Genomic DNA, 288,358 nt, shown 5'->3' on the forward strand with positions numbered 1-288,358 from the left:
CTTCTCTGAATTTGAATACAGTGTGAGGAGGCCCTCCTTGTCCCTAACCTCCATGACATATTCATAATGTAATTAACTGCACAGCAGGCTCGCTGATATGATCTCATGTGGGTCCTTGTGGCTGCATTTGGCTGTCGCTGGCCTATGGTTTGCTTTTAGGATTGTAACAATGAAAGCTAGAGACTTTAGCAAGAAGAAATATAAAAAAACAAAATATTGTGTGTGCAAATCTGTGTGTGGCAGCCTTTAATAATCATTAAACATTGTCATTACACCATCTTCAACTGATACACTTTTTCTCACTGAGAAAAATACTCCTCTGGAGCAGGATGGTTTTAATTTAAATAAGGAAGCCTCCAGAATATGAATTTGGGAGATGAGGTTAATATAAGGATAGGCAATTTTGTACTTCTTGGGGTTACGCCAGTTCTCGGGATGGTTGCATGAGTACCCTGGACTGCTGTACTGTAACTGTGAAGAGGAAGGCTGAGGCTGGTCATGCAAGAGTCAAGCAGGTGAGTGCTGAGTGCCTAGCCGTGGTCACTGAATTCAGCAGAAGGAAGATGGCACCTTTTCTTCTCTAATGGCAAACTCTCATTGAGGCTTATTGGTAATAGTTTACTCTGAGTTTCACAGCCTAAATAAACAATTAAATTGTGGACACGCCCCATGTCGTCTATCCACGTATCCCTTTGTTCCTTGCCTTTTCCTTCTTTACTACCTTTTCCTTATCAAGCCCTTCTTTTCTCCCTTTAAAACAATGTTTATAAATCCATTCTTCTTATGGATCATGATTGGAGAACTGCAGTAATTACCTGTTTCTTAGAAATTATTATATGCATTGGATAGATGATCATTTTCAGCTTGTGAGCAGACAAACAATAATCGCTGGTACTTTCCTATTTTGTTGTGTTCAGTGTCTTTTCATTTTTAAGAATGCCATCCTTTGTAGATTTTGCAGACAAGCCTGAATAGTTCACCCACCAGGCCAGCTGTGGTTACCACCACACAGCTTTTCAAGTTCTTTAACAGCCACACACACCTGTTGGCGTGAAGATTTACTGCATAGCAGCCGCCGAGACAGACGCTGCTGATTAGAGAAGACAGGGATCCCTCCCTCAAGGAACACGTTGTGTATCTGAAGGGGCAGCTTATAAAATTCCCAAGATACAATTGAACCTATGGTTCAAAATGTACATAAATTCCCCATGGCCTGTTCTCTTCTAGGGTTTGAGAGGTAAATGCTCAGGCACAGGTAAGTGGCAGAAGTAGAGTGCCCCTGGTTTCTGAGTAGCTGTCTGAATTCTAGGGAAAGACATTTCATAATGCTTTTCAGAAGAAAAGCCACAGTAAAAGCATGGGTGATACTTCTGTGACTCCCATTAAAAAGCAATATTTTCTACATTTTGAAGATTATAATAATGCATTTATGTTCCACACTCTAGGTTCACTGTACGGCACTCATTCAAAATAGAGTATCACTTTGAAGCAAGGCACTGCTTCCCTGATAATGATGACTAATGCATCATTTAAAATGTCATTTTAGGTGTAAGAGGCAAAGCCCTGGACTCAAAGAGGCAAAGGTAGTAGGATTTTTCACAAAACACATGAATGCAGAACAAAGAGAACACGCTTGCCTTTTTTTTGTTTGTTTGTTTAAATGAGGGAGGAGACAATTTCTCGGGTTTCTCACTGGTTGCCTGGTACAAGGAATAGATTATATGGCTTTGAGAGTCCTTAGTTCTTCCCCAGAAGAATAAAGCACCGTTTGTTATTGTAACCTTGGGGATATGTGATATCCTTTACCCTCAAAATAAGCCAGGCGGTGGTGGCACACGCCTTTAATCCCAGCACTTGGGAGGCAGAGGCAGGCGGATCTCTGTGAGTTCGAGACCAGCCTGGTCTACAAGAGCTAGTTCCAGGACAGGCTCCAAAACTACAGAGAAACCCCTGTCTCAAAAAACCAAAAAAAAAAAAAAAAAAAAAAAAAAAAAAAACCCCAAAAAAAGATTATCCATGCTTGTACTTAGATTTTCACGTACCCTGGGACTCACAGATCACGGGTTAATGTGGAGAAAGCATGTAAGGATTGAAAAAATTATATTAGTTTTGTATCTGCTGACTGAGGTTTCTGTCCTACCCGGTCCCGCAGCCATTCAATCCCAAAGAAACACTCAGAGGTCTACATTAATTTGTTGACACAGGTTACTGTCCTGCTAAGTCCCATAGCCGTACAGTCCCAAAGACTATCTGGCCAGGTCCTGCAGCCGTAAAGTCCCTGGGGTGTTGAGCTTTGGGTCCTTAGCACACCCCAGACTTGGAGTGTGGGTCCGGGTATAAAGTTGGTGGCATTCTAGCTCTCCCTTCTCCGGAAGCAGGTGGTCACCATGGCAATGTGGGAGCTGGTGGGGGGCTAATGTGGGGGTACCAACCTGTTCATAAAGCTGGCCACCCACTTCATCCAGGACAAGTCCCTTAGGAAGGAGGGACTGAGACCTGGACCCTGGCGCTCAAAAGCCTCAGGGGTGGAGATGGTTTCCAAGCCTTTGGGATTAGGTTCTGAAGATGAGTTGGTGGCAGAATTCCTGCAGGACCAGAATGCGCGCCTTGAATCCCCTTGTATCCCCTCATACCTTCAAGATGGATGACCCCCTGGTGGAGATGCAGGAAACTGAACAGTCAAGCTTTGCCAGGCTCCTCAGACAGCTCCTGGTGTAGGAGACTTAGCCTTGTCTGAGAACTGGGCCCAGAGCTTCTTGCAGTTCGAGATGCTGTGGATGTAGCTCAGGATTATCATGAGACTGACAGGTCCCAGGAATTCACTGCTGAAGTTACAGCCTGTGTCCCTTGCCCAATAGGCTGAGGAGTATCTGGGGCGGTCTGAGGAGAAGCTGTGGTTGGGAGAGCCAGTGCCTAATGCATGGCGCTGCTGGTGAACCACTCCCTGAAAAAGGTGGACTGGGCCCACATTGGGTGCCAGAGGATGATGAAAGTTGCAAAATAACCCCACGCCTAGTTCAGAACAATGTATAATAAAGGGTTACATATTTAGGGGTACACTCACAGATCACATTCCTAGATCACAGCCCACTGTACTAATGGGGAACAGGAACTAAATCAGGCAGCCAAAAGCAAGAGCTGAAAGCAAGAAAACCAGTGCATGCTTTACAACCGCGTTTACAGTATAAGAGACTGTGCCCAAGTGGGCTGGTCTTAAAGACTATTGATTGAAGGAGCTCCAACAGCATGTATCTGATTGAATTTTAACTTACTCAGAAGTATCAATTCATTTCTATGTAAAAAAAAGTAGATATAAGTGTAGAATGCAGGGGGGAAAGTCGTTGTTGCTATATGACCTGCAGGTTCCCGAAACTGTGCTTCTCTGCCTTGTGGACAAAAGCAGCTTCCCAGAGCCTTTGAAGTCCCTTGAGCATAAGAAAAGAGAGGTAAAGTGGGATTGTGATGTGTAGCATTCAGAGAGCTATGAGCATTTGGCGTGTTGGCAATAATGGGGGTGGTGAAGTGAAATGGCATGCAGAAGAGAATACTGATTGACAGGATGGGAAATGACTAGATCCATCAATAAACAGAAATAGACCACCTAGGAGATTTGTTTTTTTTTTTAAAATTCAAGTCTTTAATGTATATGTTTAAGTCAATAATATCATTGTGTTTCAAATGTTTAAAAGGTTCATAAGGGCGGAACATGACAATGTTCCTTCAACCACTGTTCTCAGCCACTTAACCACAATCCCAGAAGCAGCTGACATCACAAGTTTCTGGTGTATTCTTCCAAACATATTTTAAGATATAATATGACTTTGTCTGTTTGCTTTCTTTATCCATATGGAGGAGTTTTTGAGCCTGTGTTAACATGTTTACCATTATGCCAACTGAAAGTGTCATGCTTCCTCTTTATAGGCAGCTCAGACCATCAGAGTTGGTCAAAATGCCAATGTTCTTTTTTGAGAGATGGAAAGGAAAATAGATCAATACATACAGTTGCTCAGATAAAGGTCATTACTAGTATTTGTATTATATAAAGGTACCACAATTGCCCCTATCTCATATTACTGGTCATACATTAAAATAACAGAGGCATACTGAATATGAGGGCAAAAACTCAGTAGTCACATGATATCAGTAAAGGATAACGATCCCCTTGAGATATGTTAGTTTTATAGTTTATTACATAGAGTAATTGTGTTATTGAATGATATTGTTTTGAACTTTCAGGAAATTATTTTTGAAGCTGAGTTGAAAAGAAAACAAGTAGCCTTTAACTATTGAGTTCTTATTAATAGGACTATGGAATATCCTGTCCCTCATTTACATTATAACTTGTCAGGGTGAAAAGCTGCTTATTTATCTGTTTAATGCTTAGAATATAGTAATCTATAGATATAGGCTGAAGAAATGACCAAATGAATTTACTTATAAATAAATCATCTGGTTCATCAATAATTGGTTTAATTCCCATATCTTACCAGGAACTACTTCCATTTGAGCTATGATTAAAATAAAGCTGGTACAATAATTCTGGCCTCAGACTGTTCTCTCAACAGTCCATGGCTCTCAGGTGACAGTCTGCGAGCTGACACAATAACTCAGGTCTCACAACTCTTCTCTCAATAGTTCACGGCTCTCAGGTGACAGTCTGAGGTGGGTTTTGGTAGGCTAAAATGTAATGCAAACAAGTAACGAACTTGAAGTTCTTTTTCCTGCTTTTAATCACCCTTCATTTTTATAAAATGAACATCTATCTATCTAGAAAAGAAAAGTAAGCTGGGCAGTGGTGGCACACATCTTTAATTCCAGCTCTTGGGAGGCAGAGGCAGGCGGATCTCTGTGAGTTCAAGGCCAGCCTGGTCTACAAGAGCTTTGGACAGGCTCCAAAGCTACAGAGAAACCCTGTCTTGAAAAACAACAAAAAAGAAAAGTAAATGAAATAAGAGATTCACCAATTTAAGCCAATTAAGACCCAATGCTTTAACTCCATAGAGGTGGCAAAATAAATCATCTCCAATGTGCCTGTACTACAGGGTTTGAAATGTACTAATTAATTGAACTTAATAGATGAGCCAATAGACACAGCTAACATACTGAGCAAACAATATGAGCATTAACAAATTAAAACAAGCTTCTGAAGAATTGCTCCTCAAGTGTTATGGTTTCTGGATTAGAAAAAAAAGAACAATGTGTGTTGCTTTGTTATCAGGAGACTTTTATATTTGACATTTTGGAAGCAAGAGAAGCAAATGGCTTAAAAGGGTGAAAAGCCAATTCACCATGATGGATGACATTTGAAAGCTGATGTTATCATTTGCAATTTAAAATTCAGAAATGATAAAGCATTATCATAAGGCCTTACTGAAATGTATGCATTTATCTGGGAAAACTAGACAGAGGGCTTTGAATTTAAAAGTTTGTTTCCACTCACATTTTAAAAAATGTTTCTAAATTCTGCACACCCAAAATGTAGGTCCACTTTAAGAATATAGTCAAGATTGCAGACTCCTTGTCCATCCAAACAAAAGAGAAAGGAGACCCAAATTGACGGAATTAGATGCAATCAGGAAACAATATAAAATATGCCCCAAATCAGAATATTGTAAAGAATTCTTTTAAAACATATATAAAACATATATTCCATTAAGGTAGAAATCTGAAAGAAATGGGTGACTTTCTAGATTCAACCAAGTCACCAAAATTAAACCAAGAATAAACCAACAACCTAAACAGATCCATAATAAATGACTAAATTGAAATAATAACATGAAACCTTCTAGGTTTAAAAAAAGTTCAGGACCAAATGGATTGACAGTAGAATTCTACCACTTTCAAAGAGGGTCTATGTCTAGTCCTTCTTAAATTATTCAAAAGAAAGAGGAGATAAAGGAATAAAGAAAGAGAAGGGGAGAGAGGGAGAAAGGAGAGAAGCACTCCAAAATTTGTTCTATGAAGTTAATGCCGTTGTAAAATCAAAATAAGGTAAAAATATGCAAAAAGAAATCTGAAGATCAACATCTTTGATGAATATAGATTTTAAAATGCTCAAGAAAATTCTTGCAAACAGAATACAGACATACATGAAAAAGATTTACACCATGGCCAAGTTGGCTTTATCTTTGAAATGCAGCAATGGTTCAACATATACCAGTCAATAAATTCAATGAACCACAAAATGGGCTTAAAGACAAAAGCCACGTGATCATCCCAAGATATATCAAAAAACCCTTTGAAAAAAATCCAACGTCTTTATGGTAACAGTCTTAGAAAAAGTGGGGCTAGAGGAAATATCTTCAGCATAATCAAAGGATAAATAAGAAACCACTGCCAGCATCTTCCTATAGAACAATTTGAAGCAATTCCACCGAAGTCAGGAATGAAACAGGAGTATCTATTATCCTCATTTCTTTTCAATACTGCACTCAAAGCACTAGTTAGAGCAATAATGCAAGAGAAGCAAATTAAATGGCTGCAAAGAGGGGAGGAAGAAGTCAAACTACCCTTCTTTTCAGATAACATAATACTGTATATTAGAGATCACCAAAATTCTACCAAAAATATCTAGAAAGCATAAGACAATTTCAGCAATGTCAAAGGATAAAATATTAATATCAAAAATCAACAGGTTTTCTACATACCTATTATTCAACAAAGTGAGTAAAATAGCAAGGATATCTGAAAAAATTCTAAGGAATCACACTATTGACTATCTACCTAATGATAGATACCACCTATAATATATGTACATGTATTAATATATATTTTATATGTATGCATACTATAATATACATATATTAAATGAAACTATGTATACTAATATGTTAATATGCATATATTAAATGATAAGCTCCCAACTGTGTGACAGTATTCTCACCAAGAGTTAAAGACCATCTAACAAAAACCCAAACAGCAGGCATGAGAATTCTTTTTTCGAGTCTTTGGTCAAGGTGGTCCAAGAATCTGTCAAAGCCATTTTCTGACTTTTTTTTTTCCCATGGCTGAAATTTCTTGAGCATGCATAATGTGATGCTCTCTGTTGATCATTTGTTTGCTTTATTTTTACTTAAAATTTGAGAAAAGGAAAAGAGGGAAGAAGATGATCAGTGGGCACTAAGTTACAGGAAGATGTGCTATTGCATAGCGAAATAACTTTTAAGAAGTACTCTATGACTGAAAAAAAGCTAGACAAAACTATATTTGATATTGTTACCATGAAATAGTGAGAGATAGGTAAATTTACTCTGATGTGAACATTACACAACATGTACACTTATTTAAATATAAGATGCTACCCGTTAATATGCATAATTGCTAAAAATCAAAAATATAGTAAAAAGTAGACCAGCAGAGGACCCTGCTCTCCTGCTGTCCTCCATCCCTTCTGGATCTTATGCTCATTCTTCTCCCTCTCCTGTGGGCTCCCTGAGCTCTGAGGGGATGGATTTTATGATGACAGCTGACGTGGGAGTCCCCTCTGTGTGCCGTGATTACCATTAATGAGAAAAAAAAAACTGCTTTGGACCTATAGCAAGGCAGAACTTAGGTAGACAGGGAAAACTAGGCTGAATGCTGGGAGAAAGAAGGGCGGAGTCGAAAGACACCATGGAGGAGATAGTTCTGGGTGGCCAGGATGAACAAGTGACCCCCTGCAACAAGCTCTTTCATCTTAAATTAACCCATGTCTATTAATCTGTGTATCGGGACGAGACTCTGACTTACAGGTAAGGATCTGGCATCTGTATTATTCGGCAGTTACATGGTATCTCTGACTCTGCCTACTCTCTCTATATCTCTTCTAGCCTGGCTATATTCTGCCCTGCTACAGGCCAAAGCAGCTTCTTTTTGAATCAATGGTAATAAAACATTCATAGCATACAGAGGGGACTCCCACATCAACATGTAAGTGAATGCATATGATATTTATCTTTATGGGTTTGGATTACCTCATTCAGGATGATTTTTTTTTTTAGTTTCATCCATTTATCTGCAAATTTCATGATGTTATTTGATGAGTAATACTCCTGTGTGTAAATATACCATACTTTCTTTATTCATTCTTTTTTTAAAATTTATTTATTTATTTATTAAAGATTTCTGCCTTCTCCCCGCCACTGCCTCCCATTTCCCTCCCCCTCCCCCAACAAGTCCCCCTCCCTCATCATCCTTAAGAGTAATCCGGGTTCCCTGCCCTGTGGGAAGTCCAGAAAACAGCTTGGTATTGGCATAGAAACAGAGAAGTCGACTAATGGAATCGAATAGAAGACCCTAGCTTTAACCCACAAACCTATGAACACCTGATTTTTGATGAAGGAGCTAAAAGTATACAATGGAAAAAAGAGAGCATCTTCAACAAATGGTGCTGGTAAAACTGGATGTTAATCTGTAGAAGAATGAAAATAGATCCATATCTTTATTCATTCTTTTGTTGAGGGACATCAATCTTGTTCCAATTTCTGGCTCTTGTAAATAGAGTAGCATGAACTCACAGAGACTGAAGCAGGAACGCCAGGGCCTGTGCCCTGCACCAGGTCTTCTGTGTTTAGATTATGACTTTCAGATGAGGGCTTTAGTGGGGCTCCTGAGTGTGTAAACAAGTTGATCTCTGATTCATTTTCCTTCTCTTGGGATCTTTTCCTTCTGTTGGTTTGCCTTGTCTTACTTTAATATGATGGTTTTTATTTTATATTATCATACTTCATTTTGTTATGTTTTGTTGTTATCTATTAGAAACCCGTTCTTTTCTAATGATATATATATATATATATATATATATATATATATATATAGAGAGAGAGAGAGAGAGAGAGAGAGAAGATCTAGATGGGAGGCAAGATGGCGAGGAACTCGAAGGAGAAGAAGTTAAAACTATAATCAGGATATATTGTGAGACTTTAAGATACCATCTTACACCTGTCAGAATAGCTAAAATAAAAAACACCAATGATAGCCTTTGCTGGAGAGGTTGTGGAGAAAGGGGTACACTCATCCATTGCTGGCGGGAATGCAAACTTGTGCAGTCACTTTGGAAAACAGTGTGGCGGTTTATCAGGAATTTCGGGATCCACCTACCCCTGGACCCAGCAATACCACTCTTGGGAATATACCCAAGAAATGCCCTATCATACAACAAAAGTATATGCTCAACTATGTTCATAGCAGCATTGTTTGTAATAGCCAGAACCTGGAAACAACCTAGATGCCCTTCAATGGAAGAATGGATGAAGAAAGTATGGAATATATACATTTTAGAGTACTACTCAGCAGTAAAAAACAATGACTTCCTGAATTTTGCAGGCAAATGGACGGAAATAGAAAACACTATCCTGAGTGAGGTGAGCCAGACCCAAAAAGAGGAACATGGGATGTACTCACTCATATTTGGTTTCTAGCCATGAATAGGGGACGTTGAGCCTATTATGCGTGATCCTAGAGAAGCTAATTAAGAAGGTGAACCCAAAGAAAAACATTTAGGCGATGGAAGGAGATAGAGACAAAGACCCACATTGGAGCACCGGACTGAAATCTCAAGGTCCAAATCAAGAGCAGGAGACAGAGAAAGAGCAAGGAACTCAGGACCGTGAGGGGTGCACCAACACACTGAAACAATAGGGATGTTCTGTCTGAAACTCACCAATGCCAGCTGGCCTGGGTCTGAAAAAGAATGGGATAAAACCGGACTTGCTGAACATAACGGACAATGAGGTCTACTGAGAACTCAAGAACAATGGCAATGGATTTTTGATCCTACTGCACGTACTGGCTTTGTGGGAGCCTAGGCAGTTTGGATGCTCACCTTACTAGACCTGGATGGAGGTGGGTGGTCCTTGGACTTCCCACAGGGCAGGGAACCCGGATTACTCTTAGGGATGATGAGGGAGGGGAACTTGATGGGGGAGGGGGAGGGAAATGGGAGGTGGTGGCAGGGAGAAGGCAGAAATCTTTAATAAATAGAATCAATTTTCAATAAAAGGGGAAAACAAATTTTTAAAAGTATAGCATTAACCACATGAAAGCAAGTGAATATATGATTAATGTATACTGGGAATTCTGCTGGGGGTCAGTAAGCATCTCCTGCTGTGTGGTTGTAATTAAGTCTTCTGGCAAGGGACCCTATCTGGTGACGCCAAGAGATATTTTCAGCGAAATCTTGATCAGAATATATCCAGTTTTATTTCTTCATAAGTTGTGGCCACAGAACTCACAGATGCTTCCCCTCAGAGTCTGAGGGTCCAGATAAACTCTTTGTCTACTTCTCTTCATTCTCTTATTTTTCATGAAGGACTCCAGGACTGTGCAGGGAAACAGAGCAGGCATCAGCAATGCTGGACTTTTGTGGCTTGGAGGCGACAATTCAACAATTCTTGTCTCTTGTGAAAGATTGGCTTGCCCTGTGTTTTATGTTCAGCCTTCTTGTAGTTACTCTCAGATGAACAAAGCAAAATATTATCTTTCTTCCTTCATTACAAATGCTGCAAGAAAAAGCACCAAGTGATTTGTATAATTGGCAACTTCAGACTGAGAATAAACAAGAAGAAAGAAAAAAAAGTCACATTTTCCTTAACATAATCCAGAAGCGCTTCTTCATCTGCCTTACGGTCAGGGCATGGATTTCCCTGCTACTCCCTGATCTAATTCAGAGCAGAAACAGCTGCTGCATTTCAACTGATTTATAAAAATAGCTGGTTGCAATAGACACCAGCTGACGTCAGTGGAATCATCAACAGGCATTGACGAGTCTACTCGAAGTCATATCAGCTCAATACACAGGTACATAAATCCTTAATTCCTTCCTTCTTTCCTTTTTTCTTTTCAGAAACTGTCATCATTCCTTATTGGATGATAATTGTTATCAGTCATTTTAGCAAACACGTAGATGTGGCCAGTGTTTAAGTTCTTCTGACTAATTCCTGATACATAATCCTATACAACAGACCAGCTGTGTTTAAAAAAAGTTCCTCTTCTGTGGCTATGGTAGATATGGATTTTAGAAGACCCCGTTAATGTTCTCGGTAGAATCTTGTAGAATTTCCCAACCTACAGACTGGCTCTTACTCTATTAATTTCCAAAGACAGACTTTTGTCTTGGAACTTCTGGAAATGATGGATGCAGGAACTGACAAGGCTGAATAGCAAACAACATGATGCTGAATATTATTTATAATTCATTTCAGAAATTGGAGCTCATCTTTAGAGGCAAATACAAACATTAAAATATCAGATGGGGAACTTGAGGGCATAGTTCAGTTGGCAAAGTATTAGCCTACTGTTCTAATTAGGGTTTTTATTGCTGTGAGGAGAAACCATGACAATGGTAGCTCTTATAGAGGAAAACATTTAATTGTGGTGGCTTGTTTATGGTTCAGAGGTTTAGTCCATTATTGTCATCATGGGAATTAAGGCAGCATGCAGGCAGACATGATGCTAGAAATGAGAGTCCTTACATCTCGATCCTAAGGCAACAGGAACTGAACTGTCTCATTGGGCATGGCTTGAGCACATATAAAATATCAAAACCCACCTCCACAGTGATACACTTCTTCTAACAAGACCACACCTACTCCGACAAGGCCATACCTTCTAATAGTGCTACTCCTTTGGGGGCCCTTTTCTTTCAAACCATCCTACCTAGCATATACAAAGTACTGGGTTCAGTCCCTAGGATCACATAAAACATAATATCGTGGCTAATATCAGTAATTCTAGCATTGGTGAGGTAGAGACAGAATAATCAGGAAACTCAAGGTTATTCTTGACACATGACAAGTTACAGCTCAGATTGGACTACATGAAAAACTGTCATCTATCATCTGTATATCTATCTGTCTATCGGTCTCAATCAATCAATCAATCAATCAGTCTTCATCATCATCATCATCATCACCACCACTATCATCTGTCTTCTATCTCTCTATAATCTACCAATCATCTATCTATCTATCTATCTATCTATCATCTATCTATCTATCTATCTATCTATCTATCTATCTATCTATCATCTATCTATCATCTATTTATATTTCAAAAGTCATTCAAAGACTGAATTGCAAGTCTTCATTCCATTAAAATATTCCTGGCCCTTTCCTCCAGACAGAGTCCCATTTCCACTCCTTGGGATTATAATGAGCTTTTGCATTCTGCCCATGACTTGAAGGAATATTAATTCATCACTGTGGTATCAGGTTCCTTTCCTTTTCACTCACAATATGCTTTTTCACCTAACAAAAAATGCCTTCTTGACTGTTGCAAGCATCCACTCCATGTTTCACTCTACCAGGTTTCAACCCTAAAAATCCGATGGTGTGAGCCTCTTGCTTGACAATCACCAATGTCTTGCTATGCAAGAACTCCCCCATCCCATGTTCACTCACCAGGTAGTTCATTAATATCCTAGCAAGAGGACAATTGATAAATGATAGTCTAGTTATTAATTGAGATTGAATTTTTTATGTAGGCAGGAGGGAGCAATGAATATCTTTATGCTTAATGTTGACAGTAAGTGAAGGGGCATTGGTCTGCACATCAGTCTTTCTAGTAAAAGTTCTTCTCTTTAAAAACCAGCCTGGTCTACAAGAGCTAGTTCCAGGACAGGCTCCAAAACCACAGAGAAACCTTGTCTCGAGAAACCAAAAAAAAAAAAAACCTCTTTTCACAATGGGAAGCCATGTGTGTACAGCAAGGAAGGCTCTGCTGCTGGTCACTTAAGATAAGAGAAGGTCTCGTGATTTTGAATTTGTGCTAGTTAATTGCTCAGGAGAAGTCGGACCTTTCCCCTTTGTTTAAGTGAGTCAATAGTTGTGGTTATATTGTGGTGTAGACACACATTGTAGTTAATCACTGAAGGCAATTGACAGGGGAAAACAGTGCAATCCAATCAAATCAATAAGGATGACTAAGAGCAATAGCAGAAAGAGGTGACACTGACTTCATGTTATGTGACCTGTCTCAGGCCACTATATCTTTGGTTTAAATATATTTTCTGTGACCATGTTGTGATTGGTACCTTAGGACTCCTTAGAATAAAATAGACTTCCATGCTTTATCTATCCTCTCCTCCTTTCTTCCTTTCCTTTCGTATTTTGTTCTCCTCTTTAACTTTTTTATTTTAATGCAAAGAACATGAGCTTTGAAGTCATATGATTGGTCCTGGGTCTTAGTCTTACTTACATACCTTGTATTGGTAAGATCACTAGGCTTTTATCATGTCTTGGCAGGGCTTGCTCAGTCTCCTGAGCAAGTTGGGTGAGTATTAGTATCTTTCTTTTTTTTTTTTTTTTTTTTTTTTGGTTTTTCGAGACAGGGTTTCTCTGTGGTTTTGGAGTCTGTCCTGGAACTAGCTCTTGTAGACCAGGCTGGTCTCGAACTCACAGAGATCCGCCTGTCTCTGCCTCCCGAGTGCTGGGATTAAAGGCGTGCGCCACCACCGCCCGGCTAGTATCTTTCTTGTGTGTCATACCATCATGACCTTTTATCTACCTCCTGGACTCATGCCCTAGTTTTCTGATCTATGAGACCTGTAGAGACTTACTTTGATTTCTAGTTTATTGGGTAGATAGAATACTAAATTGCAGATTTTTCCAGAATTATATTATTCAGGTAAATGTAAATATTTCTTAAATATCTCAGCTGCTTAGCTAGTTGCCGAAGCCCGGTAAGACAATGTACAGTTGCTGAACCACATCTAGGAATCCCATGATTAATACAACACAAATCACACCTATGTTCATTAGCTACCATTACATCTTACATTTTTTAGGGTTAGCTTATAAACTCATTTTTGGATGCTACAATTTCACTTGGAAGAGCCTTTCTTCATTATCTCATAAACTGCACTTGTTGAAGTGGGAGCCAAAGTGAAGATGTGGCTAGGGATGGACCTTTTACATTGATACCATCTAAATTATGTTTTAAAAGTATTTTAAAGAAGATACCTTACAGAAAATTCTAGAACACCCCTGAACATTGATACTCATGGCTCACTTTGTTCCCCTTGTAATTTAGATACACGATACACCTCATATCAGGGTGCAACTGTATTTGGCTCAGTTAATGATTTCAGCAGTGACTCAGGAAGCTGTCCAATGACTGTGGGGTATTTCACTGTTAGAGCTGATGAAGGAGATATGATTTGCTGCTATCACCACTCTATTTCCCTCCTGTCAAACCATTAATTTGGCAATATTAGATTCTTCTGGGAATAGTTTTTCTGAATTGTCTGTCCCTTCCCTCATAGAAAAGCTCTAGCCCTCATTCATACTACAGAGTGAATCTAATTCTCTCCCACATCCCATATATAGTAGACATTTTCTTTTTAATATGAACCTTTGACTTTATTTTATATTTTCTGTGGTACTTCCATGTGATGTGAATTTTGGATAAAAACATATTCTTACAGTTTTTTATTTTAACACTTCAATAAGAAAATTTACTACTGGAATATGAATGGTAATCTAGAAACAATATTCCCAAGGTTATAAGAACTTAATATTTAAAAATTAAATTAAAAATTACTCTAAGAAAAAATTGTGTATATTTTTGCTAATATTTTGCTCTTAGAAGTTTAAAATAATTTGAAATGAAAAGCACAAAAACTTTAAAAATAGAGTTTAGAAGTTCATTAATGTTCATTTTTAGCTTTTCATCTTTTTTAGGATTCAGAATAGTTATGAATGAACTTGAGGTAAACCTACTGAGTTCATGAAATAGACACACACATTTATTGACTTGGCTTGAGACGTCTGTGGGGTTTTTGCAGACTACAGATCTTCTCTTTGGGCCAGACTAGAACACTTTCATTTTTCTCTTTCATTTGTTTGTTTGGTTTCTTGTAGCAGAGCTTCAGTTTTCCTTTGCAACCATAATAGTGACTTGAAAAGATTGCGGACAGAATAGGAGTGACCCGTGCGCACTTGTCCTGCCTGTTTGTGAGCAATGTCTCCTAGGACTTCCGTGTATACTAAAAATCTCCAGAGATCACATCTACTACACAAACAACCCCAAACAAGCACATTCTCCCATATACTGTAAAGTCCATCTGTAGGGTTCCTCAACGGGCCTGAGCATGAGCACGGCAAACATGGTACTCACAGGTTTTGCCCTTTTATCCCCTTCTCTCTCCCTTGCTAAAGACTGTTAGATTACATTCCTAAAGCTATCCCACAAGGTCTATTCCCTCATTTGGCCACTGACTCATTCCTGAGACAAACACCAATGTCCAACAATCAAAATTCGTTATTTGGCTAACAAGTCCAACCAGGATTTACCAATCTACTGTAGCACAGACGCCCCCTTTTTCTTCTTAAAAACTCACTCCTGAAAAAAAAAACCCCAAAACCAAAATCAAAACAAAAAACCCACCTGCTTGCTTGCTTGCTGCTGCTTGTTGTTAGGCTTTTAAGTCCCCCAACCCGGTCCCCTGCTTACTCTCTGGGGTAACAAATGTTCTTTGTTCTGAGAATTTGGTGTCTGAATATATACCATGCCTACTCCCTGGGTTGGGGGGGGGGCTACTCCTTTCTACCGTCTCTGCTCTATCTGTAATATAATGTAAAATCTACACCAATAAGGCTTGCGTTATACTTATTAGGGAACGACTACAAGGGAAAAAAGTTTGCTTAGATGTATCTTTCTTTTTTCAAATATTTTTATTCTGTGGGTGTTTTAACCCAAGAATGCCTGAGTATATTGGTGAGAGAACTACAAATATTGGAACAGGCAGCTATGCCAGGCTGGCTGTTCTTAGACACTGCACACATTTGCGCCGCCCCCCCCCCCAGACCAACGACACTCCATTCTATTTTTGAGATGAAACTATAAGAGAGAAATTTCATTATCCATAATGATTCAGTATGAAAGGATTTTGTATTGATACAGCCAGGGTAGAGGGGAAGCTGACAGGAAAAATCAAGCCTCCATAATACTACTTGAGCCTTCAGCTGCAGGTGCGGCCAGAACGACCTCTCCTTTAGTTCTAATTAGTTTGAAAAGGCAACCCCTCCCTCTCTCTAGTTTAAATTAATTCGAGTTGACTTGTCTCACTTGGAAACAGAACAGGTTGAAATCAGCTTAGACTGAGAAAGTAAAATCGGAATGGCCTGGAATAGCAGGCAGATGCATATAAAGCCAGCTCTGGGAAGTCAGGAGAAAGTCATCCCAGGGCACATTGCCACACCAGTGTGTCATAGTAACCTCTTCTTGAGTGAGAGCAGCTGTCTGAAATGCTGTCAGCATGAATAAACAACTTCTCTTCTTATGGAGGACTTAAGTCGCTTTGACCTAGCAAAGCTGCTCAGTTCTCAATTCACAACCCAGGAGCCAAACTTCCAGTGTAGAGATTATGCATGGAACATCCCACAGCTGCCCTCTTTGTGATGTGGCCAGAAGCAGGTATCTATCCCCTTTACCTGTCCCTTCTTTGCTTTGAGTCAATTTGTTCAAATTTCATGTATAATCCCCTCTCATAAGGGCTTCTCTTTTCACTTGATGAGATGAATTAGGCTTTACTTTCTGTGTGATCTCTCTTCAAAATAGGTGCATTTGATTTCACTCAACTTCAAGTTGATACTAGCTGTTGTTGGTTAACTAGCCATGGGAAACCAATGGGATATAATGATTATATCCCTCTTCCCCATTATAATGTCTTCAATTAAATTCATTTAAAAATCAGTGATCTGACCATTTATTCATCCCAGTGTTTACTTGATGGGGAATTTGAACTTTAAAGCAAGTGTTGTAAAGCTAGCTCCAAGGCATAGCTCTCGAGAGGTGGATGTGGTATAGGAGGTTCTTCTGTTCATGTGTTGCTTTCATTAGTTAATGCATTAAAAAAAACTGCCTTGGCTTTTTGATAGGGCAGAACTTAGGTAGGTGGGAAAAACAGAACTGGATTCTGGGAGGAAGAAGCAGAGTGAGAGATGCCATGGATCTTCTGCCTGAGATGGATGCCAGTTAGAATCTTGCTGGTAAGTCACAGTCATGTGGTGATACACAGGACAAGGGGTAGAGGATGAACAAGGGGTAAAGGGAGGACAGCAGGTAGAGGAAGGACAAGAGAAAGCAATAGGACTAGAGGAAGAAGAAGGGATAGGGGAATACAGTGATTATAGGACAGGGTAGGGGAAGACAAAAGGTAAAGGAGGGCAAGGAGTGGGGACAAAAGGTACTTGAGGGTAAGGGGTGGAGAATATTATGCTTCTTTTTCAGAGTTCTCAGCCTCTGGCTGTCACAGTGGTTGAGACTGTACCATTGTGATCAGGAACTGATCTTAATTTACTGTTGGTATAACTAACTTATTTCTATCATATTTATATTTTATATTATATTTATCATATTTGGGAACGAATAGTAAGAATTAAGAAAGATAGCTTCTTTCTTAGTTCTCAGGAATATAAACCTATGTTTGAACATTTGACTCCTTAGAAATAACACATAGAAAAGGTCATTGAGCATGTTTATTTGATTCTTTAGGAGCAAAATCATGTCACTTGTTAGATCTTGTCAGAATCTATCAAATATGCATTTTATCAGGTCCTCTAAGTAACATTTTAGAAATGTCTTGCTTTGCTTAATGGGAGTCTGTCATGTAGCAGGATAAATATTTGCTGAACAAGGCTAATGAAATGTCTGCCATGAAAGCATAGCTGTGATCTTGTCAAAGAGTGCTTGTAGAACAATGATACTTCCTTCCTAAATTTGGAAATCATTACAGCTTTATATGTAGAGATCTTCTGATGTCATAAACCTACAACACATAGAACAAACAGTCTTGGGTGGGTTTTGTTACCTTGACACAAACTGGAGTTATCTGAGAAGAGGAACATTAATTAAGAACCTGTCTCAAGGGCTAGGTAGTAGTAAGTAGTAGGCCTTTAAACCCAGCCCTCTGGGAGGCAGAGACTGGCTGATCTCTATGAGTTTGAGGCTGACGTGGTCTTCATAGTGAGTTCCAGGGCGGTCAAGCCTACATAGTGAGACCTTGTTTCAAAGATAACAACAACAGGAAGACAAACTAACACAAAAAATACCTCCATCCAATTGATTGGTAGCCATATCTGTGGGGCATTTCCTTGATTAATGTTGACATAGGAAAGCCCATCTCACTATATGAGGTGATCTTTGGTCAGATTTCTAGGTGGTAGAAAAAAAGGAAGCTGAGCAAGCCCTGGAGGGAAAGATGGTAAGTATCCTTTCTCCATGGTTTCAGCCTTGACTTCAATTTCTGCCTCCAGGTTCCTATCCTGAGTTCCTGCCCTGACTCTATTCAGTGATGGATTGTGACCTGGGAGTTATAAGTTGAGGTACATGTTTTCTTCCCCAAGTTGCTTTTGGTCATGGTGCTTTTCACAGCAATAGAAATCAAACTAAAACTAGTGGATTTATAAAGTAAATTTTAAACTATATTTCTTTGCCAGATGCCTTTATAGTACTATTATAGCACTTAGATTTTTTTTTTTTTAGTAAAACACGATTTGCATCTCCCAATAATTAGGACTATTTGGTGCAACACAAAGGCAACTCTATTTCTGAAACAAATGTTTCTGTGTTATTCAGAGTGGGAGCTTCATCACTGTATTTCCCTCATCTTAAACTTTTAGTTGGAGAGGATCTGTCATAGCAAAAAGTTATATTAATGTATTATTATGTGTTGATATTTACCATCCAAGGGATGGCATCAAAAGATGATTACATTCAACATCAAGACTTTAACTTAACCAAAGCATGCAATGTTTTCTTCTATTGTCACAGAAACATTTTTTGTGTAAAGAAAATCCTGATGTGATGATGCTTGGGCTTTGTTTTTTGTTTTTGAACATGTTCTTAATCATATTCAACTCGAGAGATCCATTTTGTTATAATGAAGCATGACTGAATATAAATTGGGAAAAATAAGCAAAACTGGTACCAGGACTTTATTAAGCAATTTCACTAGCTACAAATAAACTCTTTTAACATTAAGAACACAATTTCATATATATATAAAAAAATCACATCTTCTATATAGACTATAGGCATGGATTTTCATAACAGCACATGTACTGAAGTATCAATGAACAGATCCTAAAAAGAAAAGGCACAAGAATGACTTGCTCTGGTGACTTTCTGGGGTTCATGAAGGAAACATCAGTAGCTCTACACAGCCTTGTTCTCCAGCAATGAAGCAAATCAACACAAATATGTATTGGCAGCAGTCACGAGATGGAAACATATGATGGGATTTAGTTTTCCTATGTTTATCATAGGAATTTTAAGAGAGGAGGTAGCTATCAGGAAGTTTCCAGAACTCCATTCGTCTTCAGATCATGAAGGACTCTGTGTTGGAAACACTGGGCATTTATTTAGGAATTCGGGCATGGTCCCAGTGTTCGAAAGCTGATATCGGAACCAGACTTAGATCTCATAGCTCATATTCAGGGTATTTTGGTTTAGTTCCTGAAAACCAACTGCACATACAATCTGTTTCAGCAACTCTCTGTGGCGTGGGCTTTACCCCACGGATCACTTTCTGTCCTCATTGACTGCCTAGAATCATCCTCCAACGTGGGAACAAACCCTCAGGCCTAGACTGTATTTCTCTTGGATTCTTTTCTCACTCACGAAAGAGTTCCTTTCATCAAATATTCTACAGTCATATTGATGACTACTTGTAATTCACAAAATAATTGTAAGGTGTTAATGAGATGGTGTGGGATGATGGATTCATTTGATTCCTCTCTCAAAGGAAAACACACTGAATTTTAGAAACAAGCTTTGGTCTTGAGTTAGATGGCACTCCCACTTTCCAAGAGAAGTTTTTAATGTGTGCCATGTGTTTGGTTGTCTCAATAACTGGGGGATTCTATTTTCAGAAATATTAGGTAGAGTCTAGTCCTCCAGCAAGCCATTATAGGGAAAAATTGAATTTGGTAGCATTCATCTAATGGAGACACTTGTTTGATTTTTCAAATGACTTTTGGGAAGATTCTTGAAAAGCATTCATAGGCTTCGTGTAAAACAGTATTTTCTTCACGAAGGAACCAAAACAACAGATTTTATGAGTTGTGTTAATCTAGGAGAGTGATCTCAGAGCTCACAGCCACCCAGCTGAAAAAGACTGGGAGGAATTATGCATAGTGTTACCAGATTAAAGGAAGCAATGAAGAACTCATCCATTTAAAATTGAACCTTATGTAAATAAGAATTTTAGTGTAAGCATTTCTGACGAACTATATAGGAAACTCAAGAATATATTATTTATCTGAGATCTTAATTTCACTGCTGTTCTTTATTTCACGTGGCAACTGTAACTATTAAAAATAAATAACCAAGAATGGAAGAAATTAGGAAGCAATGTTCATAAATCTAAGCTTAAAATAGATTAGAGTTTTGCTTCCAATATGACCCCCTTTGTCGACTGGTTGGGAGTCTCCTGTTGTACACAGAAAGAGAGAAAGATGAGTGTTGTTACTGGTTTTGTTGAGAAGCAAATCAGATTGGAATCATCTCATGTCAATAAAACTGTGATTCTCATAGATCCAAGGCAGTCCATCTGATTTCATATGATCCAAACTTCAAAAGCAGTGGGTTAGAGAAATGACTTTCTATGAAAACCTTACCATTAAAGTAGAAATGATCTACCATTACAAAATACTGTGTTGGAATTTTGGTGCTGATTCTGAAGCTGATGGAAATAAAGTTAATTTAGTCTTCTGGTATATAATGAAGTTGGTGGACTAAGTGATATTTGGAACTTTCAAAAAACATAATTGATGAGCAACCTGGGCAGTGGAGTTGTGAGAACTCAGCTTCTTTCTAAAGCATATGCTATGTAAGATTGTTTAAGTGACATCTTTAGAAGAAATATGATTTTTGCAAAAAAAAAAAAATAAATTCATATGCAACAATTCTACCAAGCCCAAAGAAAACAAAGCAAAAAAGACAATGAGTTAAGGCTAGTCATGATGTGCCCTTTTTCTTTAGGATAAGTTTGATTTTTAAGAAGATACAATATAATTGCACTAACTACTCACAGTTTTGACTCATACAAATGTATGCTCAGAACTAAGAACTACAAAATTGTATCACAAGTAAAATGAAAATTACACAATTTTCTATTAACACCGTTTACAAATTCTATAGAATATTTTATTATCATCATTGGGAAAACAAACAATTAGAACATTATTTTAAACTGGACATTTCACAGGGTCACCAATAAGTTATAGCAAATAGAGCATTCACACCATGTTGTCACTGAAAAACTAGTGAAAAAGACTAAAATATAGCAAAATAAAATTCTTTAGACATCTTATTAGCATCTCCTGAGGGACAGACACTGTGTGTTATTTTCTCTTAGCGGTTCAGGATGCAAGCACTTGACCTATTCATCTCCTCTTTGGTTGACTAACCAAAGAAAAGTTGGAAAATTGTGTGATTAAATATTTGTAAAACGGTAGGACTAAAAACTAACAGATACATGCATTTCCTGAGACTTCCAACTCTCCAGTCAGTGATTCTAACAGATAGGAACCTGGACAGGTGGCACTGCCAAAAACACCTCAGAACATTAGAGGACTCAACACCTTTGGGTGAAGATGTGTGCACCTTCAAACATTTATATTCAAGTTCGCATTAGATCTTGTATCTTGGGGTTAATTGACAGTATAGAGTGCTACTGCCAGATGCTTCTATTTTCTGATGGTCTTGCTTTTTATTGGTTTTATACTGATTTTCCCCATAAGCCTTGAAAAACTGGATCTATATTCAAACCTGATAACACAGAATATATTGATTTCAAGAGTTAAAACTTCAATAAAACCAATTTGACTGAGTGCAACTTCAACAATGTCTCTGTGTGTGTGTGTGTGTGTGTGTGTGTCTTGCCAAATATTTTATTCTCTGATACATTCTCTGTTTGAGTTTCCCCAATATGGCTGAAAGTGAACACTGAGGTTACCATATAGAATTCCCTAAGGCTTTTAAAGGATAACTCCTCGTTCTCCATGTTCTCTGTATAGTAAGAAGGAGACATAAATGGTAATGGCAGAAATATTTACTATATTGGTCCTTCAGAGCAATCGACAGGAAAGCAAATGTAAAAAATGTTTTTATTGAGTATTTTCCCTTATTCCAGTCACTCCTTGGCTTCATTGCCATAGGTTGAGTAAAACTTGGATTTTAGCTATTTATTTTATTTTTTGCTTTATAGGACTTGTAACACAAAGTGTTTTAAAGTTTCAGCAAAACAAAAAGTACATCAAGACATAGCTACACTTGAAGCCTATGTGTAGCCGTCATGCTCCCTGGTCTCTGGAAAGAGAAAGCATAGTTAAGGGTCTGATTGGATTGCATATCATCATTTCTCTATGAAATGAGTCTGCTCTATGAATGTGCTCCACAGCAGGGCCAATGACCAGAAGATACCCAAAGGCACCTTATCTCCATTCTCTTTCCCAGAAATCTCATTTAGTGAACTCTCTCAGGGTTTATTTCTATCTTAGTCCTTATTTAGAAGTTAAGGCAAGTCCATTTATCTCAGTGCCTATTATCTAGAAGCTAACTGGAAATCATAAGTTCAGACTGAAAGTAATTTCTTGCTAACAAACTTCTGTGTAGACATCTTTAATGGTAAAATCCACAATACAAACAAACAAACAAACAAATAAACAAATCCTCTTTCCTAGTTAAGTAATTTTAGTCTAATGCTTCATTATGTTTATTCTTTCCAATACACATAACAATATCACAAAGTTGACTCTGTGCTAACACTGTAGGAAAACATCCAAATTCAAGAAAATACAATAAAATTACTTTTTCATTGTATTCATTTTGGCTAACAGATTAAGAATCTCTTTTTGTCATATTGTAAAGTTAAATAATTGTGTCATTGCAACTGTGCTTGGCTATAGATGCTCATGAGGCATCAAAATTGAGTAATCACAGAGCAGATTGATTCCAAAAGCAAATTTATAGAGAAAAATGTCAACAATTGGTTAAACAGAGTTCCTATTCATCTGCACAAAAGCTCAAGTGAAACGGACAGATAATAGACTTGCAAAGGATAGATAAACAAAGAGAGAAAAATATGCTTTGTGAATATTAAGTCCCAAGCTGTGATGGTTTTATAAAAAGTATTTTAAATGATAAACTACTGCATTTTCAAATGTTTTGTAACATTTTCCATACATTGCTAAAGGAGGATATTTTTATTTTATTGTTTAGATTTTTGAGATTGAATCTCACTATGTAGCTCAGGATAACCTTGAGCTCAAAGCATAAACCAGGCTACTCTTGAAGAAATACTAATTCTCCTGCCTCTCATATTCTGGGATTATAGGCATGTACTAACATTCCTGGCTCTGGGATTCATCTTTAAAGTTATACTACTTATTAATAACCAGTGTTTTTATTTAAAGACAATTATTCTATGTTTTCATATAATCTGTGTGTATTTGTGTATCTCAGTATCAGCTTGCCTGCACCAGAGTATGTGTGACAAATTACACACACACAACTGGAATTATAAACTTATCTGCTACATGCACAGTCACGTTACTTATTCTAAAAAGAAACCACATTTTCCACAAACATTCTATTTGGTATATCAATTTTTCTTCACTTTCTGTAGTTGCTAGAAAGTGCAGTTCTCTAATGAAGAGTATCTATAATCTAATTCAACTCTTGGCTATTTATAATATTGAGATGTAAACTTTAAATCAATTCCTTATCTAGGTCAAAGGGATTAACTCATATGTCCTCCATTCAAATTAATTAAAAGCCAAGGGCATGCTTTGATTTCTCCAGGAGTACGATATGCATGGAAGTCCATTATCCCAGGAAACTACTGAAGGTTGATTATTTCTATGTGCAAAGATAAAATAATCCATAATTTTAGGAACTTTAGCAATTGTATAGTTTTTAATAAATCCCTCATGATCTTCATGTGAAACATATAGAGGGGGATTGTGCCCTTTGAAGGTTGTTTTTGGAGTTGCCAAATACTACAAAGATACAAGTGGAATACAGCACTCAAGAGTGTGTTAACATTGTTTTTCTTGTATTACCAAAAGGGATGCCACTGAAACTTTGTATGAGACCTTATCTCCTTGGCCTTTTTCTCACCGCAAGCAGCATGGAACCCAGACTGCTTACTGAAGGTCAGTCTGGAGAGATCATACATACTGAAAGAATTTGTAAAGGAACTTTAGAGACTATGGATTGAGTCTCAAAAACATTATTGGAATTCCCTCTGCATTCCTTCACCTTCTTCTTTCTAAGTTATAAACATAAATGAAGCGTCTTTAAAACTGTTTTTCATAATCTGGGTTTTAGAATTACGTATTTGGAATCCCAAATATATAGGAGAGTCTTATGGTGGTCTTTCTTTTTGATTTTTGAGAAAAATTAAAATTATTAAGAGAAGTTTTTATTGATTTAATTTTTTTCTGATTGCTACACAATTGTAGCTTGACATTTGCAAGGCATTATTATTTAAGACTGCTGAATTAAAATTATAGCTATCTCTGATTACAGTCTTCTTTTATTCTTTTTAAAATATAAAGTTGATGCTCACAGTCTTTCCAAACAATCTTTTTGCACAGTAGTCATAGCTGCCTCACATGGAAATACTCTGCAACACCATTGTTTTCATAGAACACAAAAATCACTAATGACTGCCAATATTACCGATGCAGGGAAACAGATTTGATGCATATTTTCTATGATCAAGAATTAGCTACAATTGCCCAATTGCAGATGACTATGGAATATTTTATCAAATCTCACAAAACAAACACATTTCAGTACAACAATGTAATACACATTACGTTGGGCATTCAATTGTTTTGAGACCCATATAGCATCTAATAGAAAGAGCGAGCAAGAGAGAGGGAGTGGAAAGGGTAAAGGTATGAATAGCATAGGAGCCCGAGGTTGAAATTAGAAAATGCAGTCAAGTAAACACTCATGAGTTACATATCACAAACATTAATTCTCAAAAACAAAATTCACTGTTCTTTTCTATTCCTAACACTAGTAGTAGATTTTGCTCACCAAATGGGAAATGACATATTTATAGTAATGCAGAATATGGTTACAATCACTGAAGACACAGTATACCCTCTTTTCCCATTCACTACCATCCCTAATTCCTTCAGAGACTTGGTGGAATAGGAAATTCAGAGGGTGTATTGATAATATGTCTAATACAATGAGGCTTCTCTATCTTACTCATGGACACTCCAAAGAGTAGTATCAAGTGTTGGCTTCTCCTTCATCAAAGACATAGTTGAGTTTTATGACAGTGCTGATAAAATCACCAAGTTCTACAAAATCAGCAGTGACAATATTGATGCCACTCTCTCCTGGCTTCTGGGTGCGGACCCACTGCATCATGGCAGGAAGAGCTCTGAGAAAGGAAACAAAAAGAGAAGTTAAATAAGGCATGGTGCATCATGGCTATCTCAGATACAAGCACAGGTAAAAATGTGTGAAATTGCAAAAATAAACTACAGTGAATTCTTGAGTCTTTTAAAATTTATTCATGTGTATATGCATATGCATAAATCACAGTGTGTACATGTGGAGGTCAGAGGAGAGCTTGTAGGGATTGGTTCCCTCCTTCCACAGTGCGTGTTTCAAGTTTTAGACTCAGGCTGTCGTGCTTGATAGCAAACGCCTTTACAAATGCTGTTGTGACATTTTCCTGACCCTGAATTCTTATAAATAAAACCTGATAAGAGATCTTACCATACTGCTCTACATTGGACTCTTCAAGTTTGGAAGAGTTATACTTTATACTTTATATATGTTATAAAGTATATACTGTTATACTTTACACTGAATCTTGAATTTTTCTTCTGGTTTTCCACACTATAATTTCATATCCTGTGGGATGACGAGGTGAGAAATGAATCCTTGTACTTAGTAAATATTTATCACATAGCCATTGTTTTGGGGAAATGTATTAAGGTGTAAATAGCCACAAAGCAAAATGTTTCTGCCTTTAAAAATTTTATGATTTGGTGATAAGCAGGTGAGCAAAGAAGAAAGTCCCAATAAAGTACAATTATTGCTCTTTTCTTTCAGCCTGTTAACTGAGTTCCTAGTACTTAGGAGTTCCTATTATAAGCACTTGAAACATTCAAGAGAATGAAAAAGAAAAATATTAGCATATAGGGTCAACTAGTTGACTCAGTAGTTAAGAGTGCTTGTAGCCATTTCTTTTGAGCTAAGTTTGAGCCTTTGGGAAGGCAAAAACTGACACCTGAATATTGTTCTCTGTCATGTGCACTGTGGTGTAATACACATATATCATTAGTAAACAAATTAATGTAGAAAATGTAAGTTTATATTTTAATAAATAAAGACATACAATAAATGATAAAATTAAGTAAATTATCGCAGTTTGGCAAGAGAAAACAGATGCTATAAAATAAAATAAAGACAGCAATATAAAGCTGAGAAAGAGCAGTGTATATTACATTACAACTTTGAACTCTCAGTTTATTAGACCTCACTGATAAGGGGATATTTGTACAAAGTTTTTTTTTTTCTTTTTAAACAAGGAGTTAGTCACATGGCTGTTTAGAAAAGGCATCCTAACTACTGACATGGCCCAAAAATGTAAGATAACTAAACTTAGGAAAAGGAATAGAGAATAGTGAAAGATAGTGAGGATTATAAGAGAATAGTGATGCTTCCTGTCAGGAATGTGTATTAGATACTTTGACTAATGCTGTGACAAAATAATGGCAAAAGCAATTTGAGGTTTTATTTCATAGTGGAAGAGTAGAAGACTGGTCACGTGGGGTCTGCAGTCAGAGCAGAGACAGAGAAATGCTGGTGCTCGTCAAGACCTCCCGCTTCTTCCCCTTTTTATTCCTGCTAGATACCAGGAACATATTCAGAGTGAATCTTTCTTCCTAAGTTAAACTTCTCCAGAAAAAGTCACACAGACATACACAAAGGCTTGACTCCTAGGTTATCCTAAAAACCAGTCAAGTTGACAATGAGGAAAAACTATCAACAACCCACCCTTTGTCAACATGAATACAACAGTTTTTTAAAATTTATTATTTTTGAGATTATAATATAATTGCAACACCTACAACATATCAAAATATGAAGCTATGGATCCCAATCCTAATTGCTATATTCATAAAATCACTCTGGTACCTAAGGCTCAGGGATCTTGGTGTAAGTGGAGACAGAAAGATTGTAAAAGCCTGAAGATCAGGGAGTTGGCTGTAAGATTGCTCATCCTTGTAGACGTAAGTCATAAACAATCCCACACCAGTTTGGAATTATGATTAATAGGGTGGTATTTATTTAAAGGGGAAAAAACTTACAGATCACCGTCCCAGATAACAGCTCTCTGCGCAATTAGGAAGAAGTCTAGTTGCCGAAACTGGAGCAGGAAATACAAAGAGCAAGGAGGGAAGTAGCCGCTTTTTTAAAGGGAAAGAGACCACGCCCCAATGGGCTGGTATCTCAGCGGCTATTGACTGGAGGAGCGGAAGGACCTCCCGCAACACATTCTAGAAACGTCAGAAGCTACACCCATAAAATCTCATCAACAAGGCTGATTAGACATGAGCTGAACAAGGACAGCAACAATAGGCATGATAAAATAGATGGGAGAAAGCCCACAAGGCCACAAATCTACACTAAGTACTACATCATTTTAAAATCACTACGATCCACCCCTTGTCTCTATTGGCTCATGGACATTTCATAATTTTAAACATTTTCAATCTAACTTCAAAATTCCCATAGTCTTAACAGGCAGGATCAATACCACTCAGAGCCAAAAGTCTCTTCTGGGATTCAAAACCATTTCATAATTGAGCACTCTGGAAAAAAATGTAAACAAGTCAGTTATATTCTTCCAATAGTCAACGTCACGAAGTAAGCATTCCTATTAAAAATGGATAGATAGGAGAATAACAAAGAAGTACCTGACCAAACCAAACCCAAAACCCAACATGGAAAACACCAAGCCTAGCTACTCTGTCAAATACCCGAAGTGTGTGGTGTCACCAAGGTTCTTGCAGAACAACCCCCCATGGTACCTGAAATACACTTAGCCTTTCCTGGACCCTGTTCCATTCCATGATTTTCTTTGCAAATATCCAACAGTCATGGCACCTCCAAGATCCTGAGTTATCCATTGTGACTTAAACTTCAATACAGCTTCCTCCAATACCCTCTCAAGACATCCTTGTAGAGAATCAAAATTTGTCACAGATTTTTGGAACCTTCACAGCTTTTTGAGCCTCATTTCCAGCTTCCATCACCCATTCATTTTACATTATGAATCTTTATAAAATCAGAACTCTGTGAATGATGTTGCAAACTCTACTGCTAGGTTAAGATGTAGTCTGGTCCTTTGACCATAGTTGTAATGGCTCTGTACACTTTAGTGACTGAACTTTGGGGAAAAATTCCCAAATGGTTGTTTTGGAGCTGAGAGCCCCTTAGGTGGTATAAATAAAGCAGTCTCTCTCCTTTCAAATGAAATTTCTTTTGTTTTGTTTGTTTGATGTTTGTTTGAAGTCTGGATTCTTTGTTGGTATCTTGTCTTCAAGGCAACTTTCTATTTCCCTATTTGAAATGCAAGTTTTCTCTTTAATTGCCTCCCTTCTTACTGTAAAACTAGGTAAACCCAGGGAGCAGTAGGCACACCACAGCCTGAAAAGCTATGTTGTTTGGAAACATCTCCCACGGTGTTAGCAACATGAACAGCACATAGTTGGTGGAGCAGAATGAGAATATCAGAAGCCAATGTGTGCATCTGCAGCAACTGACCTTCAAAAATGGTGAGAGGAACATGAGTAGGATAAAAGATGGACTTTTCAATAAGTGGTTCTAGAAATTGGGTCTTTGTAAGCAGAAGAATGAAGTCGGATCTCTATTTCTCCACAGTTACATAAAAATTAGGATGAGCTGCATTGAAAATGCAAATACAACATGTAACTAAGACACTATTAGAATAAAACATAGTTGGAACACTTCAAGACAGTAGAACACAGGGCTTGCAGAAACGAGATCATCTCTTTCCTTTCCACAAGTGAAAATAGAAAAAATAGGACTAAATAAAACTTACAGTTCTTCACAGCTAAGAAAACAATCAACAGAGCAGAGTCAACCCACAGAATAGGAGAATAAACTTGTGCTGTATATAATTAAGTTAATATCCAAATTACAAAGATAACCGAGAGTACTCAGTAGAAAAAGCAAGTCAAATATCATCCAACGAACAATCTGTTCTAAATCTGCACAGTAAACTTAATATACATTTCTCAAAAGAAAATGTAAATAACTAGCTTATATATGAAGTTTTGAGTATCATCTGCTGCTAAGAAGATACAGATCATAGCAAAATTAAATCATTTCAGTTAGATAACTGTTATCAAAAAAGAGATGAGTTTAGGCATGATCTCTGGGGTAGCATGTTTATACTATGTGAAACCCTGGGATCAGCACACACACACACACAAAGATAACAAATGACTGTGAGGATACAGTACAAGGAAACCCTTGCACACTTTAGAGCATATATTAAAAGAGCCATTATAGAAAACAATAGAGATTTTCCTCAAATATTTAGAAACAGAGTATCATTATATTGGATGTTAGCCAAAGCAATAGAATAAGTGTGTCAAAATAATGTCTGTACTTACATATTAATACTCTACTATTAAGAAAAGTCAACAAATGGTAACAACCTAAATGGCCATCCACAGATGAATAGATGAACTTAAAGGAATACTATTCAGCTGTATAAAGAATAAAGTGCTGCTATTTTCAACAACATTGATGGAACCGGAGGTCACTACATTAAGCATCTAGAAGCAAAAGAAGACACATATCATGTGAACTCACTTACACGTGGGATGTAAAAAAGTTTGCCTTGTAGATATTGGGAGTAGACTGGTAAATACAATGCCTACAAAAAATTCAAAGCTAGACTTATGAAAAATTCAAAACTAGACTTATGAAGAAGGGATAGTAAACAGGTTGGTATTGAGATTGAAGTCATTTGTTCCTACACACAGAGAAAAGTAAGACAAAAACTCGTCTTCAAGCAAATGATAATGATAACATACTATCTATTTGTAGAATAATCTGGAATAAATGATGTTGAATGTTTTTCCTACAAGGAAAAGATAAATGTTTGTGGAGATCAATGTATTTACCTTGGTTTGAACACTGCACACCATGCCTTTAATGAAGTATCAGCTGATGGTCCATAATTGTGTATATCCAGTTAAGTAAAAGATGGTGGATTCTGAGGCTAATCAAGACCGAAACAATGTATCCTGCTTTGGAATAGCAGCAACGTGTCTTTGAAATAGTGACAAATGACAATATGTGTGGGATTGGATGCAGACAGAAGAAAAAGGTCATGGATTATACTAGATTTCTAATAAAATTCAGGCATTTACTATCTTGGAAAGATCAGGATGATATCTTTCTGTCACAAGAGATAAGTTTAGAGTCAGACACCAAGATGACTGCAGAATGCATGCATTGAGACCTTAAGTGGCCATTAACAAAAGCATAGACACCAGCTAAAGCATCATTTGGTGAGGATGCTATATGTGGATGTTTCTCCAGATACTGGAAAACGTATCTGTACAACTGAATCCATTGGGGCAAAGTTGGATGAACAGCCTTTGACTGCACTAAAGCTTTCAATCATACCTTTAAGATTCTGATCCATGGGGCTGGAGAGATGGCTCAGAGGTTAAGAGCACTGACTGCTCTTCCAAAGGTCCTGAGTTCAATTCCCAGCAACCACATGGGGACCCCCAACCATTTGTAGTGAGATCTGGGGCCCTCTTCTGGTGCTGCAAGCAGAATACTGTACACATAATAAATAAATATTTTTTTTTAAAAAAGAAGATTCTGATCCATATTCCTAAATCTCTGCATTATCACATTCAAGACACACTGAGATGGATACCGCTGCTTCTCAAACGTTCTCAGAGTTTTACTGCCTCCAAAAACAGACCAGTAGGTGGGGAAATTTGGTTCTCACAGCCACAGTTACAGAAGATTCTCATCTTAACCACTCTGGATCTCTGGATCAAAGGTACTCATTAGAAAGGCACTGTGCTAACGTGTGTGCAGCCCCTCAGGTTTGGACCTCATCAGTCTCTTTTGGATTTACTGAAGAGGAAGAGGCATCCCTGCTATGAATACAGCATCACCCTTGCATTTTACAAAAGCATATATATATATATATATACATATATATATATGTGTATGTATGTATCTGTGGAAGAATGTCATGAACAGAGTCTATTTTTCAAAAAGAATGCTCTTTCAGCAGCTAACTCACCCACAGAGGTAAGAGGAAGAGTAACAGATGCCAAGGCCAGTGTTGACTGTATTTACCTTGACTGAAGAGACTGTTTCCCAGAGCTCTTGGGTACCAGGTTAGTCAGCACCCAAATCTCCATCTTGGATCCATGACCATTGCAGACAGCCTCAGATGCCTTCACTACACTGAGATTAAATTCCTGGTCCTTGAATTTAGACCTATTTGTGATCTCTATTGAGAGAAGTCAGGAGAACATAAGACAGCATTTTCCCTTTCTCTCTCTCTCTCTCTCTCTCTCTCTCTCTCTCTCTCTCTCTCTCTGCTATAAAATAGATTGCTTTGAGGACGGGTGATATATTCTTGGAATAGCTTGCTGTCCTCCAACAAAGCACAAGTATTACATTGAAAATATTATTTCACTGAGTTAGGAGCATATTTCTATTTTCTATGCATGCATGCATACTTTCTAATAGTCGCTATGGTACTAAAGCCAAAACAAGCAATTATGCCAAGTTGACTCTCAAATACTTAGACAGTTGTAAGTGGAGTTATGTTAAACAAGAAGAATCACTACACATGATTAAACTTGCAAACACCACTGCACATTTATATGTGTAGTGCACCACGCCTGTCTGTGCTCTCTGCAGTTTTTGAGCCGGGCAAGGGACTGGAGATTGAAACACACAAAAACTCACAGAGAGACAAAGACACAGGTAATCCTTGAAACAAGGATGCCCCCTTTGTGTCCAGAGGCAGCTTATGTAGGGATCCTTAACTAATAGCCATGCCCCAGCCAAACCCACCAGAAACCACTCTCCTGCCATCAGGAACTCCTGAGGGTCTCAGGTGCAAGCATTACAAGTTGTTTACCAGAAATTCAGGACCTTGGGGATTCACAGCTCCCAACAATATGGAGTAGTGTTTCTTTTATGATTGCTCTTTTATTTATTTTTTTTAAATTTTTTTTATTAAAGATTTCTGCCTTCTCCCCGCCACCACCTCCCATTTCCCTCCCCCTCCCCCATCAAGTCCCCCTCCCTCATCAGCCCTAAGAGCAATCAGGGTTCCCTGCCCTGTGGGAAGTCCAAAGACCATCCACCTCCATCCAGGTCTAGTAAGGTGAGCATCCAAACTGCCTAGGCTCCCACAAAGCCAGTACGTGCAGTAGGATCAAAAACCCATTGCCATTGTTCTTGAGTTCTCAGTAGTCCTCATTGTCCATTATGTTCAGCAAGTCCGGTTTTATCCCATTCTTTTTCAGACCCAGGCCAGCTGGCCTTGGTGAGTTCCTGATAGAACATCCCCATTGTCTCAGTGTGTGGGTGCACCCCTCGCGGTCCTGAGTTCCTTGCTCGTGCTCTGTCTCCTGCTCTTTTAGATCCTTTGATTCGCTCATCCTGTTTTCCTTTCTCCTTGGTGACATTTTAATACCACAGAAAAAATGCCTATTTATTTATACATCTGTGATCATACCATTTATATATTTATGTTTTATAAAAAGTTTTAATTTGCTTTATCAGGAATCAATTTTTGCCCCTTGGAGGCAATATTGCCATAGAGAATGTGCAATGTACAGGGAAATGATAAGTACTCAATTTTACTTAGCATCAAGCAGATAATTAGAAAGAACTGACAAAGTCTCTTCTGGCAGAAATAAATACCAATGGTTGAATAGTCTTGGGTTTGTCTGTTAAGGGCCAGGCTCATAAACAATTGAAATTTGTTTCTCATAGTCTGGGGTCCGGAAGGATTAAAATCAAGGCTGACGCTTTTTCATGGAAGCACACAGTGGTTCACAGAGAGACTTTATGTCTTCAGGTTAAACAATGGTGGGAAAATAACCTCAGGTAAACAGATGTATCTCATAAATCATAAAACCCACAAACTGATACATACACACACGTACACACACATGTATACACACACACACACACACACAGAGAGAGAGAGAGAGAGAGAGAGACATGCACACCCATGACTAGAAGCAGCATATCTGTTTAAAGCTAGCAAAAAAAAAAAAAAACAAAAACTGATTTAAATTATTTCCCTAAAGTTGCACTCTGAGAAAAAAATGCGTAATATAAGCACAGCTCTTTCCTTCCAACCCATTCACTGAGCACCTAGTACTTACAAGTTCCCATTGTAAATGCATGAACCATTCACGAGAACAAAAGAGAAAATATGTTAGTTTACAGTGTCAGCTAGTTGGCTCAACACTTATGAGAGCTTGTTGTCAAGTCTGATGACCTAAGTTTGATGTTTGACCTGTTAAAGACTATCACATCAACTGGAAAGAAAAGTAGAGGAGAGAGGAGTAATGTTACATTTGTATTTCTGGTCCCTGTTAACCTCAGTTGTAAAATAGAAGTGATAGTATCCTGAGTTGTGTACACACTCATACCCGCAGGGGATAAGGTCATTGACAGTGCATCTTAGAGGTCAGGGTTGTTAACACTGCTTAGCCACAACAGATGTGTTCTGAGCACTGTAAGATACAGGCACAAAAGCCGCAGCCACACTAGAGAGATGGGGACACAAGAATTGACAAGTGTCACCCTTCTCCAAAAGGTACTAATAGTTTAAGATTTTCAAGGGAAGTTTCCAAGGCATAAGAAGCTTGTGAGCTATTTCTAAACTCATTCCCATGCTCGGAAAGTAGCTATCTTAGTTTTGTTTTTGTGGTGTTTGTTTAACAGAAAGCAATGAAATCAAAGCAAAGCAAGATAAGCCATCCATTTCCCTTGATGATGGCAACAGCATCCCATTTTGTTATAGCTAGAAAGACTGTTAAAAATCCATTTTCAATTAAAATAAGATCATATGAAGTACAAGAAAAATGAGAGTTCGGAAAATGTGTTGCGTCCTCGGGCTCATCCACTTGCTCCCAGGCAGTGTTTCGGAATGAGTCACAGCCCAGCTAAGGAGACAGAATGTGAGCACAGCCAGCCCTCTGATGGGGCCTCCTGGTGTGCAAGAACTATTCTCTCTGGTAATTTTTTCAAGGGAATGAAGCATAAGGAAAGCTTTACCAATTCTAAACAAAGAGCCTGTTCAATATATTAATAAGATTAGGTTGCAAGAAGACACAATAATCTTTCTTTCACTTGAAGAACCTCAAGTTCTGTATGGGATCAAGGGTTCTCACTTTGCACACTCTTCTTCTTCAATATCAACAGCCCCCAACTGCAATGCCACTGCACTGCACTGCACTGGGAATTTGAGTTTCCAAAGCACAGGAGAGATTCACCTTTGTGCACAGGACCACATCTATCTGTTGGCAGCTCTCCTCCTCTTTGGAAAGATTCCCGTTTTCTAAGAGCTGCTGCTGACCTTGTGATGAAGAGTCTTAAGTGTTTCTGATTTTGCTAGGGAAAAAGAACTCTCTAAGTCTCTCCAGGTTTGTTCCTTAGGGCTCAGTGTTTTTCCTAGGCATAACAGAGGTAGCAATGTTAAAGGGCATTACTGCCTACCATCTGCAGCTTGTGACTCCACCAAACTGCTACAAATATTTACTGTTAGCCAGATTTTTAAAAAATAAATTCAGTGTTTAGTTTTTCTCTTGAATTAGGATGCAATAATCACACACATTTATGGAATCCAGAATTATATTTAATACATAAATTCAGTGTTTAATTTTTCTTTTGAATTAATATGTAATAATCACACATATTTGTGGAATACAGAATTGTATTTAAAACATGTATCACCACCATGCCCTTTATCATTTCTTATTTTTGGAGTTTTTCAGCTCTTTTTTTTCTTTAAAAAATTGTATTTATTTATTTATCAGGGGAGAAGGAAGAGGGAGCTTGTGGATGCATGTCATGGCACATATGTGGATGCCAGAACACAATTTGAATGAGTTAGTTCTCTGATTATACGATATGGCTCCTAGGGATAGACAGGTCAACAGAAAGAAGGCAAGCACATTTAACTGCTGAGCTGTCTCACTATCCCTAGACTCTCTTTTCTAGTTTTTAAATAGAGAATAGAAAGTTATGCACTATAGATGATAAACATTATCTAACCTCATTCTGTTTCCTTCGCCTTTGCAGCCATGTCTTTGTTTTGAGATTAACTTTTTTGTTTCAAATATGGAAAGTCTGCAGTATTACCTTTCTGTGCGTGAGTTATTTTTCACTCAGCACAATGTCCTATGTTTCTCTCTATTTTGTCAAAAACGACAGGGTATGTTCTTTTTATAGCCAAATAACATTCTGTGTTATACACATAAGCCTCTTCTCTATCTAGCTACATTTCAACAGACAACTCACTTTTTTTCTGCAACTTTGCTGTAGTGAGTAGTGCTACAATGAACACAAGTGTGCTACCATCTCAAGTGAAGAAAGACATGTGAAGATTAAATGCAATAACATGCAAACGGAACCAGAAGGCAATGGTGTTCCATCATCAGTGCCAGTGCCTACATGATGTGTATATGTAGTCAGCTCTATTTTTCTAGTGAGGTGATTTTGAAGCAGGTGACTGAGGACAGTTGCTCTGTCAAGTGGATAGTGTGTTGGGTCATTTGGGTCAGCAGCTCAGATTCTACCTGCTAGATGGTGGGCGGTTTTGTCCCCACTTCTAGGAGGATTGCTGGCTATCAGCTCTAAGCTGGATTTCCATGTAAGAACTGCCAGCAGCTAAAAAGCCACTTTACTCAAGCTCATGCATCATTCCTGAAGAAAACATGCACCTAATATGGGTGAACAGATGCACTGGGTTCAAGGCATGTCAACTGAGATATAGGCTTTAAGCAATAGGGTTGCTCCACATGATTGGTTTCGATTAGTTTCAGCAGTGCTAACCGCAGTTACAGTGGAAGCGCTATTGGAGGAGGCTAAATCCCTAGAACAGCAAAATAGAGTCAAAGGATTTGAAGCTTCCCAAGACTGAATTCTTGGTGAGGGCCATTATGCTGACTCACAGAATCAAGCTATTTACAATGAACATATCTTGCCCCCATGCCATACAGCAACTTCTGTTTACAAAATGGTGCCCACTGTGTGGAGCATGGATCCACATAAGATCTAAGAAACCTTAAGATAAATGCTCTTGTTTATGGTATTGTGTTTGTAAAGCTTATTTAAAAATGTAATGCATAATTAAAAATTACAGATTAATAGATAGTCATTTATAATAGTCAAACTTGTAGTCATGTTAGTTAGATTTTCTAAATGTACAGAGATCTATTTCAAATGGATAGATATTTTTCAACTCTTCCAAAGACCTACTAAATATGGCTTTTAAAATTTTTTTAAGAACTTAGACTTTTCTTGACATGAGATATGTCTGCTTCTTGAAACCAATTACTTCAGAGAGGGTGATGGTCATTGAAGAAACTCATTATGGAACTTGTCTTCAATGTGACAACTCTAGCCATTTGGGCAAGAAACTGCTCTTGCCTGGACTGCTTTATGGGATGCTGTATGAACTGGACATGCAGGACCCACAGAAAAATGACTGGTGAACTTGCCAAAAGAAGGTGAGATGATCCTTCAGAGTTCCTGTTCATGAAAGAACTGACAGACATTTTGCAGGACACAGAAGAAAGCAACTGATGACCTTTGTCAGTACAAGACAGAAGAGATCTTTAAATTTCCTGCTTCAGTTAAAAGCCTGCCAGATATTATGGGCCTGTAGGCTGAAGATGGATGCCCCAACATTACAGAAGAACTTTGGGTGACTGTCCAGGCAGCAAGATGTCTCTGTCAATTCTAGAACTTTGGAAGTTGTTCACAATGCACTTCCTGTTTACTTAGATAATATTATATCCTTCTGGGGACTTTGATTGAGTTGAAGACAGATAGTTATAATTTTCCTTAGTTATAATAAAAGATAAATTAGATACGAAAATTTAGACTTACAAAGAAATATTGTAACTGTAATTCTGGTTTAATACTTGTTTTGTTATATGTAATTTTATTATGTTAAAGTAAAAATCTTCCTTTTTATTTAGACAGAAAATGTGAGATGATATGGGATGTCCTTCTGTATGTGTGTTGCCTTTATTGGTTGATGAATAATGTTCTTTGGGCCAATGGCTTAGCAGAGTAAAGCCAGGTAGGAAATCAGAACACACACACACAGAGAAAGAGAGAAAGAGAGAGAGGAGGCAGACTCAAAGAGATGCCATGTAGCTAGTGAAGGAGAAAGATGCCAGACACTTATCAGTAGACCACAACTTTGTGGTGATACATAGATTAATAGAAATGTGTTAATTTAAGATTAAGTTAATAAAAAGCCTGAGCTAATAGACCAAATAGTGTTGTAGTTAATATATTTTTTTGTGTGTGATTAGTTGCATCTGAGTGGCCGGGAAACAAACAAGCAGTCTGCCTACAGAGAATATCTATCCCAGCACCAGCAAGCTTGCCTGAGGACTTTATTCTAATGGCATCACAGTTTAGATTCTTCCTCAAAATTCTATTTTGATCAATCTCCCTTAAAACTTGATCTCAGCTGACTTTGGAATAAATCTTTAGTTCTGAAGCTCAAGAATCTTAGATTCTGTTATAAAAATCAACCTACAAGTTTATTCTTTGAATGCTGCAGGGTTCGGGGAGGGATTGCTCTATGATCATGAAAAGTCTTCTACAGAGTGACCACTAAGATAGACTGATAAAAGGAGTGAGCTTCGGAAGCAAAGGCTATGTTTCCATTCTCCAAATGTAAACAGGAAAGGTCTTCAGTAAACTGAAGGATTTGGGGGAATTGTTGCCTGAAACCGCATTTACGCCCAGTGCCATGGACTGCCGGGACTCATGTGGGCCTCACTATTTCTTCTGACAAAGCAGCAAAGCTTGCAAAAGCAAGGTGTTCTTGTCAGTGACCAGGGTGTCTTCCCTCAGTCTTCTTGAGATTTCCCTCTGCATAGCAGTAAGTGAAGAATAATGTATGCAAGACTCGGGAGCTCCAAGTCTGCTTCTGATCACTCCATTCCAGACTCCCAGAAGTAATGAGTTGATTTGATCACATAATCAGTGTTTTGTATGTCATACTTGGTGCATCTCAGTGTTCCCAACATACCCTTTTAAAGATGAGCATGATTACTGAATCCATATCAGGTGTTCAAATTATAAAAAGCCATATGTATCCCTTAGTTGTGCCTATTACCAAAAATCTAGCCAACTACCAAGGGCTATTGAAGTTATGGATCTTGGAGGAGAATCTATAACTGTCTCTTTGCTAAGTCAGCATAATCCATAAATGCACTATTTATCCTTTTTGTCCTTATAGCCACAGGTAAGTGTAGTCTCACCCACTCATCAAGGAAACTTCTTTGCACCAGATGGAGACCATTACAGAAATTGACAAATGAGAATGAGCTGTTGTAGAGCCCAGTCTCAGTGGATACATCTACAACACAACTCCTTGTACCTAGGGCTCAGGGATCATTGAGGAAGAAAACACAGGAAGAAAATGTAGATCCAGAGGATCAGAGGAGTTTGCTGTGAGATTCTGTGTTCTAGTAATCTACATATAAGCTACACTAATAAAGTCTCATCAACTTGATTGCTTAAGCAGGAACTGAACAAGTACAACTACAGTAGACATGCTAATGTAGGAAAGCCCAGCATGCCTCAAACCCAGACAAAGAGCTACAGGTAACAAAGGAATGCTGAGAGTGGGAGAAAAGAAGAAAAAAATATTCCCCAGGGAAGAGTGTGCCAATTGGTTATTCAATACCAAATGAACAGCCCTGAATACACACTTACGTGACATTCTATAAACTGAGCACGTAATATATAAAAATTTACATGTATATACATACATTCATGCAAAAACAAAAACTAAAAATGAAATCATGAATTTGAAAGGAACAAGGAGGGGTTTGTGGGAGGGTAGAGAAGGCGGAAAAGGAAGGGGAAAATGATGTAATTATAATATTATCTCCAAAACAGAAAATCAAAACTATCAAATTTCTAAAATGTCACATTCCTTAGAGAAAATGCTAGCATGCAGAAATGAACACAAACCAAATTTAATTTGATCACAATAACCCAGGTGCTAATAAGCTAGCGTATCTGTGGGCCAATGAAGTCATGGAAGATTCTCAAGGGTGATTTCTTTAGCCTTTTCTCTCCTAATAAGTGACACCTGCAGGTGCAAAGAATAGAAGATGCCATCGTTTCTGCAAGAAAATAATATCCCTAGGTGTTTATTTATAATTTCCTCTTGGCAGCATTCTTAGAAAATTCCCCATAGAATGTAGTCATGGAGAAAAAATTTTAACCCAGTCTAAGTTAGAAGACTACATTCTATCATGTTATTTATTGTTTTTATCATAAAAAAGTATGCTACCAGACACTGCTTAAATTCACCTATTTTTCTGCCAATCAAAACAACCCTGAGATTCCATCTTACACCTGTAAGAATGGCCAAGATCTAAAACACTTTGGATCACTCCTACTCTTGGAAGGTTCTTTTTGACAATTAAATAATTCAACTTGGGTTTCCAAAGAAAAAGTCTATTCTTTCTCAACAGAGTATCCTTTTAAATGTTGAAAGTGATGAATATTCTCCCTTCCTTACCAAATATAGCTTCCCTGTTCTGTCCTAAAACACCATATTTCCTTTCCATAAGTAAATCTGAGAACGTACTCTGTCCATCCTTCTGATTGTTCGACTTTATCTATAGTTCCTTAAAATGGTATTTAAGTTGATGCAGTGGTCTCTCAGGAATGGAGAAAATAGAACGGTGTCTCCGTCATCATTCTCGTCCTCTTATTATTCACAGTGGAAAATTTAACTTCTATTATATATCTGAGGCAGAAAGTCAGTTCAGTATAAATTAGTCTTACTGTTTGTCTACTCAGAACTTGTTTGACACATGGCTTGTGGCACTTTTTCTTTTAACATTAAAGTTACACTTGAACAGTTTCCTATTGTACAACTTGTATGAAGATTATCGGAGTTTCTTACTTTTCAATAGTATTTCATGGCTCAATGTCCTATAAATAAAGATTAAAACTCACGATTTCCTTCATTTAACTCTTAACATTTTGCTTTCATACCATTGCTATTTGTCTCCTGACAGTCTAATTTCTCCTGAGTGCCTAAGGCTGTTCTTGGCTGTAAGAGAGGGAAGAGCTCCATTCTTAGGAAACTCAACGCAAGCCTTCTACCTTATGGCTTCTCTCTTCTTCTAGCTCATCCAAGTAGAGCTGCAAGAAAAGCCATCAGTGGAAGGCTAAGGCTATTGGCGGTTTAAAACGAGAGGGCACTAAGCGATAAGGAATGCAGAGTTTTGTAACCCATGGCCTGGCAGCTGCTCCAGCCATAAGTAGTGATGGTTTGTCAGAGGTTGACAGCTGCACAGGTAAGCATACCCTGGCTGCTTTGGAAGGATGATGCCAGGGAATAAAGAGAAATTGGGCAATTATCATTTTTCTTCAAAAATGGAATCACATTTATTTGAATATTTGGTTATAGAACTATCCAGTTGCTTGGTTGGGTCTATACTTATCAAATACAGAAAGAGGGTTTACAAGATGGTTTAAAGACCATAATGCTGTCTTCCCTTGTGTTGCTCCTCACTTAAGTCTTAATAATGTCATTAATTAAGAAGTTATTGATTCCAATTATTTGAGCATAGATTATCCTATAAAATGGAAGCACCAGAGCAATGTCTAGTGTGTCTTTCATTGTATTTGACATTGTGGTCCTAAAAGAACTTTTGATTAATTAATTCAACTTAATTCTACTTTCTAAATTAGATCTTTTCCCCAAACTGATGCATAATGCTATAAATGACCCTACAGGACAAAATAAATCACCTTGCAAAACAAACCCTATTCAATCCTTGGTAATTTCAGAGATTTTCATGGAAAAGCCTTTAGGAATTGTTGAACTGATTGTGAACAGAAGAGAAATGACACTGGTTACAATTGAACCAGAGGACTGTCATGAGGAGTCCATAGAAATGCCAGGCTCCAGTGGGGCACACATTCCTAACAAGACGAACAACACAATTTTTAGATATTTTTCTGCTCGTTTTCAACTTTTAGTTTAAAGATGCAGAAAAGTATTTCTGGTTGTTTGTTTGTATATTGGGTGTATACATTATGGATATACTGTATAAGTTTGGGAACCTTAACTTCCAAAGTTCTGAAAATCACAACTTGAGTTGCATCAACTGCATTCATTTTTTTTTTTTTAATCTTTGGTTCTCTTCTCACGGTCCTGCTTTCAGCAATATCATTCTGAGATAACCAGGAGCTTTCTCACTGAAGGAATAAGGAGAATGGCATTCAGTATTATTCATCTTCGAGCACCTAAATTTTAAACATGAGTTTACTTAGCATTCTAAGATCAGGTAACACAGTATCATAAAATGATATAGTTAAATAACTTATGATGAAATAACAAAACTACCTTAGGAACAATCAACATATACTGGTTTTATCAATTAAAATAAATTATAAAAATAACTTTATTTCCCCTGTTTTGTTTTAGACTAGAAGAACAATGTTTAAAACTCCAGCTAAGACTAAAAACATTTTTCTTTCAAGGGCCAGTGTGCAGATTTGAAAAGCACTCAACAGTGGAGGTGGGTTAGACAGCAGTACTGGTGACATCCACGGCCTTTGTTGGCTTCTCAGGATCAGCTGCTCATCACTTGGTTAACCCTGCCCTTGGGAAAGGTCAGACCATGGGGGCTCTTCTTCCAAGGCATTAGATTTCTTTGACAGGAAACTGCCTTAGAGAGATTCCACTGTTTTCAACTAAAAGTTGAAACCTGCATGATGGAAACCTAAATAACAGTGTTGCTAATTTTATTAGGCATCCCTATCCCACTGGACACCATTAAGGAGAAATTACTTGAAAATATCATCAAGCATGTGACTTTCTTAGCTACTAATTTTAGAATGTATTTTATAACTGGTCTTATTCCTGGCATTCCTTCCCATTTTAGGTGATAAAAGGTTTTGAAATAATAATGAAAGAAGAAAAGAAGTCTTTATTAATTCTATGCAAAAATAAAGTGCTCTAAATAAATATAAAATACATTGCTGACAAAATCTCCAGCTGGTTCTTACTGTTGCAGATGATAAATGATGTTTCATAATGCTGATTTACTTTTCTTAGTCACATTAATGCCTTTGGATCTGGTTAAATTAGGTAAAAACCAAAATCACAATCACTAGGATATACAAAATTGATTTAAGAATTCTGAATACTTGACTTCAAACCAGGCTGTTCACGCCAGGCTACTCAAGTAATACAGAACCATCAATATCTGGAACGGCACGTGGTTGTTCTTGACTAGGCAAAGACAGATGTGAAATCAAGACTGAGTCTACCAAACTGGGACTGCAGTTCATGTGCAACATGCAGAGTGGAAATTCTTCACTCTAGCCTAGTGTTAGGAGAAAGCAAAGACTTCATTGTGTTGGTTTGCTCTCTTGAAAATCGTAAAGCGTCTACAAATTTGATACAACTAATTCCATGACTTGAGACTCAGCAAACTGGAAATACTACTGCCTGGAAACTGTCTCTTTCACTTATCAATACGTTGGATTGCAATAGGGCTTGGATTGTAGTTAAATTTTGTTATTGATCTCAATCGTCTGACTATGCATTAAGAGGCCATGGAAGATGGTGGAGGAAATAGTCAAGGTCGTATTTGGAATCTTCTCATTATTCTTTTTATATTTGGGAGATTCTCCCTCATGTTAGAAATCTAAATGAAGATAGGGACATCTAGTTCATATTTCACCTTTAGGCTGTAAACTAGTTCAGTATGTGCTAAGATGCCAAATAAATATTGAGTAACAAAGCTATTGTTACACACAGTCCTCTCTCTCTCTCTCTCTCTCTCTCGCTCGCTCGCTCGCTCGCTCGCTGTTGCTGTTATGTTTGTGGATACAGCATCTCACTATGTAGCCCTTGATGGCCTAGAACATGACATTGTAGGTAGACCAGGCAAACAGTGTTTTAGAATTCCTCCTATGCTTTTGCCCAGGTACCCAGTGCTTAGATTATAGGTAAGGGCTTTAGCACTAAATCTGGCTCCACCATCCACTTTTATTCAAGATACAGGTTCACAAATGCTCCTCAACATGGAGTTTCTACCATCCACAACAGTTACTGAAATAAGTTACTGAAATAAGTCTAGTGAGCACTTGTCTTTTTATCTGTCTCTTCAAGCACAAATCTGAAGGAGCTAGATAAGGATTTTCTTCCAAAATGAGTACATTGACAGCATGCATTATTCCACATATCCTTTCACCATCTGAGCTACAGTCATAAGAGCTCAGGCAGATTAGCATAATAGAGAATTCTTTTAGCCACCAATGCCACAGTTTCTGTTCAATCCACATGGGAGAAATGGGCTATGCTAGTTAGTAGAGACTCTGCTCTAGGTGCTGAAGTTTGAGCCTAGAAGATATAATAGAATAAAATACCAACATTTCTAGTTTAAATTCAAAAGACTGGATGCTTCTCAAGAAAACAGTGTTGGTTACAGTATCCGAAAAGAAACTACTTTTTTTATTAACTCTATTCACTAAACTTATTAAAAATAGTACAGAAAATTTGGGCCCCAAAGCTGTTGGAGCTAAAACGTGGGTGGATCAGAAAGATGAATGTTTCTAACTATGTCTTCCTTAGTATAGAATTTGCATCACCAAATATCTCTCAAACTAAAATGAGACGTCTAGAATGCTTTGCAAATTTAATATGGATACTCTATTGCGAGCTTCAAGATTTCATTATTGATCTTGGTTTATTATTTCACTAGTTCAATCAATAAAGCTATTAGAGAAAGAAAACTCCAAATAGAAACAAAACCTCCAAATGTAGCATAAATATAAATGCAAGTCAATAAGATGATTCATTCCAAACCCCAAACATGTACGAATTTTTAATGTACTTATTTGTTTTTACTTATAGAAGTAAAAACTGAAAATTTTTACTTATATAAGAACATTAACCAATAGTATTTCCTTTATTTTAAGTTTTAAAAGAATTTATGAAGGGTAATGTTTAGACAATAGTAAAGGTGATAAATGAGTGTTCTGGAAATGTGTATGTTCTCAAAACTGGAAACCCAGCAACTTCAAATTTCAGTACTTACCTGAATATAAGCATGGAGTGACTACATTTTCTGTTTATTCGAAGAACATGGTAGTGATAACTACCTCATCATGCCTATACTGCCACATAAACTACCAAATTCTCAAAACTTACTCCAGCTACTTTCATTCTTGCTCCTTTTGGGATCTTGCTCATTTTCTAGGCTGCTAAACATACACTGACGTGAAGAACATTCTGTATATCGCAATGATAACCAAAAGTTGGATTAGAAATATTAAAATCATGACTCTTCCTTTTAATGAATCCACTGTCCTTTTTTCAGACAGCTTGAAGATTTTATGATTATTTGAAATCTAGTTGTTTTGCTTCAAAAAATGCCTGTTACATAAGCAGGAAAAAAAATCAATCCAAGCACAAACCAAATAGCTCCATGTACCCGACAAATATTTTGAAAATGATGGCCCAAGGAAAATCAGTTGTTTATATACAAAGTAAGTGTCTCTCTTTGGGGGTAAAATAAATGGCCAACTCAATTCTAAACCTAAATGAATGTTTATAGTCCCAACAGGAGGTTTCATGATGTACCACCACAAAAATTACTAAACTCAGTTTGAATCCACATCCCAAGCTTTGGATTGAAATAATTTAAAACTGTCGCATAGTGTCTAGACTAAGAACATTTTTAGTAGCAATGAAAATTCAATATGCTTTAACCTGCAGAAAATAAAACACGGTGTCAGCTGACAGCGAATGCTGACATTTTTCTGATCCTAATGAAAATGTTGTTCTGTTTTGATGTCAAGACACAGCCATATTAAAACATTTCTCCCAAAAGCTCAACCACTATATTTGCTATACACAGGGCAAATGTTTTTATGAATTGTGTGATTTACTTAAGCTGAAATCAACAATCCGTTTGTCTGAAAAGATTTTTTTTCTATCTCAGGCATCTACTTCACTTTTAGATAAGCAGGAAAAGCTATATTGCCATGGTAGTAATAAGTAATATAGTTTGCCTTCTTGTATTTGCTCTAGGATTTAAATGCAGTCAATGATTCTCCATTTGGCACAATCATTATCTTAAACTTAAGAAATAATCTCCCTAAATGATCTTCAGAATTAATGGACATGTTTTAAAGGAATGATTTCAGATGGACTTCTAAGATGGATGATAAATCATCTATAAAGAGTAAGCCTTAAGCATTCCCAATTGTCTCCATAGACAGACACAAAAGGGAAAAAGATAGCCTGCCCACTATTATACTGGCATAGTTGATTAAAATACTAAGTGCCAAGTCAACCAGAAGAAATAAAATGTATTCCTAGAAAAAAAACATGCTCAATAATTAAAGCTCCTGATTTTGTCAACTCTTATTCAAATAAAAGAAAGACATGCATAGATTTCTGTCACTTTTTCTATAGCAAAATGGAAATTTAAACTCCAAATGACGAAGTCATCAATTAAAAAAATATTAGATTGCAGAGTAAAAATTCATTTCCATCTGTCACTTAAGGAAACAGATTTTTATATGTAGAATAATTTTTATATGTAGAATTGTTAACTTATATTTAGAATTTTAATGCACTGCTGTGCCTAGAAATTATTTTAGATATGAAACAAGAAAAAGCAACTGATGCCCATGACTCTCATCCACTGACAACAAGTATTTCATTTCTGTACAAGAAATTTAACAATGATGGCTAAAAAGATAAAATTTATAAATTCCTTCTGGAAATTTCTCTATTTAAATATTCAAATTTTTAGGAAAAGTCTCCTAAGATATACAGAGTAAGTCAGGCTTTTAAAAAAATCTTAATTTTCTTTTATTTCAGATAATTTCAGTACCATATCTGTACTAGGGCACAATGCCCACCTGCTCTGGGTGCTCACTCTAGGTAGTTAAGGGTGCATCAAAATAGACTGTGCTGTGCTCTTGCATTGCTCACAATTTGGTGCCTCTATCTGTGTGCAGTGCTCACACAATATTCAATCATTACAAACCACAGTGGTCGGTACAGAAGTGGGCTAACTAGCTTGGTGAGCTCTTGTATCAGGGTGATTGTTAACACGGTGAGTTGGAGCAGGCTACTGATTCGGGCTATTTCCTTTCTCCATCTGAAGTGCAGAGGCAAGTCAACATTAGGCTTTTCTCAAAACGAGATGATTTATGCACCTGGATGCTGTTTTTGAGAATCTCTAATTGGTATTGTTGACTAGATCTGTTTATTGATATGACAGTGGAACTTGACGGTGAAGCTGTTTAGAGAGCGTCTCGCCAGACTTTTACATGTGGAAACAGATCATGGGGTTGGATTGGAAACTTCCCCCTGAGTGGTTTTCAACCAGCAGTAGAGTTACAATCCTGCCAAGAGGCTTTCTTGACTGCACCACACGGGGGCCACTTTGCCTACTGTTAGCTACTCCAACGCAATAATGAAATAACTGATAGGGCCACGTGATAGGTAGTCCTGCAGAATGTTGGAGAGATAGAACAACAACAACAACAAAAAAATGGCTTAGAAAAACATACCTTTTTATTTAGTAAGGTAATCTCTAGGTTATCACTGAAAATGCTTGCAGTTTGCTGGATTCGTTCTGCTCTGGGCATAGGCTAAATCGGTTCATAGTTAGGCAGAAACTTCTGACTTCAAGACAGAGGCTGGCTTTCCCAACACCTAAAGTCTGATATCCTCCCATCTCCTTGTGTTTTCTTCTCTTACTTGCCTTTCACACAACATCACAATACTTCTTGTCAGTGCCGGCTCATCCTCATAGGAGTGTGAGCTTCTAAAGACAGAAAGCTGGGGAAACTGCCCTTGCATCCCTGGGCTGTCTGTCTATGTGAATATACCTTGGCTATCAGACTAGAGTAATTCCTGGCGATGGGACAAATTAGTTGAGGTCATGAAAGAACACTACAAACTCATCCTGGCTTTCAGCTGTAGTCATTTTTTTTTTTTTTTTTTTTTTTTGCTTTTGTAGTCTCAAATATTTTTGCTTTGAGTTACAAGTGGTCCAGTCTTCCCCTGCAATGATTCTAGGGCCATGTGACGCTCAATAGCTCCAACCATCGGCACACAGGATCAAGAGAGAAAAGACTTAACAATATAGGTATAAGTCAGGAAACTAAACCATTAAGAGAGAAAGACTGACTAGCAATTTTTTTTATCTTTCTCCTCACGTTGTCTGTCTTGAAATCACCAAATCAGTGTTGTAGATACTAGTATTTAAGGCCTGGCAAACAATCTTGCCAATATTTGTCTAATCAAGGTTTCAAATGGACCCTACTGTGCCATCCTATAATTTTAAAATATTGGTGACTTAGGAAACATAGAAAAGTTGGGAAACAAAAGTTAAGTACCTAAAACTGGGTGGTGGTGATGCACGCCTTTAATCCCAGAATTCGGGAAGCAGAGGCAGGCAGATCTCTGAGTCTGAGGACAACTTGGACTACAGAGCAAGTTTCTGGATAGCCAGGGTCACACAGAGAAACCCTATCTCAAAAATAATAGACAAATAAGCAAATAAATAGAAGAAATTATTATATAAAAGATAATTCCTATTACTAAGGCCTCTCCCTCCCTCATTTTCTTCCTTAATTCCTTCTTTCCTTTCTCTCTCCCTTCTTCTCTCTCTTCTTCCCTCCATCCTCCCTCCCTCCCTTTCTTTCTTCTTTCCCCTTCTTTGTTTCATTTTTCTTCCCTAGTGTCTTCACATTTAATATTCAGGAATGAGAAAAATGTGTTTAAGAAGGAAACCATAAAATAAATCCTTGCAGCTTTTTTTCAGTGTCGGTGTGTGGTCCTCTAATTAATTTGTAAGATAGCATGCTTTCTGCAACTATGATGGCAAAAGAGTTTTCCGCCATAACAACATGTATTTTCCAAAAATTGTATCACCATTTCAAATGGATACAATGTTGTGCAGAGCAGATGATTGACAGTCTGAAATGCATAAGTAAAAAAAGGCACAGAGACATCTGTAATTGACCCGTGAATGACAAGTAAGGGAGCTTCCCTTGAAAGCGATGAGAAGAAGTCATGCCTTTCAGAGAAAATATGGAAATACCAAGCTACAGGAAAACCTGCCAAGGTACAGAGGAATTAGGCAATTCAAAAAATATTGTAAGACCTCATTTCAGAGAATAAAATGGAGTGGCATATAGTCATATAACATGAATTAGAAAACTCAGACTATTTATATTCATAAATAGGGTTAAGAACCTTTTCCTGGAGGTATTACCCATCCTGGAACAGGTGGTCTGAACAAAGACCCAAAGAACTCCATAAAGCCGAATATTTTCCTTCCTAGAAAACCGTTCTGCATATCTTGTACTATTATAAACATGTTACCAAATCTTTCACTTTGTGAATTCCTTTCTAGAGCTTTGTTGCCATTTGTCTGGATTATTGTAATTTGGGACTGATAATATAGTATGTTTTCTTGTCTAGTTTTGACAACTCAATGTCTTTATCACCAGTGAAAAGCTCTGTTAAAAAGAAAATTTCTTTTTACAGTGGACAAAATTCAGTAAACTATATTTTAAAATATTTTTTTACATCAAGGATTTGGAAAAACATTAAATGGGCTTTTGGTATGATTCAAAGTTAAAATTTAAAATCCTTAGAACAAATTTTTTTGGAATAAGCATTTTTCTAACCAGTATATTTATTTAATTTTTTTCCTAAGAAAAAATTAGTGGAAGATACTCAAGTATGAGCAATCACATGATGTGTGATGGAAGCTGCAGACACAGGCAAGGGTCTGGGGATGGCTTGGGGGTAAGGTGGAACAGCACAGATTTCACAAGACAGGGCAGAAGCTATAGACCAAGTAGATGTTGCAGAACCAGCCAGAACTGATATAGGTTAATGCATCTAGAAGCCAGGAGTTCTATAGCACTGAGATGAAGCTGTGAACTCAAGGAAGATATCCGTGCTAGTTCAGGGTAAGGTGCCCGGGCATACGGTTTCCACGACACGTGGCAGAAGCAGAAAACCCCCAGGGTTGGGGATGCTGGAGCTGACTCAGGGTGTGCAGACATAGGAAGGCTGTGAAAGCAAGTACTGGATTACAGCTAAATAGTAGGGGTTTTGGACATGGAAAGCCACACCAACTGTAATAGAGGTAGGGAAAGCCAGGGGTGTGCTGAGCCTTGGATGTTGCATGTTACTGCTGCTGATGGTGGTTCATCAGGGATGATGATAAAACCTGCAGCCTTGAATACATGTCCCACAGAAAAAAAGACAATTCAGCCCTACAACAACTTAATCCTCTCCTGAACATTGGAAACACCTTCACCAAAAGAAGAAAGGTGACTTAATTTAGAAAAGAAAAAAGAAAGAAAATCTCAGCCAAGAAACAACATATGCACAAATCCCAGCAAAGAAACAGAACATCATAGAAAACCAGGACAACATGCCTAATCCAAAAATTATTAATCTCATAGTAATGGATGTCAATGAGAACAACTAGGAAAAGCTCCCAAAGAGAGTTCAGGATAACAGTTATAGTTGTGTTCAAACAAATCAGAGAAGACATGTTGTACTTCAAGAGTACTAAAGAACAGAGTCTAATAGAATTCAAGAGAGGAAAAGAGAATTCAATAAAGACATTGAGTTGAAAAAGAAAGTCCAAACTCAAAGACTGCTGGAAGTGAAAGACTCAATAAGCTAAATACAAATCTCAATAGAAGTTCTCACCAATGGAACGGAGCATGTGGGAAGCAGGTCTCAGGCCTCTAAGAAATTTGAAAAATTTGATCATTCAGTGAAGGTCATTGAAAAAAAGGAAAGAGCAGAATACAGGCCAATCTTGGAACACCATGAAAAGAAGAAGCTTGTGTGGGTTTGTACCCTTAGTTGTGTTTTTTAAATTTTAATTATGTGTGTGTGTGTGTATTTATACATTTGGTTTTATTTTAATTATGTGTATGGTTATGTGTATCTGAAGACAGGTGACCGCTGAGTTCAGAGGTGTCAAACACCCCTCCCTGGAACTGCAGTTTCAGGCAGCTCTGAGCCTCTTGACATGGGTGCTGGGGATCAAAGTTGAGTCCTCAAGAAGACTGTGTGTGGTGTACAAATATATGCATATAGAATTTCAACATATACATACACACATATTTAAGGCCAGGCTAAAAAATAACAGGTGCTCTAGGATGCTGTAACACATTTTTTCACGGGTGCAGCTTTCCTGATTTCTGCTCCCCACACGCTGGCATCCTGCAGCAATGTGATTTGATTAGCATCACACTGTCTAGTCCATTGCAGTGTTTATTTTCTCATTCCAGGAACAAAATACTTGGCGAAACCTGCTTAAGGGAAGAAGGTTCAGCTTCGGCTTACAGTTCAAGGTGAGGGTACAGTCCATCCTGGCAAGGAAGGTGTGGAGAGGGGAATAGAAAGCTGCTTGTCACATTTTGTCCAGTCAAGAGTGTGATAGACTCAGTACTTGGCTGATTCTTCCTTTTGGTTCAGTCTAGGATTCTAGCCCAGGATTGGTACCGCCCGTACGTAGGATGGCTTTCCCACCATAAGTAAGTAAGTAAAGAGATCCCTCTCAGGCATACCTAGAGGTATGTGCTTCTAGATCCTTTGCAGCTGATAATCGTTACTCACTACCACGACTGTGAAAGTCAAGCTTTAGGCTCCTGATTCCTTTTATAAAAGATTCTTTTCCCAGAGTTTGAAGACCCCAAGCACATGAGCAGTTTCAATGGATTTAGAAGGCTCAGCTATGCCCTATTGCAGACTCTAGCCAGAAGAAAGGGAGTTCAGAATCAGGTGTGAGAAGAGTCACACAGTGAAAGGAACCATGGGTCTGAGAAGTCAAGGGCCTTAATTTTAGTCCAGTTCTATAGAACTACTTTTTGATTTGCGATCCTTGACTTTTATATTGCACAATAAAATTATTTTAAGGAGCATGACTTTGTTTCTTTGCAGCTCACAAGACCCATGGTTCTCCTTGTCTCAGGCTTTTAGATTGCTTCTTTGTTCACCTAGTACGTGGCATTTCTAATATATTCTGATGAGCAAGGGATATTAAATGATAGTAACAGTATCCACTGTACTTCAATGACAAATGAGTTTAAGATGCTAAGTAGTAGCTTGTATTATTTGTCAATTAATTAATGTCATTTAACTTCTATCCCTCATTTTTTTCTTCTTTGAAATACGTAAGATAGATGATATATATTCTTTCTTGAGGAAATGTTTGAAGAAAGTTACAAAATCAATTACACTCTTCATGGCGATCATTTCATTTAAGATCTAGATCATCAGAGCTTTCTCATGTCCTGTAGCTTTAACGCAGGAGGCAACATGGCCTGTTGTTCCCTGTTGGTTTTCATGGATCTGAATTATCCCCCAAGGTCCATGTTTTAAAGACTCAATTCTTCAGCTTGGCAGCATTAGGAGGGGTTGGACATGATATAACAATTAAAAATAAGGTTTGTGAAAGGAAGCTAAGCAGTTGGGTGCATATTGGCACCCCCTCACCACCTGTGTGTGTGTGTTTATGTATAAGCATGTGTGTTAGAATGTGTGTGAGGTTGTGTATGTATATAGTGTGGCTGTGTGTGCATGTGCCTGTACGTGTGTGAGTATATGTGCACGTAAGTGTGCTACCTGTCATTAAGGGAGCAGCTTTGCCCTACCATGTGCCTATGCTGTGATGTTCTGTTTCAACATTGACCCCAAATCAATTGGACCCACCTGTCCAGGTACTCATGGTTCTAGTGGTGTGAGACATAATAATTTTGCTTTTCTTATAAATTGACTCTCTCAGGTATATTATCACAGTTCACAGAGAACTGACACATTAACAAGGGCTAGATCCAAGAATTTTTTTTTAGAACCAAGAATTCAATGAGTTTTGTTTATAATAAAACAACTCATAATATGGGTAATCGCTACAGGCACTCTTTCCCTATGGCCTTACGTTACTGAAATTATGAAATAAAGGTTTGTGTCCTTTTTCAGTGGGTTCAGCATGCCAGGGATTATATTATCTGATTTTTATTAAAGCCCTCTATTTTATTTATAAATTACCTGCATAAATCTGAGTTTAAGATCCATTAAACACTTTGGACCTGGGTACATACCCTTTTCTATTTAACACATTATATAAATTGCAGATAACATTTCTTCTACCTCGAAGCTTCTTTTTGTTCAACTAGAAATTTCCTACTCACTTTAATTCTCAATTTAAGAACTGCTTCTCTGTGAGATGTTCCCGAAAGTCCTAATTCACGGGAACAGGAACAGTTTCTTACTTAACCTTAATTCACTCAGCAACATGTGGCCGTCTCTGACAGGGCAGATGCTCTCGTTGAGAAATGAGGGAGAGAGAATCAGCCCTGGCTTACATCTTGGCCATTTTTCTTTATGTATTTGAAATAAAGATAGCAACGTCTTACGCAAACAACTCTTCCCCATCCGCAATTCTTCATAGTAAAGTCTGAATATTTTAAGACCCAGTTGCCCCTGGGATATCAAAGTCAAAAGCAAACATGCATGTGAACTATTCTTGACAGCTGAAAATGCCTGTTTAGAGAAATTCAAATGAGAAAAATATTGAACAAATCATTCTCTCTGAAGTAAAGAATTTCTTTCTTACATTTCAGGCAATTATTTAGAAGAGTTCTAAACAGGTGGAGTTAATTTGAAGAAAGTCCTCCATCTCATCACAAGCCATAGACTTTCCCCAAATTGGATTTATTTATCTCCAGGTAAAAAACTTTCGAGTGCAAGAATGCATGATTCAAGGACAATGCACATTATAGCTGAAGAGATTTAAGAGAAGTTTGGAATAATCCACACAACACAGTGAACTTTCAGTTAATAAAACTTTTGTATAATAAAACTCTCAGACAGTCGGGCAGTAGTGGCGCACACCTTTAATACCAGCAATCAGGAGGCAGAGGGTGGCGGATCTTTGTGAGTTTGAGGGCAGCCTGGTCTACAAGAAATAGTTTCAGGACAGAATCCAAAGCAACATAGAAACCCTGCCTTGTAAAACCAATAAATAAACAAATGAATAAATAAAATAAAACTCTCAGACGAAATCCAGCATTTTAGGACAAACACAAGAAAATAAGAAATTAAATTCCTATCCGGTTTTCCAAATAAGCTTTCCTGAGACTGGCGTAAGGACAATAGTTTTATTATTAGTATTTTTATTCATGCAACAAATAGTTAATGAATACTGATTCCATGACAGAAATTGTGTTAGGCATTGGGAATACACGAGACAGCAAACGGGATTCACTGACTTCGGTGGTTTTTTGGTAGAGCTTGAGTTTTATTTAAGGAAAACAAATAATAATAAACAAAATGCCAGGAGATAATAATACAAAGTTGTGTTATAAAAAACACTCTGGGTCAGCAGTTGCTGCATATACGTCTACTTCTAACTTTGTTCTAGCTTTAGACTTATGAGTAAAAGGATTGATAGAGAAATCTTTCCGCTGGTCCAAAGCACTATTTCATGTCTCTCTACATCCGAATTATTACTGAATTGTCTTCCCTTTGCCTAGAACGTGAGTTTCTCTAGAGACAGACTGCATTTCTTTTGTTTATATCTTCAATGCCAGTGATGTATGTTTCTTCTTTAAATAAACTATGTTGGCTTATGAAAAATCACCCTCCTTCCAACTTTTCTATTTTCTTTCAAAATCTGGCACCTTCTGTTTTGTTTTGTTTTTTTCTACCACTTTTCTTCTGCCCAGACTTAAAACGACTGTTGCTACAGTCCCATCCACTTCTTTTACAATTCTAAATTCTTCCCTTGGATTTTTGGTGTCTCAAGTTCTCTTCACAGTTTATTCCATTGTGCACTGTAGGGAACAGGATCTGCAGACAGAAGAGGTTTTCGGATCACTACGGCCTGAATGTCCTACTAACTTCTCAACATCTCTATGCTTTTATTAATGTATTATTCTCTCCTTCACCAAATATTTATGATCTCAGTGAAGAGTACCATTGTAACTGAGGTAGGAATTTATATTTACTTTTTCTTCTTTTAACTTTTCTCCCTCATCTCTGTAAAAACACGAATTAAACTTTTGTAGGTTCTACATCACTGATATATTTATAGTTTCTAGTTACCTCTCCAAATTCTTATGATAGCCACGCAGTTTCATTCATCATCACATGATTTCTCAGGTGGCACCACAGTCTCTCATGGGCAAACATGCATGAACCACCTGCTAACTATCTAGGGAAAAAGATATAGGAAGCTTTTGTCTCACTGGAGATCTGGGTCTGGAATATCTTCTCTTGTTTCTTTGCATGTGGTATAATCTCATTTGAAATTATTCATCCTTTTGTGAAGGGATGTGTCTAAATCCAAATCTGATTTATTGTATCCTTAAATTTAAGCTTCCATCATTTCCCACTTTTCTCAAAAAAGGTCTTGCTTTTTAATGAGAAATAAAAAAAAGAGTTATTATGTTATGCTCCTGCTTTCTGTTTCTAGAATGAATTCTTGCTCTAATCTCAAAGGCTGTATTTCAGTAGCAGAAAGACAAAAGTTTCTGAATTAAAATGTGTAACTTCTTACCTCCAGGCACTTGAATTTCTCTGGATATTAAGAAGTATCATCAAAATACATATACACATATATCATACTTCTGATAGCCCAAATATGTCCGCGATTATTCCTATACAAAATTCACCATATCATAATTTCTTGCCTCTTGTAACACTGAACTGCCACCAGACCCCAGTGTACTAAGAGTACAACATCAAGAGTCTCTCAGATCCATGGCAGGGAAAAAAATACACATGGAGTCTTATGTATTACTTTTCCTAACCTAAGACCAGACTATGTAATGTAAATAATTCTCATGTCATAGATGTTGGATTTTAAAATAAACAGAGTCACAAGGAATTACATACCACCCGGAATGATGCCTTTTCATCAGAAAGAGGATAACACATTCTAGAACACGTCTCCTTTGCTTAGTTACCTTTGCAAGTTTAGACTTTTTTGAAATGGTGACATTATACAGTACATATCTACTCCAAGCTTTCTGTTTTAAACCAACACTGCAACCTTTACTTGAATCTTATCTGTCTGGAGTTGCCAATGGCCACTCATATTCTACCCAAATCCCTTTCAGAAAGAGAATCTCAGTACCAGTTGTGGGAACTAAAAGTCTATTCTAGGATTTTTTTTTTTCTCTAGCGCACTGAACTATAGAAAGTTCGCTGAACTACATTTAAAGGAAAGAAGCATTGCTTAGTTCACCTAATCATGTTTTGTTTTCTATCCTGTTCAAGAGGTCTGGTTACAACAGTGGCTTCCACATAAGACAGGACTCTGGTTCCACATATGTGAGCACTGGAGAATGCTGCCTGTGTTGAAATTCAGTACATGTGACATCATAAGAAGAAGAAAACATTTCCCCACCAAATATCAGAGACTGCTTATTTCCATTTCATATGCCTTCTCTGGCTGCACTCTTAATTTACATGAAATTACTATACAACCAGACCATTTATCTTTGCTATTCAATCACTTCTCCAGAAGAATATTGGTTTCTTAGCAGGCAGACACACTTAATATATTGAGTCTGAATCCTAGAACCCTTGTTCAAAAGAAAGCAGCAACACACAAATGCTGTGCTCTCACCCCACAAGCTTGCTGTGGCATGTAAGCACTCTAGTACACATGTGCCCACCTTTAGACGCATATCACAAATGCACACACAGCATGTATACACAATAATGATGATGATAAATGATTAAAAACCCTGAGACACTTGATGTCCCTCACTAATTTACATCAATCATGGATGTTGCTGCTAAGAGGTGATGGCTTTACGTCACTGGGGGAATAAATGGTTGTGAGTATAGGACACTTTAGTTCTAGGGGAAAATTTACAGTGTGATTTTGGAATAATATTTTGCATGTGTAGAGATGTAAGAGCATAGATACTGCTGGTATCCGGGTGCAGTATATTTCTTTGGGGCATTTCTTTTGCTTGCTATTTAATTAATACAAATGCTAAGATTCTTCTCATCAAAAGTAACATTCTCAAATTCTGTGTGCATCTATTTTATAAAAATTGGACTAGATGGCCCTAAAGAGCACCATGTTTCACATCAAAGCCTTCTTAGCAGTGATGCTCACAGATAGGAGACAGATCTGTCTCTGTCCCTGCTGATGTGCTGAAGTGGTAAGAGCTCACTCAACCATGATCCCAGAGGGCCCACAGATGGATGGGGAGAAGGCACACATGCCAAAGCCCTCCATTAGCTGCTTCAATTAGCCCCACGATTACAGCAGTCACACCAAATTGTTGCCCATGATGACAGGGAACTTACTTGTGACTAAATGACATGTTTTCCATTTTGCTATGACAACCATGCTTATTCAGACAAGCTTGACCAAACCCTGAGATTCTGTGACGGTTGATGCAGTTAGACACTGGAAAGATGACTAATGAAGAGACCATATTTCTCACAAAAATTATTTGTCAACATTATACAGTTAACCCAAGTTATCAACAGTTTCTTTAAGGATAAGTATCTAAATCATTTTTTAAATTATGGAAGTCTTTTTGCCTTAAAATATTGTAATACAGTTAACAGGAAAACACCAGGGATTGAATTTTAGGAAAATTTTTCCATTGAAATTATTATGATTATTTAGGGAATTACTAGCCAAATATGAATTTGCCAGATACTAATTTTAATTCTCACTTCTTAAGACTTTCAAGTCCTTGGGTCTGTAACTCTATTTCTTTTATTAGTGTCTGTAATACATGGTCTGCACACTAGAAAATAAAAACCTTAATAACCGTTAGAGCCATTATAGAGGATAATAATTGATGTGCTACGATTGTTGTCCCGTGTCAGGCTATAATCCATCCACAGTTCTCAGATCTGACTTGCCATCAAACTCATATTGGGCCCCAGATCAACTATAGAGGCCCCACAGAGGAAGCTTGAATGTGTGTAGGTTGTCAAGACTCCTTGGCAATTCAAAGACACAGAATCGCTGTGATAGACTTACTTATATCTCTAAGAATAATCATAATCAAATAAAAATAACAAATAAAATTAATATCTGCAATAATAGTGTTACAGAGAAACAAAAGCCTAAGACACCTGTTACTATGGCTATATAATATCTGACAGTGTAATTGTTCTGTATGCGCACATCTGTTGAAAATGTCAAATATGCTAAATTAAAATAGGGTTCTTTTCTATGTAAACTTCATTAAGTCCAATAATAAAATCATTCTCTAGGAAAGTACGTTTTCAAAAGCAATTATTTTCTCCTTTAATTGGCAAAGCACCATGGAGTGTTCCACCAGAAATCGACTGTTATTGGTGATAATAGTCAATATTTACTAAGTCTTGACTCTGTGAGGTTATAGAATGAAGCACCTGTGTGTGCATTTCTTCAGGCCTCACAACAGTCATGAGATTGGGTGCATTTTATCTCCATGTCAGAGGGGAAGAGTTGAGGAACTGGGAGATTAAGAGATTTTCCTAAGGTCACACAAAAGCAAGAGGAAGAGTCAGGCTAAGCCCCTCTCTATGATAGTGGAATGTTCTGGGTTAGTTTATATTGTACTGGAACATGAACTCATGACAGGACGAATACAAGACAAACAGCCTCGTTCACTTCCAGAACGAGGGTAAACAAAGGGATGATTATCCCTCTCTTCCAGAAGCTACCTTTCAGGGCTGTCAGTTCATAACTATGTCTGTAGTTCACTGAAAGTTTAAAATTCTGTGTTATCAAAGTAATACCGTCAAAATGGGCATTATAGTTGTTGTATAGTGTTGGTATCGAAATAACTGTCATAAATTTAATAAGCTACTCTTAAATCACCAGAATTTTCACAGTTGAAAGCTGAAATCTAGAAATCAAGATGGCTGCTCTTTGGGCAAGCCACCCAAATCACACGTGTTTTTATGCCACGACAGTAAAGATGACTGAGGAAGAGAACCTGAAAATTGAATGGTCTTTTCCTTTATCCTTGAAACAGTAAAAATTTTGGATAAAAACCAATGAATAGACTCAGAGTTGTTTCACCTACTGTGGAATACTACTCATCTGCCAGGACTTTTGTTTGATTGTTTTACATTTAAAACCCTCGAATTTGGAAGTAAATGCAAACGTGGTCCTCTCTTTAATTTTACATTTGTTAGTAAATATGTGAGACTTTAATATTCCTGATTTGGTTTCCTTTAGGAAAGAATTTTGTAATTTTACAAGTTTGTCATAAGCAAGGCAAAGCAAAAACAAAACAAACAAAAAACAAACAGAGTATTCTCGAAAGTCAGATGAGTGTATGTTTGAATCCTGTTTCTGCTGTCTGAGATGCCCTGTGAGATTGGGTGACTTGGGTTAATTTTTTTCCACATGTAAAGCAAAACTGAGAGTATTTGAATCATTAGTTGTTTGGTAGAATACGATGGGGGCAAAAATAAAGTATCATTTGTATTAATCCAAAATGTGCTATTTTCAATCTCAATTTTTCATTGTATATTTAAGTAAATTTTCTAAAAGTTGTGTTAATTTTATTTTGTGAATATGAATGTTATTCTTATTTTTACAGCAATGTAGTAATTTAAATTAAGAAATATTTTTAAGTTAGGTTGTAAATGGAGATATTTCATTTCACTTTCTGCCTCTATTTTTCTAGATACTGAAGTTTCTAGCCAACCAAGGTTACAGGTAAATCATTAAAACCCTTATATTTCAAGGAGAGAAAGAAGGAAAACTTATTTTTGTTTATTATTATTAACTAGTAATAAAATGTCAATAACATACCATGTCTACTGAAACATTGGTGTCCATAAATGTTTAATTGAGTATATCTTCTTGTTTTGGTAAAGAATCAAATGAAAGTAATGATTTGTGTTTAGAAACATGATTAGAATTCTGATCTAAAAAAATCTTTCATTCATATGTTCAAATAAACTACTATTGTCTGTTCAAGGATAGAATCAGTCTAGGGTCTGCCAGTGGAGGAATGGATGGAGAAAATTCTCTGAATACATGCAATTATGTATTATTCTGCCACAAAGACGAGTGAAATTATGTCATTTGCAGGAAAATGAATAGGACTAGAAATCATTGAGTTGATGAAATAAGACAGTCTTCATAAAGAAAGATACTGTTTGTTTTCTTCTCAGATATGGAATCTAGATTTAAAGGAAAATGACCAGAAAGAGCCATACCAACCAACAGCGAGTTGAGACCAGGTACAGTTGGGTTGGTAGCGAGTATGTTCAAAGTACTTTATGTGCATGAGAAAGGTAATGTTATAGAGACGCATATTCCAACAGTAACACGTGGGATCTTTATGAAGAGTAAAATTGAAAACAAAAATATCATTGTTACCGCAGACTTGGAGTATTTATAGAAGAGAGGGCAAATCTTTGCCGGTGCCTTTAAGTGAATGAATTAAGAAAACGAGAGCATACGCGGAATGAGGTGCTTCTTCCTGCCTGCATAGTTAGCTGGTATATGACAAAACTGCATTGAAAAACCCAGTAAATGCCTGGTTGTGGCTTACTATAGTACACTGCTCTAGGTTGGATGAAACTGGCCAGAGTCTGCACTCTAACTAAAGGGAAGGCTCTCAGAGGACCAGCTGCTATGGCTAGTCCTTTGGAAGCAAGGAAAATTGCATTGTATAGTAGAACTCTGTGTCTAGAAATTGATTCAAGTTATACAAATAATCCTTAGCATAAACAAAAGGAGACATTTTTAAGAATCTAGATTTTTTTTCTTGTTTTCCTATTCTGTGATATACTGCTCTAAAGTAGGTTTTTTTTTTTTTTAAATAGAATAGTTTATACCGCAGCTTACAAGCTGAAAGTGAGCTGTCATTCAGACTGTTGCTCATGAAGATGGCTGCTCATTTATCCTTTCCATGAAGGATGACTCAAAACCTTTCCATGACTCCTCTACTGAAATCCGCCTCCAGGTCTGTCCATGGGTCTCACCAGAGGAAAAAAAAAATGATATCATTATTGTTTCCCTTGGATTTTTCTCTCCCTCAATCACTTTGCTCTCTCACCTTGTTTACTGAACTTGACTCTGAATGAGTTTAGGTTGTTCCAAAAACCAATTCACTTTGAAAAGATGGAGAAGTCCTCCACCCCCACTAAAATTCTTCCAAAATTGCTGCAGCACCACTTAGATGAGTAAATTCCAACGATGACTAACGGGAAGGTGTCAGTAGACCAAAAGAGTGTGAGTTCTGTCTTGCTTGTTTAAGCAGAAAACAAGCCATACAGATAATTCTGTCATTTCCCTACCTCTTGAGCTGCTGGTTCCATCTACACTTGCAAAGAAGGTAGACTCCTGGACCACACTGACTGATCTTTAGCTCAGAGGCAACTCTCAGTCAGTGTGCTTTCCTCTGGGCAGGAGGCATTTTGAACATAAGAAGATGTTTTCCACCGTCATGATTTGGGGAAAGGGTCTTCTAGAATCTGGTGCCTTGAAGCCGCAGATGTTTTAGAAGTTCCTTTCATCCACAAGACACTTCCCACAAGAAATGATGTTGTCCAAAATAATTTTGCAGAGGCTCAGAGACCCTGATCTAAGCTGAGAATTCTGCTGCCCAATCTTATAATATCATTAACTAGGTCGATGCTAATGTTAGCATGCCCTTGTGTTTCCATAAGCATAAATGTGTACAAAGATTTTTCTCTGATATTGAAGGAGCAGCCTTTTTTCCTCCCACTGTATTCTTTGGCCACTTAGAATGTCTCCTTGCCTGAGGCTCCTTTACCAAAGAATACTAAATCATCAAAGAGGTTGCCTGGAGATGTACTTGACATCGTAAATGTCTAATTGGCAGGAAAACCAAAGCAGCTAAATATATGTGTGCTTCTGAGGGAGAGGTGCTGTGCCCATCCCATGTTATTAGATCCCACGGAACTGTGGCCGGAACAGCAGCGATTGCCGCAAGTCTTCGCTTTTTGCCAAGTATTTGTAAAATTGTCCCTTCTCACAGCAAAACTGGAGATGGGGGAGAAACTGGTACAGAGATCAACCACACTTGTCAAAAGTTGCTTCTCAGCTGTCTTTCAGAGGTCCCAACAGTGACTTCCTGGCTGTCAAGTGAATTCAATAGGAGCATTTATTCCACTTGCTGTGAGTTGTTACCAACCAAGAATACATTTTAGCAGAAACTATGAAAAAAAATGGCCAGTCTAAAAGCATATTTTTTCCCATTTCAGATTACTACAACATAATGTTATCAAATTTTCAAGGAATTTATTGAACTTTGTGGGTGAGAACCTTCTTACACAATGACTTTGCTTTTGCCTCCCTTCTGTCGACTGTCACCAATAAGCACGAGAAGCATTGCGTGTCGGAATGGAGCTCTCCGATCTTCATGGACATCCTGCTTGTTGGCATAGTTTGCAACGTTTTAGCTGGAAATGTTTTCAAAACAAGATTCAAATATTTGTTGTTTTTCCTTGGAGCACAGGGGGAAAAGTGTGTGTGTGTGTTATGCATGTGCATGTTTGTGTATCTGTGGAAACGTGTATACACATGAGTACACACATGAATCTAAATGTGGATGGCCAGAGGATCACATTTAGTGTCTTTATCACCTCCCAACTTACATTTTAGATGTCTTTCTTGGAGCTTAGTCCTGTGTTGGGATTAATGAGTCCTGGCCTTCAGCTGCTCTTCCCTCCTAGAACCTTCTAATTGAAGTTACTAGAAGCTGTACCTAGCTTAGACGATCAGAGGATGGGATATTCACCTGTTGGCCATTGACTGCAGTGTATTTAAGCATACATGATGCTAATAAAGAGGGGCTTTTGTGCCAGTGTTTAAAGGTCTGTGTGTCGGTCTGTCTCTGCGTGTGTTTTCTCAACCTCCAGCCCCTTTCCTGAAGATTGTGAACTGGGGTCTAGCACATAGAGCGCAGACCGGGGCCATGGTGTGCAGCAGTCCTGCAGCCTGACTGGTCAGCAAACGTTCCAGGATCCTCCTACGTCCGCCTCCACAACACTGAGGCTATAGCTGTGCCACCACATCACACCAGGGTTTTTATGACGGCTCCAGGGACTTGAATTCAACAACTCTGTCCTATGAACCATCTCTCCAGCCCTTAAAAGGATATTTTAAAGCACCATTTCTGGTGGTCAATGATTGGATAACAACATTTAAGAAGAGAAATACTTAACATTAAATATTGAAATATTTAAAAGCAAAAAATCAGGATGCTTTAAAGAAAGAAAAATGACCCAAAATGTCAGCATATAATTGTTCTGCCATGTGGAGAACTCACTTTTGTCATCTGTCCTTTCGGTCCCTCCAGAATTGTTATGTACAGGTTACAATTTTAGTATTTATCTGCAAACTATGTCTTGTTCAGTTCTATAATTGTGTCTTTTATATAAACTCACATATCAAAGACATTGTGCTATAAAACAAGGACAAAGCTTCTGAGGCAAAACTGTATAAGAATAATGTATCATGCCCCTCTCCTCTCTTCTACAAGTGCAGAGTACATCCTTAACAATGTCCTGTTTGCTGGGTACTCAGCTTCATACATGTGTAGATGTGTCTCTCTGTCCTTAGACATCCTGAAGCATCCAGGGGAGCCACTCTGGGCTACTCTGAAAATGAGAAATCATAATTCTCAAAGTAATAGCATGAATACCACCTTAGTCACCAAGTGACGGTATCACTTTCTCCACCCCCTTGTCCCCCATAGATGAGTTCTGTCTAGATTTTTAAAGAGGATTCATAGGCAGAGAAGATGCTGAAAATAACAGAGAGATGAACTACACAGTGTTGAGAGCAAAATATAACTTTCATAATTACTTCCTTCTACTCCCAACGAAATACCTCTGGGAAACTTACTAAATGAAAAGCTAATATCCAGAGCAAGATCGAAGATGAGTGCATCTTCTAGGGCATGGTTACAGTAGGAGAGAAGGTGCAGGCACACTTTTAGGAGCTGGATGTCTCTGTCTTCAACTGGGAGACAGAGCCACAGTGCCTGAGAAATTTGTCTTCTCTTCGTGAGCAGCAGAAGAAAAAAACACAATTGTATATGTATTGAAAAAAAGGAGCCAGGCGATGGTGGCGCATGCCTTTAATCCCAGCACTCAGGAGGCAGAGGCAGGTGGATCTTTGTGAGTTCGAGGCCAGCCTGGTCTACAAGAGGTAGTTCCAGGACAGGCTCCAAAACTACAGAGAAACCCTGTCTTGAAAAACTGGAAAAAAAAAAAAGGAGATTGAATGCTTATTTTTATTACTTCTTTCACCCCTCCTAATATGCTTCACACACACAGACACGCACATGCACACACATATTTAGACTACCCTGTGTGAGTAGGAGTAGAGAATAGCATACCATTAAGAGAAAATTATTTTTTTCCACACACTTTGTGCAATGGAAATATCAAAATGTTACTGCTCATACTCCAAAGATTTAAAGAGTTTCTTCAGCCTGAAGAAATGGTAGTTCTCAGTTCTATCTTATTTGGGGGCCACTTGCCTATGGTGAAGTGTTGAAGAGTAAGTATACAACTATAGTCAATTGTGTGTGTGCCGGCATGCAAAAGCCTCCTGTCAAATAAAGCCAGACCGAAACGCCTGTGGCAGTCTACTGTTCCCGAATGGTAACAGACTCAAATTCCTTATACAACCCTTTTACCAACTATAACATGATTAATAAATAACCCTAGAGGAAGAAATTGGGTTTAACCTGAAGCAAAGAAGCCAGCCACTGGCTCTTATCTCTACCTCAGTCCGAAATGACGATCTTACTTTCAGAAATCTCAGAAGGAGACTGTGTGTGAGAGCTGTCTCCTCCTGTCTTATATTCCTCTCTAGGGCTGGGATTAAAGGTGTGCACCACTACTGCCCAGTTGTGGTAAACTAGTGTGGCTACTGGGATTAAAAGTGTGTGTCACCACTGTCTCATATGTAAGACTGACTGTTTTACTCTCTAAACTTCAGACAAGCTTTATTTATTAAAATAGAAATGATATGTTATTACAATGGCCAACCAGTAAGCGTGGGACAGGAATAAAATGAACTTATCAGGCCACTGAGAAAGAGTGCCTTCATATCTCATAAATTTCCATATTTTTTTGCAGACAATGAATTTATATTCAACTCTGAAATCCCACCAGGTTGCTATGATTCTGTTCATTATAAACTACATATTATAAGTGTCTTATTTGAATTAAAAAAACAACCTGAAGAAAATTCTGCAAAAACAAACCACAAAATGGAAAGAGCTGTGTTCCTAAATGACTCTTGATAGTATTATTTGCAATTTATTTTCTTGCCTGCAATATTTTCAAGTCTCAGCTAAATAATATAGGCAACGTCTTTCCAGTTTGGCATTCAGAAAAGTGGCCACACAGTGGACCCAGTAGCATCCTGTCTGGATCTCACACTCATTTCCAAAGGGCAACGTGTGCTTTTAGCATTTGCTAATGAAATCACACATTACGGTCTTGCCGCCACCCACTGCTCTTCTCAGACAGGATGTCACAGCCTCTGTAACAACCTGTAAGCTGTTCTGCTTTTAACAGCCGAGACCACAGGGAAGTGAGTGGTGAGGAGGTAGGAGGGAAAATATCTTAAAGCAAAAATTCAAACTCTGCTTCTGATTTTTTTTTTAAATCAATTGCTGCAAGCAACTCCCCAGCTATTCTTGTCTCATTATTTTTTGTACTTTAAAATAAGTTCCTCAAGAATAGGTGCAACCGAGGCAAGTCCGGGCGGCAGAGGCACCGGCGTGCAGGCGGGCCCCGGTGGCGGAGGCACCGACAGTCAGGCCCGGCAGGCAGGCCTAGGCGGCGGAAGCACCTGCGTGCAGGCAGGCCCAGGTGGCGGAGGCACCGGCGCACAGACAGTTCCGGGTGGCGGAGGCACTGGCAGGCAGGCCTAGGCGGCGGAAGCACCGGCGCGCAGGCAGGCCCGGGCGGTGGAGGCACCAGCACGCAGGCAAGTCTGGGCGGCAGAGGCACCGGCGTGCAGGCAGGCCCGGGTGGCGGAGGCACCGACAGTCAGGCCCGGCAGGCAGGCCGGGCGGCGGAGGCACTGGATGCAGGATAGTGCGGGCAAGAAACAGTGAAGCCTGCACTGAGAGCAGATTGCCCCGCTACAATTAAATCAAACCCAATAGATAGCATCGGTAAGAGGAGATGGGCAGACGCCAAGGCAAGAATTCACCCAACAATCTGAAAAACAACATGAAAACACCAGAACCCAATAATCTTACAACACAAGGACTTGAACACCCTATCACAGGAGAAGAGGAAAAAACTGACTTTTTGAAAGCAATAGAGTCCCTTAAACAACATGTAAAAAACGCCCTCATAGAAATGGATGAGAAGTATAACAAAAAGTTTGAAGAAATGAGTAAATACGTAAATGATACCCTGGGAAGCCAAGAAAAAACGATCAAACAGGTAATGGAAACAGTCCAAGAATTGAAAACTGAAATGGAAGCAAGGAAGAAAACACAAACTGAGGACCAGCTGGATATGGCAAATATAGGTCAACGAGCAGAGACTACAGAAACAAGCATAATCAATAGAATACAAGAGATAGAAGAAAGAATCTCAGATTCTGAAGACAACATAGAGAAAATAAACGGACTGATCAAAGAAAACACCAAAACCAACAAATTCTCATCACAAAACATTCAGGAAATATGGGACACAATAAAAAGACCAAACCTAAGAATAATAGGGATAGAAGAAGGAGAAGAGGCACAGCTCAAAGGTCCAGAAAACATTTTTAACAAAATTATGGAAGAAAACTTCCCCAACATAAAGAAAGATATTCCTTTGAATATTCAAGAAGCATACAGAACACCAAACAGACTGGATCAAAAAAAAACGTCCCCTCACCATATAATAATCAAAACACAAAATATACAGATTAAAGAAAGAATATTAAGAGCTGCAAAGGAAAAAGGCCAAGTAACTTATAAAGGTAAACCAATCAGACTTACACCTGACTTCTCTATGGAAACCATGAAAGCCAGAAGGTCCTGGATAGAGGTACTACAGAAACTAAGAGACCATGGATGCAAACCCAAACTACTATACCCAGCCAAGCTATCGTTCACTATCAATGGAGAAAACAAGACATTCCAGGATAAGAACAAATTTAAACAATACGTTGCCACAAATCCAGCCCTACAAAAAGTAATAGAAGGAAAATCACAACCCAAGGAATCCAACATTGCCAACACTGCCTACAATAACCCAGGCATCTAGCGACCTTTCAACAGCACAACTCAAAGAAGGGAGACACACAAACTCTTCTACCAAAAGCAGTAAGAATAACCGGAGTTAACAACCACTGGTCATTAATATCACTTAATATTAATGGTCTCAATTCACCAATAAAAAGGCACAGGCTAAGAGATTGGATACGAAAACAGGATCCAACAGTCTGCTGTTTGCAAGAAACTCATCTCAACCACAAAGACAGGCATCTACTCAGAGTAAAGGGTTGGGAAAAGGTTTTTCAAGCAAATGGTCCTAAGAAAAAAGCAGGTGTGGCCATACTAATTTCTAACAAAACTGACTTCAAACTAAAATCAATCAGAAGAGATCAACAGGGACACTTTATACTCATAACAGGAACGATTCAGCAGGATGAAGTCTCAATCCTGAATATCTATGCCCCTAATATAAAAGCACCCACTTATGTAAAAGAAATATTGCTAAAACTCAAGGCAGACATCAAATCACACACACTAGTAGTAGGAGACTTCAACACACCTCTCTCACCAATGGACAGGTCAATCAGACAGAAAACTAATAGAGAATTAAGAGAATTGTTGGAGGTAATGAATCAAATGGACTTAACAGACATCTATAGAACACTCCACCCAAATAGGAAAGAATACACCTTCTTCTCTGCAGCTCATGGAACCTTCTCGAAAATTGACCACATACTTGGAAACAAAGGAAACCTCCACAGATACAAAAAAATATCAGTGTCCACCTGTGTCTTATCAGATCACCACGGATTAAAGTTAGAAGCCACCAACAAAGCTACCCCCAGAAAGCTGACAAACTCATGGAAACTGAACAGTCAACTACTGAACCACACCTGGGTCAAGGAAGAAATTAAGAAAGAAATTAAAGTCTTCCTTGAATTTAATGAAAACAAAGAGACAACATACTCAAACCTATGGGACACGATGAAAGCAGTGCTAAGAGGAAAGTTCATAGCACTAAGTGCCCACTTAAAGAAAACGGAGAAAGCATACATTGGGGACTTAACAGCACACCTGAAAGCTCTAGAAAAAAAAGAAGCAGACGCGCCCAGGAGGAGTAGAAGACTGGAAATAATCAAACTGAGGGCAGAAATCAACAAAATAGAAACACAGAAAACAGTCCAAAGAATCAATGAAACAAAAAGTTGGTTCTTGGAGAAAATCAACAAGATTGACAAACCCCTATCCAAACTAATTAAACGACAGAGAGAGAACACGCAAATAAATAAGATCAGAAATGAAAAGGGGGACATAACCACAGACACAGAGGAAATTCAGAGAATCATTAGATCTTACTACAAAAGCCTGTATGCCACAAAACTGGAAAATGCAAAAGAAATGGACACTTTTTTAGATAAGTACCATATACCAAACCTAAACCAAGACCAGGTGAACGATCTAAATAGACCTGTTAGTCGCGAAGAATTAGAAACAGTTATCAAAAATCTCCCTTCCAAAAAAAGCCCAGGGCCAGATGGTTTCAATGCAGAATTCTACCAGAACTTCCAAGAAGAGCTAATACCTATACTTCTTAATGTATTTCACAATATAGAAACAGAAGAGTCATTGCCAAATTCCTTTTATGAAGCTACAGTTACCCTGATACCAAAACCACACAAAGACCCAACCAAGAAAGAGAATTACAGGCCTATCTCACTCATGAACATCGACGCAAAAATTCTCAATAAAATACTGGCAAACCGAATCCAAGAACACATTAGAAAAGTTATCCATTATGATCAAGTAGGCTTCATTCCAGAGATGCAGGGCTGATTCAACATACGCAAATCTATCAATGTAATCAACCATATAAATAAACTGAAAGAAAAAAACCGTATGATCATTTCATTAGATGCTGAAAAAGCATTCGACAAAATTCAACACTCCTTTATGATAAAGGTCTTGGAGAGATTAGGGATACAAGGGGCATACCTAAATATAATAAAAGCTATTTACAGCAAGCCGACAGCTAACATTAAATTAAATGGAGAAAAACTCAAAGCCATCCCACTAAAATCAGGAACACGACAAGGATGTCCACTCTCTCCATACCTCTTCAATATAGTGCTTGAAGTTCTAGCAATAGCAATAAGACAACATAAGGGGATCAAGGGGATCCATATTGGAAAGGAAGAAGTTAAGCTTTCATTATTTGCAGATGATATGATAGTATACATAAGCGACCCCAAAAACTCTACCAAAGAACTCCTACAGCTGATAAACACCTTTGGTAATGTGGCAGGATACAAAATCAACTCCAAAAAATCAGTTGCCTTCCTATACACTAAGGATAAGGAAGCAGAGAGGGAAATCAGAGAAGCATCACCTTTCACGATAGCCACAAATAGCATAAAATACCTTGGGGTAACTCTGACCAAGGAAGTGAAAGATCTATTTGGCAAGAACTTTAAGTCTTTGAAGAAAGAAATTGAAGAGGACACCAGAAAATGGAAGGACCTCCCTTGCTCTTGGATTGGGAGGATCAACATAGTAAAAATGGCAATTCTACCAAAAGCAATCTATAGATTCAACGCAATCCCCATCAAAATCCCATCAAAATTCTTTACAGATCTGGAGAAGACAATAATCAACTTTATATGGAAAAACAAAAAACCCAGGATAGCCAAAACAATCTTATACAATAAAGGATCGTCTGGAGGCATTACCATCCCTGACTTCAAACTCTATTACAGAGCTACAGTACTGAAAACGGCTTGGTACTGGCATAAAAACAGAGAAGTCGACCAATGGAATAGAATAGAAGACCCTGACTTTAGCCCACAAACCTATGAACACCTGATTTTCGATAAAGGAGCTAAAAGTATACAATGGAAAAAAGAGAGCATCTTCAACAAATTGTGCTGGCAAAACTGGAAGTCTATCTGTAGAAGAATGAAAATAGATCCATATCTATCACCATGCACAAAACTCAAGTCCAAATGGATTAAAGACCTCAATATCAGTCCAAACACACTGAACCTGATAGAAGAGAAAGTGGGAAGTACTCTACAACACATGGGCACAGGAGAACACTTCCTACGTATAACCCCAGCAGCACAAACACTAAGGACATCATTGAATAAATGGGACCTCCTGAGACTGAGAAGCTTCTGTAAAGCAAAGGACACTGTCACTAAGACAGAAAGGCAACCCACTGACTGGGAGAAGATCTTCACCAACCCCGCAACTGACAAAGGTCTGATATCCAAAATATACAAAGAACTCAAGAAATTAGACCGTAAAAGGTTAATCAATCCAATTATAAAATGGGGCACTGAGCTGAACAGAGACTTTTCAACAGAAGAAGTTCAAATGGCCAAAAGACACTTAAGATCATGCTCAACTTCCTTAGCAATCAGGGAAATGCAAATCAAGACAACATTAAGATACCATCTTACACCGGTCAGAATGGCTAAAATCAAAAACACCAATGATAGCCTCTGCTGGAGAGGTTGTGGAGAAAGGGGCACTCTCATCCATTGCTGGTGGGAATGCAAACTTGTGCAACCACTTTGGAAAGCAGTGTGGCGGTTTCTCAGGAAAGTCGGGTTCAACCTACCTCTCGACCCAGCAATACCACTATTGGGAATATACCCAAGAGATGCCCAAACATACAACAAAAGTATATGCTCAACTATGTTCATAGCAGCATTGTTTGTAATAGCCAGAACCTGGAAACAACCTAGATGTCCTTCAATGGAAGAATGGATGAAGAAAGTATGGAATATATACATATTAGAGTACTACTCAGCAGTAAAAAACAATGACTTCTTGAATTTTGCATACAAATGGACGGAAATTGAAAACACTATCCTGAGTGAGCTAAGCCAGACCCAAAAAGAGGAACATGGGATGTACTCACTCATATTTGGTTTCTAGCCATAAATAAAGGACATTGAGACTATAATTCGTGACTCTAGAGAAGCTAAATAAGAAGGTGAACCCAAAGAAAAACATATAAGCATCCCCCTGAATATTAACCTTCATCAGGCGATGAAAGAAGACAGAGACAGAGACCAACATTGGAGCACTGGACTGAAGTCTCACGATCCAAAGGAGGAGCAGAAGGAGAGTGAGCACGAGCAAGGAACTCAGGACTGCGAGGGGTGCACCCACACACTGAGGCAATGGGGATGTTCTATCGGGAACTCACCAAGGCCAGCTGGCCGGGGACTGAAAAAGCATGGGACAAAACCGGTCTCGCTGAACATAATGGACAATGAGGACTACTGAGAACTGAAGAACAATGGCAATGGGTTCTTGATCCTATTGCACGTAATGGCTTTGTGGGAGCCCAGGTAGTTTGGATGCTCACCTTAATAGACCTGGATGGAGGTGGGTGGTCCTTGGACCTCCCACAGGGCAGAGAAACCTGCTTGCTCTTTGGGCTGAGGAGGAAGGAAGACTTGATTGGGGGAGGGGGAGGGAATTGGAGGTGGTGGCGGGGAAGAGGCAGAAATCTTTAATAATTAAATTAATTAATTAATAAAAAAAATCAGCAAGAAAAAAAAAGAATAGGTGCAACCACAGAGAGAACAAATGCAGAAAATCTGTGCTTTGATCAATAAAGCTGAATATTAAAGCCTGTAGACAACTTGTGCGGAATTTTCTTCTAAAAATCCCCCCAGCTTTGAAACTTTGTGAAATTGCTCATATTCCCAGCTTTTGATTACTGTTGCTATATTGACGTTATTGTAGAAGATGGTATGTTCTCAGCTGAACTGGTGATCTAAGAGCTGAGCTGTCCTTGCCTGGAGTGCTATTAGCAAGTTGCAAGCTTCTGTGATACTTTGCCATGTGGGGATGCTGAGAGCAGCTCCTAATTGTCTCAGCTTTTGGCAACAAGATTTGGCTCATTTCGCCTCAAGCAACTAAACACTTAGACTTTCAAAAGTAGATCAGCCTCTCAGAGTTGTGTACACGAAGAACACACAATGCGTCTGCATATGGCAAGGCATCCATTCACCTCCTAACATTTCCTCGTATCTGGCATAAAGATTGGTAAAAAACTGGGGTTCACTTATGACAGCGTGTAGGTGCCTCATCAGCATGAATCACCCCAGTCTCATAAACACATGATGCGGTTCCTTTCCATTTTCTGCCTCTTTGTGGCCTGCAAGAGCTGAAAGACCATGAAGTTGGAATACTGAGTTCCATAGGTCAGAAAGGTCTCTAGCTTTGACAGTTCCCCCCAAATTCAGCTTCCAATCTCCACCGGTCGAGGACCCTTACACTTCCTCAAAACCAATCCCCACAGTTGTCTGATGAGTAGCAATAGACTTTAGATCACAGAGGGAGTGAAATTGAATCTCAGTGTGGCTCAAGTTGAAGAGTGTGTGTTTTTAGTAGTCTGGGGTATAATTAACTCCGAGTTTCATTATCACGGTGGGAATAGATATGGCCCCAGTTGTTTCAAGGGAAAAAAAAAGTGCAGCAAAGACAAAGTCCACAGGAAACCTCTCTCGCCGTAAAGCTTCCAGGCTGAATGAAAATGGCAGAAGCAGCAAAACAGTAGCCACTAGCAGCAGGGCAATGGCTCACATAGGTCATATTACCCTCTTTTTGTACACAAACAGTCTCTTGGAATACTCTGGGATCATGAAAAAGGAAGACTTTTCTACTCTATTTAAGAACAAAACCAAGGTCTGCGTGCTATAAACAAATAACTAAATAGCTAGCTCTTTTGACCAAAATAAGTGTCTATGATTTTATTACCAGTAAGCTTCATTTTATTCTGCTTAACAGATCAAGCTTATTGACATGACCAGTTATGGAACTGTCCTTGCTTTCTAGCAGCAGCGATCTAAAGAGAGCCTGTATTTTCTTAAACCTTGCCCAGCATTGCCCACCGTAAGCCCCCATCCTGTAAGTCCTTTGTAGCATCCCCTTCGTGGATGCCTCAAGGTCCCTCTTCTGGCATGTTCCTGCTCACTGTAACAAGCAGACAAACCCAGCACGCCCAGCGCTGCGTTGAAACTGAGAAATCTTCTCCAAAGGGAAAATTACAGAACTCTCTGCCCTTTCACACTACAGCTTACATTTTAGTTCTTGCTAGAATGTGCTTGCCACACCTTGACTGAATTTTCAATTGAATGGGCCTGTGACCCACTTTAGGAGTACTGGCTACATAAAATAGAAAGAAAGAGCTGTCCTAAAAACCTGAAGGCCTCGTCTTCATGGCTCAGAATGTGACCTGTGAGGGCCAGAGATCTCATTCTCTTGAATCAGATATACCTTGCTTTCTACCAGTAATAGGTCCAAAATAAATAAAATAAAAGCCCAAATAAATCCCCCTAACACCTTACTCTCAGAGTGAAGGACCCAACAGATGTATTGCAATCTACTTGGTGAAATATCTGTGCTCCCTGGACACTTTTCTTTATTCTCTCTGTACTCCTATCTACTTACTTCCTCTCAGTGTTTTGTGATATCTATGTATCTCTATAGCTAAGCTATCTATATCTATTTATAAAAAGACTTATGATTATATACTAGGATAGTTTCTTTTCCATGTTAAGTTCACTTGCCCCAGAAATTCCACATATGAAAAATTGGAATCTGGCAAGAATACTAAAGCACACAACTATCTATCACATAACATACCCTCTCTTTCCATCTCTGTAACCCTCTTTCATATCCACAAACACACCCTTAATATAAATGGATAGGATCTGACTTCCCAACGGCTTGGAATTCCTTCCAGGCTTTGACACTGCTGACGCGGACAATGAAAAGTGTCTATGTTTGCTTGCATGTTATCAGCTGAATGGAAGAGAGAGATGTTTAATGCATGCTCTGATTTCAAAATGTCTTAGGTTAAAGTTGTTAAATCAAAGAGATTTGCAGAGAACAGGTCTTCCATATTACAGCAAAATCCATGCTGAAGTTACTGTATGTCACAGAGTCTTACGGTAAAGACGCTTATTAACAACAAGAGCAAATTTCTTTCCCCCATTTCCTCCTCCTCATCCCACTTCCTTCTCAGCAGATTGGTTGAAATGGTCCTAGGGGACAAGTGGGATGCAAGAGAGATAATACTAATTGATGTAGTGGAAATACTGAACTTGAAAATTATTAAACTCCTGGAATGAGAGGAAATGTGATTTCTAGCAGAGGGGAACAAAGATTCCCTGGAGGAATCATTGTTTTAGGCTCTATCTTCATAATAACCTTGGGATCAAGCATAAGGTCCCACTTTTGAGTGGCATAGGAGAGATAGTGCCAACGGGAATGAAATCACTTGTAGGCATCTGAGTGAAAGACTCAACAACCAGGAACTTATATTTGGATCTTTTGAATAAAGGGACTATGACCAGCTTATGAGCACTACCTGAGTCTACAGAGGAGGATCATCGTGGATGTAGACACTGGCTCTTCCCAGACTTGGTATGCTAAAGTACACCCATGAGCAACACTACTCAAAGTGAATATGTTATGCAGGCTCACTGGAGTCTTAAAAGTGACAAACTTTGAGTCACAGACTGTTGAATCAGTCTCTGAGGGAGGCATTCAGAAATTTGCATTTTAACAATGTCACTATAAACATGTTCCATATTGCCAAGCTCTGAGCTGGGGATGGATTGCTTTCTGGAACTTCCTTTTGATTTCTCCACTAGAATCCTTTCACACTGGTTCAGAAAAGCTAGCATCTGAATTGAATACAACTCGGCCTTCAGTGCCAAAGTAAATTATCTCGTTTTTCTGACCTTCAATTTCTTAAGCTATATTTGGTACTAATAATGTGATACTAACAATATTTCATATAGGAAACCAATCATCAACGCCTTTCCACGATTCCACTAATGTTCTTGTTCCACAGACATACGTAACCAAGGAGACACCATTGTCCTTCTGGTGAATAGAAAATCTATTACTAGTTGCCCTACTAATCTGCTGATCTATCCGATGGCAAGTCCTGGATGGGGGTAGTGACAGCAGATGGCTCTTCACGTAGTTAGCACTGCCTCATGCCACTTTGTGGCTAACTTGGAAACATTCTCATACTCAGCCTCTTGGTGAAGCTTTTCTTGGCTCCCGAATGCTGCTACGATGTCTGCTATTGGAGCTGAATAGCTTCCAGACAATAAACTCTAAATAGAACAGCAGGAGGCTCACAAGCTTGACTGGATTCCCACTGGACAAGAAAGACGAGTTGACTAGCTTCCTAACACAGACCCAGAGAGCTCAGAGAGGATAGGCTCAGCAAACATTGATACTCCAGCCCTCAGGCTCCATGATGAGTCTGATACCACTGGCATCAGTGATCCAGGGAACAATATTAATTGCCGACTGACCAGCTTATGCATTCCTGGTGCTTTCTGTGCCATGATGCCCTCTGGCTTACCTTGGACTTTATATTCCTCCTCTGACCATCATACTTCCACTACTGCCTATTGCTTCTACGACCTTGCACTTTAGTATCCATGTGGGTCTCAACTTTCTTACTAAATCAGGAGGGGCCAAATGGTAAATGGATACAAGGCAGGAAGGACTGAACTTAGTCATTTCTGAGTTTCCTTCCCCTTTGGTTGTTCTTTTTCAGTGATCTCCAGTAGTACCATGCGGGAATCCTGTTTCACTCACTTCAGACCTCCTTTCCTCATGACTTTGCCCACTCCGTCTTTTGAATGCTCTACCTTCTCCTGCATTTGTTTCCTTGTATAAACACACAACGTGTTAACAGACACCAAGTTATGTCCTTTCAAACGGCCAAGGTAGTTTCTTTATTAACCAATGAAAGTAACACATAGACAGATGACCCTCCTCCATCAGTGGGGATTTGCAAGAATAAGGATGGAGATGAAGGTGAAATAGACCCATATAATAGCCCTAATTTATTAATTATAGCATTTTTCAGAACTTGATTATTTTTGTTTTCTATTTATGGGGTTGCCCTTCCTTTATGGTTTATATTTATAAGCTTGGCCAGCCTGCCTGTGTGTGTATATATGTACCATGTGCATGCAGTGCCCACAGAGATCAGAGAAGGATACCAGGATCCCTGGGAAATGGAGTTCGAGAGAGTTGTCACTTACTGTGAATGCTAAGAATCAAACTCAAGTTCTCTGAAAAAGCAGCCAGTTTTTAAAACAGCTAAGTCATCTCTCATGCCATAATTTTGGGGAATTATGAAAAATTTTGAGTTACATACTAAAGACGTAGTCTCAAATTTTTATCCCTAATGAATTCACTACTACCTACTTCCTATTTCCTATATTTCCCTTCTTCTTTCTTTTGCCTTTAACTTTTGTTTTCTTTGTGTTCTTTTTTTGTTGTTGTTTTTTAGATTGAGTTTTTAATATTCAGCCCAGTCTGGCCACAGATTAATGATATTCTTCCTCTGCCTCTTAAATGCTGTGATTATAACTAAGTATTACAGTATCCATCTTCTAATACCTGGGTTGGGAGACATAAGGAGCGAATGGACTTGATTCATGCAGAGCATACAGCACAGTCCCTGGCACATTACAGCAGCTGGGTAGCTGCAATTACCTTCCCCATGTTTGTCCAGCTGGCTAATAGGGTATATACAACAGCAACATGGATTTTCTACAACACAGGGAGGGAGATGACTGTCGACTGGGATTTAGTAGTCAGAGCTGGCCCATTGTATATCTCTATGGGATGCTTGTTCACCTAGAATGATGCTATGAGGGTTTCCCAGGATTCCAAGGGGCAGCACTGCCTGTAGAACTGAAGTCACTGTGTTAACATGTCTTAGATTTCTCTTTCCAGCAGTTAGTGTTTCGACCTTGGAACTGCTGCGGGTGAGTGTAGCTTCAGTTTTCCCCTTCCTCAGCCAACCTACATATTGGAGTTATTTTTATCCCCAAGGTTCAGTTCTGATCTGACCATTCAGTTTCCTTTTAATACAGCACTGATTAAACTTAGTCATAAAATCTTCTCTTCAGTTTCCCGATAACTCTCTTTCGTGTTCTTTGTTTTCCACCTTATTGTCAGTTTAATTTTCCCATAAATTTTATCGATGTGTGAAGGTTAATTAACACATTCATTTTATCTGCAAACTTTTCCCAAGATGACCTTAGTGCTCCTCTCAGTGACTAAATTTTAGAGAGATTTTATTTGGACAGTTGATCTTTGACATCCTAATTCTTAGAGCATTAGAAAATTTGCAATTGTAAACTATTTCTCTCCCTTCTTCTTCTTCTTTTTTTTTTTTTTTTTGGTTTTTCGAGACAGGGTTTCTCTGTGGCTTTGGAGCCTGTCCTGGAACTAGCTCTGTAGACCAGGCTGGTCTCGAACTCCCAGAGATCCGCCTGCCTCTGCCTCCTGAATGCTGGGATTAAAAGCGTGCACCACCATCGCCCGGCTTTTCTCTCTCCCTTCTTAAGATGTAATTTTCTCTTTGTCTTTTACCAGTTCATTCCCAAACTCAGTTCATTCCTGAGCCATTTTCTTGACTACAATACTCAAGCGCTCCTACCTCCTCCATTTCCCTAAGTCTAAGAATCTAACTCCCCTGAGCACCTATTAGCAAATTTAGACGATCCAATAATAGGAAGTAACCTATTCCCTTATGATTCATGAAATCACTCTTTGGTGATCAACTCTATCGTTGATGCCAAGATGTTCTGTGCCTGTACCTAGTGCTTTCTATTTCTGTAGCCTGGGTACCCACCCCCTAAATTTGTCTTTGCTTGTCACAATAGCATGCTGTCTTTAAAACCAATCAAAACATTTCCAGGCACTAGGCATCATTCCTGTATGTCTATACATTTTTGATCTTTAATTCTCTTACCACTATTATGCAATTTGTACTTAAGTTATACATATTCGATTTCAAACTTACTTGATATATGATGTAACAATGGTATCTCACTGATTTTAACAGACCTCACATCACTTAATATACTTCATTCTTCAGAACCCTCAATAGATAAATACTGAATTGGATCTAGTCCACTTGAATATATTGCCAAGTTTGGCTTGGATACTACCATTCAATGAAATCTAAACAAAATTGCAGTCAAATTTTAGAGCTTTACAATAGCAGGGAGATGACACAGTGTGGTGGCTTTAAGACTCTCTACTGCCACACGCTTGAAATACAGTGTTCAGAGCAGAACAGGAATGCAAACAGGAATTAATAAACACAGCAACTTGGGCTTAAGTTTTGGGTCTACACTTCTTGGCTATCCTATGAGGTGAAGTCGGCTAAGGCTTCTAATACTTAGTTCTTGCATTTTTTAAAAATGGGATAGCAATATGCAAGCATCTGAAAGATTTTATGAATGTCAAATCAACTAATACAGGTAAAACAGTTTACTATAACACCCAACAGAGGTCATCTTAAGACAACCGACAATAGCAGGGCATGATTATTATGATCATACAGTGTACTGGACAATATTAATTTACTTACAGAGAGATACATTGTCTCCTAAAATCTGACAAGTGATACTTGCTTTTAAAAAAAGAAAAAAAAAAAACAACAAAAAGCAGTAGTTTAATAAACTTCCACATATCAGGAAAGGAATCAACTCAAGATGTACACCTTCTTTTAAAGAATGTGTGAATTTTGTGGGGGTGAGGTGTAAAAGCTGATGTTTGGAAAATACATTAAAAATAGGTCTTTAAGAAATCAAAATCTGTGTCTTTCGGCATTGCTGAAGTGCAGAAAACACATGTGTAGTTTTTAGGACTGGTGGTCAGATTGAAAGCTGAGGTCCTCGGGTCCTGGCTGGGTTTAATTTCCCTGAAAGTCACCCAGAGTTTCAGCCACCAGCTTCTCTGCGCACATGCTTGAGATTTTATTAACCAAACTATTAGAAAAGATTGCTGTAGAGGAAAAAGAAAGCTCGCGTAAGTCAGGATTCAGTTCAAACTTCAAAGTTCTGGGTGTGTGTTGGGAGCAGTGAGACCTCAGATCCTGAATTTCTTGTAATCCCCTGATCTGAGTGCCTACAGCTGCTCTGAGCACGAGACTTTCAGGAGTTCCTGCTGGCAGGAGAGTGGTTTCTTGTGGGTTTGGCTGGGACGTGGTTATCTCTATATAATCTGCCCCTGAACACAATAAAGGGGGCATTCTTGGGGAATTTAAGGATGACCCGTGTCGCTGTCTCTCTGTCTGTGTGTGTCTGTGTATTTTAAGCTCCAGCCCTCTTGCCCGAAGCTCGCAAACTGGGTGCCAGCGCACAGAGCGCAGACATGGGGGCGCGGTGCGCAGCAGGTGTGGATTCTTCAGTCCCATGACTGATGATGGCATGGTGATTTTGTTCTGGATCTTAGAAAAGTTCATCGTATCTTTTGGTTCTAACATGGAACTTCTAGGGTGAACAGCCATGGCACAATGGAGTAGCTGAAAAGCATCAGTCTATTTTTATGCTTCTTCACTTGATCTGAAGAAATGGCAACAAAAATGACCCTTCGCTCCCTCTGCTGGCCACGAATCAAGGCCAAAAAGGGGCATTTCCCAGAAAGCTAGAAGGTCCCTCTCCTGCCCCAAAGGTAACAAAGCAAAAACTCAGGTTTCACATTAACACCGCATTCAATCCAGAAACACAAAGGTAAAATGCAGGTGACTCTAGTATGTCAAGATGAAGCTCAGCTGGAGAATGCTCGTACCACTAGTATGGTGGCCAGGTTACAAGGCCTACGGATCTGTAAACCAGTGGTAAGTCACTTGTATGATCTTAGAGGGCAAAATTTCATTCTACCTAGAGGATCCTTTTTTTAAAATTAAATACCCTTTTTTTTTCTTTTCTTTATTCTTTTGAAGCAAAGTTAGAATTCACTAAAGTTTTAATTTTGATTTAATTAAGGTGAGGAAGGCTTGAACAAATGACACTCAAGGCTGGGTGAAGACCTCAGAAAGAACCAATCACACCTCTAGGGGCTTCCTATCTCCCTTTCTGCCTTTTCCCATGCTTAGCTTTCTCTTTTTGGTCCCATTGTTCTACTATTCCAAATATGTAAGCCTCAAGCAAGTGAGAGATACTGAGTTAGAACAGATGGTTGAAGACAGTTCTTCACAATTAATTTCATGGGCTCTTAGTAAATACTATCTCAAAAAAGTGTGTGGAAAACACTATGAGTTAAATCAGAACAGGATTCTTCAATAAAATATTTGTAAGTGTCTTTTATATGGTAATGTGCACTGTGACTCTTGGGAGAACTGTGAAAAATACAGTTTTCAGTACTTTTCTAACATTTGATATTTTTATCTCTACAAGTCCTCCTTTATAGTAGCATACCAGAGCATAAATAGCCAGAAAGCAGTTTAAGTATGACTTAGAAGCATCCAAAGTACATCAAATGTTATAGAAAGGTAAATGAAAGCCATTCCCTCTGAGTATGCCCTTTGTGGGTTTTTCAAAGACTGTTTTTCTACCTGGGAAACCATGGAATGGCTCTTGGTCAAATGGCAAAACGGTTTTGTAGTATAGGTAAATGTTTTCCTAAATAGAAAATTGAATATTAAAATGGGTGTGCTCTTGTAAACTTAAAGAGATCATAGGGAGACTTATGCCATTCTAAAATATAAAAGTTAAAGATACAGTTTCTTTCTGCTAAGATGGAGGCAGAATGACAAAAAAAATGTTATCAGTTTAACCTGAGGATTTCTCTGTTTATTCACTATTTCCAGTGGGATCCCAGGGTTTCATCAAAACATAGAGACCTTATGGGATACAATTACTAAAATAGCACGTTTTTATATGTACATTAATTCCTTGCTTGCTAATTTGGTGAGAGGTCAAGTAGTCATTTGTCAGATCAGCTAGTCTTTGTGGAAAGTACTGCTATTAGATGAGAATCTAATAGTACTTTCTTGCTTTGGGATATTTTGATGGAACTAAGTGAGTTTAGCCTTAATCATCTGGGAGAAGGATGTGGGCTCTCAAAGGCAGTTAGATTGTAAGCAAAGGAAAGTCGTGAGAAGAGGATGGATGGGTGGAAGAGCGGATTCCACCAGAGGGTGTTTGGCTAAGATACCAAGTCATATACAAGTTGTCAGAGGAGATAATCTCAGGGGGAGTCTTAAAATTACAGACAAAATGCTGAAATTTCTTTTTCAATTATGTGCATTACAGTGATTATGCAATTTCTTTTAGATCCATAGATCTTCAGTAATATCTAAAAATCATGGAAGACACTGAGCCTAGAGCAATGGAATGCATGGACAGATCATGTGGGATCACTGATGTCTCAAACACTGAAGCAGTAGTTAGGGCTCAAGTTTTAAGAGAAGAAAGGTAGACATTATAGGAAACGACATGGAAGGGATTTCAGTGCTGTAGGTATAAAATTGATGCCTTGCAATTACATTTAAATCTCAAAGCATGTACGAGAACAACAGAAGAAAGTTATGATTCTGTAAGGAAGACTATTCCATTCAGATGCTCTGTGCCTCTCCCTATCCATAGGTAACAATAGCTCCAAATGATTTGGCTTTTAATTTTAATGCTCAATTGGCTACATCTATTTGCATACTTTAAATGACTTAAACTTAGCATGACTCACCGGGTGGTGGTGGCAGATGCCTTTAATCCCAGCACTCGGGAGGCAGAGGCAGGTGGATCTCTGTGAGTTCGAAGCCAGCCTGGTCTACAAGAGCTAGTTCCAGGACAGGCTCCAAAGCTACAGAGAAACCCTGTCTTGAAAAACTGAAAACAAAACAAACTTAGCATGACTCCAACTATATAGTCTCCTTTTACTACCCTCGACTGCTTTTAGTTTCTGCTTTGGTAGATGGTCCTCCATTTTGTTTGTCAAACAAAACCCTCATCCTTTTTCTTCTCTCAATCTTAGCACAGAGCTAACCAGTCACTCTATGATCTTATCCTTTATTACACATCATCCTCTTTCAAGTTCTCCTTACTTTCTCTCTTAATGTGGACTACTAAGCTGCTTACCCACTTACCCTCATTCTGTCTTGCAGTCTACATCAATTATTATCTAAAAGGCACTTAAACTGCCAGACATCAACATCTAGATCTCTACCACTTGCTCGATAGAGTTCTCTGAAGCTTAGCTACAATATTGGTTTCAACTATATTCTTATCTTCTAAAGATTCTCCTGCTGTCACTGTCCACACATCATGATATTTCACAGAATCACCCACACTATTTTTACTTCAAAGTTCTTTTCCTCATTTTCGTATCTTTCCATATGATACCAACCAAATCATCCATTCCGTCCCATTAGCACAATTCAAAGTATCAATTAAAAGACTAAAATACATTCTATGAAAAGAATGTGGGTACTCTCTTCTTATGTTAATATTAATTAATATTTTAGCTGAAATAAATAATATGCATGTTTCTGAATGCTGTTACTCTCTTTGGTGGAAGTTATAGAGATCTTTGTTGATGTTTCTAATAATATCTTACAGGTGATCATGGCTCTACCAAGTTAGCCAGTCTTGACCAATGGCATGCCGTCTTATTGGAGAACAAACTTTCCTAAAAAGGCAGAATATGTAACTTACAAGGCACAAGATGTGGCTTGAGAACGGGTCAAAATCAAATATTTGTTTTATCATTCACTGTTGAAGAAGCCTAGGAGAAAGTGTCATATTTTCCTAGACCTGTATTCTCTGTATGATAATTTCTACTTCTCATGGTTGTTAAATATTGATATTCAGTATATAAAAATACTACAAATAGCAAAGCGAGAGCCTTCTAACGTGTGGAGTGCTACACAGATACATAAAGCAGTATCACAATCAGGGGACAAGACTTGCCACGGGATGCAGGATATATATTATTACACACAGATATGTATTACAGAAGATATGTTAAAGTTCAATGGATATGAAGTTATCTGGACAAAAAGATACTTATAGAACTAATCAAATTAAAATCAATTAAGCAAGGCAGGCTCCTTTCAGTATCGTTTTATCCATATAAAAAAAGAGGCACATGGAAAAGAGATCACATAAGGAAGGTACAGTTGGTGATGTATCTATAAACCCAGGAACAAGAACTGTCAGCTCTCACCAGAACCTAGGGGAGCTTATTAGCTTAAGTCACCCAGTTGCGCTACTGTGTAACCCTAGCGAACTAATGCACCTTGGTAAGATATTTTGCTCTCTCCCCTTTGTGCTCTGTAAGTTGAGTTTAGACTACTAGACAATTCTCCTGGCTTTCCGAAGGGCACTTACCTTTCTGTGATTGTTTCTCTGAGGCCGCTTGCCACACCCTTGACCACAGTGCTTGCTTTGGGTGTCAGCACCACCTGAGATATAAAAAACGAGCCCTTCTTTCTTCTCTCAGTGATGGAAGCCTGAAGAAACTGGATCAACTTCTCAGGGTCTGTCGTGTTTGCCCAGGGTGCTGGCATCATCTGCCCAGGCCAGAGAAAGGGCACCTCCAATGCCACTGGACTGTGGTAGAAGACCAATACTTGGTAGTCCTTCTCCCATAGGTACTTTAGACTCACTTCCTGGGCAAAAATAGCTGGGCACATTTTGTTTCCATAGATGTCTTTCAGCATTTGGACCAGTTTTTCATGGTGATATTTCTGCATCCCATAAAAATGGTTGAAGTCCAAGAATACGACCTCTTTGGGGTGCTCTGTGAGAAATGCATTGATCTCTTCAAGACCCTCATTGACTTTGGCACTGAATAAGCCATGAGCAAAGTACAGTTCATTGTCCGGGTCTCTAGGCTTGGTGGAAATTCGAAGGTCAAAGTAGCGAATCCCAGCTCCTAGCTGGCCAGTGAAGCTCATCGTTTGAGTGGCTAGCCATTTCCTCATCAGCTTCTTGGCTACAGTTCCAAACACAGAGACAAAGTTTTGGACAGTTTCTGGCTGCTCAGGCCCTACAGGAGATGCTTCATCAATGTAGAAGCTGAAGGAATCATGGGACCCTGGGAGAGGAACAAGGCACAATAAGGTTAATTTCTGGTCTTTCCTACAACTCACTTGTTTCCCTCCTGAAAAGCATTCACTCTCCCCTCAAATGAATCAGAAAACAACTATGGTGAAATATTTATTTAGTGTTCATATGTTGTGGGGATCCTTTGAATGGCCTAGTATAGGAAAGGAAACATTTCAGTTAATCAATCTGATGGCAAAAGAGTAAATGATTTCCTTCAGATAATTACTTCAAAGGTCACGTAATCATTTGCTATGAATTAAACAACACTAACACACCACCACACTAACAAGGATGGGCTTTCTACACCAGCAGTGTAATGATTCTTGAAGTGTGATATATGGCAACTCATAAGGACTAAATACTTTGTCCTCAACTTTCCCATTTGCGATGGTTAATCTTGTCAATATGACAAGATTTGAAAATCATCAGGAGGACATTGGTGGAGACAGTTGACTAATATGGGAGGATCTACCCAGAATGGCGGCAGTAGCACAGTAGAATGTCATAGTCTGGGGGCTTTAGATGAGAGAGATAGAGACAGAGAATGGAGTATCAGAAGCCATCTTTTTGCTTCCTGACTACGTGTGCCTTGTGACCAGCTGCTCTGTGCTCCCACTGCCACTGTTGGGGCAGAGCTCACTGCTGTTCCTCCTTCACTTTCCCTCACCCTCAAACTGGAATCAAAATAAGCTCTCTATTCTTTAAGGTGTTTTTTATACGATATTTTGTCATAGCAACAAGAAAAGCAATACACCAGTTCCTTTTGTTCTAACTCTATAGGGTTTGTCTCAATGAACAAAAAAGTCCTGTGTATGGGTGGATAATTAGAGTGTGAATTCTCACCCGACACATTTGGGAAGCAAAAGAGGGATGGTGAGATGGAGGAAGGAGAAATAAGAGGATAGTACAACTACATCCCTGACCTTGTACTTGGCTAGTTGTGGACTAAGATGAGATCAGATGCTTTTTACATATAAACAAGGGAATTTCTTGTAAATTAACACAACTGACTGTGCTTAAAAATTAACCAATATTTTCTCTCAAAAGAAAAGCCTCTCAATGGAATTGATTTTCAAATTTATAAGAATCCCTTCCATCATAAAATAAGAGGTATTTATTTAGTTATTTATTGGGGGAAGTTATAAGTGTCAAGTAACCATAAATACAGTGACATGTTTATCGCTTCTTGTAAGTATGAAGTGTCATTGACATATGATTAGGATCTGTAAAAAAATTATCTCAAGGTTGAGTTTTATCTTTCCAGTCTTTCTTGAGTTCTGAGTCATGATTACTGAGTCATTGAAATGGAACTCATGCATCTTGGATGCTTCACACAGCAGAAAAGGCAGATGGGCTTCCAATTGTGACACGCTTTCTTTCATTTTCATGACCTTGTCCCTGAGTCATTGTTGCCCATCTGTCACTTAGCTTTGTCTTGTGTTCCCTCTGTTACCTTGATTCTGACTAGAACCCACAAAGAACTCATTATTTTTATAGATCTTTGAATTCTCCAATATCTTATACACACACACACACTCCTCTAAATTTATGGAGGCAACATGTCAGGGCATTTGTCAAATACTCTGCTTGTCAGATTTTTCCAGGGATGCAGTATTAATCTTGCTTGCATTCTATAACTATACCTGTATGTGCTACATCTCTGTGCACGTGTATAAGTTTCATCGCAGAGATGAAACTGCCCATAGACAGAAGTAAGAGAGCATCAACTTTGGATATTATAGGATGTGCTGTGATAAAATAACTTGCAAATGTACTTTAATATTCAGAAAATTGTGAACCTTAATGTTTAGAACAGAGAACATCTCAGAGTTTTTAGACTTTTTAAACAACAAAAGGTAATCCAAACAAATTGAAATGCCATGCTGAATTTAACCTTAAGCTATATGATCTATTTATCTTTAGTTGATGGTATAGAAAGAAAATGTCAGCCATTTCTGAGTAATGCTGGAAGTTTTTTGTATCTGTCACTGCCATATTTTAATAGGTATTTAAATTTCTGAATATTGATTCATTAGTACCTGTTTATCTGATTTCTAATCTAAATGAAGAAGCTGAACAAACTGTATTGTAGATTCATATACACAGAGTAATGTATGAGCTTAAGAAGCATTATAATTGGATTATATAATATCAAAATAGTTAAATAATCATGCGCACCCTACACAAGGAAGGAAAGGTTCCTCATGCAGAAAACAGGGTAGAAATATTGGATATGTCTCCAAACTTATAGAAGACATTAATTAGAATCAGGCAGAATGAAAAGCAAATATAGCTAAATTTCTTATTCTATAAATGAGATTTGGGGTGTTTTTTTCTATTTTTTAAATTTTCATTAGTGTCTATTAGCAATGGGTTTCATTTTATTTTGACAACTTCATACATGAATATAGTATATTTTGATCATATCCACTTTCCCTTCTGTTCCCTACACTTGAACGTACTTCCTTCTTCCCTACTTGTCTTCCGATGTCTTGACCTTCTTTCCTTCCTTCTTTCCTTCTTTCCTTCTTTCCTTCCTTCTTTCCTTCCTTCCTTCCTTCCTTCCTTCCTTCCTTCCTTCCTTTCTTCCTTCCTTCCTTCCTTCTTTCCTTTCTTCCTTCCTTCCTTCCTTTTATATATTTTTAATATGTGTGTCCCACTGAATTTAATTACAGCTCCTATAGCCTCATACATGAAGATTATTCACAGAGCATGCACACCTTCCTAGAGGCTGGCTATTGGATGGAAAAACTGCCTCTACTTCCCCCAACCACTCCTAACTGCATTTCTGTTCTCAGGGAAAGGTAGGCCATTATCTCATTCTTCTTCGTGACTCTCCATTATGGCTTTACTTTTATGTTTCTACCATGTTCTACATAGTAAACATTTTAATGTGAAAATAAGCTTTGAAAATCATGTGAAAATTTAAAAAAAAGTTTTCAAGATTATGTTATTTGTTGGCCTTCAAGGAAAATATGTCCTTGAGCTCAAAAGAAGTTAAAAATAACAAAAATTAACAAAAAAGTTAAAATTACACATAAAGAAACAATTGATGCCTCTGTTAACATTGTTTTTAAACTAGGTGCCTCCATGGCATATAAGAAGCAGCTGTTGGGGGTAGTGTGCTGGAACTATTTAATTCTGCAGGCACTGTCTGGGAAAAGAGTTAAATTCGTTCATACTAAGAATAGTCCATGCATTAGTGTGGGGGTAAGTAGCCTAACATGGGTTTTCTCCAAAGAAAGTAGATTAATGACTTTAAATTCTATTTGGAATGATTTTTCCTAATGCCAACTTTTTCCACTGAGCTCTTTTCTATTGGGTTGACCTTAAAAATAGAAGCCACACTTCATGGCCACTTAGAACGAGACAGAAAATGTTCTCCTACCCTCGTCTCTTAAAGGCTGGAAAGCTCTCCTCTTTTGTAAGTCTTCTGTAGTCTGTGATCTAATCTATTGTTCTGTGCTGACTTTATGTTCCTGGACTCTTGACAGCTTTCATGCTCGGCCTCCAGCTAACAACCTGAACCTAAATGAACCCTTGTTGTTTTGGGTTAACTTTGTATTGTCTTCTCAGCAAAGGCCTGCTCCGCCTCTACAAATGCAGGCGTATCCACGTACCTGTGTTTGCTCTGGCTCTTAATAATTTAACTCTAAGAGGTTATTCTGATACATCTTTCAAAATTGACACTTTGATTTTTCCTTCACTTGACTATACTTTTCTCACTCAAATAGCGTGATTGTAACACTTCTTCGGTTTTTAAAGCTTTTGTGCTAAATTTTAGGCTTTGTTACCTTTGAATATAGCCATTTAATATTCTATATTTTTCTTGAAGCATTGCCTTAGCTATACTATCCAAATTTTGCTTTGTGGTATATCCTATGTAATTTATATGTTTTATTTTCTGAATACTTAATATTTATATATTATCAAATAGATGTTCACTATTTTTATTTTATCTTAATTTAAATCAGAGAACATCCATGCCATGTATAATTATTTTATTAGAGACAGGATATTTTAATGTAACCAAGGATAGCCTGGAGCTATGTATGTCTCTCCTGCTGACACTGAACTCAGTTTACTGAGTTCTGGGATTACAGGAGTTCACCATCATGTCATCATACACAGATTATAATTTTTATCTTTTAATATGTAGTCAGCTTTATTTTATTTGGTGACTTTATTTGTGCAGTTGGGAAGAATGTTTATTCTTTTGCTACTGAGTATGCTCTAAATATTTATTAGGTTCATTTGGTGGGCGATTTTGTTGAAATCTTTCATATTCCTATTATTTGTTATTTTGTTAATTACTTAGAAAGAAGTTTCAAAATTAATCATAATGTTTTATTATTATTACTATCATCATCATCATTATCATCATTATCAATAATGGTCCCCATGGGCTCATATATTTGAATACTTAGTCAACAGGGAGTGGCAATACTTGAGAAGGATTAGGAGATATGGTTTGTTGAAGTAGTTGAGTCTCTGTTGGAGGTAGTATGTCACTGGGCATAGATTCTGCAGCTTCAGAAGCCAAAATCAGTCCTAGTGGCTCACTCTTTTCCCTGTTGCCTTTGGCTGCTGATATATAACTCCCAGCTCTTCCAGCACCATGTCTGCCTGCATGTCTCCATGCTTCCCACCATGATCATAATGGACTAAACCTCTGAAACTGTAAGCCATCCCCAATTAAATGGTTTTCTTCCTAAAAATTGCTGTGTCTCTTCACATCAATAGAACACTGACTAAGATAGACAATTTTTTTTGCTTTCTAAGTTCTGAAGCTTTGTTAATAGCTTCATAAGCATTTATAAATGTGACTATATCTTCTGAATGAATTAATCTTTCCTATATGTCTTCTCCTCTCTCCCTCTTCCCTCCTCTCCCTGGTACTAGATGTTAAGTCAGCATAGCATTATTGTTGTTCCCTTTTAGCATCCTTGTGTCTTTATTGTAAGAGAGTTTCTTACATACAACACATTCCTGAGAGTTGGTTCTATACCTACTCAATGCCTGTTCTTGAATTACTGGGATTGGCTTGTGAGACAAGCAAGCTATTCTGCTACATTTTTACTACTGACCCTTCTGTTCCTCATTGCTGTTTTTAATCTGATCCTTTCTTCCTTTGGATTAATTAAGTTTCCTAATATTCCATCTACTGGACTTTACTATTATTATCTTATTAAAGTTTTTAATTTCTGGGTATGAAAAACAAAATATTCATATGATAATTAAAATATCACATAAGAGGTTTTTTTGACATCTAAAACAAAGCTTATAAGAAAAAATTAAGTAACTATTCTATAAGCCTGATTAAAATAACTTCCTATAGCCTAACTACCTGAAGATTATCAAAGTTCATATGTGGTTGTTTGACAAATAACAGTGATGTGTAAAATATGACATCAAAATATACTGGTTTCTAAGCTGGATACTCTAAGGAATTCATTCATTTAAATAAGTCTTTGATTAAAATACATTAGACAATGTAAAACACTATAGGCAACATTAAAGGAAGTGTTGGAAGAATAAGGCCAAGACTCAAGGCTTAACACTGGAGGATTATCAGATCATTTGCTATTGATATGGCTTTTTTTATATTATTAAATTAAAATACTTTAGTCATGGGATTATTATAAAGAATGGATGACTACCATAATAAGACTATAAATAAATACTATATAGAACCATAAAGATAACAATAATTGAGGTTTAAATTGCTGTCTATTTTTATATTGTTATAACTAGTGGAACATCCATTCACTTAAGACTAAGCAAATATCATCTGCACAAGTGAACATTGGGTGGCTGTACCAGCTCATGTTGGGGATGATGGAGACAGTAAAATACTAAAGTTGCAGAATTCATGTTTGGAAATGTTTACTGGAAATTAAAGTCCTCGACAACATGTGTCCAAGATTCACAAGTGTAAAACAAAAGAATAATTACTCCACTTACTGTTGTTTTGAACAACATTTAAAGACTCACATTCATTGTATAAATAAAGTTGGTATATGATTGAGACTAATTTCTAGTGCTCCTTTTTCAAAATCCATACAGTATTACTTATTAAAAATCTTCCAGATAAACTTTTGGTTGCTGTCTGTGTTTGATCATAGCCTCATTTCAAATAAAACTACTGGTTTAATATGCACTGAAGAAGAGGTATCAAGTCAACTTCAGACTAAATGACTCAGCAAGTTAAAGTCAGAAAGGTATGCAAGCATTCAGTTCCAATAGCCACAATTTCACCAGTGAATCCAGGCTCTGACTATGTCACAGAAAGAATCTCATCCATCGTTACCCCAGCAGAGCACTGAGCTTGCTTGTGTCTGTCCAGGACATAAGACTCCATCATCACCCCTATTCTTCTAGGAATTTTGTTTCTGGCAGCATATTTCTTGGTTACTTGATAACCTGATTGTCATATAATCACAGAAGTAGCACTACAGAGGCAGGAAAGCATGGGTGTTATCTTACACTATGAACCAAAAGGACTCCTGGGTGAAGAAACAAGAAGGTGGGCTTATTTTTGTGACCATTTTCTGGGACAGAACAAAAATGGTTAGGATTGCTTCTATGCCTCATGAGAAAAGGAAACTGGACTGAAGTTTTTCTTTTTGTCTTTCCAATATGTAAACACAAATCCTAACTTCATTTCTTCCGGTGTGGTGAAGTCCTTTTATCAATAATGATGGACTTTCCTTCCCCGACTTCACAGTTCATCTGTCTATGATGATATCTAATTGTCACTAGGTCTTGGATGTCATTACTGGTACTTGATTATGTTTATCAACTTCTTTCTCTATCATTGTGTCTTCCTCTCCATCTAAAACCTTCCACATACACACACTTGATTACAAACCAGACTGAAAGCTTTTTTTTTTTAAAAAAAAGAATAAAACAAAACATATTCAAAAGGAACCTTTTAAATCTCTGAGCTCATTCCAGCATCCATCTTGCATAAATACAAAAATATTTTATCTGTATCAATCGGTTGAAATGGTTTGCAGAGGAAACACTACAGAATGAAGTAACTACTTCTGGTTTGCACAAGAAAACACCACAGACGTGAAATAACTAGTTCTATTAATAACCATTTTTACATTACACAGCATCATCAGGCCTTCTTCCTCTTCCTGAGTTTGGCTGGACCATCTCAGATCATCAGATGGTGAAGACTAATCTGTCTCTCTCTTTATCAACTCTTGTCCCTTCTCTTACTGAGATAAGGCTATGAGTACCACAGCCTGTGGGAAACCTTAGGAATATTGCAAATGGCTGTGAAAGAGAACGTGCCTGTCACATCTGTGACTTCATTACTACTTCTTGACACCTGGCAAGGAACATGGCTAATGCCACCGAAACAAATTTTAAAAAATATCAGAAAATTCTGCTCAGTCATTCTGAGACCCTTGGTGCTGATATACTTCTTAAAATATTTAATCTTTCCCTAGTTTCTTCTTCTTTCCTTGGCATTGTTTGCTCTCAGGCTCCCTCATTTTCTCTTGTTCTTCTAGCTCCTAGTTGAAAGCATATCCAGGCTATGACCATGGGTTTCTCAGTTCCTTTTGGTTATCTCATCCAATTTTAGTTTCTTTGTCTTTCTAAAATGTCAAAATTCAATACATCTACTTTTGTCTGAGTTTTAGAATCCCTGCCTTTAAGAAAAGTAAATTTCATTGCTTTATTTATATCTTGAATTGAAATGTCCCAAACAGAGCTCATATGCTTCTAGATATGTCTTTCCCTGTGTTCACCAGCATACGTAAATATCTCGCCAACTTCTGTCTTTTCCCTGAGTTTTTCTTCAACTTTATCTTTGCCCCTCAAGCCACTCAGTCTTCACGTTGCACTGTGTTGAAGTAATTACTATTTTAAAGTAAATATCCTGTTTCAGAGATGTTCCTTTCTTTTCATCCCAGTGCAAATAGCCTGGTGTCTTGCGTGGATCACTAAAACAGCTGTCAAGGACCATTTTGACTGAGATTAGCAGGTCTCCCAATCAGTCCTGTTGTCAAACTTGCTCCTCAAAGGTTAGCCTGGCTCAGTCTCCAGAATGGATTTAATCTGAGAGGAAAAAGCAGATGACTCCAGCCCTTTTTCACCAGCAAGCTTCCCTGCTTCCCATCTTTTCACTAATGGGCTTTGCGAGCCAGTAATTTACCTTGTCTCAGCTCCCCTAATGATACTGTTGGCTTTGATAATGCTGCTCCCTGAGAATTTGGACATGCCATCACTAAAGGCTAGACTGGTCACTAGAACCTGGTCTGCTCAAGCTACTGTCTCTCACTGCTCCTTTATTCCAAGTCTCTGGAGTAGAAAGAAGCTTGCTCAGTTCCCGATTCCTTCTCCCAAATCTCTAAAGACCACCCTCTCTGATGCTGCCCGCGTGACTGAGAGCACGATGGAGCATGGGGGACTCTGCACTGTTCTCTCAGGTGGTAACATCCCTGAAAATACTATAAAATCTACTAATCTTCTTTTATTAATGTAACAATGAGGGAATTAAATATATTACAAAATAGCATTCATACAGAAATTACTTTTATTCAGTGCACACAGGCAATTGAAGCTCTCTATTTGTGACTACGTGATGTTCAACCCCACAGAAAAAAATAAAAGCTTTCAAAATTAATCACTTGTTTGTCACTTGACAGTCTATAATTAATCTCATTAATTTTTGTTTATCGCACTTATTAAACCAATCAGTTGTTTGTAGTGTTTTTGGAAGAATGTGACTAAAACCTTAAATAGGAAGGTTTATCTCTCATTTCTGATACATGTTCCTGACTTAATCCTCCATCATATGACTGTGTCTTTGATTAAAAAAAAAAAGATTTTCTTTTGGTCCACAAAGATAATGAACGTGTATCACACATCAAATACTTCTAGGTTCAAACAAACAATTAAATGGCACAGAATTGTAGCTTAATGTGCTCACTTCATCTGACATAACAGGTACATAGAAAGTGCATTTTACAGTATTAAACCCAGCATATCTGGTGAAGCACTGAGGTGATCCTTTTGCAGTGGAAAAGCCAAGTTTATCATGCTGTAATTTTAATGTCTTTTGGGGGCAAGTATCTAAGTTCAGTTGTCTAAATCCTTCTTTAGCTCACCCCAGAGACCAAAGGTTAAAGACATGGATTACCTTACTTTGGTATTTTGGCATAGGGTTCCAAATGCTAAATTGGGAAGTCCTATTAGATCGATGTCTCCCGGGGGTAAGGACGCTCAATACTCACCGAGAAGGCTACGCATTCACTGCATCCACTTACTAAGTCAATAGATGAACTCATGGCAGATCATTTAAGAGCAACAAGGGGCAGAAGATTGCCATCCTTGCTGCCAACTATCAACTCTCCTGTGCATTTAAATTTCTCTTTCAAAACTATCAACGGATCTATAAGGAAAGCAATAGAAAGACTCTAAGAAATAGAACATTACTAAATTACTTCCAATTTCCTGCCAAGCAGCCATAGTGGGGGCCTTTCCTTTCCAGGGCAACACACTCACTCTGGGCACTGCTCAGTATCACAACAAATGGACTTATGCCCCGAAGCTTTGCTGCTGTGCAGGGCACTGCTAACTCAATAATAACACATCACAACCTTGCAGCCTAGAATCACAAAACTGCGGGGGTGAGGGGGTGGGGAGGGGGTGGAAATGGGGACCTGGAAAGAAATCTATGCTGAATTACAAAGATCTAAGAGCACCGTGAACCAGATAGTGAGAAGCAGTAACAGACTTCTGTCCTGGAGCCATCTGCAGCAGTAGTACTTATCCAAGGGTGCTTTTCACAGGGGTATTTGAACAGCTAAGGAGACATTCTGGTTGTTACAACACAAAGGGGCTGTGGCTAGCATAAGATGAGTAGAGGATGCCTATAGACGTCACATAATACCCCGGGGAGCCTCTAGAATAAAGACATCACATAATATCCCGGGGAGCCTCTAGAATAAAGAATTACATGACTTAAGACATCAATAGTAACCAAGTAGAGACAGCTTGCTCTAGTGAAAATCTTACAGGCAGATAATTTCCAGAGGTCACCAGTACTCTGAGTTAGTCCTCTCTGCCTGCAGTATCCACCTTTCCTTCCTTATCGCACACATGCTTTCTATTGTGATGTTCTACACTGAAGCTGTTTTACATGTACACAGCAACAGAATTCTCACATACAAGGAATCACTTCTGACTATGATTGAAAAATCAAGAGAAGGCATAGTTTGGGGACTCAGTTCACCTAACTACTTGTTTGCTGTTGCTGTTGCCATTGTTGCTGTTTCAGAATGTCTTTTAATTGTTCTGACTGATTTCCAAGTGAATAAATCTTTCAGGTTAAGATTAAACCATTGATCTTCACCTATATTCCAGAAGTTCCCATGAAGCACAAATTTTTCTGGAGAATGTTTATCTAGCTCTTTTCAAAAATCAGTAAATAAACTGAGCACCCATGGGACATGTGGCACTGTAGTGGGTGTCTGTGTATGTGCTATGGATAGGCAGGGATTGTGAGAAAGGTTAAAAACAGCAAAAGTGTTTAAGGAGGGGGTACAGGTATTAATACTGTCAAGTATTTCCAATCACTCACTTCTTCCTCCGAAGAACTGAGCATTTGATAGGTAATTACTGAGCATCTGTTACATATTGTGCATTAGGCCAAGTGTTTGGAAATAAAACAGTATGCAAGCATTACCCGGATCTTTCCTTATGGTGTTCATATTACAGTGAGGAGAAACAGACATGGAAACCACCATTATCACAAAGTATAATGAATGTTATGATAAACTACACAGAGCCCCTTCAGATAAAACAGTAGTTCAGTCCTTAGCGAAATGTCGTCTGCTATGGGAAATTACTAGCAAATGTAAAAGGTGAGAACAAGCCCCAAACACATGCAGCCATTTAGACAATTCTTCACCCATGTTAAAGTACATATGATTCTCTTGGGAGCTTGTTAAAACCTGACTAGTTGGTCTTGGGTGAAGCATAAGATATTGCACTTCTTAAAACTCCCATGTCTTGTGAACACCACTTTGAAATAGTGAGTTATCAAGATATTTTTTTATTTTTATTTTTATTTTGCTAATCGGCTGCCTGTGAAATTATCTTCTCCTCTGAATCCTATCTCTTGTGTTTTCTCATTTTCAGTATCTATCCTTTTAGGGGAAGGTATACACAAGCATATACAGACACACACACACACACATGAACAGATACCAGCATGCACACAAGGTGATGTATAGATTTTTGCATATGTGACCTGAGTTATGTCTGTATGAGAGCCTTCCAAGTTTGAATGGTTTATAATGTGCATGACTTAGGTTATTTATTAAATACTGTGTCAGAAACGAGAACTGGGTGGATCATTTTCTATTAATAAAGCATTAATATATTTCCATCATAAACTTTTATTTTGGTAAACTTTATGAGATCATTTCTTGATACAAGAGCTCCGACAGTGATTCTAATGAAGCATCTAAAGTCAAGTCCATAGCCCTCAGAACAAGGCGCCGTGTTTATCTCATTTAGCCTTGAGCCCACCAAACTGTGTTATCTTTCAAGTGTTTTTATTTCCAGATGCAGTGAGTCAGGGAGAGGGATGAATCAGTGATGACTAGATAACAAGGAAATGCAGCGTGAAGATTTATCTGTGAAAGAAATGTAACAAACAGAGAAGAAAATTGCACATTTTATCAATAATTGGCCTTGACAATTTTGGCATAGCTCATAGGGGAATTCAAAAAGGACCTGACTGTAAGGGAATGATTTGGAAGAGAACCAGAAAAGAGAACCACCTGGTGCCTTGTGGCATTCAGCTCTACCTCCGCCTCCAATGTTCTGGAAGGCTTAAGAAGGGTAGAATGTCCGGACCTAAACGAGATGTATGCTTTATTTATGATAAAAAGAAAACCATGAAAATCTGGGTTTTTTCCACAGCAAGGTGACTGGTTTTGCCCCAGAATTGTTCGATGAAATTAAAGAAAAGAATATTTTCTGATATTTTTGGTAGTAATTATCCAGGGTCTGTGTTGCCACTCAGTGTGAACCACTCTGCAGCTCCGGCCACATTTAACTTCTTTCTCCTTCTTGAATACACTAAATCTATTTCCACTTAGTCTTGCCCTTGGGAACCCCATTGCCTATTAACCTTCATATTCAAGTCTCAATGTAGATGCAGTCTTTTTAAATAAACTAATGTCCTCAAAGTGTCTAGCTCATCTAACCCTTTTCTCTTTGTCTCCAAGACATGACTGAGTGGTGTTTCCTTCTTAGCGTTAAAGTTTTATTTTTTTCTTAGCTTAACTTTTGATTGTTTGTTTTCTATCACCCCCACAGATACTGAATTCCGTGAGAATAAGAATGAGTGTATATTACTTACTATTGCCTTTACCAGCAAAGCCCAGTGATTGGCATGCAAAAGACATCGAATAACTAGTGATTATATGAAATAGTATCTTTCCATCTCTGTAAATCTCACTATCTTCATGTATCAATGGGATTGATAAAATACTATTTATTATGGTTATAAGATAAATTAACTGGCAAATATAAAGGATGGCTCACTAAGAAAATAATTGAGAAGCGTTAGCTTTTACTATCACTCTGGGTCAGTGTTTCTACCTTTAACGTGGGGGCTTGAGTTCTTGGCACATAAGTGGTTTTTAAACAAACATTAGCTAAATGCAGGAAAGAACTCATATGCATTTCATTAAAAGTCTGTAAATGCCTGTGGCTGCAATAAAATTTTTAGGATTATGCAAAGAAAATATTGGTACTTATTCCAGGGTAGTATGGATAGATAATTTGTTGCAAATCCTTCCCTTTTTCCATTCCTTAGACCACAAGTTGCTTTTTCTGTGCTAAGTGTCACTGAACCAAAGGTCTCTAGATGGGAAAGGCCCTCCTTGTGCCCATGTGGTTCCAGATTCTTATTGTGAGCCCTGGTTCCTCTGATGTCCAGAGCTGTCAACAACAGCTTGTTGTCCACTGAAGACACTGAAGGGTTCTTAAGTACAGGGCAGATTAGTGCAGACCACCCCTTCCCCCAACCACTGTGTTCTCCTGACAGGGAGCACCCACTGCTCATCCTACCGAGGTCACTGAAGGAGAAACAGATGAGCTCCAGTCTCCCATTTGAACACACACACTAAGAGAAAGAGATGCAGCCAGTCCAGTCTTCCTCATTCTTCCTTAGGAGTTAAATTTTGTAAGATGCTGATTTAACAAACAAACAAATGTGTCATGTCTTTCACTTTTTTTTTTTTCTCTTAAACCCTTCTATTGCAGGCAGTACAGAGTTTGGGGTAGCCTTGGATATCTGCTGCCCAAAGATCAGCTCTGATTGCCTAGGCATGGAAGCTCCTAGAAAGGAGGTGAGAATGTTCACGAAAGCTAAATCCCTATCACTAAAATCACCTGTTCTGAAATGAAGCAACACAAAGCATCCTATCGAGTTTTTTTTTTTCCCATAAGACGAAACCAAGCCTGGAAACACGCAGTCTAGTTATTAAATTCTCAGATTCAAGAGTCAGAAGGCCTCTGAAGTTCAACTATTTAATTTTGTCTTGGGAGTCCGGCACTACTTATTTTTTTTTATGAATAATGAAAACCTAAAAAATACACATTACCCTTAATCATGTTTTGCTACAGGAAGAAAAATCCCCTTGAAATACGAGCCTTTGATTCTATCATGAGCTCACAAAGTACCACTTCTTGTCAACAGTTGGGTTGGGGATTTTTTGTTCTCTTTCCTTCCTGCCTTTATTCCCTTCCCTAGTTCCTTAAGATTTGATATATAGTTGTGTGAAGAACGCCGTATCTTCCACTTTCTTTTCTCCTCCGTTCTTCCCATTTGCCAACCTTGCAGTATGAAACTAACCAATACGTACCAAATGACTGCACACATGTAGACTGCTTTCTAAATACCAAAACTTGGGTACCACAGCTGGGTCTATCACAAGTTGATTCTGTGCAACACTGCCTTGATGGTAGAGGGCACTTTGTCTCATTAATCTTAAATATGTGCAGAAATCCTCAAAATACTCACGCTCAAATATACATGTTATCAATTGTTGGGTAATTATTGCAGTGGGATTATTCATATATAGTACTAATCATGGATGTAAACAGATAAAAGCATATTAAATGCATTTGAGGTCTTCAATGCTTTCTCATAGTGTTGCATCATCTTCAAACAATCTAAATGACTGCTTTCTGTAACACACATTGATAAATGCCTTAACAAACCCCTAATTAGACTGAATCTCTGAATTCCTCTCATATGCATGATATCAAAATGAACCCCTTCTTGTTTCTTAGTCACTTCTCACGGGTCTCATTTGCTGGCAGATGACAAACTCCCCCTCTTCTGCTGTATTACTCCTTGTCTCCTCATAGAGTGGTGGGACTGCTTTAGGTAAAGGACGGGAGAACCCGGCTACGGACTTTTGAATTGCAAAATTCCTCTGGCATTTGCTCTCAGTAATGTTCTTGTTACATGAGTCACATGCCTATTTTAGTGAACCCTCCCCTAAAACTGAGGCATTTCTTATTTTGGCCTCATGTTTATGTTAATAGATTTATTTGTATTTACTATTGATCCTTAGTTACTATATATAGTCATTCAAGAATATATATTGACACTATTGAAGTCTTGACATTATCTGTACTAATAACAGAAACATATCTCAACAAATATTCTTATAAAGAAAGGGGTTTTCTTCCTTCCTTCCTTCCTTCCTTCCTTCCTTCCTTCCTTCCTTCCTTCCTTCCTTCCTTCCTTCCTCCCTCTCTGCCTCCCTCCCTCCCCCTCTCTTTCTTTTATTGTTCATTCATTCACTTTTAAGCACATGTGGAGGTCAACGACGATTTGCTGGAGTCAGTTTTCTTCTGTCTCACACAGGTTCTGGGGCTCAAACTCAAGTTTTCAGGCTTGGCAACAGCCACCTTAACCACTAAGCACCTTGCTGGTCTCCCACCCATGTCTCCCGCTCAATGCGTTCCTCTCCATCCCTTTCTCTTTATCTCTTTCTGCCTCTGTCTGTTTGTCTGTCTGTCTCTCTCTTTCTGTCTCTTTAGCTCTCATTTTCCCTCTCTCTAAGTCTTTTTATTTTACTTGAGTATCTCTACTGTCCTCAGGTAGGATCTTTCCAGACTGGATTAGTCACGTGGTCCAATATATGCATCATGTTCTTATTCTTTATTGTTTACTTAGAAAGTAAAGGAAACAGAAAGCAATGAGTGCTGACTGGATCTCCCATGAAATGTATTTTCTAGTGATACGAGGTTCAGATGGAAACAAAGCAAAATAAAAATATAATAAGAGAGAACCATGCCAGTTTGTTGGACCACACTGGTTAGAGTTATGGTTAATTTGGGAGTTAGCACTCAGCCTCACAATACCACAAATAATTATAGTCTTTTTCCTAGTTATGACTTATTGATTTTCATACATACAAAGTACAGATTACAAGTGAATGTGCCCAAGAATAGGTCACAGATCCTGTGGGACATAGGGAAAGCATTGCTGTGTGGGGGCTCATTTTCAGGCACAGGGTAAGCAAAGAAACAGAAAACACTTGTGGAGTTTGTTTCGTTTTGATTTGTTAATCTTGAGACAGGGTCTTGCTATGTAGCTCTGGCTGACCGCAGCTCACTAAGTAGACCAAACCTTGAACTCACAGAGATCTTCCTGCTTTGCCCACTGATTTCTCAGATTACTGCTGTGTTTCACCATGCCCGACCTAGGAAATGACAACTCCAGTGTTTGCTTTTATTTTTTGCTTTTATACTGGACTTCAACAAATCAGTTCAAACAAGTGTATAAATATATAATTAACACCTGCAGTGTGAAAAGAAGATCTGATAAAGAGATACTCTGGAAGACAGATGCTAAGGAGAAATGCTAAGGACAATGAAAGACAATGTTAACATGGAAGGAATAAGAATAAACAAGAAGTTTCTGGCCCAGAGAAACCATGCCCACTATACTTTGGAATATTTTTAAAAGATAGTCATGTCTTTCTAAGGAACTCAAAATAAGTAGCTCTGATAAATTCTGGTGAGAGACAATCATTCCACTTTTCTACCATTCATTTCTAATAGTCAGTCAATGGATTTCAGCTCTTAAAGGGGTAAGTTATCTGCATTAGCTTCTTGCTGTAAATCTTTTCCATTTCCACAATTAACTCAGGCAATAGTTGTCATGACTATGTATCAAAAGGGCTTTCAAACTCCCAGTGTAATTTTCAATTCTCAATATGCTGAAAAGTATCAAAGTTTTGTATTTTACAACATAAAAAATTGTATTTATTTTTTAAAAATTTTCCTCTTCAAGAGAAATACATGAAAACATTTAAAAGAATTTATTTTAAAAGTACACAGCTGGGTTACACAAGAACTAAAAAAAAAAATCTCATGTTTTGTTTGGTTAAACCAAATCCAGAATTTACTAGGGTAAGCTGTTCTTGAAGTTGATTGTCCTGAGGACATTTATTGATTTAAAAACAATGTGCTTTGTGCTTTTATAGGCACAGAAAAGCAAGGCCTTGGATAAAGTACAGTATTCACATGGAGCCCTGACCCTCTGAGGTCCACACAATACCCTCAGGCTTCATTGCATCTCAGTGACAGTGTGGTTTGCCTATCACAAAAGGAGTTTTAAAAGCTCTTTGTCTATTTTGGTCACGGTTTTGCATTCATTTGTGCTGGGAAGAGAGAGAAAAAGAAAAAGGGAAATTTATCTGACTCTGGAGGATAAGCTACCTGAACAGCGATGATTTTTATGTTATCTCTATGTTTCTAATATCGTCATGTCAAAGGGAAGAGGTAATCTATAACAAGCAAAATTAAAAGTAGTCGTTATTTTCAAATTTAAACATATTTAGAATATTGTTAAGAAATGATACATGAGCTCTGAAGTATTCTCCAGTAGCCCCTTCATCACCCAACACAGCAACACTTACCACTTGGTCTTACAATAACGTGTTTAGCGACCCACTCCGGTTGAGGGATTTACATCATCGTGTGAGCCGTAAGCAAAAGATGCAGGTATTTAACTCAAATGTTTCAAAATAAGTGAGTGAAAGAATTGAAATTCTATGCCATTTACCATTTCCCTCAAAGGCAGGACTTGGTGTGTTTGCAGAATGTATGATTTTGTTTGCATTGTCAATCCAGCCACTGGATGATATATTTGAAACTATAAAATACTAATATTTGAAAAAAAAAAAAGAAATGATACATGACTAAAATGGGAGTCCCCAAACCCATGTAAGTTCTATGACTTTCAAAAAGAATATTTCAATTTAAGAAATCTGAGAAGTTTTCTATTTCATGGAGAGATGTGTTGAGTCCAGTCCCTCACATCAGATATTGTAGGTGCTGGGTTCATGAATGATTCATTTCCAGAAGATCCTGTCTGAGACTGACCAGTGCCATGAAAACCCTTTAGAATACCATCACAGGGCATGGGCTTTGGTACAGCTTCTAATATAACATCTATCACAGGTTCAGATTAGAAAATTCACAAATGGCTCCTAGCTGTTGATGGAACTTACTAGCCTATTGATGAGTATCATTTGACCATTCCAATCACACTGACCTTGATCACTTCTGAATTCTTAGAGCATTCATTAAGCATCTTAATTGGTTAGATACTTAGTTCCATTTTCCGCTTCATGGTCACATAAATTACTTATTCAATGATATTCAACATCCCCGAAGAAGAAATTCACCCTCACTCATTGCCAAGCACATGTAGAAACTGTTATCTGCTTGGAATCTCATGCCTCAAATTTTAAGCATCCAGTACTATGAAGTGCATCAGAAGTATCAGCAGAGAGCAGACTGTTCAACACAGTTAGGGTAATGAATAAGGATATTTATAACACAACCATGTGCATGAGGTATAAGTAACATAGATTGCGGGGTGCCTCAAAACCACTTAAGTGGAATCATTAGCCACTCCCCAGTTGCAAACCATAAGGATAAGTAAGGAATACGGCCAGGACCTAGAAGGAAAACATCATAATGGAGGGACAATGAGGGCAGTGGAGAGAATCAAATGTTAGAGAGAGTGGTCAGGAAGAAGTAATGGCCCAACCTCTCTTTGCTGTATTCATCCAGGGAACCAGCACTGCTGAAAACCCACGCACAGGCCTGAGAACAATAGAAGCCCTTTATAAATCCCATAGCACATTGATGGGAGCAATGGAGAAGTGAAAGCAGAGAAAGAGTTGGAGAGCAGAAAGCAGAAAACAGCAAGAACAAGGAGCTTGCGCAGAAGACAACGAGAACAAAGAGCTCATGCAAGAATCAAAGTTTCCTAACTCAACAACCACTTTAAACCCAAACATAATCCCTCTATTGCTCAAAAACGATACCCAACGAATTAAGCTTAACTGAATAAAAGCTTCCTAGTAAGAGTAAAGGTTTGGACATCTAGTGTTGAGTCAGAGCCCAGTGAGGGTAGAACACAGACCACTTCCCCTCTGCAGAATTGGAATCAGATCCAAAAGCTGTACTCAGGAACAGATGGAAACAAGGGCCGTTCCCAGGGCCAAAGAAGTGAAATGTTCCAAACGCCCAGACCCACTCAGTATCCTCTCGCTAAACAGTGACACAGCTCAGCATATGGCATGCTGGACACCATGTGAAGTACAGGACCACAGCCAAAGACAGACTTGGCCTGGTTTAAAAGACATGGGCTAGCTTTAAGAATTCAGGAAGTAGACCTAGGAAGTATCTCTACATGTAAGAGATTTGGCAGATTGAAAGAGCTACAGAACCCCTAGATTACTTTTCCCCAATGGATAAGATACCTGTTCATGGCAGGTGTACAACAGAGCTCTGGAGGGCAGAGGAGGATCCACAACACTTTCTGTGCTTGAGGTAAATCCCCTAGATCTCCACTGCCGTGAACTCCAATGTGTATAAAGTGAGGAGTTTACCTATCATGGGAATGAAAGTCTCATCACAAAGGAGATACCATCCCAATTAATCTATCATGAACAAAGGCACTTATATCCCATGACCAGTCATGGACCATGATAAGAACAATGATGGAGATGTTCCATCATAACCTAATAGATATTATCTGCCCCACCCTCAGCAACTTGTGGTTAACACTAATGTAATTATTTTTCCTCTGTGAACATATCTCATCGGGGTTGTGATAATCAAATGAAAACAGCACTTTAATATGTATAGCTCTTAGGAAACTCCCTCCACTGTGGTGAGACTGTAAACTTGTACATCCACTTTGGAAATCAATATGGAGGTTTCCTGGGCATGTACTGAAAGGATGTTCAATCATTCCAGAAGAACACTTGTTTTACTATGTTCATAGCAGTATTATTTCCAATAACAACAACCTGTAAATAACCTAGCTTCCCCTCAACTAAAGAATGGATAAAGAAAATGTGGTACATTTTCACAATGGAATATTACTCAACTGTTAAAAACAATGACATCAGAACATTTAAAGGCAAATGGATGGAACTAGAAAAAAAAATCATCCCTAGAGATGCAACTGAGACTCAGAAAGACAAACATGGTATGTACTCACTCATAAGTAGATATTAGCTGTAAAGTAAAGGATAACCAATCTACAATCCACAGCTCCAGAGAGTTTAGGTAACAAAGAGGACTCAAAGGGGAAGAGTGACAAATGGATTTCCCTGGGTAGGGGAAACAGAAAGGATCTCCTGGGGAGACTGAAAACACATCAGGGGTTGGGTTGGGGTGGGTGGATGGGAATAAACAGTAATAAAAGGGATGAAAGGGACATGTTGATAATGGTGCATTTTGGGGTCAGGAAGAAACCTGGGGCAAGGAAAACTCCCACGAATCTTCAAGGATGACCCCAGCTAAGATGCCTAGCAGTAGTGGATAGGTAGCCTGAACTGGCTGTCTCCTGTAATCAGACTCATAATTATCCCAATTGTCATCAGAGAGCCTTCATCCAATGACTAATGGAAATTTGTAGAGATCTACAGCTAAGCACTGGGCTGAGTTTGGTGAAGAGAGAAAGGAAGGATTGTATGAACCAGGGAAGTCAAAGTCATCACAAGGAATCCCACAGAAGCAACTAACTAACCTGGACTCATAGGAGCTCACAGACTGTGAACTGACAGCTAGGGAGCCTGCATGGAACCAACCTAGGCCCTCTGCATGTGTAACATTTAGGTGCTTGATCTACTTGTGGAACTCCTAATGGTGGGAGCAGGGCCTGACTCTAATGCTTTGACTGGCTTCCAGGAACCTATTCCTCATACTGGGTTAACTTGTCCAGCTTTAATACAAGGGGAGGAGCTTAGTCCTACCTCAACTTGATGTACCCTGCTTTGTTGACATCCATGGGAGGCATGCCTTTTTCTGAACAGAAACAGAGGGGTAGACTGGCTGGGGAGTGGGGAAAGAGGTAAGTTGAGGGACAGAATGGGAGAAGAGGATGTGGGGGAAACTGTGGTATGGGTATAAAATAAATGAGTAAATTTAATTAATAGGAAGCACTCAACCTTTAAAAAAATGTATGACTTCTGTATGGATCAACTAATATTTTATCCAGAAGAGAAAATCTTTGTCTGCCCTTAGGAAAGTGATTCTCCCAGATTCTACTACTGAAATCAGCATTACAAGATTTCTCCACTGTGTCTTGGTGGATAATGTAAAGAACTGTGGCTTCAAAGGAGTCCCTACATAGTTCCTGGATCAGCTTTCTCTTTTCCACCTCAGGAACTAGAAAAGAACACTTGGCTTACATCAACAGAGGGTTCTCTTTGATCAGACTATGGGAAAAAAATTCCTTGGCTTTTGTTCCCCTCCGCTGAGCAGGAAGAGAGGATCAGTGACTGAAGAAGACTTGGGTATCATATCTCTGAGAAGTCACGGGAGAATTTCCAAAGAAGAAAAATGGATTCCTGGGATAGTACAACACCTTCATATCAACTGTTCTTTGGTTAGCAGATATTTGTTGCAAATAAGTCTGTGGACCTTTTCCCTGACAAATAGGAGAGCTTTATTGTCACAAAGCTCAACCAGGGCACAGGCCTGTCCTGCACAGACCTGTGAGGATGTGACTTGTCCAACGAAATTGAAATACAAGATGTATTGGCGACTCTTCTATTGCTGTGACAAATGCCATGACCTAGGCATCTGATAGAGGAAAGTTTATCCTGGCTGATGGTTCCAGAGGGTTGTGTTGATGATGGCAGAGCATAAGTACAATGTCTGGAGCTAGGAGATAAGAATTTACATCTTGAACCATAAGCAACAAGTAAAGAGAGTGAACTGAAAATGCTGCCTGTCTTTAAATTCTCATTCCTCCAAGAAGGTCACTCCTCCTAAACCTTCTAAACAGCACTACCAAAGGGAATCAAGCATTCTATCACCTGAGCCTACAGGAGGCATTCCCATTCAAACCATCACACATGAATAAGGCAACCATGGGGATTATCAACACTGGGGTCAAGTATGGTATAGGTTTAGGATTGACTTGGTACGTAATTTTGATTTCTGAGGCATTGAAACATGGACTAGATACAAGGAAACATCAGGTATTATTCTACTCACTATTCACAGAATAGAATTAACTATGTATTTGTTCTGATAATTCAGGTGGCATATTAAAGCATTTGAAATTAAAATCCAGTAACTAATCCCACAAAATGTAATTTTATTAGCAGGGAGAAAAATAGTTCAAGGTAATAAATATCTATTCGTTTCAAACCACAATATCAAAATTAGCAGCATTATGCTCTAGAATTCAATACAAGTTGCATAGCATATACCCCTAGGGTATCCTAATTTTATTGGGTATTTGAAAGAAGGAAATCTATTTTTTATCTAAAACCCTTCCTTTCTGTTGTGGAATATTTGATCACACTGCGACACTCCTAGACAGTGTTAATAAAGTTAACTTTGAATCAGGGGGTGAAGTCAGCTCCTAGCTGACTGGAATTAGCCATAGAGAAGCCTGAAATATGGCTAGGGAAGATGGACAGAAATGAGAAGGGAGGGACTTGGAATTGGCTCCCTCTCCTTGATCTGGGATATGTGGAGAGAAGAAGCAGTGGCTGGGTCTCTGGTAAGAAAGAAAATGTCGCTCCTCTTCTATCTGTGAGATATATAAAGTTTTCAGCCCAATATGTGACTCTCAAAACAATTTAGATAAACCCATCATTTCAGTCTAACATAATAAAACTATGCTTTCATACACAAACACAGTTACATTAAGGAAACCAAGACAGTTTTTTTTCTTTGTTTGTAATATAAAACAAAATTTCAGGCATTTTCACCTGTAGCAAGATACTGTGGATGACATACAGACCTGCTGAGCTCTGATGATTTTCATGTGTAGCCACTAGAATTACTTGAATTGAGAAATCTAAGGAATTGTGATGAAATAAACCTTAAATAATAGCAGAAAGAAAGCTAGTCGAATGATCCTATAAAGTTTTTCAAAAACTTAGAAATTCCACGCACAAAAATAAGTGAAAACATAGAAGACTCACATTAATTTGGGGGACAGACTTTACTCAATAGTTAATGAGTACCAACAACATAATAAATGTACAGCTGAATCCTATCTCACGGCAAGGTCTCTGATTACTAAGTAAACTAGGTTACACTAGTTTACAACTAGGTTGCTAAAGTAGAAATCAAATCTGGACTATGATTTTTCCGCTTATACTTCCATGCTGCACCCCACACCACACCCTGGCTCATTACTGAACTTACACGTGAATTATCCCAATCATTTACAGCCCACTGAAGTGTTTATCATGGTTTGGAAACACACAGCCCAAAATATTCTGTCATTTTTTATGAATCTCACAACAAAATTGTGATCAATTACACACCAAAGGTGGCACTGTGTATCACTAAAGTCACTTTATATATTCAAAGAAAGGATATGGCTGTACAATAATCAATAAACAGTTAGTGATGGAAGACATAGATATTGACTGGTGATCAGTGGATTTTATTTTGTTATTTAATCCTTTCTTTCCATTTTGTGTAGATTAGACATATGAAATTTAAGATGTTTTGTAGTCACTGTATAGAAAGAAGTAACTACTCTGAAGAAGAGAACCTTTCAAACGACGGGGTTTCCTGAAAGGAAACAGAAGTATGTGCTCCACTCTTTCCAGTTCTGTTCAATGTCTCATATCTACAAATATCCGAAGCCATACAAAAATATACACCATGAAGTAGTCTATGTATTCATGATAATAAAAATGACCTCAAACATATTATCCAATAGAGCCAGGTAGAGTTATACACACCTTTCATCCTAGTAATCAGGAAGCAGAGACAGGTGTGTCTCTCCTAGTTCTAGGTCAAACTGATCTACATATAAAACTCCAGGTCAGCTAGGGCTAAATAGGGAGACTTTAACCTCAAAAGAAAATAGTATGCAATAAATTGTGATTTAAAATAATAAATATTTGAAATACTAGAATCATAAACAGACTAGATGATATGAGGAGTTTTATAGATTGTAGTGTTTTTTTTTTTTTTTTTTTCCAGTGGAATAGCAGATCAAGCCATGCTCTCAGGCAAATCTCCATGATGTCAGGAGAGTTGGTGATTTTGGAAAACAGAAGATAGAATTTCTGATCCATGCTCATCACAAATTTATTTAAACGTTTTAAATTTTCTTTTTTTCTTTATTTGTGTGTGTGCTTATCTGTGCGTGCATAAATAAAGGCTACAGGATGCTTTGAGATATCTTTCTCTTATGTTATTGTCTACCTTACTTTTTGAAACAGTCACTCACTGAACCCGAAGCTCAGATTTTACTGTTTCAATTAGGTCAACTGACCATCAAGTCCTAGTGTGTGCCTTTGTACTCCCCTACCCACCACTGCTGGAGTTGCAGCCATGTGCTTCCATGTCCAGATTTAACCTGAATATTAGAGAACCAAAATTAGGTCTTCATGCTTGGGGAACAAGCACATCACCCAATGATTTGTTATCTTCCCAGCGCTATCAGGAAATAATTTTTAGGAAATACTCAAACTGTCAAATAGAGCAGTGAAAATCCTCCTGTTTCCTGGAATAGTATAATCTTATTATCCATCAATAGTTCTGCATGAACAAGTATACGGGAAAATAACACAGGATTTAGAAGCTAATTGTCTCCTCCCATTACTATTAAGGTGGGTAACAAGATAAATTGCTTAATCTCTGTGCCTTAATTTCTTTAGGAATAAGTGGTCTATCCTACTCAGTAGGTCAAAAAGAAGATCAGATGAGGTAATGCATGGAAGTTATATAGCACAGTGCTTAAATACCAAATAATTAACTATCATGTTCACGACTGCTTGGATGTTTTTTTTCCCCTCTATGTTGTTATACCAAGCTTTCCAAATAAATGTAGTGTCACAGTTATGTGGTAGCTACATTTTTTTCTTTCCCATGATAAACTTTCATTTTTAATTTTAATTATTCTGTCATATATGTTTTATTGCCACAATATGGTTCTAATCTTATAATCATATAAAAATATATGAGGTTTAAATTTTTAAAAGACTGCAACTATACTTGAGTTACATGAGAGTTTTAAAAATGTACATTTGTTTATTCATTTATTTATTAATGTGTGTGTGTGGAGAGAGAGAGAGAGAGAGAGAGAGAGAGAGAGAGAGAGAGAGAGAGAGAGAGAGAGAGGACAACATATGAGAGTCAATTTTCTCCTTCTTCCATGTAGGTACTGAGAAATTTATTCAGTCAGGTTTGATGGGTGATCTCTTTATTGACTAAGCTGTATCCCTGGCTCCAATATGAGTTTTAAGTGGATTATTTTCTGTTGCCATTCCACAAGAATTAACTTCTACATGTATATTGATTAGAAGACCTAGAACTGAAGGAACAGACAATCTACCTATGTCCCCAAAATTTAACTTCTATGAGTTGGGTCTACTAGGTTTAGTTAACTCTTCCTTTTAGAGTCGTTTGGTCACTATAAAATCCCAGTGTGAAGTAGACAACGATTCAAGTGATCCCTCAGTGAAAATCCAGTGTTTCTTACTCTTCTGAAGCCATCACCATCAGATGCCACAGGAAGCAAGATTATAATAATCACATTTTCCTTCATGAAACCCTGGAGTAAAAAGGAGGTTCAAATTCCCTCCCCTGCTTCTTGCCCTGGCAGCATAATATTAACAAACAATAAGCAGAGACATGGGACCCAGATAGAAAATGACAAGATTTTTTTTCATATTTAGTCTTTTCCCACTCCTTATTTTCTTTCAAGTATTACCACCTTGTCCTCATAAAAATGTCTTTGTAGGCCAGAACACTCCATTATACCAAGCTCAAGGCAACAGAATCCTACAGCTCATGATGCTGGCAGATTGGGACTCTTCCCCACTGTGATCCTTCTGTTCTTCCCATCAAATCCAGTCCACCAGCAGACCTTTGGTACCTGTCTGCTCTCCTGCTATGAGCAGAACATATAGCCAGCTGTATCTGATCTCTGAATTTCTAAGACTTTTTTTCTTGTAACACATAAATGGAAAAATATGCTTACTAGAAGGCCTCCAAATGTTATGCAGAATGTGTCAAATTCTTTCCCACTTACACTATTATTTGTTTATTCTTTTTATGCAATTTATTCTCAGTCCATGTTATTCTTTTTCTATTTATTTATTTATTAAAGATTTCTGCCTCTTCCCTGCCACCGCCTCCCATTTCCCTCCCCCTCCCCCGATCAAGTCTCCCTCCCTCGTCAGCCCAAAGAGCAATCAGGGTTCCCTGTTCTGTGGGAAGTCCAAGGACCACCCACCTCCATCCAGGTCTAGTAAGGCCTTGGTGAGCTCCCAATAGATCAGTTCCACTGTCACAGTGGGTGGGTGCACCCCTCGTGGTCCTGACTTCCTTGCTCATGTTCTCCCTCCTTCTGCTTCTCATTTGGACGTTAAGAGCTCAGTCCGTTGCTCCAAATTGGGTCTCTGTCTCTATCTCGATCCATCGCCAGATGAAGGTTCTAAGATGATATGCAAGATATTTAGCAGTATAGGATAGGGTCACTTCAGGTTCCCTCTCTTCAGTTGCCCAAGGTACCAGCTGGGGACATCTCCCTGGACACCTGCGAGCCCCTCTAGAGTCAAGTCTCTTGCCAACCCTAAGATGGCTCCCTTAATTAGGATATATATTTCTCTGCTCCTGTATCCACCCAATTAAAACAACTTTGAGATACCTAATATTACACCTGTCAGAATGGCTAAAATCAAAAACACCAATGACAGCCTTTGCTGGAGAGGTTGTGGAGTAAGGGGCACACTCATCCATTGCTGGTGGGAATGCAAACTTGTGCAACCACTTTGGAAATCAGTGTGGCGATTTCTCAGGAAATTTGGGATCAACCTACCCCAAGATCCAGTAATACCACTCTTGGAAATATACCCAAGAGATGCCCTATCATATGACAAAAGCATTTGTTCAACTATGTTCATAGCAGCATTGTTTGTAATAGCCAGAACCTGGAAACAACCTAGATGCCCTTCAATGGAAGAATGGATGAAGAAAGTGTGGAATATATACATATAAGAGTACTACTCAGCGGTAAAAAACAATGACATCGTGAATTTTGCATGCAAATGGATGGAAATAGAAAACACTATCCTGAGTGAGATATCCCAGACCCAAAATGATGAACGTGGGATGTACTCACTCATAATTGGTTTCTAGCCATAAATAAAGGACATTGAGCATATAATTTGTGATCCTAGAGAAGCTAAATAAGAAGGTGAACCCAAAGAAAAACGTATAGTCATCCGCCTGGATAGGGGAAGTAGACAAGATTGCCGGGCAAAAACTGGGAACTTGCGGGTGAGGTGGCATGGGGCTAAGGGGAAATGGGGTGAGAAACGTGAGAAGGGGAGGATGGGGGGAGATTGGGGGATTGGGATGGTTGGGATATAGGAAGGGTGGATACGGGAGCAGAGAAATATATATCCTAATTAAGGGAACCATCTTAGGGTTGGCAAGAGACTTGACTCTAGAGGGGCTTGCAGGTGTCCAGGGAGATGTCCCCAGCTAGTACCTTGGGCAACTGAGGAGAGGGAACCTGAAATGACCCTATCCTATAGCCATACTGATGAATATCTTGCATATCACCTTAGAACCTTCATCTGGCGATGGATGCAACCCAGAGACCCAATTTGGAGCAACGGACTGAGCTCTTAAGGTCCAAATGAGGAGCAGAAGGAGGTATTTTTTTTAATGCGTAGAAGGATGCTATTTCAGTCTTGATCCTGTTGCTGCTTCTATATGTGCTCGCCGAAACAGACGTATAGTATTGTAGTTTTTGATCTGCTAGAGTTAGCAGAAAAAAAACATACGCCCCTTTATCACAATGTCTTTCTCCCCATCCATTCATACCCATGTACCTTCTCCTTTTTCTCAGTCCTGGAAACACCTCTAAAGTGTAACTGACATCTCCATGATGAACACGGAGGTAAAGTAAGGAGGGCAGACTTGGCGACCGTAGGAATGAGTTGAATCCTAGCTTCCCTGTGTACCACACTCTTTGGCCTTGGGAAGTTCATTTACATACTTCTATAGGTCTATAGCATGGACTCCTTTGGCCTTGAGAATTTGATTTACATTCCTTTACTGGTCTATAAGATGGGTTCCTTTTTCTTCCCTTTCCCTTTTTGTTAAAAAGTACTTGGTTAATCCTGAGTTTCTCTCTTCCATAGGACTTATCTTGGAATATATTTTTCAGCTCTACTGAAGGTTTATTGAGGTAGTCCTTCAGGTCTTATTAATAGATACAGTTATTTGGGGGAAATTGCTCTTCTGTGTATTGACATTTCTGCCCCCCGAACCCAATACCAGAGTTCTTGTCATTCATTCCGGCCCCTTTCTTTTATGCCTGTAAAGTTTTTATTTTTATTCATAAAGGTCTTTTCATGAATATACTTCCAGACATTTTCTACCTTTGTTTGTCATGGAATATGGCAGTTTTATTTCTGTCTTTCTAGTCTGTGTGCTCCTTTTTCCTCCTGTGCTTGTTGGTCCTGTTTCACCTGCTGGAGCTTGGAGAGAAGACTTTTGATTCCTAAATGCAGTCCAGGGATCTGGCATGCCATAGATATATCTTATCTGATCAAGGAATCCACCTGCTTTCCTTAGTTTGCTAAAAGGTGTGGTTTTTCTTTAACTATGAATGAGAGTTGAATTTTGTTTTGTTTTGTTTTGTTTTTCAAGAAAGGGTTTATCCTTAGCTTTGGGGCCTGTCCTGGAACTAGCTCTTGTAGACCAGGCTAGCCTCAAACTCACAGAGATCCACCTGCCTCTGCTCCCCAAGTGCTGGGATTGAAGGCGTGCGCCACCACCACCCAGCATGAGCATTGAATCTTATTAATTGCTGTTTTGAATCTGAGAGATGATGGAATTCATCTTTTACTGTTACATATCTTAGAGTGGTGAATCGCACTGACACAGTTTCTAATTTTAAATTATTCTCACATTTTTACCATGAGCCCTATCTGATTCTGATTTATTACATTAATTTTCCCCTTCTCGCGGAACATTTATATTAAACATGGGTTATGTGTTCCTTGATGGTTTGGAGCATTATGATTAGAAGTGGTCGTGTTTAAATGGAGTTTTCAGCTGTTACTAATTTTCAAAGACTTGGGTTTTGTGGTTAATCATTAAGGTTTCTTGGATTTTCTATTTATAATTGAGTCATTTTCAGTAATTTCTCTTTTTTAACGTATTAATATAAAGTAGTTCTTGGAATTCCCCTAAAAACTACTATATCAATAGTTATCATTCTTTATCCTGGAATTATCTTTATCTTTTTCTTACTATTCCATTTCTCTCCCTATTAGTTTGCTTAATAATAAATTTACTTTCAGTATTTGATTTCTGTATTCTGTTGCTAGTTCACCAATTTTCTTTCCTTGTCTTTGTTTGAATTTTACTTTTCTCCATGTTTATTGACATAACTAACAAATAAAACTGCATATTATACATCCATAATTGCCAGCATGGCAAGATAGGCATAAAAGTGTAAGAAGTGGCTTTCACATGTCTGTGGCAAGTAATAGTTATCTAATTGGTCCTAAGACCCACTCAACATAAGAAAAATCATGCCTAGGACTAGAAACTTAGCCCAGATTCTTGGTGCTACTGATGTCATGGACCTTAGAAATGATTCTACTAATACCACTCTATTAGACCAGCATTAATTCCTTACACATTCTAAATCTTCTTCTTATACCCAATGGTAAGTGTAGCTACCCCTCATCAAAGAAGCTTTTCTTTATAGCAAACAGAGATCATCACAGAAAACCACAGAAGGACACAATGCAGAGATCAATGGATCATGGAAAACGCAGCTCTGAAGAATACCTCTGCATCACAGTTGCTACATCTGTGGCACAGGAAACATCACAGAAGAGACCAAGGAAAGATAATAAGACCCAGAATACCAGGAAATTTTATAGGAAACAGTCTTTCCCAGAAATGGCTGAATAAACAAGACTAGAACATTGTCAACATCAATAGATATGTTAAGGTGGAAGGGGAAGTTTTTCATGAGGCTTCAGCACTAGACAAAGAACTGCAGGAAACGATTGACTGTTGGAAGAAGAAGAACTAGGAGGACCTTGGTTTCAAATCCTCAGAATCCAGGCAGAGCCTCAAGTGCTTACAATCACGGTGTTAAGGGGAAGTGGGTAATTGGGCACAACCAAGGTCTATGCTGGCTTACTCAGGGAGTTCACTGTGGCCAATGCAGCAAGTGTGCCTCACCAAATAAAATAGACAGGTACAGAGGAAAAGAAATTACATTTTCCTTTGGGTTCTGTATACAGACCTGGCATGTGTTCTCTGTGTGTGTCTCTCTGTCTCCATCCCTCTGTCTTCTCTCTCTCTCTCTCTCTCTCTCTCTCTCTCTCTCTCTCTCTCTCTCTCTCACACACACACACACACACACACACACACACACGGAGTGTAGGATGTTCTTCCTTCTATGTGTTGCTTTCATTAGTCAAATAAACTGCCTTGGCCTTTTGATAGGGCAGAACTTAGGTGGGGAACACAGAACTGGATGCTGGAAAGAAGAAGGTGGTGTGGAAGATGCCATGGCTCTCCTCTCCGAGATGGACACTGGTTAGACTCATGCCGGTAAGTCACAGTCAAGTGGTGATACACATTAATGAAGATGGGTTAAATTAATATGTGAGAGTTAGCCAATAAGGGGCTGGAGACAATGGGCCAGGCAGTGTTTAAATGAATACAATTTCCATGTGGTTATTTCAGGGGCTAAGCTAGCCGGGCGGCCAGGAGCCGGGCAGGATGCACCCACCTGCTCTTCATAATACAACACACACACACACACACACACACACAGACACAGAATTTCTCCTACCTCACAGGTTATTATTCTTGCCTAGAATTTTTTAGCCCACCTGCCTTTAAATTTTTTTCTCTTCCCAGATCGTAGTTTCTACTAGGGTTTACAGTTCATCTTCAATTAGATGCATGCATATTCTTATTAATTTCTTTGCTCACTATTTTAGAGGTAGTTAATTTGGTGAAGGCATTTGAGTGGTTGCTCTAAAAATGTTTTACTTTGTCCTCACTGAATAACAATTTATCTGTGTAAAGAATTTTAGGATGACTTCTTAGCATCTACATTTAGAAGATACATTTCACTCTTGTCATTAGTGACTCTAAGCACTCTGAGAAATAATATTATTCATTGTAAAACATCAATGTTTCCTTTCTGTTCCTATTAAGACCATTGTCTTTTTCCCTTAATTATTTTATAATAAACTTCCATGTTGATTTATTTATTTTTATTTCTTTCTTAGGACTCTGAAACATACAGGCAAACTACAGAATCACAATGTCTACATTTGAATCTCCATTTTGCCGCTTGCTAGATGTGCAAGCTTGAGCAAATTGCTCCCTGTCACCATTCCCTGCTTCCCTCACATGGTGACAATACAACTACTTACCTCCTAGAATTCTTAATATAGGAAAGAGTTGTACTTTTAAGACATTTTTAACAATTTTTTTGTATATAACTAATGTCCTTTAAATAAATGTAAATGCACGCATCAAGTTTCTCAATGTGCTTTCATGGGATAATAAACCCCAAAAACACAGACAATGCAAGATTATAAATAAAAGAAATAGAAACAGAAATAGTTGCTATGTCTCTAACTTTCCAGGGTAAAATATATAAACAGCATTAATTCCACTTACTGAAAACAGTTGTTCATAGCAGCATTATTCGTAATAGCCAGAACCTAGAAACAACCTAGATGCCTCTGAATTGAAGAATGGATATAGAAAATGTGTACATTCACACAGTGGAGTACTACTGAGTGGTAAAAACTAATGACATCTTGAAATTTGGAGGCAAATGGATGGATCTAGAAAAAAAAATATTGAGTGAGGTAACCGAGACCCAGAAAGACAAACATACAATGTACTCACTCATAAGTGGCTTTAGGATACAAGGTTAAGAAAAAAATCAGCCTATAGCCCACAACCCCAGAGAAACTAGACAACAAAGAGGACCCTAAGAGATACATAAATGGATTCACATAGGAAGTAGAAAAAGACAAGATCTCCTGAATAAATTGGGAGCAGGTTGGGGGTCACAGGAGAGGGTAGAATGGGAGAGAGGAGTGGAGAAAAACAGATGCCACTGAAACACCAAAAACAAACAAACAAACAAATAATTGCATATCTTCAACTATCCTGGCTGATAGAAGTTTAAGGTAAGAAAACACCCAAAGCCTCTGCTATCTCATTGAGTTTTGTTTTTTATGTGACTGGGTTTTTGTCTGCATGTGTGTCTGCACACCACATGGGGGCCTGTTGTCCCCTGAAACCAAAAGACATTGTCTTGCCTGGAACTGGAGGCACAGACAGTTAACAGCTGCCATGTGGGGGTGTTGGGATGTGCCCGGTCCACAGGAAGAGTAGCCAGCGCTTTCAACTGCTGAGCCTTTACCTGCACCTGCTTAAATTTTCATTTGTGCTTTTACCTTTGACTTTTCCAGTGGTGATTTAACATAAATCGTGAGGAGAGAAGAGCAAAATCGCTAACTGAGTTGTTCCTCCCTTCATTTCTTCCCTAGATGCTGTCAAGAGAAACGGAGTAGGTCTTCCCAAATTGAGAACATAAATTACTGAATGAATTTTTAAGAAATTAAATATTTAACATAAAATCATCTCTATAAATGTATTACCAAGACTGGAGACTTGGCTCAGCAATTAAGAGTGCTTGCTCCACAATCACAAGGACTCTAATTCTGCCCCGAGTATCTGTTATTCGGGAATCAGATAAACAATGCTCTTCTCTGCACACAACAGCACAAGCAGTGCACGTGCACACACACATGCACACATGCGCACACTAAATAAAACAAATCTTTTAAAAAATTATTGCCATGAATATAAAAAGAGGTAACTCATAATAATAGGTAAAACATTGATACTTCAAACATTTGCTCCCCCAACACATGGAAACCCTTTCATTTCCTGCTTATCAATCTGACTCTAGGACCAGCGTTCCCCTCAGCTCTGTGATGACCATCAAATAGTCAAATGGCTTGCTCCTGGTAACATGTAAGGCATATTTTCCACCGAGACGTCCATTATAAAATTGTTAAGAGACATGTGGCCAGTACTCAACATTCCAGTGTTAGAGAGAAGACAACCAATGCCAGCAACCTGGGTTGCAGCCATTCATCTACAATCATGCTGAAATGAAATGTTATCTTTTCTTTTTTTTGATTTTCTAGACAGGGTTTCTCTGTGTAGCTTTTGGTTCCTGTCCTGGAACTAGAACTAGCTCTTCTAGACCAGGCTGGCCTCGAACTCACAGAGATCCTCCTGCCTCTGCCTCCCGAGTGCTGGGATTAAAGGCGTGCGTCACCACTACCCTGCTAAAATGTTATTTCTTAATGGTGATGTTTTGTATCAGGTTTGATTTTCTTGTTAAAGTTTGTATTTAATTGGAAATGAATTGGTTATGGATAGACATATTGGCATGATTTCTGGTTTGAAAGGGAATGACGAGAACTGTTATTTTTTGCCCTCTCTCTAATTCTGTGCTAGAGAGTGTCAAGAGTGTGCAAAGATAAAGAGCACACTTCATACAAAAGAATTCTTGATACCAGACTTTGAAATTCTAATATCGTACTTAGTTGTGACTTTGACATTAACTTACAAGTTTATTCAAACTGCACAGTTACTGTCACGATGAATTTATCTTAAATTTCACGGCACAGCGGATCACTTTATAGAGTTCTAGAATTTACACAACATTCATTGTGAGGGAAAATATTCCCTAGATGCTACAGTAAATGGCCTCCTATCTGTCTATATATTATACCTCTTTGTTCTTCACTCAAACAGAAAAATAGCAGAACAAAGTCATCTTGTTTTGGTTTGTTTTTTCATTTTTTCCAGAACAAATATGGACTATATTAAAACCTACAGAGAGAAGTCTCACTGTCTTGCTGTACTCTTTAATGGAGACATTTGAATGTAAAAAGCCTTTAACTTTAGAATTCAGATGGTGTTGTAGCATTGTCATTTCATCCAGGTTCATCTTACAGTCTCACAACTGGCCTGTGAGGGGTGGCAGAAGCCGGGCAAGGGGAAAGAGGACTGGCAGGAAGAGAAGACAAGCAGAAGTGGGCGTTTTCTTGTCTTGTATACATTGTGTTTTGAAACTATTGTGCCCACTGATCAGGAGACCAGATTTGTGTGGTTCTCTGCCTTTAGTTGAGACAAATTAGTTACCCTTATAGTACAAAGCAGATTAAGAATTTTAGGAGTCCTTCAGGCTAAATAATAGTATAGGCTTCCTTTTCGTACTGTGTAATTCAAAATAAACACATTTTAGTACATAAATCATCATTCTTATACTTATGCTAAAAGTAAAGGACTACTTTCTATATGACACAATTACAAAATTCTAGTAAGTACACAGAGCTGGGATGCTCTGACTTCTTTGGATGAGGCTGTTCTGATGTCTAGCATGGGTTTGCTCTAAAAGATTTTTTTTTAGAAAGCAAGATGGGAATAAACTCAGAAGAGGGCAAGGGAGAAAAGGGAGAAAAAAAGATGCATCAAGTGGAGGTTGATTGTTTTTTCTTTCTTTGATAGGGTCCTAAAATTCTGTTACAGACTGCTCCTCATGGACTGGCACTGAAACTCTGACTCTCCAAAGTTAAATCTCCCCAAGAAGAGCAGGTAAGAGAGCAGTGTCTGTGGTGGTTTTGAAAGAAAACGCCCCCGCAAAGGGAGTGGCACTATTAATTAGAACGGCGCGAAGTAGGTGTCGCCTTTCTGGAGGAAGTAAGTCACTGTGGGGGCGGGCTTCGGGGTCTGTTTTTCTCAAGCTTTCCTCAGTGTTACTGTCAATCAACTTCCTGTTGCCTACAAGACGTAGGACTCTCAGCTCTAGTACCACATCTGCCTGCACATCGCTATGCTTCCTGCCATGATGATGATGGACTGAACATCTGAAACTGGAAGCCAGTCATCCCAATTCAAATGTTTTCTTTATAATAGTTGCTGTGGCCATGGTGTCGCTTCACAGTAATAAAAACCCTAGACTAAGACAACATCCCAAGAGGGAACGCCCCATATCCCAAAAGAGAAGGTGCCACGTCTCAAAAGGGAATCCCATGTCCCCAAAAGGAAGAAGCCATGTCCCCAAAGGGAAGGAGTTCTGTCCTAAGAGGAAAGACTTCATGTCCCAAGAGTGGAGGCTCTAAGCCTGTCATGCCTAGATACCCAGTAAAGTCCCTCAGTGTATGATGGATATTTATCAAATAAATGGAATGGAACAGGAAGAAGCTACATGTTTTTCACATAGTGCAACTAACAGATGGAAATAAAAACATTGCGAATCAATTGTTTTGCCACTGCATTTAATAATTCACTGAGCCGACCTGTTTGCAGGTCGAACTGACCCTACATTCTTTCTCTTCCTGGGAAGGAAGACACAGAAGGCTGCCTTCAGGTCACTCTGGCTCACCTTGCTTTTCAGCCCAGATCATTCAGGAGTGTCCCAGGGAGCTTGACATTATTTTCAAGGTACTGGGTGGTGCTGAGCATGTGTGTGTGTGTCTGTGTGTGTGTGTGTGTGTGTGTGTGTGTGTGTGTGTGTGTGTGTGTTGGAGGATCAGAGTGTGGCAACTGGGAGCTCTTTTCAGCTAACCTTCACAGAATCCATTTTTTTCTGCACTATTAGGTGGCTTGTATGGTGTATCTTTTTTGCCTTTATGGCTGTTTCTCTACTGGAATCGGACCAGGATGCATACTGAACTCTGCTACTTATCAGCCAGATAACCTTGGACAAATCTTAGTTCCTAAAAACCTCAAAGCCTCTATCTGAAGTGAAAATAATCACACTAACCTCATCTCTCATACAAGGGTTATTTGACTGCAGGTCCCTGACAATCATGCCTGGATATGTTAAGTGTACATTTAAAGATCTTCATTCTTCTAACCATTGGGCACCCAAAGACTACTGAAGGACAGGCAAGAAGAAGACTGACAATATCTTACCAACACCCTTGGTGTCCCACTCCCTCATTGCCAGAATATCCCTTAGCCCAGTCTCTGATATGAGAGGGCCCAGATTAATTTATCAGTAACCTCTGAGAGCTTTATAGATTTTTTTTCCATGCTCAAACTGGCAAGGGAGGAAAAAAAAAGGCCTGAGCTCTCTTGGTCTTTCTTTTGTTACTGACTCACAAAGATGACATTAGAAATCAGGACATAAAGTGCGAATCCCAAGAACAAATAATAGGGCGTGAGTACAGCTCACTCGTCTCAGCTGACCTCATCAGCACTGCAGAGTTGGCAGGGAAAATGGTTGTGTTGCCTATCGGGTTATGCATTGAAACCGCATGAATCAGTTCTGCAAATGCACAGAAACAAGACCATGAAAGGACTCTTCTCCCCTGACCTAATAAGATTTCCCCTCATCTTCTAATCTCCGTCTCTCAAATGCTTCAGGGAGGGGAGGCTGAAGAAGGATGGGTTAGTTGCGCAGCTGTGATGGGGCAGGAGCTGATGAGAGCCAATGGATCAGAGCATTTCCGCCGGGGTGGGCTGGCATCACAGCCGTGCTCAGTGGCAGAGCCACAGCCGCTGCCTCGCACTGGGATGCACAGGGAGCTGGGAATTGTGCAAAGACCCTGGAGGTTGCATGACCAAACCTGTGAAACTTTATGACTTTTTGATAATGAAAGTGAAATTTATTTTATTTCCACCTTAACATCTTTATGATTCTTGACTTTTCCTTGCTTATTTCCACTGCCCTACCTGTCTTTTACTCATGGCACTGTATTTCAAACCTGGGTTTGAGTTCTACATAAGATGTTGAGAAATTCTCTTCACAGTTCATTCATTTATTACTTTACTCATCAAATGTTGATTGAAGTCATCTGTGTTAGTCACTGTACGAAGTGGTAAGATGTGGTAAGATGTGGTAAGATGTCTGTCAGAGGAAGACTTGATCCTTCTTGGTGGAAAATGAAATGAGCAATGATTATGAATAACTGCTCATAGCAGAAGTGTCTAATCTAGACTTGAGGGACAGCCTGAATTCTCCCCATTTTCATCCCTCAGTTGCATTTCTTTTCCCAGAGCACAATAAACACAGAGGTCAAACAGCCAATGCTGCTGTAGGAAATCTTTAGAATAAGACCCTGGCCATTACGGTGATTTCCAGACCCTCAAGAATCTGAGGTTATCCAGGGAAAACTTTGATCAGGACTTGAGAATGTGGATAGTTGGTAATAGTGTGATGGAAAGTAAGGGTAGGCATTGTTCTGGAAAACAAGGCATAGGTTAATAATCAGTTGGGTAGAAGCAAAGCTTGTGCAAATATGGGCGGTAAGGAATGGCTCCAGTGGGCTGTTGCCTGGGGCTGCTGCTAGCATGAACAGGGAAGAGCAGTATAAACAAGGTGGGACTGGGAGTCACAGGTGAAGAAAAGGATCTGATGTTGCGGCGTATGAGGGAAAAGGAATCTCATGACTTTTGCCTCTTGATGCTACACATGTGCATACACATTTTGCAGGAAGGTGAAAACTTCAAAAACATAAGGGTGGGAATTATATACAGTGTCACTTTTCAAAGAACTCATTTACCTGCATCTTGAGACAAAACGTGCAAATGGTTTTAAATGGTATCACGCTGAGCATATGGTTCATACTTATAATCTGCATTTGTTGATTTGCATATGCCATTGTAATTTTGCCAGATTGGTGTACAATGCTTCAATCATTCCATGAAGGTGATAGATGTACCTGTGTAGTCCTTCTGCAAGTGATGTACTGGTAAATTATATTTCTCAAGTTTGGGCTATTGCATGAAATCTTATGCTAAACATTCTAAAGAAATTCAGAGTATGAAGAAAATATAGTAGACCATCGTTTGAAGCCTAAGATGAGCTCCTGGTTTTCCCAGCTGACAACTGTCATTCATTATATGCCTCTCTCATGGCCACTGGTGAGGGGTGTGTGGAAATATAGGTGTTGAAAATGTTGCTGGACCTGAGGATCAAGATTTAGGTCCAAATCTCTGTTAGTGACTTGACCGATCTTTAAAAGTCTTCTCTGACTTCTTTAACTCCGATTTGTGAGGGGCAAGTGGGAAAGACATTTTAGATTAGTTAGAACTTCTAAAAGCACAAATTCTTGGAAAGTAGAGAGTCATAATCGGCAAAAATGAGCTCTGTTGTGAAAAGCCTTAGAACGCTAGGGACAGTTGTAGATTAAGATTCATGATGAGATATACGTAAAAAAGGAAACTTCACCTCCCCCAAAGAAGCAGGACCCAACACTCAACATCAGACTAAACACGCAGCTTTTGTTTTAAAATACATGTGCCCCCTTCTGAATGGTGTCTCTGCACCTGACAGCCTGTCCTGCCTGAATACAGGGGAGAGGTACGTGTCACATCTGCTCTGCATGGGCAGCATCCTTTCTGAATAGATGACATACACGTATTTTGAATTCTACACTTGTTTAGATTCATAAATGTCAACCCTGAAAGACATCTTGGCAATTAACATCGCAGTTCCTGTGATATGTGTCAGTGAGTGTCACCCTGTAAACACTTGCTAATGCCAAGCCATGTACTTCTGTTCAGAGCAGTGGATCCTTTTCATAAAATTTAGTTAAGTTCAGAACCTGCCTGTGTCTCTTACTATGTGATCTTAATGTCTAAGGTCCTTAGTGGGTGGCCTCAAAGCACACCTACAAGGTTAGTGCAGAGATTACTCCTTAATGCACTCCACAAATGCTAGCCACTGCTGTCCTTACAGCATCTGGGAAGTTCTTAGTTCTTCTGTGTAATAGCATCAGCAGATATTCCTCTAGAGCAAACCCCACAGTGACACCTTCCAATAGAACCCACCAGGATGCAAAAGCCCAACCCCACACAATCACTACTCACTGGGCATGCACTGGGCATGTGCAAAGCAGAAGAGCACAGCGCACCAAATCCAGAGCTTGAAGGAAAATAATACCCTAAAATAGATCTTCGTGTCCGTGGGTTGGTGGACAAAATATAGAAGCCTCCTTCAGCATTGAGTTTTCAAGAATCCAGCAGGTAGATGGTTCCCCAAGTCTGACGACCAGAGTTCAACCAGCAGAACTCACTCGAAAGAGCTGGGTTGCATGCTTGCAATCCTAGAGCCCCGCCAGCAAGATGGGAGGTGAACCAAGATCAACTAGCCTGGAGTATGCAGGGCAGCATGAACAACAAGCAAAATCCTGACTCGGGAAGGAAGAGAATAACAAGGAACGCCTGAAAGCTGACCCCTGACCTTAGTTTTAAAAAAGAAAAGCAAAGTCGGTGTGTTAAATTCCAGGTAAAGGTCTATTGCTTCGTTTGCATTTCATGTATTCTATATTTGCAAATACTTCCTATAGCCTAGAGAAAATATTGATTCAACAGGAAATACCACCCTTAATTACCTACAAAATTCCATTTACTTTTGCATAATATGGATTAACCTATTTACAGGACCCTGGGGCATAATGAAAAATCTGAACTCTTGTCTTAAACATTGGCCATCATTCCTTCCGATTTTCAACATTCTGTTTCCTCCCCTATCTTGTACTTCATGAATTTATACTAGTGGAAAAATTAAAAGACAATTGAAATGGTAAGCATCACCCTTTGGGGAGAGATCTTACGGTATGAACACCATGTGATAATATGATATTTGAAAGGATCAGAGAATGGGAGACTGAGACCTAGACCTGCTGAAACAGTTGTGGATTTGCTTAGACCAGTGAATCAGCCAGAGAGAGAGGCTGTGATTACAATAATCTCTCAGGTAAGTTGTGATTGGGGTGTAGCAAGTAAATATTAAAAATAAATAAATCCACTGTAGATATGACTTCAGTTATAAATTATTAAGTGTTTGAGAATAGCAATATGATAGAGCCTCACTGGTAATGTGGGATCATTTGAAGATGATATCCATGCAGAGGTGATGCTGAAGCATCAGCTGGAATGCTGAAAGGAAACCATGAATGGAATTCTCTCCCAGGAGCTCCATTTTTGACCCACACATAGCAAAATCATAGACTTTGGAATAGGAAGAAGTTTTTCAAGTCCAAGAAATAAAAAGAAGCCAATGAGGCCAAATCCTCATTGTAACAGTCATTGTAGGCCAAATAGAAGTCCTGTATGGTTTTTAAAACAAGGGGATGTTATTTAAGAGTTAGGCAAAAAAACCATGGAAATTTCAAGAATTAGAGCTAACTATCGGAGACCTTGGATCAAAAGAATGACATAATCTGATTTGTCTTTTCAAAAATCCTTTGGTAGAAGGTATATTATGGAAAGCACAGAACAGATGAAAGACTAACTTTTGCTTTGTGTTGAATACAGATTTGGCAGAGATGCATTTTGTCCTCCTCCACCTGGACACAGGTTGTCCAGTCTACTGCCTGCCTTCACTCATCGTTATCGTTAGAATGCGAGGAAAGTAATGCGTGCACTTTCTTCTTCATTTATTTTGGAAAGAAATACCTCACCCAGATCCATGATTATTTTTTTCTGAAGTTGGCTAGAAAGGTAGTCACTACAGACACTGTTACCAAAACCCTGCATGTGAGGAACACAGCTCCTACCAGTTTAGAATATTCATGTGAAACTTTTATGTCATCGAGACATTAAATTGCTCACTTTTATGAATGACTGACTTTCTTTATTCCAGCAGTGTAATCAGTTTATCTTAATTACGAAAATGAATTGCAAGGAGTATATTAATACGGTGTTTCTACTGAACTAGCCCAAAGTTGTTAACGTAGGCACTGTCTTAGTCACTGTTCTACTGCTGTGAAGAGACATCATGACCAAGGCAACTTTTCTGAAATAAGGCATGTAATTGGGAGCCTTCATCCAGTTTTAGAAGGTTATCATTGTGGCAGGAAGCTTGGTGTAGGCAGGTATAGGGCTGAGAGCTATAACCTGAGTCACAGAAATTAGAGAACAAGTTAGTAAAGAGACTGGGCTTGGCATGGACTTTTGAAACCTCAAAGCCTACTCCCAGTAACACACTTTCTCCGACAAGGTCACACCTTCTAATCCTTCCCAAACAGTTCTACTAAATGGTGATGAAGCATTCAAATATATGAGCCTATGGGAGCGATTCTCATTCAAACCACCACAGGCAGTTTTTAGTACTGAATCTGTGAGAACGACAGGATCTTCCCAGGTTATCTATGCCTTTTAAAATTAGAATGTATGGACAAGTAAATGTTTGCCTTTCAAAACAAAGTTTGGCATGAATCCCTCTGTCCATCAAAATAAGTTATCAGGGTCAATTTTGAAGTTATGAATTTTCATGTTTTACTGCAGGAGAGGGCCTGTCTTTAGCAAACTCAGCAGGTGAAAGCAGCACTGTTGGTGGTTTGAAGCAGTTCTCAGAGAACTTTCCTGATGTTCTATTTTTATACAAGGGTGACAGGTGTTCTGTACCTCCTGTGAGCCATACAAAGCACACTTCCATTTCCTCCATGAATCGTGAGGGAAGATTTGCTCACAAGAAATCAAACGGTGTTAAAGAGAAATTGATCAAAGGTTGTTCTTATTTTTCTCTGTGGAAAAGGCTACTACTTTCCTATCTAATGTTCTTTGTTTTTCTCAAATTAGTAAAGGAACCTCAGTTTCTAAGGTGGAATATACTAGATAAAAGACTGAGTAACACTTTTAGGTAGAAACCTCTGTGTGAAAAGGTCCATCCAATGAGATGTAAGTTGTGTGTTGTCTGAATCTTTTAGGAGACATTAATCTGTATCCTTCAAAAATTTATCTGATGAGAGGATACCTTTCCATTTCTCATTGTTTAGAATGAAACTGTAGTGGCCAAGGAAGAGGTCTTGATGTACTAAAACAGTATGTATTAAATGTACTAAAAAGCAAAGATATCAAGAAAGAATTTCAGTACCTAAAGATACCACAGAGATAACATTCAAAAACTTAGCTATATTATTCCTTGCACATCTTTTAGGTGTGAGGGGAAACATGTTACTGAAACTATTATGATTTAGATTTTCTTTCCTGGTAAAATGTAATGAAACTTAATCCCAAATTACAATCTTACATATTTAAAACTTAATTTTAAAACTACTGGTTTGTTTACTGGATATTTCAAATACGAGATTTTTCAGGGATAGCCCTATTGGGCCGTTTCATACATTTACTCAAGCTAACTGGGAAGTCAAATCTGGAAAAAAAAAAAGTGAAAGCTAAAATAGCAAGAAGGCCCAGTGGGTAGAAATATTTGCCACTAATTCTGATGACCTGAATTTGATTCCTGGGATCCACATATCAGAAGAAGACAAGATCCTGCAAGTTGTTACCTGACCTCCATACATGTTCCACAGCAATTGTGTGCACTCATGCACATAGACACACGCGCACACATACATATGTGCACAAGCACAACACATACAACCTCTCCTAACTACTTACCCAAAGGATTCCACTTTAACACCTGACAGACACTTGCAGTCAATGTTTATTGCAATATCTTTTACAATAGCTAAGATATGGAACCAACCCAAGTTTTAAACAGCAGAAAATTGGTTAAGAAAATGGGCTCTATTTAAACAATAGACTGACTTTTTCAGCCATAAAGGTGGTTGAAATCATGTGGTTTGCCTGGAAATGGATGCAGCTGGAGACAATCAAATTGAGCAAATTAAGCCAGTCTCAGAAAGTAAAACATAGTATAGTTTCTTTCATTTGTGGTTCCTAGATTTTTTAAATAGTCATGCAGAGCCCTGTGTGTATAAGGCAATTAAAGTAGAAACGTCTAGGAAAACAAAGGGATTAAGAGGGGGAGGGGCACAAAAGGAGAGGTAGGAGGGTCTGATAAGCTCAATGCACTTATATATCTACAAGAAAAGTTTAAAATACCAATAAAATACCTTACATTATAGTGCTAAAGAGATGTTGAAAACTGTTTACATTGAAACATTTTCCAATATATAAATGTTAAAACATGAGTACATTAATCCTGATAATGAGTTAGGCAAAATCTGTATCAATTTATAATGAAGAATTTGAACTTCAGTAAATGAAGATGACCAAAAACAGTTTCATGTAAGAATGTCCAGAAGAGGAGAAGGCTTCAAGGGGAGCATGGTTTTTAAAGAGCACAACTTTCCCTGTCTTATGAATGAGGCAAACCATAGTTGTTCCTCACACCCTGGGTAGTTCATTGAAAATTGAATGTGCATTGCAGTGAAATCATACTAACATATGTTTATTATAATTGTGTTTATGCTGTACAGAGAATGTATTGGGCCTTAATAATATAATAATTATATAAATTATGATCTTGGAAACCGTGACAACAAAATGCCTTGCTTCTGTTGAAGTTACACAGAAGTTACATATTGCTTATACTACATGTATTATATAGTGCTGTATATGTATTATGTTTGTATTTTGATACAAATATTACCCATAATATATTAATGTACATATCATTTCAGTAATTGTCTGAAATGCTTGGGGTCAAAGTATTTCCAATTGCACCTTTTTCAAATTTTAGCTATGTGACAATATTTCTGTCAACAACTGAGTTGATACACAGTGTGTGACCTCGTCAATTTACAGTGCAACTGAAAACCTTCTTTTCCTGAGCTATAGCAGAGCTTTCTGAAATATCACCATAACAGAAAATATTGCTATCATGATTGTGGTATTGTTGGTTTAAACAAACATGATGCTGAAAATCACAAGAGAGAATGGCACACACTATGTGTACTACCTAATATTTGATAACGATATTGACCATGCTACTGCATTAGGTATTCAGTCCTTTATTTTAGAGAGTGTTCCTACTTATTAAACTGGAAAAGAATAATATCCTTCTTGAGTGTCTTGAAAGCATCAAAGTCCATATCAAGTGATAGATCCATGCAGGTGTGTGAGCACACTATGATGTGCACAGTGACAATAGTGACTAATGACTTACCTCTCTGAATGCATAAATATCTCATCACTAGTGATTCAGGACTGCAGTGAGACCGCTTAAAGATGATAACTTATGCTTCATAGGCACTTTGTTTGAAAGTAGTTTCATGACGTATTTTTAATGACTTTGTGCATGGAATGTCTCATGGTGTGGAATTTTCCACTTGTGACATCCCCAAGGTGGTGAAACACTCCAGATTTTATAATGCACTGGGCATCATATTTTCAGATGAGGGTTGCTCCACATACGGTTTGACATATGCATGACCGTTAGCAGCATCACTTACAGGCACTGTACAGAATGGAAGGCACAATCACTATGCCGACCCCTGACTAGCGTGCTGGGAAGGGTGAACAATCTGAAGGAGGATGTCTGAAGTCCGTCTCCTCCTTAGGATGTGAAATATATTGATAAAACCAAACTATTGCTCTTTGTTTTACAAGCTTATTAGAGCAGGTTGGGTGAAGTACAGACAGAGAAGAACCAGATAGAGGTGTTAGGACAGTCTGTAATTGTGCCAAAACAGAAAGCCACATTTGTCTGAGAACCCATGGTTGTTCGTTGGCATCATTTAGCTTTACTCTTAGTCCTGTTCTGGTTGGATACTTTTCACAAACTTGTTGACATCTCACGAGTACATTTTATCTTTTTTCCTGGAAGTTGGAATACCCTTAAAATGCAAAATCAATGAAACCGTTTGGTGGTACAGTTTCTTCTTGAGTTATTTTAGTTGTACCCATGCCAGTGTTTTCACTTCAGTTTTACCCAATAACTGGTGACTTTAATCCAAGGTAAACAGTGATGGTAATAATTGTGTAGTATTTCTTACATAGTACTCAGTAAGCTAGCTGTTTCTTATTTCAAATGTGGCTCCTTTCTGAGCACTCCAGATTAGAGTTTATTTACATATGTCCTCAAATGTCTTTCTTATAATTTTAATACAATATATATGTATGTGTTATAGGTATACCACATGATACATATATTATACATATATGCTATAACATATATGTATGATATATATATACATACTTTATGTATAGTGTGTGTATTGTGTGTGTGAGCATGTAGGGACACTCACACATGAAACAGCTATCCATAACAATGGCAGAGGACTACTTGTAGGAGTGGGATTCTCTTCTCCCACCCTGTGGGCTCTGTGAACCAATCCCAGGACTTGTGATCAGGCTGCAAGTTTACCCATTAAACTATATTGCCAACTCCTCAATCTTTCTTATGAATAATGGTATTGTAGCCAATTGTGTCTCAGACTGGAAGAGCAGGGTCTAAAAAAGAATTTCTAATTTTACCTTAACTTTGAATATCAGGAGAATATGAGTCAAATTTTTGGTTGATCTTGGAGAGATTCAGTTAGCACATGTCAGATAGAACCAGCCAGTGTTTTCTACCTAGCAGTAACATCAACTTTGTCTTCTAAGAAAGACCCATTTATTTATAATTGAGCTGAATTCTTGGTGAACTACAAGCCTGTGGTGGTCTGAACAAGTATTTAAATTCTTAGTTTCCGGTTGCTACCACTGTTTAAAGAAATGATGTAGCTTTGCTGTATGTCACTGGAGGCAGACTTTGAGAGTCCATAGCCTCACCCCACTACCAGTTCACTCTCTCTACGTCATATTTGTGGTTGAAGATGTGACCTCTCTTTCTGTCACATGCTCTTCCTGCTCCTGCCATTAGTTCCCATGCAACCCTTCTATGGTAGACTCTTATCCCTCCAGAACTGTAATTCCCAAATAAACTCTTTTTTTTTCTATAACCTACTCTCGCTCATTATGTTTAATCACAGGCACAGGAAAGCAACTGACAGAAAGCTCAATTCTTATTTTGTTCTTATTACTTATACAAATGCCCTCAGGCACTTCAATACCAGTATAGCCAAGACATGTGTTGCAAACCAATGCAACTAATAAGATTAGTACAGAAAAGCATTTCTCAAGAAGCAATTCTGTAGCTACAGATAATAGTACAAATTATCAATTGGCCAGTTCCATTTTAAATAGCTACCACAGGCTGAAGTCCATCAACTGTGTGTAAAAGCAAATTATTTCTTGGGAAGTTGGGCCAACATTATCTACGAGCTTTTAGATTATGATGGCATACAGTAAGCTCCTTAGAAGGATTTGCTCTTAGTGTGAATTTTTATTTTGGCAAACATTAGAGTGCTTTGGGGTGTTGTTCTGTTTTAAAGGAAAAAACCGAGGAAGAATAATCATTGTCTCATGCTCTTCAAGTGCAAGAGAGAGCTTATTTGATGAACTTCTGTCAACACAGACTGTTGGGAACAGTGTGTAAATATGTAAATCTGGTCCTGGAAGCATCTCCAGAAAACTTCTTGACTGATGAGAATCTAAATCCACTTCTCTGAGCAGAATATGCTTTTTATATGAAAATACTGAGCAGAATCAAGAAGCGGGAAGGTCGATTTTGGTTTGTGGCTTTGAAGATCCTGCCGACTGAATTTATAATGAAGCCTGTTTATTACATTGCAGGGAGTAATTCCTGATGGCAGACTATTTTCAAACCCCAATTTATGATATCCAGTGCTGAGGGTCTCTGGTTATGAACAACACATAAAGATCACCCCGGCTCCCACAACAGGAGTTAAACTGCTGGGGATGTGTGTATGTCACTGTCACACATGGCAAGACAAAGAAAACAAAACCAACACCTTAAAGGTATGACAGCCAGCAAGGACTCAGAGGTAAAGAAGTCCACACATCTTCTAGACTTCCTCAGAAACACAGCAATCTGCCACCCAGCCTCCTCCCTTTGAATCAGATTCTGACATGTCTGAAATGGGTCATCATAGTCTTCTCTGAGGGAGAGATCGGTGACAGAAAATTACTAAAAAGTGACATGTTGTGCCAGATGTAGTGGAAAGGAAGAATGCAGAGGTGAAATTTAAGTCCAGACCAATCCCAGAACTAACGTCTTGGTGAGTGAGTGAGTAGGGAGTGGCAGTGCTTGGTTCCTTCCCATCATAGCACAGGTGTCTAGAGGCCATTGCAATGTCTTCTTGGCTTTGGAAGGCAGATTGTCAATCATATTTATACCAAAGGGTTTAGCAGGTAATGGAAGGTATGGCTTTGATCCAGCTGAATGCTCACTTAAAAATGGATTGGGCGGCTATGTGACTCAACTACTCACCTCCATAAAAAAACCTCTACATGGTTGCTTCCTACTGACAAATGGAGCCTGTGTAAAAGTCCCCATGGAAAGAGGAAGTGCTAGTTTCAACTGAATAAGCTTTTTCGTTTGGAAGCTAATCTTCTGTAAAAATGCTAAATTAACTATATAATTTCTTTATTGTGGATGTAGTTGGGGCTACATTGTAGGGGTGCTGCAATAATTGTTCAATACTTGAAAAAGCTATTAATGTGCAGAAATGACTTCCACCTACATGCCACGCATGCCCAAAGTTCTTATGCAATGGTTGTGTGTCTGGGGGTGGAGGTCAGAAAACTTCATGCAGGTTGGCTTGAAAACTAGGCTGGTGAATGGTTCTATTAACCTTTAGCACTTGTAAAACTCTTACCCAGTTTCTGGTTCATGTCTGACTATGAATCAATTTGGTTGTGTTAATAGAGCTGTTGCCCTTTTCTTCTCTTTGCTAAGCATTAACAAGTTACCAGAAAAGCACGCTGTGAAAGAGATGCCCATTAGCCTGTGTTAAAGATTCAGCAGTAATTGAAGTGAATGAGGAAACATAATTTGGTCAAAAGGGACAAGGCCAAAATATCTTTAAAAGCTGAGGGCAAGCATCCAGGAAATGTTTTCTTTGGGAGGTATTGGCTACCTGTATTATATCATTTTCAGGGTCCTAAAACCAGCTGGATTCAGGAAGGAGATTGGAAGAAGGAAAGGCATGGGGTGTGGTATAGGAAACAAGACCAGTACACTTAGAGACCTTGTTTAATAGCAGCACATTGGAATTAAGAGATAGCACGTGACTCAGATAGCCTCTTATCTAAACCACCTGGGTGGTTCTGCTTGAGGGATTGTTGCAAACCACCATTAAAGGGAGAAAGGGTTCTAAATGGTCCAAAGACCAGAGCAGGAGGGAGAGGCCATAACATTTTTCTCTGCCAATGGACCTGAAAATATGTCAGCACAAAGCTTCAATTTCTTTTTGTATCTGCTTAGGTAAGGCTGACAAATAAAACTAACATAAACCTCCAAACCTGGGCGGCAAACAGTTATCTCATTAAGGCAAAGCCCATTAATTTGCCATCATCTGGCTGCATGCTGTGCTATGAATAAATTAAGTGCAGATTCAGAAGCATTCTTCCTGTTGTAGGTTGACGTGCACTGTGCCAGTGAAAATGCCACCAATCATTCATACTCCAACACTCTAGAGGACAAAGAAGGAAAAAGAGAGAGATGCTCGTCCTCAGGCCCCGATGCAGCTGTAGCCAAGGCCATAAAGGGTAGAACATGCTGTTCATGGATCCCAGTTTTTGATAGCTGCAGGCCCATAACAGACATCAAAGAGTCTATGGGATCAATGTATCTAGCAAGGTGTTCTGTGCTCTTGATGGGCACATGAAGCCCATTTTCCCTGACAGAGTCAAGTCAGGAAAACTGCTGAAATGGAGGAAATTTGCCCTTGGACAGGATGAGGCTATAGACAAGCTCAGGGCATATTGACTTTGTATACTCTTCTGACTCCCCATATCCCAAACAAGCTACACACACACACACACACACACACACACGTGCTATTATTCCTGGATAATTCCCTGGGAATCGGTGATGATAGGCTTCCAAAGTAGAGAAAATAAACAGGGTTTGAGATTCAGACAAAGTTGTGCAACTTCTCATGTAAACTATACAGAAATGGTATATAAGCTTGGGGAAGACTGCGTTGAGCTTCTCAGGAAAAGTTAATAAACAGACAAGTGTAATGTTTCTCTGAATTTAAGTCCCATCCTCCTTTCCTTAACTTTCCTCCAAGTCTGGAGTCATGCTTTTATCCTTTGCCAAGAAACAAAAGCCAACATGTGCCTTTTAAAAGAACTAGTTAGTAGTGGATGGATGAATAAGAAAGTGAATGAGTGTCTGCTTTAAAATGAGAGAGTAAGAGAAGAAAAAGAAAAACATCTGCCTTCCAAACACTTTAATTAGAAAGTCTTCAAAAACTATGAGTATTGCCCAGCATGTTCAAAGCCCTGGATTTGTTCCCTAGCACTGCAAAGATAAATAAATGAGCAGATGGAGGTTAGAATACGTGGTAGCTTGTTTTCTATTGCTCTCATAAAGACCATGACCAAAAGCAACATGGGAAGAAAGTGTTATTTGGTTTATTTGTTCCTATAACTGTCATTGAGGAAAGCCAAGAACTAATCACAGAAATCTGGAGGCAGGAAATGATGCAGAGGCCACGAAGTAATTCTGCTCACTGACTTGCTATCCATGGCTTGCTCAGTCTGCTTTCTTATAAAACCTATGGTTATTTGTATAAGAATGTAACGACCATCGTGACACTAGGACCTCCCACATCAATCATTAAATAAGAAAACGTCCCACAGACCTGCCTACAGGTCAATGTGATGTAGGCATCTTCTAAAACGAGTGTATCGTTGTTTCAAGTTGGCAAGAGAATAACCGGCACAGACAGACAGAAGACAAGCAATAGATAGATGATAGATAGATAGATAGATAGATAGATAGATAGATAGATAGATAGACAGACAGACTAGGGATACAGTTGTCCATGGTTTTTAATTCAGTGTTCCCCTAAAAGAATTCTTCATTTCAACTATACTCAAATTCATACCTATTTTCTGTACATGAAACATTTCCTTTTCATTAAAACTATCACTAGCTCCTTACCCAGGGCATTTTTTCATATCTATGTCTTACACTCTGAACTCCTGTAGTGTTTATTGTCTCTATTTTCATGCTGTACTTTATCACTTACTCCTTATCATTCTTATGCATAACATGATTTATTATCATTTAACTCTTTATGAATAATGCCACTCCCACTAATAGTATAATCTAGCTCTTATCAATAGGGAAAAGCTTACATTCATGGCTATCTTCATAGCAATTTCAGTAATGCTTCTTATATCACATATCAGAAAAAATTAAAAGAATGATTAAAGACATGATGCTGAGATTAAGAAGAAGAAATCTCTGGGGATAGGTGCTGGTAAAGTTTTAGGAAACTTTCTAGGTGTTTAAACCATTCACAGATTCTTTTACTACTATCAGTGGTGTCAAATAATTTCATGTTCACTTGTGAAAACTAACTCGTTCTGGGTGCTGATTTTCAATAGTCCTTTTGCAAACCAGAGGGAACTGAGATTTAATTTACTTGACATGTGATCCCAAGAGCACAAAGAAGGAGGTACAGAAGCAAGGCTGGGAGAGAAATGAAATGAACACAAGGTTCTCTAATGAGTACGTTTTGAGACTGAGTCAAGCTGCAATCTATTGAGGACACACGGGATGTGCAATAAATCATTCCCACAGCTGTCTCTCTTTTTCCTCGGAAACTCTAATAACAAGGTAATCCTAACCGGGCTCTCGCACATTCGAGTAATCACGCAAATATAGCTTAAGGCTAACCCCCATCCCTATTCAATCATAGAGTCTTATACTGAAAAGCCCCTGGAGTAACAAGAAGTCTAAGCAGAACATTAATTGTGTCTGCTGGGCCATGCATCATAAACCTAAGTGTTGAAGACACTAAGTTATCCTTCCTCCTCCGGAGAAAGGATGCTTACATGGACTCCTTTTAGCATTCCACTTCTGAAGAAGTAGTCCATAGTTTTCTTGATTAGGGCAATAGTATGCAGATACTTCCTCATACAGATGCTGAAGCGAAAGACAAGGGAAAGATGTGACTCTATAACTATAAAATAACATCTTCTTTCATTTTTCGAACCTCTCTATGTGTTCAGCTTCAGTTTTCCAGAAACAAGATCTTGCGAAGTCTGGTGAAAGTAAGGATGGAGGTCAAACCTAGAATGATGCTGTTTTAAAAGATTGACATAAAGAGCAGGAAACACGCTGGGTTTCTGACAAGGTAGAATGGGTAGCAAATTAACATTTATAGCATCTCAGACACTAGAGCATCCAGCTGGGCAGCTGTTATATCATCTCCACACAAGCGTCTACACTCTGTATTTCAAAGGTCTCCCAAAGAAAGAACATGAAGTTTTAATTAGCAAGTTTCAATCAACTGAGAATTAAAATGTAATCTTACATCCATCAATGCTTTAAGATGAAGATCCAATGGGTAGATACTGAGGAAAGTGACTATTAGAGGAGCTGCTCAAAGTTTGCCTATGCTTTGCAAGCCTGATATGAAAAAAGCAGGCTAAAAGTTTCTCCCAAAGACACACCTTAACTTCAGATCTCAGTGGAAAAGACAAACAATTTCCTGTTTCTCCCATTTTTCTGTCACTTTCCTAGAGCATGCTGCTGGTAAGAAATTTTGACCCATCTGGATACAGGCTCCCCTGGTCCTTGGGTGGCCTCGGATAACCATATGAAGATCCTCCCTCATAAGGCAAAGAGAGAGGGGTTGAAGATACCCAGCCGATCTCCTCTCTCCAGTCAAAGGACAAAGACAGATGAACAAATTGAGATGTGAGAAGAGCAGAGAGGATCTGGGTCATGGCAGAGACATTGAAAAGGATGGAAGGGTGAAAAAAAACCCGAGGAACAAGAGGCTATCTAGCAAAGTGGGGGAGCTCTTGCTTCTCTCTAGTATGAATTGATGACACAATAGCATGAGAGTATCTTCAACACTATTCTTAGATGACCTTACAGTGTTCACATCAGATGGAGTTTAGAAGCAAAATGTTCTTTTGGTACATTTGTAAAAACAAATGCATGTTTTTATCCAAGAGTGCATTCATCATAAAATACCAAAGTCCCATCCCTACGACAAGGCTTTCACACACTATCTCAGTTAAAAGTATAGATAGATATAGAAATAGCTGGATAGAGAAACAGAGATGACAGATAGCTTGCTACCTACCTAGATACACAGACAGACAGACATATAGATAGACAGATGGATAAGAAAATATATATGCATGGGGAACAGGGGCTGGAGAGATGCCTCAGTGGTTAAGAGCATGTATTGCCCTTGTGGAAGGTCCCAAGTTCCATTCCCAGAATCCTTATAAGGCAGCTCTCACCCACTTGCAACTCTACCTCCAAGGGATCCATATCCTTTTCTGGCCTCCATAGTACCTGCATGTACAACCAAATGCACATTAATACCATAATTCAAAAGAAAATAAATCTTAAAAAAGAAATATGTAAAATAAATATCACAGAGTAATCACTAACCAGTGTGAAAAAAAAGATATCTGTTTAAGAAGGGAGGTCATAATTCACAATGACATGTGGTTAAGTACGTAATATTGCAAAACAAATACAAAATTGTCCCTGATGTCCACAATGTCACTCAAATCAGAAAGGTTGGGTACAAACACTGTGGCAACAAAGATAAACTGTTCAAAGGCTTTGGCAAAAAGATAAAAAGTCCTGTATTGTTGGAGACATTTGATGAACATTTCTAAAAATAAGTAAGCTGCTTGTTTCATCTAGTAGAGTTAAGGTCTTTTTTATTTCATGTGGAGTATCTTCCTTAATCTGGGGATCAGCAGATGACCTGATATCTCACCTAAGTAGGCATTCCAAGAGGAAATTTGCCTTAAAGACCAGCTCTCCTGGGGTTCTTTGGCTTTTACCTAGCATGGGAGGTCCTTCTATCTATGTGTTGCTTTTTCTATTGATAGGGCAGAACTTAGATAGGCAGGGAAAGCTGAACTGAATGCTGGGAGGAAGAAAGGTGGAGTCAGGAGAGAAGTCATGGAGCTGCCGGAGACAGATGTGCTGAAACTTTGCTGGTAGGCCACGGCCTTATGGTAATGCACAGATAATGAAGATGGGTTAAACTAAGATGAAACAGTTATCCAATAAGAAGTTAGAGCTAATGGGCTAAGCAGTAATTTAATTATACAGTTTCTATGTGATTATTTCGGGGCCAAACTGCCAGAAAGACCAAGTAGCCTTTTTACTACATTTAGCTTTTAGTGCTTTATTCTAGAGCTTTCAGATAGCAATTTTCCTTAAACAATGTAATCAACTGTTTCAGTGAACAGTAAGAAAAATATCATTTTTCTTGTTGGTACTTATATATCTCAAAGGTTTCCCTGACCCTCGTAATATGGTATTTACCCAGCCCTCAGTTGAGGCCAGTTTCATGATTATGTTGAAAGCAATGAGATTTTGACTGCCACACTGTCAGCCCAGTCTGCTTCTCAAGGAAATCACTTTACTAACTGAAACAAAACCAAGAACCATATTCTTAATTTCTTTTCTTGTTGCTATGATAAAATATCCTAACACAGCACCTTCAAAAAAAAAATACTGATTCTTGTTTGTATTCATACTGCAGTCCATTGTGTGTGTGTGTGGAGGGGGAATTCTAGCATAAAAGAACTTGAAGCAGATGTTCACATTGCATTCACAATGGATGCTTGCTAGTACTCAGATCATTGTCTCCATTTTGCACAGTCCCGAACTCCCTGCCCAGGGAATGGTACCACTCGCAATTAGTATAGGTATTCCTAGATCAGTTGATCAACCAAAGTCCCCGTAGGCATAGCTGAGTCCATATGCTGGATGATTCTAGATCCTGTCAAGTTGACCATTAACACTAAACATAAACCTAAGGCAGGAGGAAGTGTTGTTTGTAAAGCAGGGGCGAGTGGCAACTGAGCTCTGATTTTGTCTCCCAAGTGTAGACTTCCCTTGTCAATACATCTTCCTAAATTTGACAGATTTAATTCCTGCTATGTGGTTTGTATAGACTTGGACTACTTTCCCTTCCTTCTCTTTAATTCAGTAGTGTCAGGATTTCAAAAGCATCAACCCCTAACTACTACAGATGTGCAAAGAAGTGAAATCAGTCTGCATAAAATACGCAATGGGGAGCTATTTAGCTTTCGGCCAAATTTAGAAGATACATTGAAATGGTCTAGACTTTATAGATATTAAGGCTCCATTTCAGGCAAGCCAAACTAGTGACACCGAAATGATGACCCTTCCCCCACAACACACACAGGCATGGGAAATAGTGGGAAGGACCTATGACCTGCTGTCAAGGTGATGTGTCGTAGTCTTTAGAGAAAAAAAAAAAACAATGAAAATTCAGTTCTAACCCTATATTTAAATCCATACAAGTATACACAAAGGCAATGTTGCACACCCAAGCTTCCCCACCACTAGCCCCAAGAACATTTCTTTATATTCTACTTCAAGGTCAGTGTGGGCAGAGACATATTTATTTGAACAATGGTGACTGATTTTCTTGAAGATTGCTGGCAATCTCAGCTATTACCAGGAATTTAAAACCATTTATAATTAAAGGAACAAATTCTGGAGAGATGGCTCAGCAGGTAAAACTGCATGCATAGCCCAAAGCTCAATGGAATTGGATCACCAGAACCCACAGCCACAGCACAGGATTAATTCCTACAAGTTGTCCTGTGACAATGACACTTGTGTGATGGCATATGCCTGCACACATTCACATGCACAAATCACACATGCACACACACACCACCACCACCATAACCAACAACAAGCTAAAACAATAACCCAATTCTAAAGCACCCATAGCTATCTCCAAACTCAAAATCTCCGTACAATTCCATCTTCTTTCTTTTGACTACTTTTTCTTTAGCATTAAATAAGTGTATACAGTCTATTTGTGGAGCACATTGCAACTTTCTAAGCCTGTATGTATTGTCGGATATCTAAATCAAACGAAGTACCATGCATTATGTTACTTATCATTTCTTTGTGGTGAGAACAATTGGAATCTATTATCTAAGCATGTTCCTTGTAGAGGTGTTCCTCTCTTTACAAAGGTATTACGTACTGATAAGTTAATCTAAGTTTAAAATGTTATAAATTAAAAACACATTTATTATTTTTATTTTTAAATGTTTAGTTAAAGTATAATTTACATATAATTTAGTGTATATATTTGGAAAAGTATAGGATTCAGTGAAATTTTGCTTATATACGTGTGCACATATATGTACTTATGGACCTATAGAGAAAGTCGGGAAAATGAATATAGTTATCATCTTCAAAGTTTTCTTGTGTTCTATAAGTCATAACAGACTCTCCTTTGCTCCAACAACCATTAATAAGGAAGTGTGAACACAGGTCTGAGCAAAGACCTAATTTTTGGTGGCAGATTCCACTTTCCCACTGTGTCTTCACAAGATGAAAAAAAATATATCTCTAGTTTCTCTTTATTAGAACACTATTACCATTTACATGGACTGAGTTCTAATGACCCAATTACCTCCTAAATTCCTTACCTCCTAATATTGTCATCTTGGTGATTATTGCGCCACATGTGAACTAAACAGGGGATTCACAAACATCCAAACCGTAGCATATCTCTTTTAATGTATCTTTACATATTTGGAGAAGATCATGCATGTACTGTGGCACATGTGTAGTGGTCAGAGGACAGCTTGTTGCTATGTAGAGTTGGATAAATGTGGTCATAAATGCTGAGGGATTAGCTCAGCTTTAAATTGGATAGCCAAGGTAGACATGGTAATCAATGTTATATTAAGTAAGGATCTGAAGGGTTATATTGATGTGTCTGTGTAAATAGGTAATGAGCAATTGCTTATCACATTTAAGAAGCATAGAATTTTGGCATCTTAAATATTGTCTGCTTCTGTGGAAGCTACTAAGATCCTGTTTCAAATCTTTGTATAATCACTTAGCAACTGAAAATACAACTCTCAACTGTACTTCATTAAATTCTGTTGCTCCAAACAACCTATGTTATGATTACATATATGTGTATATGTGTGTGTATGTGTGTGTGTTTGAAGTGGCTAATATTTTTCTAAAAGAGATGGAAAACTCTTTATAAAGATGAATGAAGAATAAATTAACCATACACACTAATGTAAACACAAACACTTTCCAACTTTGTACTTAATCCTATGGACTGAATGTTTGTTGCCCTCAAAAGTATGCAGAAGTCCAATCCTTAAAGTGAGGGTATTTGAAGGAAAGATATTGGGATGAGTGCTTGATGTTTGAGATAGATCCCTCTTGAAGACTGCTTGTATCCTTGGGAATGATATGCTTGTCACTTCCACGGAAGGGCATGGCAAAAATATGCCCAGGAACTAGGAAGCAATGGCCATGAACTTGGAAGTGATGATCATGAGCTAAGAAGTAATGACTATGAGCTAAGAAGCAGATCCTTATCAAATATGAAATCTATCAGTGCTGTGGTCTTGGATTTGGAGTATCAAGAACTGTAGGAAACTAAAATATATTATTTATAAAAAATTCTGTTAATGGTTGTTACATCAGAATGAATTTAGGTAGTTAAGAAAAATTACTTTCCTATTCTTTCCTTTCTTAGAGAGATGCTGGTTTATGATAGTACATTAACTCTTATGGGAAAACATAATTATTTAGCCAAGATGAATTTATGGGGCATATTTGCTTTCTGTAAAATTATATATTTGAGGATTACTTTAAACAATTTTTAAAAACTAACAAAAACTTCAAGTCAATGTAAACACTATTTATAATACAATTTTAGTATGTAATCAAGTTAGGTAACTGTTGACATCTACATGACCTGGTATCCACCCCTGCTCAAGAAAATACCTAATTAGCATTTGAAGGAAACATGGTTTTCAGTGATTGCAATAGGTATGGAGTACAATGTGATGCTTCTGTACCTTGGAGATAGCAAGCTACTCAAAGAAACCAATAATATGTCTTCATTAATGAAGTTTCCAGTGAACTTTTAGAGCCCATAAATGTATCAGCCTTGGCGTGACCAACCTGTGGGAGAATGCGTTCCAGGGAACCCGTGTCTCACATTGATTACTGGGAGGCCATTCCTACTCAAGGAGCTTGTATGCAATAGAACTCTACTCTCTGAGAAGTGAGACGATATCCAAAGCTGTGCCCTGTAAATTATTCCACATGAATTCCTTCCCACCTGTCTCTGTCTTTGGAATTTCCTATTATATCTAGGCTTTTCAGCCTGGAATGTGCAGGAAAGCTCCCAACATCCCATATCACACACTAGAACAGGATGCTGGAGGAAGAACACTGAAGATACACACAAGACTAGGCTTTCCCATCCTATACACTAAGGTGTTCCAGCTCATCCTCACCTGCACCACCAAAATCAACTCCGTAGTTGTGAGAAAATAGTTATAAACCACAACAACACAATGCTACTGATAATGCAAGAGGGAATTGTGTAGATATGTGGGTAAAATAAAAAAGCAAACAACAACAACAATAAAAACAAAAACAGCATGTTCAGCTTCAGGGAAATCTACCATCATTGTCCAAAATGCATTTGAGACACAACAGCAATTTAGAAGACCTGAATGGGAGTTGTCACTGGTATAATGTTTAACTACCACACATAGATCATTTTCCCTCTTCCTCTTGACAATGCCAATAATATGAAGATTAGTTAGGAGGTGACCAGTATAATGTCAATAAAATGAATCAAGGTGACTCAAATAGCTGAAGATTTAACAACTCAATAAAGAACTAAATATAGAAGGAATAAAAGACACAAGGAACAGCTTGAGAAAAAAACAAGAAGACAAAAACAGAAAAGTTGAAAGTAAAAAATAAAGTCAGAGTTAATGAAGGTACAATTGCAGTGTAATAGAAAGAATAAACGAGACCAGAATGAATAAAAGATGTGATGTATCTTTTACAATGATGACCAGACATTTGTCAGTAACAAAAAAGGTGGATTAAAAAATAAAGAAGTTTAATGATTTTCATTCCATAAATGCTAATTAAATGCCAATCCTATAGTAGGCATTATATCATGTGCTAAAATCACCAGCAGGATGAAACAGTGATTTATGGTGGTAGCCAGGGAGAGGGGGCTATATCATTTCACACTAATGGTAAACTCCCCCAGAAACCTTTTGTTAACACTATGAAGGAAAGCTAAAACAAAAAGAATCGACTAAAATTTTTTAAGCGGAGAGAGGATTGCAGAAGGAAAACCTAAAGGCATTTGTTTTAAATGAATTCATTTATTTTTAGGAGCTACAAACACATTTAAAAGTAAACTGAACCTATTAGACAAATATTTTCTATAGAAATATTGGACAGAGTTTGGTATAGACATGTAACAATACAACAACTTAGCTCTATATTTCTAAGTTAATAGATATATTAATTTTTAGAGTATGTGTTAATATTTAGAGTAAATAGAAGAAGAAAAAAAGCTATACATTTAAATTTCCCATATACTTTTGAAGGGTGAGGGGGCTCTTCACCCAGGTCTAATGCTGCACAGAGCATCTGGCAGAGGAAGACAAATGACAGCCAATGGATCTCCAGTAACTGCAATATTTGAACAGGTCAGAAGGAGTCAGGTCCTCATTCTTCCCAATGTAAATGGCAAGAGGCTAGACAAAAGGGAAAACAAAACCGTCTCTAGATTTTGAGAAATGCTATCGAAATGTCACCCAGAGGAAAGTGACAGAGTCAGACTACACTTAGAGTAAGATTCCATTGCTGTACACAGAGATGGCAGATCAGAGACAGAACTTAGAACCACAAATAATGGCACAATAAGTCAAGATCACAGTACAAGTCCCATCCGATCTTCCTAACTTTGGAACAATGTTACATTCATATGAAGAAAATGTGTGGTCTTGTGAGCTAGTGTCAGACTGCTCAAGTCCTGTTTGTATACCAAACATCAAGTTAATGTTCCTAAAATGTCGTTTTTGTAAGACTGCTAACAAGACTTCACAGACCTGGCTTTAAGATTGCCAACTAGCCTTATTTCTAACAGTGCTAGAAAGTTATACTGCATTCCAAACAGAGGCACTTCCTTGTGGTAATTTCTCAGTTTATCTCAGTTCATTCTGCCGACATCATTAATCAACATTGTTGAGGTAACCTACTGAAGTCACACCTCTTCCCACCAACTTCTTTTGCCCTGAGAAAATGGTATGTATTCACTGAACATGCAGTCTGTGCCTGCAACTGATCTCAAGTAGCATGAATGAGAAGAAGAAGGGAAATTCTCCATCACAAACACCAAGCCAGCAAGGAACCAATTGCACAAGGAACAGCTTCAGATCAAGGTCACAGGCCACAAAAACACTTACCTGGCCAGGCGATAGTGGCGCACGCCTTTAATCCCAGCACTCGGGAGGCAGAGGCAGGTGGATCTCTGTGAGTTCGAGACCAACCTGGTCTACAGAGCTAGTTCCAGAGAAACCCTGTCAAAAAAAAAAAAAAAAAAAAAAAAAACACTTACCTGTGCATTAGAGAGGGAAAATATACTTAATTCATTTTCAACAAAAAAATACATGCAATACAGAACATAAGGTACACTTTGTTTATGTGTGCTCTGCATTGTAAACATTTATCTGGCCCCACTCCTAAGAATGAAATGAATAATAAAATTATAGAATATGCTATTGTCTTAGCTTAAAATATTTCCCCTAGATATTGGGGAAGACTTCATATACTGACTTAGCAGATAAGATTTAAACTGAATCTTAGTACAGTATCAGTGGGGAAAAGGGAGGAGAAACTTGGACTAAAAATTACGTTATTGCATATGTGAAAATGTCATAACAAATTTCATAGTTTGTACTATTAGTATCTGCTAATGAAAAACTAAGACCCCAAGAAGAGTGTAAGATATAATTGAAATAATTCTTCTTCACCCTTCTCTCTCTCTTACATCCTATTAAAAGTCAGGAAATTATCTCTCCTACTCAACATGCAAAAGAAAGGAAGACCAGCACCTTGTGAGGTAGTAATTCCTCACTGAGTCTCCGTGTTTTTCCATGCACAATGAGAATCATTGTTTGCTTTCCCTCCTCTCTTAAGTGGGCCAAACACTACAGGATTTCCTTTCTTTCCAAGAGCAAAAGCTGTAGAAGTATTTGCCATCACTCCTCCACTTGGTAACCTGCACTGATTCCTAAGTTTCCCCTTCTTTTGCAACATTTCAGAGCTGTCTGTTCTGAAAGTGATCTGGTCACTTTCAAATGATTCCATGAGAAGACAACAGAGAGCGACACAGAGAAATGGTGAAGAGTTTACCTGCAGAACAGTCAGTAGGATGACTTGAACTTTGGCAGAAGAAGCAGCTTATCCCATTCCCCATCACAGCAGCGGATCATTCCAGTGCTGAGGAAGAAACCCATCATATTCCACAGCCATTTCAGTTCCTCTCACAGGAGGAACTCATTAGAAATTGAGCTGTTGTAATTCTGTTTTAGATGTCTATGCTTTCTAGTAACAAAGTCAATTTTAATTTAGGCATTAAATCTGCTCAAGAAACAGGTGTGTTGCCACTAGTAGCTTTTTTTCTATCCAAAATCTTAAAGGATGCATGCCATTAATCTGTTTCCATAACCGGAGAGCCTCAGGAACACATAAGCACTCAGGCTAAATTTACCATGGGATACACAATTCAGGCAGTGATTGTCACATATGAGAGTCATCAAACTCAAGAAATTCCAAAATAACATACTAGTTTACATCAACTATATAGAGTTGCTTGCAGTCTGGTTCTAACAAGAAGTTTAGAATCACATTTTTATAATCCATCCTGCATAAAGATGTCTTTGATATTTCGTGTATTTCCAGTTACTAAAGGAACAGGAATAGTGTAAAAATCAAAGATCAGGTAATAAGGTGGTAGTGAGACAGGTAAGGGTCAGAGGGACAGTTTAAATGGACTTGTGGTACCTGTGGAATGATGCTATGAGGTACTATTTGAACAGTTGGGCAGTTTAGTGGTTGCTGGTTTGGCCAAGCTAGAGTTATTGCAACTTTGAAAGAATAATTTTAGTAGAATGAGAAGAAACTGAGAACATTGATTTCAGTAGAAAAATGAATAGAAACTAAACTGGAAACCACATATTAAAACTCTGAACAAAATTCTCTTTGGGAAACACTTATATGAAATGTTTTATAAGCAGCTATAAAGGACCATCCATGCACCCAGCCATTCATCTCACCTATCTTGGTCAGTTATGGTTGCTATAACCCAAGGCCACACAGTAACAAAGAACAACAAACATGCTAGTCCAGAGGCTGGATGTCTGAGATTAGAGTACCAGCAAGGTCACGTTCCTAGGACATCCTTCTGCTTGCAGACCACAAGTCTTCCCTGCTCATGTGGCCTAAAGAAGGTAAGAGAACTCTTGGGATCCTTTTTTAAAAAGGGACACAAGTCTCATGTAAGGGTTTCACTGTCATGATCTGAGGATCTCCCAAAGGTCTCTTCCATTGATGTCATCACATCAAGAATTAATATTTCAGCACATAAATGGGGTGCAACATAAATACGCTGTCCCTAATACTATCTCAGAATGTGTTATATTCTACTGTGTGTATTGGAAATAGTTTGAGTTTCGAGTGTTTCTGTACTTCCCATTTTTCATCCATTTTGCGTGTTCTTGAGACTCTGCTCACATATTCCCGAGTGGGTGAGTGCTAAGGCTGTACATTTCCCTCAGTGCTAAAACACTACAACATCAAAGGCTTGCATCTTGACCAGCAGATATCTGATTCTCCTGCGAATATCTTCCTGTGTTTTCATGTGCTGTGCATGGGCATTAATCACCAGTAGTGGTGACAGCATGAAGATTTGTACAAGATTAAGTCAGACAAAATCCAAGCCTGGATGGGAGAAGGGAACCTGAAATTCCACCCCATCTGAGGAGCTGTTGGTAACTGATATGAGAGGGAGAGTTGGTTCTCTCTGATGATGTTGCTATTGAAAGGTGGACCATGCTCCCATGGATGGCCATATACCCAAGAGTATACGAGCAGCATAAATTGGACTCAGTGCGTTTTAAATAATGACAACATAAAATTGGTTAGATATGGAATGGGCACATGAATTATGGAGGAGCTGAATGAATATGATCAAAATTCAGTGTATGAAATTCCCAGACAATTAATAAAAGTATCTAAAAATTGCATTTATTTCTAGTCTTTAGTTTCAAAAGCTTCAGCCTCTGCTGGTCATTGTGTTTCTTACCCAGGGGTCTGAAGGTATTCTAAACCTGAAGGTTTTCATCTTATGTTCGGAGGAATTCTCTAACATTACACTTTAAATATTATTTCTCTGCATTTCTCTTGTATTCCTCTTTGTGAGTCAGGTACATCAATGTTGGACTTTCTGGATCCATTTCTTCGTGTCTCCCAATCCTTCCTTTATGTTTCAATTTTATGCTACCTTATTTTGATTCATAATTCCCTCCTACCTCTTTTTTCCTTCTATTCAATGTGTGTCACTTTTGTTTCCTATTTAATACCATAACCATGTCACTAAATCCCATCATTGTAATGATAATTTCCTAAATCTTCTTCTTGATTTATTATTATTTATTTGTATATATAAACACTATATCTATTTTAGTGTTTCTACATTTCATTCTTTGTCTCCAAAACAATTTTAAAAGTGTTTCTGGTTATTCAATTATTCATATCTTTGTGGGACATGGGGAGCACAGTTTGGTATATCTGGAGCATGTTTTTCACCATTTTAACTTTTATTAATCATGGTGTCATCTCCTGTGCCAACCTGAAGCAATGCACGCAGGCTTCGCACCAGCTGTGCAGTGCTCAGCTGTGAGGAAAACTCAGCTTGAGAAGACAGCTCAGCTCCCACTTTCCAGATTTCTCTCTCGTTTTTAGCATCTCTACTGGCAATCATTTTCAGATTCCATTTAAATAATTACATGGTATTTTCATGATTTTTGGAACAGGGGTTCAGCACATGTTAAATTTTCAATCCATTCTTTTGAATGAAAAAATAGTTCATTGGCCTTTTTCTCAGCTTTGTTTTCAATCTAGGTATGAACCAGAAGAATCTTTAATATGGTTGAGCAAGGAAGTGACAGAGATAGCCAGTCACTGCGTTTTCTAAGATGATGTTCCAGGCAGGCTTGGGGACAGGGAGCATGTGCCTGTGGGAAAAGCCCTGCACTGACCACTGCCAACATCTATTTTTAGCTCCATTCTAACTTTTGAAATTGCCTGAGGAAACAGCTACCATCTCTTCTCCCTTATTGATGCTCCTCACTAATCTTTCCCTTCAAATCAATTTGGAAATACACTTCTGCTATGAAATTGGCCAGATGATCGTAAGCCCAAAGTATTCTGAACCTATAAAATAGGCTCTTAGATAAAAGAATTGGCCAATTATGCTTTTTTCCCCATTTCTCACCTTACTCTTGTGCAAGCACAAAAAGGAACCCATTTCTTTCATCTTTCTCTAGATCTCATTAACCACACTAAAGAAAGCGTTGCTGTCTTTCCCATACTCCTTTTCAACTTCCTGAAGGGTTGTCATCAGCAAATAGATTAAAATCTTACAAAATTTTGACCTTAACATTCTATGTAAATGTCTAATAAAACATGATAAAAAAATGGGAAATTATTTCTGGAAGATTTCATAAAAACATGCTTCAATGTGTGAAAAGTGAGGGCAAAATACTTAAAATGTGCAGAAAATTAATAAATGACTCTAGCAGTATTGGAAGGAAAAGCACAGGTAACACAAAAATGTATCATAATTACAGTTTCATAAAACAGTGATTTTAAAATTACATCTGTGGAATAATTGGTGCGAGAAAATACTAGTGTATGCCTTCATCCATGCCATGGTTACTTATGCTGACGTGAGTCGCAAACTTGCCTACTGTATTCTTTTATTCAACTGAGGTGTCCTAGGCCCTTCAGAGCTTGTCCACAGTCTCGCCCTTCTTAAATGTCTTGTTTTGTTGGAACGAGGTTCAGGCTGAGAGTAGCAGAACAGAAGGTGAGACTGGGCCAATTAAAAATTGCTTTAGAAAGCACCAAGGAGCAAGATAGTGGTGGCGCATGCCTTTACACCCAGCACTCGGGAGACAGAGGGGGGTAGATCTCTGTGAGTGGGAGGTCAGCTTAGTCTACAGAGTGAATTCCAGGACAGCCAGAGCCACTACACAGAGGAACAGAAACAAAACAAAAGAACCAAAGAACGAAGGAGGGCCTTTCTTTTCTAAGAATAGGTCACAAAAACAAAATTAAAACTCATGAATCTGGGGGAAAGAAACTGGTAGGAATGGGTTGGGGACTGACTGGTATGTGAGGGAACTATAAGAAGATAGGCAAAGTAATCAGAATGCATGTTCCATACACATGTATGAAACTGTCAAAGAAAAAGATTAGTAAACAAAAAATGTAGAGAAGTCGGCGGAGTCATGTTTATTTATTTCATATGTGACACAACCACTGACTTCCTTCTGACACTTTCACCAGCTCAGTTATCAAGTGACGACATATACTGTAGTGTCAGTTTAAGGAATATGGCATAGTATATATGCATGGTCTTCTCTATCTCCCTTCCCAAGAAGAGAGTGAGAGAAGTGTTAAAAATTCAAAAAGGTAAGCACTGGGACCAAGGGGCTGAGATACCTGGAAAACAGGAAGTGGATGAAAAGAGACTGATGATTATTGGAAACAAAATCCTGCAGTTGAATATACAGGTGGAAGGAAAGACAATCAGTCCATGGATCCTGGAAAAGCCTCAGATTCGGAACCACCATGAAGATCAGCTTTAGAAGCATCATGAAGATGCAATGAAGCAAACAGGGAGTTCTAGAACAGGGATCTTGAGTTTGACAGGGAGCACCCAGACTCACTGGTCTCTCTTGCCCATCCGACATAACAAGAAAGGAGTCGCTGCTCCAAAAATAGAGAACCAAGATTTGTCTGGAAACTTAATCCAGAGGCACACTTATAAGCTGAAAATTGGAGGTGACAAATTATAAAGATGCCCAATTTTCTCTTGGTCATGTTTTAAAACTCAAACAACCAAAAGACTAGAGTATTCTACTTACCAGGAGAGATATATGCCTCAGTATAAACAGTCAAACCTGCCACCTGACCCCAAGAGCTAATAATAACATCTACAAGGAATCTTTACTTAGGTAAAGCAGAGATGGGTGATAGTTAAAAACAGCAAAAACAGATTTTAGTAAGAAACTACTACAACTGAGGAACAGAGATCTTACTACAGAGCTGGACTCAACCCCAATGTGGGCAGTTAGGAATTAAGAGTCATGGAAAAGGGAATCACTTTGTGGGGCAGCAGAGGGAGAAGGAGTTGGTTATTATTAAGGGCAAGAATCTTTTCTAAATTAACTTAAGAGCTTTCTTACTAAGGTTGCACTAAGTAGGCTTGACGAGGATGGACACTGAAGGCCAAAGTTTAGAGACCTCACAGTTGCTAGACCAGAAATGAGTCCAGAAAGACAGAGGGCTTTCTTTTATTCCCAGAAAATAAATACATCATATTAATAAAGCTGCCAGTAAATATGAGTGGTCATCCTACAATCACAGGACACATGAATGCAGCCTCCTACCTGAAAGAGAGGGACCATAGAATGTAAAACAAAAAAAAAAAAAAGAATCTCTAAGAACACAGATGAATCAAATTTTATAAAGAAACAAAAAGAGCAGAGGAAACTGGCCAGGAAGCAATATAAAATAATTTGAGTGTCAAAAGTATAAATTCATAAATTAAAACAACCACCAATTATACATCAAAGCGAGAAAATGAAATGATTGTCAGAGATCAAAACACTAGCTCTAACCAGGAGAACTTGAGATTTCACAGAAATCATTCACAAATAAACAATTGCTGGGAGCAGGAGGAAAATGACATTCAATTTCTTAAGAGTAAACACTCATGATAAAACATAATGTCTCAAGGCCTCCAGATTTTGAAAGTCAGGTCACTTACAGCTTAGAAATCTTTCTCTAGCAAACTCTCATGAGCATGAATAATATTTTCTGATATGTGAGCCTTCAAAACTTTATATCCTCAATGCATTTTCATCTCTACTAAGGATGTATCTTGGGAAGAAGTATATTACAATGGACAGTACAAATGTTAGAAGAGGGATCCTGGGTTTGAATCCAGATTCCTGCATGCTGCTTCAAGTACTCTCACTTGTGGGTCTTGGCTTCTTCATTTGCTCTGTGGAATCCTAGCAGTACCAATCGCAGGAACATTTGGCTCCTGAATACATGTGTGTTAATAATGTCTGACAAAATATGTCCATTAGGGCCACCATTTTCTTGGCTATGTCATAGAAGCTGCAGATTGGTTTTCTGGCATGGCGGAAATTCTACACATCATCTGGAAAAAATAGCCTAGATATCAGCCTCAGACCTAGAGAGCAACCTCTACCAGAAGAGTATATCGCAGGGCTCGGGAGTGAAGCATGCAGAGAGAATGGGCCTGCTGCTCTGTTTGAAACCATGAACATTTTGATAAATTATAACAGGTGAGTGACAAATCCTTGTGAACATTTGCAACATCATTACCAAGTGCATAAAAACTTTTAATTGTTTTAGAGTTAATCCTTCAGATTTAGAAATTTAGACACAACAGAATAAATGTAATCATAGTGTATTAGTCAGTGCAATGGTGGAAAATAATGACTTCATCATAAGAATGTAATTTAACTTAGTTGTTAATATAATTATAAGAAGGGAGAATGATGGAGAATGCGATGGAGAGAAGACAGGAATCAGCATGAGAGCTAAGATTTCAAGTTGTATGCCAAGAAGTCAGTAGGCACGTCCTAAAGCTGACAAGCCAGGAAGCACCAACATGAGATTATTACTAAGATATATGAAAATCCGTAATCAGGAAAAGCTTCTAAAAGGAACATCCAGAGAGTTTCTCTACAGGAAGAAATGGAAACAGGGACATCTGTTTGAACAATAAAGTTTTTGGCTATGATTTTTATGAATTAATTATAATAAATAAAGTAAAAACAAAAAATCCACAGTTATTAAAGGAAGTCGTGATACATAAAAATGCACTCATTACTGAATCATTATCATATGCCAAGCATGTTAGATCCTAAATGTGTTAAAATGCAAACATAGTCCTGCACAGAACAAATTTGCAAAACAGAGATAAGTCAAAGGAAAACTCCTAACCATATGTCGAGTTTGATAACTGTCACCATAGAAGCATGAACAATGCATGGAAATCTGAATAGATGACAAATCGATCTGCTCTTCCTAAGCAGGTGACTAGATGATATAAATATGCATTATAAAACAGCTCAAGGGAGTATATAAAGCATGACTTGTGAACTGGCAAACAATTGCATTCTTCATTCTGTAATTATAGCTTTTTATGACTTGTTTTCCTAAAAATAAGTGTTTTTTTTTTTTCAGGAAACTTAAGATGATAACGAGTCATATACATTAAATTGTATGTGATGGACTTGGAGAGAGTTGTTATTTCAACTTACTTTCTTTGAAGGCCTTGAACAAATAAAGAAGATCCTTTAAAAAAATAAACTGTTTAGTATAATTTCTATTTGAGAAAATAACCTGAGATCACACTCGAAGCTAGTCATATTCTGTTTCAGAGGAGACAGTGAGTGGTTTAAGGATGTTCTTTGAAGGAGGTGATGATAATTCCAGAAGTTACAGTATTTGCCAGAGATGTGTTGTGGTGGTTTGAAAGAAAATGACCCTAATAGCACTATTAGGAAGTGTGGCTTTGTTGGAGGAAGTGTGGTCTTGTTGGATGAAGTCACCGTGGTGGTGGACTTTGATATCTCCTATGCTCAAGCTACACCCAGTGACACAGTTCACTTCCTGTTGCCCTTGGATCAGATGTAGAACTCTCAGCTTCTTCTCCAGCACCATGTCTGTCTGTATTGCCACCATGTTCTGCCATGATGGTAATGGACTTAACCTCTGAAACTGTAAGGCACCCAATTAAATGTTTTCCTTTACAAGAATTGCTGTGGTTCATGGGATCTCTTCACAGCAACAGAAATCCTAACTAAGACAATGTGCTCGAGTGTTAGAAAGCTGATTCTCTCGAGTATGGTCTCAATGTGTCTGTATTCAGGTGACTCATTAGCTGGTCAGCAAAGGAAAAATCACCATTGCAAAAGCTAATATAAATCTTACTTACATGGCTACTACAAAAGGATAATTGTTTCCTTCCATAAACAGAAAAGAATATTTCCTTTTTCTTTCTTTCTTTTTTTTCTTTCTTTCTTTCTTTCTTTCTTGCTTGCTTGCTTGCTTGCTTGTCTTCTTTCTTTCTCTCTGTTTTTTTTTTTTTGTTTTTTGAGACAGGATTTCTCTGTAGCTTTGGAGCCTGTCCTGGAACTAGCTCTTGTGGACTAGGCTGGTCTCGAACTCACAGAGATCCGCCTGCCTCTGCCTCCTGAGTGCTGGGATTAAAGGTGTGCACCACCACCACCTGGAGAGAAGAATATTTCTAAAATAAGCTTTTAAAATAAAAAAGAAAACCTTCAGGATTTACTCAAATATTCACATCAGGTTAGTAAATATTATGAAATAATTATTGAGACGATGAGCTTCTCCTACCTAGCTGCTTAACATTTCATATAATATTGCATGTAGCTACTTTCATTTCTAATGCATTTTTATTGCCTAGAGAAAGCTACACATGACCCGAAATATTCTGACTTGCTGGGGAGATCCTGTATGGCATTAAAAATTAGCATGGAAATTATCCACGAAGTGGAAAATCCATGGACAGATAATTGAGGATTAGCAGTGTCTCAAAGAGAATAAAGGAGGAACGCTGACTTCTCAGGCTTTAATGAATCAATTACAACTGCTGGGATTTTTAAATTACAACATAAAGTAACATTAGTTCCCTCATGCAAATTGATAGCACATTTATTATCCTTTCTTGGTGACAAACATGAACTGATAGAAACATTCTGCATTTAAATTTACCTAATGAAGAGTAGGTATATAGTAGATACTACAGATTAATTCACAAAAATAACCTAGTCAGTTACTATTACAGGAGTTTGGTTGCCTCTTTGTCTTGTGCTTAAAAGGAATATTTTAAGAGTTAGCTTTCTTTTGTTAATTTTAAACAAATATGTGCAGCTTTAGGAGACCCTGATAAGAAATATCCTCCTCCTTTATGGGAATTGTGAAGCCCAGGATGACATTGTCACTTGGGCATGGTCTTCTCTGTATGTGACAGTAAGACACAGTATTCAACAGATAACAAGGTAGGCCTTGTATCTGTCTGTCTGTCTGCCTGTCTATCTGTCTATTGCTTGACAAGCAAAATTAATGGCATTTACCTATATAGTGACACATGCTAAATAATGATTCATAGCATACAACATATCCGCCAAGGATCATGCCATATTTACGATGTTGTGGGATATTTATTTATATTTGTCTTGCCTCTTGGTTCATTTACTAATATTGAAGTATTTAGTTTTTCTTTTCATTGAGATGCAGGGTTGTTATTCTCTGGCAAGCATTACTGAAGTAAATACATTATCATATATACTTCTTACCACTTCAGAAAAAAAAAATGTGCAGAAAGAAGTTTGCATAGTGTCTTGGGACATTATCCTGAGAAAGGTCCACCAACAAGATGTCTCCAGTGCTTGTTAGAATGATTCTTGCTTTGCTCCATTTATTTGTATGGCTTATGTTGAATATCTACTTACCTTCTAGATGCCTGGAACTTTATATATGCAAAGTTCAACTACACACATCCGAATAAAATTCCCTAAGTGCTGAGAGTCTAAGGGGATTTTCTGCAGTGGGACATCTTACTTGTTTGCCATAGCTTGTTGCTGAGACAATTAAACGCATCCTGTGTGACCCCGCTGGGAATAGTCCATTGAATGTTTGCATTTGGTTCCCCAGACTTTCTCTGTCTTTTTCATCTACTAATTTGCTGTGTATCCCTTCACCATAGGAAATCAAAGCCGTGTGACTGAATGTTGAGCCTTCTGGTCCCTCCTAGAACATCAATGATGTGGTTCTTGGAAACCACGAGTTCTTATTTTTCACATTTTACACAGGAGAAAACTAAATCACTGAAAGGTTAAGGACGTACAAACATTCTCAACAAGACTTTCTCCAAGAATCAAAATTATTCTGCAGAGTCATGGTATTAACAACTTCTTTCACTGTTCTTCTGGTATCCATAGTATATATCCAACATGAAATTGTAGGTAAGTCGCTTCCTTTCCACGAACCTAAGTTCCTTATCTGCAAAGGTAACTGAATTATTTTAATGCTTAATACTTAATTATTTTAATTATTAAAATTAAGTGAAACATGACTTAAATAATTTAGCCTAAAGCAAGAACTTAAGAAATGGTCATAGCTATTGGTAGTATCGAGAAATTTTTTCATTGTATGAAATAGAGTTTAATGTAGATAGTAAATAAAAAATTACAAGCACAAAAGTCTGTCAGTGTTTTTCACTTCCACAAAATGCCTGAAAAAAACAATTTAAAGAAAAAAAAGGTTTTTGGCTTTGTTTGTTTGTTTTTTGGCTCATAGCTTCAGAGGTTTTTGACCCTCGCTCACTTGCTCTAAGACTCTGAGATTGAGGTGAAACATGCCATCGTAATGAGAAGTCTGTGATGATGGCACAGGCCTTCTGAACCAAGGTGTCCAGAAGGTGGAGAGAAGAAGAGACCCAAGTACAAGCTGTTCCATTTGAGTACTCACAAGAGGAAACCTTCAGAACATATCCCCATACCAGTGACTTTTCCAGCTAGACCCCACCTGTTGGTTTCTGCCACGTCCCAACAACGCCATCAGATGATCACGCCCTCAGTGGAACAAGCTGCTAATGCCAGAGCCTTCATGATTCAGTCACTTCCAAAAAAAAAAGATGACCAGGTGGATGCCAGGGCTTTTTTTTTTTTTTTTTGAAAAAAAAATTAGTAATTAACCAACTCATTCTTTAATTGAACTATCAGATAAAAAATGTATGAGCAACTTAAAGAATATAATTATAAACAAATAAAATTTCCATACGCCAATAGCTCTTGGCTACATTATACAATACACCAACCATAGAGGCAAACAAATTTTAACATATGAGTTGCTAGGGGATATATCAAACTCATCAGCCTGGCCTTAGGAAAAATAAACAGGACTCTGGAAGCAGAAGACTTAGACCTAATTCCTTTATTTGTTAAGAGAATTGGAGCCCACCTGTAAACCTTTCTATGGGTCAGAGTCCTCATTACTAACAGATCAATATCATTCTCCTGGCTTCACTTTGCAGGGTGCTGAAAAGATTCAGAAACATGTTTTCTCAGTTTCTTCATCTGGAGTGGTAGAGATCAAGATGTCTCTTCATGATTCCTAAGATTTTGCCTTGCTATTCCACCTGTACTCTGGGGTTTATAACCATCATAGATGCTTTATAGAAATGCTCATTCAGCTTTTAGCATTCTTTCCATGAGGCTCCCTATATCTGACTTATCCACTGTAGATTATCCTTTGCTATTATAAATCGCAACTGACCTAATTTTACAAAGACAGCATAAGAAACACTCAATAAAAACTTTTATCTCTTAGCATCCCGCCTTTCTTTCTCCTAGTGACCTAGGTCAGTGTGGCCCAACACACAATAGCTGGGAAAATTACAGGGTCACTCACAAACCTTCTGAAGAGGGTTTGCAAAGAATAGAAGCTCTGAGAACGAGGAGAGGAAGCACAGAAATGTGCTGTCTAAGGTTGGGGCTGGTGGCATTATAAAGGGGCCTAAGAAATACCTGACGAAGTATAGTGATGACGAGTACTCCACCCTCCCGCACAGAACAGCTTCAGGAGCTCCTGTCACTAGTCTTCCAATGGATTGTAACCGAAAACAGGAAGTAAGTTTTTTGACCCCTGAGCTTCATTCAAAAACATATATAATAGAGTCTCTGCTTGTGATCTCCTGGACCTGCTCTCCCTGCCCCCTATTTCCCTTGGTCCCTGGCTCATTGGGGCCACCAGGAATCCCTGCATAGGTGCTGAGAAGTCCCATCTGGATGGGTGAGTGTGTGCTATCCTGGGGCGCACTGTCCCGGTAGAGAGCACAAACGCCCCCCCCCCCCAGCTCCTGCTGCAAGGCTTTCTTTCCTACACACCCGCCCCCCACCCCCACCCCCAAGCCTGCCTTGTCTGCAAGGTCCTTTACTGTGGAACAATTTCCTGCCCTTTCACTGAGGCTACCAACCCAGAGTAGTGAGGGCCTGACTAGAGGGCAGGCCTCAAGGTCCCCGCCAGGGAAAGCGGGCCCCCGCTGCTGGGGCTGCAGTCTCTGCTGTGATCTCCTGGACCTGCTCTGCCTGCGCCCTACTTCCCTTTGTCCCTGGCTCATTGGGGCATCCAGGAGTTCCTGTGTAGGTGCCGAGAAGTTTCATCGGGACGGGTGAGTGTGTGCTATCCTGGGGCAGACGGTCCCGGTAGAGAGCACAAACACCCCTCCCCCAGCTCCTGCTGCAAGGCTTTCTCTCCTACACACCCGCCCCCACCCCCACCCCCAAGCCTGCCTTGTCTGCAAGGTCCTTAGCTGTGGAACAGTTTCCTGCCCTTTCACTAAGGCTACCAGCCCAGACCAGTGAGTGCCTGACTAGAGGGCAGGCCTCAAGGTCCCCGCCAGGGAAAGCGGGCCCCTGCTGCTGGGGCTGCAGTCTCTGCTGTGATCTCCTGGACCTGCTCTGCCTGCGCCCTACTTCCCTTAGTCCCTGCCTCATTGGGGCATCCAGGAGTTCCTGTGTAGGTGCCAGAAGTTTCATCGGGACGGGTGAGTGTGTACTATCCTGGGGCGGACGGTCCCGGTAGAGAGCACAAACGCCCCTACACTAAGGATACCCAACCAGAGCAGTGAGTGCCTGCCTAGCGGGCAGGCCTCAGCAACCCCCGAAAGGGAGCGCAGGCACCTCCAGCTTGTACTGCAGTGTCGCCTGTGTTCTACTTGACCCCGCCCGACCCCTTGCATTCGGCCTTCTTTACGCGGGTCATTGGAATACCACGCATCCATGTTTTGGTGTTGAGGAGTTCACCTGGAAGAGAACGGTTCCTGCCCCTACACTGAGGAGATACACCTAGAGAGTTAGTCACAGCAAAGACTGGTCCAAGACATCAGGCCTCTCCTGGCTCCATTTGAAGGAAAAGATGGGCAGGCGCCAATGCAAGAATTCCCCCAACAACTTGAAAGGCAACGTGACATCACCAGGATCCAGGAATCCCGAAATGAGAAGTGTACACCCTAATCCAGAAGAATTAGAAGAATTCGACTCAAAAGTGAATTTTATGAAAATAATAGAGGACCTTAAACAGGAGGTGAAAAACTGCCACAACCAATTAGAGATTACAAACAAAAAGGTAGAGGAAATGAATAAATCTCTCAAAGATACCCAAGAAAACCAAGAGAAACAAGAAAAAGTAATCAAACAGGTAAGGGAAACGGTTCAAGACTTGAAGAATGAAGTGGAAGTAATAAAGAAAACACAAACCGAGGGAAGGATGGAGATGGAAAATTTGAATAAACGAACAGGAACTACAGAGACAAGTACCACCAACAGATTACAAGAGATAGAAGAAAGAATCTCAGACACTGAAGATACCATAGAGAAAATAAACACTCTCATCAAAGAAAACAGCATAACCAACAAATTCTCATCACAAAACATTCAGGAAATCTGGGACACAATAAAAAGACCAAACCTAAGAATAATAGGGATAGAAGAAGGAGAAGATCTACAGCTCAATGGTCCAGAAAATATATTTAATAAAATTATAGAAGAAAACTTTCCCAACCTTAAGAAAGATATTCCTTTGAAGGTCCAAGAAGCATACAGAACACCAAATCGACTGGATCAAAAAAAAACATCTCCTCGTCATATAATAATCAAAACACAAAACATACAGAATAAAGAAAGAATATTAAGAGCTGCAAAGGAAAAAGGTCAAGTTACCTATAAAGGTAAACCTATCAGACTTACACCTGATTTCTCTATGGAAACCATGAAAGCCAGAAGGTCCTGGATAGATATACTGCAGAAACTACGAGACCATGGATGCAAGCCCAGACTTCTATACCCAGCCAAGCTTTCGTTCACTATAAATGGAGAAAACAAAATTTTCCAGGATAAAAACAAATTTAAACAATACGTAGCCACAAATCCAGCCCTTCAGAAAGTAATTGAAGGAAAATCACAAACCAAGGAGTCCAACAATGCCCACAATAACTCAGACATCTAATGACCCTTCACCAGCACAACTTGAAGAAGGGAAACACACAAACTCTACTACCAAAGGAAAGAAGGAAAGAAAGGAAAAATGACTGGAGTTAACAACCACTGGTCATTAATATCACTTAATATCAATGGACTCAACTCACCTATAAAGAGGCACAGGCTAAGAGATTGGATACGAAAACAGGATCCAACATTCTGCTGCTTACAAGAAACACACCTCAACCACAAAGACAGACATCTACTCAGAGTAAAGGGCTGGGAAAAGGTTTATCAAGCAAACGGACCTAAGAAACAAGCAGGTGTGGCCATACTAATTTCTAAGAAAGTTGACTTCAAACTAAAATCAATCAAAAGAGATGGAGATGGACATTTTTTACTCATAACAGGAACAATTCACCAGGATGAAGTCTCAATCCTGAATATCTATGCCCCTAATATAAAAGCACCCACTTATGTAAAAGAAACGTTACTAAAACTCAAGGCAGTCATCAAACCACACACACTAATAGTAGGAGATTTCAACACTCCTCTCTCACCAATGGACAGGTCAATCAGACAGAAACCTAACAGAGAAATAAGAGGATTAAGGGAGGTAATGAATCAAATGGACTTAACAGACATCTATAGAACATTCCACTCAAATAAGAAAGAATATACCTTCTTCTCTGCAGCTCATGGAACCTTCTCGAAAATAGACCACATACTCGGTAACAAAGCAAACTTACACAGTTACAAAAAAATATCGGTAACCACCTGTGTCTTATCAGATCACCATGGATTAAAGTTAGAATTCAACAACAATGCTATCCCCAGAAAGCCTATGAACTCATGGAAATTGGACAGTCAACTACTGAACCACACCTGGATCAAGGAAGAAATAAAGAAAGAAATTAAAGTCTTTCTTGAATTCAATGAAAACGAAGACTCATCATACTCAAACCTATGGGACACTATGAAAGCAGTGCTAAGAGGAAAGTTCATAGCATTAAGTGCCCACATAAAGAAAACGGAGAAAGCACACATTGGAGACCTAATAGCCCACCTTAAAGCTTTAGAAAGAAAAGAAGCAGACTCACCTAGGAGAAGTAGAAGACTGGAAATAATCAAATTGAGGGCTGAAATCAACAAAATAGAAACACAGAAAACAATCCAAAGAATCAATGAAACAAAAAGCTGGTTCTTGGAGAAAATCAATAAGATTGATAAACCCCTATCCAAACTAATCAAACGGCGGAGAGAGAATACGCAAATTAATAAAATCAGAAACGAAAAGGGAGACATAACCACAGACACAGACGAAATTCAGAGAATCATTAGATCTTACTACAAAAACCTGTATGCCACAAAATTAGAAAATGTAAAAGAAATGGACACTTTTTTAGATAAGTACCATATACCAAAGTTAAACCAGGACCAGGTGAACAATCTAAATAGACCCGTTAGTCGCGAAGAATTAGAAGTTGTTATAAAAAACCTTCCCACCAAAAAAAGCCCAGGTCCAGACGGCTTTAATGCAGAATTCTACCAGAACTTCCAAGAAGACCTAATACCTATACTCCTTAATGTATTTCACAATATTGAAACAGAGAAGTCATTGCCAAATTCCTTTTATGAAGCTGAAGTTACTCTGATACCAAAACCACACAAAGACACAACCAAGAAAGAGAACTACAGGCCAATCTCACTCATGAACATCGACGCAAAAATACTCAATAAAATACTGGCAAACCGAATCCAAGAACACATTAGAAAAATTATCCATTATGATCAAGTAGGCTTCATCCCAGAGATGCAGGGCTGGTTCAACATACGAAAATCTATCAATGTAATCCATCATATAAATAATCTGAAAGAAAAAAAACCATATGATCATTTCATTAGATGCGGAAAAAGCATTTGACAAAATTCAACATCCCTTTATGATAAAGGTCTTAGAGAGATTAGGAATACAAGGGTCGTTCCTAAATATAATAAAAGCTATTTATAGCAAGCCGTCAGCTAACATCAAATTAAATGGAGAGAAACTCAAAGCTATTCCACTAAAATCAGGAACACGACAAGGTTGTCCACTCTCTCCATACCTCTTTAATATAGTGCTTGAAATTCTAGCAATAGCAATAAGACAACATAAGGGGATCAAAGGGATTCAAATCGGAAAGGAAGAAGTTAAACTTTCATTATTTGCAGACGATATGATAGTGTACATAAACGACCCCAAAAACTCCAGCAAAGAACTCCTTCAGCTGATAAACACCTTTAGTAGCGTTGCAGGATACAAGATCAATTCCAAAAAATCAGTTGCCCTCCTATACACAAAGGATAAGGAAGCAGAGATGGAAATCAAAGAAGCATCACCCTTCACGATAGCCACAAATAGCATAAAATATCTTGGGGTAACCCTAACCAAGGAAGTAAAGGATCTATTTGACAAGAACTTTAAGTCAATGAAGAAAGAAATTGAGGAGGATACCAGAAAATGGAAGGATCTCCCTTGCTCTTGGATAGGGAGGATCAACATAGTAAAAATGGCAATTCTACCAAGGGCAATTTATAGATTCAATGCAATCCCCATTAAAATCCCATCAAAATTCTTCACAGATCTTGAGAGGACAATAATCAACTTTATATGGAGAAACAAAAAACCCAGGATAGCCAAAACAATCTTATATAATAAAGGATCGTCTGGAGGCATTACCATCCCTGACCTCAAACTCTATTACAGAGCCTCAGTATTGAAAACAGCTTGGTATTGGCATAAAAACAGAGAAGTCGATCAATGGAACCGAGTAGAAGACCCTGATTTTAACCCACAAACTTATGAACACCTAATTTTTGATAAAGGAGCTAAAAGTATTCAATGGAAAAAAGAGAGCATCTTCAACAAATGGTGCTGGCAGAACTGGTTGTCAACGTGTAGAAGAATGAAAATAGATCCATATCTATCACCATGCACAAAACTCAAGTCCAAATGGATTAAAGACCTCAATATTAGTCTGAACACACTGAACCTGATAGAAGAAAAAGTTGGAAGTACTCTACAACATATGGGTACAGGAGATCACTTCCTACGTTTATCCCCAGCAGCACAGACATTAAGGGCAACATTGAATAAATGGGACCTCCTGAAACTGAGTAGCTTCTGTAAAGCAAAGGACACTGTCACTAAGACAAAAAGGCAACCCACTGACTGGGAGAAGATCTTCACCAACCCTGCAACAGACAAAGGTCTGATCACCAAAATATATAAAGAACTCAAGAAACTAAACTTTAAAATGCTAATGAACCCAATAAAAAAATGGGGCACTGATCTGAACAGAGAATTCTCAACAGAAGAAATTCAAATGGCCAAAAGACACCTAAGGTCATGCTCAACCTCCTTAGCGATAAGGGAAATGCAAATTAAAACAACTTTGAGATACCATCTTACACCTGTCAGAATGGCTAAAATCAAAAACACCAATGATAGCCTTTGCTGGAGAGGTTGTGGAGAAAGAGGCACACTCATTCATTGCTGGTGGGAATGCAAACTTGTGCAACCACTTTGGAAATCAGTGTGGCGATTTCTCAGGAAATTAGGGATCAACCTACCCCAAGATCCAGTAATACCACTATTGGGAATATACCCAAGAGATGCCACATCAAATGACAAAAGTATCTGTTCAACTATGTTCATAGCAGCATTGTTTGTAATAGCCAAAACCTGGAAACAACCTAGATGCCCTTCAATGGAGGAATGGATGAAGAAAGTGTGGAATATATACATATTAGAGTACTACTCAGCAGTAAAAAACAATGACTTCTCGAATTTTGCGTGCAAATGGATGGAAATAGAAAACACTATCCTGAGTGAGGTATCCCAGACCCAAAAAGAGGAACATGGGATGTACTCACTCATAATCGGTTTCTAGCCATAAGTAAAAGACATTAAGCATATAATGTGCGATCCTATAGAAATTAAATAAGAAAGTGAACCCAAAGAAAATCATATAGTCTTCCGCATGGAGAGGGGGAAGTAGACAAGATTGCAGGGCAAAAAATGGGAACTTGCGGGTGAGGTGGCATGGGGCAAAGGGGAAATGGGATGAGAAATATGAGAAGGGGAGGATGGGAGGAGCTCGGGGGATTGGGATGGTTGGGATATAGGAAGGATGGATACGGGAGCAGCGAAGTATATATCCTATCTAAGGGAGCCATCTTAGGGTTGGCAAGAGACTTGACTCTAGAGGGGTTCGCAGGTGTCCAGGAATATGTCCCCAGCTGGTACCTTGGGCAACTAAGGAGAGGGAACCTGAAATGACCCTATCCTATACTGATGAATATCTTGCATATCACCTTAGAACCTTCATCTGGCGATGGATCAAGGTAGAGACAGAGTCTCAATTTGGAGCAACGGTCTGAGCTCTTAAGGTCCAAATGAGGAGCAGAAGGAGGGAGAACAAGAGCAAAAAATCAGGACCACGAGGGATGCACCCACCCACTGTGACAGTGGAACTGATTTATTAGGAGCCCACCAAGGCCAGCTGGTCTGGGACTGAATAAGCATGGGTTGATTCCGGACTCTCTGAGCATGGCGGTCAACGAAGACTGATGAGAAGCCAAGGACAATGGCACTAGGTTTCAATCCTAATACATGAACTGGCTTTGTGGGAGCTTAGCCTGTTTAGAAGCTCACCTTCCTGGACGTAGATAGAAGACCTTCGTCTTCCCGCAGGGCAGAGAATTTGGACTGCTCTTCAGTATCGAGAGGGAGGGGGAATGGTGTGGGGGGAGGAGAAGAGGAGTGGGGATAGGGGGAGGGGAGTGGGGGGAGGGGGCAATATTTGGGAGGAGGGGAGGGAAATGGGAAACGGGGAGCAGGTGGAAATTTTAATTAAAAAAGAATAAAAATAAAAAAAAAAAAAAAAAAAAAAAAAAAAAAAAAAAACAAAAACATATATAATAAAGGCAATTCTCAGCAATAGAATGATTTAAGTGGATTCATAAAGTCTTCCATATAGAGAACCTGTATCAATTACATAATCCCACAAAAATGCTCTGAACCAATTTCAAAACCTCATTGAGTTCACAGCTTTTAGGATTATTATTATAGTTGTGCACAAGCATGTTCTCACATACACACACAGGTCTGTGTTGACATGAGAGGATAACGATAGGATTTGGTTCACTCCTTCCACTGTAGGTTCTAGAGAATCAACTCAGGCCATCAGACATTTCCTGAAAGCCCTTTTACTCATTAGTGGATGGCACCAAGCATTTGATCTGTCATCAAAGCATATAGGCACACAGCTGACACCTAGATTATGGATTCTTAATCAAATGTCTACAGTGTTCTTCTTTTCTCTAAGTCACCACTTCTTACAGTATTCATTGTTTAAAAGACAAGATCTCCTGAATAAGTTGGGAGCATGGGGACTTTGGGAGAGGGTTGAAGGGTAAGGGAGAAGCAGGGAGAGGAGGAGAGAAAATTGTAGAGCTCAATAAATAAAAAAAAATACAATTAAGATGCTCAAAGCACATAAAATAGGAGGGCCTTAACTACTTAGAATAGATCATCATAACGTGTTTATTGGAGCTAGGCATCCCTCAGAGCCTATTTTCTTCCATGTAACCAGCAATGTTAAGAAGGCATGACTAGACAAGGAGATGATGCTGATGCTAAATACATTAACGATAAAGAAAAATGTCAAGAAAAGGAAGATCAAAATTGTAACTATCAGGTGGCTTAAAGATTATGAAGAATTATCCTGTGATTCAGTAATTTTGTTTTTAGGAATATACCCAAAATGAAAGCAAGGGCTTAGCCCCTATGTTTCCCTGTTTGTCCATCAAAATCACAACAGCATTATTTTAAAAATCCAAAAGATAGACATAATTGAAGTGTTTATTGACAGATGAACTGATAAAAAAAAAATGTGGCATGGGCGTATAATATAGCACCAGTGGAAGGAATCCCGGATGCAGGCTGCAGTGTTAAGTGCAGCACCAGCAGTGTTGAAAAAAATTGGGGTACAGGATTCAGTGTGAATAAAACTTCCAGACATTTTGTGAGAAACAAGCCAATCACAAAACAGCAAATGCAACATGATCCCAATAATTTGAGGATGCTAAAAACAATCTCATTCATCTAAAAGGAAAGAATAGTAATTGAAATCCAGGGAACAATAGACAGTTGATGTTCAGTGGTTGCCAAATTACATTTGCAGAGAGGAGAGAGCACTTGAGATGGATAAGGGTTGCACAACAGTGTGACAAATACCACGACACTTCACATGCCTTAGAACCATCTTAGAATGAGAAGATGAATGCCCTGCATATCTGACCACAGTAAAAATGATAGCACTGCAATGTAGAGCCCGGAGTGCATGCCTAAACTCCCATTCACTTGCCAATAGCTCCATCAAAATGCTTCATTATGATGTACAATGTTCCAAACAACAGTTCCACATCACAAAAAGTTATTCCGTGATTATGGTCTTAGCAGTCTTGTAAACACACACACACAAACATACCATACATAAACACACACATACAGAGAAGGGGGAGGGAGGAAGGGGGAGAGAGAGGGATGGAGGGAGATAGGAATAGGAGAGAAGAACCAGAGAAAAGGGTAACCTTTTAAAATTAAGTGGAACAGTTTAAATCCATAATGGTGTCATCTTAAGAAGGCAAATTCTGTAATTTAGAAAAAGACCTCATAGGATCCTTGCACAATAGGGTCAGCAGTATTTGCCAAAGGGCCCAGTATACTGCCTAGAATACAGAAAATTAAAATTCAATGCCAGTACTATTTGTTACAATTTTTTTAAATTGGGGGAAAGAATTTAATGACATTACTTGCACTTAATTTTCTATAAAAGCATTCACTCACAAGGAGGAATGTGTATTCCTTATGATTCTTGATTAACATTATGGCAACAGTGAACCAGGTTAGAGAGACATGAGCTGGAGCTTTGTCATATTCTGTTCTGAGTCTGAGGGGAAATATCCCCTTCAGTGGGAAAAAAATGTAATTTTCCCCAAATATTAGCCAAGAAAATTTATCTGAAAGCAGTGTTTGGGGAAAGGTTCTATACTCTCCAAAAGGGAACAATCAATTCCAGTCTTCTCCTTGACACTACCTGAATGGACAGGAAACAGAGGCTATGGCAGCCAGGAGACCTTGGCTAGAACCAAACACAACTGACAGAAAAGAAAGAAGGAAAGGAAGGAAGGAAGGAGGGAAGGAAGGAAGAAAGGAAGGAAGGAAGGAAGGAAGGAAGGAAGGAAGGAAGGAAGGAAGGGAAAAGAAAATTGTTTCTATACTTTTATGTCAGTGCCTAGCTCAATCATTAAAGAGACCCCAGAAACTTATAGGAGCAGATGCCCAGATCCACAATCAACCATTAGGTAGAACTCAGAGAAAACCCACAAAACAGAGTGAGGAAGGGTTGGAGAAGCCAGAGGGGTCAGTACACCACAAGAATACAGCCCACAGAAACAACTAATCAGGGCCCATCGGGGCTCACAGAGACTGAACTGAATCACAGAGCCTGTATGGGACTGTGCTAGGTCCTCTGCATATATGTTACGGTTGTACAGTTTGGTGTTCCTGCGAGACTCCTAACATGGAGCGGGCTGCCTCTGACTCTTTAGCCTGCTCTTGGGACCCTTTCCCCTACTGAATTGCATCATCCAGCCTTTGTATGAGGGTGTGCTATCCCATATATGGTTGCTATCCCTGGGAGACATGCTCTTTTCTGAAGAGAAACTGAGGAATAGTGGATCTTGGGGAAAGGTAAGAGGCAAGGGAGAGACCGGGAGGAGAGGAGGAAAGGAAAACTATAATGTGTATGAAATGTATGAGAGAAGAATAAATTTTTAAAAAGCTTAAAATCAGCACAGTTTTATGACAAACAAGAAGCACTCAAAATCAAAATGCTGTCTCCCAGGGTCAAGGACCAATCTGTCTCCCATTGAAAGATTCTCCAAATTTCACATCACAGCAGAATCATTTTGGTTCTAATGTGGGATTTAATGCTCTACCGGGGTACCTGTGAGGCTGAAGCAGCTGCACCGAGGTTTGGGTTTATCTTGTTTTGTTTTTCATTGATAACATTTGCTTTTTATCTCATCTAATAGCAAATGGTATAATTCCATTTTGCAGCAGTGGTAGGGCACAAAGGAAAACACAATTCCTGGTTTAAAATATAAAACCAACTTTCAGTCTCACTCTTGCTGAAGTTTAGGAATTATGTTTGATTTGTTCCTTGTAAAGAGAAAATGAAAAAATATCTAGGTCCACCTTAAAAGGTAAGGTAAAACATTAAAAGCCACTAGCAGTGTTTCTAAAAGTTTTTTTACTTTGAATGAGAACTATGCAAAAGTGTAATTTATACTTGCCAGTGGAAAGAATTCTGAAAACAAAGCAAAGCAAAATACTAACAGAAATCTAAATTATATAATTGGGCCTTGGAAACTTGAGAGCTCTCTGGATTCACCACATAACATTTCTATGTTCCTGAACACTTGGAAAATGAGAATGATACTGACTCACAGGGTTGCAATAAAGATTAGAAAATAAATGCATCTATTGGAATATAGACCCTTGTTTTTTAAATTGTTTATCTTATTTTACAAGATCATATTATAATTACATTATTTTCCCCTACCTCCAAATCCTCCCATATACCTCTCCTTACTCTCTTTCAAATTCTTGGCCTTCTGTTTATTAATTGCTGTTATATATACATGTGCATATATATAACACTTGCTCATTCTGTATAAGGGTAATTGTATATGTCTTCAGAGCTGACCATGGTTCTCTATTAAATGGTATCACAGAGTTATGAACACAGTGTTATAATATATTAGCAATATTTCTGAGAGACTTTTTACCTACACAAAGCTTCTCAGCTAAAGAAAACATAGCAGAAGAGAATCACACCTGTGGAGCAAAGCCAATTGTTGAAAGCCAGACCTATCTAAAGCTTTCTCTGAGACCCAGAGAAACCTAATTCTGTGTCCTATCACAGGACAAGACTTGGTAACAACTGGTCTTAAACTGGAACCAGAGCCTTGGAGGAGTTAAGGTTTTGGTTCCTGGTAACTTGGCTCCCCCTCTCCATGTAAAGACTGGATTATTGGTTCCAGATCTGTGAGTGCTTAGTTTCTGATGTTCTTGAGACATTTTGTGTTCCTCTTCTACAACATTGCTTGATTATTTCTATGCTGACTTTGTTCTATTCCCCCCTAAAAACTGTATATAAATGGTACTTTTTTTTTTTTTTTGAGACAGGGTTTCTCTGTAGTTTTGGAGCCTGTCCTGGACACTCACAGAGATCCACCTGCCTCTGCCTCCCGAGTGCTAGGATTAAAGGCGTATACCACCACCGCCTGGCAAGATGGTGTACTTCTGTACTTATTAATAAACTTGTTTGGCATGGACATAATTTGTGCAAGACCTCCTGATCCCAAACCTTTTGTGCTTTCTTGTCATCTCCTGGTCTCTCTGTAAGGAACCTGTGGCTGAAGAACAACCTACTGACAATTTGAGACAACTTCCTTCAGCTCCTGCAGAGTGACTCCAAGCCTTAGTGAGTTCTCTCACCTTGACCAATAGCCTCTGAAAGGTCCAGAACAAAGCAGAGCGGCTTTACTTCAGTACTGCCCTCTCGGGAATCTAAAATCGAAGGGGCAGGTACATAAAAAGAACAATGAAATTCTAAGCAATGGTCATCAGGCCTGGAAGAAAACCAGGAAAGACAATGAGGTTGTGTGTAAGCAGGTGAAAGGCAGCGAGGGAGGCTTCTGGGCAAAGCAATGCTTCAGGTGAAACCACTCAGGCACAGGTTCCTTCCTTTCTTCTGTCCTTCTGGGATAACGAGTAGAAAATGATCCCATAAAACCATCTTGTCGGAGGTAAAAATGGTCATGCTTTTTCTGGATGTTTGGAGCTGTAAAAAAAAAATACTGAACTTCTCTAATATTTAATTGGGTAACATAGCTCACCTGACAGGGACAGTGACATCTGAGAGGCAGAGGACCTGTAGGTGGGAGAGCCCAACTGTTATGACTATATTCTATATTTCAATATACAAATGAGAAAGAGGGCTCTAAAGAGGGCTTTTGATTGTACTGATAATTCAGCTTTTTCTATGGAAATTAACATATTGTCTCTCCAGTGGGTCTTTTTCACCATAGTTTTTTTTTTTTAAAAAAAAAACAAAAGAAAAGAAAAAACTATGTCCTCTGGTCAGTAGAAAAGAATTGCCTAATCTATCTTGGTCTCTTCCATGTTCAGCCTTTATCTCCAGCCAAGATGTATTTAATTATTAATGTATAAATTACATATGAATGAGTCCTGACTCTGAGTGTTATTATGGTGTTTCCATCTCTATCCAGGAAGAGAAATCGCCCACAGAAGTCTATGCAGCAAAAAATCCTCACAGAATCAGAAAGTCAAGATTTTTGGACCAGAGTTCAAAAGGTTTCTTATATTTTCCCCTCAGCCCTTCCCAACAGACACTGAAGATGACAACGTATGTCAGTGTAATATCACACTGAAGAGACCGGTCTAAGAAGGTGGTATGATCTAGCCGTGTTCATTCAGTGGAACTGTGAGTGAACTAAGGTTGTTTCCTTGTAGCTGGAAGCCTTTCTAGTGTTAGATGCGGACAGAGCTATGAAGCCAGAGCAGAACAAATCCTGCAGGACAAACCTGGAAGTGCTTACACCAAAGTTCACCTTAATCTAACGGGGCAAGGTCTTTCCTTCATTAATTTTCCCCTTTTCTCTTTCTTTCTTTTCTTTCCTATTTTTGTTTTCAAATATGTTTAAAAACAGGACCACAAAATTTAAAGTGTTAAATATATTCACATTACCATAAACGATATGCAAAATGTTAGCATTATAAAAAAAAACCCTGAAACTATACTCATTAAATAACTCTCCATAACCCTTACCTTCCAGACCCTCACAAGCATCTTTCTGTTTCCACAAATTTAACTATCTCATGTATCTCGAATCCATGGAAGCATACAGTGTGCATATTTTTGTGATTAGTGAAGTCACTTAGCATAATGTTCTCAAAGTTCATTTATTGGGCAGGTTCATTTTCAGGTCAGTTTCTAAGTATACAATATAAAGCACTAATGATCACAGTTAAAGGAAACACGATCTGAGACTCAAAGAGCCCCAGCACCAACCCGAGCTCAAATACTTAGGGTTAAAAGAGAACGCCTGTGAAGCAACTGCCAAGCTTAAAGTAGCTCATTATCCCGCCAAACAAGCTGTCACTTAGAGCATGTGAGAGGGACAATTTGTTAGTGTCGCATTACCAATGGGAAAAGGCAAGAAGCACCATGATCACTACAGGGAGAGCCAGCTGACCTGCTTCTGGGTGCTGGTTCCCTCGTCCACGCAACAACTTACTAGGCATCCCTGAGCTTTTAGCCTCTAAATTCCTTAACAGAATTGTTGGCCCACAGGTAAAACACCTATTGTTAAATGATTTAGAAAGGGAATTTCAGAGGCTTATTGAATATTTGCAGAGCTTCAGGTTTGCACGATGGAAAACACTCTGTGCATAGATGGAGTGGGGCTTGCAGCCATGTGAGTGAACAGAATTTGATGGAGCTACACAAATCAGTGGCTTGACATGGAGAACACCAAGTTACATGTCCTTGGCCACAATTATTAAAATAAAGGGCTGTAACTACACACACACTTGTATTCAGGTCTTGAAAAGTGATCGCTAACTTGGAGGATATATTTTAGTTGTGCAAGCTTACATTCTTTTCCCTTTCATGTTAGTAGTAAGTACTGTGTACATATTTATATTTGTATGTGTGACTATGTGTTCACATAAATGTATACATAGGTGTTTGCACATCTAGATGCCATAGGTTGATGTTGGAAGTCTTCCTTGCCTGGACCACTCTCTTCCAAAGTGTGTGAAGCAGAGTCTCTGGATTTATTGATTTGTCTAGGCTGACTTCCTGATGAGCTCTGAGCGTCTCACAAATCCCTATAGCTAGAGTCAGAGATATGCACAGTTCTGCCCTATTTTGCATGAATAATGTGAACCCAAACTCAGCTATTCATGATTGCACTGAGCACACTGCTCTCTCTCCAGACCTCTTTGTTAGAAATCATCATGTAGATTTTTGAATATACAGTTTGCCTCCTCTGTGCAAAGAAAATGCTATACTAAGGCACACACACAAAATTATTTTACTAGTTTTGACACTACATACTTTATGTATTTAAATATACAGGTATTTTATTAGTGTATGATTCCTTTTTAAGAAAACAATTACTGATATCACCCTCTAACAGGAAGAAAAAACAGAAGAAGCACACGGGTGTTAAAAGACTGTAAGTCATGTCCTGCCCCCAAAATAATACTTATTGTAACATATACATGAGGAGGATCAGGGGTAATACTATGTGTATAATTTTCATTTACTCAATCTAGTCGACTTATAAATACTTGATACTTTTAAATCATTTAGTGTAAGAATCAGTGCACACACACATGCATACACAGAGATCAATGTTTTGAAATACAACATTCATATTTACTGAATAGTTAAGACAAAAAATAAATGAAGCATATTTAAGTGACCGTTTACGTGAGCCACTTGCCTGTCTTTTTGAGCAATTCTTTGGAAAAATGTTTGTTCTTACAATTTTAACTGTATTTCCCTCATCTTTTATTTTGTACTTTGCCAAATATTATTTCCTGTAACTCATTTTTTAAAAACATTTCTTTCTAATTTTTATTGGCAGAAAGCTGTGATCTGTAAGTTGACTTGAGGGAGAAACACTATTCATGTAATTTAAAATTCTCCACCAAAAAGTCAGGTTTCTCCTGCAAGAACTTGGCTCGAGGCATTTGCACTGAGAGGATGGCCCAGCATCCTGACTTCAGAAACGGAACAAGGCACTCCAACCTGTGAACGGGTAATAGAATGATGGCAGCCTGGTGTCTGCATACCTCTTCTCCAGGAGATCAGTCTCAATAATTAATTAATTGGCATAAAGAATAATAAACTCCTTCTACTAGCATGCTAAAATGTTGTTCTTAATCAAACAGCTTGGGAAATAGCATTCAGGTCTAAGAAATTGTTAAATGACCCTAGGCAGTTAAATACTAGTGAGGCCTTATAGAAAATTAAAAGACCTAAGTTATAAATCGTGATGGGTGAATGTGATGTATCCAGTCTGTCAAGAATAACAGGGTGACTTCATATAACACATCACTCGTTCACTGGGGCATTATTAGAAGCCACGCACTAGGCTAAATATTTCACACTGATTACTCCAGGTCACTCACAGCATGAGCTTATGATAATAGATTCTTACCTCAATTTTGATAAAGAAACTGATGTTCAAAGAGATTAAATAACATGCCGTAAACTACACAGTATGTGTGAGCCAAGGAACAGCCTCAGAGGATCTAACCCAAATCTTATGGGAATCCAGAGTTGAAAGATGAGCATCCAGGCTCTCCAAGGCTGCTTCTGCTGCAGAAGATGACTTTTCTAGTTAAGAATCACATTAATAAAAGTTTCTTTCCTTAAGTTTGATTTATTAAAACCTTCATTCCTTTAAGCTTTATCATTTAGATGCTTTAATTTAGAACTGCAGGAACCTGACACTTTGTAAATCTGAATGGTCACATCTTTATCTGTTGTGGACTTAGAACCTTAAGAGTTAGCCATCTGGTTTAAAACCCTCTTTCATAGTCCTGAGGCTTCAGCTGTACATTATCTTCTGCAGAGTACAGAACATATCCAGTGTCTTTGCAGAAAGAGAAAAGAACACATCTAATATTTAGTCTTTTGAATGCTCATCAAAAAAAGTATTAGTTTCTATTGAGGCCAATCTGAGGTTCATATGAAGCTACCAACCTAAGATATTCTAAATATTAGGGTCCTATGATATTTTTTTAAAAAGTGTGCAGGGGCCATGATCCTACTTGAGAAAATCTGTAACATATCAGCAAGACACCAGAGGGAGTAAGAGAGAGTACAAGCTTCTAGGTAAAAATTCTAGCTACACTTCTAGTTAGATATCTACACATAAATGCCCAGTGAAGAACAGACACTCAGGGCTTGAGAGGCTCCAGGATCCATAGCTTTTTAAGGTGAACAATTTTCTTTATATGAAGTCATTCTACAAAGATGATGAGGAATACTTGTTTTCAAAAGGATTGATGTCAGCTCCAATGCCTAAGGAATTTGAGGAAATTAGATAGTCACATCAGAGACTGAAATAAACCTCTAGAAACTAATTCTGAGAACACTGTCTTAAAAAAAATGTTGAGGGCTGGAGAGATGGCTCAGCAGTTAAGAGCCCTGGCTGTTCTTCCAGAGGTCCTCAGTTCAGTTCCCAGCAATCACATGGTGGCTCACAACTACCTGTAAATGAGATCTGGTGCCCTCTTCTGGCATGCAGGGATACATACATACTGCAATGTAATAAATAGATAGATAGATAGATAGATAGATAGATAGATAGATAGATAGATAGATAGGATCTAGATAGATAGACAGACAGACAGACGGACAGACGGACAGACGGACAGACAGACAGACAGACAGATAGATGATGGATGGATAAATAGATAAATAAAATGTTGAATGAAGATATCTAGATAGACAGAAAAATGAAATATCGAATTACATTCTTCACATTCTCATACGGCCAGCTGGCCGGGGTCTGAAAAAGCATGGGACAAAACCGGTCTCGCTGAACATAACGGACAATGAGGACTACTGAGAACTGAAGAACAATGGCAATGGGTTCTTGATCCTATTGCATGTAATGGCTTTGTGGGAGCCCGGGTAGTTTGGATGCTCACCTTAATAGACCTGGATGGAGGTAGGTGGTCCTTGGACCTCCCACAGGGCAGGGAAACCTGCTTGCTCTTTGGGCTGAGGAGGGAGGAAGACTTGATTGGGGGATGGGGGGAATGGGAGGTGGCGGGGAAGAGGCAGAAATCTTTAATAATTAATTAAATAAATTAATTAATAAAAAAATTTAAAAAAGAAAATAAATAAATAAAAAAAACCACATAGAAACTATACAAGTATGCAGCTCAATGGTAAATACAGAAAATACAGATGATTATAAAAATGTGTTGTTGGTAATGAGAGTTAAAAGGAAAAATGCGAGAATTATAACTATCAAATACATTAGTGGATACAAAATATATGATTATGTAATATGTGATCTCATATTGTTTGGAGTTGAAATTAAGTTACTACCATTTTTTTTTCTAAAACAGGGTTTCTTTACATAGCCTTGGCTATCCTGGAACTCATTTTGTAGACCAGGCTGGCCTTAAACTCAGAGATCTACCTGCTTTTGCCTCCTGAGTGCTGGGATTAAAGGTATGTCCACCACCACTGGCAAGTTATTATTGTCTTAAAACAGAGTAATAAAACTATGAAATGTTTTACATAATACACATGATACTAACAAGTAAAGTAACTAGAGAAGGTCCACATGAAGAGAAAAAAGGACAGATCTGGGATCAAAGTTATAAATAAATAATTGTGGAGGTTTGAAGTAAAATGCCCCGCAAAGGGAGTGGCACTATTGGTTTGTTCATTTTTTCAAACACTATTTCTTTCTCCTCCTTCCCCTTCCTTTGGTGTATATATTAGGCTTTATTGATCTGTGTTGGTTACTTTCCCAGTATTGCAACAAAAATAACCCACCAAAAACACCTTCAGGGAGGCAGTTTGTGTGGGCTCATGATTTCAGAGAGTTTTCTGTTCATGGTGGTGGAGAAGGCAGAGCTACCATCTCAGAATACAAAGTGCATTTAGTTCAACTCTCAAGAGTCTATATAGTCTTACAGTTCCCAATGCTGAATCAAAAACATACAAAGTCTAAAGTCTTTTCTGAGACTCAAGGCATACTCTTAGCTATAAGCATTCTAAAATCAAACAAAAAAAATGTACTTCCAATATTCTACTACAGAAACATTCTCATTCTAAAATGGAGAAATGGGATATAGCAAGAACATATTAGATCAAACCAATCAAGACTGCAGTCCCTTGTGTCAATCATTAAATTCTGCAAGTCTGTGTCAAGCATCTAAGGCATATTATTGAGGCTCTTTCATGCCCTATTAAGGAATTTGCTTTAGCATTGTCGGGGCTGACTGAAGTGGCTTTGGTAGGAGTGAAAGGAACAGGATTAGCTTTGTGTGTCATCAGCAAGAATTCCCTGGCCAAAGTATGGGAGTCCTTCCATGAAAGGCCTGTGGTGGGATCAGGATGACTAGTTAAAAAGCCCTTGCAGAAGATCTTCAAGGTGACAGTGATATGGATTAGGATATGATATTTGGAATAGAAACAAAGAAAAACTGGTAGGCTTGAGAGGGATTTGGAAAAAGAATGGATTTGTCTTGAATGTGCTTGCTAAATGAGAAAGAAAATTATTTGCATTATTCCATTTATAAAGCTATATTAGTAACTCTCTATTTAGAACATGAAGTGACTATATTGTTCTATAAATAAATATTTATGCCAATGACAAAAAGTAAAGACAAGAAAGTGGCACTATTAGGGGTTTTGGAGTAGGTATGGTATGGTTGGGGGAAGTGTGTCACTGTGGAGGTGGACTTTGAGGTCTTATATAATGCTCAAACCATGCTCAGTAAGACAGACCACTTCCTGATGCCTGCACTTCAAGATGTAGAACACTTGACTACTTCTCCAACACCATGTCAGCTTGTACGCCACCATGTCACACCATGATGATAATGGACTAAAGCTCTGAAATTGTAAAGGCACCCCAATTAAATGTTTTTCCTTTATAAGAGTTGCCATGTCATGGTGTCTCTTCACAGCGATAGAAACCCTAACTAAAACAATGATATAGAATACCCATCAACAGAACAGATTAAATATCTCCAATCTAAAATACTACAAACTATGATTATATCAGCTACATGGTTTTGAATATTTTTCGAAATATTTGCATAGACTTTACTGGCTGAATATCAATAATCTGAAATTCAAAATATTATGGCTTTTTGAACATCATGTTGGCATCCAAAAAGTTTTAAATATTTTGCAGTATTTCTGATTTCAGAGTCCCAGACTAAGAATGCTCTTTTTATAAGTGATTTCATATTTCACATCAAAAGGCAAATAAGTCAAATAAATAGAAAATTAATTTTAAAGCAATGGACTTGAACTATACTATAATGCCTGAAACACAAGAAAAGAAGTGTTAAGAAGAAAACTTAAATCACCTAATTATATCCCTCAAAAAACAAACAAGACCAGAGTTAGTATTAGAAAGGAAACAATAACTAGTATTAGAAATGAAGCAGAAGATAGAGAAGAAAAAATAGCAACAAAACCTCTTTTAGTAAGAACAAAATTGACAAATATTTGTCTCAGTCAAGAATAAATACAATGACTCAATTAGAAATTTAAAAAAATTACAACTAAACCCACAAAATAGAAAGAATGGTAAGAGGCCACTATGAAAACGTGTCCACCAACAAATACAAAAATAAATAAATAAAAACAGTAAGGTATTATCTTCCAAGATGGCGTTATGAAGTAATATAAAACTTAACTATTCGTGTAATAAGATGAAATGACAGCCTCTTCAACAAATCATATTTGGAAAGTCAGATATTCCCATGAAGAAAAGCAAAATTAGGTATTTGTTTTACTAAACACAAAGATGAGCTCAAAATGGATTAAAGATTTAATATAAGAGCTAACGCTATAAAAAAATAAAAGAGAAGATAAGAGCTAACATTATGAAAACTAAAATGAACTTTCATGTTATTGGGCTTGGTGATGAACCTTTGGATACAACCCCAAAAGCTGCAAGCAAAAAAAAAGAAAAGAAAGAAAAATATGCATATTGGTCAATGCCATATTTAACTTTAGGTTCCAGGTAAAAACCCACTAACTGAATTCTACTAACTGAAGACAGCAGTAAAGCAACTCTCAGCATTATATGCCCTCATCAGAGAAGCTTCTTTCAGTAGATGGTAATTCACACAGAGACCCACAACTGGACAGGGTGTCGAGAATGAGAGACTTCGGAGTGCCCAGCCCTGAATGAGGAGTGTTTATCATACCTTTCCCTTCAAGGGTCTAGAATCTATGCAGAAAAAGATTGTAAGTCCCAGAGTGGGTGGAAGATTTTAAGGAAACAACAGAGTAGATACACATCTACACCTATAGAGGCTCTGCCTGCATAGACAAGACCTATCCAAGCTCAAGGCAGACAGGAATACCGCCAGCATGACAGAAGGGAGGTGAGACAGAGTCTCACCACTGCACCAGAAAGCTGTTCACAAATGATAAATGCTGGGAGCAAGGAACTCAGTTTTCTTCAATTAAGTGGCACTGGGTTTATCATCCACACTCCAGGGCAGGGTTTATGCTCAGAAGTAGTAAAATTTGTGATGAGCACAAATCAGACTTCATATTTTTAGTGGCTTTTTTTTTCTTTTGTATTTTTTGTTTTGGTAGAAAAAGAACATGAAGCTAAGGAAGGAGGGGGAGAATCTGGGAGAAGCTGGGGGATGGGAAAGAATATGATAATATAGAGTGTATGAAATTATCAAATAATAAATAAAAATACCCAAATGGGACTATACAGAAGCTTCAGTGTGACAAAGGCAATGACCAAAAGAGTAATAAACAGCTTACAGAATAGGAAAACACTTATAAATATTATATCTGATTAGTTGTTAATTTCCAAAACATACAACAAAATTCTATAGCAGAAGCAAAGAAGCAGTCAATTAAAAGTCAGCCTAGGAGATAAGAATATACATTTTTCTAAGAAAAAGAAAGCAGCTAAGAGCAAAAAAAAAATCCCACCATATAATCTAGAAGACCCACCTTTGGAGATTTTCTATGAAGTAATTGAAATCCGAATCTTGAAACTGAGTGTCCATATGCGTGTTCGGTGCAGCACTGCTTACACTCTAAAAGCCCGTCAGTGGATAAATGAATAAGTAAACCTGGTACACAGATACAAATGTTCTATTTATTGAACTCTCAATAATAAAGAAATTCTGACATGTCTTTTTTAATGGGTGGATCTTGAGGACATTATGCTAAGTAAAATTGACCAGTTACACAGAAAGAAATGACATGATCCCACTTGGAGGATGTACCCATAGCCAGACCCCTAAAAGCAGGTAGCTGAATGATGTTTCCCAAGGTGGTAGAGAAGGAAAACTGGGAAAATGCTGCTCGACGGATGTGAAGAAAGTCTTGTGTTACAAAATAAAGCAGTATTAAATAATGGTGAGTTACACATCCAGAAATATATTTCAAGAAGTGGGGTTCCGTGGGCCACACCAGATCAAATGATATTATGGAGACTGAACAATCAGAAAGGGGAAACATAGGTTTTGAACAATCATAATAGGAACAATTTTAGTGTGGTGGTGGGAGACAGTGAGATTAATATAGGCTAGAGGAAGAATAGCAGCCTAAACATACAGAGGTTATATCTATGAGTACCAGAAAAGGAGTTCAATAGACAGAAAGGCAGGTATGATGTTAAGTGGACTTCATAAAAGGTGTATTTATTACTAATGTAACACTGTATGCTAGCTAGAGTGATGATGAGGATCAGACTTCATCCTGCCTGCTCTCGGCTTCTCCACACAGTAAAAGCACAGTTTTTAGGTTGTGCTTGGTCCTGAGTGACTTCATTTTTAAAAGCAGTGTTTGACTACATTTTGAGTGAAAATGAAGAGGAAAGATAATCACACCATAGACATCACTACTTATTCAGTACCACCTGTGAGACACAGAAAATGCAGAGGAGGGATAATTGCACTATAGACATCACTACTTATCTGGTACCACCCATGAGACACAGACCAGTAAATAACCTACCACAAGAACTTACTTAAAATGCACTATTTACAGACTTATTAAAGTACACAGGAATCCTGTGGGCAGATGGGCTTATAACATACTATAACATAAACTATAACATAAACACTAGTTTGAGAATGTATTAAATACATTAGACCAACAAAAGGTATATAACTTTCATGTTGACCCCACAGATAAGAGAAATTGCCATGACATTGCCATGGCTACAGCTCCGCTAACCCACAATCTGATCGCCCAGTGTGTACAACAAAGGAATGGCAGGTAGACTGCTCAACTGTCCCCTGGTAGTGACTCAATTCAGTCCCCATCAGTCCTATGCCATGCCTCATCTTCCATGGTCTTCAACTTCCCTGTGAACAGAACTCAGCCTGCCACTCTGCATTTTCCCAGTGCCCCCAAGCAGCTTTTTAACTGGATTTCTTTCTTTTTTTTTTAATATTTATTTATTATATATACAATATTCTGTCTGTATGCCTGCAGGCCAGCAGAGGGCACCAGACCCCATGACAGATGGTTGTGAGCCACCATGTGGTTGCTGGGAATTGAACTCAGGACCTTTGGAAGAGCAGGCAGTGCTCTTAACCTCTGAGCCACCTCTCCAGCCCCTGGATTTCTTTTTTTTAAAAGTATTTAAAAAAATAACTGCAACCTTCCTATCTAACAGGATTTTGAAATCGCTTTGATTATCTTTTTATTGGGAAGGCCCAGGATGTTTTAACTTTGCGCTGAGGTTGTCCTGGCCATCTTCTCACTCCATGTGGCAACACAACTCACTGTGGCTTGAGCCATGCAGTGACGCAAGCTCCTATTCGCCCACCAAAGATACATCCCGCACATCTTTTCTTCACCAGCAAGCCTAGAGGCCTCCAGGAACGTTGAGTAGACAACTAGTCATCATAGCTCACTCTCTTCAAAATAAAAAGTCTTCTATTTAGTTGAGAAACTGAACTATCATTGCGTTGACCAAGGATAAACATAATTGCTTCCTAAATGTTAATTCACGGGAGGAATTCTTCTGTGTAAAACACAATAATAGGTAGAATTTTGTATGGAGAATTGTAAGGGGGCTGTCCACTCCCAGAATCTATAAGGAATACAAGAAGATGATAGCAAGAGCACATCCAACAAAATCTATGAGCCTTCTGTTTCAGAACCTGATCTCTGGAGGTAACTAATCCTGGAACTTCTTGAGAATGTTTAACCACTCTCCCCTGCCTCTCTGCCTGGCCTATCTTCCCCTCTTAGTAGAGCAAAGTAAAAGTATAGTATACCATAAAAAAAAAAACTTTGGCAGTAGAATTCTATCTGAAATGTACTAGGTTTTATTTTTCTCTTTCACTATTTTTCCTTTCTTATGGAGCATGTGGTTTAGATGCTTGTCTGGTCATTAGCCTTCTGAGGCTAATCATAACCCTACGTAGAACAGAAAAGATAAGATGATATAGCATTTTAATATATTAAATCTTGTATAATTTTATCAAGGGCTTTGTGGTAGATAGCTCTTGGATTTTCAAAAACAGAAGAAAAAAAACTAATGCTCATTGGTAAGAAGCATTCTCTCTAGTGGTAGCAGGTAAATTTATTACAAGAAACAGTTGCCTCCTATAAGTACCAATAATGAGAGAGAAAGAGAGTGAGAGAGAAAAAGAGAGAGAGAGAGAGAGTAATTTCTGTGTCCCTATTTTCTAGAAGGGCCATTGTACATTATTACTCTATGTTTCAATAAGGTTGGTGAATTTAGGAATTATTTCAGCTCTATTAGATTATTTGCTTCTATTTATATTCACTCAGACTAATTGGTTAGAAAAATTCAGATCCCACTTTTATTTTTACTCTAGATCTATATGTAAGAATGGTTACATAGCACCATCCAGAGGTGTCTCTACAGAGAAAATCAAGTAGCTTTCTTAAAAAAGAAAGTGATACACACTCATACATGTATACACGCATGCAAATGTGCCTATATATACACACAGAGAGAAACTGAACTAAAAAAAAAGCCTGAAGGAGTGGAAAGAATTCTATCCTATATGTTGACCTAAATCATCTCCCTGGTGTGGGAGAATGGTCTATATTCTGTCAATTATATTTTAAATAAAGGCTGATTGACCAGTAGCCAGGCAGGAAGTATAGGCTGTACAACCAGACAGAAAGTAGGGGCAGGTCAATGAAAACAGGAGAATTCTGGGAAGGAGGAAGCCCATTCTTCTGTGGTCCTGGACCCAGCCACAGAAGAAGCAAGATGTGACTGCCTCGCTGAATAAGGTACAGAGCCATGTGGCTAGCATAGACAAAAATAATAGGCTAATATTACTTATAAGAGTTAATAAGAAGTCTGAGCTAATGGGCTAATCAGTTTATAGTTAATGTAGACCTCTGTGTGATTTCTTTGGGACTTAACGATTGCGGGCAGGACAGAATTCCTGACAACAAACCCTGGCAACACCCCCCTAAAATCATATCTAAGTCACAGGTAATAACTAAAAATGAATAAATAGGAGCTATCCCAAACAAAGGATGGACAGGTTTGGTCAGTGCTGGCCCCTATGGCATGGGCAGTGATGCAGAGTCAACAGTTCAGCAGCTTCATAATGATGATCTCAGCTCTCAGAACTTTTGATCCTTGTTGGACCTTAACATTCTCAAATTTCAGCCTCTAAAGACATAAACAAATGACCACTCCCTAAATATTCATCAAAAGAGGAAAATAAAAAATACCTCAATTGAATGGTAGCTAAACTTTTGTGATTCCTGCGAAGCATGTTTAGAATCGGTCCTAGGATGTTTACAACCAATCAGAAATCCACTTAGGATGAATGGAAGTGAATCAGCACATCTCTGGTTTTACTGGAGCTAGTAATCCTTAGAGCACACTCTTCTCTGCCAGTCTGTATTCCTTTGTTTGTGCTTCCTCCCAAAGAATGGTTGTGAAATTGTGTAGTTTTCATGTGTATTTAATCATTATGATGTTGGCTTTAGCATTTGAGGTGTCTCTGTGTGTGTTTCTGTGGTTTATATATGCTATCTACTTTAAAACATTTTTATTGCTAAACAACCGATATTCAAACAAGTGAGTTGTACACACATTCAAACATATTTCTGTCCCATGAAAACTCTGTTTTAAGTACATAAGTATGCCTTGCAAATACAAACAATATGAACTACTTCCTTTCCATCATAAATCAATTTCCTGTTTTACTGTTTACCTGTGCTTTTTATAGTTTCCTGGTGGTGACCGTTAAGTAAATTTTATGTTTATAAAGTAAATTTTACTCAAGAGAAATATTGAAACTCCTACACCATAGATAAAGTAAATAAAGCTTCACCTTATAAATATTGCATAAGTTTCTGTTCACAATAAGGAATGAGAAAAAATTGATGCAGAACCAGTGTAGAGGTCTTTCTTTCCTTAAGCCGGCACTAGTATCCACCTGCATCACCAGATGAGCTGATCTTAGGTGCTGTTGATAGTCAATATCGGTGAGCAGCAGGGCTTAAAGAAATGAATGGGAAGGTTTTACATTTATCATAGTGACCTAATCTGAACACTTAAATAACAATTAAATAGCATTTAAGGTTCATGATGAGCTATAAAGCCAGTTATCAGACATGTTCCCAGCCTGTGCAATTAGCCTTGAATCTTATTAATCAAATATGGGACTCTGGCTTTAAGCTTGATTGGAAACTTGAACGCTCATGGGTAGGTCAACGAAGAAGTATACTTAAGTTTGGCTCTGCCACTCACATAATAAAGTTCCACCTTAGCGATGTTCTAAAGTGTTTTTTAGACTGCAAATGTGTATATGAATCTTCTGACTATCTTGTTAAACTGTACAATATGATCAAATAAGTTGGAAGAGTGGAATATAGATGCTGTATGATGCTGTATGACAATGCTGGTGGTCCTACCTGGACAGCCTTGAGCGACAAGGTCCTAGAAGATCATTGATAGAACACATTAAAATCATATGTATATATGAGAAAACACTGTAAGCAACAACACACACACACACACATATATATGGGTGTCAGTAACAACAACATTTGAGAATTCAACTCAAATCATCATGAAAAAGCTTTAGTAGAACAAAGTAGTTTAACTTTTATGTATGAATTTCAAAAAATAACTTTTGAAATGCCCAACCTTCCAGATATTCTTTAGTTTTTCTTACTTAGAAAAATCAAGTCAAATGGGTAATTGGCAAGATAACCCAGAGAGATACTCATTCTGAAGAGTCTTGTTGTATTTTGAATGATGAAGGGTTTGCTTCGTATGGCCATTCTGACCAAATGTACGTGCAGTTTTAGAAATGTGGTCAAGTAGATTCCTGTGTCTGATTGACCCTATGGGCTGCTCCATTTCAATTAAAGTAGAAATAGAAGATTGCAAAGAAGAGGAAGGGGGCTGGAGAAAGGGCAGTGAGATTAAGAGTGCACGCTGCTCTTGCAGAAGGCCTAAGTTCAGTTTCCAGCATCTATGTCAGGAGACTCACAACTGCCTGCAACTCCAGCTCTGGAGGCATTCATCACTCTGGCTTTCAAGGGCACCTGTTCTTACATGCACACACCCCCAGAAAAACTCATGCACGTGATTAAAAATGCAATAAAAATCTGAAAAAAAAATAAAAAGAGGTAAATTAACTCTAAGAATGTGGGCAACATAAAAGGATTACCATGAGGCAAAAAGTTAAAACTGAACAAAGGCCTTAAGAGGTAGGTCACATGCCATCACAAGTGCGGCGCCAGGTTCAGCATACAGCATCACACAAATACAAAAACTAACAAAGCAAATGACAACATGGTGCTTAGTTTCCATGAAACTGTTCGATTGGGCTGGTGTTGGCATTTTTCTAAACGAAACAAAATCTCCCCCTCATAATCACTGTTTTCTAAAGCATTTGTCTCTCTATCTGAACACCATTAACTACTCGCTATTCAGGAGTACACACATTCTTCCTGGCACTCCAGTCCTACATTTTGATAATTCTTCTGTATGTGGTGATCAATCAGACTCTGCTGAATGATTTTCATCATATCTCAGACAGTGTAGAGCAGATCCCTCCCATAAGCCAAGAACCCGATCATCAACACACTATAAACTTCCATGACAAATCTCTTTTTAATGGCTCTAGAGACACTGTGGGTTGAATTTATAGATGCCAAATATTCATCAAATTCATCTTCACTTGGATTTTATACTTTGTCTTCCTAACCTCTCTGACCTGCTTGCGGTGAGAGCCAGCATCATTCATATTCCAAATGCCATAACTTTGGTATCATCAGAGAAAAGAAAATGATAAGGCTGAAATTTGAACAATTACATGTTCTTTCAGTATTCTGTCTTTGAATAATATATTAATTAAAAATAATTCACTAATACCAGCTACTAGCAATCGTTTAGCCCAGTCCATACCAAAACACGAAGTCTTTAAAGGCAGAACATCACTTAGAGACTTGTTTCTGAAAGCATTCAAGACACAATCGTTTGAAAAACATTCAAGGACACCAGAACTGCACACTAGTGGGGACTAGAGCACACGTACATGCACATGCACACACACACACACACACACACACACTATTCTTTGCTATGGTCTTAGGCAATCTAAGACAGCTGCCCCAAGTAGGTGGTCTCACACTTAGTTGCCTCTTCACCCCCCCATATGCTTCACCTAAGAAAACCTGAGGCTGTGAGGACGATTGAGCAGCAGTTCCTCTCCGCAGAAACACTTGCCTTGTGCACCAGACGTGTTTTAAATGGTGGAGATAATTGCTTAATTCAAGCTAGAGCAACTGGCCAAGTAAACATGTAGCAGCCAGGAAGCTATTAGCATGATTTTAAGGCAATTATTCCATTAGTGTTTAATAGTCTCCAATTAGTCTGCTCTATCAAAATTTGAATGACTTCTTTTTCTCCAAAAAATCTGTGTTGAATAATGCAGAAAGGTATCAGACTCATTTTAACCCCAGTTTTACAGCTAAGAATTTTTGGCAAACATATTTTGTACAACTATATGGGTATTTGGGGATGTAAATTTGGTGAAATGGTGTGTGTGTGTTTCTTGGAAATATTGGGGTGCAAGTACAAACTTTGTGTGCCATTTATTTCAAATCTTATGCTAAAAGGACTTAGGAATACTGTGTAAAGTTCATATCTTCCAAATATCATCATGTTTATGTCTCTACCAGAGACCAGCAGAAAATCTAAGTCTCTGACCCCAAAGTTCCACTTAGTCCCATGAAAGAGAAAAGTAAAATTACCCTGTGTCTACAGGTGCCTCGCTTCTCATCTCTGTGAGAACTTGTTGCTTTTCAGTTATACTCACTGTCTATAATGATGCCCTTATTCCCTCATTGCTAAGAAATACTCTATAAAATCTTGAATTTTAGGGATGAGATCACTAATCAGATTTTAGGTCACTTGCCCGCACTGAATTTCTGGGTCTTTTTTTTTTTTTTTTTTTTTTCCTGAGTGGGATGCTGTTTGTTTTCAGTCTATGAAATGGAAATGGTAATCCCAGCACTAACTACTTGACAGGATTTTTGGAAGGATGTGAGCTAGCAGACATAAACTGGCTTTGGAAAGTGAAGTGCTACAGACGTTTATGGTGAGACACAAATGTGGCGTTACACTGTTCCTCGGAGCTGGTATGCTACCCCAGGCATTTAACCTCCTTGCATCTCTAGAGACTCTTTACAGGAAGCTAGCACCTCGGTCCTTGCCATTTTTACCAGCTCGGTGCCAGAAGCAAGTGGACCAAGTGAAAATAGCCGTCTAAGAAAACAAACAGAAAGCAAAGGAAGAAGAGAGTGCCGAGGGGAGTGAGAGTGGCATTTCACTAACGAAGTTGTGTGGTTTCTAGTCCTTCAAAAGAGCAGCCCACAGACTCACCAGAAGAATGGAACTGATGCAGAGGGGAAGCTGGGTTGTGCTTTACCAGAGAGACGCCTAGGCCCCTGGGAAGTCAATTGTTGAGGAAGGACAAAGGGATAGACAACCTTTTACTGAGGACAGTGAGCTGCTCAGCCTGTGCCTGCCCTTGCCACAAAGTATCCACTCCAAATGAGTTAAGTTGCTGGTGAGTTCCAGTGCTTGTCCGTTAGACACTTGGGATTTTTTTCAGAAACCTGTTTTATTTCTTCTTCTTTCTCTCCTTATTTCTTAGGTTTCACATCCACTCCAGTCCTCCAGGTTCATGTTTTCGTGGGGTTTTGGAGGTAGAGAGGACAGGTCGGAGGACGTAGATCAGAAGGTTGAATTTAATAACTCAAGCTCTGCTCCGGGCAGGGGTTGATTATCCATGACTGATTTGCCCTCCAGCCTAGTCTTGGGAGACTCACGTGTGCGTACCCTCGATCCATGCGCATAACCGCATTGTTAAAGGAATAGAGGCATTTCTCCAGCTACAACACTTGTAAACTGTCCAGAAACAACCAATCACCCCTCTTAGAGACTGGAATTAGGGAATAAGGAGTGCTCCGACCCAGAAAGCTGGCCAGCCCTCTGTGCACACTATGCTAAAGCCTCTTGATGCCACACAACTATACCTGGCTGGTCCTAAGCTTTCTTTCCTCTAGGCTATCAGCTCAGTCACCTTTTCCGGGGCAATTTGCTCATTGCTCATTCCCACCTCTATGCTGCTGCTCACGCGGATTTCACTGCCTGGCTTCTGTCTGGAGCAGCAAATGTGTGGTCTGCAAGGGTTTGTCCTCCTCACCTAGGAGCTCTACCTGAAGCAGTTCTTTGACTAGACTCCCTCCGCGTCCAAGCCAATTAGGAAATGCTTGCTTTCTGCTTCTTGCCCCCTTCAGCTCAGTGTCAAGGACAATGATTATGCTGCCACCGCCACTGCCACCGGCCACCGGCCCCTGAACTTTCATCACTCTTCAGAAAGCGCTTTGTCTCTTTAAAGGAGACTGGGGACGAATACTAATGATTGGGCTAGATTCTAACAGTAAAACTATCAAATCCTCCTAAGTCCACGCCAAGGATGGACTCGGTGATGTTCCGGAGCTGAACTCCTAAGACAGCCAGCTTCCTTCCATAGCGCACCATAGAGCCACAGATTAAGAAACCTGACCTGCCTGGCCCCCAGCAGACCCCTTGTATCTTCAGAGAAAACCATAGAATGGGGACCAGGACGCGATCCTGGAACCACCTTCTCCCCTTCCCCAGCCCTGCGAGCACAAGCTGCTTCTGAAGACCAGGGTAACCAGTCACCTTGACTCCCAGTGCCAGGGTCCTCCAAGGTTTGGAAAACCTGGGTACCCACCCCGTGGCCGAGCTTCCCTCCCGCGGGCACGAGGCAAGTTAGCACTGAGTGTAGGATGAAGCAGGGCGGGGCAGGTGCAGCGGGTACCTACCTGGGATGGCTAAATTGGTGAGGGGGATGCTGTGGATGCTCTCAGGTAGAGTTGCCATCCAGTCGGCGAATTTCAGCTCGTTTTTCCCCTGAGACGAGGCCATGGTGCCTGTCTGCTTGCCACCGCGCTGATTCCCACACTCCTAGGCACAGACTGGCTGCTGCTACCGCTAAGCCAATGTTTGCTTCGGCCCCGCTAGAGTTTACACTCCGCTCTGCGCCACACCCACAGGATGGCGCAGACACATGCTCATTTTAATAATTATTCAAAAACACCCCATGCTCTCTCCTTTCCTTCGCCAGACTCTGCTGCCGGGGCTTTTGTTCCTGACGTCCGTGCTCCGCTCTCTGCTCTCTCCCCCCTCCCTGCAGACTCCCTCCTCCCGTCTCACCCCTCCTAGGTGGCTCTGTCTTTCCTCGCCTTTCTGCAGTTCCCCATCGCTTCTTATTATTAGTCTTTTATCTTCTTAAAAACTTGGCTTTCCACGCTGCTTTGTCCCTGGTCTTTCTCTGTCCCTTGGTGTGACTTCCTGGTCTTGTTTGCATGAAAGGCAGTCTTGCAGTGGAATATAAAATTCCTGGTAGACTTTGGGATGTTCTTGCCTCCTGAAGAGAAGCCGCATCTCTTTGGCTCTCAGGACTTTCCATTCTTTCTAAAGAGTGCTCCTTTTCCTGAGGCACAACAGGTTATGCCTTCCCTCATCCCTATTTGTACAAAATGGTGGTCTTTATTTATCACTTTGCCTAATTTTTGGAGGAGCTGATACACTTGGTGAGTGGGAAAGACAGTATATTCTTAATTCCTGGTTCTAGACATTTCACGGTCAAGAAGCAGGGCTGCAGGTTTGAAGGACCCACTATTTCTGCGGAGAGACACTCTTAGTTTCTTGGTTTCATGGCATTCAGGATAAGATGAAAGTCTGACGCTGGAAGAAAATCGCATATCCCAACGACATGCTGTAATTACTGCCAGTAGCATTTGGTGGAATGTATTTGGCACCATTTGAAGTGATCTATGTGATTGTTTGGATTTTCATTCCTTGGCAGACTAGAGAGATGTGTCTCTCCAGAGAGAAATCGCTTGTGTGGCTCCAAAGAACTGTCTGGGTCCACCTGCTCCCCAGTGAGAAAGAGGGGAGATACACATCTTACTAATGTGATGAGGCTGGCATTCGCCTGAAGAGGACTGCAGGAGTCGGACTGAACCTGTGCAGGGCCTTGGCCGCTCACAGCAAGGATGAGCAAAGAGGGCCTGTTTTCCTGTGGAGGGGTGTGTAAATCCTTTCCCTCAGAAGAATTACTATTAAGCTGAATAAATAAAAATCAAGGTAGGAGAGACAGCACTGTGAAACACGAGAGTGATCATTTAAGTTCAGTAAACCTATTTACCATTGTTAAAAACCAGGGAGCCTTCGTATTTTGTGCAAGGATGTCACGACCAAAGAAAATTCCCATCTATTCGAAATCAAGAGGAAAAATGATGCTCAATCCTTTTGATTGAATTCTCTTTCTCTCCCTGGAAACAGTTCATAGTGTCATGAGGACATGGTAGGTCTATCTTTAGGGATGAGAATGAGATTTACTGGAACTCTGCTCAAGGAACTCCTAATGTTCCCACTAGCAGAACAGATCCTCATATCCTTTCAGTTAGAACGAGAACCAGCTCACTTTGAGTTCATTGGCCAGGAGATCTATAAGCATCCGTTTTCTGACTAATGCCAGTATTCTCAAGGCAGCCTGTTGGGGCAGCAGGTGAGATTCAGATTGCAGAGTTAGCTGCACTGTCTCTGAGGAAAGTACATCAGTCCCTGTGAGCCCAGTTTTCTCCGTTGTACAGTCATGATAACCGAGCGATTTGTGGTGCCACTTCCAGGAAAGATTGGAGATGTTTGCTGAAACAGCAGGGTCTGTATATTCATTTTTTTGTCTTTTTGAAACTGTCCTAGCCTTTTAAAGTATTCTTTCTAGGGAAGTAGATTAATTATGCATCCTTGGAAATATTGTTTTGTAAGATGTGCTTGAGAAATACTCTCTGTTCAAACGCATTGTGAGGATGTGTCCAGGAAACTTTAAGATACAGTTTTTTTTAAAAAAAAAATAAGAATTGCCTCTTCCTCTGGAAATTTAAATATTTGCTCCTAACTACTTCAACTGGTTGGATGAGATCAATACATATGATAACAGGCAACATGCTCCATTCAAATGACTGTAAACATTGCCTCATCCACAAACATCTGTATAGCGAACATATACTTTAGTATTTGAAAAAACAGCTAGTCATTATAACTCAGGCAATTCATGATACAGAAGAAATCATCACACTCACTGGCAATCTAATGCAAATTAGTATTTAAACAGCTAGTCATCATAACCCAGTCAAGTTGTAATGTACAAAAAAAATCCACCATACTTACTAGAAAATTAATACAGAGTTTGCTATCAATCCACAGATCTCTTTAGGACTGTATTGTTCTCTGATTCTGTTGTGGTTAAGAATCAGAGTATCACATGCATGGTAGTTAGAAATCAAAAGAGAAAAGGCATAGATATTTTCTTAGATTTTTTAATCATGCAATGGATCTGTGTTCTTCTACGCACAACATGGGGAATGCCCTTCAAGCTTTACCGTGGAATTCCAGTGATCTATTTTTCTAGTTTCATTCAGTTTCTGTGATAGAACATATTGACAAATGCAACTTGAGGTAGATAGGGTTTATTTTATCTTACACTCCCAGGTCATGTTTATCTTTGAGGAAAGTCAAGGCAGCGAATTAAGGCAGAAACCTGAAGGTCACACTGCTTGCTCTTCTGTGTAGTATGACCTCACACCAGGGAATGCACAGCAAGGGAGCACAGCAACAACTATGGGGGAACGCTGCTTGTTAACTGACTTGCCTCCCATATAGACTCGTGGTTAGACAGCTTTCTTGTACAACCAGGACTACCTGCCTCTGGAAGGTCCCACTCATGGTACAATTAATAATTGCATCAATTAATTAAAAAATTCATCATCTTCATGCCCACAAGCTTGTATAAGCTAGGTAATTCCTCAACCAAGGTTTCTCCTCTCAGGTGATGCTAGGGTACATGACACAAACAGTTAAAACTACGTAGGACACCCACCTTTAAAGTCAAAGTCTTTTAAGCATGGGTGAAAAGAGTAATGTGAGCTAAAGTCCTATAGCCCCTTCAACTTCTTCACGCTGTCTGATGCCCATCAAACTCAACCCTGCAAAGGGCCTGAAAATGGCTTCTTCTCTCAACCGTCTTCTTACTTCCTGTTCATCTTAACCCATAAAAATACAGTAACTGTTTGCCTTGTCTGTCCATTCAGCTCACAATCTCACTCCATTGTTAAATAAATTTTCTTTCTAAGCTAAGCCATTTTTGAATTGAGTTAGGAAGAGTAAGCATTCTCAGAAGTCAGGAAACACTCCAATCCATTTTGGTCAGATAGTGCCTCAGGAGAGAACATCTGTTTCGAGCAATTCAATCAAACTGGTTTTAAGACAGGGTTTGCAAATTAGTAATTTTAGAATCAAACTTAAAAAATACATACACAAAAGGTAATAATTTTTGTAAAATTAATAATAATGAGTGTGACTTTTTTATTATTCTCTATAATATCTACCTAAATATTCCATCAAAGAAATCTACAGTATCTGAAATACAAAAAAAATGTTTATATATATATATTATATAATTTTATTTTTCCATTCAAAATTTCCACTTCCTCCCCTCCTCCCACTCCCCTCCTGCTCCCCCACTCACCCTTCTCCCCCTCCAGTGTTGAGAGAGGGCAGGGTACTCTGCCCTGTGGGAAGCCCAAGGCCCTCCCCCATCCATCCAGGCCTAGGAAGGTGTGCATCCAAAAAGACTAGGATCCCAAAAAGCCAGTACATGCGGTAGAAACAAGTCCCAGTGCCATTATCAATGGCTTCTCAGTCAGCCCCCACTGTCAGCCACATTCAGAGAGTCCAGTTTGATTACATGCTCGTTCAGTCCCAGTCCAGCTGGATTTGGTGAGCTCCCATTAGATCAGGCATGCTGTCTCAGTGGGTGGACCAACTCTTCTCAGTTCTGACTTCCTTGCTCATATTCTCCCTCATTCTGCTCTTCAACTGGACCTTGGGAGCTCAGTCCAGTGCTCCAATGTGGGTCTCTGTCTCTATCTCCATCTTTGTCCAGCTGGACAAAAGTTCTATGGTGATATTCGAGATATTCATCAGTGTGACTATGGGACAAGGCCAGTTCAGGCACTCTCTCCTCTGCTGCCCAAGGACCTAGCTGGGGACATCCCCGTGGACACCTGGGATCCCCTCTAGAGCCAAGTCTCTTGCCAACCCTAAAATGACTCCCTTAATTGAGATTTCTTCTCGTCTACCTGCTCCTATATCCACCCTTCCTCCATCTCAAACCTCCCACTCCCCCAAGCTCTCCTCAATCATTCCCTTCTCCCTTATCTCTCCCCCTCTCCCCTTCCCCACTTTCTACCTCCACCTCCATGCTCCCAACTTTTGCTTGGTGATCTTGTCTGCTTACAATTTCCAGAAGGATCTATATATATTTTTCTTTGGGTCCACCTTATAATTTGTCTTCTCTAGGCTCGTGAACTATAGGCTCAATGGCCTTTGTTTATGGTAGAGTCCACTAATGAGTGAGTACATATCATATCCATCTTTTTGGGTCTGGGTTATCTCATTCAGGATAGTGTTTTCTATTTCCATCTATTTGCATGTGAAATTCAAGATGTCATTGTTTTTTACTGCTGAGTAGTACTCTAATGTGTATATGTTCCACACTTTCTTTATACATTCTTCCATTGAGGGGTATCTAGGTTGTTTTCAGGTTCTAGTTATTACAAATAATGCTGCTATAAACATAGCTGAACAAATGCTTTTGTTGTATGATTGGACATCTCTTGGGTATATTCCCAAGAGTAGTATTGTTGGATCTTGAGGTAGGTTGACTCCCAATTTCCTGAGAAATCGCCACACTAATTTCCAAAGTTTGCATCTCACTAGCAATGAATGAGTATTCCCCTTACTCCACATCCTTTTCAGCATAGGTTATCATTGGTGTTTTTGATTTTAGCCATTCTGACAGGTGTAAGATGGTATCTCAAAGTTGTTTTGATTTGCATTTCCCTGATTGCTAAGGAAGTTGAACATGACCTTAAGTATCTTTTGGCCATTTGAGCTTCTTCTGTTGAGAATTATATTTTAAGCTAAAAGACAATTCAATCCTCTCTTTGCCCCACTATATTTTATTTCATTGTAGGAGGGGAGGAAAGGGCTTATTTCATGTCTTAGGGCTTTTATTGCTGTGAGGAGACACCATGATTATGGCACTCTTCATGAAGGAAAATGTTTAATTGAGGTAGCAACTTACAGTTTCAGCCCCACTGTTTTAGTACCACAAGGTTTCTGTCTTTCTTTCAGTATCCACTGTTCATACATTATCAAGAAAAAGTTAACTAAATCTCATTGATGTAATTTGGTGACTGGATTGACATGCTATGAGATCTGGAGGCCTAGATTCTTAGTTAGGCTTTCTTACTTAGTTGTTGCATGCTACTTGGTTTCCTTTACTGAAGCATAAAGAAAGATGATGGGAAAGGGATGGGAAAATAAGAATTCTATGAAGTTGAAATGAAGAACGGAAATTTAAAGTTTATGGAACAAAGTGAGAAATCAGAATCCTTTGTTATGCTTCTCAGCCTCTGTGTGTTTCTTCCTGCTTGGGTCCTTCAGGATTTCACCTGCCAAGATTCTCCCTACAAAACCAACTCCTCTCTGCAAATGTCCTTACAATGAATAAGTAAAAGTAATCTCTCCTTCCTCACCACAGCCATTGGTGTGTGTTTATGTGACTGAGATGTATCATGTTTCTGACTCCCTTGTTGGTCTTAAGCATGGTTAGGGCAGACATGGTATGATTTAGTATTCTATATTGCCTGTCACAATGACTAGGATGTAAGAGTTCATTCTAATAATTAATTTTACTCACTTATTTCATAAATATGTATTGGCTATTTCATATGTGCTCTGTCCTAGAGGAAGAAAATGGAGCATGAAGTCCCTGAACTCTTTGAAGTTTTTGAATACATGTTCTAGGGAAAAGTGTCAAATGATACTTCGATAGATGAATAAATAAATTATGTAGATGTGTCTCTCACATTGCAGGGAAAACATCTCTTAACATCTCTATTTTTATCCCTTCACCTAACAGGAAAATCATCAAAGGTTTATACCTTATTATTGAAAATATATCTTGAAAGAAAGATTGATTCAAAAAAACATTTGGTTACTTTGATGCTCTGTGATGTTTTTCCTTATCTTCTCCTCATTGTTATCTTATAGTTAGTAGTGGCATTTGAAAATTCCATTTGATACTCTTCTGGATCTCCAGAAGTTTATTACCGCAAATACATGGTTCCTCAAAGTATAGAGATTGATAGAGATGGGCATAGCCTGGAAAGGAAGAAAAAAATTGTTTCAGGTAAATGAACTGAATCAGAAAAAAAGATAAGTGAGATAAAACTATTCGTGTCATTGAGAAAAACTTACAACATCTGTATCAATGATATTTGTACTTGTCACAAGTCAAGAGCAACTCACATAAACACATAGGAATAAATAGATAAACAAGTATGGAAGAATCGGGATATTATTCAACTTTAAAATGTTCTGATATCAAGACGCAGGGGGAAGAGCTCAATAAAAATCAATAAAAAATTAAAAAATAAATAAAAATGTCCCGATATCTACTATAATACAGAAAATTTGAAGAAAAGATGACAAAAAAATAAATACGGTATGATTTCAAATCTGATGCTCCTAATTAGTCAAATATATGGAGACAGAAATAAGAATACTTTCTATAAAAGGGAGGGGCAATAAGGAATAAGGATTTATTGCTTTGGTGATATAACCTCACTTCAGGGTCCTCAAAAGATTCTGGAAATGATATATAGTATAATATATATATATATAGGGAAAGCCCACTGTCATGAATGTGTTTGGAGCCACTCAAATGTACACTTAAAATGATTAGGATGCCATTGACCGTTGAACAAACTATTATGTTAATTTAATTGATTATAGAGGCCACATTTCTTGATAATTCATCTTCCAGGAAATCGCTAAAAAGAACATGCTTGAAGTTGAGCGAAACCATTGACTACCTGCTGCAGTGAGGCAATACACTAGCACAATAAACCAGAAGGAAGCTACAGAGTGAAGGTGCAAGCTGTGTACATTCTATAACATGCCTGTGTCCAGCAGAACTCCAAGGTCTTCTGATAGGGAGCATTTTCCTCTTCTCATTGATAAGGAGGACACAGAGTGGTATAATTTATCTAAGGTTCCTCTTCTGACAAGGCTGAATTTCATTGTTAATGTTGATCCGTGCTTCCTATCAGTGACATTTTTCACTTATGGAAAAAAGTTGATGCAACAATTTTTTTATTGTCGGTCATAAAAGGTCTTGCAGTGCATGTCTAGGTATTGTGTATTCTTGACATTCTCAAACAGTCTCCCAGCTACAAAAACGTGAAGATACTCCCTGCTGCAGGGTAATTCACTCAATTTCCATTTCCAGCCTCTTATTGCAACCCCCTCCCCCACAAGGCAGACATCTATGTCTAGAGCTGTCTGGAAGGCATCACCTGTGCTGTGGGACTCATGCTCACGCCATAGAGAAGGACTGTGAGAAGAGTCTGATGATGCGATTTCAGTGTAGCCCTAGGCTCAGAACTATGTGTCAGCCCATGGAAGATGATGTCAGAAATGTGGGTGTGATGTGAGAGAAACAAGCAGTTGGCTCTTCAGGGAACTCAGGGCAATATTGGCAAAGGCTGAATTAGAGAGTTTAACACTTTATGCTTCTTCAGTTTCCTAGACACTGTTCTTCCATTACTTATGATTACAGCCATTTTAAAGCTTTCATTTTTGTTTTAGCTTTTTGGAGACAGCAGCTCATGTAGTTCCAACTGGCCCCAACTTTGCTTGGTGGCTGAGGCTGGACTTGAACTCCCAATCCTACTCCTTCAGCCTCCCAGGAGTTGATAAGACAGGTATGATCCAGCACACTTGGCTATAACTATAGAACTGACAAATAAAAATTTGCTTTAAACACTGAATATTCATCTTGACTTAGTAATAATCTTCTGTCTAAAACTCTATGTAGCCTTGTATTTGTAGTTTTCTTGTTGCTGTGAACAGAAAACTGACAGGAAGAAACTGAAGGTGGGAAGGATTTATTTTGGCCCAGGAATTGTAATTACAGTCCAGCATGGTATAGGAGGCACACTGGTTGAAGTGTGAGGGCATGGGGATGTCATACCTGTCGTCAGAAAGCATAGGCATACTTTCTTCATTATCACTTTTGATTTGATTCATTACCTTAGACAATGCTGCCACCTTCTTTCAGGACAGACCTTCCCTATTTAATCTTTAACCTATGGGAATTGAACTCCCAGACATTCCCAGAGATGTATCTCATGGGTGATTCCAAACCCAGTCAGGTTGGCAGTGGTGATTCACCATCATAGTCCTTACTCCTTAAATATGATTTTGATCCTGTTAACTTCCATCATATAAGCAAACAATTTAAATATCAAAGCTATTCCTTCTCATACTTGGGCTCAAAAACTAAATATAACTATGCTTTACAGAAATCTTACTATGTTCTCTTTAAGGAAGTCAATACCACACTATAGCACCTACAATAAGTGACTATAATATACATGACAAACAGATTTTAATAATGAGAATATAGAAAAATGCTTTATTTTATTTTATAAAAGTATTTATAGTTTCAAAAGATTAAGAATAAATATCATAGTAAAATGTCAAACTAGAGAGACTAGGAGTAGCTACTCACAACTCCAGTGCTGAACACAAGTGGCTCAGTTTACACTGTCATGTGTTATTGTAGCCTGTTATGACATGCCTGTAACTAATCCATTTGATGTCAAATACTAAATGAACTTTTGGTTCATAGCTACAGTTGGCATTCACTATTGTTATTTTAAAATATTTCATCAAAAAAAACTTTAAACATCATTGTGGAAATAACAGTTTATATGCCACTACATGTTTACCAGTTTCAATAAGAGCAGCTAACAAGAGACTTTTTTTATTTTCACATACTTGACTTCCAAACTAGATTATTTGCAAGCAAATCCATATAGTATAGCATTTAATGCATGATGTTTTGTTATTAAGTCAATAATCATTTAATTTAGTAAGAAATCCAATTCAGAGTTTCAAAATAAAAGGTAATAATTTATTAAATTAACTGATCAATTATACTAGTATGGCAAACTAAACCTAAACAAATTATCAGTGTGAGTTTAAAATATTTTTACTTAACTCAGGCTAAATATAGAATAAGTCTATGTAGCTTGTATTGTAAGGAAATTATAAAAAATAAATTAAAGTTCACAAATATAGACCATTCTACATTTACAGCCTTTGGTTACACTTTGGTGTGATTTATTAAAACTCACACAATTTTCTGTGTATCTAAGAATGATTGTAATCATATGTATTAATAATCTTCAAATCCTTTCTCCTTTAAATGATTGAAATATCTGTATGCTGGTCACATTCAATGTTTATTTAAATATAAAAACATGTTTCTAATAAGCAAAGGTAATATGTAAACTTCATTCTTCATATAACAAGTAAATATTACTCTTAAATCATTTTATTACATAGCACATGTGTACTACATAATATTTATTTTTATATTTCTATAAGAAATAATGTAATTTCATTTAATTATTAAAGTTAGATTGAAAACATCTGATAAAATGTCAAAAGTACATTTGCATATGTTTTCATAAGCCTATATAAAGACAAATGACATGTTTCTAAGAAATAGGTATGTGTTGGAATAATAATCTTAATATTTTTAGAGTGTTAAATGACTATATTTGGAATAGAAGTGTCTTTGAAAGCACATAAAAAAGACTTTGTATACAGATGTGTCTTCAGACACTGTAGAAGTTATTACCACATTTATACCATATCAAAAAAGAAAGTATTATTTATATAAGATGACTTAGGAGTTGTTTTTCTGGCCCAAGCAAAGACATTTTAAAGGAGATGAATGTCAAAATCTATCATAAATCACATAGCCACTGACAGAAAAAGCCCAAAGGGAGACTGCAATGCCTCAGCATCTTACTTCCCTGGCTGGGAGGTTGTAGTCTTTCAAACACAGTGGAAGATAATATGAAAATGAAACCACGTAACTAAAAATTTCCTCTCCTACATATTCTTGTGAAATGAGGAAGTTATGGAGTTGCCTCTCTGAAATACAAAATTAGTACACATGTAACCTCCAAGTTAGTTGGGAAAAAAACACACTTAGAAAAGGAGATGGGAAACAGAACATACTCCAAGTGAGTAATGATGATTTGCAAACATGGGAGCCATGACACTCACGATGATTTTGTAAGAGATTTGACCATGAGATACTTAAATTCATATTTAAGTCAGGTAGCTTACTGTTAAGGGAAAGCATATTACAGTATATAGCTGGCTATGAAGAAGGAAATTTTAAATAATTTAAAATTATTTAAGCATGATCGCACACAGTTCAATGGGATGGAGTTGATTTAACTCTTAACTCTGAAACACATACATAGATACATTCATACGTAAAATGTTTATATCCAAAGCTTACACCCACCATTGTCATATATTGTGAATAATCATAAAACTTAATTTTTCATCCATTATCACTGATGGTATCATTTTTTCCAAGAGATATTATTCATTTTTACCTGGTTAGTAGCTCTGATTAGTGCAACTGGAAAAAGAAGCATCTGCTATTGTGTTGTTCATACTGTACTTCCTGTTATTCACAAGCTTGAAAAAAAACTAAGCTGTCTCTCATGGAAGAAGTTAATGGGTCTGAACTCACTCAAGTTCATCATTATAGGTATAAAGGAGATAGATTGACCTTCACATAGGCAAAAACTTTAAAATTAAATTATATTAAATAAATGTTGGAAATATAAACAATGAGATGTTAAGGATACACATTTCCACATACTCTATGTTTAATGAGATTATTTGATGAATAGATACATAAAATGATTACAGAATGAAATAAATACATAATAACTAATTTAAAGTTATTCACACAGATTTTATATGAACATTGTAAGGTAACATCATGCAATGGTTTCAGACTAAGGATAGATTTAAGTACCTATTACTAATAATAGCCCACCTAACCTCTTTTCATTAGATTGAAGTCAATGTCCTAAAACCTGTACTAAGAACTAGAAAAGGAAAGGATACTACAAAACAATTGCAATGTAAGCAGAATGATATTGGCATAAAAACAGAACCAATTATCTATGGAATAGTTGAGGATTCACACATAAACTCAATGCAGCCTTCTGATTTTTGACAAAGAAGCCAAAAACATGTGATAGAGAAAAGGCAGTTTCTTTAGCAAATGGTGCTCCTCAAATGGCATAGTTAATACAAGTAAGAGCAGATCCATAGCTCTCACCCTAAATAAAACTCAACTCCAAATGCATTGAGGACCTCAACGTAAGAGCTGATTTTCTGAATTTGACAGCTGAGAGAGAGAGAGAGTAATGAAGTGCTCAAATAATAGGCACAACAAAAGACTTGGGATCCCCAGAAGAAAGGCATTAAAATCAACAATGAACCAATGAACAAACTAAAAATCTTCTTTATACCAACAAACACCATTATCTGAATAAAGAAGTAATATACAGAATGGTAAAAAAAAAAAAAAAAGAAATACTGCCTATGATGAATTGAATGAGAATAGCCCCCACATGCTCATGTGTTTAAATACTTGGTATCAGCTGGTGGAACTATTTGGGAAGGATTAGGAAGTATAGCGGTGATGGAGGAGGCATGTTACTCTTTTGTAGGATATTTGCACACTGTGTGAAGATGTATTACAGTGATTGGTGAAATAAAACACTAAACAGCCAATAGCTTTGCAGGAGGTATAGTTGGTACTTCCGTGGAAAGAGAGAGAGAGAGAGAGAGAGAGAGAGAGAGAGAGAGAGAGAGCGCTCTGGGGAAAAAGAGAGTCCAGGAGACTGAAGAGATTAGATGCATGATACGGAGCAAAGGAGAGGTAACTGAGCTACATGACTGAATATAGATAAATAGAGACAGGTTAATTTAAGTTATAAGAGCTAGTTAGGGGACAGTCTAAGCTAAGGCCAAGATTTCATAATTAATAATGTTTTAGTGTCATTATTTATGGACAGATGGCCCAAACAAGAAAATACTACTACATCACTCATTCCCATTTCTGTATATACCTCTCTTTGCCTTATGTTTATGAATCAAGATTAAACTCTTAGCTACTGCTCCAGAGCTATGCCTACCTGCCTGATGCCAGGGTCCCCTCCATGGTGGTCATAGACTCTAACCATTGGAAGCTGTAAGACCCAAATCACCTCTTCTATGAGTTGTCTGGTCATGATGTATCATTACAGCAATGGAAAAGTAACTAAGATACCTGATATACATCAGACAGAGGGTTAGTATCTAAAATAAACAAGAATAAAATAATACAACAAAACAAAACAAAAACTAAGTGTCAAGACAGCAACCCAGTTATAATCGGGAACATAAAATAAAATAGTTCCTAAAAGAAGAAAATCAAATCGCTAAAATTTTTATTAAATGTTCCACATCCTTAACTATCAGAAAAACCCAATTAAAATTTATTGAGAGTTCATCATACTCTGATAAGAATAGCTAATATAAAAATCATGTCAAAAATATTGGCATGGATGTGAAGTGGGAACTTATTCACTGCTGCAAAGAGTGAAAATTGTTCAACCTTATGGAAATCAGTGTGGAATTTCTCTAAAAAGCTAGAAATAGATATGATGTATTATCTAACCTATACTACACCCAGTCATATTACCAAAGGACATATGTTTAATAGATGGTGATTAATACAAAACTATCCAGCATGTATAAAAAAGGAGATGGCAGAGTGTTCGGCTCTCAGTAGAACATTGGTACCATATTCCTTCTGCCCACGGGTTCAGGCATCCCTGTGGAAGAGTCAGTGTAGTGAGCAGCTACAATAAAATAGTATTTGTCAGACACATCAAGACTTCTGCACAACGGAGTCACAGCATCTGTGACCGAACACACAAGACCGGCACAAAACCAAGCCAGTCAAAATACCAGCCTGGATGCAGGAGAATTTCCTGAAGTCCCACCCCACCAGAGGGGCATTATATATTGATGATTGCTGATGGATTGCTGCCCAAGAGGCTGCTGTGTTCCCGTAGGTGGGTCTAGATCTGTGCACACACAAATAGCACTATGCAAACTCTGTGGGTTTAAAAACAGGGAGAGTACAAGAAGTTGGGAGACGGAAGTGGTGGGGTATATAGGGGAGGAAGTGGAGCAGAGGGAAAGAGGGATGGGTTTTTTCAAATGTACTATATGTATGTATAAAATTCCCAAACAATTTCTTAACATTACTTTTTTATTTTTTAAGATTGTAGTATAATTAAAAAATAAAAAGTTAGAAATATGAAAAAGATAATTATGAAATAAATTGCTAATTTTTTGAGCAATCGCTATAACAAAAAAATAGAAATTTGGAGATTCTTCAGTTGACTCAATACTATTTAAAATTGATCAGCGAGAGACTAAGTTTGGTATTTTCCAGACTTTTTATTTGGTGCAACTGATGAGCCTGTTCCTCTTCATTTCATGTTTTGTCACTTGAAAACTACTCAAATCCATTCACTGACAAAACACTCAAGTTCAACAGACTGATTCATTCCATTATACAGATGTTTCTGCGCACGTTAGTAAGGCCTGGGGCTTGCTTTTTTCATTCAGATATTTTGAGCATATGTAGCATTTCAAATCAAATCCAAGTTACAAATTTTTGTATCGCATATGGCAGGCTACAAGAGGATGGAAAGTAATGTATTAAAAGTCACTTTTGACTAGAAGCTAGGAAAGGAAGTCAGAAGGAGGCAGGTTCCAGGCGCAAACTTAGCATCATCTCTTGGGCCTCTCGGGAGCTGTGACTGTAATACTAGATGAATGAGTTCCACCGAAATTCTCTGCTGTTCTAGAACATTCCCCCAGTGTGGATCCCCAATCAGGTCTGCAAGTGACCTCTTCAAGAATAAGACGAACAGTTTGTGAAGAAAATCCGGGATATTTTTTCCTTCAAGGTGACAGATGACCCTGAGGGAAAAGAAGCCACCTGGATGGGGAACATGAGGTCTTGGAACTTGCTAATTCAAATGAAAAGCATGACGGAGCAATTCTGACGGTGAGCCTGTGCAGACTGTCTGACGTGACTGGGAAGATGAGTCCTCTATCAGGCAGCTTTCAAAGCAAACTGAAATCCCTGGTGACATGGATCTGGCTAAAAAGTTGTTAAAACTTGGGTTTCAACAACAGCGAGTGACTTTTGAAGATGGAAATGAGATATGAACGGAGAGTTAGGTACGCGTGCCCAGCCTCAAACCTCAGTGCTCAGGAAGCTGAGGTAGGACTGAAGACGGAAGTCAGACTGGACTACGTAGAAAGACCTTGGCTCAAAACAAACAAGTAATTTTTTTCAAAGATGAAGTATGTGGGCTTATACCACCTATTTCACTGTTGGAGCTTGGAATGAACTAACATGCTGACAAATTATGCTCGATTTGTCTTAAATGGTGGGACCCAACCCTGCTTCCTGTAAACTCTGGGTGAATAGGGCCCGATGGAGCGCCACTGCTTTCCAAATTGCTCGCCACTGTGCATTAGCAAGTTGCAATGGCAGTTGTGGTTTGGAAGCACTTTGGGTTTCATAATGAACAGTGAAATCTAAAACCCGTGTGAGCTAATGCTCTCATTCTGCTTAGAAAGTACATTTAAGGATCATTTTCCTAAAGATTCAACCGAAGGGATTTGCCTGGGAAAATTAACAAAGAAACGGTAAGTTATTAGCAGCATACACTTCGTGATATTATTTTTTTCTTACAAATCTTTTCAAGCCAATATAGAATTGAATACCACAGTTCACAAAACAGAGACCACACAAAACATTTTATGTTATCAGAAAAATATTCCTTACCAAAAAAGTGCTAAGAATATATGATCGAGCTTGGTGATGGGGGGATCAAAACCAGAATACAGACCCAAGATCACAACTGAAACAGTTTTTAAATAACTCTTCCTCAACACTGAAAGGACTAGTCATAATATCTTTCTGTTGAAAATAATTGGACAAGTTGGGTGGTGGTGGCTCACTCCCTTAATCCCAGCACTCTGTAGGAAGAGGCAGGTGGATCTCTGTGAGTTCAAGGCCAGCCTGGTCTATGTAGTGAATTCCAGGACAGTCAGAGCTGTTACATAGAGAAACCTCGTCTCAAAAAGGAAACAAAAACAAAAATAAATAAACAAAAAATAATTAAACAAATTAAGTTTGCTGAGAGATATGCAGTTTTCAAATTATAATCCTGTGAATTTAACTAAATCTATAAAGTTCTTTGCAATCATTTCCTTTTTCATATGCTTATTTTGTTTCTTTATCCTCCTCATTTTTCTGTCATTCTGTGTAATAGTGAGATATGGAGAAAATAATGACCCTGGAAGAATGCTTAGTAGAAAATTAAAATGTCTTTTCTTGAGAAAATTGAATACTTGAAAAATAGCATAAGAAAATTCACCTTCACTGATATAATAATTAAAGTGGAAATTATTAACCACATTTCACTCAGACATATAGACTGCTGGCCCACAAATATCATTGTAGAACAGTTACTGGGTCCGTAATATACACTGTGGGCACTAACATATGTAACACATTGAGTAATTGATTGTTCTACAGTTACACATGGGATTTAAGATATACTAACCAATTGAGGGGAGAGCCAGGGCCAAACTTAAATGTATAGTTCAATTAAGAGAGAAATACAAGGGTCAGTTATTAAATATAGACCCACACAAATTCACTTACCATTTGGCTGATTATAACTGTGTTCTAAGGGGTTCTTCTATTGGACTACATCTCCCTATTCCTTTCTTACATAATTAGAGCCCTTTAGTATCCACTAATACATGGCTTTCTAATAATTTCACTTTTGCCATGGTCTCTACTTTTAATGTTAGGAGAAGGGATATGTAAACATCTGGAAATAGCATTAAGCTACCAGCTAGACATTTTAGCAGAGTTTTACATCATGAGTTTTCTGCAGGGCACCCTAGGTTCAATCCTCAATTATGAAAAAAAAATCTGAAATTAACTTGCAGAAAGATATACTCTTCATTAAATTTAATTCTTCCTTCCAATTTTGATATCTTTTCAGATATAATTTTCTATAGAAATTAAATTCCCTGCATATAACCTGGGTATATAAACTTCATCTTTATATTTTCAAATAAGCTTTGTTTTTCCCCAGTGGCTGCCCTTTCTTTTCTAACTGGAAAGCATTGTGAATATCCAGAATTATGTAAATGCAGGTTGTTAAGGCCATTTCTATAATGGGCTAACATATTAAACAAAAACATAATTAACTTCGTCTTAAGTTCCATAGTATTCTCTGCAAAGAAACCTTTCCCAGAGTGGAGAAAGTTCTGTGAACAGTCTGTGTCTCTTTTTTTTTGAGAGAGGCAAAGCAGATGGGCACAGAAGGGCACAGAGAAGCAGCAGGTAGGAAAAGGTGTAGCTGCATTCCAGTTCTTTCAATATAACTGAACTTACGTCATTTTGAGTTCTGTGTCACTACAGTAACTTCAGATGGAAACACACTTATACCATCTATGACCTTTCGTACGAGCACGCATGTAGATAAAAGGTAGTCAACTTTCCTCTTTTTCCTGTTCAGGATTGTATTTCCCTTTCTGTCACCACCTTTCATTTTCTCATCTGTAGACCCACGGAAAAATTCAGTGTGGCTATGCCCTCATTTCTCACTCAACCTTTAAGGTATCATGTCTTTAAATGCACCATCCCTTTATTTCCAAAATCCAATGATTTTAAGGAACTTTAGTCAGCACTGAAGTTTTATGGATTGGAGGAGAGTAAAGGATGAAGACCAACTTTAAAATATTATCACTAAATCTGTCAAGAGAAGGAGCATAACTCTCGACAAGCATCGTTCCTGTCTGATGAATACTGTTGTACAGACTCTGACCTCCAAATCAATGCAAAAGTATAGAAAGCAGAAGTGAATATAATTGGCTTTATGCTTCCATATTTGAAGCATGATTGTTTTATGTCAAGTGCATTTGTCCCTAGCAAGAGCTATTAAAACAAAAACAAAACAAGCTAGCAAATGTTGAATGTTGTTTCTTTATAGCAAACATCTAGGACATCTGAACGGATAGTTTCTTTTGACAGTAAATTTAAAGATTTGACAGCAAAATGAGATAATTAATAAATATTTTTTCTTGCATTGCCTCTCCTTCTATGTAAAAACAATATATAAATTTTTTATTAAGCTCACCATTGAGATGGGCTAGAAGTATTTAAAAGAGCCCAAACAGTAAATTTGATCAGAGAAGTTGGCTTTCAGTATAGAATTTAGGCGATCTGAATTTTCTAAAATCAATGTAGTAATTTCTATGGTTTTCTGCTTCAAAAGAGTAGCAAAACCAATATGAGTGATTTTCAGATTTTGAATGCTAGGGAAGAGTAGCCTTATAATATTTTCAGATCATTTGGTTGAGAGAGTAGGTCTCTTTCTATTCCACTGTTTTAATCTCTTTCCCTGTAACTGTGATAAGGCACTCTGACAAACTTCACTCACAGGGAAAAGGGGTTTATTGATGCTCACAATTCAAGGATACAGTCTGCCACGGCAGAAAGCTAAAGGCAGTAAGAGCTTGAAGCATCTCATCGCATTGCATTCACAGTCAGGAAATAGACAGCAGCAAATGTTTCTACTCAGCAAGATTTCTTTTTATTCAACTCAGAACCCAAACTTTGGGAATGGTACCACCCAATTTTTGTGTGGGTATTACCATCTCAACCTAATCAAGTTGGCAATGAATACTACATATACTGTTCATGGTGGCTTCTGAAGAACTGGTACCCATCAAGTCTGAGATAATTTCCTTTCTTTCAACCTATTCACAACCATCTCTTTTTAAGCTACTACTTCTTTAATTTTGGGCACGCATAGTGGGGAAGTTGAATAACTAATTACAGCCCCAAAGTCTTAGAAAATAAAGCACACTGGGTTATAATTTCATCATTTCTATCCTTCCTTTTCTTCCCTGCAACCTTCCCGTGTACATCCCCTTGCTTGACTTCAAATTCACGGCCTCCTTTTCTTTAATTGATGCATATATATGTATAAAGTACATACATATTTCTAAATGTATAAACATGAACTGTTCAATCTTTATAATGTACATGTATGTGTCAGTTTTCAGGATTGACCATTTGGTATTGGAAAAACAATTAGTGTTATGTGTTCTCATCTAAAGACTTTCTCCTGATCACAGTAATCTTTAGTTGCCTGTAGGACTGTGTTTGTAGTGTGTGTGTGTGTGTGTGTGTGTGTGTGTGTGTGTGACTGAGGCCTTGTGAGTTTTCCCCCATCCGCTTTGGTATGTCTGTTTATATCATTTTTCTCCAACTTATGTTTAGCCCAGGCATGTTGGTGAGACTTCCTGGGTGTAACTGCTCTGACATTTATTTTTTTTTTTTTTTTTTATTCTTTTTTAATTAAAATTTCCACCTGCTCCCCGTTTCCCATTTCCCTCCCCTCCTCCCAAATATTGCCCCCTCCCCCCACTTCCTTCCCCCTATCCCCACTCCTCTTCTCCTCCCCCCACTCCATTCCCCCTCCCTCTCGATACTGAAGAGCAGTCCAAATTCCCTGCCCTGCGGGAAGACCAAGGTCCTTCTATCTACGTCCAGAAAGGTGAGCGTCCAAACAGGCTAAGCTCCCACACCCACCCACTGTGACAGTGGAACTGATTTATTGGGAGCCCACCAAGGCCAGCTGGTCTGGGACTGAATAAGCATGGGTTGATTCCGGACTCTCTGAGCATGGCAGTCAATGAAGGCTGATGAGAAGCCAAGGACAATGGCACTAGGTTTCGATCCTAATACATGCTCTGACATTTCTAAGAGACACAACCTCATAGCAAACTTTCTGTTTGTCTGCCTCATAAAAGTCTTTCTGCCCTCTCTTCTACAATTATTCCTGAGTAATAGGTTCAGGAGTCAAGTTCTATATGTACCATTTGGGACTGGGCCCCACGGCTGTGTGTTTTAATCAAGTGGTATTTTTCTGTAACTGTCTCCATCTGTTGCAAAGAGAAGTTTCCTTGATGAGAGATGAGAACTACACGCATCTGTGGTGTAATGATAAATATTAACAATATTATTGGGGATTAAGGTGGTCTAGATAAGTATTGGTTTTAAACTTTCTTTCAAGATCCATAATTTACTACCTCTAGGTAGTTGGCAAGGTTTCCACACCCAGGCATAATTTCCCTCTTATTGAGCAGGTATTAGATCCAATTGATGAGTTGTTGGTTACTATCAAAGTAAGTGTGCCACTATTGGACCCTTAGGTCATGAGTCATCGTGCCATGCCGGTCTGAGATGTGGTTTATGGGTTTATAGCTGGATAGAACCACTGGTTGCTTCCCTCCTTATGTGGAGCTTACATGATACCTTCTGGTATCATGAAAGTCACTCATCCAAGAGGAGACTTCAGGTCAGATCCAAGTATGGTCTTCTTGGGCCGTGCCCCAAATCCCTGGTGTCTTCAGCAATAAAGACTTTCCTTCTACCTCTGTGGTGTCACCAAGGGCAGTAGGAACAGTCTACATTGTTTGGGGAGTTTCTTGAATGATCTGATGAACAGCTCCAGAGTGAGCTACTCATTCTAAGTGCTGGGAATCTTGTTAGATAGCTTATGGCTCTTGGAGGGAGCATTGTCAGCCTAGATGGAAAAGTTGGCATAAATTATACATGTAACCGGACACAGATGTTTTGTAGGTACCTTTGGGTAGATGGCTAATCGCATGACTCCTTAGGTTTTTTTCAGTCATCCTTACCAGGATTATTTTACTCTCCTCCCTCCTTTTTCTATATATACCTCCCTTCCCCTCGCTACTTGCATCTCCCCATGCTGTTGGGAGCAGTGAGACCCCAGATCCTGAATTTCTTGTAATCCCCTGATCTGAGTGCCTACAGCTGCTCTGAGCATGAGACCTTCAGGAGTTCCTGATGGCAGGAGAGTGGTTTCTGGTGGGTTTGGCTGGGCGTGGCTATCTCTATATAATCTGCCCCTGAACACAATAAAGGGGGCATTCTTGGGGAATTCAAGGATGACCCGTGTCGCTGTCTCTGTCTGTGTGTGTTTGTGTATTTTAACCTCCAGCCCCCTTGCCCGAAGCTCGCGAACTGGGTGCCAGCGCACAGAGCGCAGACACGGGGGCACGGTGTGCGGCAATTGGAGGTCCCCACCAAGATATCGGCAATTGGAGGTCTCCACAGAGATTTCGGCACCACGCTTTCCCACTTCCCTTGTCCACTACTCTGGCAATTGCTCCTCATTGCTTTCTTGTTTCTGCAGTTAACTCCAGGATATGCACTCACATCTGAAGATTAGAAACCTTAGATGACAGAGAACATCCAATGTTTATCTTTTTGAGTCTAAGTTAGCCCACTGAGTGTGATCTTATTTTGTTCCATCTTACCCACAAAGTTCATGATTTTGGTTTTCTTTACTGCTGAAGAGTATCCCATACTGTACATGTACCGCATTTTTGTTATCTTCTTATCATTTAGGCTTTTTCCATTTCCTAGCTATTGCGAATACAGCAGCAATGAAGATGGCTGAGCAAGTCTCTGTGGAGGAGAGCGGCAAGTTCTTTGGGCATATATGGAGGAGGAGTAGAGCTGGGTCAATGGTAGATTTATTTTTAGTGTTTGAGAGTTATCCACGTTGATTTCCATAATGGCCGCATGAGTTTGCCGGCCCACCCACAGAGGATGAAGTCTCCCTTCCTCCCACACGCCCTCTAGAACTTGATATTGGTTGTATTGTTGCTCTTTGCCATTCAAACTGGGACAAGATGAAATCTCAAAGTTGTTTTCATTTGCATTTCTATGGAAAACGAATATCTTTGAACATATTTCTTAGCCATGTATATTTTTTGTATGGGGGGACTCTCTGCTCAGGTCCTACAACCATTTTTTAAATGAGTCATTTGCTTTTTTGGTTCTTTGTAAGTCGCAAACTTCTAACTATATAAATTACAAGCTTAAATCAAATTTAAGATAAAAAAGGTTTTCATTTAGTTTGATATTATAGCCTAGACTTATTATTTATTCCAGATACATAGTATAATGAGACAATTTGTTGGGCACCTATTATTCCAAAGGAACTTGTCGTACAAGTTTTATTTATAGCAGCTTACCCTTGGATTTCCAATATCACAAAAAGGTGTCAATGAAATAAAAACATGAAAAAAATGGCATGAAAAACAAAGCATAAAAAAAGTGTGATACACTTCAGGGTAACCGACATTGGCCTATTAATCTAGTTACTAAGCTCAATCTCCATCGTTGATTTGAACTACTTTGGAACTCATTTTTTTTTTGTACCTAGATAATCAAATTTGAAGTGATTGTTTCAGAATTCTTCATTAACTACAATGGGGTCTCTTCTCCAGTGGTATCCCATACTTTCAATTTCCAGAATTTCTTTCTCAAGGAACAGAATTACATTATTCTATATTTATAGAAAAAAAAATTTGAGAAATTCACGGAAATTTTATTAAATCCTAGGCTAGGAAACTTACTTTTGGTTAAGGAACTAGTTTCAAGTTACTAGAAAAGTCTCCTTACACATTATCCAAAACATTAAGTGTGATGCTAGGTAGCAAGAATGTTAGACTTGCAGTATGCACTTCTCAGGAGTAATGTTTTATTCTCTTAAAGACACATATACTCTACTGGCAATTTCTTTAATGCTTGTGTTATCCATCACAGCCTTAATGCAAGACAATTTACAAGATGAACACTTTCACTTTGCTCTTCAAAGACAGGTAGAGTGAAGCTTAGAGAAAATTACAAAGACGCCATGCTATGGGCATTAAGTACTCAATAAATACCAGAAACTAGCAAGCACTTCTTTCTCTGTGCTTAGAAGAAGGTAGTACTAATTTTAAAAGTACATTAAAGTGATATATAACCAAAGAAAAATTATCTGTGTCAATGAAGTATGATGTTCTGTTATCCTATATACATTGTATGCTAATTAAATCACATTATGTTTAGGTATGTTCTTGTATCCCTGTCTCTCCAAGTTTTTTATGTAGTTAATTACATTGACAGATTTTCATATGTTGAACCATCCCTGTATCTTTGGGCTGAAGCTGAATGATCATGGTGGATGATTTTTCTGATGTGTTCTTGGATTCAATTTGCCAGTATTTCATTGAGTATTTTTGCATCAATGTTCATGAGTGATATTCTCTTTCTTAGTAATGTCTTTCTTTGGTTTGAGTACAAGGGTAATTGTAGCCTCATAAAAAGAATTTGGCGGCCGGGCAGTGGTGGCGCACGCCTTTAATCCCAGCACTCGGGAGGCAGAGGCGGGCGGATCTCTGTGAGTTCGAGGCCAGCCTGGTCTAGAAGAGCTAGTTCCAGGACAGGAACCAAAAAGCTACGGAGAAATCCTGTCTCAAAAATCAAAAAAAAAAAAAAGAAAGAATTTGGCAACATTTCTTCTGTTTCTATTGTGTGGAGCAATTTGAGGAATTTTGTTATTAATTCTTATTTGATTATAGATTTCTTATAGATTTCTGCACTGAAACCATCTTTCTCTGGGCTTTTTTTTTTTTTTTTGGTTGGGAGACTTTTGATGACTTTTTATTTCCTTAGCAGTTATATGTCTATTTAGTTTGCTTATCTGTTCTTCACTTAATTTTGTTAAATGATATTTATACAGAAAATTGTCAATTTCATTTAAGTTTTCCAATTTTGAGGAATATAGGTTTTCAAAATATGACTTAATGATTTTCTGGATTTCCTCTGTGTCTGCTGTTATGTCATCCTTTTTGTTTATGATTGTGTTAATTTGGATATTCTCTCTCTGCCTTTTGGTTAGTTTGGATAAAGGGTTAAAGGTTTGTCTATTTTGTTGATTTTCTTGAAGAAACAACTCTTTGTCTCATTGATTCTTTGTATTGTTTTCTTTGTTTCTATTTGTTGATTTCAGTTCTCAATTTGATTATTTCCTACCATCTAGTCCTCCTGTTTTCAGGTATTCTGCTAACTCACTAGTGTGGGATTTTTCCAGCTTCTCTCTCTCTCTCTCTCTCTCTCTCTCTCTCTCTCACACACACACACACACACACACACACACACACATACATTAAATGCAATTTTAAAACTCAAAAAAGTACTGTGAGTGGGGGGAATGAGATGAATTTTTAAAATACATTAAGTAAATATAATTGAAGAATTGTCTGTGACTGGTTCGAGTCTATCAAAGAGCAATGCATTTCCTATTGTGAGTTCTATGTTGCTTTCAACCAAGAGTGAAAACTGAGCATAGTACACACTTTAGATTACACTCCCCTGGCCATCAACACCAGCACCACTACAACCAATGAAACCAGAGAGAGAGAGATGCTTCATTTCCCTCTTCTCCTGCACCATGGCCCCACCCATAAGGCTCCCTGGTACAGCTTCCACTGGGTGCTGTGACTGTTTTGCAACCTAATATGGGCTATTTCAAATCTAAGAAAGAATGGGCTTTATAACATTCACTTATATTACCAATCAGTTTTATAATTAACAATATAAATATTATATTCACAGAGTATCAACAGTGGATCTCACCTTACGGTAGTTAATTAAATAACTATAAATTAAACTCAGCTGGTCTTCCCAGGCTGGGTAACCTCGTACCTTAAATATTCACTTTAATTGCTGGTGGAATGAGTCTTGATTTCTTTGGGTTATATTTTTATTATGAATTTCTCCATCTCTTTGTCCTCTTGATACAGCATGGATAACAATAATTTTTCACTTAATTATGTTTATTGTGCAAATCTACTGCAGATATGATGAAAAGCATTAAATAATGTATGGCATCGAGTGGGTGAAAACACAAGACGTCGAATGTCATTTTCAAAGGATTCTGCATTTTTAATGGAGAAGGGCTTACCTTTCGGTGCTTCATAGTGCTTCATTGTCCAATACATCCTTCTGACTTCTCAGCATGCCTCCTCAGTTCCTGGAAATCAGATCGGACCCCACAGTAGCAATCCTTTAAAAGAGAGTTTTTATTGACTAGCGTTCAATCAAGATAACTCTTCCCAGCATGCTAAAGTATAATAATGCTTGCTGTATACACAGCTGGATGATGCTATAAGAAGTGAATTTTCCCTCGTCTGATTAATCACGCCCTTTTCCTCTGTGGGGTTTCAATTCAGGATTGCCTGCCCATTGATAAAACTAAGCATCCTTTGCTTTGTGACAGAATTGCGCCTTGAATCATATAACAGTAGAATTAATCATTTCAACAAGTGCGGCACATTTCAGTTCTGCTAATTTGTTTCTTTAACCAATTTCTGCTCTAAAACGGAAATATTAATATAGGAGAGGAAAGCATCTCACTGAGCTAAGTGATTGCTAATGAAGGGCTTTACTGGTAAAGGAAAGAGGGAGTAAGGCTTTCGTTTGATAATGAAAAGCCAGAACCCGTATTCAGGAAGTTCTTTCCATGAGGGGCAAAACTTCCTCAGTTCCATATATATATATATGAGAGTATCATGTTCCTATGTGGATCTCATCTTTGTGCATGTAGATAAACAAAGCAATGGTACAATCTGGAGAGTCTGGCAGACACTCTATTCCAGATCCAAATCAGGCTGAGCTACTACAATGAAACTGGAGTTTCTTAGTTTCATAGACTGGAGTGACTTAGAAACAACAATATTCGCTTTTCTCTGTTTAAAGGCAAAGGACTCCAGAGTCATGGCACTGGCAGATTGGTATCAGGTGGGACCCATTTCTGAATCATAAAAGGTGTTTTCTTCGGGTGTCCTTATAAGACAGAAGGAGAGAAGAGGCTCTGGGAAGCCTCTTTTATTAGGGCACTAATTCTGTTCATAAGGACTCTGTTCTTGTGCCTTAATTCCCCAAAACCCTATTCCCTAATAACATAGAATTAGAGATGTGAGCTTGGGGAGAACAGCAGCACTCAGAATATACCAAGCCCTCTCTGACTGTAATTTCTGATTGATAATTTTAGGGCAGACAATGCACAAATCACACAGAGTGTATGTTACTGGACTCTCATATTTGCAGCTGCTGCAATTTGTAAGTATGCTACATGTAGAAAGTCAGGAACAGGATGTATAATGAGGCAGTCATCAAACTATCCTGTTTCTTGGTTACTTTTAGTAGTTGTTTAACTGTTTATATTGCCTAAAAGGTACAGAACTGAACAGAAACAGAACAGGACCATCCCTGAAAGTAAATAATGTCTTCATAAGGTAATGGAGAAAAATAATGTGTAAAGGAAACAGTAAGGTTTATTAATTATATCTATTGTTAATCATTTCAGATGCTGAATAGTTTAAGAAAGATTTATTTCAGTTCATTTTCTTCTTAAAATTAGATCCTGTGTTTCATACTATATAGAGAAAATTACCATCACTTCTTGGGCATTTGTGATGGTCACTATGATTTTATAAGGTTTCCTGGCACTTCCTCAGCCTCAAGAAAAATGTGAACCATCTTGCCTTGCTTTTTTTGGGGCTCTTGATTTTGACCATATAAATAAAGAGCTCTAAATGACCCACAGTCCTTGAATGGTATGTCTCGTGGAGCCATATGTAAACACACTCGTATAAATGCAAGGAGTCCCAACCATGACAAGACAGAAAAGAAAAAAGGCGCTTGCTTGAGTGTCTCAAGTGTGCGAGCTCAATAGTAGGAGGTTTTCTTTGAGTAATCCCAGCCCTAACAACCAGAGCAACCAAAGTGTATTGACTAAAACTTCTGAATTTTAGTTCCAATTCTCTCATTCACTTGGATGACCTGGAATGTATTTCAGTCACATACACTACCTACTTTCTGGAAATTTGTGAATATCAAATGAGACCAAATCATCAGAAACATGCGATCACTGAAGTGTGGATGTGTGCCAAGAAAGGAGTTTGCAGTTAGAGCTTTCTGTTACTTCTTGCAATGCATCAACTCTAAAACTCACTTTTTGCCTTGGTATTGAAAGCAGTCCATGAGATTTTAACGAGTTTATGCATGGCCACAAACGCTAATGCCCCTCCTTATGTGGTGGCATCCTATAGCTACCTCCATCCTTACAACACCAAGGACTAGATGTTTATGATGATGTCCTTGATTCAGCTCAGCTTCTGGACCCGAACCCACACTGAACAAGCTTAGGGAAAGCAGCAACTAGTGGAGCAGGGCTTTTTGATTGCTAATTTCATCTATTTTTAGATGGCAGTGTTTGAGGATGTGGGTTTTTTTTTAAAGATTTTTTTTTTTTAAGAATCCTCATTCAGTTCTTACACCAACTGTTCCTGCAGAAGGGATTTCTAGTAGTTTTCAAATATCCTTAAAAGAAAAAAAAAAAAAACAATTTTATCTCGTGGTAGTTTGTGGACCATGCCCTGGAAATCTATCCACAGAAAGAAGGCCAACACACTGACTTGGAATGCTTTTTCTGGGGATAACAGGCAAAATGACAGTCTCTTGCAACAATCTATGCCAAGGGCATCATTCTCCAGAGGTCTTCTTGCAGAGTTAAAAGAAAACTGAGTGTCAAGAGCTCCTTTCTGATTGCTGGAGGCTATCAGAAGTCAGAGTTCAGATGGACTGCCCAAGGCTGCTCTCCCCGCTAGTCTTTGAAGTATTAATACCCCTTTGGTATCGGCTGAGCCTTCCATGGGAGCAGAAGGACTAATGCTACTAATACCAGCCGCTCTGGCTCATCAGCTGATCCTAAATCCCGCGTGTACCACTATGTTCATGTAGCCTGCCATTTTGACCACCTCTGAAACCTGGTTACTACAATGGGGTGTGAGAACTGAAAATCTGCATCCCTGAGTTACTGTCTTTCTTCCAGACTGATTGTGGAATGTTATTAACTGATACTATTTGCTTCCATTGAAATCTCCTTTTTTGTTTTATTTATATTTGCTCAGGGGATGAAGGAGAGAGGTGGTCAGCAGTCTAGAGCACTTGCTGTTCCTCCAGAGGATCCAAGTTTAGTTCCCATCACCCACACTGGATGGCTCACAGTGCCCGGTAACTGCGGAACCAGCAGACCTGACTCTTCTGGTCTCTGTGGGCACCTGCACTTGAGTGTAACACTCACGAAGTAAATAGCAAAACAATCATTTTAGAAGTTAACTGGGCTTACTACCTTAGCTTAAGTAACACAGACTGCCACTAAACTGCACAGATGCGTGAGTCTTCATTATGGAGCTGGCATGCTTTAGAAATGTATGTTCCTTTGCAGACAATGTCTGATTTAGGGCACAGAATATATGACACGTGTCCTAGTAATTTTACTCTCCCAAACAAAGGTCAACCTAATTCTAACTCCTGTCACAGATACACGTATTCTACCTGTTTTCCCTTCATGTAAATGAAATCAGAGCCATGCGACACTTTGGTTTGGTGTCTCGGGAATGATTGTGCTGATCTTTATCCAGGCTGTTGAATCGGTAGTTTATTCATTTTCATAGTAAGCACTTTCTCATTGTATGAACGCACCACGTTTTTTAAATCTTCTCATCTGTTGATAATCACATTTGCTGATTAACAAGCGCTTTTTTTTTTGTTGTGCCAGCTATTAAGAATAATTCTGCCCATGTCCTTACTGGGGGCCTCTCTTTGCACATATATATTATTTCTACTTTACTCTTCTTTTCCATGAATAAAAGTTCTGAATGACAGGGACTCTAAGTCTTTCAAATACTTTGGATTTTCTAAAGGGCTTGTAACAGTTTACACTCCCACCAGCAGTGTACCAAAATAACCTTTACTGCAGTCAATCCTTCCATTTGTTGCCAACATATTTAGTGTAAGTATTATCTTATTATGGTACTAACTTATGTTTTATTGAAAGCTAATAACATTGTTTATCTTTTATTTGCTTATTGATTATTTGGGTATATTTATGAAATATCTAAATGTTTAATTCATGTGGCTTACTTCCATCATATTACTTTTTTCTTTCTTCCTTTTTTGTTACTTCTTTGAGAATTTTGTGCATGTCTTTGATCAGAATCATTCCCTACTCAACTCTGCCAAGACCCACTCTGCTGCCTACCCCACCCCCACAACTTCGTCCTTTGTTACCTAGTATTTAAAAAATATTTGTTTTATTTTTGATATTATGATAGATATATCATTTCCTGTTTCCCTTTCTTCCCTAAAAATCCTTACATATACCACTCCTTGCTCTCTTTCATATTCATGTTTTCTTTTTTTCATTAATTCTTACACTATTTGTGCTCTTACATATTGACATTACCAGTCTTTTGCTAAATATGTAAATTACAATATCTCCTCCTAATGTATGCCTGCCACTTTGCTTTCCTAATGGTGAGCTTTTGTTTTTAGAGAAATGGAGAACAACTTCTGCTTTTTATTTCATATCCAAGTGCCCTAGCTTGACACAAGATAGAGTTATCTGAAAGAAGGGAACTTCAGTTGAGAAAAATATCTTCATAAGATCCAGCTATATGGCATTTTCTTAATTGGTGATCTATGGGGAAGGGACTATAAGTGCCCATTCTGGGTGTACCATGACTGGGATGGTGGTCCTTGGTTACATAAGAAAGTAGGGTGAGTAAGTCATGATGAGTCAACCAGTAAGCAGTATTCCTGCATGGCCTCTGCATCAGCTCCTACCTCTAGATTCCTGCCCTGCTTGAGTTACTGTCCTGACTTCCTTCAATGATGAACAGTGATATAGAAATGTAAACTCTTTTCTTCCCAACTTGTTTTTGGCCATGATGTTTCATCACAGCAGTAGTAATTCCAAGTCATCATGGTGTCTCTTCCTGGCATAGGTCACTGACTAAGACGCCAAGAAAGCATTGCTAAACCAAATACTTTTATTTCCTCTAAGAGTTTTGCCATTTACCTCTTTGCTTAGATCTTAGATCCAATATTTTTTTGTATGTAGTTTGGAATAAAGGTCCAACTTCATTCTTTTACATATTAATATCTTCATCAGAGGTCAGTTCACCCTACCCCAGCTTCATGTGTTTGCTCTTGTTGCCCCAGTTGACACCAAAAAGAATACAGCAAGAGTCACACTCCTTTAAAAAGGATTCTTCACAAGATCTCCTGAGTATATGGGGGAGCATGGGGACCGTGGGAGAGGGTTGAAGGGGAGGGGAGATAAAGGGGGAGCAGAGGAAAATGTAGAGCTCAATAAAAATCAATTAAGAAAAACATTCTTCAGATTATTTAGAGTTTCAAAATTCCATACAAATTTTGGGTTGATTTTTCTAGTTCTAACACACCACTGTCATCTTGAGATGGTCTGAACTGGATCTGTGAACCACTTTGGGTTACGTGGACATTCTCATAATATTAAACCTAATACAAAAATATAGTGCTTCCTTTATTTAACCTCAGTATAATTACATTTCAGAAATGTTTCATAATTTTCAGTATGTAAGTCTTTGTCATTTTAGTAAAATCTAATCTTATTTTGTTCTTCTAGAAATTTCATTGGAAGATTTCTCTTAATTTATATTTAGTTGGTCATTGTTAGTTATATAAGTAATGCAACTAGCTATGCATCTGAAACTTTAACAAATTACTACTTCACTGGTCATAACATGGTATGAGAGGGGGAGGGATATGAGAGACAGGGAGAGAGGGAGGGAGGGAGAGAGAGAGAGCATCATGTGAACATGCATGTTTCTATGTGTGTGTTTTAAGGTTTTTGACATAGACAATCACATAACCTATAAACAAGCGTTGCTTTATGTATTCTCTTCTGATGTGACTGCTCTGTTGTTTCACTTTCGGTTGCTGTATTTTAATTGTCTGTGGCCATCACTTTATTCTTTGTCTTAAAGGATGAAAAACTTTGAGTACTTTCCTACTGAGGGTGATATAATTGAGTGTTTTCACAAACAGCATTATTACTTCAAGGCTGTTTCCCCCTATTTCCAGATTGCTGAATTTTATTTTTACCATAGGATAGCATTGAATTTTTCAAATGCTTTTCTGCATCAATTGAGATAATCATATACTTCTATTCTTTATTCCATTAAAAGTAGGTATTGTGATGGTAATTCCATGTTAGGCAATTTTATTACATTTAATTTCAGTTTTCTTACCTGTAAAATGGATCTAATACTAATATTTACCTTGAGTGTTGATAGTATTAGTTAAATTATGTATGTAGCACTTACAGTTGAGCCTTGAGCATTCAGACTCAAAACTGGCAGCTATCATCAATATCAGAATAGGGTGATACTTTTGAGCTGGAACTAATAGTAAATAGTTATGATTGAATGCAGGCATAAGAGCAAAACACACCTTTAGAATGCATTTAAATCTCCTGTCTTTAACTATTACTCCCAAAACCAAACAAAAATGCAAAACCCTTAGGGGATGAACTTGGTTGTCTCAGTCAACAGCTGTAAGAACATAGTATCTTTGCTTCCTTGTCCCTTGGCTTCTAATCCCATGCCATTACTTCTGCCAGAAGGAGTGTGAGTTTTCTGTTGGCTCAGTCATGAATATAGTGTAGAAAAATGGGCAGTGAAAGAAGAATGTTCCATTAAGGTTTAGAGGTGAGAATGAAGGGTAGATATTGCAAAACTCAGAAGAAAAAAGCCACTTGCCAATGTATCAGAGCTGTCCTCAGTTGTATCCAAAGGGGAAAAAAGGCTCTGCGCCTACCATTCATCACACACCTCCTGCACCCCAACATATTCAGTCTCCATCATTCCTTTCCTCCCTCACGCTCACCTGTCTCCGATCTTCTCTATCTCGCCTTCGTGAAACAAAAACAGTGTAGAGACTAGAATGTCACTCTGTTGTGGGAAAGGTGTTACATTATTGACTAAGTTCAAGACCTCTGAACCAATTATTCCTGTTTTACATGACCACAGTGAAAGAAACTGAATTCCTAAGAATCAGAAATCCTTTGAAACTAGGCTCAGTGACTCTGAGACTCAGCAGACATGACTCTTATTATTTTATCCTGTCTACCATTTAGCCTGCCTTCTTAGTTTCTCCTTCAAAGTTATTCAACTTTCATTCAACCATCATGGACTGGGAATAGTGCAGTCACTATTGGTCACACTTGGTCTCCTCTCATCAAATTCATGTCCTAGTAGAATATACAAACAACAAATACTCCAAATTTATATGCAATAAGAACGTTATGGTGAGTACCACAAAGGAGGAGTATTTAAAGTGGCATTTGTATTTGTGACATATTACATTGTCATAGGGTGTAGATTTCATGCAGAGGTGAATGGACATTCTGAAGAAAACACACACACTTAACTTTTTTTTTCAGCTTCAAAGAATTCACTTTGTTAATTACTGTACATGTGAAACCAGCATATTTTCTTTCTCACCATTTTCAATAACAACAAAGGAATAACCGGATTGAGCCTCACACTAGGATCTACCAGTACAGTCTCCAGAGCTATGGCGCCATACACTCTATCATGACTTCACAAGAGTTCTTGAGTGTCTGTTAACAGCCAATCTCCCTGTCCAGACTTAGACTGAATCTTAGATCTAATCAAGTTTCTGTTTCAATGACAAGTTGGTGTTTTCCTTTAAACAGGTAGTTTTAAATCTCGTTTTCCAATAGCCAGCCCTACCAAATAAAAAGAAAACTGAATGCTCAGCTGGGTATTCACCATAGTATGATATGTAAAATGAAAGCAGTTCTGGGGAATAAGAACTCGTGATACTTTATCAAGAAAGATAATTAACCTTCCAAGAGGGTTCAATTGCCATGCCAGAAACTTGACCATTCAAGCGTTCCTTGAAAGTTTTTTTTAGAGGGAACTTTCAAAGAAACTGAATAAGTAAAGCAACAGTACTAAGTTCAAGCCCAAGAAAAATAGTTTTCACTTATGAGTGACTACATGTGATAATTTTCTTTCTGTGTCTGGGTTACCTCACTCAAAATAATGTTTTCTAGCTCCATCCATTTGACTGAAAAATTTGAGATGTCGTTATTTTTTTCTGCTGTGTAGTACTCCATCGTGTAAATGTAACACATTTTTCTTATTCATTCTTCGATCAAAAGACATTGAGGTTGTTTCCAGTTTCTGACTATGACAAATAATGCTGCTATGAACATAGTTGAGCACATGTCCTTGTGGCACAATTGAGCATCCTTTGGATATATACCCAAAAGTGGTATTATTGGGTCTTGAGGAAGGTGTTTTTTCCAATTTTCTGAGAAATCACCACACTGACATCCAAAGAAGTTGTACCAGCTTGCACTCCCACCAGCAATGCAGGAGTGTTCCCTTTACCCCACAACCTCTCCAGCATAAGTTGTCATCAGTGTTTTTGATCTTGGTCATTCTTACAGGTGTAAGATGAAATCTCAGAGTTGTTTTGATTTGCATTTCTCTGATGACTAAGGATGTTGAACATTTTCTTAAATATCTTTCAGTCTTCTTAGATTCCTCTGTTGAGAGTTCTCTGTTTAGGTCTGTATCACATGTACTCACTCATAAGTGGTTTTTAAACATAAAGCAAAACAAAAAACAGCCCACAAATCACAATCCCAGAGAACCTAGACAACAATGAGGATGCTAAGAGAGACATACATAGATCTAATCTACATGGGAAGTAGAAAAATACAAGATTTCCCGAGTAAATTGGGAGCATGGGGACGTTGAGGGAGGGTTGAAAGGGAGGGGAGAGTCAGGGAGGAGAGCAGAGAAAAAATGTAGTGCTCAAGAAAATCAATAAAAATCAATAAAAAATATTTCCCATCCTCTATAAGATCCATCAATTTTTTTATACTCCCCCTTTGTCTCCTCTAGCAAATCACTGTTTCAGTAGAAGAGTTTTTTATTTCCCCCAACTCCTCAAGATTCTCAGTGATAGAGTAAATTGGGAGCATGGGGACCACTGGGGGAGGGTTGAAGTGGAGGGGAGAGGAAGGGAGGGGAGCAGAGAAAAATACACAGCTCAATAAATACAATTTGACAAAAAGGGATTATCAGTGATAGACTCTAGAAAAAAATGGGTGAATCTGCCTAATTGCTGAATGACCAAGAAGCACTTTGAAAATCCCATCATCAAAGATGTTCAGTGAAAGGATCGTTAGATTATATATAGTTGTATAAGATGAATAGGATAATGATGAGAAGTGATACAGATGTTAATCAGGAGGGCTGTGGATGGATCCTTTCCCACAGTAATAGTTACTGTCAACAGGCTCATTCACATGTTTTTCTGAAGGAGACTGAGCAGATTAGTAGTGATGAGCTTAGTCTTTCTCTTAACTGTATATTCTTGGCACTAGGTCAAAGTAAATCTTTCTTATAGGTAACAGGTGCTTCTGGGGAGTTATCAATAATGGCAATCATTTGCTGATCAATGCCCTAATTTTCAAGTGTGTCTTATTTTTATTAGTAACTACACTTGGAGGTATTCACTATTAGAAACGTTAGGATTTCTGGTCAGTGACCATTTGTACCTGCAGAGTCTTGGAACCATGCCCGTTCCCCTATCCGTCACAGTATGTTGCTGAGGAGTCCTCTTTTCCTGGCTGCTTTGTTTCCCTACATTTTTATCTCTTTAACATTTTTCATTTATATTTATAGGCTAGCAACAAGATAGAAAGCATCGCTAGGGCGATGGGCATTTCCTTCTGTGCCATTTCAAATGCTCTAAAGCATTCTAGGGAACATTTTGTACAATGTGCACTGCGTTTTCTAACATGGTTAGCTTCAGAATTCAATAATACATAGAATATTGTGTTTCAAAGATAATACATTTTTATCTTTGGGGCATAGTGTTATTGAGACATTTTGAGAGCTGAGAAGTAATTAAAAGCTATTTAAATTGACAGTATGGGAAAAAAGAAATATAATAAAATGTCAAGCTACCCTTTATGAGGAAGCGAACCAACACAAAACAAACTCCACAAGAAAATGAAGCAGAGAATGGATACAGATAAAAAGTGGAGACGTCATATTTGGCATAAAAGTAAGTAAATTTTGACAAAAATGTATGCATAATGGTCCTAATTTCTCTATACTGAATATATTTCTTCTTTTTCCAGGATCCGTCCATATTTTCTCCATATAATGTACAGGTATTTTCTTAATATTTTCAACTCATGGTCTTAGTGTCATCAGAATTATAAGAAGTCCAAATGACCATTACTTGTTCAATAATACTATAGCCCATACAGTCCCCAGGAATTGTGGATTGCTCTAATCCCAACATACTCTTCAAGTATCTTTGGAAAAGAGCAAATTGGGTTGCCTCACCCAATCCTGATATGAGGGTTTGTGCCTGATCTTATCGTAGTTTGACACCCCCAGGAGAGCTGCACTTTTCTGAAATGAAGCAGAGAAGAATGGATTTGGGAGAAAAGAGAGGTGGGATGCTAGGAGGAGTGGAGGGAGGAAGTGTAGTGGGTATGTATTGCATGAGAGAAGGATTAAAAATACCACAAATTTAAAAAGAGAGCAAAAATTTACACATCTTGTTTTGTTTGGTTCTGATATTCTAGAGACTAACTTCCAGGACTTAAAACCAATTAACCTGTAGGCAGAAGGCAGAGTAGATAGAACGAAGCAGAGTTTGAAGCAGTGTGGCATGAAGAGCCAGAACTATCTAGCACCCTCTTGAGTTTTCCTTACAACGTTGGGGAGACAAACAATAGACACAGGTAATAAACAATGAGGAAAACCCCAAAACAGTGGTATAGCAAGGTAGCAAGGTACAAACTGTATTGTTCTTGTAAGTCTCCATAACAAAGCACTATACACTCAGTAGGTGAAGTCACAAAGGGTTATTCTTTATTCGTGTGTAGGCTGGAAGTCCAAGATAAAGCTTCAGAGCATCCTGTCCTTTAGAACTTTCAATGAGAATCCATCTCTTGTTCCCAAAGCTTCTAGTGGTTTAAGAAGCCCTAGTGGCCCTAATTTGCAACCAGATTACTCCAGTTTTGACTTTTGCTGTCATATAATGTTGTTTTTGTATGTTTTTTCTCTGCCTGATATTTCTCTCTTATTTCAAAATGCAAGTCATATTGGATTAGAACTCACCATAATAATCTGAACTCACTAAAAAAAATCTCCTATTTTCAAATAATATCACATTTATAGGCCCTACAAGCTTAAGATGTCAAGATATTTTTTATGAGGAAGCAAACCAACCCATAACAGACACTCACAAGACAACAAAGCAGAGAATGGATACAAACAGAAAGTGGAGAGGCCACATTTGGCATGAAAGTAGCCATATAATTCTGACTGAAAAGGAGACATACATGTCAGGATCTGAAGACCAGGGAACCACTTGTGAATGCATGCGGGACAAGAGCAAGTGCAGAGGCTTTGTGGGACATACTAGACATATTTAGAGAACTTTAAGGCTATTCCTATGACTGAGGTGGAGCAAACAAGAAGCAAAGCAGCAGGGGACGAGTTCCAAGAGGTAAAAAGAGGACAAGCTTGTGCAGACTTCGTGGTCTATTTCACATGAAATGGAAGGCTTCTGGAAGTGCTGCCCAGAGGATGTCATAACCTGCCTGGTATTTTAACAAGACCTTTCTGCAAACGGCTGCAAACAGACTGGCTAGAGTACCAGGGAAGTAGAGGTCCAGCTTTAAAAACTTTCGCCATCATCCAGGTGAGAGAAAACAAAGATAACAAGCCGTTTCTAGTTAGGTTTTGAAGGTAGAGATCCCTGATTTGTTGACAGGTTGGCTATGAGATGTGAAAGCAACAGGAAGTGTCAAGGATGAGAGAAGGTTTTGATGAGAGCAACTGAAAATAAATATCCAAAGGCCAGGATGTGCAGAATATGAAAATAGCTGTGCTGGACGGAAGGTACGGCCATCATTAGGAGTGAAGCTTTAGGTGGTTCATGTCGAGACATCTACTTGAGATGCCTGAACAAGAAAATATAGCTTTGTTCTGCATCTCACTTTGGCAGGTGCTGCTGTAAATCTGGCTTATGTTACACCATCACCAACACCCTGCATAATAGGCTAAGTGGTTGATTTGGGAATATCCCAGAGAAAAAGTGTCAGCATTGCAATGCTTGCTCCTTATGCAATTTCATGGTTCACTTATTTATTAAGTAAGTGGGTATTTATTGCAAAGCTTAGAATTTTATAGAACGCAGCAGTTCTGATGTGGGATAGGAAACCGGTTTGGGATAAAGTATATTATGTTAAGTTTGACCAGGGCTCAAGAGACAGCAGCCATCAACAAGGTTTGTGCTTACCAGTGCTCTATCGCAAGAGTGGTGTTCCTATAATCGACAGTAATGATCACCTCCTAAGAAAACAATGCAACAATATGTATGGAACTCTGTTGTGGAGCTGAATTCAAGCTTTAACTGCAGAAAAAAAGAAGGTTTAATCATTTCACAGATTTCTCTCCATATGCTTTTATGGACTCATCCAGTCTGTTAATTCTATGATACTGCCATAGAAAGTCTTTGAGATCCTGGCTAGAGTCCAGAATCTTTTTCCATCATTGATTCCTGTGGCTTCTCTCTATTCAACCTGTGGTCTACCAGAACAGTATAGTCAGTTAGTGTAGGTATCCATCCAAACTACATGCATTTGAGCTGTTAGTGGGTGCTGTAAAGCTTCATGTGAAATTACAAAATCAAATCAAAAAATCTTATGCAAATCTCAGTATTCCGTGAGAAAGTTAAATGTTACTTCTCCTTTAAATATTCAGAAAATTTGTAAAAGAGTTCTATGGATTTTTTTGCAGGGTTATGAGACAAATTGGTTCATGATTCTCATAAAATGTTATACTTTTCAATCACTAATATAAGGGTAGAAGGCACATCCCCTGGCTTATCAAACTCTGTTCTTTATGTCTTAACAAATTAACTGCCAATATTATGTTTGCCAGTATTTTCAGTATTTGCCACACATTTGGTATCACTTTATAGCTTTGAAAGAAGCATCACTGAGTGGTTTATAATTCAGTTATCTAAGATCTTGATAGCCATGCAAAGACAGATCATTATGATATGATATAAAGACCACAAATTTCTAAGTCAAGGAAATACCTGTAGTCTGAGATATTCTGTGACTCGGAGCTTCTAGTAGCTCCAATCTCCTCATTTATAAAATATAGTAATGCACCAAAGACTTGGATTTCAATTCATGTCATTTTAAGTTGGCAAGTGGTTCAGTATAATTATAAGAAACAATGTCACACAAAGAGTACCCTGAGAGGGACACGCATGATAATCAGAGAACGGTCTGCATCATAACTGCTAGGATTAAGACAGACGTTCATACAAGGAATGAAGATCCTGGCTCAAGAGACTGAGGAACACAGTTGTCAATACAATTAGTCTGCAGGCTCTAGAAACAGATAAATAAAGTTAAGTAGTTACCTATCCCTCTTTGAAACAAAAAACACATAGGCAAGATGAGGGAAATCAGTCTCTGGTGGACTGGCTCATATGAGCTGCTAGTGACCTTTGGTCATCACTTACTGAGGTTCTTATGAATATCAGAAACTGCAAGATAAAAGAGGAAGGAACTGGGCATGAGCGATGATGTTTGACACCCACTTCACTTGTCCACATTGGGGTGTATTTATAGAAAAAATTTTAAAGGAAGATTTGGGAGGGACCTCTGGAGTGGCATGGTGCTTCTAGTATCTTTGATGAGCTCAAAAGATTGAGGAACACAGTTGTCAATACAATTAGTCTGCATGCTCTAGAAACAGATAAATGAAGTTAAGTAGTTACCTATCCCTCCTTGAAACAAAAGGCAAATAGGCAAGATGAGGGAAATGTAAGGATGAGATTTTTACGAAGTGGAAGAGGCTGATCTGAATGACTGATCCTAGCATGTAAGTCATGAATTACAAAGGTGACTAAAAGACCATGGGAGTAGGGAAAGACAGAGGAAGGAGTCCATCTGGACTCATTCAATGGCAAATGACACAAGATTTATGCTAAACTTAAGTTCCTATGGGGGTATAGAAATCCAAACACTGTGCTCGTGCTTTTCTGGAAGACATGGAAGCTTGAGTCATAATTCACAGAGGACAGAAGTGATGAAGCAGAGCAGTAAAAATTACTGTGTGTCCTCAGACAGTTGGAGTCTCAGGATCTGTGCATTTTTGTTCTAAAGGAAAATGTACTGTAGGTGGAGATTGTTCATCCAGTCTAAGACTCTTTAAACCAGACATGGCCAATCGGAAGTCAAAGGTTACAGTGGTAGGTCAGAGTGTGCTCTAATTGGGTGGTTAGCTCTAATGGCAAGCATAGTTGCCTTAGAGTCACACAATACAACCTAAAATTTTATTTTTTTAATTTTTATTTATTTATTTCTTTTTTCGAGACAGGGTTTCTCTGTAGTTTTTGGTGCCTGTCCTGGAACTAGCTCTTGTAGACCAGGCTGGCCTCAAACTCACAGAGATCCGCCTGCCTCTGCCTCCCAAGTGCTGGGATTAAAGGCATGTGCCACCACCGCCCGGCTACAACCTAAAATTTTACACTCCCAACTTTATACTCCCAGGTGGTATTGGTGACGGTGGTGCTAATAGTGATGCTACTGACATAATGTATTCTTCTTCTTCTTCCTCTTCTTCCTCATATTTTTTTCTTCCTATCATTATCTTTTTGAGAAAATGTAACTGAGTAATAATCAAGGCGGCCTGGAACTCCCATCTTCCAACTTCAACTTCCACAATACTACAGTTAGACTATTAGACATGAGTACAACTGTACTTGACTTTGACTCCAAACTGCTGCCAACCGTGAGTATAACTATTTAGTCCTATGAATTCAAATGTTCTTAGAATCCACATACAGATAAGGACATAGGGTATTTATATTTTTGTTCCTGGATTATTTTATTTAATACAGCGTCCTCTGGTTCAAGTAGCTATCAGAATTTCCTTGTCTGTATAGATTCAAAACCTTGTTGATATTGTTACATTCTGTTTATATATTTTTGCAGTATTGGACACTTATGCTGATTTACTATTATAACGATATTGGAATGAATATAGTTGTCATAGACATACCCTCAACATATTGATCTCAACTTTATATATATTAGAAGTGTAATTTTTAGAATATAAAGTAGTAGTATATAAAGTATGCTGTATAATTTTTGATGGCCCACTATTCAAGGTAGTGGGTTTCCAATAAAGTGTTTGGCAGGCAAAATAGGAGGGTTATCATAGAAGCAGAACGCACTCATACCATGTCAGTCATAACGACCTCCTGAAACAAAGACATGATTTCAAGAGGTCATAACAAGTCAGTTATAACAACAGGCAGTCGTAACAACCCTTTGAATCAAAGGCAGGGTTGCAAGATAGTTATAAACAACTCTTTGAAACAAAAACATGGTTGCTCTTTCTTGGTATAGGCAGTACAAAACCATTTGAAGCTAAGTTCTCAAGTGGAGGATAGCCCAATCCTTAAGAAACAGAATGAACCTAATTGTCTTTATTATACGGGCAAAAAGACGGTAAGACCAGAACAAGATGTTTGCTATAAGACTGCATCTCCTAGTTTGTCAGAAACTACACCAATACCACCAACATAACTACCTAAACTTGAACTTAAAAAGGACAATAGATATTATAATGTTGATGTGATGTCAGGGGGAGGAGCCCAAAAGGCTTCAATCCTTCACCATAAAGAACTAAAGACACTAAGGAATACTGGGAGTAGAACTCTACTTCCTCAGGGAGCATACCATTGGTTATCCAATAGCAAATAGCCAGCACTAAAAACATAGATACAATTAACATTATATAAACTGAGCTGATTATAGTGTGTGTGTGTATATATATACATATATATAACAATAATCAATGAAAAAAGACATTATGAATTTGAAAGAAAACAAGGAGAAATATACCAGAGAAGTAGGAATGGGAAAATGGAAAGGGAATTATATAATTATATTATAATCTCAAAAAATAAAAATTTAAAAATATTTGCAAACCACTACCTTTTCATAAAGGACAGAACATGGAAGTCAGACAAACTCCCCAAAATTCAAGTGTACTTCTCATTCTCATCATGGAAAACCAGAGCAAAGAATGACCTCCCACCACCTCATTCTTAGTGAGGAGGAGTAGACAAAGAATTTTCAGGTCCCACCTGACCAATTGTCTCCTCGCAACATTCAATCTAAGTGGACATTCAAAAGCTCTACAGTATTATTTCCAAACAAACAGAAATGTTTTGTGTGCCCTAGAGAGATGGCTTGGCTTTTCGTAGCACTTGCTGCTTCCGCAGTAGAGCAGGGTTTGGTTCCCAACATCCACAGTGTGTCAACCTTCTGTAACTCCAATTCCAGAGGATCTGACATGTTTAGGGCCTCCAAGGATATTGCATGTGCAAGGTGCTCAGACATACATGCAGGTAAAACATCCACAAATAAAATGAAAGTAAATCAATACATTTTTATAAAAGATTCTTTTGGGAATGGGAGCGCCTGATTAATGCTTTATTTTTATAAATTTTTTTTGGTGAAGGTTTTTTTACCCCCCCCCCCCTTCAGTTTAAACTTCTTCCAGCTAAGGAAAACCTTGGGTTCATCCTGATTTCCTCTCTCAAGTAGGCGGTACTGTTTTTCCTCTACAGTAGCACAACTTGGCCAAGTTAATGAGGCCCTTGGGGGAGAGTTCATGGTTGCCATTGCCTCTCTCACTCTGGTTGCCGATTACACCCCGGCATCAAAGCTTCAGAGAATCTATTACCATATGTTCCATTTCCCTTTTTAGCACTGTTTGGGCTCTGTGTACAGAGGCAAGAGACAAGGTACTTCCTACAGCTAGGCTGCAGCAGTTTTTAGACGACGATGAGTTACAGCAAGAACCCTGAGCTCTGTTAAAGACGCCGTCTGAAGAGAACGTTCGCACTCTTATGAGTGGCTATGTTTCAGCGCACAACGATATATTCCTGTTGCAATGTTCAATCAGCTAGGCAAGGCAGGTGGTTTTTCTTGTTGAATTAAACTGACCACTCATTCTGCCAGCCTCTATAATGTTAAGTGTGCCTGTCAAGGTGTAGATTCAAGAAAATCTCTGACAGGTATAATGTTTGCTTGTAGCTGGAGAAACTAGATTCTACAAGCTCACTTCCTGTATTTTTCTGGAGATGATTTTCCAGCAGAGTTCGCATGAACAAAGGTTTCTCCCCCCTGCAAGTCCCGTGCTCCAATTCTGAAAGTAAGGAAGGTTTGTAAGATTAAATCTTTTTACGCTTTATCCCTTAAAGCATCAAAGAATTTATTTATAGTGTGCCATAAGAAATGGTTTACAAGTGTAACTTGTGTTTGTATTTCAATATGCTGGCCACCCCCACATGCCATGTAATGTGATCGACTTACTGAAAAAGACGTATCAAGCAATATTTATCCCACAAGCAGGAGACTACAGATGCTTATGAATATTAACATCTCACTGCAGAAATATAATTAGTCCATGTCATATAAGTTCTCTTCTTCTCAAGCTCTGAATACATTTTTTCCCAGTTTTTGATTCTGATTCCCAAAGGAAAAATCCTAAAGCTTCCCTAGTTTCCTTAGCAACAGAATGAGGTATAAATTGTGCTCCTATATTTCCTAACATCTGTATCCAAGCAACATATTAAAGTGCACTGTCAAGTGATGCATGTTTAGTCTGCAGGTAAGTTTGACTTTACAGAACAACAGTTAGAGAAGGGACATGGAAAGGCTGAAAAAGCAAAATAAAATTACAAGGAGAAAAGGACAATTTTCCACCTAAGTTTTCTCTGTTCAATCTGAAATAAAATGATAGTCAAGTTCCTGAAGATGATGATGATGATGATGAAAGAAAACAAGGAGAAATATACCAGAGAAGTAGGAATGGGAAAATGGAAAGGGAATTATATAATTATAATATAATCTCAAAAAATAAAAATTTAAAAATATTTGCAAACCACTACCTTTTCATAAAGGAAGTAGGAGGATTGTAGATACACCTTATTAGATTGTCCTGTATAAGTTCTAGGCAAAATATAATTCATCAATGTTTCCTATGGTTTTTAAATGTCACTGATTACACTTTGAGAAGTGAAAGAGAAATCACAAATGCCCAGTGTGAGGAAGACCGTAGAGCAGAGAACTCACTAGTCATGTCTGCAAGAGGAACATGTTAACTTTCTAGAAGGGAGACTGGTATCCCAGATCACAGACTTTTTTAGATTTACTGTAAAATCCTTCTTCAGTGGGTCCAGTAACTGAAGGCATAAAGTGGAAATCCTGCCTGAATATCCATTTGAGTTCAAGTTAAACATCTCTAGACATTTCCCTGTGCCCTTGGAAAACATGTTTTTGCTTTCTTTAAATCTTACCAGTGTTATCTTTAGAGACAGAAGGAGTCATTGCTTAGCAGGTGAAGTTTCATTTCCAGAAGATGAAAATGTCCAACAGAGACAAGGGTGATGTGTGCATCGTGATGTTAACATATTCTCTAATTTTACATCCATAGTTGCAATAAAATATCCTGACATAAAGCAACAGGAGAGAAAAGAGTTTATTTGGGCTAAAATTCAGAATTACGGTGCTTCATTTGGGAGAAGTAAACGTGGTTATCTCTAGCCAACGCATTACTGATTGCCTATTAAACTGCTCCCAGCTAACTTTCTCCTCTTTTATACTATTCAGGATCTTCTGCCTAAGGAATGGTGCTGCCCACAATGGGCTGGGTCTCCCTACATCAATTAACAATCAAAACAATTCATCACAGGTGTGTTAACAGATCGACAGGATCGATACAAATCTCTCTGTGAGATTCTAGATAGTGTCAAGTTTATAAAGATAACCATAACAATATATTTTATGATACTTAAAATTACAAGGGGTGTGTGTGTGTGTGTGTGTGTGTGTAACGATCATCTTCTCCCAGCTACTTTATCTTTTTCCCTGCATTGGCTTACTTTCATGTCTTAGCTCTTAGTATCTCTTTTCACCGTTTTTGTATGTATGCATTCTTTCTAATATCTTTATGTCAGGCAAAGACAACATAGAAATAAAAAGTGAAAGTCTAAGATTGTCAAAACCTTAGCTTAACATTTCATATAGGTACAATTCTAAAAAGAAAAGTGTTTTAAATTTAATTAATAGTAGAAAAAAAACCTACCAAGTGACTAAATCTATGACAGTTGAAAAGACCAGCCATAGGTAAAATGTAAAATATGTGAGAAAGTGAGATTTTTATATTTTCTTGTCTTGCTCAGGTGCAATGGGTACCAACCAACAACTCAGGGCTTACAATAGCTTTTGCTGGGGTCCTGTCATTCATTTCATCCCTGTGTAGGTGATGACCCAGTAGCAATGTTAGCTCAGGACATCATCCTAGCCTTGTAGTGTATTGTCCTCTATGACCTCTGTGTACTCTTGGCACCTAACAGGGTCTTTTTCCAGCCCTAGTCCCTCCCTCTGGGCACTAATAAATAGAAGTGTCTAGAACTAGAAGGAATTTTGGAAAACCTTCAGTCCATAACCCCATTTCACCACTAAAAACATGAAGCATAACATAGTTAATTATCCATAGTCACTCTCTTTAGCTCCAATTTTCTCTTTTTACAATTATTTAGCATCTCACTTTACCATCTGCTCCGATTCTCTCACTATTTAATGGCCTCCTTCTGTCATCAAACCTATGCCTTTCAAGCTTAGAATTCTAGACCATCCCACCGTTTCACAAGCCCTCAACTCCTAGACCATGTATCCTGCTGTGAAAAAGCTCAAGCTAGATTGAACTCCACCATCTGCTGTCTCTGTACCTCACCCACGCGAATGGAATAAAGCCATTCAAGAGCAAATGGTGATGGGACTTGTGGTCTCACATCTCATTAGATTTTTATCATGGCTCAAAGATCCTTCTAGTCCTTTAATGGCCCAGTCTCCCTTCTGTAATCACTATCTCCAACTCTTCATGCTCAGCATAAACACTGACTTTCTGATTTCCCTTCTTTTCTTAGGAAATGCCCTTGCCTTCTACAGTGGGCTAGAGACAGTAAAGCCACTTGTGATGGTTGATTGGCAAGTAGGTGGGATTTGGAATCACCAAGGAGACTTAGACCTGAGCGTGTCTGTGAGGGCATTTGCAGAGAGGTTTGTCTGAGGTGGGATGACCCACCATGACTGTAAACAGCATAATCCCATGGGCTGGGTTCCTGTACTGAATAAAAGGAAGAAAGAGAACTGATCACCAATCTCTCCCCCCTCCCCTGCTCCTTGTCTCTCATCCTTGATTGCAGATGCAGCCTGACCATCTGCCTCATGTTCTGGCCATCAAAGCTGGACTCACTTTTCACCATAAGTCCTCTTTCTTGTGGGCTGTACCCCAAAGTGTGAGCCTCAATTATTTTTTTTTCTTCCCCAAGTTACTCTGTCAGGCATCCCATCACGGCAACAAGCAAAATGAGTAGCACGTCCTCAGACAAAAACCACTGCTTTCTCTGCTCTAGGACTCACATGACAAACTTGACTCTGTAACTGCTTTCCACTTCTCCTGTGCCACAGGACTCTTTCTCATGCCTGCACATCACATCTCAAGTTCTCCAGTGTGCCCAGAAATCTTACACTTTCCTCCTTTGAAACTGTGCCTCCTTATGATTTGTACATATGTAATCAAATGTGTACAATAAAGAACTAATCTCTTTCTGTCTATAATTTCTTCCCAGTTCCAATCTTTTTTTTTTTAGATTCATTTTCTTTCTTTTTTTTTTTTTTTTTAGATTCATTTTTCCCAGTTCCTTACTTTCTCGGAGCCTCCTGTGTCTACATGTAGACTCTTTGTTGGTGGAGCAGCGGGACTGTGTTCCACCACCTGGCTAGCTTTACCCAAAATAATTATACGGAAACTGTATTTTTTTTAATCACTGTCTGGCCCATTAGTTTTAGTCTCTTATTGGCTAGCTCTTACATATTGATCTAACCCATTTCTAACATTCTGTGTAGCACCACGAGCTGGCTTACCAGGAAAGATCTTAACCTGGGTCTGTCTGGAGTGAGAGAATCATGCGATTCACTGACTCGGCTTCTTTCTCCCAGCATTTTGTTCCATCTACTCCGCCTACCTAATTTTCTGTCAAACACACAGGGTTACTTTTATATTGCTGTAGTCACATTCCTGGTAGGAACAATTTAGGAAGGAAAGGTTTATTTTGACTGGTCGTTTTAGAGGGTCCATCTATGGTCACATGTTCCCTGTGAGCTCCAACAGAGCATCACAGTGGAAGGAACCTGTGGTAGAGAAGCATATTCATTTCTTAGTGAAGACAAAGCAGACAACATGACTGTAGGAAGAGGCAAGGGCAAGATATGGTCCCTAGAAACTAATTCCCAGTAACTCCGTTCTCCAGTTCAGCCCACCTCCTAATACTGCCATGATACTGATTCCATTGTAGGATTAATCTGCTCATTACACCAGAACCTCATCACCCAGTCATATGAGGAGATGTTCTCACAATATACCCAAAGGAAGTTGCTATGGGTCTTTATCCCCCCTCCTTTTTTTCTGTTTTTACCATGTTTGCTATTTCAATTGCATGTGAAACCCTTCACCACCACCTCTTTAAAAAAGAAAAATGCCCTCCCTTCTCCTTCCATATTGCTATTCTCTCCAATTTGCTGCTAAGTCTTCTTACATAACTCCCCTGTTCTGCCCATGCATGAAAAGGATTAGTGTTGCAAGGCTTTATCCTTATTAAACTCTTTCTTGACATTTTTTATACTCTGAGAACTTTAATTACTTTATTGGCCAACTCTGAAATCATTTCTACCTGAGTTCTTTACATAACTGCCAACCTGATGCTCCTCACTAGATGATTCCTAAGACACTTCCACCTCAGCCTGTTCATACAAGTTTTCTTCTAGCTTATGATCATTCTACTTTGCCTTAATTAATGGTCTTATCACAATTCTAACTGCTAAAGTAAGAATCTTGAAGGCATCTTTGTTCTTCTTTCTTCTTTAATCTTAGGTTATTCAGTCACATTCTTATTCTTCAAGACAACTGAGTACCCTCAGAACTCCTGTTCAATGTCTAACTGACGAACTATACACCCTGAGTTTGTACATCATTAGTTCTTACCCAATTAAATGCAATAATACACCATTGGCTTATCTGCTTTCACTTTTACTTTCATAATTCCTCTTTATTCCTCAGTATTCACCTTCCCTATTACTTTATTTTGAAAGTCTTCAAAATTGTTTTACAACATATATATGTATTTACTTTGAACTCAGATTTTACAAGTATGGCATTTGCTTTGCTATATCACACATATATGTTTGCATACTCTATACTCTTTATTTAAAAGAAAATAGTCTGCATACAGGCAGTCTTTACCTCTGGATTATGAAACTATGCATTCAACTAATCTTAGGTTAAAAGTGTTCAGAGAAGTTGAATCTGCAGTGAATATGTTTAGGTTTTTTTCTTGGTCTTTAGGCAGTATAGCAACTATTTATATAGCACTTATAAGTAATTATCTAGAGGCAATTTTAAAAATATAGGAGAATGTGTGTGGTATATATCTAAATAGGGAACTATTTTGTATAAGGGACTTGATCTTCTGCAGCTTTGGGTATCTAAAAGGAATGACGGGGGTTGGTGGAAATTTTTAAGGAAATAGTTTATATGTCTATGGACAATGACAAGTGTGACGCTCTAGGGCTAACCAGCAGTCTAAAATGTAGGTGATACTGTGGTGTTGACTCCAGCTTCTGAAAGACAGTAAGCTGAGAATGAAAACATTTTTTTCCTGCTGCAATCTTGAAATTCCCTGTTTAAAAGACATCAGCCTTTGCTCCTAAACTCTTTAATGTACTGAATGTGATCCATTAATATTGTGGAAGATTATTTACCTGAACTATACTATTTACTTGCTGGGAGCAGTAGAAAAAAAAGTTTATTTCATTTTCCAGCTTACAGTTCATCATGAAGGAAACCAAGACAGGAATGCAACCTGGCCAGGGACTGAAACAAAAATCGTGGAGAAACACTGTTTATTGTCTTGTTCCCTGTGACTTACTCAGCCTGCTTTCTTATATAATTCAAAAACACCTGCCCAGAGGTGGTACCACCCACAGTGGGTCTGCTCTACATCCATCATCAATCAAGAGAATGCCCCCACAGACTCCCCTATAGACCAGTTTGCAGAATAGAGGCATTTTCTCAGCCAAGGTTTCTTCTTTCCAGATGACCCTGGCTTGTACTAAGTTGACAAAGCACTAGCAAACACAAAAGGCAACCTGGATTTGTAAGCTATACTATTTCAAGTGTTATATACTACATTTTTTCAATTCCCATAGTTATGTTTGACCACAGTCTAGCTGAGTTGAAAAAACCATCAGAGCATCCACTTTTGATCATAAATGGCATCAATTATTAGATTAGAATGATCTTTCCAGTAGTCAAATTTGATCAAACTTTTCACATGCAAAATCCTTCAGCCATTTTCCATTACAAAGAAGCAAGGTTTAAGATGCTTAGAATGTGTTCAAGGTCCCTTCAAAGTCAACATAGCTCTCAATATTTTTGCCGTTTCTATCACCATTACTCTCTAAGTAGGCTTTCTTTATTAGTTTGTCTGCCTGTATACATACACAACACATTTCTCTCTCAGAGCCTTTTGTTCATGTTCATTGTGTATTTCTCCTCCTCCTTCTGTCTTTCTTTTTTAAATAATAATTTATTTATATTTTATATACATTGGTGGTTTGCCTGCAAGTCAGATCTCCAGAACAGGAGTTACTGACAGCTGTGATCTGTCATGTGGATACTGGGATTTGAACCCCGGCCCTCTGGAAGAGCAGCCAGTCATCTCTCCAGCACCTGCCCTCCCCATCTTCCTTCTTCCCTTCCCTTACTCTGTCTTATCAGGGAAATTTTGTCTCACCAGAGCAGCTTCCTCCATAACATGTCCCATTGCCTCCCATATTCCTGGTACTCCTCTCGGCCAGAGCTCCCATTTAACATCTCATCAACTAACTATAGCACAAACTAATGGAGAAGGTTGAGCTATCCTACTTTTAATAATTCATTTGACCTTCTAGCTATCTGCCTTTATACCTTTTGTGTTTACTTTGGGGGCAGAAAAAGCAAACCACAAGACTTGAAGCAAAGCAGGAAGTCTCTGCAAGGCTAGATAATAGTGTTTTCTCTTCAGCTAATCCTTTCTGCAAAGCTCTGGAGTCTGGAGGTTCTTAGTGGGCAACAGAGTGGCTGCTTCTTTGAAAGGATAAAATATCCAAAACAGCTTCACCCTGGTTTCTGGCTCATAGAAACAGCAGGGAAGTCATTCGACAGGTCCTGATAAAAAGTTTTCCCTGAAGTTTCTGCTCCTTTGCTTCTAACAAGGAAATAAATGATAACATGCTTAATTTTTCTTCCATCAATGTTAGCTCTCACTACTTATCAGTTTTTAAAGTAAAATCATCCTCAGTCTCTTGCGTTTTTGTAGTTCCTGTAGACAGAAACATAAATTCCTTTATCATTATGACTGCTGGGTGTCAGCTGTATCTTTATCTCAGAGAACATTAAGTCTTTTGCAACCCATTAGTATCTTTTCAGGTGAAAAGATACACCTGGAGAGTCAGCTGTCCTGGAGACAGACAGGATCTGTGCTTCTGATGCAGTCCTTTGACCTACTGGATGGGTAACCACCATTTAAGTCAATACGAGAGTGGCAGGCAACTTTGGAAGCATTGCTAAAGAATACAGTTAAATTTGGATCAAACTTACAAGTTTCCAATAAGATATATGGTCACACCCGTAGGGTAAACATTAGTGATTCCTTTAGCCAGAGGCAGACAGAACTTTCTTCTTGTTGTGTTTAAATTTTCAGTTTCCAACGCATCCCAAAGATTATTTTCCAGTCTCAACGTTTGTCACATTCACGAAAAGGAGCTTCCCATCACCTCTCGATCTCAGAGCTTCCCTGCGCCTCATTTTCTAGTGGGAAAAAAATCTCAGCCAATTTTGTCACAGTCTGCACAAAAGGAAAACATATGTCTGAAAGAAACCTCTGGAAGTCAAACGAAAGAAATTCTTGGTGCACAGAGGACAATTTTAAGTCTAGACAAGCACAATCCTTAAGAAAACAGCAAGGAGGCTTGCTAGATAGGGACCAGGGGTGACTGTCTTTCTCTACAAATCACATTCAGGTTTATTCTTCTGGTCTCGCTAAATGCCTTGTTTCTATTCTGCTCTACTCAGAGCCCCCCTTCTAAACAGCAGCCACTTGTTTACAGGAAGCCACTCAATTGGCAGGACACCCTAGTGAAGAAAGATGGTCAATAATCACGCAACATGCATCTACTCAATCATATTATTTACTCAAAGGGCCCATGTCTAAGCTCACAAAAGTCAAAAGTTTTGCATCATTGGATTAAGTCCATACCCTTCTTGGAAACACGTCAGCCCGGTTGTTTTGTTATAACTGGCTGGAAACGCATGGAAACGTGTAGATTACTCACTGTTATTAAAATGTACAAATAGTCAAGTTGCATTCAACATTTAGAGAATAATTTCTAAGCATGTTCTTGATCATAATGACAGAAGTTGGACACATACAACTTGTGCAGTACCAGTAAAGCATTAGCTATGAAGCAAGAGATCTGGTGATAAAATGGTAGTGTTATTCCCCAAAGAAGGTAGAAAGAAAGCATATAACAAAGGAGAGGGTTTGAAGAATTAATGGCCTTGGCTAGAAATATCAAGAATACCACACTTTCTGGGCATGGGGTTATGTAGTAATATTTCCATTTTCTCTCTGTATATTTTCCAGAATGTTTTTCTTCTTAGTTTTATTTCCCCATCCACGGCATATTACAGCTATTATTTACTCTCAGGAAATGGAGTTGAATGATTATGCATGAAGTCTCACTTCCTTTAAATGATATATGGATTTATTACATGACATATAGTAGAGAAAAAATATTTACTGTGAAAACATTTATACCTGTACCTTTCTCTGATCCTTTTTGTCTGAGTTTTTCTATCTTATTTACTCTATCTAAGGTATTAAAAGGATGGCATTCCTCATGTTCCTTGAGAAAATAGTTACAAAAGAAAATGCTACCATGCCCGGGGGCCTGATCACACTGGAGAAGCTGAACTATTGAAAGTGTGTCCTGAAGCTGGAGCGGTGACAGAAGAGTTGATCTTAGAACTAAGGCAGTGGTGACTAGATTGCATGCATGACAAAGTTTCTTGAAGTGGCTGAGTGACAGACTCTCGACTTGAAGAGCAGAGGAATAAAACTGGGAGATTTCCAAAGGGTTGCCATGAAATATATATGTTTGAATCTTCTGTATGTGGATAAAGAAAAGTAAAGATCAGAATTTGTATCGAACTTGACTTGTTTAGATACGGCACTGCTCCAAAAGTATTTAATATATAAAACATATAAATCTGCAGGCTCAACTCATCCATAGCAACATGGGAACAGAACCAGCTTGCAAATTCACACTATTAAACATCCATCGTGTGTAGCATATTTCATCCATTTGTCCAACATATGCAATTACAAAAAACCAGTTGGGATTTTTGCACCTTACTTCCAAAAGGCCATTTCTTGAGAGTCTCTAGTCTGAATTCTTTCTGATATACCACTTTAGGCTACAAAAGCAACACACCTATTATTACATTTTCCCTCTTATTTAGTACTTGAGCAATCAGATATAACTTGCATTTATTTTTAAATTATATGTCAGATCCCTTTGGAATCCAGTTATCTGCTGACATTCAATTTATATTTGAGTGTTCCCACCTACTATTCTCCACAACTATACAGTTTCTAAAAATGAGACAGTGAACAATGAGTTTTTTCACCTGACTAAGTTCCTGCCGCTCATCAGTGGCTATCTGCTTTGGATCTGCCTTACTGACAAAAGAGGTGTTGTCAACGAATCTGAGGAAGTCTTTCTATGTACAGTCCAACACTACGGCTAGTAGGAAGTTGCCATTGTCATAGGCATTTTCACGGAGTTGCTCATAATTGGTTTAGTTTTTTTTTTATATCTGCAATAGAAGATTACTAAAATCTTTAATGGCTTAACAGTGCATCAATTCATTATCTTCCAATCTGGAGGCAAAAAGTCTAAACCCAAGGTATCAAAAGACCCACACATGCTTTGAAGGATCTAGGAAAGAGTCTATCCTTGCCTCTTCTAGTGACTCCTCAAACTGGTTCCGGCAGTATAACTTCAATCCATGCCTCTGATTTCATATCTGCATCCTTCCTGTATCTATGTGTTTTTGTATTCTGTTAATAAGAATGATAGGCATTTCATTTGGAACCCACTGTTATTTTAGGATATTTGTTTGTTTGTTTGTTTCAAAGTCTTCGATTACATCTGTCAAGATGTTATCTCTAAGTAAAATGACATTCTGAGATTTTGGCTGGGCATGAAACCTGGTGATGGGACACACTATTCCTGTGGCCTTTAAAAAGTGAAACCAGGGGATGAGGGTGTCCATGGAGGATTTGTGCCTTGCTGATTGGGTTGGTCTGGTTTCCCTGTTTGCTGATCCCCTGAGATAGCTCTGCTCCACCGCAGGGAGATCCTACCAGCTGCTGTCCTGGCAGAGTGGTCCTTTCTGATGTAGCTCAAACAAATGACCTCCTTGCTGCCTTTGAACAGCCATTTCCAAGTCTTTAGAGCTATGCATATCTAGCACACTCAGGGGTATCTTAAATTACCTTTCAGTCTGTGTCTCCTTCAGGGTTACTGATTTGAGAGTGTCCCCTCCCCCCCGACACTTACTGAGAATTGCCTTTTGCAATGATTTTTCCTTAGTTCAGTCTGCATCCTAATAAGCTGAATTCTAGATGTGGTTCAGGGACTCACTGTTGTGTCCACATGTGCCTCGTGTTCCTTAAGTTACTTTTCTCTGTGTGACAGTTTTCTCATTTCAGCCCATTTGCCCTAAGCTTTCCAAGTGAAAATTGGAACATTGGTAAAAATCCATATAGCCTTTGCTATCAATGTAATGCCTATGTTTTCTGAACATTAAGCCCAGACACATGGCCTAATCTAGCACACTCAAGGAAACAAAACTTCTTTGAAAATGCAATTTTTCATAAATATGGGGATCCTCAGTCAACACTAGGACATATTCTCGTGGGCAGCTCTAACAGTAGTACTTCTGATTTCTATTAAGATTTTAAAAAATGCTTCCACAATAGTAATATTATAATTTTAAATCTCAACCATTTGTATAATTTATAATCAAACTCAAGAAAAAGAACAGATAAGGTGAACCAGTTAAAAATATTACTGCAAATTGAAGTTCAGTCTAATAAAGTCTGAAATTTAATGAGTGATTCCTAAAATCAATTATCTCATTATTGAAGACTCTTACATTTTAATCAATAGAGAGCCTAGGGCATACAAGATAATTAATTTAGTGATGAAAATTATCTAGTAACGTATATAGCTTTATAAGTTGCTAAAAACGTCAGCATCTTTCCTTTTATTTGTTATGACTATATTTTAAAACTTGTCAACTCCTAATTAAACCAAATGTGTTCATTTTATTTTATAAGTTTAAAAATATTTTAAAATTAAGTAATTAGAACATTCATTCAAAATATTTCATTGGCTTCTTCCAAGAGAAGGAGAAATTTCAAGCATGTCACAAATTTAAAAAACTGAAATGAAACAAAACAACAAAAACACCTTTTCACCTCTTCAGTTATTTTGGTAGGAAAATTTCATCCAGCTCTATGTACGTGAACTTTATTTCAAAAAAGTCCCCTCCTTTTGGAGTCCGCAAGCAGCTCAGACAAAGTATAACTATTACCTTTGGGATACATTATTAGTCAACAACTGTGGTTCAAATTCATAGAGTCACTTTCAGGACACAGCTGTAATACCAGTCGTAGCAGCTCAGTGCCACACTCCGATTTTGAATGCTTAATTTTTACACTTCTGTTTCAATAAAACTGCTCTATTGATCGCTACAGGACTACTTTAGTTCATTTGTTTGAGATGATATTACAAAATACCACAGACTATTTGCCTTATAAACCACAGAATTGTGCTTCTCATAGTTTTAGTGGCCAAGACGTCAGAGATCCTGATTCTGAGAGCTCATGTCTAGGGAAGGCCCTCTGCTTCATCCATAGACCGTATCATTTCACCATGACTTCACACGGCAAGAGAAACACGAGCTCCTTAGGTCACCACCATATCAAAAATTAAGGTTGGAGCCTAATCACTCCCCAAAGTTCCTACTTCCTAACACCATCATTGTCGGGGTGAGAGTTTCAATATATGAATACAGGGGAGACAAACATTCAAAAGGCAGCCGTGGGTAAGACTTTAGCCTGTTTGAGCAGTGTCCACACTGTTCTTCACCCTTGCTTTATTTGTGCTAGGCCCCGCCGGTTGCTCTGAGTCATGCGGCCCTCCTATGGTTCTCCGCCTATCACTGTTTCGTCTCCCAGGGTTGCTGCTTCCTCACAATACTCCCTGATGGTTCCGCCCATTTGACACAGATAGCAGGCAAAACTACAGGTGCAAAACAGGCAGGTGGTCATCTTGCACTCAACTCAAGCCATGTTCATGTGCAGCCTCCTTAGACAATTACAGGCCTGACCCAGAGCTGAGGCTGGGGCAGTCTTCAACATGTCATACTGTTTATGCTACAGTAATTGCTCCCATTAGAGCACACGAAGCAGGCTAGCCTTCGCCTGTGCTGTGTGTTTCCTTCCCAGTTTATAGCAAAAGAGAATAAGAGAAGCACATGCCAGCGATCAGGAGTCTGGGCATAATGCCCCAGAAGCAGCCATCCTAGAGAGCAGCCCCACACCAAACACCAGTGGTGCTCAATTCTCCTAGTTAGAATCTTCTACGTTCCCCTCTTCACCTGCATTGGGTCTGTTCTTTTCAAGCCCCTTTTATGATCTGGCTCGTTTTTGCTTCTGACTTGAATATGCAAACTCTCTCAATTTCCCAGCTCCATTAGCATGGAGACACCTGTCGTTGTCAGTAAACTGGTACTAAGTTGGATGTTCATAGGCCAGGAGGATCTGTCTTCTTCTGCCTCGGGGTCTAAGAAGAACCATGAGAGTTTTGAGTTTTCTTCCTCCTAACTCTGGCATGTTCACATGTTCCTTTAAGGTGCTTTTAGACTCTTTGCTTCTTGCAGAAGAGTGTTTTACCCTTATTTATAAGCTGGCACACTGGCCGAGCAGTGTGTTTGGACAGGTAGGTCTTGTTCAGGGGGTGAGCTCTCAGCTTTTCCTCCTGTTCCATCTCAGACGTTAGATTCCCTGTAGAGTGGAAGCAGAGCAGACAGCAGAATTTTCGTGCTTTGTATTGCAGTAGCATCTGGCGGATGGAACCTTATGACTTCGGAGGAAGACGTTCTTTCTTGTACTTGGCAGGAAAGAGGGCATTATCATTCTGGTTCACAAAGTTGTCTCTTATAAACACTGTAATTTTGGTTTCTGGTCCATTCTCAACTTTTCATGCAAAAGGGAAATGAACCTCGGTGTATATCGTGCCTGATATACTATTTGCACGACCATTTCAGAGCATATCACAATAAGCAAATTTTAAATACCTGAGTTTACTTCTCCATCTGTGTTTTCCTGACTAGTATTCAATGAACACCCAGGCACTGCAAACCATTTTATGGAGAACAAGGAAGCAATGAGCAAAATCCAGGTGTCTTAGTTGGGTTTCTATTGCTGTGATAAAACACAATGACCAAAATCAATTTGTGAGGAAGGAGTTTATTTGCTCTTACAACTTGAAATTCATCATGCAGAGAAGTCAGGACAGGAACTCAAGAGAGAGTCCTGGAGGCAGGAGCTGATGCAGAGGCCACAGAGGAGTGCTTCCTACTGGCTGGCTCCTAAGGGCTTCTTATAGAACCCAGGACCACCTGCATGGGTGTGGTAAAACTCACAGTGAACTGGAGCCGCCCACATAGATCATCAGCTTTAAAAACTGTACTGGAGGCTAGTCCACAAACAAGCTGGCAGAGGCATTTTCTTAACTAAGGTTCTCTCCTTCAAAATGACGTTAGCCTGGGTGAAGTTGATATAAAAACTAGCAAGAACACCTGGGTACAATTTTTAAACTGAGTGGTAAAAATTCATATATAGTTTATAAAGTGCTGATTGTGCTTTGGATACAGAAACACATAAAGTGGTCTAATTAAAGTGTAATTGAGCATTGTCAAATATTTCTAAAGAGCAGAGTTACAGCATAGCACGGGGCTCCTTCAAAGGCACCACATAAATTTGGATCTGCATGTAGTTAGACTTATTTTTAAACTTTAAAAAATGGCAGTGCAGTTTGCGCTTTTGACTTGAATTCACGTTTTAAGAAGCTCAAAATAGTCATTGTATTGAAAAGCTAATCTAGGTCACTGCTCTGCTAATGCTGCCGAGTGTTTCCCAGCTCTGGAGTTCTCATAGCTGCCTATGTTTCTGCGTGTTGAACATGAATAATCACGGCAAGTTCATGATCCAATAGGAGATGATGAGAACCCCCTAAAATTATTTTCGGGAGAAGTTCACAGCCATTCCTTACACACTCAAGACTTGGATTTAAAATGGAGGTGTTATCTTTGCTGGCTTTGTTGGTGTGGCTTCAGCTATCCTGTGCAAATTAACGATGGTACTGAGCTGGAATAGAAGAGAATTAAATGACCTTCATTTGGCCTGGAACATGGTCTACCGCATAGTACACTTGATGTTGTGAAATAATAGAATAATAGAACTCCATACAAAAATGGAGCTAAATATGTTAAGTACAGTCAGATAAAATACAACTACAAAACAAACAAACTAAAAACCAAGCAGGATCTCATTCATCATACAAGTGAACTTAAAATTTTGAATTCCTAACTCAAAATGAAATTGTATGCAATACAATTAAGTAAAGACTTCCCAAAAGTATGGCTGGTATATTTTCTTTGTATTCCACTAAGAAGAAAACTATAGCATATTTTGAAGAAGATCATCTTTATGCCAAACGGTCTGCCAGTGTTGTGACCTTCAATAGTATCTAATTCAGTGTTTCTCAACTTTTCTAAGGCTGCGACCCTTTAATTCAGTTCCTCCTGTTGTGATGACCCCAACCATAAAGTTACTTTGTTGTTACTTCGTAACTGCAGTTTTGCTACCATTATGAATTGCAGTGTAAAAGACTAATACACAGGATATTTGATATGAAACCCCTGTAAAATAATCATTCGATGCCCCAAATGGGCCACGACTCACAGGCTTAGAAATACAGTTTTAACTGCTTCCCTTAACTTTCATATTATTCCTTGAGTATTGATCCAAAACTGCACATCCTCAAACCTGTCATTTTCCCATTGAACTTCAGTGGTGTTCTAGCTTTCTGCAGACACATATTATTATTACCATAATAAAAGTTTAAAACGTTTATTTCTTTTACACCAGTTGTTTCTTGCCTCTGAGTAAAAATGAGTGTGAAGTCTTGTGTTTTCTAAGAGTCAGTTTGCTAATTGACTTTGGGTAATTATTCATACCTCTTCAAGATCTAATATGTTCATCAGTAAAATGGGATTGATATCTGTTTCATGGACTTCATATGACTTCCTCATGATGACAAGACAGTGGTTCTTAAATGTTAATGTGCTTAAAAAATCTCTTACTCCTCTTAATGATTTCCATTTCTCTTCCCAGTAAGCTATTCCTTAGGAAGTTTAGGGATTGTGTGTTGAGTTCAGATATTCTCGCTAATCAGCAGGGTCCTCAAACCATCGGCAGCAATCTCAAATCTGTCCCAACCCTCACTGGTAAAAGAAAATAAAGACCATCCAAAAGGAACTGTGTAGCCTCTCCAAATCAACTCCTGTCTCATTCATCTATTAAGCACAATTTATTTAATCCCTTGTATATAGTTGGCATCTAAGGCATCTGAATGAAAATTTTCTGGAAACTTCTACAAGGATGATTAACTGGTTAGATTGTCAATGATTGTAGAGAAATTGGAAGGTTGCATGTCCATAGCCTAATTACAATTGACCTTAGGCTGTAGCCTCATTATCATTTACATGAGATCATATCTTAACATGTTTGTGTATTTTTATTTTATATATACATATAATATATTATTATATATACATATTCTATTTATTATATACATATTATTCTATGTATATTTAAGTATTTTCCCTGCATGACTGGTTGTGTACTGTGTGTATGCTAGAAGATGTTGTTGTTGAAACACCGAGAACTGGGGTTACAGACCATTGTGAGTTGCAATGTGGGTTCTGGGCACTAAACCCAGGTCCTCCGAAAGTACTCTTAACTGAGCCATCCCCCCTGACCCGTGGACTATCTTTAGCCCCCTTAATAGTAATCCCTTGCTTATCTCTTCATCTGTTCTAAAATAATTGTGACGATTAGATGGAAACTTTTGCATTGTATTAACTTAACAAATCATTACCACCACCACCCCCCCCACACACACACACACCAACTAACAAACCCAAGAATATCATCGGATAACATCTGAGACCTATGATAGACTTCCCTGCTATTTAATAACCTATCTACCCAATGTTTCCAAAAATGTATTTGAAACAGGTCTTCATTTATAGTTTTCTTGACTGTATCGCTATGAATACTTCATGAAACTGTTGCCACGTTGGGAAATAGAATTTAAGGTCACCAAACTTTGTATTTCTAGGTCATGATAACTCTTATTTGGTTCCAGAATAGACTATCTTCTGTGAGGCGAGAACTGTGATCTGGCATCTCTCGGCAAATTAAGGCCATGGAACAATCCTGTCGACTGTCTTATTTGTACATAGTCTTATTATACATAATCTTATGTGTACATAGTCCTATTGAAAGAGAACCTCTTCCATTTGTTCATATTGTCTATAAGTGATAAATACTACAATGGCAGAGATGAATAATTATGACTAAGACTGGCTGGCCCACTAGCTTTGTGACCGGGGATATTGTTACAAAAATACTGTAAACTTGTTGATTCATAAACAGTGAGATTGTGTTTATTCATAGTGATGAAGTCCAAGGTCAGAAAAGCAGAAGATTCTGTGTGTGGTAATGACCTGCCTCCAACAGACGTTCCTTTCAGTCAGTCTGTGTGCTGTCATGAGGCAAGCAGACAGCCAAGTTCTTTCAGAAATCTCCCGAAGGATCACTAATCCCAGAGTTATCAGAAGGTTCATGCTCTAATGGATCTAACTGTCTAAGGCCTCAACCCTTAGCACCATGACTGGGGACTTAGCACTCAAAATATAAACTGGGGGAGAAAGCATATCAACATTTAGAACATGATTTTCTCAAAGCCTCAAGTGGTTTGGTTTTGTTTGTTCATTGGGTTTATCTTTTTTGGACCAGTTTGCTGATCCCTGACCTAAGGGATATAATGTCCTCTATTTTCTAATATTCTCTTATATTACACTCCTAAACGTCTACCTTCCCCTCTTCACTTCAAGAAGATATCAGGCATTCTCTTCTAGTTCAGAAGCCAACCAAATGAATACTGAAAAAATAAACAAAGAAACAACAACAGAAACATAGCAGGGGAACTTTGAAATATCCTTGTGTATTCTAAGGTAGTAGCCAGCAAGCCCCAGTAATCTTGTTTCTGGCCCACACAGTGCTAGGGTTGCAGTGTGTACAACTGCATGTGGCATTTTTACTTGACCTAGGATCTGAACTAAAGTCTTCATGCTCGTAAAGCAAATGCCCTTACCCACTGAGCAATCTCTCCAGCTCCATACCCCACGTCATTTTGATTGGGCCCCAGAAAACACAGATAACGTAAATACTGATGTATGTCATTAGTTATTTTCCTCCTCATTCCATTGATGAATATAAAATCACTAACAGAGGATAATGAAAGAAATCTGAATTTGTTTTTAATTTTTTAAATATTAACATGTGAATAAAAACTCCTGAAAAGAAGCTGTCTGTAGAGGCCAATTGGCTGATTAGAATTTCAGTACTGTGAAGCAAATAGAACATTGCCAGTCCAGAGGCTACTTATCTTGGGCTAGTTTTGGCCCTCTGAAACAGTCATTCCTACCCACCTCTGTGTCTGAACTAACACTTGTGGAACCTATTACCTTAGCACACAAGTAACTTCCAGCAACCCAAAAGCTAAAAATGTCATCAGATAGCTTCTGGGGTCTATAGAAAAGCTTCCTGCATCTCGCTAAAACTACTTTTCTGATGTAAGCAACAACGTATTTTAAACTTGCCTTGAGGTCAATCAATTGGCATCTTTCTGAAGAACCAGCACATTTATCTCCATAGTGGATGTACAAGTTTGCAGTCCCCCAAGCAATGGATCGATCTACCTCAAGGTCCAGATGTATCGTTCTTGGGCACATATCCAAAGGATGCTTCATCCTACCACAGAGACACTTACTCAACCATGTGCATTGCTGTTCTATTCATAATAGCCAGAAATTAGAAACTGCCTAGATGCCCCTCAACAGAAGAATAGGTAAAGAAAATGTGGGACATTTATAAAATTAGTTGTTAAAAATGAAATCATGAAATTTGCAGACAAATGGATGGAATTGGAAAAAATAAAATCATCCTGAGTGAGGTAACCCAAACTCAGAAAGATAAAAATTGTGTGAATTCACTTTTATAGGCATATTAGATGTCAAGTTAGTGATAATGAAACTAAAATCTGTAGAACCACAGAGTGTTTTAAACATCTTAAAAGATAAATTCAAGTCGAAAGCACAAACTTCATTGCCATTTTTTAAAGTTTAAAAATATGTCTAACTACATGCAGATTCGAGTTGTGTGTTGGCTTTGAAGCAGCCCTGCACTAACTATAACTCTACTCTTTGGAAATATTTGACACATGCTGGATTACACTTTAATTAGGCTACTCTATGTCCTTTAAAGATGAAAGCTGTGGTATCTGTGTCAACAAAGAAGTCAATTCTTTAATGTATGTCAGGCATCATCCTAAGCCCTTTGGACCCTTTAGAAATATTGTTCCATGACTAACAATACTGAGAATAAAGTAACCCATTTTGTAGATGGAGAAATATAAAGTATTTATATAAAATATACAAAATACAAAGTAACAACTTCCCTGGAGTCATAAAGGTAGCAAGTGACATAGCCAGTATTTTAATTTATGCCCTCTGGCTCCAATGCTTTTCTTAGTCTCACACACTGTTCCTCAAGCATTGCAGAGTTATCTGAGCCATAAAGGGATTGGAGATGTGGCATTGGCCTTATTAGCAAAGATCAGTTAACCTGACAGTTTAATTCTTTGGTGTTTAGTTTTGTGGAATTTCAAATTCCCAAGTACACTGTACAAAAATAATGGTGTAATTACCAGTATCTACCTATGCTTGATTCAACTAAGTAGGTCTCTTTAGTCTTCTTTCCATGAGGACATACATAGTCTGTGCTGAAATGTCTCTCAAGATATTAGGCTGAGGTTATGCTATGGAGTGTTTTAGAATTTAAAGGACCCATGGGAGACTCTTGGAGGAGACTTATAGACTCCAGAGAAGCTAAGAGGATAGAGAAGAGGTTAGGGACTAGGGGAAAGCCATACCCTTCCTTACTCCATTAGACTTCTGACACCTCCCTCCTCAGGGCAATGACATCACCCTTTCCTAACTCTCCTTACTTCCATTGTAGCTGCCCATTACACATTCTGAGTTCTTAACGGGTAGAGAGCATGCTATTATTTGCCCAGTAACTGCTACAGAGTCTCCTTCACAAGGGAAGGATTGTAAATATCTGTGTAATGAGTGGGTGACTATTTTAGAAAATTCACTGGCAATGGAATTGAAATGAATTGGGGCAGTATTAGGACAGTGAGGCATGAAGCTGAGAGGCATTTGGAGAGAGTTACTGTATTCCAGATGAGCCATGATTCTGATCCAAGATGGGGGACCGACGTGGAAGCAAGTTTGATGAGGTGAGCGCAACTGTTAGAATCAGTTACAAAAACAAAACAAAACAAGACAAAAACAAAACAAAGCAAAACAAAAACAAAAAAAATGGAGCCAGCAAAAATGGCTAAATATGCATCTAGGCATAATTTAAAATATTTGACCATGTGCCATTTTCTGTCCCTTCAACATTCCAATAGTTCATTGTCTTTGATGCACGGTTCTTTGGTCATTCTTATTTCCGCTTTAATGGATGCATTCTTCAAGTGCTTAAGGCCATTAGCCACAGGGATCCTTAGTGAGGAGTCTGCTGCAGCCTTTTTGAATCTGCAGGCTACAGATTGATTTTTCTGCCGAAAAAGAGAGTGAAACTCAGCAGGAAGCTCCTTTGCCCCAAAGCAGAGCACCTGACCAACCTGGGCTTGTTCATTTGAAGATGTCATTTCTCTAAAGATAAAGAAGTGTTGAAAAAGCTAGCCTCTGAAACTGTCTCCTCAGCTGCCTGTAATCCGCGACAGTATGACAGCCTTAATGGAGTAAGGCTATTTATAATTATGAAAGCATAAATTCCAAATCTTCTGACTTATCAAAAAAAAAAAAAACTTACCCAAGTTTTTCTATAGTGGACAGGATCGCCATCTTCTAGAATAGCCCTAGGGATACTCTAACCTGTTGGAAAGTCACTTCTTATCTTGAATCTTCTGATATAGCTAAGCCAACCTTTTCACTTTCTCCAACATTCCCAGTGTGATAGCTACAGGCACACCTCATTTGTTCCTCCATAGTTTCTGTCCCTCCTCTAAAATGGAGCTTCTTCATAAACCTCATCAACAAGCCACGAGGAGATCGTCTAGGGTAGTCTCATTTCCTAATGAAGACCTAAGATGGAGAACCCCCTTTAAAATGTTTCTATTAGCAAGCATTAACTATATATAACAATGGGCTTCTGAATGACTTTAAGATATGGCGTGAGTTGGACCTTGGCGGATCAGGGTGAGGACCATGGCAGATGACAGAATATGCCATGCAGAGAGAGCTTGAGTATGGAGTTTTAATAAAAGGGAGGAAATAGAGAATTAGAGAAAGATATAGAAACAGAAAGACAGAGAGAGGGAGGCGGAGAAGAGGGGAGATAGTGGGGGAAAAGGCAGAGTGGCAGAGATCTGCCTACTCAGAAGAATGACAGGGAAGAGACAGAGCAGGAGTGGGCAGAGCTTGTCTCTTAAAGGGACCTTTGTGCCTGTGCACAGTTGGAACTCCTTGCCATAAGCAAAGAGGTAACTGTGCCAGGATTTCAAAGCATAGAGCCAAGGTGTGCCTGGAGAATAACACTGACCTTTTCATACCTATACCTAATGGGTTTCAGCCGTGCCAGTTCCCCATTACGCTCTTATCCATCTCTCACATCAGCTAATCCCTTTTCTCTACCCACTCCTGGCACTAGGGTTTTTCTTTAATAATCCATGGTTTATTAAATGAGTTTTATCCTTCTATGCAGAGTACCTCTGGTTCAAACTCTTTTAATTTAATTTGATTTCTTTTTTATTAACCAGGGACCAGAGTCCCTTATGCCTTTTTATATATCATTAGTCTTGTTTGAACGCCACCACCCTACACCTACCAATATCCTCTAAAATATCTGTTGAGGACATGATCTCTAAATAAGAGGAGTTGGGGGAAGCAGAAAAGAAAGGTAAGTAAAGACATAATCTAGGCTAGAGATTAGCGTTTCTATTGTCTGGGGGGCTAGGGAGCTCTACAGCATGATTTTCCTCATAAAGCTGGTGTCCCTTGAGAGGGTTTGATGATTAGCCTTTTGCTCTTGGCTGTCAGTACTTTTGTACTTGTCCATCAGCCACGGGCTTTGTTGGAAATCAAGGGATAAAGCCTCATTTATAGATAGAGTCTTCTCACCTGTGGTCATCTTCCCAAGATTTACCTTAGAGAAAGTCTAAGAACAACTAGAGTTGTATCACAAATAATGATGAGGCCACAGAAGCAAGAATAAAGCATGAGTTGTGAATAAGTGCAAACATTTGGTCTTAAGAAGCCCCAAGGAATACAGTTTTTGGGAGTTGTCACTCTTGCTAAAATGGGATTGACGGTTATACAGCTGCCTTTGAGTCCCCCATGTTCATTTAAGTATTCTTCTCTCTCTTGTCTTCTTGCAACTATAGAAAACTTATTGGTTTCTTAAGCTTAATAAAGTGGTTTTTAGAACCATGAAAGCGAAAATCTTAGCCATTATACTGCTTGTGGCTCTCATAAGGCTGCAGTATACAACCATGGACAGTATTCCTATGCTGTTGCTATTTCATGGGAGGGAGAAATAAGCAGAGGAAAATGTCTTTCCGAAGGAAGAAAGTGATTAAACAAACACTATAGTACAAAATGTCATCTATTTCTTATTTATGTTCTGGTCACTAATGTGTTCTTTGGGTGCTGCATCAGCTAACCAGGCATGTATTCATCCTTACCTTTCGTTCTCCTCAGTGCACAGAATGACTGCATATAATAGTAAGTGCACAGCTAACCACTTGGCCTTGTTTCTCCTGCAATGGCTGTATCTTTGCCACCTCAGTTCTTCTTGTTTGGCTTTTCAGTTTCCAGTTTCTCGTAAGATAACCTGTGATGTTTCTATTTCCCTAAGTAGACGACAGGCTCTGAATGCTGATGTACCTTGGTCTGTTTATTTGTTTTTGGTTTTGATTCTTTCTTTGCTTTTCTTTGTAAAAACTGAGTGAGTAATACCATCAGGGTCCCTCAGGGAAACTGAAGAGAAGGAAATACAAAAAGAAGCAGACCCATAGTTTGAGACCTAGACCACAGTATTTCTCATATCACTAATTGTATAACATCTGACTAATTTCTATTCTACACTGAATTATGCATCCCCTCCCCCAATGTGTTCTGACCCAAACTCTTGATACCTGTAAACATCAAATTATTTAGAAATAGGGTATTTGCTGTTCATATTGGATTAAAGCAGGCTCTAATGTAAAGACCAATGTCATCATATGAAAAAGAAATTTTTGAAATAAAAACAGAGATAGAGAAAGAAGAGATGAGCATGTGGCAACCAAGACAAATTATGTAGGTATTACACTTAAAAGGCAAAAACATCAAGGATGGTTGTAGCAACCACTGGGAGATAAGACATGGGCAATGACCACTCTCCTTTATAATCTCTATAGAGAACCCAACTCTGCCAACATTTTTATTTCAGGTCTTTAGTCTTCAAAGCTATGAGAGAATAAATTTGTTGTTTTATGCCACCAAGTTTATGGTAATTCAATAACAACAGCCCTAGAAAGCTTATATAATCTCCATTTAAAAAATTCATTTAAGTATTTACCTCTTACTTTTATGTGCATGGCTTTAGCATTCTCTCTAAAAATAAGCCTCTTTTTTTAAAAGAAAAAAAAACAATTTTCGTTTCCAAAGAAGTGGCAGTGAAACTAATATTAACGCCTACCTTTCTCCTGGTTCTGAATGAATGATTCCTAATCATTCCGAAATTTAAACATGGGCCTTTTGGCCCAAGCTTTTACAGCCTGGCACCAGGTTCTTATGTAATTCCTAAGTTTTAATACTGAAAACGCATTTATCTAGTTCTTTATTCAGAGTGCTCAAAGAAAATACAATGTATTATTCACACAGATAAAGAGACACATTTTATACTTTCCATTTACTTATATTTCATTTTTAATGAATTATTAGAGAATCACAATTACTATGTCAGTGACCTTTTGTTAACTTTGTTATTCTCCCTTACCACATAGATTCTTTGGGCAATAATAAGGGAAAATGAATTTTGACCTTAAGAAACAGAGAAACAGGTTCCCAAAGTACTTTGTCATGTTAATTAATGGCAAACTTTGGTAATGTTCTTCCTTTTCCGTCTAACCAAACTGCAGAAAACTGAGTCAGTTTGCTAAATGATCCTCAATTACTGCAGGACAAAAATGGATTCCACTTAGAATATTGAGACTACTGAAAGATTAACTGGACCTCATAATGCACATCCTCTGTGCTACAAATTCATGACCTATACACTCTCTGATCCTTGTCATTATTTGACTTCCTGGAGTCCTAATGACTGGCCCATTGGCATGGTAGAGACTAAACAGCCTTGTTCATGGAGACCATAAAAAAATTCTTTATCCTGCGCAGTATTGTAGGCGTGGTTTTCTTTAAAGGGCTGTTACTTACCATTTCCTCTTTATCATTTTAATCAAGGCTATAGCTCAAACCTATAAAACATTTAAGTAGAGGTCAGGAGTATATTAGCATTCTGTCACCTCAGTCCATTTCTGTCCATCTGCTCTAAACCTGTATGTTCGCCAGTCCTTCTGAAAAGGAAAGAAACTGCCTTCTTTGTGGTTCATTGTGAAACTTCTTGATTTTATTCCTTCCTTGATATGAACCAGGAAGTAATAATTACGGGCATTGAAATAGAATGAAAAGACTTGGATTCAAATTCTGACCTTAGTCACACACCAACTACGATGAAACAACATACAAAGTTCTTAGTCTTCTTAATATAATGTCAAACAAAATTGTGTGCTGGCTTCTTTTGCTTGATATTTACCCATAGGTATATTTATATTCAGACTGAAGGAAACTCTGGAACATCCTGTATTCCGAAATTCTAACTCTTAGGATAAATGAAAACCCCAATTTTGTTCTATTGATTATAGTATGCCTACAGAAGCACGCTGGCAGCAGAGGGGAAATGAATAATCGTTTTATGCCTCAAACAATGAGTGAGTATAGTAGGTTAAATACCAGCTTTCAAAGTGTACTGTATCTATACAAAAGACAAAGGAGAGGGGGAATTAAGAAGGAAATATTCAGTGAGAATTGCAGGCATCCTCTGCTCATCTCAGTTGACTGGGTGTTCGCTTTTGGTTCTACTTTCTCTGTACAACGTTAAAGATATTGAATTTGGATCCTGAACTTGAACTAAGAAGGGTATAGTTTGTTCTTTTTCCTCTGGAAAATGTTACACACCGCTGTGTTCCACGAACAGTGTGATTAACCATCATGAGTTTTACAAACTGCAGATGGAACTGTCATCAATAGCTTGGTTCTCGGTGTCATTAAACCCAGGTATTGAGACCTCTCCTGATGGAGGCTCCATTTTAGAATGTACCTTTCAGGCAGCTTTTCTCTCCCTACCACAACTATAACAAGAGCAGCAGGCATCCGGAATTTCGGGAGCACTCCTCTAAAAGCACAGGAAAAGAGGGAGCTTCCATTCCAAATGTCTCCTCTGAACAGAACATTCTAAGGCTCCCTGTGACATTTTGCAGTGAGAATGGCTCCTCCTCTGTCTACACACGTCTTCCGTTTCCCTTTCCCTCATCCGCTAGTTATCATGAACCCTTTGCAGTGATCAGAGAGAAGTTCTGGACTCAAACATGACTCTAGTGCCTTGAACCTAAGTTAGGGAAGCCATCTCCTATTGCCCAGCCATAGCCCATACCTTCTCTGTAAAGCAGTCATACTCCATTGTAATGGGTTTATCCTCTTGAACTATGAACCTGATTAAATTCTTCCTCTGTTTAGTTGCTTCTTTAGCTATTTTGTTATAGTGATGGGAAACATGACGAAAATGGGCAAATCAGAACTTCTTAAACTTTTTATACTCATGATGTCCTATGGTCCAAGACATTTTTATGCTATCTCAACTACGTACTGTTGACTGAGGTTTCTGTCCCGCCCAGTCCCTCAGCTGTTCAGTCCCAACGAAATACACAGAAGTACATTAATCATAAACTGGTTGGCCTAGTAGCTCAGGCTTCTTATTAATTAATTATTAAATCTTACAGTAACCCATTATTCTTGTCTGTGTTAGCCACGTGGCTTGGTACCTTTTTCAGCAAGGCAGTCACATCTTATGTCCTTTGCATCTGGGTGACGAATGCAAACTGACATTTTCCTCCTCCCAGAATTCTTCTGTTCTAATTGCCCCACCTCTATTTCCATGCCTGGCCCCCACCTACTCTTTCTGCCTGGCTACTGGCCAATCAGCATTTTATTAAACAAGTACAAGAAACAAATCTTTACAGGGTAAAACCTTTGTCTCACAGCAATGTATGTGTATAAATTGCTATATATACACACATATATAGTATGAAATTAGCTGTTTTTAAGGAAATGGGCCTGTTTAGAACAAATCTATGCTACCTCTTATTCAATTTTGTTTGTTTTGTTTTGTTTTATTTCAATGTAGGGTATATTTTAAACTCAGGTAGGAAACAGAGTTTATAACTTTGAATTCTATACATTTGTTAATAAGATGTACTAAATATTCATTTAATATGAATATATGATATATACTTAGAGATTTATTGAATATATAGGAAAATGATATATCAATGAATGAAAATGGAAATACTCATTTTGCATAGAACATAAAATTCTTCTTTAAAGTCAATTAACAGTTTAAAACTCAGGTCAATATTTCTGAAGGCTCAAATACATTGTTTATAATCATTAAAAAGAAACCATACTGTGAAAATATAAAATCTAACTCATAATACATTAAATAAACTATAGATTTTATTTTATAGCAACAACATAAAAAGGATGCAGAGTTTGTCAAATGGAGAAAAGCCCGAAGAAGAAAAAGTGCCTTGCTGGGCTATAGCCCAGAAACTGCTTTCATCCCAAGGATTAGGGGAGAACTAACAACATACAGAAACCTGAAAAAAGCAGCTAAAATGTAAGCTGCTAAAATATAGCTGTCCCTGTGGGATAGTGTTGAAAGTCTGGATTACTGGATTGAACTATGAACAATGAACTCCCACTGCCTTCCATCTCTACCGAGGGATTTGATCCAGCAGACGGCTGCCTGCAGAAATGTGTAAAGCGAAGAGGAACATCCCATGGTTGATGGTTGATGAAGTCTGCCCAAGCCATTGTTGGGAAACTCATTATGCATTCTTCTCCCCAGGCTGGAATTCAACAAAATGTCAGAAGCTTAAATTGCCCACTGTGGGAGCATTCATGCTGTGAAAACCAGCAAAAGCTTCAAATCAGACATTCTTTTTTGTTTAATCTGTTAAGTACTACTGAGACATCATGAGCTATAATCCCTGACCAATAATACTTCTTCAGGCTGGCCAGATAACCTGAAGAAGGATGGGACTTGTGCTGTTAGAGACCTGTGTATGGGTATTTTACCTGCACAAACGCATATGTAGCCTGAGTGCCTAGTGCCTTCAGTGGCTCGAAGAAGGATCCCTGAAGCTGAAGCCATTGTATGGGTGAGTGAACCTGAGCCTGGGGCCTCCACAAGAGCAGCAAGTCCTACACACTGCTGAGCCACCTCTCCAGCCTCAGCAAAGCTAGTCCTGAAGTACTTAAGACCTTCTAGAAAGAAGAACCTTAATGTTTCCTCAAATCACTGAAATCAGTTATCACCCACCTAAAATTCAACAAAGCTGCAGCTCAGCCTTAACTCAAATTAATTCATGATAAAACAAAGACAGTTTTTTTTTTTTTTTTTTTTTTTTTTTGATTTTCGAGACAGGGTTTCTCCGTAGCTTTTGGTTCCTGTCCTGGAACTAGCTCTTGTAGACCAGGCTGGTCTCGAACTCACAGAGATCCGCCTGCCTCTGCCTCCCGAGTGCTGGGATTACAGGCGTGCGCCACCACCGCCCGGCACAAAAACAGTTCTTAACACCTAACAAAGGAAGTTGTGTATGCTTTCTAAAATGAGATACTAATTGTTTTAATGCCATCCTCTTTGTACATAACACTTGAAATACTGTAGAAATTGTTATATTAACACTATGCTTCTATATACCATTCTCATTAAACGAGGAAATAATGTTCACTGAAGCGAGTTCTCATAAGGTATGGAAATATAAAAATAAGCATTTAAATAAGTAAGATATGAAAATGTACAAAAAAGTATTTAAATACAAAGACAATAAGAGAAAGGTGGGAGAGAGAGATTCCTAATTTGAGCTTTGATAGATATCCATATAATAATTGTCTAAATAACTCTAAGAAGATTCCTGTATTAAAGTGAGGTGATTTTAAAAACACATATTTAAAAAAAATAAGAATTGTAAAATAAGAATGATTTTAAAAATTAAGCATTGACTAGAAAATCACTGTGACCTTTTGAAGACACCTTCCCACTCCCCCCTACAGTGAATTGGCATTAATTCAATGTAGAGGTAAAGCTAAATATTGAGAGACATATTAAATATGTGCGTGTGTATTCTTATAAAATATCACTAAATATTTGAGTAAAACTGTTTTATTTTATAACAAATACAGAACTATAAATTGTGACAGTAATAGCACCAGGGGAGAGAATGGAACAATGATGATTAAGGCTTCTCCTTTGTGAGGAGGTAATTTGCTGTAGACCACTACAAACTAAGGATGTATAGTGTGGGGGATTTTTTAAGGGAGAAACCAAAGGAATTAAATTAAAACACTAGGGTGAGAATTAAAAATGGGACAGAGATCCAAACACTGAATAACAAAGCAGCAAATGTGTACTAATATCCTAATAGAGTAAATACTCACCCCTTGCTATCTCCTAAGCCTGTCTTCACTATTATTTATTGTCCTCATTCTTTTAGTCTATTAGAAATCTTTGCGTTGTTTTCATGAATTTGGAAGCACTAAACAGAATTACAAAGGTTATTTTCAGGAAAATAAATAATGTGCTAATAATGTAAACAACTCTGATCTATTCTTGGGCTCTAGTTTGATACGAACCCCCCAAATCAGTGTTTTTTAATCTGTGGGTATCAACCCCCTTTGAGGGAGTAACATACCAAATACTCTGTGTCTCAGACATTTATATTACAATTATTAACAGTAGCAAAATTTCAGTTATGAAGTATCAATGAAATAATTTTATGGTTGGTGGTCACTACATCATAAGGAACGGTACCAAAGGGTTGCAGCTTTAGAAAGATTGAGAACTACTACATCAAACCCTTTTCAATTTAAAGGGGGAGAGCTATCAGTCTACATCAAACAGAAAAGATCCAAAACAAAATTTCTAGCATTTTATTTTGGCACTTGTTATAAAGACTGAGCACTTATTTCATTCAGTATGTTTATTGACATATGAATAAGAAGTTCTATTGGCTCGTTTCTCACTGTACAAATTTTGGGATGGGCTCAAGTTATTCTCTGAAATACAGAAAGGTGTCACCTGTGTAATCTTAGACATGGGCAAGAAAAGGTGTGTGTGTGTGTCCATCATATTTATGTCTATAACAGAGGTTTCCCAGCTACATTTCAGTGCGAGGAGGAAAAGGTTAACACACTAAGAACTAAGGAACTGAGATTTAAATATTACACAGTTAGAAGAACTGTTGTGTCCTCAGTGTTGAATTAGCTTCATTCTTTTCCCGGAGCTGGAGTTTAAATGAAAGAAATAACCTTGAGCTTCCAGTTGGGAACAAATCATCACTCCCAAAGGATAAATCAGAACAGTTCTCATCATGCTGGAAGAAACGTGTAGAATCCCCTTCAGTTGCGTGACTATTCAGAGTGACAAACTAATAGGATCCCCACAAACAGTGGATCATCTCACTATCATAACTGGGGTTCGTTTAACAACAAATAATAGAATAAGGGTCAATCAGCAATTTTTAGTGTCTTTGTTGTGCTGTATTTACTTTAAACATACAAATGGTAACAAAGAAGGGAAGGAAAAGAGCACATAACTTAGCTTATGTTTTCTGCATGCGAGTATCAACCCTCCTTGTTATTTATTTCTCTAAATTTGTGTCTAATGTTAAAATTAAGGAAAGGTAGACACGCTGGCTCAGAGGGAGTTTCAGGTTACTGTGGATAATTGTTTCATGGACAAAAATCCTGCCAAAATGGCATTTATTCAGCTTTCTAAAATGATCGTGACATTTGAGAAAAGTAGTTAAGCATGACCTCCACGATTTTTAAAAGAAATAAAAGGACATTAATTATATCAAAACCTTTTGGGCTATATTTTCAAGCTGTACCCACTGACTACATTTCAATTTATGAGCTAGTTGGATTTGGTGCTATGAAACATTAGAGTTGTATGCACGTAGATGTTCGTAGAGCTATTTCTTCTACAGACACTAAAATGGGAGCCGTTGACATTCCAAGGAAATGAAAAGCCATTTGCCTGATGAATTGCAAAACAGTAGGTGACTAGAACATCTAACCCCACTTTCTACCGGGTCACCCTTCCTTACCCTTGGCACACACCATAGAAAACAATCTTAAACATCAAAACGGCCTCCTCATCAGACCCTTCTAAACATTCAGAAAATCACTATCATTGGGAGCTCACTACGGCAGCTGATACTCTAACAGATTTTGACATCTAGGAAAGCAAAGCCTGACCTCGTCACAATTACTCTAGGAAATGATTCCCCATCTATGTCTGTGTGGGGATTGTAGCACCTTCATTCAGAAACACTGATGGTCTTTAGAAATTGGACATCCATTAGGAAAAGGCATTAAGATGAGCCACCTAGAGCACAACAGAAAGATGTGTACATTAATACACCTGGTTTATGATGTTTTTTTGAACCTGAGTTTGGAAATAATAGTGGAGTCACTTGCAGTTCTTAGATTCCAGATAGCTGTTTTTGACCGAAGCCGTTTGTTCCTTGATTCCTTGGACATTAACCAGTCATAGATAGAATGTGAGCCTCACCCCTTCTCTCCTTCCAAATGCCTTGCAAAATTGTCAGACACCATAATCTCATAGAGGACCAATTCTCATCTCAGCTCTCGATTCTATTTTCTTGTGTCCCTGCAAAGGAAGCCGGACTCTGACAATGTAAATTTCCTGTCACTGCGGGCGAAACAAAACTTCTAAAGGATGAAGGGATGTGAACTGGCAGGAGAGAAGGATCTGGGAGAGGCTGAGTCAGCCCCGCTGTAGATAAGACTGTTTGTCTCAACTCTCCAGCTGCAAGTGACAGAAAGCCTGATTCAATTACTTAAGCAAATAGGGTATATGAGCTACAAGGTCTGCAGTCAAGGGTATCTGAATCCGTTTGAACAAGCGTAGACGCAGGACAGTGATCCACCTCTGTTGTCCGTGTTCTTGTCTTTGCTGTTCCCTTCCCGGCTTGCTTGCAAAGCCCAGAGAGAAACAAGATTGACCCAGTCTCATGGAACAAAAGCCCCAAGATTGATTTGCAAAGAAAAAAATAAAAATAAATATATAGTGTGATATAGATCCTATACTGTCACTAAATTGATCTCCATAGGGAAAGAGATGTGATTTTTTTGTAATCACTCAATAACTCGGCATTCTAGGAGTCAAGTGTAATATCCGTTCTACTGAAATCACCAGGGATGGATCATCATGACCACACATACACACACATGTAAGTAAAAGTATTTAAAGACTATGAGAAGGGCAAACACTATAACTAACTATTAAACACTACCTCAAAAGTTCCTCAATCTAGTTATACATGATCCCAGAAACTTTATATAAACATCTAAATTTATATACAAAATCTTGGTTTTTTTTTCCCTTTAAAATTCTGAAAGATCAGATCAAGACCATAAACTGGAGATTTGAGCTCTGCAAATGATTCTTTCGATGATTCACTCAGGTCTAGACCACCTAGTAGTGTCAATGAATTCATTTATTAAACAAGTGTGATAAAGTAATTTAGCAGTTCTCAATCTTTTCCAGCTGTGAACCACTTAACCCCAAGAACCCTAGAGCCCACACACTGTGCCCACTCACACTTCACCGCACCAGGCATGCCACCTCCATTGATGTTGTTTCAGCAGGGGGCCACTCAAGAGAAGCTTCAAAAAAAAAAAAAAACCCTAACTAGGACTCTGAGTTCTGCCCTACTTACAGCAATGTGTTTGCCAAGGTTACCAGTGTTCCTTAGAATTCATTTTTCAAGTCTATGATTAATGGAAAATTTCAGCCTAGCTATATACTAAAATACAATATGTCCAATTCAGCAAATGCTTTCCTCTGCTTTGCCTTCCCTTTCCACTTCACCACTCTCCCTGAAGATCACCACAGACCTTAGCACTGTGATGCTTCTCTGCCTTTAAGATAATACATCATGTGGACATACCCTTCGTGGTGTATTCTCCTGTCTTTCTCAATACCTTCATGGACCACTCATCATTGTGTGAAGTTGGCTGATTTTTTTTTCTATCCCATCAGCATCCATTCTTTCAACCTATCTTTGTCCTGTGCCCAAATTAGATTGCAGAGTCAACAAATTTAACTACTCCATGTTTAGTGTTTACCTGAAATTCTTTTATTCTTCTAGCTCTTCCCCCAGTTTGCATTCAAGTTTTGCTTGAGAAAAATCCCAACATGTAAAACCTATCATGTCAACCTGTATTCAAAACCCTTAACAGCTTCTTCTGTGAAGATTCTTTTCTATGTTCAAAATTCTGTTTGCCCCTTACTTCCAGTGTGGGCTCATCTCCCTTACATGTTGCTCTACCAACTCTGATCTCATTGGTTCTCCTTCAAAAAGTCAAGCCTCTTCCTGCTTCTGGATTCTTGCACTTAGGACTTCCTTTAGCTGAGATGTTCATCTTCCAGACAGCAACTCTCCATTTGTCACTTGGTTTAGTCTTTGACTTCATTCTGCTCAACTCCCTCCATCCTTGGCTCTCCTATATAACAGATACCTATCAAGGGCTCAGTGATATATTTTCTAATAGCACTTATCACCACCTAAAATAATAATACAAGACATATATGTTAACACATAACCTGTGCCTATTTTCAAGTAGAAGATCTAAGTTTCATGATGACACATGACTCTTTTCATCTGCTTCTATATTTCAAACCCAGATTAATGATAACATTTAAGAAATATTTATGGAATAAATAAGCAAATGACACAAGTATATTTAGAATTATAATTTACAGGTCACTTAGTTCACTGGGTCTTAAGAATATCTAGACATTACATTGATGTATATGGAAACTTTAATGTCCTATTGTCTCTACTAACTACTGCAAATCTCAACTGTTCTCTTTAATTCTCTGAGCCTCTTATTAATGCACATACACACACAACAACAGCAACCCATAATTACCTCTTCACAATAGACCACCTTGCTAACTATTTTCAAAAAATGATATTTACAGAAAAGAAATCTAGTATATCCTATTATGAAACCTTCATCCATACTTGTCTGATTTCTCAAGTTACAAAACAATTGATTTATTTTTATTTCCTCTCCTCTAAGCCAGTTCTTCATTTTGCTAGACTCTATTTCCTTCTTTCTTCTAAGGACCTTTCTCCTTCACTACCTTCAAACATGTTCATGTCCGTTTCACTTTAAACCAAAGTGAAAATACTTTTTTTCAACAGTATTGTCCTACAATCAAAAGATTTCTAATTGAATAAGTCTGGAGTAGATCTGGAGGTTAAGGTTATTCTCCTTGGGTGATTCTGATGTGTGACCAAGTTTGGGAACCACTGCAGATGAGGGTGCTTGCTGCATATGTACTTTGTACCAGTTGAGTTCTGTTACAGGGACTGCACCAGTGTACGTAAACACAGGTGATGAGGCTTTCTAAAACAAAGTCGTCGGCCACTCACAACTCCGGCTGCATGTGGCAGAGCACCTGATAATCACAGGCTCGTGGTGATGAATGCGTCTAAGTAGGAAATCATTTGGGGAAATGACTCAAAGTGAAGCCTTTCTGCTCCTGGCTTGGGAGTGTGACTTACTTCTGAAGACGTTGCACAGATGCTCAGCGAAGGCACAGGGCTGAGTCTCTCCAATCAAGGGTTCAGCCAGCACTGTCGTTGATGAATCAGGGCCACAGACGCTCTCATCCTACAACAAGGTCAAGAATCCAGCACTCCACCCAAAATAGCTGAGTTTTAATCTCGGCCCTGCTACTTGCTTGGCTTGCGAACTGGATCAGTACTCTATGTTTCTGAAGACTCAGTCCCTAGTTTTAATTCGGGAGGAAAGATAAATGGTTAATGAAGTTTTAAGTCACAACCATTTCAAAGCTGAAGTTAGAAGGTCATAGGAAATTATGCAAATAGAGCATCGAGCATTGCTTGGCCCAAAGTAAGCATGAATATACACCAGTTAGTATGAACTACTCAGGTAAAATTGGAAATTATGCCAAAAGATTGCAATGCTTCTATCTGCACTTTAAAGCTAATTTGTAATTTGGGGAAAATCAGAACTAAAGTTGAAGAATAGCTTGAATGTAATAATGTCACCAAGAACTGTGCCTCTGTCTTCTAGCTGATTCTAAATCCAGATAAGCTGATATAAAGATTTATTATCACACAAGGTAACAACAGCTAGCAAAAAGGCCAGGGCATGGTAGGATGCAAGGCTTCCACCAATGGATTAAGTGGAAAATCATAGAATTAATTAGTAATTCAATATCAAGTTCTTAAAAAGTAGAAGATAAATAGAATCTTAGAAGCTATAAAGATCGAGTATAAGAAGCAAAAGGCAAGCTCTTTAGACATGAAGAGAGTTACTTTATATTAACAAGTACCTTTTGATTATTTTAAGTTTTATTTCATTGACATAGTTTGAACTGGTTGCTTGAGGTTTGCATTCTCTAAGAGGGTCATCTATTTTACTTTTGTTCTCAATAATGCGTCAGTGATTTGGAACCAGAGTGATAGTGGTTCTTGGTACCTTGGAGCCTCAAGTTGAAATTTGTCTTGGATGGCTTTAATTTCTAGTGCTTTGTGAACAGGTTGTTAAAGCAACCAGTGAATTATTAATTGCAGTGTTTTTGTAGCAGGTTATAATTTAAATGAATAAGTTCATCTCTTAGTGTCTGTTACTGAGGAAATCTGCACGCCACCCTCTGTAAGCATAATCACAAATCTCTAAAGAGGCTGGATGTACTAAAACCCACAGGGAGAAATATAATTGAAAGCCATCTTTCCTGTGATGGCAAAGCCACAGAAGGCTGAAGTTCAAATTGCAATAGGCTTAAAATACCAACAGTTAGTTAAACCACTGGGACTGGGGCCCGGAGAGAAACTTTGAGAACACATTTCTTAGTTGACAGTTATTAGTATTAACATTTTTTACATCAGGAAAACTTTCCTTCCCCTTGAAGAGCAGGGCCTTGTTTAGTGGGATAAACTTGTCCCTCAATGGGGTTTATAACTAGCCCAGAAAAGAGTAGAATGTTTTCCAACTGCTCCTATGCAGATTTGTATTATAAACATTTAGTTTCACAACATAGTCCCCACAATGGCTGGACTAATCACTAAAAACACTGAGTTCAGGGACCTGGGTGTTTTTCTCTATAATTTTTGGAAAAGGACTGAGCATTGGAATATAGAAGTTTTAAATTTTGATGCAATACATATGTACATACTTTATAAAATGCGATTGAACTGTGGCTTATGTTTCTGAGTTCACATTTCTGATTTTTTTTTTCTGTACTTTTAAAAGCTTTGCTTACTTCTAAGTGTTATTTTGTGACAAACTGGAAACCCTGCATCCAAACATCTTCTTCCCCAGGACTTCATACAATCTAAAATATGCACACACAAAATCATATCTATCTGGGACTCTGTGAATTGGCTGGTAAAGCATCTCCGCAGGAAGGAGGAGAGCCCTAGTGTGTGCAGTGTTTTTTCACGGTTCCAATGTGTCTAACCTGCTGCCGCTGAGGCTGGATGCAGTGTAGGGCAGCTGTGAATGCAGCTCACGACAAGTTTGGAAACAGGCTTAAAATAACACAAGATGCATTTATGTGTATGATTGGGCTTCTGTAATTCAGTTGTGAGGTTCTCAAATGCAAAGGCTTGAACCTGTGACAAGCCTTTGCATACAGGTTCAAAAGGATAGACATGAAAGACTACTGCTGGCTTTAACCTAACATTTATAATCAGCTCTCAGCAAGGTCATGCGCAGAAAGCCCTTTTCTGTGTCAATGAGTTCAAATGTATCCCCCTACAGTCTTATCTATCGGATTAAGTATTTCAAGTTGAAGTCCTTGACCCATTTGGAATTGAGTTTGTGTGGTGAGAGATAAGGATCAAGCATAATTCTTTTATCAGCAGCTTTCCAGTTTTACCAGCACTGTGTTGTTGAAGATGTTTTTTTCTCAATGTGTGTTGTTGGTCTCTTTTTCAAAAATCAGATGGCTCTATAAAAGTGTGGGTTTATTTGTGGATTCTCAGTTCTATTTCATTGACCAATAGGTCTGTTTAGATGGCAGTACCATGCCATTTTTATTGATGTAACTATATACAAGAACTTGAAATTTGGGGTGGGTGGTGTTGCCTCTAGCAATTTTCATTTTATTGTTCAGGATCATTTTGGCTATCTTGGCTTGTTTATATTTCCAATGAAATTTAAAAGTTTTTTTTCCAATTTATGTAAATAAATTGCAATGAAATTTTGATCAGCACTGCATTAAATCTGTAGATTTCTTTTGGTAGAATGGTCCTTTTCACAACTTTAATTCCACCAATCCAAGCACATGGGAGGTCTGTTTATGTTTTGGTATCTTCTCCAATTTCTTTTTCAGAGGTCTTAAATTTTTCATTATGTAAATCTTTCACTTCCTCGGTTAAATTTATTCCAAGTTTCTTCTGAGGCGCTTGTGAATGATATTGTTTCCTTGATGTCTTTCTCAGTGTGTTCATCATTTGTATAAAGAAACTTACTGGGTCTTTTTAATGTGCTAATTTTGTATCCCACTGTTTGCTGGATCTGTTTATCTGTTGCAGGAGCTTTCAGGTAGAGCTCTTAGGGTCTTTTATGTAAAGAATCATATCATCCACAAATAAAGATACTTCAAATACTTACTTTACTGTTTTTTATCCTTTTTTATCGCTTTTTCTTGTCTCATCGGGTCTGGTAAAGCATACCATTCTCCAGGCTGTTCTGGAAGCTGTTGGGCGCCCCTGCAAGATCTACAACTGGCAGGGAAACAAACCTCACGAGACAAGAAGGAAAACACAGTTCAACACGATTTAGCTGATGCTGGGTCAAAACTTCTGGAGTCTGACCCCAGTCTAGTTTAATTTAGACATATTTAGATGCAGTACAATTTAGGAGGAAAGTTTCCTGGTAGCAATCATTCCTATTCCATATGCACAATAAAGCTTAAGGTATGACTATACCAAAACATTTTTGCAAAGTATATGTGACCACGAAGATGGGTTCTGTAGCTCAAGGGCTCTTAACACAGTATGATCTTGTGTGTTCTCTGACTAAGAAATCACGAATGTGATCGGGCTTTAAAGGACACGTGACATCTCCCCTAAGGATGCCTTCTATTGGCCAAGAAACAAAGCTAGGTGTCTAGGGAGAGAGAATCTGGGCTTATCATTCTCCAGGATCAACAGATCATTAACAACATCCACTCCCAGCCTTCTGGGTGGAGAGCAGATATTCAATTTCCTCCCCTGAAGGGGACAGCCATCTCTAATTAACAGTCCTGCTTTCTCCAATGCTTATCTGTAAGCATTCTGTGCCTTCTAGGCTAAAGCAAAAGAATCACTACAGAAAGGTTTGCTTAGGCTACAGAGCAAGTTCAAGACACTCTGGGCAATTTAGTGAGACCCCTGCTCAAAATAAGTAAAAACAAACAAAAAAGGTGTAAAAGAATTGAGCAGGGCTGGGAAGACTGTTCAGTAGGTCATGTGCTTGCTGCTCAAACATAAGAGCTGACTATGAATTATGTCCCCAGTGCCCACATAAAGAACTCAGCATGACAGGCAGCACATGTCTATAATCCCAGTGCTGGGAAGGAGAGACAAAATGATGCCAAGGGCATATGACCAATCATTACACAGGGTCATTGGGAGAACCTGTATCAAATGTTAGAATAGAAAGCAATAGAGGAAGACACTGCTGTGAACCTCTGAGCTTCTCATGTAAACACACACAACAAATGCATTTTCAAAGGAGGCTGAGAATAAAGCTTACATGTGTAAGGCACTGGCCTCAAGTCACCAATACCCTACACACAACCATAGTAATTTAAAAATAATAGACTAAAATGTAACAACACAATAAAACAGTTCTTACCTGCCAGTGCAGTTGACTACGTCCTTTCCATAGTCTGACTCTTCATCCAACAACACTTAATGGCCAGCACTATATGAACTGAAAATACACACATATGCTCTGTGCACGCCTGTGCGCACACACACACTTAAATTCTAGGGCATCAATGCATGTGGTAGCATCACCTGGCTATCATATTGTTTGGTGTGATTCGCTCCTCATAGAAGACTTCCTTCCATACTAAGAGTATATTATGCATTTAAGCTCAACAACAAATCAAATGTGAATAGATAATTAAATACATTACTTTTTCAAAGGTGATACAAAAATTGTCAAAAATATATTCTAATATCTAACATTACAAAGAATTGGAGAAATACAAACCAAAGCTGCAAGTTATTTGCCAACTCTCTCTCTCGTTAGAAACACTAAAATATGTGAATCTAGGGATGTAGGCAACCTAGAACCTTGTGTACAAGTATGAAATGAGATAATGGCTATGGAAATGAGAGTGAAGAATCTCCAAACCATTAAAACTAGAACTGCTATATAGTCCTGAAAAAACATTTCTGCACATACGTTTTTAAAAACTAAAAGCAGAATCACAAAGAAATATTTGCACAGTGCATTGATAGCATTATAATTCACAACAGCCACCAAATCGAAGAAACACAATACCCACTAAGAAATAAGTAAATAAACAAAACACTGTGCTATGTACAGAGAGTGAAAAAAGTCTTCCAGAAAGAGTACACATGGTACCTTCCTGTCACATGGTACACACGAATGACCCTTGATGGTAATGTGCTAAGTGAAACAAGCCAATGAGAAAAGGAAGTTGGCGGGATCCCACTTATTTATAAGAGAAACCTGAAGTTGTCCACTTGAGGGAAATAAAGAGTAAAATGGCAGTTATAAGTGTCTATTAAAAGAAGAACTTTTGTTTAACGGATACAGAACTTCAGATTTGCAAGATAAAAGCTTCCTGGTAATTTCAATTTCACAGTAAATATACTTAATACCAAAAATGAAAACTTAAAAGAGATAATGTGGTAAATTTTGTTATGACTTTTTAACCACAATTAATTAATCCACAAAATATGCATGAAAAAGAGCAGAGGTAAGTAGGGATGGTCTCCAGACAGGCCATGGGCAGCAGAAGACCAGACAGAGGCAATTTGAGCCTGAAAGAGTTAAGAAGGTCTTGAGTGTTCCTAAATGATTTGCTGTTGTTGTGTGGGGAAGAAATTTCTCCATTTTTCTAGTTTCGCCTCTGGCGAGCCCCAAGCCTTGTTTGGCTGCTTTGGGGAATATCCAGTACTCTTTTGTGGGGCTTCACATATTTACAGTGCTCTCATCCATCCGGCAAGTGTTCCCTGCGGCTGTACTACAGCCACTATCCCAGCCCTGGAGACACATTGAGGCAACAAGGTCCAGACACTACAAAGAGATATTAGGGATTAGAGAGTCCCTGAGAACTTTGTGAACTACATCCCTAGCTAAGACATAAGACTGGTCACCTGTGGTGATGCACAGATTAATAGAAATGAATTAATTTAAGATATAAGAGTTATTCACAAATGTGCTTAAGCTTTTTGCCAAACAGTATTGCAATTTAAAAAAATAAATAAAAATTAAAAAAAAAAGATTGGCAACCTAAACAGCTGAGGGACAAAGCAAAGATACCACACCAATATTAGAGCAATGGACATCTTGAAATTCCCTGCTGCCCTCCCATCCCTCCAAATCCACGTCTGAATGAATAAGAGTTGCTATGTCTGTAAACTTCTCTGTATGCATAAGAAGAAATTCCCCACGGGAACAGGACTTGTGCAAGCTCTGTTTCAGAGCTGCGCTGCTCACTGCAGAATACTGTGCCGTTTACAACCGAGGCCACTGGACGCCCTGAAGTCCTTGCTGTGGAAGTGAGTCTGGTCTCCCTCCCAGTGCGGCCTTTCATCTTCTCACGGCAGGGACACCGACATTCACCTTGCAGGCTGTTTTCTATCAAGCACTTTAATGCTTATCAGAGTAGGCAAAAATCTCTGACTATAGATTCTGGGAAGCGTGTTTATCAGAAAACACTGTTTGAAAAACATTACACAGTCAATTTTGCCCCAAGTCATCAGCATATCGCTGATAAGAATTCTGCATCATACTTGCTTCTTGTAGAACTTTCATTTTTCTTTGTTTTTGCCTTTTACTTTTGAGGATTTCACATGAATTCAATTACCATGTATTTATATCACTTCGACCCCTTTCTCTCCCCCATCCAACTCCTTCCATGCCCCTATTCTCTTTCAAATTCATGATTTCTATAATTATTGTTACACACACATAACAAACATGCTGATCTCCTTTAGCATGTTATTTGCAGGTGTTTTCCCTGAGAAGATTGGTTCTAGGCTTAGGGAACATTGTAGAAGAAGAGACAAAACAATTTTAAGAGCCAGAAGAGAAGGCTGCCTAATGCTTCATGGGGACTTCTACTCAAACCCACATGGCTGGTCTAATACCAGCATGACACACAAACTAGAGTTATCAGGATGGAGAAAACCATCTCTAAAAGATCCACCTGTAAGGCACTTTCTTAATTAGTGATTGATGGGGGAAGGCCCAGCCTATTGTGGGTGGGGGATCCCTGGGAAGGTGGTCCTAGGTTCTATAAGAAAGCAGTCTGATCAAGACAGGAGAAGCAAGCCAGTAAGCAGCACCCCTCGATGGCCTTTACATCAGCTCCTGTATCCAGGCTCCTGTCCTGACTTCCTTCAATGATGGATGCTGCATTTTGGTCATGGTGTTTCATCACAGCAATAGAAACACTAAATAAGGGACTTACTAGTTCTTGTATGTGCACCTTAACACAATATAGCCTATTTTATATAGCATTAAATAACATTTTTGTCTCCAATAGAAGGTAAGACCCTAGAGATCAAAAATTAAATATTCTTCAATTTTGTAACATTAAGATCTAGAATAATACCTATAATAATTTTGTTGAAAATGGACATCTGGATGTGTACATGGATGAAAGGATGGGTGAATGTTGGATGGGTGGGTGGATCAATGGATGATGGATGGATGCATGATTGAATACATGGATTACGTAATGGTATTGTGGAATATTAGTTTAAGATATGCTACATTCATTTATGTGTGGAATATTTGTTTAATGATGCAAAGATGTGCTGCATTTTTTTATGTTGCATTTATTTAACTCTGTAATGTTGTGTTATTCGCCTTCCTAAAACACCTGATTGGTCTAATAAAGAGCTGATCAGCCAATAGCGAGGCAAGAGAGAGAAATAGGTGGGACTGCCAGGCAGAGAGAATAGATAGGGAGAAGAAATCTAGGCTTGAGAGAAGAAGGAGGAGCTAGAAAAGGAGAAAGAGAGGAGGAAGCCAGGAGCCAGCTGCCCAGCTACACAGCTAGCCACAGAATAAGAAAGAAAAATATATAGAATAAAGAAAGGGAAACAGCCCAGAGGCAAGAGGTACTTAAAGAGAAACAGGATAATTTAAGTTAGAAAAGCTGGCTAAGGCTGGGCATTCATAAGTAAGAATAAGTCTCCATTTATTTATTTGAGAGATGGGTGGTGAGCCCCCAAAAGAGTAAAAAAAGAAAGAAAATAACTACATAATGGTTCAAATTTGAAACTCTTTTCTTGTGTATTGAGAAGAGTTCATTCTAGGCAAGAAGAACCCATCATTTTGAATGTTAGCAGTGTCAGCCTGCTCTGGCTGTTCCTGAGTCCAAATATTGTTTTCAACTAAAAAAAAAATATTCAGTCCTGTTGAAAGTAGTGATTCTGAGCAAACTGAGATTTGAGCTTGAATCACTAAGGGTTCCTCAGAAGAGCTGGGAAACATCACAGACTTCCAGTTCTCTCATATGAGCAAGGCAGATAACACTACCTGCCCTGTGCCTGCCTCTCGAGGACACCGAGTCTACTGACTAACAATGACAATGAATTGCTTCTGAAGTTCTGAGATAAGACTTCTATATAGACTTAGGAAACATTAATAAAAAGATCAAATACACTAGTATTTAAAATATGTCTCACCAACTTTGCCAAGGTCAGAACAGAGAGATAATTTCCTGAAATAGGAACCAAACATGATTCACATTCTCAGCCTGCTTCTTCATGTGTACGGCTCTTAGGGGTTCTTTAAAAAGAGAAATAGAAATGTAACATTGAGAACTTTGGAGGAACAAAAGAGGAAAAATTGAAAACCTTAGAATTATCAGAATCGAATCTTCCTTTTCCTAGACTATATAATAGAGGAAAAAAATCGATTCAGATATTTGCAAAAATATCTGAGGGACATCTTCAAAAATTACAATATACAATCAATCTATGCTTAACTATGGTTGCTTCCTGGTCTAAAATCTAAATAAATTTTCCCATTATGTCAGGAAGAGTAAATGGTATAGAGGAATCCTTCAGTGGCAAAGGACTTGTCAAACAATACCCTGGTTTTCTGTTGCGTTTGTTTACTGCGGTGAAAAACCCCTAAGCATTATACCAGTGACTCCTTGAACATGGGAAATATGGGTATATTTAAATGATAGGAAGAAAGAAAGTCAGATAGATACATGACAGTTGGAGAGATGTATTCACATATATGTCAGAGTCTACTGAGACCTTTCAAAATTATAGTTCTAACTGGTCTACCTAATAATCTTGAAAGTAGAGGTTTTCATTTCCATTGTATATTAGAAAGAAAGGATTTACAGAAACAATGCAGTGGCTAGCTACCTCAAGGTCACGTAAGTGACAAAGCTAGGAGCTCCCTTACGATTTCAGACTAAGCCTCTAAGTCAACTGTGTCCCCCACTAGTTTCAGGGAGTAAGAATGAAGATGATAGATTGCTCAGACATCACAAACATATGTTCCCCTGCAACAATACTTTAGGGTTTTAAAAAGTGCTGCTCTAAGTCAAGATTGTTTGTAAAATTATTTAAGTCTCTTATTTTCACCTTTGGAAAATTTCAGAAGAAACTTTTAAATAATTATATTTTGTTAACTGGGTAACCTTATGCAAAGCCTTACAGAGGTTTACATGAAATTCTGATGTCTTAAAATTAGAAATTATTTTGACCACCAACATGTCTAATTTTCTCATTTTGTAAATGTAGTTGGTGAAGTTAGACCCCACCAGATGATTTGTTGTGGATTGAATGTAAAATGTCTGCCATAGGCTCATGTGTTTGGACACTTGGTCCCCAGTTCGTGATCATTTGGGAGGGCTGTGGAACCTTCAGAAGGTGGAGACTTGCTAGAAGTGGGGCACTGTTCCTTTCACCTTTTGCTTTCTGATTGCAGATACGCTGAGCAGCTGGCCTCTCACTCCTGTTCCTGCTGTGGCCCCTTCCTGGATGCCAAATGAGATGTGTCTGCTTGAACATTAAACCAGAATAAACCTTCCTTAAGTTGCTTTTTATCTATTTTGTTATAGCAACAAGAAAGGCAAGAAATACCCAGTTTTTCTTAAAAGCAGTTTCAGTCATTTGCCCAGTTTCTATTTGTGTGTGTGTGTGTGTGTGTGTGTGTGTGTGTGTGTTGACAGAAAAAAGAAATAGATAACTCTGGGAAATTGTAAAAGAATACCATTAAAATCTGCTAAAACTAGTACTAACAAATATCTAGAGCAGACTGTGCTCCTGTCTCCTGGAGTGCAGCTATCAATATTTATATCTACCTATGCATGGAAAGAATGGGAGAGGACCATGAAAGAAATGAACTATAAGAGGTCCCTGAACATCAGATTCTATGGCATATTCACAAAATGTGGCCTCTTTGAAACAAAAAAGATTCCTCTTCTTCAATATCTACTGGAAATTTTTCAAATATAAATTTCAAATAGAAGTTTTTCAAAAATATAAAGTATATGTACACAACGGGAAAGACATACCCCAGAGTTTATATAAAGCACTGTGCATGCAACCACATGCAGAGGCCAGAGAAGTGCATTTGTTCTGTTTAAAAAGTGATCTGTGATGCTTGAAGTCACCTTGGTCAGAAACCACTACTCCTAATAGTAACTCTTAATGTTCTGGTCTGAAAATTTGCATCCTCATTGAAGTCCCTATAATGCAAATTAACCTCCAATGAATTAAGAAGTATGGCATCTGGGGTTAACTACGCTATGAGGCCTCCACAGGAGAGTGTAAATTACCATAAAGAACATTGAAAGGGCTGGTTAGGCCCTTTGCCTCCCTGCTTGAGAGGACACATTGAAACCACCATTTATGAGCCACTATAGATGCAGAGGTGTGAAAAAGAAATTACTGATATTTATAAATTATTCATCCAAATGCATCTTTTTATACAGCAGCCCAAATACACTAGAAACCAGTGATGTTTCCCTCTGTATGCTGTAAATACCACTGGTTAATAAAGAACTGCTTTGGACCTATAGCAAGGCAGAACTTAGCTAGGCAGGGAAAACTAAACTGAATGCTAGGAAGAAGAAGGCAAAGAGAGAGGAGCCATATAGCCCCACAGGAGACAGATGCCGGAACTTTACCCAGTAAGCTACTGTCACGTAGTGATATACAGAATAATAGAAATGGGTTAAATTAGTATGTAAGAGTTAGTCAATAAGAAGCTAGAGCTAATGGGACAGGCAGCCGTTTAATGAATACAGTTTCTGTATGGTTATTTCAGGGCCAAGCAGTCGGGAACAAACAAGCAACTTCTTACTACAAATCAGGAAGAAATTATTGTGGTTTTGAGCTAAACAACAATTACTTGAATAGTATGCTGTGGTCACTTGAATGACAATGGCCCCCACAGGCTCATATGGAGTGACATTATTAGGAGGTGTGGCCTTGTTCAAGTTGGTGTGGCCTTGTTGGAGGAAGTGAGTCACTGGGGGGTGGGTTTTTGAGTTTCAGAAGCTCAAGCCAGGTCCAGTATCTCTCTTTCTTGCTACTGCATGTAGATCCAGATGTAGAACTCTCAGTTACCTCTCCAGGACATGCCACCATACTTCTTGCTATGCCAGACTAAACCTCTGAACTGTAACCCAATTAAATATTTTCATTTATGGGAGTTACTGTGGTCATAGTGTCTCTTCACAGCAGTAGACACCCTATGCCAAGCATGCAATGCGTAGGAGGGAAAAAAGATTGATGTCACATTTCGAGAAATTATGCCAGATATTATTGAGAATTTAAAAAATGAGACCCCAACTTGTAGAAACTAATTGGAAGTCATGCATAGACAGACCCCATATACACATTATATAAAATTTCTCAAAGTACAATAAAAATAAAATGTCCTGATCTTAGAGAGGGTCTGAACAGGCATGTCACCAAAGAGAATTTTCAAAAGTCAAGTAGTACACGTAAAGAGACATATGTCTATTGGATGTTTGGAAAGGTAGATTTAAAACATAGCACATTGCTATACGTCTCCAAAAATACCTAAAATACTAAAGGACTGATGATCTGATGACGACATGAAGTAATTATGAACCCCATATGCTGCCAGTGGGAATATAACATGGCACTATTGCAACCACACTTGAGAGATTAAGAAAAAGTTGAGGGCGAAAATTCCGTGACCCAGATATTTTACTACTGAACTCGTACAGTGGGTATGAAAGGAAATAATACACATGCAAAAGCTTGTTTATAAAAGTGTATAGCAGCTTTAATTGTATTAGTCAGAAAATTGATTGTGTCCATCAATAGGTAAATGTGCAAGTGTATCATGCCATATCCATGTACTGGATGCTCTTCGGCAACAAAGGGGAAAGGAATTGTTGTTATAAGAGAATGGTTGGTGCAACATGGATGAATCTAAGTCATTATCCTAATGAAAGAAGCCAGATATAAAGGAGTAGAAACTATGCAATTCCCTTTATAGGAACTCTAGAAAGTGAAAAAACAAATTCATAGTCGCAAGTAATAGCTCCATGGTTGATGCAGATGGCTGGAGGCATTTATCTTAATTCTGATGATGGTTAACAGTGTATATCAAAGCTTACCATATCATACAATTTAAATATATGAGGCTTATTACATGCAAATTATACCTTTAAAGTCATTAAAACTAAATGCAGACGGTATGCAGTGTGCAGCTGTGCTATTGATAGCTGTGGAAGAGCTATGTTAAGACGGAGCAATAGATGGGCTCTATTCTATCTAAGGTACTATGCTGGCTAGTTCTATGTCAACTTGACACACTAGAGTTACTGGAAAAGAGGGAACCTTAATTCAGAAAGTATCCAGCTGTAGGGCATTTTCTTAATTAGTGATTGTTGTGGAAGGACCCAACTCACTGGAGGTAGTGCTAGCTATCCTTGGACTGGTGGTCCTGGGTTCTATAAAAAGTAGGCTGAGCAAGGCATGGGGAGCAAGCCAGTAAACAGTAATCCTCCATGGCCTCTGTACCAGCTCCAGCCTCCAGTTTCTTGCCTTGTTTGAGTTCCTGTCCTAACTTCCTTTGGTGATGAGCAGTACTGTGGAAGTGTAAGCCAAACAAACCCTTTCTTTCCAAGTTGCTTTTTGGTCATGGCATCTCGCTGCAGCAATAGAAATCCTAACTAAGACAGGTACAGATCATCTCCCTTCCAAATGACCAAGTTCTCCAGGTAACCTCATGAAACAGAAGGGGTTAATTTTCAGAATTCGCCCGATTTACTGCTAGATGCTATTGGAATAGGCTTATACATTAGTCAGTTTAGAGAATGAATGAACCTACGCTGTAGTATGATGAGAAGTTTTGGTCTTCTTGTTCCAGGTCATCTCTTATCCCCTGAAATGTGTGAATCAGCACTTAGTAGTGAGGAGACAACAAGTGTCTGAATTATGTCTGGCATCAAATCTCAATCGATTGCTTGCCATCTCCACTACTTTAGACAAACTCATTAAACTCCATTTTTTACACCATAAAGTAAGGATAATAACATTTGCATGGTCAGATTTCGATGACTGGTCAAGAGAGAAAACATTTCCTGTAAAAATCTACCCCAATCCTTGTACTCCAGAGGAGTCCAGTTTGTTTTGTTTTTCCCTTCATAACTATGATTACTTGCATGTACTTTGTCTAATAGAGAACAGCACACATCACCAATTTTATACATCAGCTAAAGCAGGGAATAATTGCTTGTTACCAAATTCGAGTTCACTTTACTAAGAAAACCAGCTCCCAGCTTTTTCAAGATACCTGAAAGCCTCCGTGCGTTTGAAATGCACTTGAAAGCAAGTTTCATTTACATGGAAGATTATGGTGGCTGCTCATTACCTAGCTTCTAACAATCTCTCAATTTCTCAACAAAAATAATTTTGAAAAACAAATGATCTCATATATTGAAAGAAACTAATAATTTTGCGTTCAACGTGTCCTTGAAAATTAGCTCCTCAGGGGGACTCATTTGTCAAAGATAAAATTCTGCCCAATGGGAACAAATATAGCTTTCTCCATCACTGAATTACAATAATAAGAAAAAATATACAGAGACAAAGGCACAGACTCAAATACAATAACAATAAAACAGTGGCATGATTTCCTGGCATTCTGCATTTAGCTTGTTTTTGTTTTAATTCTAAAGTAGAAAACAATGAAGCTGAAAATACATCCAGACGTACAGTCATTGCTCACCCATCACACTTAAGCAGCAAAGGATGGAATGGTGCTCCCGGCTGTGGACGAAGGTCCCTGCAGTAAAACGTTCTAGGTTCATATGTGTGTGTGTGTGTGTGTGTATGTTTCTGAATTTAGCCCACATCTCTTGATGGTAAGTCCTGAGATCTGAGAGTTTTTAATCAAATATTCTGTGTTGTTCTTCACACTGGACATTAAGAAAACTGGTGGACTTGGAGGTGAGTAGATGATGGACGGTAAAGAAGAAGAAATATTTTAAGCCATGTTCATATTTCCAGGCAAAATAATGTTGAAGATGTAGACATATGAAGGACCCTATTATTATGACCTGGAAAGAATGCCTACTGAGGCCATTTAAAACGAGGCTAAAACCTGTCCATATAGAAGCACTCCATTAGTACAATCTACTCAAGTCTGTGTCTTGTCACTTGTATGCATGTTTTCATGGCTGACTGTTTGGTATTGGATAACCAACGGTGTATTTCTCTCTGAAGAAGACTATTTCTCCTGCTCTTGCCTGATTGACAATTAATGAAAAACAGAGATCTTGAATTTGAAAGAGAGCAAGAAGCGATATATAGGGGAACCTGAAGGGACAAAAGGGAAGGGAGAAATAATATAATTATATTATAATCTCAAAAAGAAAAGAAAAAAATTTATAAGTTGAAGCCATTTTTGTTTTTGTTTTCCTTTTATTGGAAGTAGACTTTTGTTCTCACATAATATATCCTGATTATGGCATCCCCTCCATCGACTCCTCCCAGATTCTCCCTACTTCTCCCTTTCAGATCTACCCATTTTCTATCATGAGAAATAAATGGGCTTGGAAGAGATGATTATAATATAATATCAAAAACTAACAGATCAGAATAGGACAAAATGAACAAACACAAGGATAAGATCCTAAGAACAGATACAGATGCAGAGAAATACTAGTTTGTATACTCAGGAATCCCATAAAAACACTAAACTGAAAGTCATAAAATATATGCAAAGGATCTACAGGGTTAAAAAAAAAGGAAGATATATAAATAAAATAAGAATTTGAAAATTTTAATCCCTGATACAACATTAAGAGACAAGGGATAAAGATACCATTGAATTTGTTTTCCACTTTTCGTCTACTGCTGGGCATGCAACATATACACTTAAGAGTAGTTAGTTCCTCTGGTGAGATTCCCTTCAAGAAAACTAACTTTTTATTTGAAAGTGACTATCAGTTTGAGAAAACTTCTGGATTAGGGATGGGGGAAATGTATCCATTTTTCCTTTCGGCTCTAGGTCTCCATATGGTGTAGATTCGTGCAGGCCTTATGCACACTGCCCCAGTCTGTCAGTAAATGTGTGTGACAATCCTATTGATTTAAAGGGTCTTGGAGTCTTCCACCCCCTCTGGTTCTTAAGCTTTTTCTGCCTCCTCTTCCACAGGGTTTCCTATTGTCTGAGGGTAGAGATCTGATGGAGGCATTACATTTAGGGCTGAATGTTCCAAGGTGTCTCACTCTCTGCACAATGTCTTGATGTGAGTTTTTGTATTTGTCTCTTCTACAGTATGAGGAAGCTGTTGTAGAATATTACTTTAAGATGTGTTGCATTTGTTTGTGCTTTGCAACATTTGTTCAACGATGCAAAGATGTGTTGTATTCTTTTAGGTTGCATTTGTTTAACTCTGTGAAGCTGTGATACTTTGCCTATCTAAAACACCTGACTGATCTAATAAAGAGTTGAACAGCCAGTATCAAGGAATGAGAAATGACAGGCAGGACTGGCAGATTAAGAGAATACAAAGGAGGAAAAGAGAGGAGAAAAGAGTGAGAAAAGAAGGGGCCAGGCACCCAACTACACAGTTGGTCACAGAGTAAGAATGAAAGCAACATTACAGAAGTAAAAGAAGAAGAAAAAAGCCCAGAGGCAAAAGATAGATGAGATAATTTAAGGGTGTTCTCTCAGGTGTTTTCAACTGGTTCTAGCCAGCTGGCTGACTCCCTCCTACAGAAATTGGGTGCTTTTTGCCCTTTTCCTAAGAGTCTTCCTGAGGCTAAAGTGAAGTTTTGGATTAAATCATTGGCAGCGGAAATCTCAAAACAGCCTAGTATAGATGCTGTTGTGTGATTCTTAGTGTTAACTCTGATAAAGTTTTCTTTTTTTTTTTTTTAATAAAAAGGAGCAATCTGAGTAAGGAAAAATATGTGAGGAGAAAAAGAACATTAGAAAGTGGAATAGGCCTAAGTTCTTTGTGCAAGGGGATAACTAGATTAAGATGGGGAATAAAGGGAGTTGTGACCTCAGAGAAAGATTCCTGCTAAATTTCCCCTTGTAGAAAGAAATTAAATGAAAGCTAAGAGTCAAATGTGGTCATACATGTCTTTTACCTCAGCACTTGGGAGGCAGAGGCTGACAGATCTCTGAGTTTGAGGCCAGCCTGATCTAGAGAGCAAGTTCAAGGACAGCCAAGCTTAGGTAGTAAATGCAATAATCAAAAACAGGAAGTTGGTGAAAATGTAATTGAACAAGAGGGCCATGTTCCAGCCACAGCAAGCAGCAGAACTTGTCAGGGTTGGTCACATGTTTCTGGCATTTGATTTAAAGATAGAAGAAACTGGTTATGGAATTTGCCTTCACACTGAGAGAAAGTCACTGAGGCCAGGCATGTGTCAGGGGTGTCCCTGAATGGAGGCCTATAGAGACCAACCTTGTGACACAATGAAGTTGAAGCCTGGATTGCCTTGGGGCACCCAAAATGTTAGAGATGGATGCCAGATCTCTGAGAAAGTTGCTAACAGAATGGAAACAACCCAAGAGAAAGAAGTGTGATGCAGTTAACAAAGCTGAACAGAGTTGGAGAGCTGAAGAATGTTTTGACATCATACATGAAGTTGTAGAGTTTGGAATTTTCCCAGCTTGCTTTGGTCCAGTATTTCCTCACTATGTTCCCTTCTTTGCATTTTAGAATGGTAATATATATCCTGTGCCATTATATGTTGGAAGTATGTGGTTTGCTTTTTAAGTTTGATTGTTACAGATGATTGCAGTTAAGAGATTGCATGAATCTCTGAAGAAATTTTGAACTTCACTTTAAAACATTGAGACTGTGAGAGACTATGGAGAATTTGCAAGTTGGACTAAATGCATTTTGCTTTATGATATTGTTACAAGTTTATGGGGGCTAGGGAGTGGAATGTGGTAGTTTGAATGTAATTGGTCCTCATAATGTCATAGGGAGTGGCACTATTAGAAGATGTAACTTCTTTGGAGTAGGAAGTGTTACTGTGGGGGTGGGCTTTGAGGTTTCCTATGCCCAGGATGCCACTCAGTGTCTTGAAGTTGACTTCCTGGTGCCTCTAAGATATAGGGCTCTCAGCCATGTCTTCAACACCGCATCAGGCTGCATGCCACCATGCTCCCTGCCATGATGATAATGGACTGAACCTCTGAAACTGTAACTGAGCCCCCTCAATTAAACATTTTCATTAAAAGAGTTGTCATGGTCGTGGTGTCTCTTCACAGCAACAGAGACACTAAGATAATCACCTTTTTGTGTGTATGTATTTTAAAAAGCTTTATGGTATTTGGTTTCCATATTACCCTCAAATTATTCTTAATCTTAGCTGTCTTCTCCCCTTCCCCACTTGATCCTTCTGGGTTTTAAGATGCTCCAGAGTCTTCTGAACAGCTTTGAAGAGTCTGTTGCTAGATAATGCCGCTACACAAGATTTAGTGCTTGCTAACCTTCTGCAGAAGGAAGTCATTCATAGGAAGAGTAGAAATTTGGATACGTGGGCAACTTTGTAGAGTAATTCCAGAGGATCTTTGTGTCCAGACCTTCTGAATGGGATGACTAGGATGAGGATGGAAAAGAAACACTGCAAACTAACAGATAGACAAGCAATAGTCCTTCTGGATACACGAATATCAGGAAAGACTATAGCGGCAAGGTAGCCATGTTCCTATGTCCTAGATAACCGTTTTTTTCTTATTTATTATGATTGACCAGTTGTTTACATCTATGGATGCTGCTGTAAGAGACCTAAGAAGGACACATAGACACTAGGATTGCAAGATCCTCCCCACTAGACACGCTACTGTTGCCAGCTAAAAAGTTGCTTACTCAAATCTCCAGAATTTAAATAAGCTGTCCTGCTGTTCCCTTTGTCCCCATCACACTGTTTCTGTAGGCAACTACAAGCTGGGGCATCTCCTCATGGATACCAGCCTTCTTCTTAGTTGATGAAGCATGGAAAAATTTTGGAGAGACAGCACCCCACCCAAAAGAGAGTAGTTCTATGAACCAAATGCAAATTCCCTTATAACTCATTTCTCTTCTTACTCTTTGAAAGAGTGAAGATATGAGGCAGGCACCTTTTAACAAAAGACTGTTTCATAGTTGATGTTTCCTCTGTGTGGGCAGTAGTGGTGACTGGTAATTTATTCTAGAATTTCTACTGTTGTGATGGTGGGAGAGGACAAAACAACCCAAAAATGCCTAATCATGTGAAAAGATCAAGGTCTGAAAATGAAGGCCTTGTCTGGGGACCGGATCACAGATTGAAGGTGTCCTAGTGGTATCTTAGTCACTCACTCTTCTCTATTGCTGTGAAGAGATACCATGACCAAGGCAACTCTCATTTGTAAAAAGCACATAATCAGGGCATTGCTTACAGCATCAGAGCTGAGTTCATTATTATCATTGCAGGAATCAGGGCAGCAGGCAGGCATGGTACTGGAGAAGTAGCCAAGAGCTACATTGTGATTCACACAGTAGCAGGTAGAGAGGAAGAAACTGGGCCTATCATGGACTTTTGAAGCCTCAAAACCCCACTGCTTTGCTTCCTCCAACAAGGCCACACCACTTAATCCTTCTAATCCTTTGACAGAGTTCCATTCCCTGGCAACTAAGTATTCAAATACATGAGGCTATGGAGGATATTCTCACTCCAAACACCTCGGTGGAAAGGCTGGAACCCCAAGAGTTCTTTCTTCTTCATCCTGGTTCTTCCTGTCTCCTGACTCAACATCACTAACCTAGAAGGTGCTAGGAGCACAGTCATTGTAGAACCTTCATACTCTCTGGTGGAATGCAAATTTCAGTCTTAGATATATCCCAAAGTAGGATGACTACATCATTTCGTAGTTCTATTTTTAGTTTTTTGAGGAATCTCCTTACTGATTTTTACATTAGTTATCCTCATTTATATCCCCTCACACCCAACAAGAAATAAGGATTCCTTTTGCCCACATCCTTGCCAGCATTGTGGCTGTTTATTTTGTATTACTGTGCCATCTCTCTTTCTCTTGACTTCTTTCTCACTTTCAGTCTTATGAAGATAAAGCACAGTCTAGGAGAAGCAAGGAATGTTCCTGCGCCATACCCAACCTACCCAGTTAATTCTTAATGCATGGTTCCTAATCAGCTGTGTTAAACTGGCACTGTTTCTCAGTTTAGCATTGTGACTAGTCCCTAGGACTCTTGTAGGTGGCACTTCTAAAACTGTCCTGTTTATGTCCCTTTGGTGAGAATACTGATCTTCGTAGGAACACTACTTGCATGCAATATTTATGGCTTGTGTTTTGATCTCTGTCTTTTGATTTCAAGGCAATCAACCGCTATCACACAAACAGGGCTAATACATTGCAGTCCATCCCGGAAAGCATTTTTCTTTTGTGCCTTTGTGAAGTTTTCTAGGTAATTGGTCCTCATTTTCTATCCTTTAAACATGTATCAAAAACAAAAGGAAGGAGCAAAGGAAGCCAACCGAGCACTTCTTTCACCTCCTCTGCATTGAGAAATTTTTAGATGTTTGAAAATTCCTAACTGAGCATACATGGAGATCTCTAGTACCGAGGAGAATTCCAGATAAGCATGAAGCTCCCTGAACAGCCATATTTACAAAAGACCACATCCATTTTCATTTCAGTCAATGCAAAAATGGAAGAAGACAGTAACATTTTTTAAAAGCCAATTCTGACAGCTTAAACTCAAGAGGCATGTGAAAACCTAGACTTTATTACAAATGTATAATAAAATGGCACAATTGATTTATGTAAACATTACCTCTCTGGCAGTAACAAATATTCAGATATTAAAAACATTAACCTGAAGAGTCCAATAAATTACCTTCAGAGGACATGTTGTATTCTCTACAGCATCAGTAAAACCATGCCATCCACGATCTAATTCAATAACGTGTATGCAGACTCTGCCCCACATACATTTAAACTAATTTTGGAGGCTAAGAGAAGCTTTTCTTCCAAACAATCAGTCGATAAGATTCCACTCTGAGAATCATCAGCATCCAGAAAGCTGCTCACTTTTTTTTCTTGATTCAAGTCCTAGATATTTATAGAGCAAAGCAAGGGCTCATTGCTTAACTAGAGAGCTGCTCTTAAATGTTGTTTTTCCTTTCTCTTTTAACTCTTTCAAGTGAAAATCAATCACCCATTTGGGATATGTTCACACATATGTATGATGTGCTTAAATTTATGCTTATTTATCAAATACAAAAATTAAAAGCCAAGATTTTCTGATGTCATTGCATTGGCTAATGACCCAAGATAAAAACGAGACTACAGAGCTCTGGAAAATGCTGCAAAGAAAGTAGCTTGTGGGCACCTATGAAGTAGAAATGTGTTAAAAGAGAGGGATATGGCAAAGGGGACCACTACAAATGACGATCTGGAACAACTCTATGAGTGAGTGGTGTGGGATAGCAGAGATAGCATGGGTTTTAGGAGAAAACAGAAAAAGAAACGAAACTGGGAAACTCAAATAGGCTAAGCACAGCAAAGACAACAACCGTGTGAGCGCAGTGGTCACAAAGCAGAGAAAAGTAAAATGTGAACAAATGGTAAAGATGAGCACTGAGATGCCCCTGACACAAGAATTCACTCAAAAAGTTGAAGAAATGAAATCTATTTTTTTTTCAATTCAATCCAAATATGAAGCTTCCTCTAGTGTCTTGTCGGAGATCAATGAGACTCAAAAAGATTCTATCCTTTGTTAAGAAGAGTCTAGAGATGCAGAATTGATCCAACAAAATATTATCAGTACAGCCCTGGGTTAGTTACTTCCCTTATAACTGAGAAAAGCGACTTAAGGATGGGTTAGTTTTGACTCACAAGTTGAGAGGACACAGTCTATCATGGTGAAGAAGCCCCGGAGCTCTAGGAGTATGAGGAAACAGGTCACACTGCATTTGCTTGCACGAAGCAGAGCCATCAATGCTAGTTCTCACCTGACTTCTTTTTAACCCTGTTTTATTCAGTCTGGGACTCGCCTATGAGTTGGTGCTGCACACAGAGTGGGCTCTTCCTCCTTGCTTAGCCCTCTCTGGAAATGCACTTATGGATGTTAATTCCGATGCTCAGCTGAATTATCTTACTAGCCCCACCCTCTTTTATTCAATCTAGGACTTTAATGTCTAATATAATATTACCCATATTTACAGAGGGTCTTTCTGTCTCACTCAAACCTCTCTGGACAAACGCTCGCAGACATGGCCAAAGGAGAGCCTCTTCCTAGCTGATTCCAAGTCCAGTCAAGCTGATGGTGAGGATTAACCCCAGTAAACCTAACTGAACACTGCGCTGGTGATGAAAGCACACTAGAGCCTTGGGGTAGAAAACATGAGACAACATGTCTGTAAGAATAATTCATGCTCTGCTTATTGAACGCACTTGAAAAATAAATCTAAGCAGGACTGAGATTTTAGAAATCAGTCCCGCCAACAGAAACGTCTTACAGAGAAGGGAAACATTTTCTCACTGAGAAAGATTTTTATGGACTAAAAATGTAAATCTCAGGAAGATGAGATGATGCTCTCAGATTGGTTAAAGCAATCAGGATTTGCTAGCAAGTAGCAGATGACGAAAAATTATTCCCAGCTCTTAGGCTGAAAGTTTATATGCTTTAATGGTATGTAATTTCTGCGTAAGAGTTTTTATAAAGAGCTCTGTGGTAGGCACGGTACTTCTGATATAGGCACAGCTCTGATATGCAATGACATCTGGTGGCCACATACCTAAATTGAAGATTATTTATTTGGGAGAACTGATTACATTGTTTCACAAGTTTAAGTAATACTAAAAATTAAAATAAAAATTTAAATAACAGTAAGTATACAAAAATTCTAAAGACAAATTTCCCATATATGGTCTCTCAAAAAAAAAAAAAAGTATCCTTAAAGTCCCATTTTGAGGGGCCCAGAACAGAAGTAATTTAAAATCTTTTCAGTAGGATTCCGTATTAGTCAATCCAACCTTCACATAATGACGTTGGCTGAAGCTGTGAGAACCGGAAAAGAGAATATGCACTTGGAATATGTCTTTATCATAATGAGTCGCTGGCCTTTTCAGGAAGGAAGGTATGCTTTAGTCAATACGCTTTTATTCAGTTGGTCTTTTCATAAATGCTGTCGTGTTGAAGACAGCCTTGGTTTTGCTGTTGGGCAAATGGTAGTAGCTGTACCCAGGCCCAGCCTGTTGAGTCAATGCCCATGTCCTGATCCCAGTGATAACATCATTACCTTCTACCATGATAAACCGAAGCCGTGTTTCTGAAAGGCTGTGTTTCGTGTCTCCTGGGTGGCTAATATTCTCTTATGTAAAATAGGAAGATCTTCACCATTCATTGTCACGTCCGTGAGTCCAGCCATATCTCCCTGTCTGTCTGACTCATCCTCGATCTTCCTGTCACTGTGTTCTGGGGCCCTGTTCAACTGGACAAGCCACTGGCACTTCGCTTTTCCTATAAAATAAACATCTGAAGTTTTGCTCATGAGCAAAACTTTTTGACAAATCTTAAGCTATTCCCTACAGCCCACCCTTTTCAGTTTCTGTCCACATACCATGTCACTTATCTGTGATCCAGGCCTGGTCTCTGGGCCTTTCTTTATTAGCTTCTTTTTAGTGGATACGACTTGTGGTCATGGACGTGAACTAACAATAGTCATGGTAAAGTGGGCAGTGGAAAGCCCATGAGGCTTCAGCCCTGCCCAAAGAACTGCTGCACCTAAGGAATGCTCGGAGTGGGAGAAATAGTCTTCCCCAGGGAAGAGGATACCACTTGGTTATCCAATACCAATGGTCAGCCGCGAAACACACATACAAGTAACATTACACAGACTGGTCAGAGGCTATCTATATATTTAGGACAGTGTGTGTGTGTGTGTGTGTGTGTGTGTGTGTATGTGTGTGTGTGAAACAACAATTAATTTAAAAAAATGAGACCATGAATTTGAAAGAGAACAAGAAGGGGTATGTAGGAGAGTTTTGTTGGGGTGATGTAAATAGGAAAAGGAAAATAATATAATTATATTATAATCTCAAAAATAAAAGAAATACTTTTTGAAAAAAACACTGGAATTAATAGGGTTACATCCCTTAGATTTTAGGGGTGTTACCAATTTTTACCCTTCCTTCTGAAAAATAATAGTTCTTTTTAAACTATTTTTCAGATGGTTAATGTGGAGGTCTACCTAGACTTTCTCAATATAACAGTTCTTACTGTAGGGCCAAGGAATTAATGGATAATTGTGCCACCTATCAGAACTATGTTAACAAAATATACATCATTCAATCCTTCAACCCAGTCACCACATGTTCAGCCAGATCTTGGCTAAGTGCTAATTTATTAAATGTATTACCTGCCTTCCATCTCCTCTAATAGGAGCACTATGCCACTTCAGTTATACACTTGGCAATATCAGCTTTAACAATATGAACCTAGTTAGGATATATACTTCGCTGCTCCCGTATCCACCCTTCCTATATCCCAACCATCCCAATCCCCCAAGCTCCTCCCATCCTCCCCTTCTCACGTTTCTCATCCCATTTCCCCTTAGCCCCATGCCACCTCACCCGCAAGTTCCCAGTTTTTGCCCGGCAATCTTGTCTACTTCCCCTATCCAGGCGGATGACTATACGATTTTCTTTGGGTTCACTTTCTTATTTAGCTTCTCTAGGATCACAAGTTATATGCTCAATGTCCTTTATTTATGGCTAGAAACCGATTATGAGTGAGTACATCCCATGTACTAAGGGAGCCATTTTAGGGTTGACAAGAGAGGGGCTCGCAGGTGTCCAGGGAGATGTCCCCAGCTGGTACCTTGGGCAACTGAGGAGAGGGAACCTGAAATGACCCTATCCTATACTGATGAATATCTTACATATCACCTTAGAACCTTCATCTGACGATGGATCGAGGTAGAGACAGAGACTCAATTTGGAGCAACGGTCTGAGCTCTTAAGGTCCAAATGAGGAACAGAAGGAGGGAGAACATGAGCAAGGAAGTCAGGACCACGCGGGGTGCACCCAACCACTGAGACAGTGGAACTGATTTATTGGGAGCCCACCAAGGCCAGCTGGTCTGGGACTGAATAAGCATGGGTTGAAACTGGACTCTCTGAGCATGGCGGACAATGAAGGCTGATGAGAAGCCAAGGACAATGGCACTAGGTTTCGATCCTAATACATGAACTGGCTTTGTGGGAGCTTAGCCTGTTTGGACGCTCACCTTCCTGGACCTAGATAGAAGACCTTCGTCTTCCCGCAGGGCAGGGAATTTGGACTGCTCTTCAGTATCGAGAGGGAGGGGGAATGGTGTGGGGGGAGGAGAAGAGGAGTGGGGATAGGGGGAGGGGAGTGGGGGGAGGGGGCAATATTTGGGAGGAGGGGAGGGAAATGGGAAACGGGGAGCAGGTGGAAATTTTAATTAAAAAAGAATAAAATAAATAAATAAATAAATAAATAAATAAATAAATAAAAAACCAATGTGAACCTAAATCCAAAAGTTCTCATAATGTTTAAGTGCTTTATTTTTCTTAGAATCTTTAAAAATATTTATAAGCCCCTTTGGGTAAGAACTAAAAAGCTCATTTCTCTCTCTCTCTCTCTCTCTCTCTCTCTCTCTCTCTCTCTCTCTCTCTCTGTGTGTGTGTGTGTGTGTATGTGTCCCAGTGGTAAAGGGTCTAGTCAATTCTCCTTCAGTTAATGCATATTTCTTCTTGTGCCTTTGTTTCCTTGTTTTGTCTATTTTTACACGGACTAAGCTGCCCAGGCCTATCTTGAACTCATGGGCACAAATGATTCCTCTACCCCATCCTCTCAAGCACTGACTAGGACTACAGAGGCCCACCATAGCGCCTAGTTAGTCAATATGCTTTACATTTTCTTTGACTACTGTCAGCTGTCTGAGGTCCCAAAAGCTGGACAAAGGGTCATAACATTTTATTTTGGGTAGCTGCCTTCAGTTTTTTAATCACCTGTCCTTAGTTTATTGGAATTTAATAGAAAGAATAGGTGGCTAAATACCCTACCTTAAGTGATGCCATGCTTCATAAACAAGTTCCAGGGCTCACTCTAGGGACTCCTCCAACCTTGTCATTCTATCTTTCTTGAATCTGACACCTAAGGTTCCAAGACATAAGCCTTATGTCTTGGAACCTTGATATTCTAACTTGTATCATCAAATCCAGCTTTGCATTACCATCTCTTACTATTAACAGGGCAGAAAAGAGAAAAAGAGAAATATGTTCCTCAGTGATGCCAGGATCCATTTCAACAACATATTTCTCATTGTTTTAGTGAATGGAAAATTCAACAGACCTTGCTTTAATTAACTTTGCTATTAGTAGTCAGTCTAGTCACTCTTCTTCAGAGAAACAGAATCAGCAGAACACCACACACATACACGGGGGGGGGGGGGAGGGAATGAGGAAGGGGAGGAGAAGGGGAGAGAGAGACCCTGAGCCTTATTCAAGGAAACTAGCAAGCCCATACTGCAATTACAACGACATCTAGATTTGATACAGTTCACCGTTAAAGAGTCAATCTACTGTAACAAGCCCATTTCTCTGAGTCCATGGGTCTCATTGCCCATAATCCACCATAGCAATTGCAATAATCTACATGACATTGACTATAATTCTCCATGAGCATCTAAGTTTTATCATATTGTATCTTAGTACCATCTCCTGGGCCCTTACAAGTGTATTAAATCTTGAATCGCTGAAGACTATTTCCATAGCAACACACTCTTCAATTTCCAATGTGTCCTGACACTTTTTAAACACCACCCCTGTGTGTTTGCTTTTGCTTTCTTTGAGTACATTCTAACCAGGTGCTAGAGCTCTTTCTGGGTTTATTTCTTTTCCTCCTCTAACAGAACGCTAGTATAACACTGGCAAGGTCATATTGTGTTCTAATCCTTGCTGTTTGTTCCATAGTCACAAGTTTAGAAGGTATTTCTTCAAGTTCAAAATGTTCAGAAGAAACTGGAAGTATATGTTCAAAATTCATGATTTGGGGGATTATCCACCCAGGTGTCCTAATCCCATGTTCCTTTACTTGTCAATCAGAGTACTGATTTTGGCGGAGCAAATATCCAATATTGACAACGTGAATTATTTTCGAGCTAGCCTGCTCTTTTGCTTTAATACTTGGTCTGAGTTTCAATTTCTATTTTCAGGGTTCTGTTTTATTTTTTATTTTTGTTTCATGCTCAGTAGAAGAAATGGATGTCCTTTTATTTGCTACCAAGGAGACTTTCTGGTTTTCACACTTAAACTTTGATGCTAATTAATCATTCCTCCTTTCTCTCTTTTTTTTTTTTGAAAAACATCAACTCCTCCAACAATAGCCTCCAACTCCACAGTGTTTATAATTAGTTCCTCAAAAACTTGATTCACCATATTTAGCAAAGTACTTTCTTTTTACCTGCTTATTCTCTTGGTTCAGCATTGATATAAGTTTCAATGCCTATACTTCCATCTTACACCAAGAGTAACCAGTACTTATTAACACTAGGGAGTTCTCATTGCTAGGTGGTTGTAGTAACCAGTTCCAAATAGACCCATTAGACTGTGTACTTTCTTAGAAAACTAATACCACTGCTGAGGTTTGGACATCTCAGTGATAGAATTTAAACTAACATGGAGGGAAGAATCTTGAGATCAACACCTACAATCGAAAAGAAAAGAATCAAAACTGGCAAACAGAGAAATTGGAATGCAATAGTGGCCAATAAAAGGCGCCAGACATCTTTACACAGGTGTTGTGAGCTTTTAAAATGGTTCTAGCAAATGGAGGGTGATGATAGTGGCTAGATACATATAAATCCTATGGCAAGAGGTTCTTAGTTGTTTTCAGTTCTAACTAAACTGCAACATGGCTGGAGTTGGTTTCTGCTTCCAAGAAAGAAACTAGAACAATTTTAACTAAGCATCATGTATGAACACACAAGTAAATGCTTAGTGGGAATCCATAGAAGTTTGCTGGTTCTTAAGAGGTCTCCACAACGCCAGGGAACACACGTCTTCTCCTTATCATCTGCAGGCAAAATTTTCTGAATTCCATGAAACATTGAAACATCGTCAGTCTAGGCTGCTGCTGCTGAAGCCATCTAAAATGACACGAGGACACGGATGCTAGGCACAAAATCTAAAGCTGATTCTAAAAACTCAGTAGTTTAAAAAAAATCACTGTGTTATGGGAAATCTTTGAAAGAATGATGCCCCAAGTCCATGAAGAAAAAAATAAAATAAATTTAAGTAAATAGCCAATCTAATCCTACCAGAGATTGACTTCACCCACCCTCTGCCCCTGCTGTGATGCTAATAGAGATGGGAAGAACTCCTCTTGTCAATTTCAATCTCTAGCTCTGTAAGGGTGAGTGTTTGCAGACACAGACGGAAAAGACCACAGCCATTGTCAAGAAAGCTTATGAAGGCTATGAACTGTCCCGGGGCCTCTACAGCCCCACGGGATTTTTACTAATGGTTCTTCAGAAGAAACCTTGCCTTCTCTCATCATGATCCCATTCCAGAACCATGTTGATACCCACTAGTCTTTGGGGTATGTAAGCACAGCCTGTGGGTATTTCTGCACGGATACACCTTCATTTGAAATGAAACACCTCTTCTTCAGCTCTTCTAAGGTTTATATATTCTACAGTGCTGGGCCTGAATAACAGTGGGCCCCTTGGGACCCAGTCTTTGTCTAGGTCCTATCATGGGTTGTCTCGATCTTCTGCAGTTCTAATGAACTGAAAATATATTTGAGTCAGTAGGAAACAGTGAGGTGATTTTCTCTCGTTGCATTTGAAAAACAGCAAAGGTCATGGTTTTTCTCCTTTCACAAAAAAAAAAAAAAAAAAAAAAAGCCAATGACTTCTTGATAATAG

The 288,358-nt window shown here is 38.5% G+C and overlaps 1 protein-coding gene across 1 annotated transcript; it reads right to left on the reverse strand.

The window, feature by feature from the left end:
• Positions 1-18,896: 18,896 nt before the first annotated feature.
• Positions 18,897-185,717, reverse strand: Plcxd3 (phosphatidylinositol specific phospholipase C X domain containing 3). The gene is made up of 3 exons (XM_057789938.1): positions 185,411-185,717; positions 82,740-83,448; positions 18,897-25,387 (listed from the first exon to the last, which is right to left on the reverse strand). The coding sequence occupies exons 1-3, from the start codon at positions 185,511-185,513 to the stop codon at positions 25,234-25,236; spliced, it is 966 nt and encodes a 321-aa protein (XP_057645921.1). The 5' UTR covers positions 185,514-185,717; the 3' UTR covers positions 18,897-25,233.
• Positions 185,718-288,358: the final 102,641 nt, after the last annotated feature.

This window comes from Chionomys nivalis, chromosome 15, assembly GCF_950005125.1.
Source record: "Chionomys nivalis chromosome 15, mChiNiv1.1, whole genome shotgun sequence".
NCBI classification, from domain to species: domain Eukaryota; kingdom Metazoa; phylum Chordata; class Mammalia; order Rodentia; family Cricetidae; genus Chionomys; species Chionomys nivalis.

Excerpts from the sequence above, each read along its gene's own strand:
- Plcxd3 (XM_057789938.1), bottom strand. The coding sequence starts at position 185,513 with ATGGCCTCGTCTCAGGGGAAAAACGAGCTGAAATTCGCCGACTGGATG. Across the intron at positions 83,449-185,410 it reads CACCAATTTAGCCATCCCAG|GGTCCCATGATTCCTTCAGC; the intron begins GTAGGTACCCGC and ends TTCCTCTCCCAG. Across the intron at positions 25,388-82,739 it reads AGAGAAACAATCACAGAAAG|AGCTCTTCCTGCCATGATGC; the intron begins GTAAGTGCCCTT and ends TTCCTTTCTCAG.